The sequence below is a fragment of the Haematobia irritans genome, chromosome 1 (genome assembly GCF_050003625.1).
Source record: "Haematobia irritans isolate KBUSLIRL chromosome 1, ASM5000362v1, whole genome shotgun sequence".
Taxonomy (NCBI): domain Eukaryota; kingdom Metazoa; phylum Arthropoda; class Insecta; order Diptera; family Muscidae; genus Haematobia; species Haematobia irritans.
The window spans coordinates 250,921,539-251,172,382 of record NC_134397.1 but is presented as its reverse complement, the minus strand read 5'-3'; the positions used below and the strand labels follow the sequence as shown (position 1 = coordinate 251,172,382).

The 250,844-nt window shown below is 29.5% G+C and overlaps 4 protein-coding genes and 2 long non-coding RNA genes across 7 annotated transcripts; 3 read left to right on the top strand and 3 right to left on the bottom strand.

Annotated features, from left to right (window-relative positions):
• Positions 1-33,461: 33,461 nt before the first annotated feature.
• On the bottom strand, positions 33,462-197,430 carry qless (decaprenyl diphosphate synthase subunit 1 qless). Its single transcript, XM_075289232.1, has 8 exons — positions 195,844-197,430; positions 88,875-89,066; positions 88,410-88,549; positions 82,232-82,373; positions 76,037-76,126; positions 56,743-56,874; positions 50,466-50,660; positions 33,462-33,873 (listed from the first exon to the last, which is right to left on the bottom strand). Exons 1-8 carry the CDS (start codon positions 196,177-196,179, stop codon positions 33,652-33,654), a joined length of 1,449 nt encoding a protein of 482 aa, XP_075145347.1. The 5' UTR covers positions 196,180-197,430; the 3' UTR covers positions 33,462-33,651.
• A 1,107-nt stretch (positions 197,431-198,537) lies between these two features.
• On the top strand, positions 198,538-199,781 carry LOC142219631 (uncharacterized). Its single transcript, XR_012717680.1, has 3 exons — positions 198,538-199,005; positions 199,070-199,144; positions 199,233-199,781. It is a non-coding gene; the product is annotated as an uncharacterized LOC142219631 (long non-coding RNA).
• Positions 199,782-211,066: 11,285 nt separating this feature from the next.
• On the top strand, positions 211,067-212,760 carry LOC142220214 (uncharacterized). Its single transcript, XR_012717846.1, has 3 exons — positions 211,067-211,984; positions 212,049-212,123; positions 212,212-212,760. It is a non-coding gene; the product is annotated as an uncharacterized LOC142220214 (long non-coding RNA).
• Positions 212,761-214,487: 1,727 nt separating this feature from the next.
• On the top strand, positions 214,488-215,290 carry mRpL32 (mitochondrial ribosomal protein L32). Its single transcript, XM_075289195.1, has 2 exons — positions 214,488-214,666; positions 214,731-215,290. The coding sequence occupies exons 1-2, from the start codon at positions 214,573-214,575 to the stop codon at positions 215,237-215,239; spliced, it is 603 nt and encodes a 200-aa protein (XP_075145310.1). The 5' UTR covers positions 214,488-214,572; the 3' UTR covers positions 215,240-215,290.
• Positions 215,275-216,785, bottom strand: LOC142220183 (methionyl-tRNA formyltransferase, mitochondrial). 2 transcript variants are annotated; one of them, XM_075289183.1, is made up of 5 exons: positions 216,535-216,785; positions 216,288-216,473; positions 216,091-216,229; positions 215,867-216,029; positions 215,275-215,800 (listed from the first exon to the last, which is right to left on the bottom strand). In XM_075289183.1, exons 1-5 carry the CDS (start codon positions 216,720-216,722, stop codon positions 215,412-215,414), a joined length of 1,065 nt encoding a protein of 354 aa, XP_075145298.1. In that variant the 5' UTR covers positions 216,723-216,785; the 3' UTR covers positions 215,275-215,411. The 2 variants fall into 2 exon arrangements, with proteins under 2 accessions (XP_075145298.1, XP_075145290.1); XM_075289175.1 differs by having other exon boundaries at positions 216,288-216,476; positions 216,535-216,774.
• A 17,535-nt stretch (positions 216,786-234,320) lies between these two features.
• LOC142219630 (uncharacterized) lies at positions 234,321-235,141 on the bottom strand. Its single transcript, XM_075288524.1, has 2 exons — positions 235,014-235,141; positions 234,321-234,952 (listed from the first exon to the last, which is right to left on the bottom strand). The coding sequence occupies exon 2, from the start codon at positions 234,950-234,952 to the stop codon at positions 234,425-234,427; it is 528 nt and encodes a 175-aa protein (XP_075144639.1). The 5' UTR covers positions 235,014-235,141; the 3' UTR covers positions 234,321-234,424.
• Positions 235,142-250,844: the final 15,703 nt, after the last annotated feature.

The window sequence follows — 250,844 nt, the reverse complement described above, 5'->3', positions numbered from 1 at the left end:
CAAAATTTTTTTTCTATATAAAATTTTCTCAAAATTTTATTTCGTTGGAAAATATTGCAAAATTTTATTTCTTTTCACAAACTTTTATTCCTGTAGAAAATTTTGTCAAAATTTTATTTGTATAGAATGTCCATATATTATTTCTATAGCAAATTTTGTTAAAATTTTATTTCTATAGAAAAAGCATCGACAATTCTACCAATCTACCAAACAGTAGGTTAGGTAAGGTTAGATAGCAGCCCGATGTATCATGCTCACTTAGACTATTCAGTCCATTGTGATACCACAGTGGTGAACTTCTCTCTTATCAGTGCTGCCCGATTCCATGTTAGGCTCAATGACAATGGACCTCCTTTTTATAGCCGAGACCGAACGGCTTTCCACATTGCAGTGAAACCACTTAGAGAAGCTTTGAAACACTCAGAAATGTCACCAACATTACAGAGGTGGGATAATCCACCTCTGAAAAACTTTTTGGTGTTTGGTCGAAACAGGAATCGAACCCGCGACCTTGTGTATTCAAGGCGGGCATACTAACCATTGCACCACGGTGGCTCCCAAACTCTACCATTTTTTGGTAGAATTCTACCAACTGTGGCAACCCTGTACCCAACTCCTTAGCTAGTAGGACTTCCCTATTGTTGCATGCCATAATGTCCTTGTGTGCATTTGAGGCTGATCTAGTAGTCAGTTCTTGTTTTATTTTCAATTTTTCTATATTCATATATAGATTGTGCCTTACCATGCTGGTATTCATTTGTTCGGTGTTTAGTTTGGACTCAAGCAGAACTGGGTAAAGACCAATATTTGCACATATACAGTTTGCAAAGTAAACAATAACGTCGTTGTCATCGTCATCATCACCATCATCGATGCGATGTGCATACTGACCCTATTACACACTTCAATATTCTGTGCAAACAAACATCGAAAAATTGAAAAGTTCCATTTAAAGTGATTATCAAACACCTTTCAAGTACCCATATAAAATCAAAGGGGAAGACCAGAGCGTGGGATGTTTGCTTTAAATATGAATTGCAATTTTCTTTTACAAACCAATTAAATTTCATTTGGATAAATTAAAGAAGATTCCATGTTTATGCTCTAAATATTTTTTGGCTAGTATTTATCTAACAAGTGGATTAGGACAATGGCATTTTATTTAAGAATATTATTGATATCGATTGATATTATTGAAGGTGTATTATTTCGGAGGTGTATTATATTATTGTTGCTATTATATATTTTTTTTTTGTTTTATTTACTTATTTTTTTTTTTTTGTTATTTTAATATATTTGTAAATATTTTGATAATCAATAAACAAGACAAAATGTTTTATTTATAAAAAAAATATTCTTTCTTATATACATTTACAAACTAAACTATCCGTACAGCAGACCCAACTGATCGTAGCACACAAATATCCCTTATCTACTTTGTCAAATTAAGATGCCAAGTACACACAATGATTTTATTGGGATCCTAAATAGACAAATGCGTTCCCAATCTTCATTTATTGATTGGGACCAATCAATAAATAATTGTTGGTTTATACTGTGTACATAAATAAATAATATAGCAAATATAGGCCTTAAAATTGGCCACTTTGAAGAGGTGTCCGGTTTTTAGAAACAAAAGCTAATTAACTTAAGAAATGCTGAAAAAATCAAAAAAATTAAAGATTTTATATTTAAAGTATACTTGATGGAAAAGACACCAAACACATGTTGTAAGTCGTCTGTGATTTTTCATCTTCAGTACTGCTTTACAAAAAGTTCGACTTTAGGAAGAATCATATGCCAAACTAGATATAAAATTCATTGAAAGTCAGAAAACCGGATAACAGATTGTGAAAAACCGGATTTCGATTCCTTCAATTCCTTGTTTTGCCACATTCAAACGACGTCTTTTTGATTATTAAGTTTTCATCATTTTTTGGGTTGAATGCAGTTTCATTTATGAGAAATTCTATTGATCACAGTCCGATATTATAAAATGCCTTGAACATATATGTCAGTAATTGAAATTTGTATACGTCATACACAGGCAAAATTGTGATGTGTTAGAAATATTGCTGTAATATGGTATAATGGCGTTAAATTCAGGGCTGTGGAGTCGAGCCAATTTTGCTCGACTCCGACTCCAGCATTTTTCATCAGCGCGACTCCGACTCCTGAGTTGACTCCGGGTAATATAACTAAATCTCATTTTAATAACACTAATTTGTAGTTCTATTGTGGGGGTGCCGTAAGTGGATCGATATAAAGTATCGTATTTATTTATGTGTGCCAAAAAGGTCTTAATTTCACATTAGATGCCAATTGAACTCTATATTTCAAATTTAGGGCAATGTTTAATAAATAAAATAATGATATAAATACCCATCATAATATAAGAAGATACCAACAGTATATGTGTTTGTGGACCAAAATTATTGATACTACCTCAAATCCTTTAAATTTGTTGCGGGCTATATAAAGGTTTATATTCCCATATGCATGAATTTGAATCTGAATCGATTTAGACAAAATTGTATATACTTCTACAAAATCTATGTACTTAAATTTTAAATCTAACGTTATGGAACGTAACAAAATTTTAACAAAAACTAAAAATGCAAGGAAAGTCTAAAGTCGGATGGGCCGATTATAATATACTCTGCACAACTTTGTATTTAGATCTACATTTTGATAAAATCTGTACAAAATCTCGGGCAATATTTGGGAAATATTTATAATTGTTTAGACAATTTCACATAAATGCATTTATGATTCATTCATTGAAAAATTTGAAAATTTGAGTCATTTCTACAAGTTTTCAACTTAGCAGTGGGTATCAGTGAGCATACAATTTTGGAAAAATTTTTGTCTAGTAAATAAAATTTTGACTAAATTTTCTAAAGAAATCAAATATATAGAAATAAAATTTTGAATACAATTTTTATAGAAATAAAATTTGGCAAAATTTTTTATAAAAACAAAAGTTTGAAAAGGTTATCGATAGAAATACAATTTAAAAAAAAATTGTGTAGCAAACAAAATTTTACAAAATTTTCTATAGAAATAAAATTTTGCAAAATATTCTATAGAAACAAAATTTTCTATAGAAATAAAATTTTGACTAAATTTTATATAGAAAAAAATATTCCTATAGTAATAAAATTTTGAATACATTTTTTATAGCAGTGAGTATCAATGAGCATCAGTAAGAAAAAAAAATTGAGAAAATTTGCTACAGAAATAAAATTTGACAATTTTTTCTTATAGAAATAAAATTTTGAAAAAATTATCAATAAAAAAACAATTTTAGAAAAATTTTTGTGTAGTAAATAAAATTCTGCAAAATATTCTACAGAAACAAATTTTCTATAGAAATAAAATTTTGACCAAATTTTCTAATAAAAAAATCTATTACTATAAAATTTTGGCAAAATTTTCTATAGAAATAAAACTTTGACTTAAATTTTTATAGAAATAAAATTATCAATAGAAATAAAATTTTGAAAACTTTCTGTATAACAAACTTGACTGTTCGAAATATTTCAAATAAATTGATATGGGCATTAAAATGGATCGATCCAGCCTATCTGCTAGTCTAACATTCTAGGAAACATAAAAAGATAGCCGTAATTGGAAGTTGATTTTCATTTACAATCATGCTGTACATTAATCGAATGAATAACGCAATGGAAACTAATTTGCGTAAAAACTTGCTTAGTTAAAAAACTTACTTAGTGAAGTGTTTTAAAAAAAATTGGTTTAGCCGGAGTCGGAGTCGAGCAAAATTTTTACGACTCCGACTCCGACTCCAGCAAAATCTTCAGACTCCGACTCCAAGACTCCGACTCCTAGACTCCGACTCCGGCTCCACAGCCCTGGTTAAATTAAAAACATTTTGAGTGCCATATTCTGAGTTATTTTTTAAAGCTTTTTTTGTAGGCATATATTATTGGCAAGTATTTTAAACGGCTTTGAATCAAAGAGTTATAGAGTAAAGGTTTTATCTTTACATTAACCCTCCGATGAGTGACAGTTCTGAACTTCACGGCCGTGTGAAAAGGTCCCTGCGGACCTTTTTTTGTATATCATGTTTTTCATATATTGTTTTTTTTTTTTTTTTTGATTTTTTGTTTTTATTGTTTATAACTAAATTCTACATACAAAAATATTTTTTTTCAATTTTTTTTTAATTTTTTTTTTGCTTGTATTTTCATAAGGCTATTATAAAAAAATTTAAAAATCATGGTTGTTGAGCGTGTACTTCTTGTCCCCTGCCCTGTGCGCAACTGTTGCAGCGATGTAAAAGTGTGCTATGTTCTCCGCAAACAGCGTTGCCGCAGCCGAAGCAGTATGCCAGCGTTTTCCGCTGCCGCCCGTACTCAGAACGGCAAAGCCTACATGACGGTCTACTTGACCTAGCCGCAAACGACGGTACATTGCCTTCCATCAGTCTTGGTAATACCTGAAATGAAAAAAATAAAAAACAAATAAATATATATTCTATTCTTGAATTTGAAGATGTTTTTCTTACCCTGACATAGAATGCTTCCATCGCATTGCGTATCCTTGGATATGAGGTTATATGGTTGTTCAGGGCACGTTTTTCGATATTTGGTGTGGTCAATTGTTTCGTTAGCAGTAACAAGAACGACCGCCGTCTGTCACATTTCGTTGTAAATCGTAAAAGCAGCCAATGCAGCGACATCCAGCATATTATAAAACATGGCCAACGGCCATCGTTGTGCTGGTGACATTTCTGAGGATTTCAAAGCTTCTCTAAGTGGTTTCACTGGAATGTGGAACGCCGTTCGGACTCGGCTATAAAAAGGAGGTCCCTTGTCATTGAGCTTAACATGAATCGGGCAGCACTCAGTGATAAGATAGAAGTTCACCACTGTGGTATCACAATGGACTGAATAGTCTAAGTGAGCCTGATACATCGGGCTGCCACATAACCTAACCTAACCTAACCATCGTTGTGTTGCTATTTTGCAGCTGTAAGTGTCTAGCATTTGATCCATGGTATCAACGCCGCATTTGTTGGCGTTGTAATCTAATATGGCATAGGGCTTCCGCATCTCGGTTTGCTCGTCAACGAGGCAGGTGTAGTGCATTGTGGAGAGCACGTTCACCACTTTATTTTTTTTCGGCACGTATGAGCATTACGCTATATATACTCCTCGTTGAACCCAAATAATGTACTATAGATGGTGCGCTTCGGGTTCTTCTTGAACTCCTGTGGAATGAATGTTTTTTTGTAGCGCACTGTACCAACATATGCGGTCTTCCTCCTCAACAAAATACGCGCCAAGTCAAGAGTGGTAAAGAAATTATCCGCGTATATAGTACGTCCAGCATCTAAATATTTGTCCACAAGATCCAGCACTACGTTCTGCCCTTGGTTTATCTTCCGTTGTTGGTTTGGCAGTTTTCCAGAATATATCATTCCCTTCACAGGATAATAACTCTGTGAGTCGCATAACCACCATACTTTCAAACCATACTTAGCTGGCTTTGACGGAATATATTGTGTGAAGCGGGTGCGGCCTCTTTAAGGGAACAACTGCTCATCAACTGTTAGTGCTTTATGAGTAGTGTTGTAGCGGCTGCCAAGTTTTGTTGCAACATTTCCCAAATGTCGTCAATAGCCGCAGTTTTGCTGTTGATGAGTCGCTGTTGTCGAGTATTTCCATTGTCGAATCGAATAAATTGCTTTATAAACATGAAGCGATCGTACGACAACGCAGCTTTGTATATTGGGCAACGCGTCGCGTCCCATAAGTCCATAGCTGGTTCATGGTTTGATCTTGTGAGTCCAGCATACAAAAGAATAGCTACAAAGGCGTCAAACTCTTTCACTGTCACTGGCTTCCACTCCTTTTTCTTCGTGGGATTCGCCAAATTCCATGCAGCTGTAACCTCCCTGCCTTTACGATTTGTTTCACGTAGCATTAAGTGTATTATTTCCTCTGTCATGATTGAACGCATTATTGTATAGGGGTCGTGTATATTTCCTGTTGGTCCTGGTTTCTTTCTTCTGAAGTCGACCACGTTATGATAACGAGTGCGTGATGTTGGTGGTGCTTTTTTACTCCATTGGGTGCCATCTTTACCAATATAGTAACTTTTATTCGTTTCCTGTCCATCATTTTTTTCCTCTTCATCATCGTCGTCATCAGTATCTTCATTTAGCTCGACGTATCCTTCAGTTTCGGCATCTGACTCTTCAGCATGTTGGTATGTGCGATCTTCATCATCCTCAACTTCATAATTATCAATTGCAGCCATATCAATTTCTTCATCTTCATGCTCACTAAAACCTCAATAACTCCTAAAGTAATGATCCGGTCGGCTTGATTTTTATTCCAAGAGATGCGCAACAAAATACTCTTGGAATACAGAAGTAGGAGTAATTTCAGTTTGAGTGAGAAGGTCCTTTCTCACTCATCGGAGGGTTAACATGGGCTTATCATAGGACAGATGTCCACCATTTCAACTGCCGTTGCACTGAATTTGCATCACTTCTTAAGGTGTGATCCGAATTAATTGTTTTGGATATTAATTAAAAAATTTTGCGATATTAAAAATTTAAATATTTTGTATATTTTTTATGATTAATATTTTGTATATTTTTTTATGATTTTTAATACATTCTAACCCTTTTCTGAAACTTTTGGATTAACATATTTTGAAAAATTCGCAATATTTCTTGAATGGATTTAGAATTTTTCCCGACAAAATTTCATAATTGGTAACATTTTATTAATGCTTACTTTGTTTTTAATATTTTTTAAACAAAAAAAAAATAATTGAATTAAAAGAAATTCCTGTGTAGTTAAAATAAAGAACATCTTTGGGAGTACATCTTTTGGAAGTGCTTTTAAAGTTGTGCCTTTGGAAGAACTTCCATTTTTTTTGCTGGGTGGGTATATTTGTAAATGTTTGGATAATCAACAAACAAGATTAAATATTTTTTTTATTTATTAATAGATTTATTCAATTCACATTTACAATATTACTTGTGACGCTAATTGTAATCTATATATGGCATAGCTGAAGCGCTGTTGCCAGTGTTAGTGTATAAATATAATTTAAATTATTCGTACATACCTCGCATTTGAGTAGTGGTTCAATTAAATTCGTTCTGTATAAGGTTTCTGTATTTAATACTAGACTCTAACTATTTGTGTAATGATTCGAAGTTTGGGCCGTTTAGTATCTCTACTACTTCATTTTTGCACAGTATGGTTTTACCAAAATGTGTCATTCTATAGTCATTATATATAGGGCATACACCAATAAAATGAAAAGTGTTTCTGGTTCATCTAGGTTGCAGATTGTACATATCCCATCCGTGTTTTTCTTAAAACATTTCGAGTTAATGTCTAGTAAACCGCCATGGGCTCTTATTATCAAGCTTGTGGCACGAGTGGATAGTTTTTCAATTTTTAAGAATATTCCATCGTGTTCCAATTGGTAGTACATATCATGAAATTGGGAAAGCGATGCGTTCTCCATGAATTCAAGTTTCTCCCTTTGTTTAAGTCGCTCAATTATCTCCACTGAATGGGAGCAGATAGAGGCGCCATCATTTGGTGGACGGTACTGAACAAAAGCACATACATTTGACCATTCTTTAGCCCGGTAGGTCCCTAGGGAAATTATTTTTTCTGCCAATTTTCTTGGGAGTCTATTTGAATCGAGATGCAATATCTTGTTGATATAGTCTAGATGTATCCCTAACGTTGATGTATATAAGGAACACATTCCTGTTTCTAGATGCAGCACATAGTTTGGCGTATTGCTAGGAAGATACAACATCTTTTTGATAAAATATCTTAATAACTTCTCAACATTTTCATCCCGAACAAAGCCCTAAACTTGTGCTGCATAGAGCATGATTGATCTACAACAAGCATTAAACATCTTTAACTTATTCTGTTTGGAAATATGAGGGTTATTTATATACTTCGACCATGTAGAAGCGACAGCTATTTTCGACGCAGATAGCTTTTTCAATAGATGCCTTCTAAATGACATGTTGTAGGTAACCTCAACCCCTAAATATATGTAACTGTTTGCAATTTCGATATTGTGTTCTCCATAATGCCAAGCTAAATCCCTAACGATTCTTGTACCTTTGCGAAACATTAACACTTTTGTTTTGGACAAATTGACTTTCAGGTCCCACTTATTACAGTAAACTTGTAGCGCATGATCCCAAGTACACACATCACACATGTGCTCTTATCAGCCAGTGTAATGATTTTATTGGCATCCTAAATAGACAAATGCGTCCCCAATCTTCATTTATTGATTGGGGCCCATCCTAAGATATTTCTATTGTTGGCTTATGCTGTGTCAATAATTAAATAAATAATATAGCAAATATAGGCCTTAAAATTGTCGACTTTGAAGAGGTGTCAGGTGTTTTTAGAGTTTTTAGAAACAAAAGCTGATACACTTAAGAAATGCTGAAAAAATCAAAAATTAAAAATTAAAAGATTTTATATTTAATATATGTATATTTGATGGAAAAGACACCAAACACGTGTTGTAAGTCATCTGTTGTTTCTCATCTTTAGTACTGCTTTACAAAAAGTTCGACTTTTGGAAGAATCATATGCAAAACTAGGTAGAAAATTTATTGAAATTCAAAAAACCGGTTAACAGATGGTGAAATCCCGGATTTCGCAATTAACGGAATATGTCAATATTTCACTATCGTGTTTCGGCATTTACTTTAACAAATTCATTTAGAATTAAACATTGCTTTACATTGAAATTTCAAAAGAATGTATTTCTATTTAATTTACATGAAAAATTTTTACATCAGAAGCACTTCAAAATCACGTAATAAAAATTAATTTATCTCTCTTTTAAATGAAGAAATTCTTGATATATTCCTCAAATTAAACTTTACATAATCATGGATGTTTCTTATTACAGTTAATTTTTTTTTTTTTTGAGCTCGGAGAGCACAAACCTTTGGTAAGTACAGTACAGTACAGTAAGTATTTAAAGCGGGGTTAGATTAAGCCTATTTAACTGTATTTTTATTTTCAGGGCCTGTAGGAACCGATTTCAGAAACAAGGCAGAGTTTAACAAACATTTCAGCAAAAGCATCAGATTAGCTAAAAATCTGCACTACAAAATCCAATCTTTGAGGAGAAATATTAACAACAATGCGGAAGACGCTTACATTTTTATTTCTATCATATAAGTATTATAGTTCCTTGCAAAAATCATAATTTTATTTTATGTAGATGTGATTTACTGGAGAAATCCTATTTTTATACCCTCCACCATAGGATGGGAGATATATTAACTTTGTCATTCCGTTTGTAACTCATCGAAATATTGCTCTAAGACCCCCATAAAGTATATATTCTGGGTCGTGGTGAAATTCTGAGACGATCTAAGCATGTCCGTCCGCCCGACTGTCCGTCCATCTGTTGAAATCACACTAACTTCCGAACCAAACAAGCTATCGACTTGAAACTTAGCACAAGTAGTTGTTATTGATGTAGGTCGGATGGTATTGCAAATGGGCCATATCGGTGCACTTTTACGTATAGCCCCCATATAAACGAACCCCCCAGATTTGGCTTTCATTCGATCCGGCTGAAATTTGGTACATGATGTTAGTATATGGTCTCCAACAACCATAAAAAAATTGGTCCACATGGGTCCATAATTATATATAGCCCCCTTATAAACCGATCCCCAGATTTGGCTTGCGGAGCCTCTAATAGAAGCATATTTCATCCGATAATCGATAAAAATTATTACATGTGCATCCCAAAAAACAGGGGACATTACTTTGCCAGCGGACTTGTGAGTCTTTCCACGCTTCGGAGACGGTTCACCGGTCGCTGTCCACTCAGCCGACTGTCGATTGGACTCAGGAGTGTAGTGATGGAGCCATGTTTCATCCATTACCACATATCGACGGAAAAACTCGGGTGTATTACGAGTTAACAGCTGCAAACACCGCTCAGAATCATCAACACATTGTTGTTTTTGGTCAAATGTGAGCCCCCATATAAACCGATCCCCAGATTTGATCTGCGGAGCCTCTTGAAGGAGCAAAATTCATCCGATCAGGTTGAAATTTGGTACATTTCGTTAGTATATGGCCGATAACAACCATGCTAAAATTGGCCCGTATCGCTCTATATTATATATAGCCCCCAAATAAACCGATCTCTAATCAAAATTTTCTATTGAAATAAATTTTTGACAAAATTTTGTATAGAAATTATATTTTGACAAAATTTCCTAAAGAAATGAAATGTTGACAAAATTTTCTATAGAAATAAAATTTTTCTATAATATTTTTTATATTTTTTTATTTCTATAAAAAAATTAATTTTTTTATCGAAATATAAAATTTTGACAAAATTTTCTACGGCAATAAAATGTTAGTAGATTATTTTTGGCTCAATTGCCACCGTGATTTTTCTGTGATTGGGGATCGGTTTATATGGGGGCTATATATAATATACATCGATACGAGCTAATTTTGGCATGGTTGTTATCGGCCATATACTAACGAAATGTACCAAATTTCAACCGGATCGTATGAATTTTGCTCCTTCAAGAGGCTCCGGAGGGCAAATCTGGGGATCGGTTTATATGGGGGCTATATGTAATTATGAACCGATATGGACCAATTTTTGCACGGTTGTTAGAGACCATATACTAACACCACGTACTAAGTTTCAACCGGATCGGATGAATTTTGCTCCTCCAAGAGGCTCCGGAGGTCTAATCTGGGGATCGGTTTATATAAGGGCTATATATAAGTATAGACCGATATGGACCAATTCCTGCATGGTTGTTAAAGACCATATACTTATACCATGTATTAAATTTCAGGCGGATCGGATGAAATTTGCTTCTCTTAGAGGCTCCGCAAGCCAAATCTGGGGATCGGTTTATAAGGGGACTATATAAAGGGTGGTTAAAATTTCAGGGGCCGATGTTGATTTTGAATAAAACACAAACCATTTAGGAAATTATTGTAATTTTATTTGATTATAATATATTAGTATTACTCAATTATAAATGGAACAAAATATCGGCCAAAAGGGCGCCGCGACATGGGCGCCTCCATTATGCCTCGATGATGTTGAGGCATAATGGAGGTTCTATGCCGTTAATGTGCCGAATTATCTCATCCTTTAGCTCTTGAATTGTTGCTGGCCTATCGACGCACACCTTTTCTTTCAAATAACCCCAAAGAAAAAAGTCCAAGGGTGTCAAATCACATGATCTTGGCGGCCAATTGACATCGCCATTACGTGAGATAACACGGCCATTGAATTTGTTGCGCAAAAGAGCCATTGTTTCATTAGCTGTGTGGCAAGTGGCACCGTCCTGCTGAAACCACATATCGTCCACATTCATATCTTCCAAATCGGGCTATAGAAAGTTCGTTACCATCTCACGATAGCGAACACCATTCACAGTAACTGCCTGACCGGCCTCATTTTGGAAAAAATACGGCCCGATGATGCCGCTGGCCCATAAACCGCACCAAACAGTCACTCTTGGTGGATGCATTGGTTTTTCGACAATCACTCTTGGATTCTCATTCGCTCAAATGCGGCAATTCTGTTTATGGACGAATCCACTGAGTTGAAAATGTGCCCATCACTGAAGATGATTTTCTTCGAAAATTGATCATCCACTGTTGCCATTTCTTGGAACCATTCTGTCCATTCACGACGTCCATGGTTCAAATTGAGTAAGTTTGAAATAGAGAAATGTCAAATAAAATTCGGAAAAAAAAATTGGTGTTTAGGTGTGGTCACATTCAACATCGGCCCTTACAATTTAACCACCCTTTATAATTATGGACCGATGTGAACCAATTTTTTTATGGTTGTTGGAGACCATATACTAACATCCTGTACCAAATTTCAGCCGGATCGAATGAAAGCCAAATCTGGGGGGTTCGTTTATATGGGGGCTATACGTAAAACTACACCGATATGGCCCATTTTCAATACCATCCGACCTACATCAATAACAACTACTTGTGGCAAGTTTCATGTCGATAACTTGTTTCGTTCGGAAGTTAGCGTGATTTCAACAGACGGACGGACATGCTTTGATCGACTCAGAATTTCACCACGACCCAGAATATATATACTTTCTTAGAGCAATATTTCGATGTATTACAAACGGAATGACAAAGCTAATATACCCCCATCCTATGGTGGAGGGTATAAAACTACACATATGACATCACCAATTTCAATTTGTGTCACACATACTACGACATATTTTTTGTGTCACATATGAAAGAGCTGTGTGAGCAAGACTTTTTCGTTTAAATTAGCTCGAAAAGAGCATATTTTTCAGTGCCGCTCATTCGTTTTGGCACTTTATTCATAGGGCTCCGGGAGCAAGAGCTAAAAAACTAAACAGTTTTTCAAAAAAAAATTGCTGCTCCAGCTCGGAGCCATTTCGAACACTGGTTTTTCTAGACATGTCAATTTACTAGAGACATACAATAGAAAAATGGTCTCAAAATTTCGTATTTTTCGTTTATTGTTAAAGAAGTTCATTTTAGTACTCACCAAGATGGAAAATATTTATAGTCTTGTTAGACTATGTTAAAGCCTCTACCTTAGAATAACGTCGAGAAATAAATGGAAACAAATTGAAGAGTTTGAGTTTGGCGCCATTTTCGAGTGGACTCCCTACCGATGTCCACTCGAAAATGACGCCAAACTAAGGGTTAATTCTGCAAAATTCTAAAATAATATTGGCATCATGTTCCATTTGTCCTTTCAGCGTCAGCGTTATAATTAAATGGGTATGGTAGAGCAATATCGTCAGCATACATAATTAATTGGCCATTGAGATTTAAATTAGAAATATGGTTAATGTATAATGTAAACAGCAATGGACCTAAAACACTGTCCACTTTTATGATATATTTCTATTTAAGAGTAACATTTTCAAAACCGAGTTCATGATGGTTAATATCTCTCTCTCACTCCCTATCAATCTTCTAGACTCCCTCCTTCAATTAAATTTAAAATAACATAATTAAATTGCAATACTCTTCCTCTATTTTTACTTTCGCTTTTCCTCTAATATATCCCGCCTCTTTCTAAAACCCTTCAATTGTTTTAAAGCCAAGACAAAAACTCTTTAGCAATTTTTAATATGCCTGTCCACATCAATTTCCCCCATATTGAGAAATGCGAGAATAAAGCCCCTAACATTAACATTAACTACTACATTGTCTAAAACGACAACATGATGGTTAACATCGCTCACTCTCTTTCGCTCTCTGCCTCTCCCTCTTTTCGATTGAATTTTAATACTCATCATTAAAGTTTAAATATCCCCTCGACACAGTCAAGTCAGAATTAATTTCAACAATTTCCACTTGGTTAAACAATAAAAGCGCCTTGGAAATGTGGCGAGGAGGGGTGGATTTAGCGACTCCTGTAGGAGTTCCCAAAACAAAAGCAAACAATACCGCGTAACCCATAAACTTAGTTATGGCTAAATGAAAATCATGTCGCGTTATTTTTATGCGTTTTCAGTAGACATTCATGAAAACGGTTGTTTGGCTAGAGAAAAGTGGGCCAACATATTTGTTGTTGTTGTTTACTAACATGACAAGTAACAGTTGTGCAAGGACTCTCCTTGTACCTACCCCAAGACATGATGGGATCATATTCTACTAGCTCCCTATTTTCCTAAAAGACTCCTTGCTGTTCCAAATTTTTTGTTAACCCATTTGAAGGGTGCGTGGTTCCCTTCAACCCAACACATTAAATATTGTCGTAGTCGTTGTTGTGACATATTTGCTTAGCTTTCCTTAGTCCTTGCTTACTTTGCTATAGAAACAAACAATCTTGTCGGGGCTTGTCAAAAACAAGTAAATCCTTTGGCCTCGGTTTGTCATGTTGACACAACGTTATTCCACCGTTAATGTTTGCCATTTGATTTAATACAATTTTTGGCTATAGGTTGTAGGTATTTCTGCGTATGTCTAGCTAGCACTGCCACCAAATGGGTGTACATTGGTAGGGAAACTCAAGATACGTTGTGTTTTTCATAACCATTTGAATATTCGAAAAAAATGATATTACAAATTTGTCTTTCTGGCGATGTTATTCAGGACTACATGATTTTCTAATAATCTGTTACAGAATACGGAGCAAAATTTATGGCGAACTTAATCAGTTCGCCCTTAAATGTTTAAAGTTACCACCAATAATTATAGATAAAAAATTCCTAAAGCCAAGGTATTAGTTAACATTTTTTTATATTATATGTTATTTAAAATATTACAGTACCTAGTTAAAAAATAATATTTAAGTTCTACTTAAAGTAGTAGCTTGTGCCAGTTTTATGGAGCCCTCCTGGCTGTTGTTATAACGGGTTGTGGATCTCTGGATACGGTGAGGCGAGACCTAAGGGTCCTCAACTTTCTCGAATCTTGCGGCTTTCCACAGCTGTGGTAGTGAATCTGGGCGAGTGGAGAGGTGAACACTACTCCCGTAGGTTTTTGGCGGTGTGTGCCAGAAGGTAGGGTAAATTTGGATTTGCGGCAACGTATGGAGAGGTGAACACTACTATCGTGAATCTTTGGCGGTGTGAGATGGAAGATACGGGGAAGTAGGATATCGGCTAACGTGTTGGGAGGTGAACACTACTCCCATGGGTCTTTTGCTGTGTGAGACGGTATGTACTGGAAAGTTGAATTTCCGGCAACGTATGGAGAAGTGAACACTACTCCCGTGGATCTTGAGCGGTGTGAGACGGATGGTACGGGAAAGTCGGATTTCGGTTAACGTATGGAGAGGTGAACACTACTCCCGTAGATCTTGGGCGGTGTGAGACGGAAGGTACGGGGAAGTAGGATATCGGCTAACGTATGGAGAGGTGAACACTACCCCCGTGGATCTTGAGCGGCGTGAGACAGATGGTACGGGAAACTGTGACTTTTGCGACATACATTTGCGACGGTATAATACGTATGTCGCAAAAGTCGTAAACCTACTGTAAAAAACCTAATTTTGAATAGAATAAATCCTGAACATTTTTTAATTTAGTTTGACAGCCTTCGCTGTGAGTTTCTACAGAAATTTGTGAAAGTTTTCCACCGTCAAGCCTATTTCTTAGATGGTATCGAAATTCCCGTTGGTGAGTGTGCAAAATACCTTGGGGTTATATTGGACAGGAGACTGAACTTAAAGCTAAGTAAGGACGAGAAAATCCACGGTTACCCTGTACTCGTGCAAAAGCCAATAGGGAAAATGTGGGGACTGAAACCGAAAATTGTGAACATTCCTAAGAATTGAAACTTCTTCGCACATACAATCGTCTTGCATATCATCGAATTTGCTGCCTAGCTGACGCGACTAAAGTATTTTGAGTTTGCGACTTTTGTTACTTTTTCTACATTTACGACGTGTATGTGACGTTACAACTTTGCGACAGTCTCAAACCTAAAAAAGTTTGATACAGACCATCTTTGGTGATCACAAGGCTATAGTGATCGCACACCTCTAGCGATTGAATAGGCAGATTTTTTACTATTTTGTAGATTGGTAGAATTCTTGATGTTTTGGATTATTTTGCAAAATATTCCTCTCCAACTATCAAATGCTACATAAATTTTCTATTGAAATAACATTTTGACAAAATTTTCTATAAAAATAAATTTTTGACAAAATTTTTTATAGAAATTATATTTTGACAAAATTTCCTGAAGAAATAAAATGTTGACTAAAGTTTCTATAGAATATAAATGTTGATAAAATTTTCTATAGAAATATACAATTTTGACAAAATTTTCTACGGCAATAAAATTTTGGTAGATTATTTTTGGCTCGATTGCCATTGCGATTTTTCTGTGATAGGGGATCGATTTATTTGGGGGCTATATATAATATAGATCGATACTATCCACTTTTGGCATGGTTGTTATCGGCCATATACTAGCGAAATGTACCAAATTTCAACTGGATCGCATGAATTTTGCTCCTTCAAGAGGCTCCGGAGGTCAAATCTGGGGATCGGTTTATATGGGGGGCTCTATGTAATTATGAACCGATATGGACAAATTTTTGCATGTTTGTTAGAGACCATATACTAACACCACGTACTAAGTTTCAACCGGATCGGATGAATTGTGCTCCTCCAAGAGGCCCCGGAGGTCTAGTCTGGGGATTATAATTATAGACCGATATGGACCAATTCCTGCACGGTTGTTAGAGACCATATACCAACACCATGTACCAAATTTCAGCTGGATCGGATGAAATATGCTTCTCTTAGAGGCTCCGCAAGCCAAATCTGGGGATCGGTTTATATGGGGGCTATATATAATTATGAACAGATGTGGGCCAATTTTTGCATGGTTGTTAGAGACCATATACCAACAACATGTACCAAATTTCAGCTGGAACGGATGAAATATGCTTCTCTTAGAAGCCAAATCTGGGGATCGGTTTATAAGGGGACTATATATAATTATGGAACACGAGGCTAGAGTTATCGCAAACCTCTAGCGATTGGATAGGTGAGAACGGGGGGAAAACAGGGACGCGTGATTAGAGTGGTCGCACACATCTAGCGGTGGAATAGAAGAGAACGAAGAGAAAGACAGAAACACGTGGCTAGAGTGATCGCACACCTCTACCTGTAGATGAGGAAAAGGAGAGCACGTGGCTAAAGAAATCGCACACCTCTAGCGCTGGAATAGGAGAGAACGAAGGGAGAGACAGAAACACTTTGCTAGAGTGATCGCACACCTCCAACTGTGGAATAGGAAAGGACGAGGAAAAGGGAGAACACGTGGCTAGAGTGATCGCACACCTCTAGCTGAATACTTTACCTTTGGTTAGGTATAGTGGGAGCCCGCTATTTCAGACTAACTTAAACTGTTCAGTCCATTGTGACACCACAGTGCTGAACTTCTCTCTTATCGCTGAGTGCTGCCCGATTCAATGTTAAGCTCAATGACAAGGAACTTCCTTTTTGTAGCCGAGTCCGAACGGGGTTCCACATTGCAGTGAAAGCACTTAGAGAAACTTTGAAGCTCTCAGAAATGTCACCAGCATTACTGAGGTGGGATAATCCACCGCTGGAAAACTTGTTGGTGTATGCAAGGCAGACATGCTAACCTTTGCACCACGGTGGCTCCCTTGAAGTAGTAGGTTGTGTCAGTTTTATGAAGTCCTCCTGGCGGTTGTTATGACGGGTTGTGGATATCTGGATATGGTGAGGCGAGACCTAAGGGTCCTCAACTTTCTCGAATCTTACGGTTTTCCACAGCTGTGGTAGTGAAATCGTTGGCGAGTGGAGAGGTGAACACTACTCCCGTAGGTTTTTGGCGGTGTGTGACAGAAGGTGGGATCTTTGGCGGCATGATATGGAAGGTACGGGAAATTGGATATCGGCTAACGTGAACACTACTCCCGTGGATCTTGAGCGATGTGAGACGGATAGCACGGGAAAGTCGGATTTCGGTTAACGTGTGGTCCATTGGACGTGGTTACGGTGGTCGCACACCTCTAGCTGAGCAATGGAAAAACGACGGGGAAGTGGCGCAATACGTGGCTAGAGTGGTCGCACACCTCTAGCTGAAGAATACGGGAGGAGGTGGAAAAATTGAACACACGGCTAGAGTGATCGCACACCTCTAGCGGTGGAATAGTAGAGAACGAAGGGAAAGACAGAAATACGTGACTAGAGTGATCGCACACCTCTACCTGGGGAATAGGAGAGAACGGAGGGAAAGACAGAAACATGTGGCTAGAGTGATCGTACACCTCTAGCTGTGTTTGAGAAAAAGGATAACACCTGGTTAGGGTGATCACATACCTCTACCTGGGGAATAGATAAGGAAAACGAAGGAACACGTGGCTAGAATGATCGCACAGCTCAAACTGTGGAATAGGAAAGGACGAGGAAAATGTGTGGTGGTACCTTTTCCTCTGCTGTTCGAAGTCTGGGTGGCAATTTTCTACAGAAATAAAATTTTGACAAAATATTGTATGGAAATAAAATTTGGACAAAATATTCTATGGAAATAAAATTTTGAAAAAAGTTTCCTATAGAAATAAAATTTTGACAAAATATTCTATGGAAATAAAATTTTGTAAAAATTTTCTATAGAAATAAAATTTTAACGAAATATTCTATGGAAATAAAATTTTGACAAAATTTTATATAGAAATAACATGTTCTATAGAAATAAAATTTTCACAAATTTTTCTATAGAAATAAAATCTTGACACAATTTTCTATAGTAATAAATTTTTGACAAAATTTTCTATAGAGATAAAATTTTCTATAGAAATAAAATTTTGACAAAATATTCTATGGAAATAAAATTTTGAAAAAAAATTTCTATAGAAATAAAATTTAGACAAAATTTTCTAAAGAAATAAAATTTTGAAAAAATTTTCTATAGAAATAAAATTTTGAGAAAATCTTATATCGAAATAAAATTTTGAGAAAATTTTCTATAGAAATAAAATTTTGCATGGCTGTTAGCGGCCATATACTAGCGCAATGTACCAAATTTAAACCGAATCAAATGAATTTTGCTCCTCCAAGAGGCTCCTTAAGTCAAATCTGGGGATCGGTTTATATGGGGGCTATATATAACTATGGACCGATATGGACCAATTTTTGTATGGTTGTTAGATACCATATACGTACACCACGTACCAAATTTCAACCGGATCGGATGAATTTTGCTCCTACAAAAGGATCCGCAAGCCAAATCTAAGGGTCGGTTTATATGGGGGCTATACATAAAAGTGGTCCTCCGATATGGCCCATTTGCAATACTATTTGACCTACATCAAGTTAGCGTGATTTCAACAAACGGACGGACGGACGGACATGCTTAGATCGACTCAGAAATTCACCACGACCCAGAATATATACACTTTATGGGATCTTAGATCAATATTTCTATGTGTTACAAACGGAATGACAAAGTTAATATACCCCCAATCCTATGGTGGAGGGTATAAAAATCGTTGGCGCAAAATCAGTACCATATTAATCACGCTGTAGTTCATGTTTCAGTACCCCAACATTATCTTCTGCTCTAGATAGTATTGAACTTATTTGTATGGTCATTTAAATTTATAGTCATGTTTAGTTCATAAAAAAATAAACTAAAACATTTTTTTTTGTTTTGCAATAAAATGAAGTTTCATTTTATTATCCCATGAACGACAAGGTTAGGTTAGGTTAGGTGGCAGCCCTGATGTATCAGGTTCACTTAGACTATTCAGTCCATTGTGATACCACATTGGTGAACTTCTCTCTTATCATTGAGTGCTGCTCGATTCCACGTTAAGCCCAATGACAAGGGACCTCCTTTTTGTAGCCGAGTCCGAACAGCGTTCCACATTGCAGTGAAACCACTTAGAGAAGCTTTGAAACCCTCAGAAATGCCACCAGCATTACTGAGGTGGGACAATCCACCGCTGAAAAACTTTTTGGTGTTCGGTCGAAGCAGGAATCGAACCCACGACCTTGTGTATGCAAAGCGGGCATGCTAACCATTGCACCACGGTGGCTCCCATCCCATGAACGACGCCTAAATTTATGCTCGATTATTAAAATTTCACATAAAACGTATTATGAGTTATGAGAACTTTTAATAAAACACATCCAATATCTGCTAAATCCCTTTCCCTTGACTTACTCTTATGAGAAATAAAATTGTCCTCCAAAAAAAAAAAAAAAAAATTGGATGTGTAAACTTGGGTTGCGGCTGTAAATGTACCCATGTCATAATGCATCATAATTACTCTGTGCGTACACAATATTTTGACACATCATTCTCATGGGATGTGGCAAGTGTCACTTTATTTTGACATCATGCCAAACTGCCAAAAGATAATGAATTAAGAAATATGACAACAACAACAACCACCAATAGCTTTATAATGAATATCATAGTGTGTGAAAAGAGTCATTGGCATGGTTCTCATACTAAAAATTAACACTTTAATATATTTCAATTAAAATTATAGATTCTATACTATGCTAGGGATACAAAAGAAGAAAATCGACTTTATCAATTTGCAATAATCGACTGTTTTTCAAAACGTCGAAAAGCCAAAATCGACATTTTGTAATATTTCAGTTCGACTTCAAAATTTTGGCTAAATCGTTTCAAATCGACAACTCGAATTTTGATCTTGGCTAAAATCAACTAATCAACTTTGTCCCATACGAACTTTCAATATTTGATGGTGAATGTATTTTGAAAACAAGGAGGCTCAAAAACAAACCAACGATGTAGAAATAGCAAAACAAAAACTTTAAATTAAAAGTATATTGCATACTTTTAGGATTTACCTTTCTGTACACTCAAAACAAAAGTGAACCCAGCAGGATCGAAAATTTTGGTTAATTTTAGAAAATTTTGATTAAGAAAAATTTAACTAAATTGTATTACAAAATGGCGATATCACGCCGATAATACAAAAATACATAAGTATACAAAATAATACAAAAATACGACAAGAACATTTATTAGTCATAATTTTTTTCTCACTTGATAAAGAAAATTTTTCAGTTTGAAGGAAAAGTCATTACACGTGTATACATACACACACATACACTTAGCCCTTTATTTTAAAAAGAAGAAGAATGTTCATTTATCTATTAAAAAAATGTTATTCAAAAAACAAGTATATACACCAGTAAGTTCGACCGAATCTTAAATATCCACCACCATGAATAAAATATGTTGGTTTCTCGGGAGATCGGTCTATATGGGGGCTATATCAAAACATGGACCGATAAGCATAATTTTCGGCTCAACTATTTGTGGTCCTAAAATACCTTTAGATTTCCAATTTCAGGCGAATTGCATAGAAACTATGGTTCCTAGAAGTTCAAGAATTAAAATCGAGAGATCGGTCTATATGGGGACTATAGCAAACCATAGACCGATGCACACCCTATTCGGCACACATATTTACGGTCCAAAAATACCACTAGATTTCCAATTTCAGGGAAAACGGATAGAAACTATAATTTCTAGAAGTTCAAGAGGGAAAATCGGGAGAACGGTCTATATGGGGTCTACACCAAAACATGGACCGATACACACCATTTTCGATACAACTATTTGTGGTCCTAAAATACCTTTAGATTTCCCAATTTCAGGCAAATCGGATAGAAAATACAGCTTATAGACGCCCAAGAAGTAAAATCGGTAGATCGGTCTATATGGAGGCTATACCAAAACATGGACCGATACACACCATTTTGGGCGCAGTATTTGTGGTCATAAAAAACCTCTAGATTTCAAATTTCAAGCAAATCGAAATAAAATTTTGACAAATTTTATTTAAAAAATTTTGATTAAATTTTGACATAATTGTCTAGAAAAATAAAATTTTGATAAAGATTTCATAACATTTTCTTTAGAAATAAAATTTTGAAAAAACTTTCTATGGAAATACAATTTTGAAAAAAATTTCTCTAGAAATAAAATTTTGACAAAATTTTCCATAGAATTAAAATGTTGACAAAATTTTATAGAAATAAAATTTTCTCTAGAAATAAAATTTTGACAAGATTTTCTATAGAAATAAAATTTTGACAACATTTTCTCTAGAAATAAAATTTTGACAAAATTTTCTATAGAAATAAAATTTTGACAAAATTTTCTATAGAAATAAAATTTTGACAAAATGTTCTATAGAAATAAAATTTTGACAAAATGTTCTATAGAAATAAAATGTTGACAACATTTTCTATAGAAACAAAATTTTGAGAAAATTTTCTATAAACTTAAAATTTTGATTAAATTTTTACATAATTGTCTAGACAAATAAACTTCATAAAATCTTCATAACATTTTCTTTAGAAATAAAATTTTGACAAAATTTTCTCTAGAAATAAATTTTTGACAAAATTTTCTACAGAAATAAAATTTTGACAAAATGTTCTATAGAAATAAAATGTTGACAACATTTTCTATAGAAATAAAATTTTGAGAAAATTTTCTATAAACTTAAAATTTTGAGAAAATTTTTACGTAATTGTCTAGAAAAATAAACTTTTCATAAAATTTTCATAACATTTTCTTTAGAAATAAAATTTTTAAAAAACTTTCTATGGAAATAAAATTTTGACAAAATTTTCTCTAGAAATAAAATTTTGACAAAATTTTCTCTAGAAATAAAATTTTGACAAAATTTTCTATAGAATTAAAATTTTGACAAAATTTTCTCCAGAAAAAAAAATCACAAAATTTTCTATAGAAATAAAATTTTGACAAAATTTTCTATAGAAAAAAATTTTGACAAAATTTTCTCTAGAAATAAAATTTTGACAAAATTTTCTATAGAATTAAAATTTTGACAAAATTTTCTCCAGACAAAAAAATTTTCTATAGAATTAAAATTTTGACAAAATTTTCTATAGAATTAAAATTTTGACAAAATTTTCTCCAGACAAAAAAAAATTTCTATAGAATTAAAATTTTGACAAAATTTTCTCCAGACAAAAAAAAAATTACAAAATTTTCCATAAAAATAAAATTTTGACAAAATTTTCTAAAGAAATAAAATATTGACAAAATTTTCTATGAAAATAAAATGTTGACTAAATTTTCTATAGAAATAACATTTTGAGAAAATTTTCTATAGAAATAAAATTTTGGTAGATTATTTTTGGCGATATGGACCAATTTTTATGTAATTGGGGATCGGCTGTATATAACTATAGACCGATATGGACCAATTTTGGCATGGTTGTTAGCGGCCATATTCTAGCGCAATTTACCAAATTTCAACCGAATGGGATGAATTTTGCTCCTCCAAACGGTTCCGGAGTTCAAATCTGGGGATCGGTTTATATGGGGGCTATATATAATTTTGGATCGATATGGACCAATTTTGGCTAGGTTGTTAGCGGCCATATACTAACACGACATACCAAATTTCAACCGGATCGGATGAATTTTGCTCCTCCAAAAGGTTCCGGAGTTCAAATCTGGGGATGGATTTATATGGAGGCTATATATAATTATGGACCGATATGGACCAATTTTTGCGTGGTTATCGGAGACTATATACTAACACCACGTACCAAATTTCAACAGGATCGGATGAATATTGCTCCTCCAAGAGGCTCCGGAGTTCAAATCTGGTCATCGGTTAAAATTGAGGCTATATATAATTATGGACCGATATGGACCAATTTTTGTATGATTATCAGAGACTATATACTAACACCACGTACCAAATTTCAACCGGATCGGATCGTGGGTTCGATTCCTGCTTCGACCGAACACCAAAAAGTTTTTCAGCGGTGGATTATCCCACCTCAATAATGCTGGTGACATTTCTGAGGGTTTGACAGCTTCTCTAAGTGGTTTCACTGCAATGTGGAACGCCGTTCGGACTCTTCTATAAAAAGGAGGTCCCTTATGATAAGAGAGAATTTCACCAATGTGGTATCACAATGGACTGAATAGTCTAAGTGAGCCTGATACATCAGGGCTGCCACCTAACCTAACCTAACCTAACCTTCGTTCGGAAGTTAGCGTGATTTCAACAGACGGACGGACATGCTTAGATCGACTCAGAATTTCACCACGACCCAGTATATATATACCTTATGTGGTCTTAGAGCAATATATCGATGTGTTAACAACGGAATGACAAAGTTAATATACCCCCCCCATCCTATGTTGGAGGGTATACAAATACCCTATGAAAATATGAAAAAAGCGAGTTATAACAAATTGAATTAAAAGAACTTCCTGAGTAGTTAAATGAAAGAACATCTTTGGAGGATATTTTGTGGAAGTGCTTTTAAAGTTGTGTCCTTAGAAGAACTTCCAATTTTGTTTGCTGGGATATTATAAGTCTTGCAGAGTGAGAGAGAGAGAGAAGACAAAAATTTTGGAAGTTCTTTTAAAGTTGTGCACTTAGAAGTACTTCCAATTTTTTTTTTTTGCTGGGAATTGCAAATTTCCCACACGAAATGGAATAAAAGATTTATGTTTTGTACTTTTTTCGTTTTTATTTAAATATCAAATATTTTCATTAAATATATATAACAATTGTCTTAATACTCTTACAAAAAAGATAAACATTTCAAAAATTGTTTTGTTTTAGTTCTTATATGGATTTCTTAAAATTAATATTCTACCGTGATTCCAAGGAAAAACAACATTTTCTATAAAAATGCATAAATAATAAATTTTGTAATTAATTTAGATAGAGAGAGAGTACATTGTTACGATGGAATTTAAAAACAATTTTACTTTTAATAAATATTGCAAATATTAAACAAAATAATCATGCCTGTTCTGGGTCACACCGCATTGTGCACCACACTATACACTTTCTATACACCACACACAAAGTTAGTTGTTCTGAGTCACACGTGTGAACACTTTTTTCGGACTTTTAATCGAAAAATGTGACAGCTGATTTTTTCTGCAAGCCATATTATTTGCAGACAGAAATTATAAACAAAACATATTTTGCCGGTATAAACATAAAAAATTAAAAGTAAGTGCGTAACTCAAAGCCATAAAATGCCTGCCGGATTTTTGTTAGCAGTGAATAATGTAAGGACAAGAGCAATTTATCAAGAAAAAGGAGACAATTGCGTGATGCTTCAAATCTGTTTTGATGTGTTTTTTCTATCCCTCCTCAATGTTACTCATGAACAAACGATCGCCGTGTCGTTCTCGTTTTTGTTTTTGACGGCGGAGAAGTTTTTATTTTGGTTTTTTTGGTTTTTGGTCAAACAGTTTTTAACATCCATACATTAAAGGAAATTTAAATATAGTGGGCATAATTAACTATTCTGTTAAGGTTTTTCTCATTTGTATTGCTTAAATATTTACAATAATATTGCAAACAAATTTTCTATCGTGGCGGCCTCCTTGTGCAGAAAGATATTGGCGGCGTTAGTTTTTTTTTTAATTTGCTCAGTGATTTGTGCACCAAGAACACTTTGCAGAATTGAAGATGCCATATTTTTCATGCAATAAATTTGGTAAAATTCACTTTTCTTAGCCCATTGATTTTGTAAAAGTTATAATTTAATTACCTTATATTTTCAAAAAGACCTTTGATTTGTTTAGGAAAGCGGATAGTATTCACAAAAATCAAAGATAATTTTGCTTAAAACTTTTTTGTTAACTTTTAAAAATTGTGGCAACATTATACTTTCGAACACACTGAAAATCAGCTGATTAAAACAACCCCAAAATTTATACACCAATCAGAGGAAATTTCGGTTCAAATTTTAGATGGATTTTTAAAATCGTGGTTTCTGCCATATATAAGTGACTTTCTCAATAAAATTTGCAAATATTTATAAAAAACATATTAAAGTTTCAGATTCTGTTATTTATTAGTTATAAAAACTTCTAACTTTGCATACGATGGCTGTACACTAAGCCTACACAAAAGAAATGTTCGTGTACATTTTTCAGGTCTATGACGGTGTATAGTGTTGGCCAGAACACCTTTTAAGTGTGACACCACACGAAAATTGTACATGTGTGTACCAGAACAGACACGAATAATAATTAAATAAAAAAAAAACAAATATTTTTACCCGCTGCTCAATTAAAGTACATAGTTTTCCGGTTTTTTTTGTTTAATTTTATTTAAGCTTAATTATAAATAATGTAAATGTTTCAACAATAGTTTTATTTTTCTATGTCATGCACAATTTAATAATAACAACGATAAAAAAAATAAAATGAACAACACTTGGTTTAATTTGTGTGATTTAACAATAAATTAATGCCATTACATTTAAGCTTTGTGTTTTTTCTTTAGCTTTATTTTATTTATTTGTTTTTTTTTTTTTATATAGAATATCATTAAAACATATTGACTATCATAATTGATTTTTTTTGTCTTTTTAACAAAATCTTTTTGCAAAATATTTACTAATGTACAACTTAGGTTTTTTATTTGTAGAATATACAATGAAATTTGTTCATGCAAATGTATCTAAGGGTGGATCGAAAATGAATTTAAAATATTTGGAGAATTTGTTTTTTTTTAATATAATTTCCATATAGACCAGCTTAAAAAGATAAATCTGTTCTTTTCCCTGTAGCTGGTTAAAACTCTCTGCTTCATCAAGCCATCAGGCCGGGAATATGGTGTGTATGCCGCCATCCCCACCCAATGGAGATGTGGCACCACGGTCGAAGGGTGTGGGCTAATGTGAGCGTTGGGTCCGCCGTTCGAATAAAAAGATCCTAATTTAGGTTTCTGTGAAAGTATTAAAATAATAGAATTTCTAAAATATTCGCATATGTTCTACACTGAAAAAAAGCATAACCTGTTCCACAGATTTTGCCTTTGATTTTCTATTGATTCGAACCAAGCGGATCATTGAATCAAGGCTATTTTTAGGATTTAAGGATATTTTAAATTTGATTTTTGCGTACTTGATTCTGAGAAACAAATTTTAATTTATTAGTTTTTTTTTGCAGCTTTGTTCTTCAAAAATTCGAAGATTCATTTTAATTTTGATAATTTTTTGGAATTATTTAACAATTCGGAAAAAAGAATATAAAAAAATACAAAAATTTTAAAATTATTTCAATTTATATAAATTTTTTAGATGTGCCTATATTGGAAACCATTTAATGTACAATTGGAGAGTGTTGGTGAATTGCGGACAGTACGTATACGTATACAACTATAGTTGTCCTTTTGATATTCTTTCTTGTTTTCTTTCGACTAAATTTTCAAATAAAAATAAAAAAATAACACAAAATAAAAATAAAAACAGATAAAATAAAAAATTTAAATAAATGTAAAGAAAAATACGTCCAAAGAAAAAATGGTGAAAAAAGTTGCGTTGTACACTTTCGTACATAGAAAAAAATTTCACGAAAATTTTTCCAATTATAGACTTGATTAAATTTCTAAACATATTCAATTAAAAATGTAATCGATTCAACAAACTTTTAAATTGAAACAAAAATTAATAGTATTAGTAGTAGTAAAATTAGTAGTAATTATTTTTTTAATTGATACTATTATTTCTGTGATTGAAGACATTTCAATAAAAAAAATAATTTTGGGTGTAAATTTGGGTACAATAGCGATTTTTACGACTGCAATCACGCTTGCACAGTTGGTAGAATTCTACCAAAAAAGTTAGATTTTTTACTGCTTGGTAGATTGATAAAACTCTTTAGGTTTTGGTAGATTTTGCAAAGAGGAGAGATACATTTTTAAAAAAATTTTCTATGAAAATAGTTTTGAAAAAAATTTCTATAGAAATAAAATTTGACGAAATTTTCTATAGAAATAAAATTTTGACAAAATTTTCTATAGAAATAAAATTTTGATAAAATTTTATATAGAAATAAAATTGACAAAATTTTATATAGAAATAAAATTTTGACAAAATTATCTATAGAATAAAATTTTGACAAAATTTTCTATAAAAATAAAATTTTGACAAAATTTTCTATAGAAACAAAATTTTGATAAAATTTTATATAGAAATAAAATTGACAAAATTTTATATTGAAATAAAATTTTTAAAAAATTTTCTATAGAAATAAAATTTTGACAAAATTTTCTATAAAAACAATTTTGACAAAATTTTTAAAATTGCTAGTCTGTAAGGATTGTAATCCATAGACTTAAATAAATAAAAAATGTTGACATAATTTTCTAAAGAAATACAATTTTGATAAAAAATTTCTATGGAAATAAAATGTTTAAAAAATTTTCCATAAATATAAAATGTTGAAAAATTTTTCTTTAGAAATAAAATTTTTACTAAATTTCCTATAGAAATAAAATTTGGATAAAATTTTCTTTAGAAATAAAATTTTGACAAAAATTTCTATAGAAATAAAATTTTGAAAAAATTTTCTATAGAAATAAAATGTTGACAAAATTTTCTATAGAAATAAATTGTTGACAACATTTTCTATAGAAATAAAATTTTAACAAAATTTCCTATAGAAATCAAATTTTGATAATATTTTCTATAGAAATAACATTTTGGCCAAAATTTTCTATAGAAATAAAATTTTGACAAAATTTTCTATAGAAATAAAATGTTGGCAAAATTTTCTATAGAAATAAAATTTTAACAAAATTTTCTTAGAAATAAAATTTTGACAAAATTTTCTATAGTAATAAAATTTTGACAAAATTCTTTTATAGAAATAAAATTTTCACAAAATTCTTCTATATAAATGAAATTTTGACAAAATTTTCTATGGAAATAAAATTTCGACAAAATTTTCTATAGAAAAAAAAATTTTGACAAAATTTTCTATAGAAATAAAATTTGACGAAATTTTTTATAGCAAAAAAAAATTTCACAAAATTCTTTTATAGAAATAAAATGTTGACAAAATTTTCTATAGAAATAAAATGTCGACAAAATTTTCTATAGAAATAAAATTTTAACAAAATTTTCTATCGGAATAAAATTTTGGCAAAAATTTCTATAGAAATAAAATATTGACAAAAATTTCCATAGAAATAAAATTTTGACGAAATTTTCTATAGAAATAAAATTTTGATAACATTTTCTATGAAAATAAAATTTTGACAAAAATTTTCTATGAAAATAAAATTTTGACAAAAATTTCCATAGAAAAGAAATTTTGACGAAATTTTCTATAGAAATAAAATTTTGATAAAATTTTCTATGAAAATAAAATTTTGACAAAATTTTCTATAGAAATAAAATGTTGACAAAATTTTCTATAGAAATAAAATTTTGACAAAATTTTCTATAGAAATAAAATTTTGACAAAATTTTCTATAGAAATAAAATTTTGACAAAACTTTCTATAGAAATAAAATTTTTACGAAATTTTCCATAGAAATAAAATTTTGATTTTTTTCTATAGAAATAAAATGTTGTCGAAATTTTCTATAGAAATAAAATTTTGACGAAATTTTCCATAGAAATAAAATTTTGACGAAATTTTCCATAGAAATAAAATTTTGACAAAAATTTCCATAGAAATAAAATTTTGACGAAATTTTCTATAGATATAAAATTTTGACAAAATTTTCTATAGAAATAAAATTTTGACGAAATTCTTTTATAGAAATAAAAAATTCGCATTCGTATATTATATATTTATTTCAGTAAGCATTCACGTCACACCACAAACACTATATCCATCTTAACTCAGAGCGCACACAGTCAAGCACTTTATTTTCCTTGAGATAAATTTTGATGTTTAAAATTTCTCATAATTTTCATTTTTAATACCCTTTTTTATTGCTCGTATCTTATCGAGTGGAGACATCTCCCTACCAAAACTTTTTAATTTTAGGACGACCACACGATGTTACTCGATGTATAGACCGCTACACAAGACTGATCTCCTGATTTGATTTCTTTGAAGGAATTTTGGTATCGATTTAGTTATTTATTTATTCATTATTAAGTAACAGGTAAAATTGTTAATTTAAAAAAATTTAATGGCTATGAAAACTAAGGTCTTAAGTTCGTATACGATTTTCTTTAAAAAAATCCAAAATGACAAAAATCAAGATTAGCTTCAGAGACTGTGTCATTTGAATCGAATACCTTAATAGAGGGGGAGAGTTATATTGAAATGCTAATATTAAATTGACGGCCTTAAATGTTTATAACAATCCAGTACAAATATGTTGGAAGTTGTTCTAAAGCCACAACTTTAAGAACACTCTTAAAAATATTCTTTATTTTATTAATTAGAGTTATAGCATTTCTGAGTTCTTGAACTTGAATTTGAAGGAGAAATAGGTTCTCAAAATGTTACAATTTTTTTTTTTTTTTTTGATTTTTTATACCCTCCACCATAGGATGGAGGGTATATTAACTTTGTCATTTGATCTCCGTAGCCTCTTGGAGGGGCAAAATTCATCTGATTCGGTTGAAATTTGGTATGTGGTGTTAGCATATGGTCTGCAACAATCATGTAAAAATTGGTCCACATCGGTTTATAATTATATATAGCCCCCATATATACCGTTCCCCAGATTTGATCTCCGGAGGAGCAAAATTCATCCGATCCGGTTGAAATTTGGAACGTAGTCTTAGTATATGGCCACTAATAACCATGCCAAAATTGGTCCATATCGGTCCATAAGTATATATAGAATCCATATAAACCGATCCCCAGATTTGACCTCCGGAGCCTATAGTTATATATAACCGATCCCCCATCACACAAAAATTGGTCCATATCGGTTCAAAACCATGGTGGCCGCTCGAGCAAAAAATAATCTACCATTTCTATAGAAAATTTTGTCAAAATTTTATTTCTAGAGAATATTTTGTCTAAATTTCATTTCTGTAGAAAATTTTGTCAAAAATTTTATTTCTATAGAAAATGTCAAAAATTTATTCCTGTAAAAAAGTTTGTCAAAATTTTATTTCTATAGAAAATTTTGTCAAAATTTTATTTCTATAGAAATTTTTGTCAAAATTTTATTTCTATAGAAAATTTTGTAATTTTTTTTATTTTTTTACAACATTTTGTCAATTTTTTTCGATTTTTTAAATTACAGAAAATTTTGTCAAAATTTTATTTCTATAGAAAATTTTGTCAAAATTTTATTTCAAGAGAAAATTTTCCCAAAATTTTATCTCTATAGAAAATTTTTTCAATATTTTATTACTATAGAAAATTTTGTCAAAATTTTATTTCTATAGAAAATTTTGTCAAAATTTTATTTCTATAGAATATTTTGTCAATTATTTGTTTACAAAATTTTTTTATTTGTAGAAAATTCTCTTAAAATTTTTTAATTACAGAAAATGTTGTCAAAATTGTATTTCTATAGAAAATTTTCTCAACATTTTATTTCTATAGAAAATTTTGTCAAAATTTTATTTCTTTAGAAAATTTTGTCAAAATGTTATCTCTATAGAAAATTGTGTCAAAATTTTATTTCTATAGAAAATTTTGTCAAAATTTTATTTCTTTAGAAAGTTTTGTCAAAATTTTATTTCTATAGAAAATTTTGTCAAAATTTTATTTCGATAGAAAATTTTGTCAAAATTTTATTTCGATAGAAAATTTTGTCAAAATTTTATTTCTATAGATAATTTTGTCAAAATTTTATTTCTATAGAAAATTTTGTCAAAATTTTATTTCTATAGAAATTTTTGTCAAAATTTTATTTCTATAGAAATTTTTGTCAAAATTTTATTTCTATAGAATATTTTGTCAAAATTTTATTTCTATCGAATATTTTGTCAACATGTTTTATTTTTTTTTTACAATTTTTTTTTTATTTATAGAAAATTCTCTTAAAATTTTTTAATTACAGGAAATTTTCTCAACATTTTATTTCTATAGAATATTTTGTCAAAATTTCTTATTTGTTTACAATTTTTTTTTTATTTATAGAAAATTCTCTTTGTCAAAATTTTACTTCTATAGAAAATTTTCTCAACATTTTATTTCTATAGAAATTTTTGTCAAAATTTTATTTCTATAGAAAATTTTGTCAAGATTGTATTTCTATAGAAAATTTTGTCAAGATTGTATTTCTATAGAATATTTTGTCAATTATTTGTTTACAAAATTTTTTTATTTGTAGAAAATTCTCTTAAAATTTTTTAATTACAGAAAATGTTGTCAAAATTGTATTTCTATAGAACATTTTCTCAACATTTTATTTCTATAGAAAAGTTTGTCAAATTTTATTTCTTTAGAAAATTTTGTCAAAATTTTATTTCTATAGAAAATTTTGTCAAAATTTTATTTCTATAGAAAATTTTGTCAAGATTTAATTTCTATAGAAAATTTTGTCAAAATTTTATTTCTATAGAAAATTCTGTCAAAATTTTATTTCTATAAAAAATTTTGTCAAGATTGTATTTCTATAGAAAATTTTGTCAAAATTTTATTTCTATAGAATATTTTGTCAATTATTTGTTTAGAAAATTTTTTTATTTGTAGAAAATTCTCTTAAAATTTTTTAATTACAGAAAATGTTGTCAAAATTGTATTTCTATAGAAAATTTTCTCAAAATTTTATTTCTATAGACAAGTTTGTCAAAATTTTATTTCTTTAGAAAAGTTTGTCAAAATTTTATTACTTTAGAAAATTTTGTCAAAATGTTATTTCTATAGAAAATTTTGTCAAAATTTTATTTCTATAGAAAATTTTGTCAAAATTTTATTTCTTTAGAAAATTTTGTCAAAATTTAATTTCTATAGAAAATTTTGTCAAAATTTTATTTCTATAGAAAATTTTGTCAAAATTTTATTTCTATAGAAAATTTTGTCAAAATTTTATTTCTATAGAAAATTTTGTCAAGATTTTATTTCTATAGAAAATTTTGTCAAGATTTTATTTCTATAGAAAATTTTGTCTCAATTTTATGTCTATAAAAAATTTTGTCAAAATTTTATTTCTATAGAAAATTTTATTTCTATATAAAATTTTTTCAGACTGAATTATAGAGGTATTTAATCGGCCTTTTTTAGTTTAATATATACCACGTATGGACTACCTTTCAATTTAGAAGACGGTGTTTTAAGATACCTTGCCATCGGTAAGTGTTACCGCAACCCCATTTACTCGATTGTGGATGACAGTCTTCAGTAGAAGCTTCTACGCAATTCATGGTGGAGGGTACATAAGCTTCGGCCTGGCCGAACTTACGGCCGTATGTACTTGTTATATGTTATATTAGATTTAGTTCATAAAATTTTTGAAACATAATTCGTACAAGGATAATTACATTGGAGTGTGAAAATTTTCGACAAAATAATATTGAAAACAATTAGAACCACATAATCAGAAGAAATATGATCGATCCCCTATGGGCTACTCGACATTTTCGTTTATTCCTAATATTTTGTTTATTGCGTGATTTGTTTGTTTTTTTTAACCTCAAAAATATATAATATCCACCTGAAAATATTAAAGTTTTAGGTTTTCATTGTTTTATAGTATAAATACTAGTTGTACATACATTTGATATTATCATAGGAGTAGTTTGTTTGTTTGTTACACTACATTGTTTTTGTTTAAAAATTTTCTTTATTCTTTCATATTGTTTAGATTTTCAATTTATAAATTATTTACAATAATGTCAACAAGAAATCTTAAAAAAAAAACTATACATTATTCAAATTGTTTTGATTTTTGTTGTTGTGTTTTTTTTTGTTCTTACATACACACAAATATTTTTTTATTATTGTTTATTTTATACAATATTGTTGCAATATTTAAATAATTTGTTGATTTTTCTCATTATTTTTACAATTTACTTTTATTATTATTATTACATATTTGTTTAGTTAAATTTTCATACAAAATAAAGTACCATAAACAAATAATACATTTGTGTGCATATTTATACAACGATGTGTAGTATGTCAAAAATTGTTATTTTGTATAAATTATTACATGCCCATTATAATTATTTTGTTTTGTTGTTGGTTTTTGTGTGTGTGTGTTTTTTTTTTTTTCATTAAATATTTTCAAATATCCCCATTTAGTTGTAATGTGTGTTTGTTTGTTTTCTTTTTTTAAATATTATAAAATAGTGCCTTTTTTTATGTATATGTAGGTGTCTTGTATGAATGGTTGTGTGGATGTATATGGGTGATTATAAAATAATAGAAAAAGAAATTCTAATTACTTCATACGATTTATAACTAAATCCGCAACAACCTGCAGACCCTTTTGATAGGGTGACTCAGCCAGTCCCTGAACCAATCGTATCGCCTCATTACAATGTTTCTTGGCCAAAAATCGTGTTTGCTCCAAACCATGTGATTTGTGAACTAATTCAAAGGCACGTTCAACATCACCGGGCTCACTAAATCTGCGCATAATCATTGGATTCAATTCGGGATACTAGAAAAGAAAGATAAGAAAATTAGCCATTAGTCGGGGCAAGTAATTCTGTTTTCTTACAAAGACATTTAAAAAAAAAAACATATTTTGAAGATTTCGCCAATATTTGATTTTTATAGGAAATTTCGTCGGAATTTTATTTTTATAGCAAATTTTCATCAATTTTTTATTTTATTCATATAGAAAAAATTGTAAAAATTTAACAAAAATTTCCATGAAAATAAACTTTTCGACAAAATATCCTGTAAAAATAAAAAAAAAAAATATCTTTAAAAACAAGTAAGGAAAGTCTAAAATCGGGCAGAGCCGACTATATTATACCCTGCACCACTTTGTAGATCTAAATTTTCGATACCAAATCACATCCGTCAAATATGTTGGGGGCTATATATAGAGGTTTGTCCCAAATACATACACACAAAAAAATAACTGCAAATAAATATTAACAAATTTATTTGTGTGTAAAATCTGCTGATGCTCAACAAATTTGTCTATTGAATATGAGACATTTGTTGTTGAAATGTGTTTTTAGATACTTGACAGAGGAAATAATAGAAATATTCTGAATTTTCAACAAATTGTTTTTTTGCGGATATAGTTGACTGCTATCGATATGAAAACAAAAACAAAAATACAAGACTGGTTACGCGCATATCGCTGAGAACATGTACGAAAGCTAAAAGAAGTATGCGAAGAATACCGTTAGAACAAAATGAGTATGAGCACATGCACGTGTATGATAGCAACAGGGATGTAAAAGTTGATACAATTGTACGAAATTTGGTACATTCCATTTCTCAAAAGTACAATGGTACTACAATGACCTATTTGGTACAATTTGAAATACTCAATAAGCCTTCAAAATTCTAAAATAATTGTCCATTTTTCTATATCCTGAAATGGATAAAATAATATAAGATACTTAGGATTTTATGAAGAAGCATTTGCATTTGCACTTTAGTCTTGATACTGAGGTCATGTCTAAACTTCGTAACTTCTGCCAGATCATGGACAACTCTTTAGTGAAAAATTGTTTTCACTCAACTAATTTTCAATATTGAATGCCTTTTTCCAAATTTTTGAGCCAAAAGTGCAAGTGTTATGGTATACGAATCCCCAAATTTGTTACGTGTTTGACTGAATATTTTCCTACGAAAATATGATGAAGGAAGCAGTTTAAGTTTGTTTTATTGAAACTTAATTGCATTTACACCCGGGATGTACTCATGGCAAACTATTACAATGGCGATCCATTATTACTTTCTACTGTTCTTGGAGAAAATACTGCTGGAAGAGTGTACTTAAACGATCATTTACATCAAGCTGCGTCAAAATTGACATACATATGTCGGAAACTTCGTAGGCAGAAAAAAATTACAGCATTTAAGCTTATAAACGGAGATCTGCCTAAAGTTGTCGTTAATCTTCCAAATGGTACGAGGACGACTCTGGATACCCGTGAATGTGCTGACTTACTTGATGCAGTAGACCACACCAATGTCACATCCAATCCTTTTACACGCAAAGAAAAAAAACGTTTGGAAAACGTGTACCGAAAACGTTTTTCTTTTGTTAGAGTTTTTTGAATTGCTTCGAAAATTTTAAACTTTTATCACCAAAAAAATTCGTTTGTTACAAAATTTTTATTTTTTCAATAAAAAAAGTTATTTTTGAAATAACAACACAGTCCATTTCGTTTATATCAAACACTGTTCTTTTCTGACTTTAGGTCTTTAATAAGACACATTTTACAGTTCAAAATTTAATATAGTACAATGTAATGTTGAACATTTTTTCGGAATCTTCCGAATATATCTGGAATATATGTAAAAAAAAAAACAAAAGCAAAAAAAAAACTTTGGCCGAAGCAGGGATCGAACCCACGACTCTTGGCATGAGAGTCGGACGTAGCTACCACTGCTCCACGGTGCCAAACTAAGTGTTTGTTTCTGTTAAATAAACTTTGTTTATTCGGTTCGTGGGCGCCGCAAGCTATGCTATATAAATATAACTTATATTGATATTTATCTATTGATGACCATAACAGGTACATAGCTCAGTGGTTAGTGTGTTGGCTTACAATGTGCATGGTCCGCGGTTCGATTCTCCGTCCAGGCGAAAGGTAAAAAAAATTTTAAAAATTTATAAAATCGTATAATTTCTTCTACATTGTTGGTATTACAGGAAAAGGTGTTAAGAACTAAAAATCCTCGTGGATGTGAGAAAGATGTGAGGGACAATGCAATTAGCAAGAAAATAATGTTTTTTTTTTTGAGTTTGTCCTTATGAAATTGTTTTTACATCCTGGAAAAGAATAAACGCTTATCACAAAAAGTATATACTTTTCTCCCAAATACACTTCCTTACATCGAAAAGCAAATGAGAAACGAACTTTGTTTGTCTAAAATTTCGTTTGGGAGGAAAGAATTATTTTTTTGCGTGTACTTAATGAATGAATTATATTTTCTAACAATTATATATACATATTTATGGATCTTAGTAATTTAGGTGATATTATCCATGACAATTCATTTTTACGTTCCCAATTGTCCTCTTTTAATAACAACCTAAATTTTGCTCATTTTAATGCACAGAGCTTCAATATTAAGCCAACGTCAACAAAATTAGCAGAAATTCGAAGTATTGTTGAGGGTAGTCTACTCGATATAGTCGGCGTGAGTGAGACATGGCTTAAGGGCCAAAATTCTAATGTCGTCAAAATATCTGGTTATTCTTCATACAGAAATGATAGGCCATTTCGGAGAGGAGGAGGTGTTGCCTTATTTATTTCCAGTCGACTTACGGCAAAGGTTGTACATTCTGGTCTTAATTATGGTGTGGTGGAATGCCTTTTTGTGGAAGTGGTAGTTGGGAGGGAAAAAATTTTGGTTGGTGTTGTTTACCTTCCAACTGGGGACTTCGAGTCGCTCGAGTCAGAACTTTCTGATTTGCTGGTACGCTATTCTAACATTATAATAATGGGGGACTTCAACAACAATTTATTTGACGTCGCTAAGTCGTACAACCTGAGACGTGCATGCCTAAGAATGGGGGTTTCCTTGGTTCACAATAATGTACCAACGCATTATGACGCATTTCATCAGTCGTCTTCCCTCATTGACTATTTTCTGATTTCTTGTCCAGAACGTAAGCGTGCTGGTGGGCAGTTTATTTCACCTGGTATTTCAAAGCACGCTTTCATTTATTTATCGTTAGATTTTAGTGTTCGCCAAAGCAGCGACATCTATGAGTATTTTGATTACAACAATTATGATGATCAATTGTTGCGAAATACTATCTCGTGTGTTGATTTCTCGAATTTATACTTAACCTCCGATGTCGATTTGCAGCTGCGTGTGGTTATGGCTGGAATTGACACAATACATTCTGCTTTTCCTAAAATAAGAGCAAAGTTTTTCAATAACAGTCGTGATGACTGGATTAAGTCTCCCCTTGTACGCTACCATCAGTCATTGGCTGATATAGCTTATAAAGCTTATCTTCGTGACAGGAATCAAGAGAATTGGTCAAATTATTGTAGGGCCAGAAATCGGGCAAAAGCCGTCAAAAGGAGGTTAAAGAGGAATTGTCATGCCGCTATGTTTTATCGCTGTGGACACCCTAAGGAATTTTGGAACATAATTAGGGATAACGGCATAATTGGTGGTGAAGTATCCCCTATTCGCACAGATAATGTTAGTAGTGTCGATGACCTGAATGATGGATTTGTAAGTAACCAGTTAAATGTCGTGGGGGATTTTGGATCGTTTTTAACATCTTCACTTGGTGAAGCGGGATTTTCATTCAAATGTGTTACTATTGACGATGTCATCTGTGCTTTTTCGTCCGTTAAGTCTAATGCTTCTGGAAACGATGGATTTCCACTCCAATTCTACAAAATAGTAATACCACATATCGCCGACCACTTCCTTCATTTGGTCAATACCATTATCATGACTTCTAAGTTCCCTCGTGAGTGGAAAACGGCAAGAGTGTGTCCGATTAAGAAAAAGTCAAGTCCGAATTGTCATGAGTATAGCCCGATAGCGCTAATGCCTGTTTTATCTAAGGTATTCGAATATATTTTGAAAAAGCAACTTAATGATTATCTAGAATTTAATATGTTACTTTCTGATTGTCAATGTGGCTTCAGAAGTCATAGAAGCACAACAATGTTACTGCTTGGCCTAACTGATGCTATAAGGGGGAGTTTCACGCATGATAAAGTATGCGTTTTACTTTCATTAGACTTAGAAAAGGCCTTCGATCGCGTAGATCATTTCATATTGGTAAAAAAGCTTCACCAATACTTCGGTTTCGGCTTTAGTGCCTGCAAACTTATTGCTTCATACCTTACAGGTAGAAAGCAATATGTGCAGATCAATGGAGAAAGATCAAATATTTTGTCGGTAAGGAGTGGAGTCCCACAAGGCTCAATTCTTGGGCCTATGCTTTTCATACTTTTTCTTAATGATTTATTTGCGAATCTTGATATGTTTTGCTCCACTTTTTCGTACGCCGATGATGTTCAGTTGCTTTTTCGGGGGGATGTTAATAATTTAGATGTCTTACAAGCTAAGATTGATTTTGTAACTAATAGTTTATACAGTTGGATGTGTCTCAATAATCTTTCCGTCAATGGTTCTAAGACAAAAGCATTAATTTTTCATCTCATCCTGATATTGGACTAACTCTTTCTTATAATGGGTGTGATATTGAAGTCGTCCACCATTTAAAATGTTTGGGGGTTACCATTGACGATAGACTTTCATTTGATCTACATATAGACAATGTTATTAGTCAAACGAATTTGACTCTACGCCAATTGTACAACTCTGATTTGATGCTGCCTTTTTCATTCAAAAAGAGACTTGTACATGCTTTGGCAATGCCCAATATTCTATACGGCATTGAGGTTTTTTGTGGCACAAATGCTGGTAACATAAGGAAAGTTAAACTAGCAATTCATAGAATAGTCCGTTATCTACATTCATTGCGTCGATATGACCACATATCTCCTCATGTCCAGGATTTCCTGGGGTGCCCATTTTCGAGTTTTATTGACTTCAGATCACTTGTTCTTTTCCACAAAATTTTCAGTGCTCAGTCACCTCGATTTCTCGTGGACTTATTTTCATTTGGCCGATCGCGGCGAAATCAGATTGTTGTACCTCTTGCCAGAGGTCATATGGACAAGTCATTTCAGGCTAGAATCGCCAGATCTTATAACTGTCTCCCTACTAATTTAAAGGACTTCTCGATTTCTGATTCGACATATCGTAAAAGATTACTCGATCATCTTGGATCACCTGCATGAAGCTTATCCAAACTCGAGTTAGTAGTGCTACTTTGTTGTGCTTGTTTGAGTAAATAATATTTTCTTATTTTGTCTTTTTTCAATCATAATGGGAACTAAAAATGTTTTGTCATATTTCATTTTTTTATATATATTTTTTTTTATCATATTATTAATTATAATTGTCATATTTCATTTTTTGTCATATTATTAATTAATCTATTTTATACCTCATATATGTAATTATACTTTTTATATACTCGCATATATTTTTACATTGTCATAACTTCAATTATACTTTAGTCACGGTTAGTAGTCCATTGTAATTTACATAAATTGGCCGCTATGTGGCTTCAAATTACATAATGAAAATAAAATAAATAAATAAATAAAATATGTTGACTCATACAAAACCTTTACAAATAGTACTTTTGTTATCGTACAAGTTGATAAATAATTTTTATCTTTTCGGTTACTATATTCCAATCCATTATTCTTGAAATTTGGTACAATTTTAACCCAAAAAGTACACTTGTTTATTCTCGTTGGTACAATTTAAAAATTAGATTTTTCATCCTTGGATAGCAAGCAAAGAGCTCACTCATCAGAGAATAGAGAAAAGCATTTATAAATCTATGTGAAAAATTTATATTTTTCAATTTGGTAGTTTCTTAAATGTGTTTGTTGTATGAGATAATTAATAAAACCATATTAATATCGGGATTAGAATTATTACAATCAGCGTTGCCAATTTAGCTTTTTTCCCGCTAGATTTGGCTTTTTTTGAAGACGTTTAGCGGGGAAAAAATGCATTTAGCTTTTAGCTTTTTTTCTGGCTTTTTTTCATGACCCTTATAGTTAATTTTGGCTTTTTTATTTTCGACATGTTCCTATTGAAATATGGATAAAACTTCGTTTTTATCTAAGCCTTGCTGCCAGAATAAGGTTTTCCACATATTTCAATTCCTTATATAAACTGTCAGTAAATTATTAGGAATATTAGCATTTGACTCGTTTATCCTTTTTATGTTATTATAATTTGGTTATAATAGCATTTGTGAATTTCTCTTCTTCAATAGCTGATAAATTCTTTTTGTCCTTATAGTTAAGTGATTCAACTTAAAAATGGGTATTTTTTCATGAAAGAAGGTCAATTCTAAAAAATTCTTAAAATTAATGAAATAGTCTTTAAATTTGTGGAGTTTTTGTATCTTGACCACAAACCAAAATAGCGTTCAAAAATAGAAGAGTTTTTTCAACATTTTATTTTAAAAACGTATACATAGAATAATTTCTACTTAAAGTCGAGTCTGAATTTGGAAATTTAAGTTGTCGTTAGCACGTTTTTAAAGCACTGTGATAGCTCATGAAGAAAAAACTGAAAAAACGAATAAATTCAAATTTGACTCGGAATCAATACCAAAATCATTAGTGTACAAAATCTTTGGAACCGAACATAGAAATAATTAAGGAAATAAAGTTTTGAATGTGGTATTATTTTTTTTAACATCAAAAAAATGCAATGAAAAAATTCGTAGTGATAGGATCAAAACAAATCTGCTATATATTAATGGAATGGATTTACATTTACGAAAATTAGACAACAATAGGTTTGTATGGGAAATTTTCGAATAAAAGTTATTCAATATAAACTTGCAAGACAGTTAGAATGGGTTTTATTCTCTTGGGTAAAATTAGGAGAAGTGTACACGTTCACGAATTTATCATTAATTCAGTTAAAATGAAATATATTGATATTTTCTTAAGCAGTTCTATGTGACATTGTGCAATGTATCGCACATTGGACTTGTTGATGATTAACCAACTGACAATTGCAAGTTTACTGGGAAAATGTTTTTACTAGGAAATATAAACGAAGGACTTCCAGTAAAAATTTGTGATAGTAATCAAAATGTATCGAGTATGCAAACAGAGCTAATATGACTTAAATTTTCTTTCAGTCTCACAGAAATTGAACTAAAACGAATACAATTAAAATAATATGCATTTTAAGTGAAATAAAGCCTTTAATTTTGTTAAATTTCAATCAAAAATGTGACTTTTGATACAAAACATTTTAGCTTTTTTTCTAGCTATTTTTTAAAATTTTTTAGCTTTTTTTGGCTAGTTTTTTGGACAAATCTAGCGGTTTTTTGTGAAACAATTCTGGCAACGCTGATTAAAATTCTAATTAACTAGAATATATGTCACTGTGCAAAAAGTTGTCAAAATGCTTGCTAGACCCTGGACTACTCAAATTTAAAATCGTTATACATTTACAAAACTGAGTATAGGATTTTCGACACAAAAATGTTACATGTTCCCCGTCCAAAAATAGCATTTTGATCATATTCCTTCTCTGTGTGTACTTAACAAAATATCTCCAAAATTGTTCCGGCAATTTTGATGCAATAATTCTGTCAATTTCAATGTATTTTTTTTTTTTTTTGTCAATACACCAATAAATTTGTTTTATAGACTCCAACAAATCACATACAAATTTTTTCGTTCAAATTCAAAAATATTTGTTAAGGATTAAACGTAACGTTCAACAACAAATATTTTGTACTGTTGGATGCTCAACAAATTGCTTACAAATTATGTTATTGAGAACACAAATTATTTGTTGCCTTCTGATGGTAACGATTGCTAACAACTTTGTAATAATGGTTATTAAAACTACAAATTAGTTTGTTGCAGGAAAATTAACAAATTTTGTTATTAGTTTTCCAACAAAAGTTATTGGTTCTCAAACTTATTTTTATCTGTGTACATTTAAATATCACTCGATCTGGACAGAATTTGATAGACTTCTACAAAATCTATAGACTCAAAATTTAAGTCGGCTAATGCACTAGGGTGGAACACAATGTTAGTAAAAAAATATGGGAAACATGTAAATCTAAATCGATTGATATATATGTATTACAAGTTTAGGAAAATTAGAGTAATTTTTACATCTTTTCGACTAAGCAGTGACGATTTTACAAGGAAAATGTATTTTCACCATTTTTGTCGAAATCAGAAAAACATATATATGGGACCTATATCTAAATCTGAACCGATTTCAACCAAATTTGGCACGTATAGCTACAATGCTAATTCTACTCCCTGTGCAAAATTTCAACTAAATCGGAGTAAAAAATTGGCCTCTGTGGTCATATGAGTGTAAATCGGGCGAAAGCTATATTTGGGAGCTATATATAAATCTGAACCGCTTTCAATCAAATTTGGCACGTATAGCTACAATGCTAAATCTACTCCCTGTGCAAAATTTCAACCAAATTGGGGTAAAACTTTGGCTTTTATGACCATATTAGTCCATATCGGGCGAAAGATATATATGGGAGCTATATCTAAATCTGAACCGATTTCAATCAAATTTTGACACTTGACTATACGACTAAGTGTTATGTTTGTACAAAATTTCAAGCAAATCGGTATAAAACTCTGGCTGCTTGGTTCATATTAGTGCATATCGGGCGAAAGATATATATGGGAGCTATATCTAAATCTGAACCGATTTCAATCAACTTTTGCACACCTAACTGCACTACTAATTGTACTCCTAGTGCAAAATTCAAACAAATTGGGCAAAACTGTGGCTTCTAGGACCATATTAGTCCACATCGGGCGAAAGATATATATGGGAGCTATATCTAAATCTGAATCGATTTCATCCAAATTTGGCACGCATAACTACAATGCTACATCTACTCCCTGTGCGAAATTTCAACCAAATTGGGCCAAAACTCTGGCTTTTAGGACCATATTAGACCATATCGGGCGAAAGATATATATGGGAGCTATATCTAAATCTGAACCGATTTCAATCAAATTTTGCACACTTGACTATACGACTAAGTGTTATGTCTGTACAAAATTTCAAGCAAATCGGTATAAAACTCTGGCTGCTTGGTTCATATTAGTGCATATCGGGCGAAAGATATAAATGGGAGCTATATCTAAATCTGAACCGATTTCTTCCAAAATCAATAGGGTTCTATTCTGACCCAAACTAGGAAAATATGTCAAATTTGAAGGCGATTGGACTTAAACTGCGACCTAGACTTTGATCACGAAAATGTGTTCACAGACAGACAGACTGATGGACATGGTTATATCGACTCAGGGACCCACCCTGAGCATTATTGCCAAAGACACCATGTATCTATCTCGTATCCTTCTGGGTGTTACAAACATATGCACTAACTTATAATACCCTGTTCCACAGTGTGGCGCAGGGTATAATAAAGTTTTAACAAAATTTTCTATAAATTTAAAATTATGACAAAATTTTATTCTCTTTAAAAATAAAGTTTTAACAAAATTTTCTATAAAGATAAAATTTTGAAAAAATTGTATTCTCTTTAAAAATAAAGTTTTAACAAAATTTTCTATTGAAATAAAATTTTGAGAAAATTTTCTGCAGAAATAAAATTTTGAGAAAATTTTTTATAGAAATAAAATATTGACAAAATTTTCTATAGAAATAAAATGTTGACAAAATTGTCTATGGAAATAAGATTTGACAAAATTTTCTATAGAAATAAAATTTTGACAAAATTTTCTATATAAATAAAATTTTCACAAAATTTTCTATATAAATATAATTTTGACAAAATTTTCTATAGAAATAAAATTTCGTCAAAATGTTATTCTCTTTTTGAAAATAAAATTTTGACAAAATTTTCTATAGAAATAAAATTTTGACATTTTCTATAGAAATAAAATTTTGACAAGATTTTCTTTAGAAATAAAATTTTGACAAAATTTTCTATAGAAATAAAATTTTGACAAGATTTTCTTTAGAAATAAAATTTTGACAAAATTTTCTATAGAAATAAAATTTTAACAAAATTTTCTATAGAAATAAAATTTTGACAAAACTTTCTATAGAAATAAAATTTTGACAAAATTTTCTATATAAATATAATTTTGACAAAAGCTTTTTTAGAAATAAAATTTTGACAAAATTGTCTATAGAAATAAAGTTTTGATAAAATATTCTCTAAAAATAAAAGTTTGATAAAATATTCTCTAAAAATAAAAGTTTTACGAAAGTTTCCATGAAAATAAAATTTCGACAAAATTTCCCGTAAAAATCAAAGATATCGAAATATTATTCTCTAACAGCAGTCTTTTTGTAATCGAAATGTTTTTCACGTCTTTTACAAATTTTGATATGCACGGTGAAATGTCAAAATGTAAACAAACTATTGACGCAGTTTATATTGGTACTCAGATCGTATGCCGGACATGTGCATCCCCAATGTGGTTGGTTTTCATATCAAATCACATCGAATGTTTGAAATATCGCAATAGCAAGTAAAATCGGTAGATATTTGATCTTTATCTTGATAGTGTTTGATGGCCACAACACCTAACAGTTGTATAATCTATCAGATCTGTAATATTTGCCCAGAATATTTGAATTTCATTTTTTTTTTTTTGCATTACAGTATGAGATTTGAATCCAAAGATGACAATATAGTATTTTTTGCACAATTTTCAATTAGCATTCTTCGTTTATCATATGAATGTTTAGTTGCACCCTTATTTGAAAAATAGCATTTTTTCCAATTCAAACTATTTTTGAAACGTTGCCAATTATTGATTGATAAAATATCGAAAACTTAAATCAATACGATACGAATAAACCGCTCATCTATGTGAGTCTCGTTTATTATTTGTTTATTTTGAATTTTTTCATTCATTTAGCTGGACTGCATGACTTAATCATTAAATAATGCCTGCTCCATGGTTTATGCATGTCGGGCACGTATCACTCCCATAGTGACGGACTCGATGGTATGGATTGTGAATGCATTGGGCATGGGCAGAGCACACATTCATTTGCCCGCATATTCGATGGCTCGATGGATGGATTGAAGGTTGGATTAATGCAATAGTTATTGCCAATTTGGGTTGATGAACATTTAGTTTTTTACCGATAAGGAGGATTATGTTCAAATCAATTTGATCCAAAGTAAATAAAAATTTTTTTGGTTTATGCAAAATGTCTACAAAAATGCTATCAACGTTTAAAACATTGGCTAAATGGGATTGCGTATTGGCAGATACAGGAAGTTTAGCAGGTGAAATCGAAAGGTGTTAAATATGTTTTATTATCACTTATAATTTTGCAAGCTCCACTTGGATATGTTCTATCATAAAAGTTAACAAATACTTTATATTATATATATTTTTTTTGGGAAATAAGTAGCTAAGTGACTGTGGTGAATTATTAAGGTTAAAAGATACTACATACAAAGAAAAAAATTCGTTAGCTCCAAATCGAAATTGTAGAAAGACGAAATTCTTTTTGGTCCTTTAATATAAATGGAAAAAAAATATTTCCAAATAATAAAAAAAATCTTTTTTGTTAAATTTAGTTCGGGAAAAATATAAAATTTTATGTAAATATATTTGCAAACTTCACACTCGATATAGATTTTTGTTTTGTTATACACTGAAAAATGTTGTCGTAAGCTCAAAGGTTTATTGTCCTTTAAGTACGAATGCAGTTTTTTATAGAATATTTCTCCGAAATATTATTCGTATAGATAGTTTCGTTGAAATTTTATTTTCATAGAAAATTTTGTCAAAATTTTATTTTTATAGAAAATTTCTTCAAAATGTTTTTCTATAGAAAATTTTGTCAAAATTTGTTTTCTATAGAAAATTTTGTCAAAATTTTTCCTTCTATGGAAAATTTTGTCAAAATTGTATTTTTATAGAAAATTTTGTCAAGATTTTATTTTTATAGAAAATTTTGTGAAAATTTTTCCTTCTATGGAAAATTTTGTTAAAATTTTATTTTTATAGAAAATTTTGTCAAAATTTTATTTTTATAAAAAATTTTGTCAAAATTTTATTTTTATAGAAAATTTTTGTCAAAATATTAAATTATAGTTTTAAAACTTTGTCGAAATTTTATATTTATAGGAAATTTCGTCAAAGATCAATTTCCTTAAAAATTAATTTTCATAGAAAATGTTGTATAAATTTAATTTTTATACAATTTCATAGAATTTATATTTGCATAGAAAATTTTACATCTACAAAAAAAAAAAAAAATCATAGAAATCTTATTTTCGTAGAAAAATTTCGTCGAAATTTTATCTTTATAGAAAGTTTCGTCGAAATTGTAGCTTTATAGAAATTTTCGTCGAAATTTGATCTATAAAGAAAATTTTATTTTTATGGAATAAAAATTCGTCGAAATTTTATTTTTATTGAAAATTTTCGTCAAAAATTAATTTCCTTAAAATTAAATTTTCATAGAAAATGTTGTATAAATTTTATCTTTATACAATTTCATAGAATTTATATTTCTATAGAAAATTTTACATCTACCAAAAATTCATATAGATCTTACTTTTATAGAAAATTTTGTTTACATTTTATTTTTTATAGAAAATTTTGTCTACATTTTATTTTTTATAAAAAATTTTGTCTAAATTTTATTTTTTATAGAACATTTTGTCAAAATTGTATTTTTATAGATAGAAACGGTTATCAAAATTTTATTTTTATAGAAAATTTTGTCAAAATTTTATTTTTTTTAGAAAATTTTGTAAAATTTTTATTTGTATAGAAAATTTTGTAAAATTTTTATTTGTATAGAAAATTTTGTAAAATTTTTCGAAATTGTATTTTCAAAGAAAATTTTGTCAAAAGTGAATTTCCTTAATATTTTATATCATAGAAAATGTTGTATAAATTTTATTTTTATACAATTACATAGAATTTGAATTTTTATAGAAAATTTTACATCTACCAAAAATTTCGTCTAAATTTAATTTTTTTTTTCGAAATTTTATCTTTATAGAAAATCTTATTTTTATGGAAAATTTTAATTTTATTTTCATATAAAATTTTGGCGCAATTTTATTTTTATATCAAATTGTGGCGCAATTTTATTTTTATAGAAATCTTATTTTTGTAGAAAAATTTTGTCGAAATTTTATTTTTACAGAAAATGTTGGCGCAATTTTATTTTTATTGAAATTTTTTCAAAATTTTCGAAATTTTATTTTTAAAGAAAATTTTGTCAAAAGTGAATTTCCTTAACATTTTATATCATAGAAAATGTATAAATTTTACTTTTATACAATTACATAGAATTTAAATTTTTATAAACAATTTTATATCTACCAACAATTTCGTCAAAATTTTATTTTTATACAAAATTTTGTCGAAATTTTATCTTTATAGAAAATCTTATTTTTATGGAAAATTTCGTCTAAATTTTATTTTCATATAAAATTTCAGCGCAATTTCATTTTTATATCATTATTGTGGCGCAATTTTATTTTTATAGAAAATTTCATCTAAATTTTATTTTTATAGAAATAGTGATGAAATTTTACTTTTATAGAAAAGTTCGTGGATTATTTTATTTTTACACAATTTTCGGCGAAATTTTAGTTTTTATAGAAAATTTATCAATATTTTATATTTATAGAAAATTTTTTAGAAATTTTAGTTTTCTAGAAGATTTTGTCGAAATTTTATTTTTATAGAAAATTTCGATGAAATTTAATTTTTATAAAAATTACGTCGAAAATTTGTTTGTATGGAGAAAAAAACTTGTCGAAATTTTATTTTTATAGAAACTGTTGACGAAATCTTAGTTTTATAGAAAAATTTGTGGATTATTTTATTTTTACAAAATTTTCGGCGAAATTTTATTTTTATAGAAAATTTATCGATATTTTATATTTATACAAAATTTCGTATAAATTTTATTTTCTATTAAACAAATTTCGATGAAATTTAATTTTTATAAAAATTATTTCGAAAATGTGTTTGTATGGCAAATTTTAACAAAATGTTGCCGAAATTTTATTTTGGTAGAAGATTTCATCGAGATTTTATTTTTATAGAATATAATGACGAATTTTTACTTTTACAGAAAAGTTCGTGGATTATTTTATTTTTACACAATTTTCGGCGAAATATTTGTTTTTTTTTTTAAAACTGCGTCGGAAATTTGTTTGTATGGAAAAATTAAAAAAAAATTTTTTTTTGGCAAAATTTTATTTTTATAGAAACTGTTGACGAAATATTAGTTTTATAGGAAAGTTAGTGGATTATTTTACTGTTGCACAATTTTTCTCGAAATTTTATTTTTTTTTATAGAAAATTTATCGATATTTTGTATTTGTAGAAAATTTTGTCGAAATTTTAGTTTTATAGAAAATTTCGATTAAATTTAATTTTTATTAAAAATTTTTTCGAAATATTCTTTTTATAGAAACTGTTGACGAAATCTTAGTTTTATAGAAAAATTAATGGATTATTTTATTTTTACACAATTTTCGGCGAAATTTTATTTTTATAGAATTTATCGATATTTTATACTTATACAAAATTTCGTATAAATTTTATTTTTATTTTCTATAAAACATTTTGTATAAATTTTTTTCTAGAAAATTCAGTCAAAATTTTATTTTTATAGAAATTTTCCAACCATCTTGCAATCTATAGGGCTCTGGAAAAATAAATTTGACAAACATAAATTTTCAGAGCTGTGGAGTCGAGCCTGTTTTGCTCGACATCGGCTCCGAATCCGACACCAGCATTTCTCACCAGCCTTGATTACGTCTCCGTGGTCGATTCCCAATTATGTAACTATATCTCATTTTAATAGTACTCCAAGGTAATTCTATGGTGGATGGTTCCAAATGGACCGACATACGATTTTATATGTCCTAATTTTCAAATTTGGCACGAATTGCACACCGATAAATCTCAGCATTTTAGGGGTCTAAAAGAACACTATATTTCAAATTTCAGGCCAAATTTTGTCGATTTTTTTTTATAGAAAATTTCGTTAAAATTTTATTTTTATAGAAAATTTCGTTGAAATTTTATTTTTATAGAAAATTTTGTCAAAATTTTATTGTCACATGCAATTTTGAATAAATTTTATCTTTATGGAAAATATCATCCAAAATAAATTTTTAGAAATAATTTTTCGATTAAAAAAAATAAAATTTCGATTGAATTAAATTTTTTAAAAATTTTTTCGAAATTTTCTTTTTATAGAAACTATTGACGAAATCTTAGTTTTATGGAGAAATTAATGGATTATTTTATTTTTACACAATTTTCGGCGATTTTTTTACAGAAAATTTATCGATATTTTGTATTTATAGAAAATTTTATCAAAATTTTAGTTTTATAGAAAATTTCGATTAAATTTAATTTTTATAAAAATTTTGTCGAAATATTCTTTTTATAGAAACTGTTGACGAAATCTTAGTTTTATTGAAAAATTTTTGGATTATTTTATTTTTATACAATTTTTCTCGAAATTTTAGTTTTTATTGAAAATTTATCGATATTTTATATTTATACAAAATGTCGTATAAATTTTATTTTCTATAAAACAAATTTCGATGAAATTTAATTTTTATAAAAATTACTTCGAAAATGTGTCTGTATGGTAAATTTTAACAAAATGTTGTCGACATTTTATTTTTGTAGAAAATTTCATCGAGATTTTATTTTTATAGAAAATAGTGACGAATGTTTACTTTTATAGAAAAGTTCGTGGATTATTTTATTTTTACACAATTTTCGGCTAAATTTTAGTTTTTTAGTTTATCAATATTTTATATTTATAGAAAATTTTGTAGAAATTTAATTTTATAGAAAATGTTCTCGAAATTTTATTTTTATAGAAAATTTTGTTGAAATTTTATTTCAACAAAATAAATTTTTATAAATAATTTTGTATTTATATAAATGTCACCAAAATTTTATTTTTATAGATAATTTTGCCAAAAATTTATTTTTATAGAAATAAAAATAAATTTTTGACAATTTTATCTTTATTTGACTAATTTTCTGCTAAAATATTTTGTACAGTGTACTCATCTAATAGCTTTTCACTTGGCCACTCATTTAATGTAAAAAGTGATTGCTAACAAAGACAGGAATGAAACAATGTATCATTAACTGTCATGGGCCGCATACGTAGTACAAATAAGGAAGTTGAAATATATTTCTGAGACGATGTAATAAATTAAAGACAAAAGCATTGTAGCTTAGAAGAAAAACAAAACAATACTACAGCAAAACAATTAGCAAGATTACGAGCTACATATATTGCTCATCTTCAAATACGTGACAATTTTCTCAATTAATTTTTAGTATTTTATTTGGGTTAAAAATAATGCAACTAATTCGTATGCTTTTAGCATTTATGCGTATGAACAAAGATGAGAAGATAAGGAGACATAGATAGTAGACAACATGAAATCATTACTCGTCCAATTCTTACCTTTTCGCAGGCAAATAGAACAGGAGCCGTTGCCAGACCCAATCTTAAGTCAGCTGCTGCAGGTTTACCCAGCGTTTCGGTGGATGACACAAAATCCAACATATCGTCGACCAATTGAAAAGCTAAACCAACATTACGTCCATATTGGAATGCCAATTCCTTAACATCTTCGTCGGCATCAGCAATAACAGCGGTCTGGAAATAAACAAAAGAACACACAGAGAGAACAGAATATTTATAGAATATATATAATAATATAGTTATAATATAGTTGATAGACGATATTGTTCATTAAACCTCTCAGCTTTTTTATAAAGTTGTCAAATAGAAAATAAATATAAAAATACAAATAAAATTTTGCAAAAATTTTCTACAAAAATACTATTTTGACGAAATTTTTTATAGAAAAAAAATTTGACAAAATTTTCTATAGAAAAACAAATTTGACAAATTTTTCTATAGAAATAAAAATATGCAACAATTTTTATATATAAATAAAATTTTGAGAAAATGTTATATAGAAATAACATTTTGACAAAATTTTATATATAAATAAAATTTTGACAAAATTTTCTATGGAAATGAGATTTTGACAAAAATATTCTATAGAAATAAACTTTTGACAAAATTTTCTATAGAAAAAAATTTTGACAAAAATTTTCTATAGAAAAAAATTTTGACAAAAATTTTCTATAGAAAAAAAAAATTGACAAAATTTTCTATAGATATACAATTTTTGACAAAATTTTCTATAGATACAAAATTTTGACAAAATTTTCTATGGAAATAAGATTTTGACAAAAATATTCTATAGAACAAAACTTTTGACAAAATTTTCCATAGAAAAAAATTTTGACAAAAATTTTCTATAGAAAAAAAAATTGACAAAATTTTCTATAGATATACAATTTTGACAAAATTTACTATAAAAATAAAATTTTGACAAAATTTTCTATAAAAATATAATTTTGACAAAATTTTCTACGGAAATAAGGTTTTGACAAAAATATTCTATAGAAATAAACTTTTTTTGACAAAATTTTCCATAGAAAAAAATTTTGACAAAAATTTTCTATAGAAAAAAAATTGACAAAATTTTCTATAGATATACAATTTTGACAAAATTTTCTATGGAAATAAGATTTTGACAAAAATATTCTATAGAAATAAACTTTTGACAAAATTTTCCATAGAAAAAAATTTTGACAAAAATTGTCTATAGAAAAAAAATTGACAAAATTTTCTATAGATATACAATTTTGACAAAATTTTCTATAGAAATAAGATTTTGACAAAAATATTCTATAGAAATAAACTTTTGACCAAATTTTCCATAGAAAAAAATTTTGACAAAAATTTTCTATAGAAAAAAAATTTACAAAATTTTCTATAGATATACAATTTTGACAAAATTTTCTATGGAAATAAGATTTTGACAAAAATATTCTATAGAAATAAACTTTTGACAAAATTTTCCATAGAAAAAAATTTTGACAAAAATTTTCTATAGAAAAAAAATTGACAAAATTTTCTATAGATATACAATTTTGACAAAATTTTCTATAGATACAAAATTTTCTATGGAAATAAGATTTTGACAAAAATATTCTAGAGAAATAAACTTTTGACAAAATTTTCCATAGAAAAAAATTTTGACAAAAATTTTCTATAGAAAAAAAATTGACAAAATTTTCTATAGATATACAATTTTGACAAAATTTACGATATAAAGAAAATTTTGACAAAATTTTCTATTAAAATATAATTTTGACAAAATTTACTATAAAAAAAAATTTTGACAAAATTTTCTATAAAAATAAAATTTTGACAAAATTTTCTATAAAAATAAAATTTTGACAAAATTTTCTATAGAAATAAAATTTTGGCAAAATTTTCTGTCGATATAAAATTTTTCAAAAATTTACCTAGAAATAAAATTTTTCAAAAATTTTCTATACAAATAAAATTTTCAAAAAATTGTCTATCGATATAAAATTTTGACAAAATTGACAGATATTTTCCCAAGCAGATCTGTTCAACAAGATAAATTTAAAGATTTTACCTATGAAGACTATATCAGATTCAGGATTTATAAGAACCATTTTTGTTTGAGGTTTAGAGGAATCATTAATATCTCTTGAAAGTGTGCAATAAAATGATGAAATAATGCCTTGATTTGAAATCTAAAATCTGTAGATTTTTTCCTCCATTATTTAAATGATTACGAGAAGTAATATCTGGAAATTGACACTCAAGCAATTTTTATGATCAGTGCGCCTTCTATACCCTTAAGAAGTGAAATCGGTCTATATGGAGGCCGAATAAAAACTACGGTTTCTAGAAACCCAATGAGTGATATCTGGAGATCGGTCTTATGGGGGCTATACTAAAGCATGGACCGATACTCACCGTTTTCGGCAAACCTCTTTATGGTCCTAAAATAATTCATAATTTCGAATTTCATGCAAATTTGATAGAACCTAAGGTTTCTAGAATCCCAAACAATAAAATCATTTCATGCACACCTATTTATAGTCCTAAACAACCTCCAGATTTCCAATTTCAGGCAAATTGGACAACAACTACGGTTTCAATAAGCCCAAGAAGTAAAATCGAAAGATCGGTCTATATGGGGGATACACCAAAACATCGACAAATACACGTCATTTTCGGCACACGTATTTGTGGTCCTACAATAGCTCTAGATTTTCAATTTTAGGCAAATTGGATAAAAACTACGGTATACAAGCCCAAGAAGTAAAATTTGGAGATCGGTCTATATGACCGATACTCACCATTTTTGACACACATCTTTATGGTTGTAAAATTTCTTGCAAATTGGATAAAAACTACGGATTCCAGAAGCCCAAGAAGTAAAATCTGGAGATCGGTCTATTTGGGTCTATATCAAAACATACTCACCTTTTTGACACACCTCTTTATGGTTCTAAATTCCAATTTCAGGCAAATTGGATAAAAACTACGGATTCTATAAGTCCAAGACCCCAAATCGCGAGGTCGGTTTATATGGGGACTATAAAAAACCTGGACCGATATAGCCCATCTTCCAACTTGACCTGTCTGCAGACAAAAGACGAGTTTGTGCAAAATTTCAGCACGATTGCTTCATTATTGAAAACTGTAGAACATATATACTTTATATAGTCGGAAATCGATATTTCGATGTGTTACAAATGGAATGACAAACTTATTATACCCCCGTCACCATTCTATGGTGGTGAGTATAAAAATAGTGAGCAACTTTTCCATAAAAATAAAATTTTGCAATAATTTTCTACCAATTTTCTATAAAAATAAAATTTTGCAAAATTTTTCTATAGAAATAAAATTTTGCAAATATTTTCTATAGAAATAAAATGTTGGCAAAATTTTCTATAGAGATAAAATTCTGACAAAATTTTCTGTAGAGATAAAATTCTGACAAAATTTTCTCTTTAATTAAAATTTTACAAAAATTTTCTTTAGAAATAAAATTTTGATAAAATTTTCTATCGAAATAAAATTTTACCAAATTTTCTAACGAAATAAAATTTTGCAACAATTTCTTATACAACTAAAATTTTAACAAAATTTTCTATAGAAATAAAATGTTGACCAAATTTTCTATAGAAATAAAATTTTGAGAAAATTTTCTATAAAAATAAAATTTTGACAAAAATTTCTCAAATTGCGACAACATTTTCTATAAAAAAACATTGTGCAAAAATTCTATAACAATAAAATTTTGAAAAAAAAATCAATAGAAATAAAATTTTGATAAAATTTTCTATAACAATAAAATTTTGAAGAAATGTTCTATAGACATAAAATTTTGCAAAAATTTTCTATAGAAAAAAAATTTACAAAATTTTCTATAGAAATAAAATTTTGCAAAAATTTTCCACAGAAATAAAATGTTGACAAAATTGTCTATAGACGTAAAATTTTGCAAAAATTTTCCATAGAAAGAAAATTTTGCAAAAAATTTTCTATAGAAATAAAATTTTGACAAAATTCTCTATAGAAATAACATTTTGAGAATTTTTTTATAGAAATAAAATTTTGACAAATTTTGAAAAAAAACTTCTCAAATTGCGAGAACATTTTCTGTAGCAAAAAACAAAAAAAAAAAAAAAACAATGTGCACAAATGTTCTAAGAAATAAAATTTTGACAACATTTTCTCAGAAATAAAATTTTGCCAAATTGTCTATAGAAATAAAATTTTGAGAAATTTTTCTATAAAAATAAAATTTTGAAGAAATGTTCTATAGAAATAAAATTTTCTATAGACATAAAATTTTGCAAAATTTCTATAGAAATACAACATTGACAAAATTTTCTATAGACATAAAATTTTGCAAAAATTTTCTATAGAAATAAAATTTTGACAAAATTCTCTATAGAAATAAAATTTTGAGAAATTTTTTACAGAAATAAAATTTTGAAGAAATGTTCTATAGAAATTAAATTTTGACAAAATTTTCTAAAGAAAAAAAATTTTTACAAAAATTTCGCAAATTACGACAACATTTTCTATAGAAAAAAAACCATGTGCAAAAATTTTCTAAGAAATAAAATTTTGACAAGATTTTCTATGAAACAAAATTTCGACAAAATTTACCATAGAAATAAAATTTTGAGAAATTTTTCTATAAAAATTAAATTTCGAAAAAATAAAATTTTCTATAGACAAAAAATTTTGCAAAAAAAAATTCTATAGAAATAAAATTTTTGTTTGTTATTGTTGGCTTCTCTTCAATCGTTATTGTTGTTTTTGATTTCAGCTTAAAGCCATGCATTGACTAAACTACAAGTGTAGCTTAAGCAACAGAGGAAAAGTATGCTTGTCAAATTTATTTGGGCAAAGCCCTATAGACTGCAAGATGGTTAGATGTACAGCTGTTTCGGAATTACCACATTCCTCATCAGCATCCTCTACTTGCAGCAAAACTATCAACCAATTATCAGAATATATTCGGGTAATTCACTCAAGTAGAGGATGCTGATGAGGAATGTGGTAATTCCGAAACAACCAGTCTATAGGGCTTTGCCCAAATAAATTTGACAAGCATACTTTTCCTCTGTTGGTTAAGCTACACTTGTAGTTTAGTCAATGCATGGCTTTAAGCTGAGATCAAAAACAACAATAACGAAATAAAATTTTGCAAAAATTTAGTATAGAAATAAAATTTTGACAAAATTTTCCATAGAAATAAAATTTTTACAAAATTTTGTCATAAAAATAAAATTTTTCAAAAATTTTATTTCTAAAAAAATTTTTTAAAAATTTTATTTCTAAAAAAATTTTTTAAAAATTTTCTATAGAAATACAATTTTTCAAAAATTTTCTATAGAAATAAAATTTTGCAAAAAAGTTTCTATAAAAATAAAATTTTGACAAAATTTTCTATAGAAATAAAATTGTTCATAAATTTTCTATAGAAATAAAATTTTTCAAAAATTTTTTAGAAATAAAATTTTGCAAAAAATTGTCTATAAATATAAAATTTTGACAAAATTTTCTATAGAAATAAAATTTTGCAAAAATTTTCTATAGGAATAAAAATTTTCTACTGAAATAAGAATTTGCAAAAATTTTCTTTACAAATAAAATTTTCTATCGATATAAAATTTTAACAAAATTTTCTATGGAAATAAAATTTTGCAAAAATTTTCTATAGAAGTAAAATTTTGCAAAAATTTTCTATAGAAATAAAATTTGACAAAAATTTTTATAGAAATAAAATTTGGACAAAATTTCCTATAGAAATAGAATTTTAACAAAATTTTCTGTAGAAAAAAAATTTTGACAAAATATTCTATAGAAATAAAATTTTTTTATAGAAATAAAATTTTGAGAAAAATTTTTATAGTAATAACATTTTGGAAAAATTTTCTGTAGAAATAAAATTTTGACAAAATTTTCTATAGAAATAAAATTTTGCAATAATTTTCTATAAATATTAAATTTTGCAAAAATTTTCTATAGAAATAAAATTTTAACTAAATTTTCTATACAAATAAAATTTTGACAAAAATTTTCTATAGAAATAAAATTTTGACAAAATTTTCTATTATTGACTTCAAATTCCACACTGTTTTCCCTTTCAACCTTGAACATTAGTTTGACTATTGACCTAACATTAAATGCGAATCTTTCTGGGTTAAAACGCATTTTTTTGTGCAGTCTGTTATTACATTAGAATCAGGTAATGCATGAATGGTTATAACATCCGTTGTAACATTGGCAGATGAGGGTTCATGGTTATACTTACCGCTTTGAGTGTGTTGGCTATCAGTGATGCCGTCTTCCTGTATGTCTTTGTCAAATAGTGGGCGAATCGTTCATTTTCGGTTTCCCTTGAGCCCAATTGCATGAATTCACCTTGTACCAAATCTCTTAAATTCTGAAAAAGAGAAGCAACAGCAAAAACACAAAATATTTTAATTTAATTTAAAATGTCATGAAAATGGAAAAAATAAAAGCAGATATAAACAAAAGGAAGCAAAATTTTAAATGGATGTGATTTTTATTTTATTTTATTTCATTTTTTTTGAATTGCACCTTGGCAAGGCAAGACATATTGACGCCAGTTAATTTTAACAACCAGTGCCACCATATCAATAGCCCTCCCCCCAGATTTTCTAGGCATCTGAAATAAAATTAAATGGGCGACCTGGCCAGGCCAATCGAGCGAATTGCATATGCCATTCATATGAAGCTTTTGCAGTCGTTCACTCTCAACGCTTAATGGAAGTTTAGTAGAGGGCAAAGATAATGGAAGTTTTGATTGCGTTTTAAAAGTTTTTTTTTCAGATTTTTTGATGATGGTTTACAGTTTTTGTTTTTTTTTCTTTGGGTAATTCATTATGGCATGTCATTAATTACTAAATTAACCATTTAGACTTAAGGCTATGATTAAAGTTACATGGCTTTTGGATTTAAAGAAGTTTTTGTTTTCCTGCTTGTTGGATTTTAATTTTAAATTCTATTGCGCGTAATAAGAATTCGTTTAAGTTATTTGGTGCATTTAATGTTTGCATTCAGGGCAACATGAAGTGAATAAAGAAAAGCCTTGAAAAGCTACTGCATGAATCCTAAAGGTTTTTATTTTGTTTTTTTTTTTTTTTTTGGCTAGCATAGGGTGTTGTAGAAATCCATAAAATGCTGTCATTTAAATTAATTGTAATTTCCTACATAAAGTTTTTCGTTAATTAGAATTTAAATATGTTAAATATACGCAAAGAGTAGATAAGCATAATTTGGCAATTTTTCAAGGCTAGAATGGCTTAGTGACAATAATAAAATATTGTGATTGTAATCACCATCTACCATGTGACGACCTCGACAAAAAAAGATTTTTTGAAAATTAAAAGGAAATACTTGTACTAAAAAATACTTGTCCGCCTTTCACACAAATAGTCATGAGTTTATTGCAAACGTTCTTCAGCGATGGTTTATCCCAAAGCTTCCTCAAGAACACCGAAAAAAGTCACTTCTAAAACTAATGCCAAAATTAACTTTACTGCAACTTTATTATTTTGTTTTATTTAATTTTATTTATAATATGTCACTTCTAAAACTTATGCCAAAATTAACTTTATTGCAACTTTATTATTTTGTTTTATTTAATTTTTTTAAATTTTGTAAGAAATTTTCCCCAAACCCAACGAAATTTTCTTTACTGTAAATACGTCACAAAATTTTTATGAACTAAATGCCAGTAAAATATCAATGTCACACAAATAAGTTCAATGCTACGTAATGAAAAAAAAGTAGGAAATTTTGTCAAAAAAAAAATAGAAAAAAAATAGAAAATTTTGTCAAAATTTTATATCTATAGAAAATTTTGTCAAAATTTTATTTCTATAGAAAATTTTGTCAAAATTTTATTTCTTTAGAAAATTTTGTCAAAATGTTATTTCTTTAGAAAATTTTGTCAAAATTTTATTTCTTTAGAAAATTTTGTCAAAATTTTATTTCTATAGAAAATTTTGTCAAAATGTTATTTATATAGAAAATTTTGTCAAAATTTTATTTATATAGAAAATTTTGTCAAAAATTTTATTTCTATAGAAAATTTTGTCAAAAATTTTATTTCTATAGAAAATTTTGTCAACATATTATTTCTTTAGAAAATTTTGTCAAAATTTTATTTCTATAGAAAATTTTGTCAAAATTTTATTGCTGTAGAAAATGTTGTCAAAATGTTATTTCTACAGAACATTTTGTTAAAATTTTATTTATTTAGAAAATTTTGTCAACATATTATTTCTTTAGAAAATTTTGTCAAAATTTTATTTCTATAGAAAATTTTGTCAAAATTTTATTGCTGTAGAAAATGTTGTCAAAATGTTATTTCTACAGAACATTTTGTTAAAATTTTATTTATTTAGAAAATTTTGTCAAAATTTTATTTCTATAGAAAATTTTGTTAAAATTTTATTTCTATAGAAAATTTTGTCAAAATTTTATTTCTATAGAAAATTTTGTCAAAATTTTATTTCTATAGAAAATTTTGTTAAAATTTTATTTCTATAGAAAATTTTGTCAAAATTTTATTTCTATAGAAAATTTTGTCAAAATTTTATTTCTATAGGAAATTTTGTCAAAATTTTATTTCTATAGAAAATTTTGTCAACATTTTATTTCTATAGAAAATTTTGTCAAAATTTTATTTCTATAGAAAATTTTGCTATAATTTTACTTCTATAGAAAATTTTGCTAAAATTTTATTTCTATAGAAAAGTTTGTCAAAATTTTATTACTATAGAAAATTTTGTTAAAATTTTATTTCTATAGAGAATTTTGTCAAAATTTTATTTCTATAGAAAATTTTGTCAAAATTTTATTTCTATAGAAAATTTTGTCAAAATGTTATTTCTATAGAAAATTTTGTCGAAATTTTATTTCTATAGAAAACTTTGTGAAAATTTTATGTTTTTAGAAAATTTTTTTAGCATTTTATTTCTATAGAAAATTTTGTCAAAATTTTATTGCTGTAGAAAATGTTGTCAAAATGTTATTTCTACAGAACATTTTGTTAAAATTTTATTTCTTTAGAAAATTTTGTTAAAATTTTATTTCTATAGAAAATTTTGTTAAAATTTTATTTCTATAGAAAATTTTGTCAAAATTTTATTTCTATAGAAAATTTTGTCAAAATTTTATTTCTATAGAAAATTTTGTCAAAATTTTATTTCTATAGAAAATTTTGTCAAAATTTTATTTCTATAGAAAATTTTGTCAAAATTTTATTTCTATAGAAAATTTTTCTGAAATTTTATTTCTATAGAAAATTTTGCTAAAATTTTATATCTATAGAAAATTTTGTCAAAAATTTATTTCTATAGAAAATTTTGCTAAAATTTTATTTCTATAGAAAATTTTGTCAAAATTTTATTACTATAGAAAATTGTGTTAAAATTTTATTTCTATGGAAAATGTTGTCAAAATTTTATTTCTATAGAAAATTTTGTCAAAATTTTATTTCTATAGAAAATTTTGTTACAATTCTATTTCTATAGAAATTTTTGTCAAAATTTTATTTCTATAGAAAATTTTGTCAACATTTTATTTTTATAGAAAATTTTGTAAAAATTTTATTTTTATAGAAAATTTTATCAAAATTTTATTTCTATAGAAAATTTTGTCAAAATTTTATTTCTATAGAAAATTTTGTTAAAATTTTATTTCTATAGGAAATTTTGTCAAAATTTTATTTCTATAGGAAATTTTGTCAAAATGTTATTTCTATAGACAATTTTGTCAAAATTTTATTTCTATAGAAAATTTTGTTAAAATTGTATTTCTATAGAAAATTTTGTTAAAATTTTATTTCTATAGAAAATTTTGTCAAAATTTTATTTCTATGGAAAATTTTGTTAAAATTTTATTTCTATAGAAAATGTTGTCAAAATTTTATTTCTATAGAAAATTTTGTCAAAATTTTATTTCTATAGAAAAGTTTGTCAAAATTTTATTTCTATAGAAAATTTTGTCAAAATTTTATTTCTATAGAAAATTTTGTCAAAATTTTATTTCTATAGAAAATTTTGTCGAAATTTTATTTCTATAGAAAACTTTGTCAAAATTTTATGTTTTTAGAAAATTTTTTTAACATTTTATTTCTATAGAAACTTTTGTCAAAATTTTATTTCTATAGAAAACTTTGTCAAAATTTTATGTTTTTAGAAAATTTTTTTAGCATTTTATTTCTATAGAAAATTTTGTCAAAATTTTATTGCTGTAGAAAATGTCGTCAAAATGTTATTTCTACAGAACATTTTGTTAAAATTTTATTTCTTTAGAAAATTTTGTCAAAATTTTATTTCTATAGAAAATTTTGTTAAAATTTTATTTCTATAGAAAATTTTGTCAAAATTTTATTTCTATAGAAAATTTTGTCAAAATTTTATTTCTATAGAAAATTTTGTCAAAATTTTATTTCTATAGAAAATTTTGTTAAAATTTTATTTCTATAGAAAATTTTGTCAAAATTTTATTTCTATAGAAAATTTTGTCAAAATTTTATTTCTATAGAAATTTTGTCAAAATTTTATTTCTATAGAAAATTTTGTCAAAATTTTATTTCTATAGAAAATTTTTCTGAAATTTTATTTCTATAGAAAATTTTGCTAAAATTTTATATCTATAGAAAATTTTGTCAAAAATTTTATATCTATAGAAAATTTTGTCAAAAATTTATTTCTATAGAAAAATTTGCTAAAATTTTATTTCTATAGAAAATTTTGTCAAAATTTTATTACTATAGAAAATTGTGTTAAAATTTTATTTCTATGGAAAATGTTGTCAAAATTTTATTTCTATAGAAAATTTTGTCAAAATTTTATTTCCATAGAATATTTTGTTAAAATTTTATTTCTATAGAAAATTTTGTCAAAATTTTATTTCTATAGAAAATTTTGTCAAAATTTTATTTCTATAGAAAATTTTGTTACAATTCTATTTCTATAGAAATTTTTGTCAAAATTTTATTTCTATAGAAAATTTTGTCAACATTTTATTTTTATAGAAAATTTTGTCAAAATTTTATTTTTATAGAAAATTTTATCAAAATTTTATTTCTATAGAAAATTTTGTCAAAATTTTATTTCTATAGAAAATTTTGTTAAAATTTTATTTCTATAGGAAATTTTGTCAAAATTTTATTTCTATAGGAAATTTTGTCAAAATTTTATTTCTATAGGAAATTTTGTCAAAATTTTATTTCTATAGAAAATTTTGTTAAAATTGTATTTCTATAGAAAATTTTGTTAAAATTTTATTTCTATAGAAAATTTTGTCAAAATTTTATTTCTATGGAAAATTTTGTTAAAATTTTATTTCTATAGAAAATGTTGTCAAAATTTTATTTATTTTTTATTTATTTCTATATTTATTATAATTAAAATTACAATAAATAAAAAGAAAATTTAAGCACTAGCAGCTAAAGCTATCGGCTTACATTTCTATAGAAAATTTTGTCAAAATTTTATTTCTATAGAAAAGTTTGTCAAAATTTTATTTCTATAGAAAATTTTGTCAAAATTTTATTTTTATAGAAAATTTTGTCAAAATTTTATTTCTATAGAAAATTTTGTCGAAATTTTATTTCTATAGAAAACTTTGTCAAAATTTTATGTTTTTAGAAAATTTTTTTAACATTTTATTTCTATAGAAACTTTTGTCAAAATTTTATTTCTATAGAAAACTTTGTCAAAATTTTATGTTTTTAGAAAATTTTTTTAGCATTTTATTTCTATAGAAAATTTTGTCAAAATTTTATTGCTGTAGAAAATGTTGTCAAAATGTTATTTCTACAGAACATTTTGTTAAAATTTTATTTCTTTAGAAAATTTTGTCAAAATTTTATTTCTATAGAAAATTTTGTTAAAATTTTATTTCTATAGAAAATTTTGTCAAAATTTTATTTCTATAGAAAATTTTGTCAAAATTTTATTTCTATAGAAAATTTTGTCAAAATTTTATTTCTATAGAAAATTTTGTTAAAATTTTATTTCTATAGAAAATTTTGTCAAAATTTTTTCGGAGGGTTCAAGTGTGGTTTTTGTTGGGTTTAATAAACTGCCTGAATTTATTCTGATAATTGGTTGATAGTTTTGCTGCAAGTAGAGGATGCTGATGAGGAATGTGGTAATTCCGAAACGTGCGTCCATCCAACCATCTTGCAGTCTATAGGGCTTTGCCCAAATAAATTTGACAAACATTCTTTTCCTCTGTTGGTTAAGCTACTCTTGTAGTTTAGTCAATGTATGGTTTTAAGCTGAAATAAAAAAACAACAACAAAATTTTATTTCTATAGAAAATTTTGTCAAAATTTTATTTCTATAGAAATTTTGTCAAAATTTTATTTCTATAGAAAATTTTGTCAAAATTTTATTTCTATAGAAAATTTTTCTGAAATTTTATTTCTATAGAAAATTTTGCTAAAATTTTATATCTATAGAAAATTTTGTCAAAAATTTTATATCTATAGAAAATTTTGTCAAAAATTTATTTCTATAGAAAAATTTGCTAAAATTTTATTTCTATAGAAAATTTTGTCAAAATTTTATTACTATAGAAAATTGTGTTAAAATTTTATTTCTATGGAAAATGTTGTCAAAATTTTATTTCTATAGAAAATTTTGTCAAAATTTTATTTCCATAGAATATTTTGTTAAAATTTTATTTCTATAGAAAATTTTGTCAAAATTTTATTTCTATAGAAAATTTTGTCAAAATTTTATTTCTATAGAAAATTTTGTTACAATTCTATTTCTATAGAAATTTTTGTCAAAATTTTATTTCTATAGAAAATTTTGTCAACATTTTATTTTTATAGAAAATTTTGTCAAAATTTTATTTTTATAGAAAATTTTATCAAAATTTTATTTCTATAGAAAATTTTGTCAAAATTTTATTTCTATAGAAAATTTTGTTAAAATTTTATTTCTATAGGAAATTTTGTCAAAATTTTATTTCTATAGGAAATTTTGTCAAAATGTTATTTCTATAGAAAATTTTGTCAAAATTTTATTTCTATAGAAAATTTTGTTAAAATTGTATTTCTATAGAAAATTTTGTTAAAATTTTATTTCTATAGAAAATTTTGTCAAAATTTTATTTCTATGGAAAATTTTGTTAAAATTTTATTTCTATAGAAAATGTTGTCAAAATTTTATTTCTATAGAAAATTTTGTCAAAATTTTATTTCTATAGAAAAGTTTGTCAAAATTTTATTTCTATAGATAATTTTGTCAAAATTTTATTTCTAGAGAAAATTTTGTTAAAATTTTATTTCTATAGGAAATTTTGTCAAAATGTTATTTCTATAGAAAATTTTGTCAAAATTTTATTTCTATAGAAAATTTTGTTAAAATTGAATTTCTATAGAAAATTTTGTTAAAATTTTATTTCTATAGAAAATTTTGTCAAAATTTTATTTCTATGGAAAATTTTGTTAAAATTTTATTTCTATAGAAAATGTTGTCAAAATTTTATTTCTATAGAAAATTTTGTCAAAATTTTATTTCTATAGAAAAGTTTGTCAAAATTTTATTTCTATAGATAATTTTGTCAAAATTTTATTTATATAGAAAATTTTGTTAAAATTTTTTTTCTATAGAAAATTTTGTCAAAATTTTATTTCTATAGAAAATTTTGTCAAAATATTATTTCTATAGAAAATTTTGTCAAATTTTTATTTCTATAGAAAATTTTGTCAAAATTTTATTTCTATAGCAAATGTTGTCAAAATTTTATTTGTATAGAACTATGTACATTAAAAAATTTCATATATACCAAGCAACTTTGTTGATTTCACAAAAGAAAAAAAATACAAAATTCTCAAGATCGTTTGATAATTCCGGACGTGATAAGTTTTGGCACTTATTTTGTCAAAATTTTATTTCTATAGAAAATTTTGTCAAAAATTTATATCTATAGAAATTTTTTTTAAAAATTTTATTTGTATAGAAAGTTTTGTCAAAATTTTATTTCAATAGAATATTTGGTCAAAACTTTATTTCTATAGAAAATTTTGTCAAAATTTTATTTCTTAAGAAAATTTTGTCCAAATTTTATTTCAATAGAAACTTTTGTCAAAATTTTATTTCTATAGAAAATTTTGTCAAAATTTTATTTCTATAGAAAATTTTGTCAAAATTTTTATCTATAGAAAATTTTGTCAAAATTTTATTTCTATAGAAAATTTTGTCAACATTTTATTTGCCAAAATGTTATTTCTATAGAAAATTTTGCCAAAATGTTATTTCTATAGAAAATTTTGTAAAAATTTTATTTTTATAGAAAATTTTGTCAAAATTTTATTTCTATAGAAACTTTTGTCAAAATTTTTTTTCTATAGGAAATTTTGTCAAAATTTTATTTCTATAGGAAATTTTGTCAAAATTTTATTTTTATAGAAAATTTTGTCAAAACTTTATTTTTATAGAAAATTTTGTCAAAATTTTATTTCTATAGAAAATTTTGTCAAAATTTTATTTCTTTAGAAAATTTTGTCAAAATTTTATATCTATAGAAAATTTTGTCAAAATTTTATTTCCATAGAATATTTTGTCAAAACTTTATTTCTATAGAAAAATTTGTTAAAATTTTATTTCTATAGAAAATTTTGTCAAAATTTTATTTCTATAGAAAATTTTGTTAAAATTTTATTTCTATAGAAAATTTTGTCAACATTTTACTTCTATAAAAAATTTTGTCAAAATTTTATTTCTGTATAAAATTTTGCCAAAATTTTATTTCTATAGAAAATTTTGTCAAAATTTTATTTCTATAGAAAAGTTTGTCAAAATTTTATTTCTATAGAAAATTTTGTCAAAATTGTATTTCTATAGAAAATTTTGTCAAAATATTATTTCTATAGAAAATTTTGTCAAATTTTTATTTCTATAGAAAATTTGGTCAAAATTTTATTTCTATAGAAAATGTTGTCAAAATTTTATTTCTATAGAACTATGTACATTAAAAAATTTCATATATACCAAGCAACTTTGTTGATTTCACAAAAAAAAAAATACAAAATTCTCAAGATCGTTTGATAACTTCCGGACGTGATAAGTTTTGGCACTTACATAATTTTACACATTGGTCATGGTCACTAGCTTTCATCCCACAGATGCAAAGGTGTGTGTCTTCAAATTTAAATATTTGTTTAATTTATGCTTAAGTGATGATTCTAGTGATGGTTTATCCCAAATATCCACCCCTTTACTTAAGTCTACCATATATCGAATCTAATGTTAAGAGTCAGGTGTTTACTTAAAATCTTTATACTTGCCCATGCCATCATCATGCATGGTAGTAATAGATGGTCTATATGGGCGAAAAAAAAACTATTGAACATATAATGATGGATGGTCACACCCAGATCATCAATGTTGGTGGTGTAGTTTTATCGTCGTCGTCAAGTGTTAAAAATTCACTTGCAGGCATACGTCGCACGCACTGTTTTCACACTTCCCAGAGCCTTCAACAAAATAAAATGCAAATTAAACATAGACATCGTATGGCAGGTGGAATGAATGAAATACTTCAACTTTATTTAAATGAAGAAGTATTACATAACTGAGCATCAAGTGTCTATCTTGGTGTGAATTTCTTTGCAAAGATGCCAAATTCCAAAGGCATACCGAAAATCCCAGCAAAAATAAAAATGGGAAAGCAAAAACACACAGTTGTGTGTGCCTTGATATTACCAAACATCGACTTTGGGGAATTAATGAATGACTGATGAAATGAATGAACCATCCCGCCTAACTATCAGTCGAACTACCTACTTATTACCTGACCTGATCCATTATTAGTTAGTCATCTTCAATTTTTGTGTGGCTTACACATTTAGTGCTTACAAATCAGTTTCCGCATATTTAAATGTCGTCTGCAAAAAAATATGCATCACTCCTTGCTGTTTATTTAGTATTCATTTATTTTTCAAGATCATTATACATATATGTTTTTTGTTTTTTTTTTTTTTTTTTTGCTTTACGGATGGTCTATCTTCTCTTGGAATTGATTTGTAAATGTAGCCCTATACGGACCTAATGGTGATGACACATTGTCATTTCTTGCGAAAAACCGTAAAACGTCATTTGGAAATTATCACAAATTAAGCGCATTTGTAAAAAATTACCCTAAGGTATTCAATTGAAACGCACATGTGTATACACACTCAAAGAAAAGATTTTGTTGGAATACCGAATCCTTATTCTTCACGTACTTTATAAGCTCGCTAATTGTGTCATTGCACAGTGGTCGGTGCTATATGGAGTTAGAGGCCAAAAATACTTGCAGTATAATTATCATCGTGAAACTTCGGTCACGTCTTTATAATTATGTCAGGACTATTTAATGATAAAATGGGATTGATTCATGACGTTTTGGTGTAGCCCCCACATATAGACCGATCTCCTGATTTTACTTCTTGGGCTTCTAGAAACTGTATTTTCTATCCGATTTGGCTGACAATTGAAATCTAAAGAAAAGTAGGTGTCCTAAAAATGGTGTGTATCGGTCGATGTTTTGATATAGCCCCCATATAGACCGATCTCCCGATTTTACTTCTTGAGCTTCTAGGAACCATAGTTTATATCCGATTTCCCTGAAATTGGAAATCTAGTGGTATTTTAGGACCGCAAATAGACCGATATCCCGATTGTACTTCTTGGGGTTCTAGAAACCGTATTTTCTATCCGATTTGCCTTAAACTTCATTTATAGAGGTATTTTATGACCACAAATAGGTGTGAAGAAAATGATGGTTATAGGTTCATGTGTTGGTATAGCCCCTAACAGGTTGGCTGATAAGTCCCCGGTCTGACACATAGATGGCGTCGCTAGTATTAAATGCATATTATTTTTATATAGTACCAACCTTCAAATGACTCGTGTCAAAATTTGACGCCTGTAATTCAAGCGTGGTGAAATGAGCACGGAGGACGGTGAACGCAGTGGACACCCGTAAGAGGTGTTTTCCGACGAAAACATCAAAAAAAAAATGATTTTGAATGACCGTAAAATGAAAATGATGGAGATAGCAGAGGCCTTAACGATATCAAAGGAACGTGTTGGTCATATCATTCATCAATATTTGGATATGCGGAAGCTCTGTGCAAAATGGGTGCCGCGCGAGCTCACATTTGACCAAAAACAACAACGTGTTGATGATTCTGAACGGTGTTTGCATCTGAGCGGTGTTTGAAGTTGATCGAGATAGCAGAGGCCTTAAATATATTAAAGGAACGTGTTGGTCATATCATTCATCAACATTTGGATATGCGGAAGCTCTGTGCAAAATGGCTGCCGCGCGAGCTCACATTTGACCAAAAACAACAACGTGTTGATGATTCTGAACGGTGTTTGCAGCTGTTAACTGGTAATACACCCCGAGTTTTTCCGTCGATATGTGACAATTGATGCAACATGGCTCCATCACTACACTCCTGAGTCCAATCGACAGTCGGCTGAGTGGACAGCGACCGGTGAACCGTCTCCGAAGCGTGGAAAGACTCAAAAGTCCGCTGGCAAAGTAATGGCCTCTGTTTGTTGGGATGCGCATGGAATAATTTTTATCGATTATCTTAAGAAGGGAAAAACCATCAACAGTGACTATTATATGGCGTTATTGGAGCGTTTGAAGGTCGAAATCGCGGTAAAACGGCCCCATATGAAGAAGAAAAGAGTGTTGTTCCACCAAGACAACGCACCGTACCACAAGTCATTTAAAACGATGGCAAAAATTGATGAACGGGGCTTCGAATTGCTTCCCCACCCACCGTATTCTCCAGATCTGGCCCCCAGCGACTTTTTCTTGTTCTCAGACCTCAAACGGATGCTCGCATGGAAAAAATTTGACTGCACTGAAGAGGTGATCGCCGAAACTGAGGCCTATTTTGAGGCAAAACCGAAGGAGTACTACCAAAATGGTATCAAAAAATTGGAAGATCGTTATAATCGTTGTATCGCTCTTGAAGGGAACTATGTTGAATAATAAAAACGAATTTTGACAAATTTTTGTTAGACCGTGGACTTATCAGTCAACCTGTTATATATGTATTAGAAGTTTAGGAAAATTAGTCATTTTTACAACTTTTCGACTAATCAGTGGCGATTTTACAAGGAAAATGTTGGTATTTTGACCATTTTTGTCGAAATCAGAAAAACATATATATGGGAGCTATATCTAAATCTGAACCTATTTCAAACAAATTTGGCACGCATAGCTACAATGCTAATTCTACTCCCTGTGCAAAATTTCAACTAAATCGTAGTTAAAAATTGGCCTCTGTGGTCATATGAGTGTAAATCGGCCGAAAGCTATATATGAGAGCTATATCTAAATCTGAACCGATTTCAACCAAATTTGACACACATAGCTACAATGCTAATTCTACTCCCTGTGCAAAATTTCAACTAAATCGGAGCAAAAAATTGGCCTCTGTGGTCATTTGAGTGTAAATCGGGCGAAAGATATATATGGGAGCTATATCTAAATCTGAACCGATTTCAACCAAATTTGACACACATAGCTACAGTGATAATTCTACTGCCTGTGTAAAATTTCAACTAAATCGGAGTAAAAAATTGGTCTCTGTGGGCAAATGAGTGTAAATCGGGCGAAAGCTATATATGGGAGCTATATCTAAATCTGAACCGATTTCAATCAAATTTGACATGCATAGCTATAATGCTAATTGTACTCCCTGTGCAAAATTTCAACTAAATCGGAGCAAAAAATTGGCCTCTGTGGTCATATGAGTGTAAATCGGGAGAAAGCTATATATGGGAGATATATCTAAATCTGATCCGATTTCAACCAAATTTGGCATTCATAGCTACAATGCTAATTCTACTCCCTGTGCAAAATTTCAACTAAATCGGAGTTAAAACTTGGCCTCTGTGGTCATATGAGTGTAAATCGGGCGAAAGCTATATATGGGAGATATATCCAAATCTGAACCGATTTCAACCAAATTTGGCACGCATAGTTACAATGCTAATTCTACTCCCTGTGCAAAATTTCAACCAAATCGGAGTTAAAAATTGGCCTCTTTGGGCAAATGAGTGTAAATCGGGCGAAAGCTAAATATGAGAGCTATATCTAAATCTGAACCGATTTGGCTGGTATTTTCCAAGTTTTTCGAGACCCATAAAATATTCGGATGTACGGAATTTGAGGAAGATCGGTTGATATACACGCCAATTATGACCAGATCCGCGAAAAATATATATGGCAGCTATATCTAAATCTGAACCGATTTTTTCCAAAATCAATAGGGATCGTCTTTGAGCCAAAACAGTACCCTATACCAAATTTTAGGACAATCGGACTAAAACTGCGAGCTGTACTTTGCACACAAAAATACATCAACAGACAGACAAACAGACAGACAGACGGACAGACAGACAGACAGACAGACGGACAGACAGACAGACGGACATCGATAAATCGACTCAGAATTTAATTCTAAGCCGATCCGTATACTAAAAGGTTGGTCTATGATTACTCCTTCTTGGCGTTACATACAAATGCACAAACTTATTATACCCTGTACCACAGTAGTGGTGAAGGGTATAAAAATTTAAGTATGTATTTTCTATCAAAGCAAACGTTAAGTAAAGATTTAGTTTATGTATTTTATTGACGTACAAAAGTGTAAATAAAATAAGAAAAAAATGTTTTCAATAAAAGTTCTTTATAGAACATCAATTTACACATTGCACATATAATTTTTTTTTTTACGGGGGTATATATATTTTATGGGGTCTTAGAGCAATACTTCGATGTGTTACAGACGGAATGACAAAGTTAATATACCCCCCAATGCTATTTGAAAATCAAATGATAGTGGTTATATTTTTTTGAGAGTGTTTGTGCCAATACGCCCCTCTAGAAAACATCTAGTCTCCCGAAATATTTGATTGTCTTCTTCCAGCTTCCAGTTGAAAGCGGAAAGTACCTTTGGTCTTTAGATAATTGTTTAAGTAAATAGGAAAAAATATAAAAATATAGAAGAGTACACTGTCCTCTAACACAAGAGAAGTTGTTGTACGTTGGTGGTATTAACGTGGCAATAGTCATTCTTCTTTAGAATCACAATTCGTATATGTTTGTGAAACTTTTTTGAAATTTTAGTTTTTTTCAATTTTTTTCGCTTGATTAATATTTGTTTAAATTATTTACAATTCATTGCTAGTATTTTAAGACGGATATACGATAGATTTCTATATTTTTTTTTTGTATAGATATGGGGATTTCCAAGAGAAATCGAACGCACTAACTTTATGGTGATATACAAAAAACTTTTCCTATTTCTACTTACATTGTTATTAAAGTAGTTTTCGTGAGTATATGTATATTTTAAGATCAATGATAACGAATTTCAAATTGAATTCCTTCACCAAAATACCACAAACAGGGATGCAAAAATTGAAACATTCATTGCTTAAGAACTCACAGCGACAGAAAATGCTAAGCAACGTGGTATCACAAACAATATTCAGTTCAGTCACTTTAAATTTTAAGATCGGTATGTATGACAAGCATCAATAAAAAATGGTTACGGAGGACATGCCAATACATATAAATGTTGACAAAAATTTTCAATAAAATTTTGACAAAATTTAGAAACAAAATGTTGACATAATTTTCTATAGAAATAAAATGTTGACAAAATTTTCTATATAAATAAAATGTTGACATAATTTTCTATAGAAATAAAATGTTGACAAAATTTTCTATATAAATAAAATTTTGACATAATTTTCTATAGAAATAAAATATTGACAAAATTTTCTATAGAAATAAGATTTTGACATAATTTTCTATAGGAATAAAATTTCGATAAAATTTTCTATAGAAATAAAATTTTGACAAAATTTTCTATAGCACTAAAATTTTGACAAAAAGTTCTTTATAAATAAAATTTTGACAAAATTTCCCATAGTAAAATTTTGACAAACATTTTCAATAGAAACACAATTTTGACAACATTTTTTATAGAAATAAGATTTTGACATAATTTTCTATAGGAATAAAATATTGACATAATTTTCTATAGAAATAAAATTTTGACAAAATTTTCTATGGAAATAAAATTTTGACAAAATTTTCTATAAAAATAAAATTTTGACAAAATTTTCTATACAAATAAAATTTTGACAAAATTTTCTATACAAATAAAATTTTGACAAAATTTTCTATAGAAATAAAATTTTGACAAAATTTTCTATACAAATAAAATTTTGACAAAATTTTCTATAGAAATAAAGTTTTGACAAAATTTTCTATAGAAATAAAGTTTTGACAAAATTTTCTATAGAAATAAAATTTTGACAAAATTTTCTATAGAAATAAAATGTTGCCAAAATTTTCTATGAAAACAAAATTTTGACAAAATTTACTAAAGAAATAAAATTTTGACAAAATTTACTGAAAAAATAAAATTTGACAAAATGTACTAAAGAAATAAAATTCTGACATAATTTTCTATATAAATAAAATTTTGACATAATTTTCTATAGAAATAAAATATTAACAAAATTTTCTATAGAAAAATTTTGACAAAATTTACTAAAGAAATAAAATTTTGACAAAATTTACTAAAGAAATAAAATTTTGAAAAAATAGAAATATAAATAAGATTTTGACATAATTTTCGTTATAAATAAAATTTTGGCAAAATTTTCTATAGAAATAAAATTTTGACAAATTTTCTAGAGAAATAAAAGTTTGGCAAAATTTTCTATAGAAATAAAATTTTGACAAAATTTTATAGAAATAAGATTTTTATTAATATAGAAAATTATGTCAAAATTTTATTTCTACAGAAAATTTTGTCAAAATCTTATTTCTATAAAATTTTATTTCTATCGAAAATTATGTCAAAATCTTATTTCTATAGAAAATTTTGTCAAAATTTTATTTCTATAGAAGATTTTATTTATATAGACAATTATGCCAACATTTTATTTCTATAGAAAATTTTGTCAAAATTTTATTTCTATAGAAAAATTTGTCAACAATTTATTTCTATAGAAAATTTTGTCAAAACTTTATTTCTATAGCAAATTTTGTCAAAATTTTATTTGTATAGAAAATTTTGTCAAAATTTTATTCCTATAGAAAATTATGTCAAAATCTTATTTCTATAGAAAATTTTGTCAATATTTTATTTCTATAGAAAATTATGTCAAAAATTTATTTCTATAGAAAATGTCAAAATTTTATTTCTACAGAAAATTTTCTCAAAATTTTATTTCTATAGAAAATGTCAAAATTATATTTCTATAGAACATTTTCTCAAAATTAAAATGTTGAGAAAATGTCAAAATTATATTTCTATAGAAAATTTTCTCAAAATTTAATTCTTTAGTAAATTTTGTCAAAATTTTATTTCCATAGAAAATGTTGTCAAATTTTTATTTCTAAAGAATATTTAATCAAAATTTTATTTGTATAGAAAATTTGGTCAAAATATAATTCTTTAATAAATTTTGTCAAAATTTTATTTCCATAGAAAATTTTGTCAAATTTTTATTTCTAAAGAATATTTGATCAAAATTTTATTTCTAAAGAAAATTATGTAAAAATCTTATTTCTAATCTTATATTTAATCAAAATTTTATTTCTAAAGAAAATTATGTAAAAATCTTATTTCTATAGAAAATTATGTAAAAATCTTATTTCTATAGAAAGTTATGTCAAAATTTTATTTCTATAGAAAATTTTGTCAAAATTTTATTTATATAGAAAATTATGTCAAAATTTTATTTCTAAAGAATATTTAGTCAAAAATTTTATTTCTATTGAAAATTTTTTCGAAATTTTATTTCCATAGAAAATTTTGACAAAATTTTCTACAGAAATAAAATTTTGACTATATTTTCTATAAAAATAAAATTTTGAAAAAATTTTCTATAGAAATAAAATTTTGACATAATTTTCTATAGGAATAAAATTTCGACAAAATTTTCTATAGAAATAAAATATTGATAAAATTTTCTATAGAAATAAAATTTTGACAAAATTTTCTATAGCAATAAAATTTTGACGAAAAGTTCTTTATAAATAAAATTTTGACAAAATTTTCCATAGAAATAACGTTTTGACAAACAATAGAAACACAATTTTGACAACATTTTCTATAGGAATAAAATATTGACATAATTTTCTATAGAAATAAAATTTTGACAAAATTTTCTATAGAAATAAAATTTTGACAAAATTTTCTATAGAAATAAAATTTTTACAAAATTTTCTATAGATATAAAGTTTTGAAAAAATTTTCTATAGATATAAAGTTTTGATAAAATTTTCTATAGAAATACAATTTTACAAAATTTTCTATATAAATAAAATGTTGCCAAAATTTTCTATGAAAACAAAATTTTGACAAAATTTACTAAAGAAATAAAATTTTGACATAATTTGCTTTAGAAATAAAATTTCGACAAAATTTACTAAAGAAATAAAATTTGACAAAATTTACTAAAGAAATAAAATTTTGACATAATTTTCTATATAAATAAAATTTTGACAATAAGATTTTGACATAATTTTCGTTATAAATAAAATTTTGGCAAAATTTTTTATAGAAATAAAATTTTGACATAATTTTCTAGAGAAATAACATTTTGAAAAAATTTCTATATAAGTAAGATTTTGACATAATTTTCTATAGAAATAAAATTTGGACAAACTTTTCTATAGAAATAAAATTTTGACAAAATTTTCTATAAAAATAAATTTTTGACAAAATTTTCTATAGAAATAAGATTTTTACATAGTTTTCTTTAGAAATAGAATTTTGATTAAATATTCTTTAGAAATAAAAATTTGACAAAATTTTCTATGGAAATAAAATTTTGACAAAATTTACTAAAGAATTAAATTTTGAGAAATTTTTCTATAGAAATATAATTTTGACATTTTCTATAGAAATATAATTTTGACATTTTCTATAGAAATAAAATTTTGACATTTTCTATAGAAATACATTTTTGACATAATTTTCTATATAAATAAGATTTTGACATAATTTTCTATAGGAATAAAATTTCGACAAAATTTTCTATAGAAATAAAATATTGATAAAATTTTTTATAGAAATAAAATTTTGATAAAATTTTCTACAGAAATAAAATGTTGACATAATTTTCTATAGAAATAAAATTTTGATAAAATATTCTACAGAAATAAAATGTTGACATAATTTTCTATATAAATAAAATTTTGACAAAATTTTCTATGGAAATAAAATATTAACAAAATTTTCTATAGAAATAGAATTTTGACAAAATTTTCTATGGAAATAAAATTTTGACAAAATTTTCTATAGAAATAAAATGTTAGCAAAATTTTCTATAGAAATAAGATTTTGACGTAATTTTCTATAGAAATAAATTATGACAAAATTTTCTATAGAAATAAAATTTTGACAAAATTTTCTGTAGAAATAAGATTTTGACAAAATTTTCTATAGAAATAAAATTTTGACAAAATTTTCTATAGAAATAAGATAATTTTCTATAGAAATAAAATGGTGACAAAATTTTCTATAGAAATAAAATGTTGACATAATTTTCTATATAAATAAAATTTTGACAAAATTTTCTAAAGAAATAAAATTTTGACAAAATTTTCTTGAGAAACAAAATTAAAACAAACAAGTTTTTTTACTTGGTATTTTTTGGTAGAATTTTTTCCTAATTTTCGTAGATTATTTTTGGTTGTAGTGGCATCCGTGATCTTGATCCGAGTGAGGTGTAACACTATAAGTTTATACCTAGAGAGAATTCGGTTTCTTTTTTTTTTCAAAACTAAAATATTTAAAATGTTTCCGAGTAGTACTAAAGTTTGTACAATTTGAGTCCAAAAAGTACACTTTTTGCATCTCTTTAGTATAATTGAGAAATTTGATTTTGCATCCCTGACCACAAATATTAACCACTCCAAAATAATGAACACAATATCATGTCACTCTCTTTCGATGAGCCTTTTCAGGAATTACCCAAAAAAAAACAAAACAAACGATATCCTTTGTTTTATGGTTTCATGGCCCATTAAGAACTTTCAATATAGGAAGGGGTTTTTATGTTCTTCTTTCTCAAGGTTATAGATGGATGGAATTCATTAATATGCATATCTTCCATGTGCCAAAATGGAGTAGTCACAGCTCATAGCACCAGTAGCTGCAAAAGCCAATTCCACTCTTACAAAACAAAACTAAAGTGAAACAAGTTTAGTTTTTTTTTTTTTTTTTTTTGTAAATCCTCAGGCACGCATTGACATTCAATAATCGTGATGGCCTTACGTGCGTTAAATTATTACAGCATGTTTTGCTCTTCCTTATTGGAAAAATTTTCGAGGTACTTCAAAATTTCATTGACTTTGAATAAATTTCATTTTATTTCCAAAAGGAGTTAGTTGGAAATTGGAAGCGCAGGCAGAGAAGATTCAACGCGAATTTTGTTAGTTCTTTAGTTAAAATTTCATGCATACCATAGAGGAGTTTGTTTTTGAAAAAATTGTAGAGAACTTACTTGACTTAGAACGATTGTAACTTCATCTTTATTTAGGCGGGAAACTATGATTGAACCCACAGATAAAATGTAATCTCCAGCCATTGCAACCTGCAAGAGAGAAGGTAATAAAATATATAATTTTTAATTAAAATGATATAAATATTAAAATTGTAGATCGAATTAATTCAATTAATTTTTAAATGAAATGTCTTCAATCACTGTAATGATAGTATCAATAACCGAAGTCAATTAATAATTAATTGATCCAATTAAAAAAATAATTGATATTATGTATTAATTTCTCTCTATTAGAGAAGCAAATTTTATCCGATTCGATTGAAATTTGGTACGTGATGTTAGTATATGGTCCCTAACAACCATGCAAAAATAGGTCCATATCGGTCCATAATAATATATAGCCCCCATATAAACCGATCCCCATATTTGAGCTCCGGAGCCTCTTGGAGGAGCAAAATTCATCCGATCCGGTTGAAATTTGGTACGTGGTGTACGTATATAGTCCTTAACAACCATGCAAAAATTAGTCCATATCGGTCCATAATTATATATAACCGTCATATAAACCGATCCCCAGATTTGAACTCTGGAGCCTCTTTGAAGAGCAAATTTCATCCGCTCCGGTTGAAATTTGGTGCGTGGTATTAGTATATGGTCTCACAACCATGCAAAAATTGGTCCATATCGGTCCATAATTATATATAGCCGCCATATAAACCGATCCCCAGATTTGACCTCCGGAACCTCCGGTGGAGGTTGAAATGTGGTATGTGGTGTTAGTATATGGTCTCTAACAACCATGCCAAAATTGGTCCATATTTGCCTATAGTTATATATAGCCGATCGCCAATCACACAAAAATTGGTCCATATCGCCAAAAATAATCTACCGATATGTTATGTTTTAGAAAATTTTGTCAAAATTTTATTTCTAGAGAAAATTTTCTCAAATTTTTATTTCTATAGAAAATTTTCTGAAAATTTTATTTCTACAGAAAATTTTCTGAAAATTTTATTTCTATAGAAAATTTTGTCAAAATTTTATTTGTATAGAAAATTTTGTCAAAATTGTATTTCTATAGACAATTTTCTCAAAATTGTATTTCTATAGAAAATTTTGTCAAAATCTCATACCTGTTGTGTTTTTTTTTTTTTTTTTTTTTTTTTTTTTTTTTACTACAAGTGTAGCTTAACCAACAGAGGAAAAGAATGTTTGTCAAATTTATGGTTGGATGGACGCACGTTTCGGAATTACCACATTCCTCATCAGCATCCTCTACTTGCAACAAAACTATCAACCAATTATCAGAATAAATTCAGTCAGTTCAATAAACCCAAAAGCAAAGGGTGATACGGTCAACATTTGGTCAAGGGAAAACGCGTGTAAATCGGTGAAATCGTTTATTTAAACAAGTATATACAGCAGTAAGTTCGGCCGGGCCGAATCTTAAATACCCACCACCATGAACCAAATATTAGGGTTTCCTTTGAAATTTCAGGAGGGCTTGAGGACACTTCCGGAAGATAAATTTAAAGATTTCACCTATGAGGACTACATCAGGTTCTGGATTTATAAGAACCATTTTTGTTTGAGTTTTAGAGGAATTATTAACATCTCTTGTAAGTGTGCAAGAAAATTATAAAATAACGTCTTGATTTGAAATCTTAAATCTGTAGATTTTCACCGGGAAGTAAAATTTGGAAATTTTACATTGAGTTTTAAGCACTTTTCATGATCAGTTGGCCTTCTACACCCCCAAGAAGTGAAGTCGGTCTATATGGAGGCATTACCAAATGGACCGATAAAAACTTAATCCGATACACGTTTTTCTGAGTCTCAAATACCAGAATATTTAGAATTTCAGGCAAATCAGATAAAAACTACGGTTTCTAGAAACCCAAGCAGTTAAATCTGGAAATCGTTCTTATGGGAGCTATACTAAAATATGGCCCGATACTCACCGTTTTCGGCACACCTCTTTATGGCCCGAAAATACCTCTAGATTTCCAATTTCAGGCAAATTGGATAAAAACTGCGGTTTCTATAAGCCCAAGAAGTAAAATCGAGAAATCGGTCTATATGGGGGCTATACCAAAACATGGACCGATACTCACCATTTTTGGCACACCTCTTTATGGTCATAAAATACTTCTAGATTTCAAATTTCAGGCAAATTGGATAAAAACTGCAGTTTCTATAAGCCCAAGAAATAAAATCGGGAGATCGGTCTATATGGGGGCTATACCAAAATATGGATCGATACTCACAATTTTTGGCACACGTATTTGTGGTCCTACAATACCTCTAGATTTCCAATTTCAGGCAAATTGGATAAAAACTACGATTTCTATAAGCCCAAGACCCCAAATCGGGAGGTCGGTTTATATGGGGACTATATCAAAACCTGGACCGATATAGCCCATCTTCGAACTTGATCTGCCTGCAGACAAAAGACGAGTTTGTGCAAAATTTCAGCACGATTGCTTCATTATTGAAGACTGTAGCGTGATTACAACAGACAGGCAGACAGACAGACGGACATCGTTATATCGTCTTAGAATTTCTCCCTGATCAAGAATATATATACTTTATATAGTCGGAAATCGATATTTCGATGTGTTACAAACGGAATGACAAACTTATTATACCCCGTCACCATTTTATGGTGGTGGGTATAAAAATCAAATTAAATTTCTTTTTCAAGTTCAATTAGTATAAAATTCAGGAAAAATATTCAGTTAGGCTTTCGCTTTTCCAAATCCGAATTGCCGGGCCTCACGCTTGACACCTGCTATCAGATTTTGTACAGCCACCTTGTCCACCTTCTTCGCCGCAGAAAGCCAGTTTGCCTTGAACTGCTGCTCGTCCTTAGCAGTTTTTTTTTTTTTTGGTTCTTTAGGTTCCGCTTGACAATAGCCCAGTATTTCTCAATTGGGCGGAGCTCTGGCGTGTTGGGAGGATCCACCTGCACGTTGTTGACGGCGTACCACTCCATCGCCTTTTTACCGTAATGGCAAGATGCCAAATCCGGCCAAAACAGTACGGAACAACCGTGTTTCTTCAGGAAAGGCAGCAGACGTTTATGTAAACACTCTTTCACGTAAATTTCTTGGTTGACAGTCCCGGAAGCTATGAAAATGCTGCTTTTCAAGCCACAGGTACAGATGGCTTGCCAAACCAGATATTTCTTTGCGAACTTTGACAGTTTTATGTGCTTGAAAATATCTGCTACCTTTCCCCTTCCTTTTGCCGTATAAAACTCCTGTCCCGGAAGCTGCTTGTAGTCGGCTTTGACGTAGGTTTCGTCGTCCATTACCACGCAGTCAAACTTCGTCAGCATCGTCGTGTACAGTCTCCGGGATCGCGCTTTGGCCGTCGTATTTTGTTTATCATCGCGATTTGGAGTCACTACCTTCCTTTAAGTCGATAGTTCGGCTCGTTTTTTTGGCTCGATGCACGGTTGTAGACGATACACCCAGCTTATTTGCGGCATCTCGGAGAGAGAGGTTAGGGTTTCACTTGAAACTACCGGCAACTCTCTTTGTCGTCTCAGCGTCTTCCGGTTTTCGATTTCGATTCCTGGCTGTCGACAAACGTTCCCCAAACACTTTAATTACATTTGTAACGGTTGATTTGGCAACTTTTAGCGATTTTGCCAGCTTTGCGTGCGAGTAGCTCGGATTTTCGCGATGCGCGAGCAAAATTTTGATACGCTTCTCTTCTTGCTTGGACGGCATTTTGACAACTGAAGAGTGAATTCCAAAATCAAAATAGGAACAACATTCTACACACACACACCTTCAAAATGAGGGGTGTTCAGGTTTTTTAAATGCAAAATTGAAAGAAATACGTCAAGTTTATATTGACAAAATTTTGACCGTATCACCCTTTAAACCACACTTGAACCTTCCGAAAAAAGGTTTCACATTATAGCCGGCTTATGCCAAAATAAATTCGTACATATACTCTTTTTATCTCTTCTATAGAAAATTTTGTCAGAATTTTTTTTTTTCTATAGAAAATTTTGTCAAAATTTTATTTCTATAGAAAATTTTGTCAAAATTTTATCTCTATAGAAAATTTTGTCAAAATTTTATTCCTATAGAAAATTTTGTCAAAATTTTATTTCAATAGAAAATTTTGTCAAAATTTTATTTCAATAGAAAATTTTGTCAAAAACTTATCTCTATAGAAAATAGTGTCAACATTTTATTTCTATAGAAAATTTTGTCAAAATTTTATTTCTATAGAAAATTTTGTCAACATTTTATTTCTATAGAAAATGTCAAAATTTTATTTTTATAAAAAATTTTCTCAAAAATTTATTTCTATAGAAAATTTTGTCAAAATTTTATTTCTATAGAAAATTTTGTCAAAATTTTATTTCTATAGAAAATTTTGTTAAAATTTTATTTCTATAGAAAATTTTGTGAACATTTTATTTCTATGGAAAATTTTGTCAGAATTTTATTTCTATAAAAAATTTTGTCAAAATTTTATTTCTATAGAAGCTTTTGTCAGAATTTTAATTCTATAGAAAATTTTCGCAAAATTTTATTTCTAAAGAAAATTTTATCTATAAAAAATGTTGTCAACATTTTATTTCTATAGAAAATTTTGTAAAAATTTTATTTCAATAGAAAATTTTGTCAAAATTTTATTTCTATAGAAAATTTTGTCAAATTTTTATTTCTATAGAAAATTTTGTCAAAAGTTTATTACTATAGAAAATGTTCTCAAAATTGTATTTCTCTAGTAAATTTTGTCAAAATTTTATTTCTATCGAAAATTTTGTCAACATTTTATTTCTATAGAAAATTTTGACTAAAGTTTATTACTATAGAAAATGTTCACAAAATGTTATTTCTATAGAAAATGTTGTCAAAATTTTATTTCTATAGAAAATGTTGTCAACATTTTATTGCTATAGAAAATGTTGTCAAAATTTTATTTATATAGAAAAATTTTTTCCAAACTTTTTTAATACTATAGAAAATTTTCTCAAAATTTTATTGCTATAGAAAATTTTGTACGGGGACATGTAACATGTTTATCTCAAAAATTATATTTTCCCCAAAATTATACATATGATTTCGACAACCATGTACTATATGTTTGCCGGGAAAAGAACATTTTTGCGAAAAAATGTTCCATGTACACCGTTCAAAAATAAGATTTGCTCTTGAAACATGTTTGGGTGGTAATTTTCTTTTTCTGCGTTTGCATACAAAAAGAAGAGTTTTCTTCTTGTAATGAATGAAATTTTGGATAAGCGAACTAAAATACTTATTTTAAATTCTTTAAAAGCAAAACCGATTAGAGACAATCTTTGAAAAGTTTGTCATAAAAATTCGGGTTACTGATATATGTATATAACATATTGCAACCAAACTCAGATTGCTGCCATTTCTAAACCGACGTTTCTCCGACGTTTTCTGATGTCTGAGTAATGCTCATGGTATTTCTGAGTATTTCGGCCGTTTGGACTCGGCTATAAAGAGGAAGCCCTTGTCATTGAGCTAAGCATTGCATCGAGCAGCACTCAGTGATAAGAGAGAAGTTCATTACTGTGGTATCACTATGGTGAACAGTTTATGAACAAACAGAATCATCGGGTTTACTTGCCAAAGAGGTTGAAAAAGTACATCTTCGATTGGTCATCAGAGCTCAAGTGCCGCCAATGTTTCGTATTCGTCGACCTTGGGGTCAAAATAAATGCTGTATAATATCAGGAAATTGTGGTGAAGACAGTATTAAAGCCCTGCTAGACGAAATGACGCGTATGGTAAAAATGAAGTGTATGGTAAAAAGGAGGTTTGAAGTTTCATTTCTACCGCAGTATAATGTCCATCAAAATCTCAAATCGGATCTCAATTGGACTTTTGCATTTTTTGAGGCATTTTGGAAAGTAAGATTGATACTAAAAAATGCCAAAGTGTCGATCGCCTTAAGACGGCACTTCACCGGGAATGGACTAAAATACACCATTCCAGATGAAGTGAAAAATTTTGATATAAGTTTTTTTTTATATATTTGAAAATAAGGGATATGAGGTAAAATCATATTTTTGTTGCATTTTATCGGGAGGAGATTACATTGAAGGTGATAAAATTAATACAGAAGAGTTTATAAAAAAATAACATTTTACAAACAAAATGGTATTGTATCGTATATGATGCAATACCAGTTTCTTACCTTTTTGTGATTCCACAGAGCATTCACGCTGGGTTTACCTCGACGAAAATCTGATTGATCGATAACATCGTCATGCACCAAACTGGCCGAATGCACCATTTCTGCAAACATGGCAATTTTTCGTTGTTTATTCAGCAATTGCCTGAAAACGAAGAAGAGAAAGAAATATCGAAAATTTAGTAAAAAAAAAAAGAAACTGTCATCATAGCTAATTACTCTTGGTTCAATCTCATCATTGGAAATGTACGCATGAGTCAAATGTTACACAAAATAAATCGACAACAAAATACAATATTCAGGTTAATATCTAATGACCGAATGAATGTACGCCAGTAGCATGTTAGGCTGACTACCTAATTAGCCAAATGTTCCAAATCTATTGCCAATTAGTACTCGGCTATTTTGTTCCCCTCTAATAGGTTATAATTATTACATTGTAATTGTAATATTTCGTATATAGTTTCCCAATAATCGAACGTATCTATGCCAATTGATAATGGCCAATATACTTTACAAGGCAATAGCCAAAACAATTGAATGCAAAGTGAATGTGAATGATTAAAATGCAATTAACCAAAAATGTGTATTTAGTAAATTATGTACAACATATTTTTTTAGCAGAGAATATTTAAAAAAAATTGTTTTTAGAGAAAATTTCATAGATATTTTATCTTTAGAGAAATTTCATAAAAATTTTGTCTTTAGAGAAAATTTCATAGAATTTTTTTCTTTAGACAAAAGTTCATAGAAATTTTGTCTTTAGAAAAAAAATTATAGAAATTTTATAGAGATTTTGTCTTTAGAGAAAATTTCATAGAAATTTTATCTTTAGGGAAATTTCACAGAAATTTTGTATTGAAAATTTCATAGAAATTTTATCTTTAGAGAAAATATCATAGAAATTTTGACTTTAGAGAAAATTTTATACAAATTTTGTTTCAAGGAAAAATTTCATAGAAATTTTGTTTTAAGAGAAAATTTCATAGAAATTTTGTTTTAAGAGAAAATTTCAGAGAAATTTTGTTTTGAGAGAAAATTTCATAGAAATTTTGTCTTTAGAAAATATTCATAGAAATTTTGCCTTTAGAGAAAATTTCATAGAAATGTTTTTTCTATGAAAATTGCATAGGGAAAATTTCATAGAAATGTTATATTTAGAGAAAATTTCTTGGAAATTTTGTTTTTAGAGAAATTTTCATATAAATTTTGTCTTTAGAGAAAATTTCATAGAAATTTTGTGTCAAGAGAAAATTGCATAGAAATTTTGTTTTAAGAGAAAATTTCATAGAAATTTTGTTCTAAGAGAAAATTTCATAGAAATTTTGTCTTTAGAAAAAATTTCATAGAAATTTTGTCTTTAGAGAAAATTTTGCAGAAATTTTGCTTTTAGAGAAAATTTCATAGAAATTTCTTTTCTATGAAAATTGCATAGAAATTCTGTATTTAGGGAAAATTTCATAAAAATTTTGTCTTTAGAGAAAATTTCGTATAAATTTTGTCTTTAGAGAAAATTTCATAAAAACTCTGTTTTTAGAGAAAATTTTATGGAAATTTTGTCTTTAGAAAAATTTTCATAGAAATTTTGTCTTTAGAGAAAATTTCACAGAAATTTTGCCTTTAGAGAAAATTTCATAGAAATTTTGTCTTTAGAAAAAATTTCATAGAAATTTTGTCTTAAAAAAAATCATAGAAATTTTGACTTTAGAGAAAATCTTTGTTTTTAGAGAAAATTTTATAGAAATTTTGTCTTTAGAAAAATTTTCATAGAAATTTTGTCTTTAGAGAAAATTTCACAGAAATTTTGCCTTTAGAGAAAATTTCATAGAAATTTTGTCTTTAGAAAAAATTTCATAGAAATTTTGTCTTAAAAAAAATTCATAGAAATTTTGAATTTAGAGAAAATCTTAGAAATTTTGTTTCAAGAGAAAATTTCATAAAAATTTTGTTTCAAGAGAAAATTTCATAGAAATTTTGTTTTAAGAGAAAATTTCATAGAAATTTTGTTTTTAGAAAAAAATTCATCGAAATTTTGTCTTTAGAGAAAATTTCACAGAAATTTTGCCTTTAGAGAAAATTTCATAGATTTTTTTTCTATGAAAATTGCGTAGAAATTCTGTCTTTAGGGAAAATTTAATAGAAATTTTATCTTTTGAGAAAATTTCATAGAAATTTTGTCGTTAGAGCACATTTTTAGAAATTTTGTCGTTACAGAAAATGTTATAGAAAGTTTGCCTTTAGAAAAAATGTCATTTACTTTAGAGAAAATTTCATAGAAATTTTAGAAAATTTCATAGAAATTTTGTCTTTAGAGAAAATTTCATAGAAATTTTGTCTTTTCACAAAATTTAATAGATATTTTGTTTTCAATGCAAATTGCATAGAAATTTTGTCTTTAGAGAAAATTTCATAGAAATTTTGTCTTAAGAGAAAATTTCATAGATATTTTGTCTTTAGAGAAAATTTTATAAAAATTGTGTTCTTAAAGAAACTTTCATAAAAATTTTGTTTTTAGAGAAAATTTCATAGAATTTTTGACTTTTGGGGAAATTGAGTAGACTTTTTTCCTTAGAGAAAATTTTATAGAAATGTTGCCTTTAGAGTAAAATTCATAGATTTTTTTTTAGAGAAAATTTCATAGAAATTTTGTCTTTTGAGGAAATTTAGTAGAAATTTCGTCTTTTGAGAAAACATAGTAGAAATTATGTTTTTTGACAAAAATTTCATAGAAATTTTGTCATTTGAGAAAATTTCATAGAAATGTTGTTTTAGAGAAAATTTCTTAGAAATGTTGTCTTTAGAGAAAATTTCATAGAAATTTGTCATTAGAGAAAATTTCATAGAAATTTTGTCTTTAGAGAAAATTTTATAGAAATTTTGTTTTTAAGAGAAAATTTCAGAAATTTTGTTTTCTATGAAAATTGCATAGAAATTTTGTCTTTGGACAAATAGAAATTTTGACTTTAGAGAAAATTTCATAGAAATTTTGTCTTAGAGAAAATTCCAGAGATTTTGTTTTTAAGAGAAAATTTCATAGAAATTTTGACTTTAGAGAAAATTTCATAGAAATTTTGACTTTAGAGAAAATTTTAGAGAAATTTTGTCATTAGAGAAAATTTATAGAAATTTTGTCTTTAGAGAAAATTTCATAGAATGTTTGTACTACAAAAAAAATCATAAAAATTTTGTCTTTTAAGAAAATTTAATAGATATTTTGTCTTTAGAGAAAATTTCATAAAAATTATGTCTTTAAAGAAACTTACATAAAAATCTTGTTTGTAGAGAAAATTTCATAAAATTTTTGACTTTAAAGAAAATTTCATAGAATGTTTTTCTTTAGAGAAAATTTTAGAGAAATGTTGCCTTTAGAGTAAAATTCATAGATTTTTTTCTTTAGAGAAAATTTCATAGAAATGTTGTCTTTAGAGAAGGCAGAATTTATGTCTTTAAAGAAAATGTCACAGAAATTTTATCCATAGGGAAAACATCACAGAAATTTTGTCTTAAAAAAATTTAGTTTTTAGAAGATATTTCATAGAAATTTTGTCTTTAAAGGAAATTTCATAGAAATTCTGTCTATAAAACAAAAATCATAGAAATTTTGTCTTTAGAAAAAATTCATAAAAATTTTGTCTTTAGAGAAAATTTCATAGAAATTTGGTTTTAGAGAAAATTTCATAGAAATTTTGTCTTTACCGAAAATTTCATACAAATTTTGTTTTTAAAGGAAATTTCATAGAAATTTTATCTACAGAGAAAATTTTATAAAAATTTTGTCTTTAGAGAAAATTTCGTAGAAATTTTGTCTTTACCGAAAATTTCATACAAATTTTGTTTTTAAAGGAAATTTCATAGAAATTTTATCTACAGAGAAAATTTTATAAAAATTTTGTCTTTAGAGAAAATTTCATAAAAATTTTGTCCTTAGAAAAAATTTTATATAAATTTTGTCTTTAGAGAAAATTTCATAAAAATGTTGTCTTTAGAGAAAATTTCATGGAAATTTGGTATTTGGAGAAAATTTCATAGAAATTTTGTTGTTGGAAATTTCATACAAATTTTGTCTTTAAAGAAAATTTCATAGAAATTTGTCATTAGAGAAAATTTCATAGAAATTTTGTCTTTAGAGAAAATTTGATAGAAATTTTGTTTTTAAGAGAAAATTTCAGAAATTTTGTTTTCTATGAAAATTGCATAGAAATTTTGTCTTGGGACAAATAGAAATTTTGACTTTAGAGAAAATTTCATAGAAATTTTGTCTTAGAGAAAATTCCAGAAATTTTGTTTTTAAGAGAAAATTTCATAGAAATTTTGACTTTAGAGAAAATTTTAGAGAAATTTTGTCATTAGAGAAAATTTATAGAAATTTTGTCTTTAGAGAAAATTTCATAGAATGTTTGTACTACAAAAAAAATCATAAAAATTTTGTCTTTTAAGAAAATTTAATAGATATTTTGTCTTTAGAGAAAATTTCATAAAAATTATGTCTTTAAAGAAACTTACATAAAAATCTTGTTTGTAGAGAAAATTTCATAAAATTTTTGACTTTAAAGAAAATTTCATAGAATGTTTTTCTTTAGAGAAAATTTTAGAGAAATGTTGCCTTTAGAGTAAAATTCATAGATTTTTTTCTTTAGAGAAAATTTCATAGAAATGTTGTCTTTAGAGAAGGCAGAATTTATGTCTTTAAAGAAAATGTCACAGAAATTTTATCCATAGGGAAAACATCACAGAAATTTTGTCTTAAAAAAATTTGGTTTTTAGAAGATATTTCATAGAAATTTTGTCTTTAAAGGAAATTTCATAGAAATTTTGCCTTTATTGAAAAGTTCATAGAAATTCTGTCTATAAAACAAAAATCATAGAAATTTTGTCTTTAGAAAAAATTCATAAAAATTTTGTCTTTAGAGAAAATTTCATAGAAATTTGGTTTTAGAGAAAATTTCATAGAAATTTTGTCTTTACCGAAAATTTCATACAAATTTTGTTTTTAAAGGAAATTTCATAGAAATTTTATCTACAGAGAAAATTTTATAAAATTTTTGTCTTTAGAGAAAATTTCATAAAAATGTTGTCCTTAGAAAAAATTTTATATAAATTTTGTCTTTAGAGAAAATTTCATAAAAATGTTGTCTTTAGAGAAAATTTCATGGAAATTTGGTATTTGGAGAAAATTTCATAGAAATTTTGTTGTTGGAAATTTCATACAAATTTTGTCTTTAAAGAAAATTTCATAGATATTTTGTCTTTAGAGAAAATTTCATAGAAATTTTGTCTTTAAAGAAACGTTCATAGAAATTTTGTCTGTAGAGAAAATTTCATAGAAATTTTGTCTGTAGAAAAAATTTCATAGAATTTTTGCCTTTAAAGAAAATTTCATAGAAATGTTGCCTTTAGAGTAAAATTCATAGATTTTTTTCTTTACAGAAATTCATAGAAATTTTGGTTTTAAAGAAAATTTTTATAAATTTTGTCGTTACAGAAAATTTCATAGAAAGTTTGTCGTGAGAGAAAATTTCATAGCAATTTTGTTTGTAGAGAAAATTTTATAAAATTTTTGTCATTAGAGAAAGTTTTATAGAAATTTTGTCATTAGAGAAAGTTTCATAGAAATTTTGTTCTTAAGAAAATTTAATAGAATGTTTGCTCATAGAAATTTTGTCTTTAGAGAAGATAGAATTTTTGTCTTTAAAGAAAACGTCATAGAAATTTTATCCATAGGGAAAACTTCACAAAAATTTCGTTAAAAAAATGTTGTTTTTAGAAGAAATTTCATAGAAATTTTGTCTTTAAAGGAAATTTCATAGAAATTTTGCCTTTATTAAAAATTTCATAGAAATGTTGTCTAAAAAACAAAAATCATAGAAATTTTGTCTTCAGAAAAAAATTCATAAAGATTTTGTCTTTAGAGAAAATTTTTTAAAAATTTTGTCTTTAGAGAAAATTTCATAAACATTTTGTCTTTAGAGAAACTTTTATAGAAATTTTGTCTTTCTTTTGTTCTTTTCTGTTCTTTCTTCAGAGAAAATTTCATAGAAATTTTTTCTTTAGAGAAAATTTCATAGAATTTTTGCCTTTAAAGAAAATTTCATAGAAATTTTGTATTTGGGAAAATTTTATAGAAATTTCATAGGAGTTTTATCGTGAAGAGAATGTTTTAATAAAAAGTTTGGATACATACATTGATTCTTTGTTCAAGTGGTAATTTAAGGCTTTTGACATCAACATTGTCACCATAGGCCTCAAAGCTTTGCCCTGACCATCAATATAATAGCTGGCTATTGTGTTGAGTTCACCTTGTGATGTCCCTTGTCGTAGTGCCTGAAATTGAAAAAAGACAAAATATATACGAATGCGTCTAAAAATATAGAATAAAATTTTTTATAGAAATTTCTATGAACTCTAGAGGATGGAGGTTAGGTTAAGTTAAAATGATAAACCATTAATGTAAAGCATTAACGTAGAATACCTTTTACATATAGACGCTACTAGTTCTCAATGCAATTAATACAAACAAAAATATAAAATCCATATACTTGAAATCCATATAGATAATGTATATTAAGGTCCATCCTTTACTTTTTCCTCTAGCACCCCATTAATTTCAAATTATCAACAATATTCCCTAATTACTCCGATCACTTACCTCTCTTATATCTTCGTAAAAATACTTTAGATCATCGTCCACAATGACATAGGGATCAATTTGGATTTCACGCACAGGGCCGGCTGGTTGTTGGGTGTGGACGGAGTTGTAACGGCAACAATTCACTGTCGATTTGGCATTTGAGCTTTTCGTTGTTTTCGAGTGATGTGTGGCAGATTTGTCGGGGTTCAACTGAAACGAAAACCAATCATAAAAAAAAATCACCATTAACATAAATCACCTAAGGACTGCAACAACAACAACAATAATTTAGCAACTAATAATATATAATCTTTAATTAAGATTTAATAACCAACATTTTCACGCTTACAAAGTAAACGTCTCTATTTTTTGGTTACCAAAAAATAAACACACAAATAATAATATTTTTTTTGCAAAATTCTTTATGTGGTTCCGCAAAACTTAAAAACGCAAAAATATGTGAAGTAATCGTTTTTTAAAACTAATTACCAAATCATGAGCACAGACATTCTGTGTTGTAAATACACTCAGAAAAATATATTAAAAAAAAATAATTATATTTTATGAAAATTTTCTACAAAGGCAAAATGTTTATAAAATTGTCTCTACGGACAAAATTACGATGAAATTTTCTCTAACGACAAAATGTCTTCTATGAAATTTTTTTTATTATAGTTTTTAGAATTGTAATAAATAAATAAAATAAATATGAAATTCCCTGTAAAGACGAAATTTTTATGAAATTTACTTTAAAAATATTTTATGAAATTTATTTTAAGCACAAAATTTCTATAAAATTTTTTCTAAAGACGAAATTTCTATGAAATTTACTCTAAAGACAAAATGTCTTTAAAGACAAAATTCTATAAAATTTTCTCTAGAGACAAAATTTCTATAAAATTTTCTCTAAAGACAAAATTTCTATGAATTTTTCTCTAAAGACAAAATTTCTTCGACATTTTCTCTAAAGACAAAATTTCTATAAAATTTTCTCCAAAAACAAAATTTCTATGAAATTTTCTCTAAAGACAAAATTTTTATGAAATTTTCTCTAAAGACAAAATTTCTATGAAATTTTCTCCAAAGACAAAATTCCTTTGAAAATTTTCAACATTTCTATGTAATTTTCTCTAAAGACAAAATGTCTATAAAATTTTCATTGAAAACAAAATTTCTATGAAATTTTCTATAATACCAAAATTTCTATAAAATACACAGAAAAAAATTTCACGAAAAATTTTCCAATTAAAATTTTAATTGAGTTTGAAAAGATATTCAATTAAAAATTTTATTGAATCATTGGATCAATTATTTTTTTAATTGGCATTCAATTAATTTTTTAATTGATACTATCATTTCTGTGATTGAAGACATTTCAATTAAAAAATTAAATTAATTGGTTCAATTAATTTCGTGATTGAATGAGAAAAAAAATTTTGTGTGTATCCTCTAACGACAAAATTTCTATAAAATTTCCTCTAACGACAAAATTTCAATGAAATTTTCTCTAAAGACAAAATTTCTATGAAATTGTCATTAAATAAAATTTCTTTGAAATTTTCTCTATAGACAAACTCAATATAAAATTATTTACATTTCTGTTAACAAAAATTCTATTAAATTTCCTCTAAAAACTAAATTTCTATGAAATTTCCTCTAACGTCAAAATTTCTATAAAATTTTCTCCAAAAATAAAATTTCTATAAAATTTACTCCAAAAAACAATATTTCTATGAAATTTTCTCTAAAGACAAAATTTCTATGAAATTTTCTCTACAGACTAAATTTTCTTTGAAAACAAAATTTCTATGAAATTTTCTTTAAAGGCAAAATTTCTATGAAATTTTTTACAGACTAAATTTCTATGAATTTTTCTCTAAAGACAAAATTTCTATAAAATTTTCTTCAAAAATAAAATTTCTATAAAATTTACTCCAAAAAACAATATTTCTATGAAATTTTCTCTAAAGACAAAATTTCTATGAAATTTTCTCTACAGACTAAATTTCTATGAATTTTTCTCTAAAGATAAAATTTCTATAAAATTTTCTCCAAAAATAAAATTTCTATTAAATTTTGTCTAAAAACAAAATTTCTTTAAAATTTTCTTTGAAAACAAAATTTCTGTGAAATTTTCTCTAAAGACAAAATTTCTATGAAATTTTCTCTACAGACTAAATTTCGATGAATTTTTCTTTAACGACAAAATTTCTATAAAATGTTCTCCAACAATAAAATGTCTATTAAATTTACTCCAAAAATAAAATTTCTATGAAATTTTCTCTAAAGACAAACTTTCAATGAAATTTTCTCTAAAGACAAAATTTCTATGAAATATTCTCTAAAGACAAAATTTCTATGAAATTTTCTCTACAGAAAAATGGTCTATGAAATTTTCTCTAAAGACAAAATTTCTATGAAATTTTCTCTAAAGACAAAATTTCTAATAAATTATGTCTAAAAACAAAATTTCTTTAAAATTTTCATTGAAAACAAAATTTCTATAAAATTTTCTCTATAGACAAAATTTCTATGAAATTTTCTCTAAAGACAAAATTTCTATGAAATTTTCTCTAAAGACAAAATTTCTATGAAATTTTCTCTACAGACTAAATTTCGATGAATTTTTCTCTAAAGACAAAATTTCTATAAAATTTTCCCAAAAAATAAAATTTCTATAAAATTTACTCCAAAAATAAAATTTCTATGAAATTTTCTCTAAAGATAAAATTTCTATAAAATTTTCTCCAAAAATAAAATTTCTATAAAATTTACTCCAAAAAACAATATTTCTATGAAATTTTCTCTAAAGACAAAATTTCTATGAAATTTTCTCTACAGACTAAATTTTCTTTGAAAACAAAATTTCTATGAAATTTTCTTTAAAGGCAAAATTTCTATGAAATTTTTTACAGACTAAATTTCTATGAATTTTTCTCTAAAGACAAAATTTCTATAAAATTTTCTTCAAAAATAAAATTTCTATAAAATTTACTCCAAAAAACAATATTTCTATGAAATTTTCTCTAAAGACAAAATTTCTATGAAATTTTCTCTACAGACTAAATTTCTATGAATTTTTCTCTAAAGATAAAATTTCTATAAAATTTTCTCCAAAAATAAAATTTCTATTAAATTTTGTCTAAAAACAAAATTTCTTTAAAATTTTCTTTGAAAACAAAATTTCTGTGAAATTGTCTCTAAAGACAACATTTCTATGAAATTTTCTCCAAACTAAAATTTTTATAAAATTTACTCCAAAAACAAAATTTCTATGAAATTTTCTCTAAAGACAAAATTTCTATGAAATTTTCTCTAAAGACAAAATTACTATGAAATTTTCTGTAAAGACAAAATTTCTATGAAATTTTCTGTAAAGACTAAATTTCTATGAAATTTGCATTGAAAACAAAATGTCTATGAAATTTTCTCTAAAGACAAAATTTCTATGAAATTTGCATTAAAAACAAAATTTCTATTAAATTTTGTCTAAAAACAAAATTTCTTTCAAATTTTCATTGAAAACAAAATTTCTATGAAATTTTCTCTACAGACTAAATTTCTATAAAATTTTCTTTAAAACCAAAATTTCTATAAATTTCTCCAAAAACAAAATTTCTATGAAATTTTCTCTAAAGACAAAATTTCTATGAAATTTTCTCTAAGCCAAAATTTCTATAAAATTTTCTCCAAAAACAAAATTTCTATGAAATTTTCTCCAAAAACAAATTTTCTATGAAATTTTCTCTAAAGACAAAATGTCTATAAAATTTTCATTGAAAACAAAATTTCTATGAAATTTTCTCTAAAGACAAAATTTCTATGAAATTTTCTCTAAAGACAAAATTACTATGAAATTTTCTGTAAAGACAAAATTTCTATGAAATTTTCTGTAAAGACTAAATTTCTATGAAATTTGCATTGAAAACAAAATGTCTATGAAATTTTCTCTAAAGACAAAATTTCTATGAAATTTGCATTAAAAACAAAATTTCTATTAAATTTTGTCTAAAAACAAAATTTCTTTCAAATTTTCATTGAAAACAAAATTTCTATGAAATTTTCTCTACAGACTAAATTTCTAGAAAATTTTCTTTAAAACCAAAATTTCTATAAATTTCTCCAAAAACAAAATTTCTATGAAATTTTCTCTAAAGACAAAATTTCTATGAAATTTTCTCTAAGCCAAAATTTCTATAAAATTTTCTCCAAAAACAAAATTTCTATGAAATTTTCTCCAAAAACAAATTTTCTATGAAATTTTCTCTAAAGACAAAATATCTATAAAATTTTCATTGAAAACAAAATTTCTATGAATTTTTCTCTAAAGACAAAATTTCTATAAAATTTTCTCCAAAAACAAAATTTCTATGAAATTTTCTCTAAAGACAAAATTTCTATGAAATTTTCTCTAAAGACAAAATTTCTATGAAATTTTCTCTTAAACAAAATTTCTATGAAATTTTCTCTAAAGGCAAAATTCCTTTGAAATTGTTCAACATTTCTATGCAATTTTCTCTAAAGACAAAATGTCTATAAAATTTTCATTGAAAACAAAATTTCTATGAAATTTTCTATAATACCAAAATTTCTATGAAATTTCCTCTAACAACAAAATTTCTATAAAATTTTCTCTAAAAACAAAATATCTATGAAATTTTCTCCAAAGACAAAATTTCTATGAAATCTTCTCCAAAGACAAAATTCCTTTGAAATTGTTCAACATTTCTATGCAATTTTCTCTAAAGACAAAATGTCTATAAAATTTTCATTGAAAACACAATTTCTATGAAATTTTCTATAATACAAAAATTTCTATAAAATGTCCTCTAACGACAAAATTTCAATGAAATTTTCTCTAAAGATAAAATTTCTATGAAATATTCATTAAAGAAAATTTTTATGAAATTTTCTCTATAGACAAAATCAATATAGAATTATTTACATTTTTGTGAACAAAATTTCTAGAAAATTTGGTTGAAAACAAAATTTCTATGAAATTTCCTGTAAAAACTTAATTTCTATGAAATTTTCTCTAAAGACAAAATTTCTATAAAATTTTCTCTAAAACAAAATTTCTATGAAATTTTCTCTAAAGACAAAATTTTTTATGAAATTTTCTCTAAAGACAAAATGTCTATAAAATTTTCATTGAAAACACAATTTCTATGAAATTTTCTATAATACCAAAATTTCGATAAAATTTCCTCTAACGACAAAATTTCAATGAACTAAAGACAAAATATCTATGAAATTTTCTTTAAAGGCAAAATTTCTATGAAATTTTCTCTAAAGACAAAATTTCTATAAAATTTTCTGTAAAGGCAAAATTTTTATGAAATTTTCTCTAAAGGCAAAATTTCTATAAAAATTTCTAAAAAGAAAAATTTCTATGAAAGTTTCTCTAAAGACAAAATTTCTATGAAATTTTCTCTTAAGGCAAAATTTCATTTTTTTTTTGTTAAGGCACAATTTTTGTTGGTGTATAACCAACAAGCACTGTGAATAACATTAAATGGCGGGGGATTGGAAATAATATTTTCGCGTTCAAATGCCATGTAACAAGTCTTTATTTTCTGCAATTACACCAGACCATAGATATATGTGTGTGTGTTTTCATCAGTACCATTGGAGTCTCGTGCTACATCAAAGAAACATTAGGGGCAGCACTTGCCACAAATGAAGACAATTCAATTATTCATTTACCTTCCTCTATTCTGCCATTCTTTTAGTTTGTCAACATTTTAGTTAACGAATGATGACTGTTTTTTGAAACACGCTTTACAGGTAGTGGGGCTTTGAGTTACGTATCAAGCTAACACCGATAATTGCTTGTGTCAGAATTAGATGGTGTTAACAAAGTGATAACTGGAACATATATTTATATGCAATAAATTGTGAAATTATAGAAGTGTTGATTAAAGTTTTGACCCCTATTATAATTGAGTGCAGGCTAGGCTTCGAAAATTAGGTTTTTGGAGATGACTTGTGACGCTTCATAATCTCTCTCCCTTATACATATGTCATTTCTCTCCTTGAAAGAAATAGGTCTCATCTCTTCGCTTCGCTCACTATTTTCCCACTCTTATATAGAGACTTATATTAACATTCTCCATAATAATATCAAGGCACTCTCCTTGAACAAAAAGGCTATACAATCAAAATTTGCTTTTTCATAATCACATTACACCAATGCCTTTCAATATCATCTAATCTATTATTATTTTTTTTTTTTTTTGGCTTAATTATTTTATTTTAATTGTAAATATAAATATTATATCATGATGTGCAATTTATTTGCATTATGTGGCGCACATAAATACATTATTGTTATTATGATTAGTGTTATGATAGCAACCGTATGTGCATGAGTGGTGCCGTTGCGAATGAGATAAGTCAACAATTTGGAATGCTACTCAAAATGCCAAGGCACCATCAAAAAAATACCAAATATTGAACATAAACGGACAGAGTAAAGCAAAATATGAGCATAGTACGAGGGTTGCATTTTATGTTTCGAGATTTGACTTATATGATAAGTGTGTTGTTTAAAGCAACTTGAAAGATTAAAAAAATCGAATTAATCTTGAATATTTTCGTGGGATTTTTTACAACTTTCGACGTGGATTCACTCAAGAACACTCAAGAGAATTTTGTAAAAATTCTGTTAAAATTTTATTTCTATAGCAAATGGTTTTAAAATTTTATTTCTATAGAAAATTTTGTCAAAAATTTATTCTATAAAAATTTTTGCCAACATTTTATTTCTATAGAAAATTTTAGTGGAAATTTCATTTCTATAGAAATTTTTGTCAAAATTTTATTTCTAGAGGAAATTTGTCAAAATTTTATTTCTATAGAAAATTTTGTAAAAATTTTATTTCTATAGAAAATTTTGTCAACATTTTATTTTTATAGAAAATTTTGTCAAAATTTTATTTCTTATAGAAAATTTTGTCAAAATTTTATTTTTATAGAAAATTTTGTCAAAATTTTATTTTTATAGAAAATGTCAAAATTTTATTTCTATAGAAAATAAAATTTTATTTCTATAGAAAATTTTGTAAAAATTTTGTTTTCATAGAAAATGTTGTGAAAATTTTATTTCATAGAAAATTTTGTCAAAATTTTATTTCTATAGAAAATTTTGTCAAAATTTTATTTCCATGGAAAATTAAAACAAAATGTTATTGGTATAAAAAAATTTTTCAAAATTTTATTTCTATAGAAAAGTTTGTAACAATTTTATTTCTATAGAAATTTTTGTCAAAATTTTATTTCTATAGAAAAATTTGTCCAAATTTTGTTTTTATAGAAAATTTTGTCAAAATTTTATTTCTATAGAAAATTTTGTCAATACTTTATTTCTATAGAAAATTTTGTCAAAATTTTTTTTCTATAGAAAATGTTGTCAAAATTTTATTTCTATAGAAAATTTTGTCCAAATTTTATTTCTATAGAAAATTTTGTCTAAATTTTATTTCTATAGAAAATTTTGTCAAAATTTTATTTCTGTAGAAAATGTAAAAATTTTATTTTTATAGAAAATGTTGTCAAAATTTTATTTTTATAGAAAATGAACTCAAAAACTCAGGAACACTCAAGAGAATTTTGTAAAAATTCTGTTAAAATTTTATTTCTATAGAAAATAGTTTTAAAATTTTATTTCTATAGAAAATTTTGTCAAAAATTTATTCTATAAAAATTTTTGTCAATATTTTATTTCTATAGAAAATTTTAGTGGAAATTTCATTTCTATAGAAAATTTTGTCAACATTTTATTTTTATAGAAAATTTTATCAAAAATTTTTTTTTTATAGAAAATTTTGTCAAAATTTTATTTTTATAGAAAATTTTGTCAAAATTTTATTTTTATAGAAAATGTCAAAATTTTATTTCTATAGAAAATAAAATTTTATTTCTATAGAAAATAAAATTTTATTTCTATAGAAAATAAAATTTTATTTCTATAGAAAATTTTGTAAAAATTTTGTTTTCATAGAAAATGTTGTGAAAATTTTATTTCATAGAAAATGTTGTCAAAATTTTATTTCTATGGAAAATTTTTGTCAAAATTTTATTTCTATGGAAAATTAAAACAAAATTTTATTGGTATAAAAAAATTTTTCAAAATTTTATTTCTGTAGAAAATTTTGTCAAAATATTGTTTCTGTAGAAAATTTTGTCAAAATTTTATTTCTATAGAAAATTTTGTAAAAAATTTGTTTTTATAGCAAATTTTGTCAAAATTTTATTTCTATAGAAAATTTTCAAAATTTTATTTCTGTAGAAAATTTTGCCAAAATATTGTTTCTGTAGAAAATTTTGTCAAAATTTTATTTCTATAGAAAAATTTGTCCAAATTTTGTTTTTATAGAAAATTTTGTCAAAATTTTATTTCTATAGAAAATTTTGTCAAAATTTTATTTCTGTAGAAAATGTTGTCAAAATTTTATTTCTATAGAAAAATTTGTCCAAATTTTGTTTTTATAGAAAATTTTGTCAAAATTTTATTTCTATGGAAAATTAAAACAAAATTTTATTGGTATAAAAAAATTTTTCAAAATTTTATTTCTGTAGAAACTTTTGTCAAAATATTGTTTCTGTAGAAAATTTTGTCAAATTTTTATTTCTATAGAAAATTTTGTAAAAAATTTGTTTTTATAGAAAATTTTGTCTAAATTTTATTTCTATAGAAAATTTTGTCAAAATTTTATTTTTATAGAAAATGTTGTCAAAATTTTATTTCTGTAGAAAATGTTGTAAAAATGTTTTTTTTAAAGACAATGTTGTCAAAATTTTATTTCTATAGAAAATTTTGTCAAAATTTTATTTCTATAGAAAATTTTGTGAAAATTTTATTTCTATAGACAATTTTGTCAAAATTTTTTTCTATCGAAAATTTTGTCAAAATGTTATTTCTACAGAAAATTTTGTCAAAATTGTATTTCTTTAGAAAATTCTGTCAAAATTTTATTTCTACAGAAAATTTTGTAAAAATTTTCTTTTTATAGAAAATTTTTTCAAAAATTTATTTCTATAGAAAATTTTTGTCAAAATTTTATTTCTATGGAAAATTAAAACAAAATTTTATTGGTATAAAAAAATTTTTCAAAATTTTATTTCTGTAGAAAATTTTGTCAAAATATTGTTTCTGTAGAAAATTTTGTCAAAATTTTATTTCTATAGAAAATTTTGTAAAAATTTTGTTTTTATAGAAAATTTTGTCAAAATTTTATTTCTATAGAAAATTTTTCAAAATTTTATTTCTGTAGAAAATTTTGTCAAAATATTGTTTATGTAGAAAATTTTGTCAAAATTTTATTTCTATAGAAAATTTTGTCAAAATTTTATTTCTGTAGAAAATGTTGTAAAAATTTTATTTTTATAGAAAATGTTGTCAAAATTTTATTTCTATAGAAAATTTTGTGAAAATTTTACTTCTATAGAAAATTTTGTCAAAATATTATTTCTATAGAAAATGTTGTCAAAATTTTAATTCTATCGAAAATTTGGTGAAAATTTTACTTCTATAGAAAATTTTGTCAAAATTTTATTTCTATAGAAAATTTTGTTAAAATTTTATTTCTTTAGAAAATGTTGTCAACATTTTATTTCTATGGAAAATTCAAACAAAATTTTATTGGTATAAACAAATTTTTCAAAATTTTATTTCAATAGACAATTTTGTCAAAATTTTATTTCTAAAGAAAATTTTGTCAAAATTTTATTTCCATAGAAAATTTTGTCAAAATTCTATTTCTATAGAAAATTTGGTCAAAATGTTATTTCTACAGAAAATGTTGTCAAAATTTTATTTCGTTAGAAAATTTTGTCAAAATTTTATTTCTATAGAAAATTTTGTCAAAACTTTAATTTCTATAAAAAAATTTGTCAAAATTTTATTTCTATAGAAATTTTTGTCAAAATATTATTTTTATAGAAAATGTTGTCAAAATTTTATTTGTATAGAAAATTTTGTGAAAATTTTACTTCTATAGAAAATTTTGTCAAAATTTTATTTCTATAGAAATTTTTGTCAAAATTTTATTTCTATAGAAAATTTTGTCAACATTTTATTTCTAGAGGAAACATAACCCTCTTAGATGTGGAGGAATATTTTGGAAAATCTACCAAAACATCAAGAATTATACCAACTGTGGCAACCTTGTTTCTAATCCCGAAATATAAAAGACAAACTTCGTACGTGATCATAATGTCCAAAACAGTCATCACTTTACTATAGTGAAAGGTGGAAAATTGATGATCCTCCTTAAGCAATAATACGGCGTAGCTGTGAATGGGATATAAGGCCATGGAAGGCATTTTAAGTATACTAACAATTGGCCAACAACAAGCGAAGGGTTAAAAACCAAAGCAAATCAAAAAGCTCTACTAGATCAAATACCACTTTAAATTGCGTTGCATAATTCAAGCATAAGCTCTCTGAAAATGATATTTTCAATTTCGATATGAAATTATTTTCTATTTATATTTAGTCGGTCATTCATCCATTCAGACCATCCTCAATTTATTTTCGTATTAAATATAAATGTGCGTATAATCAAATAAGCGTAACGTTTAATGTTTGTTATTACAAGTAAATTTTATTTAATCAATTAATAGTGCCAACCACTCTTGCTTCTTTCAATTCAATGAATGAATTATGAGGTTGGTTTATTTATTGTCCTATAGTTGACAGTTTTAAATTTCATCATCATCATTATGATCTTGTGATTATTCATTGCTTTGACAATTATCAACCAAAACTTTATTTAGAGGAGAGGATGCAAATTATTTGTATATCTAAATGTCGCAACACTTGGTGGTCTATGACTTCTATTGACAAATTCTACAACCATCATGGACATGTCAACAAAATTGCAACTCACAAGGTTATCTTGAAAATGTAATGATATTTTTAGGTCCATTCATGTTGGCTTAAAAATTATGAGCAATCATTTTTTTTTTGTCCATGGTTAGATATAATTGGCTATTAAAAAATGGTAGATATTTAAGGGGTACATTTTAATAGAAATGTGTGAAAAAGGATCTAACTGAAAAGGTCAAGGAATCGTAGGAAAATTACGTGTAATTTCGGCCACGGCCACTGGCGTAGCTAGGGGTGTCTTTGAAAAAATTTGCCAACTCCTCCTACGTATACGTGTAAGTTCGGACGTTGCCATTGGCGTAGCTAGGGGTGTGTTTGAAAAAATTTGCTACAGAAATAAACTTTTGACAACATAAAATTTTGACAAAATGTTCTATAGAAATAAAATTTTGACAAAATTTTCTATAGAAATAAAATTTTGACAAAATTTCTATAGAAATAAAATTTGATAAAATTTTCTATAAAAATAAAATGTTGACAACATTTTCTATAGAAATAAAATTTTGACAAAATTTTCTATAGAAATAAAATTTTGAAAAAATTTTCTATAGAAATAAAATTTTGAAAAAATTTTCTATAGAAATAAAATTTTGACAAAATTTTCTATAGAAATAAAATTTTGACAAAATTTTCTATAGAATACAATTTTGACAAAATTTTCTATAGAAATAAAATTTTGACAAAATTTTCTGCAGAAAAAAGCAATCTTGACAAAATTTTCTATAGAAATAAAATTGTGACAAAATTTTCTATAGAAATACAATTCTGACAAAATTTTCCATAGTAATAAAATTTTCTTTAGAGATAAAATGTTGACAAAATTTTCTATAGAAATAAAATTTTTTATAGAAATAAATTTTGATAAAATTTTCTATAGAAATAAAATTTTTACAACATTTTCTACAGAAATAAAATTTTGACAAAATTTTCTACAGAAATAAAATTTTGCAAAAATTTCCTCTAGAAATAACATTTTGCAAAAATTTCCTCTAGAAATAACATTTTGACAAAATTTTCCATAGAAATAAAATTTTTACAAAATTTTCTACAGAAATAACATTTTGACAAAATTTTCTATAAAAATAAAATTTTGACAAAATTTTATATAGAAAAAAAATTTTGACAAAATTGTCTATAGAAATACAATTTTGAAAAAATTTTCTATAGAATACAATTTTGACAAAATTTTCTATAAAAATAAAATTTTGACAAAATTTTTTATAAAAATAAAATTTTGACAAAATTTTCTATAGAAATAAAATTTTGACAAAATTTTCTATAGAAATAAAATTTTAACAAATTATAAACAACAAATTATAAACAACAAATTATGATCAATCATTTATTTTTGTCCATGGTTAGATATAATTGGCTATTAAAAATAGATTTTTAGAAGTAAATTCTAATAGAAATGTTTGAAAAAGCATCTTATTGAAAAGGTGAAGGAATCTACAGAAAAAAATTTTTTGACAAAATTTACTAAAGAATAAAATTTTGACAAAATTTTCTATAGAAATAAAATTTTGACAAAATTTTTTATAGAAATAAAATTTTGACAAAATTTTCTATAGAAATAAAATTTTGACAAATTTTTCTATAGAAATATTAAATGGACAAAATTTTCTATAGAAATAAAATATGGACAAAATTTTCTATAGAAATAAAATTTTGAGAAAATTTTCTATAGAAATAAAATTTTGACAAAATTTTTTACAGAAATAAAATTTTGACAAAATTTTCTATAGACATAAAATTTTGACAAAATTTTCTATAGACATAAAATTTTGACAAAATTTTCTATAGAAATAAATTTTGATAAAATTTTCTATAAAAATAAAATTTTGACAAAATTTTCAATAGAAATAAAATTTTGACAAAATTTTCTATAGAAATAAAATTTTGACAAAATTTTCTGTAGAAATAAAATTTTGACAAAATTTTGTGTAGAAAAAACAATCTTGACAAAATTTTCTATAGAAATACAATTTTACAAAATTTTCTATAGAAATACAATTCTGACAAAATTTTCTATAGAAATAAAATTTTGACAAAATTTTCTATAGAAATAAAAATTTTTACAAATTTTTCTATAGAAACAAAATTTTGACAAAATTTTCTATAGAAATAAACTTTTGACAAAATTTCCTATAGAAATAACATTTTGACAAAATTTTCTATATAAATAAAATTTTGAGAAAATTTTCCATAGAAATAAAATTTTGATAAAATTTTCTATAAAAATAAAATTTTGACAAAATTTTCTATAGACATAAAATTTTCACAAAATTTTCTATAGAAATAAAATTTTGATAAAATTTTCTATAAAAATAAAATTTTGACAACATTTTCTATAGAAATAAAATTTTAACAAAATTTTTTTTTTATTTTATTTTTTTTTTGTTTTTGAAAATTATATAGAAATTATCAACAACAAATTATGATCAATCATTTATTTTTGTCCATGGTTAGATATAATTGGCTATTAAAAATAGTAGATTATTAGGGGTACATTTTAATAGAAATGTGTGACAAAGCATCTTATTGAAAAGGTGAAAGAATCTACAGAAAAAATTTTCTATAGAAATAAAATATGGACAAATTTTTCGATAGAAACAAAATTTTGACAAAATTTTCTATAGAAATATAATTTTGACAAAATTTTCTATAGACATAAAATTTTGACAAAATTTTCTATAGACATAAAATTTTGAAAAATGTTCTATTGAAATAAAATTTTGACAAAAATTTCTATAGAAATAAAAATTTTTACAAATTTTCAATAGAAATAACATTTTGACAGAAAATGTTGTCAACCATACCATACCATACCATAAAATAAAATTTTGACAAAATTTTCGGTAGAATAAAATTTTCACAAAATTTACTATAAAATAAAATTTTGACAAAATTTTTTAAAGAAATAAAATTTTGACAAAATTTTCTATAGACATAATTTTATTTTTTTTTCTATAGAAACATAAAATATAGACATAAAATTTTTTTCTATAGAAACAAAATATTTAAAAATTTTCTATAGAAATAAAATTTTGACAAGATTTTCTAAAGAAATAAAATTTTGGGCAAAATTTTCTATAGAAATAAAATTTTGGCCAAAATTTTTTATAGCAACAAATTTTTGACAAAATTTTCTATAGAAATAAAATGTTGACAAGATTTTCTATAGAAATAAAAGTTTGACAAAATTTTCTATAGAAATAAAATTTTGACAAAATTTTCTGTAGAAAAAACAATCTTAACAAAATTTTCTATAGAAATAAAATTTTGACAAAATTTTCTATAGAAATAAAATTTTGCAAAAGTTTTTTATAGAAATAAAATGTTGACAAAATTTTCTATAGGAATAAAATGTTGACCAAATTTTCTATAGTAATAAAATTTTGACAAAATTTTCTATTGAAATAAAATTTTGACAAAATTTTCTGTTGAAATAAAATTTTGACAAAATTTTCTATAGAAATAAAATTTTGACAAAATTTTTTAAAGAAATAAAATTTTGACTACATTTTCTATAAAAATAAAAAAATTTGACAAAATTTTCTATAGAAATAAATTTTTGACAAAATTTTCTATAGAAATAAATTTTTGACAAAATTTTCTATAGAAATAAAATTTTGCAAAAATTTTTTATAGAAATACAATTTTGACAAATTTTTCTATAAAAATAAAATTTTGAAAAAATTTTCTATAGAAATAAAATTTTTCTATAGAAATAAAATTTTGACAAAATTAATAACCACAAAAATGTGATCAAACACTGAGAAATAGGATTTTTCTATTTAGTATTTTTTGGTAAACTTTTCTTAAAAATTTTTGTCTCGAGTGGTAACCATGATTTCAATACGGAAAAGAGGTAGCGGTAAAGATAATGAAATATATTCTTCAAAAAATATTTGGCGTTAGTGAAGAAATGTCTGCACTATTATTATGCCTGAAGAAGCGGCACTAAATTCTAGACCATTTTATAACATGGATGAGGAGATGGAGTCGAAGTCTTATCCCCAGATCGCTTGCTGATTAGTGACAACACTTGATAGCTGGAAGCTAACGCCAAGGACGAAGAATGACTTTTAAAACAGTGGTAATCAGCCTACCTAGAAATCTTAAAGTACCGATTCAAATGGAAGAGTCCAACAGAAAATCTACAATGAAGTCAAGTGGCAAAAAGTAAAGAATGAAGAAACACATCCCGTGCGATTGTAATTAGAGAATTTCCATCCTTGACCTTAGTAAAAATGCAAACCGAGTTTATAAAAAGACCCACAAGCAAATTGGAAGGAGTAAAATCAGAGGACAGAGAATACAGTTCGTTCCGGATGCTTGATATCCAACTTTTCCATCAAGCCGTTTGATTCTCTGCAATTAACCGACTTTACTCAAATGTGTCAAATTATGAACTTAACGACGTCAAGTGGTAAAAGAAACCAATGAGGGAGCACATCCCGGGCGAAGGTTATTTCCATGCTAAAAGCGCAAACCAAATTTATAAAGATAACCAAAAACAAATTGGAAGGAGTAAAATTAGAAGACTTTTCCATCAAGATGTTTGATGTTATGGTGGTCAAAAATTCTGCGCGATGAGTTTCTTCAAATGTGTCAAATTGTGACACATTTCTCTTGTGCTGGCCGATTTATTAAAATCAACATAAATTGATTAAAGGAAATAAGTTGTTTCGCAGCATTTATTACCATCCGATTTCTATTTTGGAATACTGTATGTTGCCAAAATTAAATTAAAATAAATCAAGACAATTGATACAGGTTTCTTGTACTTACAGGTTTTCGTTTTCACTAGCTACGTGCCAAAATACATGAAATTTTCTCTGTTAACATAAGTTCAGATCTTCTCTTAAACATAATGATGATGATGATAATCTTCAAATTGACCTGCAAAATATGCACTTCTTTCATTCATGCCCAATATGCTACTGAAGGAAAACAACTATTGTACCAGTCTACATCTTCTTCATTACTGACATGTGCGACCTAAAATTGCAGTAAGTGATTGTTTGGTCATCATTAAATGCTGCAGATTTTCAGGTTGTTATGAGCCTGTATATGCCGATGGAGACTAGTACCATTGGTACCATCCATAAATTATTATTGAAGATGAAATTTTTTTGGTGAAATGTGAAGCTATAGCGTTTACCAATGACCTTCCCAAAAAAAAACCCTAAAATTTGTTGATACTGATACTGGTAATAAGGGGGTTTGGGTTTTCGAAATCTACAGAAGAGATAAGAAATTTCACGAGGAGCATATATTTCCAGAGGAGTTAAGAAGATCTACAAATTTGTTTCAAGGAAATTTGTTTCATCATGCTCAAGATCGTCACTCAAAGGAAAACGATATTCCTACTGTACCCACCTACACTTATTATTATTTTTTTTTTTTAATTTTCCATCGTTTTGTTAATTTACTTATTAATATTCGATATGAATTTAAATACAATGTGATCATTTAATTCGGCTGGATTGAGTGAATGAATCCTAGTGTATCTACCGACGTTTAAAACTGTAATTTTGAGGATTAATTCAAATAATAAAATCTTTATTTCCCTACTAAAAATAAACGAAATTGGAATAAATTTGGAATCATATACACATCCGATCATGGATCGTATGCAAATAATTTATCTACCAATTACATATTGTTTCTATTAATAAACGTGATATATACTTAGGATGGTCAAAACCGCCATTCATAAGAGAACGGATGGTCAAAACCGCCATTCATAAGAGAACCGCCATTCCTACTGTACCTACCTACTTTCAAAAAAAATATTAAGACTTATTTTAAAATCATTTTTTAATAATAAATGTTGACTTAACTTTGTAAACATAGGAGATAATGATAAGCATTTATTTTATATTTACAATATATCTCAGGCCATCATTCATAACAGAACTGGATTCCTACTGTACCCAACTACCTACCTTTAAGGCTGTAGGTTAGATGTTTTTAAAATGTGCTTTTTTTTTTGCTTGAACAATAGAATAATTTCTACTTGAAGTCGAGTCTCAATTTGGAAATAGCGTTAACATGAAAAAATCTAAAAAAACGAATCAATTAAAATTTCTTTCTTAGAACCATGTAAGCAAAAAACAAATTTATGTTAAAAGAAAATTGTGTCTAAAATGTATCCTTACTTAATTCTCAGCCTATTTGACTCGGAAAATCATTAGTGTAAAGACGAAACTTTTGGAACCGAGTTATGTTAGAGAATAGACAACACCGTCACTCATAAGACTACAAAATTCCTGTAGATACTACATTGGAAACCTCTTAAAAATTAAAATAATATATATGATAAAATGCTGACTTGCCTTTTATAAAAATAGAAAATTATATTAATTTTTTTTTTGTATAAATTTGTATTCGAGATTTTAATTATATCAAATGTTAGAGTTTAATATTTCTGGGTAGGGGTCTTTTTACTATCATCTTGGGGCGGATTTAAGGAGCAAGTAGAATTAAAGGCGAACATCATAAATATTGACTAAACTGAGTAAAATAGCCGATAAAGATAAACATTTTAATTATATCTATTTACAATCGAGATTAATTTAATTAAACGAAATGGCAAATAATGATCAAGACTATCATTGTCATGAAAACGAGATTCCTACTGCACCTGCCTACCTTTTGGACTGTCCTTTTGATAATAATTTTAATAATAATTTGATTTTAATTAAAAAATACATACTGTACTGTAAAACTATGTATGTTCTATAGCCAGTATATAGATAGTAATGTACGATCTTGTAATAAATGTTGGCTTTTCCTTATTAAATCAAGATCACAAGATCAATTTCATTTGCATCAAATGTGACATTTTAATATATCTGGGTCGTGTTCTATAACCTCCTATCATGGATATGCTTTATGGACTTTATATACCAATCTATGGAAGTCGATAATTATAAAAGAACATCATAAATTTTCAAGATGATCACGATCATCTCTCATACAAATTCCAGATTCCTACTGTACCCGCCTACTACAATTTTATATATACTTTTTGTAATATTTCGTTAATAACCAAAAGTTGACTAAACTTGTTATAATTAAGAGATAAAGAAAATGGATTTACATTCAAGATCAGTGTTGCCAGTATTTGGGATTTTCCCCAAGTCGTGGCTATTTTTTTTTTTTTTTGTGGATAGGGACGACATTTTTTATTTGGGGACATTGGCATTTGGAGGAGAAATTCCACAAGATTGAGGATTATCAATTATAATTTAATTATAAAAGAGCATCTTAAATTTTCCAGATGATCACGATTATCACTCATACAAATACCAGATTCCTACTGTACCCACCTACTATAATTTTATATATAGGTGTTTTGTAATATTTCATTAATAACCAAATGTTGACTGATTGGATTTACACTCAAGATCAGTGTTGTCAGTATTTGGGATTTTCCCCAAATCGGGGATATTTTTTGTGGATAGGGACGAAATTTTTTTATTTGGGGACATGGGTATTTGGAGGAGAATTTCCACAAAATCGGGGATTTTTAATTATAATTTAATTATAAAAGAGCATCTTAAATTTTCAAGATGATCACGATCATCTCTCATACAAATACCAGATTCCTACTGTACCCACCTACTATAATTATATATATATATATATATATATATATATATATATATATATATATATATATATATATATATATATATATATATATATATATATATATATATATATATATATATATATATATATATATATATATATATATATATATATATATATATATATATATATATATATATATATATATATATATATATATATATATATATATAAACTTGTTATAATTAAGAGATAAAGAATATGGATTTACACTCAAAATCAGTGTTGCCAGTATTTGGGATTTTCCCCAAATCAGGGATATTTTTTGTGGATAGGGACGAAAGTTTTTATTTGGGGGACATGGGGATTTGGAGGAGAATTTGAGGATTTTTAATTATAATTTAATTATAAAAGAGCATCATAAATTTTCAAGATGAGCTACTTTACAATTAACTCTGTTTCCTAAGAAAGTTTTTACTATTGTGAAATTATTTAATAAGGACGCGGGTTGATAAGGACTCATATGCGTACATCACTGATTGGAAAATATATCCCATTCATATAGAATAGAGTTCGTATCGTAGAAGGCGTTGTTGCCCTTCTTTTAATCGAAAACCCAATTCTATTTCTGCACTATTTGGAACTAAATTGGCCGAACTGTCATTTTGTTCTTGAGCATTTAGAAGACAAAAATTCGATGACTCTTTTACCATTATTTAATTCTGATATGGATGATATTTTTAGCACCCGTCTGGTTTTTTCTTCATCTTATTGTAACTCGCAAACTTGTATAACAAAAATTGCATATTTTCCAATATTTAAATTATTACGCATTTTCTACAGTAGAGCCTATTTTTTACATTTTAAAAAAACTTGACAAAAATTTATTGATTTTTGTTTTGTGGGGAATTTTAAATTAAATTGGGGTTTTTGGGGATGAAATCGGCCCATTTTGGGGACAATAGCCCGGGCAACATAGCTCAAGATAAATTTAATTACTCGAAATGACAAAGAATGACCAAGACTATCACTGGCAGGAAAACGAGATTCCTACTGTTCCTACCTATCTATTAGACCGTAATTTTGAAATTTTTAAATTATTATTTGTTTATTCAAATAAAATAACCCTACTGTTTCTATCTCCATGTTAAACCCTTATTTTGAATTTGTTTTTAAATATTTTTTCTTTTTAATGAAATCCTGACTTCTCGTAAAAAAAATCTATTGGACCGTTGAGCCGTTTTTAAACATATTTTCCTCGTTATAAAAATAGAAGATTCATTTTAAATTTATACTGCATATATTTATTTTAATGATCAGTTTCATTACATTGAATATGACTATAATATTTCTGAGTACAATGAACTATTCCCGTTTGGATTGGAGATCGTCCTCCATAAGGAAACGAGATTCCTACTGTACCTATCTACTTTAAAAAAAATATTTTCAATATCATATATTTTTATAATAATAATAAATCTATTAAGACATGCCAATATTTGGATATTAAAATAAAATTAATATCTTATTATATTATGGTTTAAATAGTAGGAAGGTACAGTAGGAATTTCGATTCCTTATGAACCACAGCTAATGATGATTAATGACAAAAATATTCATCCTGAGTATGTATGATAGCAATTTATGAGTAAACAGATTCGCATAAATTAATTAAACCACTATTCAGTCCTATTTATAATGGAGGGCTATGCAGGGTCGTTCTAGCCGAAATAAATATTCACATTCGTTTTTTTTTAAGTATCATCTTGAGTGTAAACATTTAATTTTGATCATTTCGATGGAAAAAATGTTTGAAAAATCTCTAAATTGTAGTCTCAGAAATAGGAAGAAACAGTAGGAAGGTACACAAGGAATTGATGGTCTCGAGCTGTAGTAGTGTTCCATATGGTTTATATAGTAGGAAGATACTGTAGGAATCTCGCTTCCCTTTCAATGACAGTTATCGAGTAGTCATATCAACTCCACATCATATATTAAGTAAAGTATAGTTTTTGTGAAATGTTATAAATCCACTACATATATTCAGGATTATCTAAATAACTATTCGTTGGAGAACAAAATTCCCACCGGTATAAAGTGAGCGTCAAAATACAAATGTTTCGATAGAGAACATTTGTTGTGAACGAGCTCTTATTTTTTTTTTTTTCTTTTTGGCTATGACATCTGTGAAAAATATTTAGTATTTATACATTAATATGGGTATAAGTCATTGAACAGACAACTTCATATTTTTCATCATGTTAAAAATGTCGAATTTGGAAAATGATGATTATTGGATGGCATTACTTTTTTGTTTTGATTTGAAGAAAAGTGCTGCAGAATTGCATTAAATGCTAGTCGAGGCATATGGTGATCATGATCTATCAGAAGCAACCTGAAAAAGATGGTTTCCACGGTTCAGAAATAATGATTTGGATGAGAGAAATGAAGAACGTGGAAAACCACCAAAAAAGATTGAAGACGCCGATTTTGAATGGAGATGACACTCTGAGTCAAAAGCAAATGGCAGCAAATGTTAAATGTTGTACAAAAAAATAATGTCTGACCGTTTAAAAGCTATGAAAGGAAAGATCCAAAAATGTGAAAAATGGGTGCCACATGGAAAAACCGCTCATTTCATACCGGTATACCTGGTTTTTCTTAAAATTAAAAACTATGTTTAATTTTAAGAATTTCGTTTAACATAATTTTTGTTATTAGTTAATTTATTTAAAATCTAAATTGAACACATAATACTTGCTCCATAATTATTTTAAATTCCATATAGGACCCTAGGCTCTCATTCTTTGGTAAACAAGATTCCTACTGTTCCTATCTACTCACCACAGTATTTTGTTTTTTAAACAAATTCTTCGCCCATTACCAAATTTATAACAAAAATTATCACTACATTAGAAATAAACGTTCGTTGACATAATTTTACTTAAATTTTCATTGTCAACAAGCAAGCAAGATCAAATAGCAAAAGCCCTCATAAAAAGCAAGTGTCACGAATTTTGGACTTATATTAACGCATAGGCTGCGACCTTTGAAGTCGGTATCATAAAGCATGCATACACTTGATATTCTTCCAAGGGAACTATTAACTTATTTTCTTCTAATTAACTTTGAGTTTTTTTTTTTTTTTTTTTTTGAAGTCGTAAACTCCGAGTTTGAACTTCAGCGGGTGTGTGCTGCTCACTGTCTTTGACCTTGGGCCAAAGTAATTTTAAATGATTGTTTATTTTCGTTTAATGGCCAAGCTTTATTGTAAAGTTATTGTAGTTTTGAGCAAGTACCACCTAATTGTGATAATTGTAAGAGTAAACCAAATTGTTCGCGTGTAAATGCCATAAAATTTTTGGATTTTCACCTACAATAATGATGGGTAATTTTTTTTCTATTTTTGTCGTTTTTAGTGACAACACGCACATGTCTTTAAAATGATAACATTAATAACAACAAAAAAACAAAAATTTTATGAAGTTATTTTTCTTTAATCACACACAAATGCTCACATACATATTAATTATGGCCAAATGGTATGGAGCAAAGGGTAGAAAAAAATCCCCAGAAAAAAAAACCACAGACTCATAAAAAAGACTACATCAAATTGCTTTGCCACTTTGGAATTTGTGAATAGCAAAATTACAATCAGAGTAACACCATCAAGTACCCAATTTGATAAATTAGCAGATAGATATGGACATTGTACTCAATGAGCGTTAAGCTAATCTTAAAATATGCCATTAAATGGGATGTAATTAAAGAAGGACACCAGAAAATGTATTTTTATCCAAAGATATGACATTTTTTGCAAGATTCTCATTTAAACCAATCATTTTATAATTTTGCCAAAGTTTTATTTCTATAGTAAATTTTATCAACATTTTATTTCTATAGAGAATTTTGTCAAAATTTTATTTCTATAGAAAATTTTGTCAAAATTTTATTTCTATAGAAATTTTTTTCGAAAATTTATTCCTATAGAAAATGTTGTCTAAATTTTGTTTCTATAGAAAATTTTGTCAAAATTTTATTTCTATAGAAAAGTTTGTCAGAATTTCATTTCTATAGTAAATTTTGTCAAAATTTTATTTCTTTAGAAAATTTTGTCAAACTTTTATTTCTATAGAAAATTTTGTCAAACTTTTATTTCTATAGAAAATGTTGTCAAAATTTTATTTCTTTAAAAAATTTTGTCCAAATATTATTTCTATAGAAAATGTTCTCAAAATGTTATTTCTAAACAAAATTTTCTCAAAATTTTGTCAAAATTATATTTATATAAAAAATGTAGTCAAAATTTTATTTCTATGGAGAATTTTGTCAAATTTTTTTTTTCTACAGAAAATTTTGTCAAAATTTAATTTCTATAGAAATTTTTGTCAAAATTTTATTTCTATAGAAAATTTTCTCAAAATTGTATATCCATTTATTTTTGTAAAATTTTGTCAAAATTTTATTTCTATAGCAAATATTTTTCAAAATTTTATTCCTATAGAAAATTTTGTCAAAATTTTATTTCTATAGAGAATTTTCTCAAAATTTTATTTCTACAGAAAATTTTCTCAAAATTTTATTTCTACAGAAAATTTTTTCAAAATTTTCGGGAGGTTTAAGTGTAGTTCACTTTGGGTTTAGTGAATAACCCGAATTTATTCTGATAATTGGTTGATAGTCTTGCTGCATATAGAGGATGTTGACGATGACTGTGGCAATATGGCGAAACAGCTGTTAAGCTACACTTGCAGTTTTAGTCAATGTATGGTTTTAAGCTGAAATCAAAAACAACAACAAAAACTTTATTTCTATAAAACATCTGTCAAAACTTTTTTTCTATAGAAAATGTTGCAAAAATTTTATTTCTATAGAGAATTTTATCAAAATTTTATTTCTATAGAAAATTTTGTAAAAATTTTATTTCTATCGAAAAATTTGTCAAAATTTTATTTGTATAGAAAATTCTTTCAAAATATTATTTCCATAGAAACTTTTGTCAACATTTTATTTTTATAGAAAATTGTGTCAAAAATTTTGTTTCTATAGTAAATTTTGTCACAATTTTATTTCTATAGACAATTTTGTCAAACTTTTATTTCTATAGAAAATTTTGTAAACATTTTATTTCTACAGAAAATTTTGTCAAAATTTAATTTCTATATAAAATTTTTGACAAAATTTTATTTCTATAGAAAATTTGGTCAAATAATTATATTTCTACAGAAATTTTTGTCAAAATTTTATTTCTATAGAAAATTGCGCCAAAATTTTATTTCTATAGAAAATTATGCCAACATTTTATTTCTATAGAAAATGTTGTCCAAATGTTATTTCTTTAGAAAATTTTGTCAAAATTTTATTTGTATAGAAAATTTTCTGAAAATTTTATTTCTATAGACAATTTTGTCAAAACTTTATTACTATAGAAAATGTTGTCAAAATTGTATTTCTATAGAAAACTTAGTCAAAATTTTATTTCTTTAGATAATTTTGTCAAAATTTTATTTCTATGGAAAATTTTCTGAAAATTTTATTTCTATAGACAATTTTGTCAAAATTTTATTTCTATAGGAAATTTTGTCAACATTTTATTTCTATAGAAAATTTTGCTTAAATTTTATTTCATTGTTGTTGTCAGCTTAAAACCATGCATTGACTAAACTACAAGTGTAGCTTAGCCAACAGAGGAAACGAATGTTTGTCAAATTTATTTGGGCAAAGCCCTATAGACTGGAAGATGGTTGGATGGACACACGCTTCGGAATTACCACATTCCTCATCAGCATCCTTTACTTGCAGCAAAACTATCAACCAATTATCAGAATAAATTCAGGCAGTTCCCTAAACCCAAAAGTGAACCACACTTGAACCTTCCAAAAAAGGTTTTACATGATAGCCGGCTTATACCGTCAAAGGAATGCAACAGCACTGATTAAAGGAAAAAAACCAACAATAACAAAACAAAACGAATGAAAAACATGGATATACGGCCGTAAGTTCGACCAGGCCCAAACCTATGTAGCCTCCACCATGGATTGCGTAGAAACTTCTTCAAAACACTGCCATCCACAATCGAATTGCTTAAGTTGCGGTAACGCTTGCCAATGGCAAGGTATCTTAAAACCTCCTAACACCGTCTTCTAATTTGTATGTAAGTCCATACGTCGTATATATTAAATCAAAAGAGATCGATTAAATACGTATATAATTCAGTTTGACAAAATTTTCTATAGAAATAAAATTTTAACAAAATTTTCTATAGAAATAAAGTTTTGACAAAATTTTCTATAGGAATAAAATTTTGAAAAAAAATTTTCTATAGAAATAAAATTTTATCTAATTATACAATCATTTTTCGAGCTTTATGGACAGATATAGATTAAGGAACATGGTTAATAGAGCCATTGAAAAGAAAACGCCAGATACAAATCTATACACGCCTGGACTGTACATGTTTCGGTTCGGGCGAATGAACCTTTCCACAGCCTTTAGTATAGATCTGGCTGGGAGAGATAACTCAATTTTGGGCCCTTTATGCTAACTCCTTATGGGGAAAACATTTGGGAAATTTCCTCTTACAAATTGAATCATCTTTTCTCCCACTGTACATCATCTTTTCATATAACTTACAAGTCCCTTAATCTTATTTTTATTTCGTTTTGTTACATAGTAATGCAACAACACGAAATTTATTTTTAGAAAGCTAATTTGTTAGAATTCACCTAAGTGGTGAACAGTCGAACAATGCTTATTGTTTCTACAGTCAACTACAACCACATGTGACAACTTACAGAAACTGGTTTCCAGGATACAACAACAATTCTAACGCGTACATTAGTCGTGTTTTTTCTAGTTTTGCGACGGGCTCATTGTTGCTTATTATATTTCATGTTAGCCTGATACCGAAACAGGCAATTGACGTCCAAATGCATTATATCTAATTATACAATTATTCTTCGAGCTTTATGGATAGATATAGATTAAGGAACATGGTTAATAGAGCCATTGAAAAGAAAACGCCAGATACAAATCTATACACGCCTGGACTGTATAGATTTGTATCTGGCGTTTTCTTTTCAATGGCTCTATTAACCATGTTCCTTAATCTATATCTGTCCATAAAGCTCGAAAAATGATTGTATAATTAGATATAATGCATTTGGACGTCAATTGCCTGTTTCGGTATAAGGCTAACATGAAATGAAATAAAATTTTGACAAAATTTTCTATAGAAATAAAATTTTGGTAGATTATTTTTGGCTCGAGTGGCAACCATGATTATGAACCGATATGGACCAATTTTTGTGAGATTGGAGATCGACTATATATAACTATGGACCGATATGGACCAATTCTGGTACGATTGTTAGAGACCAAATACTAACACCATGTTCCAAATTTCAACCGGAATGGATGAAATTTGCTTCTCTTAGAGACTCCGCAAGCCAAATCTGGGGATTGGTTTATATGGGGCTATATATAATTATGAACCGATGTGGACCAATTTTTGCATGGTTGTTAGAGACCATCTACCAACATAATGTACCAAATTTAAGGCGGATCGGATGAAATTTGTTTCTCTCTGAGGCTCCGCAAGCCAAATCTGGGGATCGGTTTATATGGGGGCTATATATAATAAGGACCGAAGTGGACCAATTTTAGCACGGTTTTTAGAGACAATATACCAACACTATGGACCAAATTTCAGCCGGATCGGATGAAATTGGCTTCTCTTTGAGGCTCCGCAAGCCAAATCTGGGGATAGGTTTATATGGGGGCTATATAATTATGGACCGATATGGACCAATTTTAGCATGGTTTTTTAATACCATCTACCAATATAATGTACCAAATTTGTTTCTCTTTAACCCTTTCGACCCTGAATTTTTATAGATATCGCTAAAAAATTTGTATACTCTTAATCGTGTTTAAGTCATTTAAGAAGCGTCTAGCAAAAATTTCGGGTCGCCACGCCCATTCGTTTGGGCGGTAGAGAATGTTGCCTGTGGGCAACTTTGGGCAATTGTGGCAATAAAATGGTTTGTTTTGTAATTATAGACGTATTATGTTTTATTGGATTTTTTACATTTTTTGTTGTTATTACAGTAGATGTATACTTACTTACGCTCACGCGCATTCACGAAGAAATATTTATGCTCACGCACGCCATGTGGGTAGGAATTCACGTTCACGCAAATACACGAAATGAAAAGTTATACTCGCGCACGCTCCCGCACGAACAAAGTTTATGCCTCACGTTCCTGCATGATTCACCACAATTTTCGTAATTCACAACAAATCTCGTGACTCAGGAAAATTTTCAGAACACGAGAATTTGCGTGATTCACGACAAACCTCATGACTCGCTACAGTTACTGATCAGTAAGTTATATTCATAACTCACGACGGAATCATTAGCAAAATTCAAATATGATTCACAATCAAACAACGGACGCTAAAGTGATAAAATCCGCGAAGGTGTTTAAAATCGGTGAGCTTGAATCATGAACGTGAATTTGTTTGTGAGTGTGATTTTTTTTCTGTCTCTGTCTTAATGTGGATGTGAATTTTATCGTGAACGTCAATTTTATCGTGAGCGTGAATTGGATCGTGAACGTGAATTTTAATCGTGAGCGTGATTTCGGAGAAATTTTACGTAAATCACGAACACAATTTGATTTTTGCCCATGCACGACACATTTTTGTTTAGTCCCGTTCACGCACATTCACTAGATTTAGTTTAAATTTCATTCACGGCTTCGCGTGAATCATGCGTGATTCACGAAAATGTTTTGTTTTCTTTTTGTTCTGAACCCATGCCAGTTTAACTGGCGGTCTAAAAAACCAAAGTTAGTAAAGCGACAATATTCGTGCTAATCCACCAGTATGTTTCCAAGAAGGCAGATATCTTTGGTTTCTTCCCTTTTTACGATTCCTTTCAAATTCCTCCTCTGCACTGCAGATATGTCTTCCACATCTTTGCAACATTCCTCGTCACTGGGACATCCCAATCGAAGTTCAAAATTTGTTTAATATCATTGTTTTTCAAACCTTTTTTCTCTGGTCCCATGTCCAAAAAATATGTAATTTTACTACCACAATTGCCCAAAGTTGCCTGTGGGCAACTTTTCAATTTTAAAAATTTCTCACTTGTTGTTTTTTTTGCAATTCTAAGATTTGACTTCCACAAATATTTTATTTGATATGTACTACAACTGATTTAATAAAAACTTTCAATACTTTTGTTGTAATTTTTGAAAAAAATGTCATTTATAAAAATCGTTTTCCAAATTCGCAAATATTTTTTTCTTGAGGCACGTACATATTAATGAAAAAATGTTTGCTAATTGACAACCAAATTAACTGATTTTTCATTAATCTTGAAGAAAACATTTGTAGCTTTCGATAACGCTACAGTTTTATGAACAAAAACAAAAACACGCTGAGAGTGAGTCTCAAAATACAAAAAGTTGCCCACAGGCAACTTTAGGGTCGAAAGGGTTAAGACTCCGCAAGGCAAATATGGGAATCGGTTTCTATGGGGGCTATATATAATTATGGACCAATGTAGACCAATTTTTGCATGGTTTTTAGAGGCCCTATGTCAACAATATGTACCGAAAAAGTGGGCCGATATGGCCCATTTGCAATACCATCCGAACTACATCAATAACAACTACTTATGCCAAGTTTCAAGTCGATAGCTTGTTTCGTTCGGAAGTTAGCGTGATTTCAACAGACGGACGGACGGACATTCTTAGATCGACTCAGAATTTCACACGACCCAGAATATATATACTTTGTGGGGTCTTAGAGCAATATTTCGATGTGTTACAAACGGAATGACAAAATTAATACACCCCCCATCCTATGGTGAAGGGTATAAAAAAGAGGAAGCACGCTCAAAATAAACCCAGCCAACTGCACTCAAATCGATGATTTGACAGTGGCATAGGAAAAGAGATATGTTTCTACGAATTTATTTTGGCATAAGCCGGCTATCATGTAAAACCTTTTTTCGGAAGGTTCAAGTATGGTTCACTTTTGGGTTTAGTGAACTGCCTGAATTTATTCTGATAATTGGTTGATAGTTTTGCTGTAAGTAGAGGACGCAGACGAGGAATGTGGTAATTCCGAAACGTGCGTCCATCCAACCATTTTGCAGTCTATAGGGCTTTGCCCAAATAAATTTGACAAACATTCTTTTCCTCTGTTGGCTAAGCTACACTTGTAGTTTAGTCAATGCATGGTTTTAAGCTGAAATCAAAAAAAAAAAAAAACAACAATGATTAAAGGAAAAAACCAACAATAACAAAACAAAACGAATGAAAATTTTATTTCTATAGAAAATTTTGTCAAAACTTTATTTCTATAGAAAATTTTGTCAAAATTTTATTTCTATAGAAAATTTTGTCAAAATTTTATTTCTATAGAAAATTGTGTCAAAATTTTTATTTCTATAGAAAATTTTGTCAACTTTAAATTTCTATAGAAAATTTTGTCAAATTTTTATTCCTATAAGAAATTTTGTCAAAATTTTATTTCTATAGCAAATTTTTTCAAAATTTTGTCAATTTTTTTTCCTATGGAAAATGTTTGTCAAAATTTTATTTCTATAGAAAATTGTGTCCAAATTTTATTTCTATAGAAAATTTTGTTAAAATTTTATTTCTATAGAAAATTTTGTAAAAAATTTTTTTTTCTATAGAAAATTTTGTCAAATTTAAATTTCTATAGAAAATTTTGTCAAAATTTTATTTCTATAGAAAATTGAAAATATCTATCAAAACCTCAAGAATTCTACCAATCTACCAAACAATAGAAATCTATCATTTTTGGTCGAATTCTACAAAAGCCATTTTTATTTTATATAAACAAGTAAGTAAAGTAGAAAGTCGGGCGGGGCCGACTATATCATACCCTAAACCACTATTACAGAATTAGTAATCATAAGCATTTGTGGGGTAACATATGGGTCTGGGAGATAAACCGCAGTTGCATCTTTAAGAAAATTAAGGGGTACATGTCTATGGGTGCTTTGTGTCAATCTGACTATAGCTCATAGTCAATGTGCCAGGGAATATGTTCGGTTTACCCTACAAGGACAAAAAAAGTTCCCTACTTTCCCATACATTCCCAAACAATTTTCCCTACTATATTTTTCGTTAAATTTAAAAAATTTTACAAAACAAAAATGGGTCTAAGAACTTTATTATCTTAAAATATGAATATGCAACGTATATAACTTAGAATATAAATTTGTATTACCACCACGGTTGCCACAGTTGATAGAATTCTACCCAAATTAATAATCTTTTTTGTTAAATCTCTATCAAAATACAATTTTGGAAAAAGTTTCTATAAACAAATTTTTGTGAGAAATTTTTCTATAGAAATAAAATTTTGACAATAAATTCTATAGAAATAAAATTTTGAGAAAAAATTCCACAGAAATGAAATTTTGAGAAAATTTTTTATAGAAATAATATTTTGAAAAAAATTTCTATAGAAATACAATTTTGACAAAATGTTCTATAGAAATAAACTATTGACAAAATTTTCTACAGGAATAAAGTTTACCACACATTATTCAAGATCAAGCCTTGCCGGCTTCTAATTTCCTCCTCTAGAGCCACCAAAATGTAAAAATTATTACAAATTGTGTTGAGTGAAAATGTCCTACATTGTGGCCCTACGTCCCTACAAGACGCTAAATATTAGAAAACCCCTACATATAGTGAATTTCCCCTACTTCAAGCAACACTGGCTGTGTTGATATTGCACCTACGGATTTAGTATGCCACTAATATTGAACCCATTATTAAAAAAGAGAAAATCGTTAAATTAGTGTGGGTAATAAATACAAATGTGTAAAAATCGAGCAATATTCTTATGTAAGAGCTAGAAGTACGTATAAGTACGATCGGCTAGTACATCAAAATTTGAAATTTGAGTAACATTGGTTAATAAATAAGAGTACTATGGTCAAATTTGGGAAAATCGAGCGATGCATATATATGGAAGCTATATCTAAATCTGAACCAATTTGCATAATATTTTGCGGGTTTGATTAATACTACAAAAGGTTACCTTGTGCAAGATTTGAGTAAGATCAGTTAAGAAATGAGGCCTGTATGGTCAAACAAAAGGTTATTAGGGGCGAATTTTTCAAAATCGGGAGATACATATATGGGAGCTATATCTACATCTGAACCGATTTCGATGAAATTTTGCACATATAATTAGTACTATAGAGGACTGGATCTAGCCAACTTTTAGTAAGATCGGTTAATAAATAAGGGTTCTATGGCCAAATTTGGGAAAATCGGGCTATACATATATATGGGAGCTATAGCTAAATCTGAACCGATTTCGATGATTTTTTGCACATATAGTTAGTACTATAGAAGACTACATTTAGCCACATTTGGGTAAGATCGGTTGATAAATAAGGGTTTTATGGCCAAATTTAGAAAAATCGGGCGGTACATATATATGGGAGCTATAGCTAAATCTGAACCGATTTCCATGATTTTTTGCACATATAGTTATTGCTATAGAAGATTATATTTAGCCAACTTTGAGTAAGATCGGTTGATAAATAAAGGTTTTGTGGCCAAATTTGGGAAAATCGGGCGATACATATATATGAGAGCTATATCTAAATCTGAACCGATTTGGATGAAATTTTGCAGACTTGAAGGGCGATGGAAAAGATTACCTTTTGCCAAATTTGGTGACGATCCGTTTGAAAAAACGCGCAACGTGACCCCATTTGTCGAAATCGGGCGATACATATATATGAGAGCTATATCTAAATTTGATCCGATTTCTTCCAAATTCAATAGCGTTCGTCCTTGTGCCCAAAAAACTCCCTGTACCAAATTTCATCAAAATCGGTTAATAATTGCGACCGGAATCCTGTGAACAACAAATACATGGACAGACGGACGGACGGACACCAAGCGCTAGATCGACTCAGTAGGTGATTCTGAGTCGATCGGTATATATTTTATGGGTTCTAAAATCAATATTTCTGGTAGGCACATTTTTTGGCCGATCAAACTTATTATACCCTGACCACTATGTGGTTTAGGGTATAATAAACTAATTCACCTTATAGTTGCGTTTGCATTTTTTTTTTCTATATTATTCATTCGTATCATCACCACGTTTGGTAGACCTCGCCTATAATAAGAGTTGACAACACTTCAACAACGCTGAAATATTTCTCTCTTCATTTCAAATCATCTTCTCTTGGCCTCGATATGGGCTATTGTAAGTGACTGAAATACCTCTGGTTCAAATATCTCGGCCACAACAAATACTGTTTACAACAAACTGTTTTACACTTTACACATGTCGTCGTAGACTACCTTTTGAAGTGTAAATTTTGTTGTTCGTTTGTTGGAGAGGGGTGGGGTGGGGGGAGTAGACAAAAATAAAAACCAAATTTATAGTCCATCAATTCATCATCATCGACAACATGAAGAAACGAGGAGGAACGTAGTCTATAACGCTCCACACAGAGACACTCTATGAATGAATAACGGTTTGGCTTAAATGGTCTTTTAGCATGGATAGTTTTATTTTTTTGGCTAAGAGTAAGTATTGGCTCCAGTCGTTTGGCGTCTTTACTATGGTATTTCTGGACTTTTGAGAAGAGTTTATATGGTAGGGATGGACGGACAACTTTCCCTTTTTATTGCTGCTTTAGTCGCTGACATAATAGAGTCTACACTCGTACTACTACCACTACAACGGTGTGTCGAACAAAACAATGACCGATTTTTGTTGTATTTTATTATTGTTGTTGTTGTTTTATTTATAATATTTTATTATTTTTTCTCTTAAATATTTCTTTCTTTTTTTCTTTCTTTTTGGATTCGAGTACGCATACCTATTGTCTTCCTATTTAAATACATTTGCATATTGTATCTACTTAAGTTACTCATATTCATTCAAAAAGTATTATTTTATATTGTTTATTGCCACAAAATGAAGAGGATTGGTGGAAATAAAAACAAAACACACACAAAAATTACCCAAAATATCAGCACTTTGAATATTAAAAGAGATACTCTTGCGTTTATGTTGCCATCGATAAACCTTTTGGTATGTTTGGGGGATTTTACGAGGACTGCATGAAAAGTATTTTCGGGAGTATGAAAGAAAAAAATATTTCAATTACGATATATTTTAATTTGACTCAGAATTTGACTTAATTCTATCGCGAACATAGAAAAAAAATTACGAAAATTTTTAACACTTAAAATCTTAATTGAGTTAAAAAAAAAATATTCAAAAAATATTCAAATTTAATTGATTCAACAAATATTTTAATTGAAACAAAAGTCACAATCACAAAAATTAATAGTATCAATTATTGATTATTGACTATGAATAATTCTTTTTAATTCATGCTATCATTTCTTTGATTGAAATTCAAAATTAATTGGATCAATTATTTTGGGACCACAGGAGCCACTGTGGTGCAATGGTTAGCATGCCCGCCTTGCATACACAGGGTCGTGGGTTCAAACCCAGGTTCGACCAAACACATCGGGCTGCCACATAACCAAACCTAACCTAATAAGGCATAACGTTCTAAGTACTTCTAGAGGTGTTCTTTAAAACTTGGAAATACTTCTAAAGGCACAACTTTAGAAGTACTTCAAAAAATGTCCTCACAAAGGTGTTATTTATTTTAACTACTCAGTAAATTCCTTTAAAAACAACTTTTATAACCCGATTTTTTTCATATTTTTAAAGAGTAGTTTTAAAATTTGTATACCCACCACGATAGAATGGTGACGGGGGTATAATAAGTTTGTCATTCCGTTTGTAACACATCGAAATATCGATTTCCGACTATATAAACTAAAGGGTGATTTGTTAAGAGCTTGATAACTTTTTTTTTTTTTAAAACGCATAAAATTTGCAAAATCTCATCGGTTCTTTATTTGAAACGTTAGATTGGTCCATGACATTTACTTTTTGAAGATAATTTCATTTAAATGTTGACCGCGGCTGCGTCTTAGGTGGTCCATTCGGAAAGTCCAATTTTGGGCAACTTTTTCGAGCATTTCGGCCGGAATAGCCCGAATTTCTTCGGAAATGTTGTCTTCCAAAGCTGGAATAGTTGCTGGCTTATTTCTGTAGACTTTAGACTTGACGTAGCCCCACAAAAAATAGTCTAAAGGCGTCAAATCGCATGATCTTGGTGGCCAACTTACCGGTCCATTTCTTGAGATGAATTGTTCTCCGAAGTTTTCCCTCAAAATGGCCATAGAATCGCGAGCTGTGTGGCATGTAGCGCCATCTTGTTGAAACCACATGTCAACCAAGTTCAGTTCTTCCATTTTTGGCAACAAAAAGTTTGTTAGCATCGAACGATAGCGATCGCCATTCACCGTAACGTTGCGTCCAACAGCATCTTTGAAAAAATACGGTCCAATGATTCCACCAGCGTACAAACCACACCAAACAGTGCATTTTTCGGGATGCATGGGCAGTTCTTGAACGGCTTCTGGTTGCTCTTCACTCCAAATGCGGCAATTTTGCTTATTTACGTAGCCATTCAACCAGAAATGAGCCTCATCGCTGAACAAAATTTGTCGATAAAAAAGCGGATTTTCTGCCAACTTTTCTAGGGCCCATTCACTGAAAATTCGACGTTGTGGCAGATCGTAAGTCTATTCATGATGAAATGTCAAAGCATACTGAGCATCTTTCTCTTTGACACCATGTCTGAAATCCCACGTGATCTGTCAAATACTAATGCATGAAAATCCTAACCTCAAAAGAATCACCCTTTATATATATTCTTGATCAGGGAGAAATTCTAAGATATAAGCATGTCCGTCTGTTTATCTGTTGTAATCATGCTACAGCCTTCAATAATGGCGCTATCATCCTGAAATTTGGCACAGATTCGTCTTTTGCCGGCCGGTCAAGTTTGAAGATGGGCTATATCGGTCCAAGTTTTGATATAGTCCATATAAACCGACCTCCCGATTTGGTGTCTTGGGCATATAATAACAGTAGTTTTTATCCAATTTGCCTGAAATTGGAAATCTAGAGGTATTTTAGGATCATCAAAAAGTATACCGAAAATAGTGCTTATTGGTCCATGTTTTGATATAGCCACCGTGGTGCAATGGTTAGCATGCCCGCCTTGGTCGTGGGTTCGATTCCTGCTTCGACCGAACACCAAAAAGTTTTTCAGCGGTGGATTATCCCACCTTAGTAATGCTGGTGACATTTCTGTGGGTTTCAAAAGCTTCTCTAAGTGGTTTCACTGGAACGCCGTTCGGACTCGGCTATTGAGCTTCACATGGAATCGGGCAGCACTCAGTGATAAGAGAGAAGTTCACCAATGTGGTATCACAATGGACTGAATAGTCTAAGTGAGCCTGATACATCGGGCTGCCACCTAACCTAACCATAGCCCCCATATGAACCGATTTCCCGATTTTTTTTCTTGGGCGTCTAGAAAGTGTATTTTCTATCCGATTTGCCTGAAATTGGAAATCTAGAAGTATTCTAGGACCATAAGGAGCTGTGCCGAAAATGGTGGGTACCGTTCCATGTTTATATATATATGGGTACCGTTCCATGTTTTTATATAGTCACCATATAGACCGATCTCCCGATTTTACTTCTTAGTCTTCTAGAATCCGTAATTTTTAACCAATTTGCCTCAAATCGGAAATCAAGAGGTATTCTAGGACCTTAAAGAGGTGTGCCGAAAATGGTGAGTATCGGTCCATGTTTTGATGTAGCCCCCATATAGACCGATCTCCCGATTTTACTTCTTGGGCTTCTAGAATCCGTAGTTTTAATCCAATTTACCTGAAATTTAAAATCTAGAGGTATTCTAGGACCATAAAGAGGTGTGCCGAAAATGGTGAGTACCGGTCCATGTTTTTATATAGCCACCATATAGATCGATCTCCCGATTTTACTTCTTGGTCTTCTAGAATCCGTAATTTTTAACCAATTTGCCTCAAATCGGAAATCAAGAGGTATTCTAGGACCTTAAAGAGGTGTGCCGAAAATGGTGAGTATCGGTCCATGTTTTGATATAGCCCCCATATAGACCGATCTCACGATTTTACTTCTTGGGCTTCAAGAATCCGTAGTTTTTATCCAATTTGCCTGAAATGGGAAATCTAGAAGTTTTATAGGTCCATAAAGAGATGTGCCGAATATATTGAGTATCAGTACAGTTTTTGATATAGCAAATTCAGTGCAACGTCTGTTGAAATGATGGACATCCGTCCTATGATAAGCTCATGTTAAATTCAAAAAGAACATTTTTTCTACTTTTTTGGCGACGCTTTTTTTTCTGGGTACACATTTTTTTTTGGTTATTCAATCATGAAATTTATTGATACAATTAATTTTTTAATTGAAATATCTTCAATCACAAAAATGATAGTATCAATCACAGTTTCTATTGGGCAAATTTGCATAGGCAAATTTCAATTGATTTTTTTTTTAATTGATTCAATTAAAAATTTAATTGATGTTGAGTACAAAAATTTAAATGTTGAGTACTAAACTTAAATGTTGAGTACTAAACTTTTTTACTTAAAAACGTAACTATGTTATTTCCAATTACTTTCGTAACTGACTTACACAGAAAAAAATTCACGAAAATTTTTTCAATTAGAATTTTAATTGAGTTTTAAAAAATATTTAATTAAAAATTTAATTGATTCAGCAAATTTTTAAATTGAAACGGAAATCAATCACAAAAATTAATAGTATCAATTAATTTTTTAATTGGATCCATTAATTTTTTAATAGACTTTCAATTAATTTTTTAATTGATACTATCATTTCGGTGATTGCGGACATTTCAATTAAAATATTAATTGGATTCAATTAATTTCGTGATTGAATCAGATTTTTTTTGGTGTGTAGTCTTCCGAATTTGAATTAATTGTATCAATTAATTTTTTTATTAAAAATTTAAACATTTTCAAGCATTGACTTAATTAACTTAATGTTTCTTCTATCCTGATTAAAAATTTAATTGTATAAATTAATTTATTAATTGAAAAAAAAATTAATTGGAAATATTTTGGTGACATTTTTTCTGTTTATGAATGAAAATAGAAAGAACGCCGGTTCAAATATCATCGGCGGCAATTTTTTTTTCAAAAGTTAGTTTTTTATTTTGTTATTTTCGGCGTATATTTTTGTAGAAATTAAGGGGGTGAATTTTTTAAATTTGATTTTCATTTTTTTTCTTTTTTTTTGTGGATTTTCTATTCTTTTTTGTGGCATTTCATTGTACAAAATTTAAATTTTGACTTAAATAGCATATTTTCTAAGACTGGTTCAAAAGAAATTCATCGGAAGTGAATGATGGAGGATCACGAGATGCTCTTCTTTTTTTTGTTTTTTGATGGGGTATGTTTAATCAAACTCACCTAAAATTCTACCACATATCCACGATGGCGGGTAATTAAGCTGTGGTCTGACCACCGAAATTACGGTCATATATACTTGTTTTAATTTATACGATATAATTCGTTATTATTCTAATAAGCATTTATGCTCATTTATTCTAGTCAATATGCTAATCAATAGTTTAAATAAATTATAATAAATGTCATGGCCCATACAAATGTTTTAACAGAAGTAAATAACTCTGATTTGTAACTACAAATTATATATATATATATATATATATATATATATATATATATATATATATATATATATATATATATATATATATATATATATATATATATATATATATATATATATATATATATATATATATATATATATATATATATATATATATATATATATATATATATATATATATATATATATATATATATATGTTTTTTTATCCTATAGCTTAGTAATGAGAGATTTTTAGTTAGTTAGTATTTTTTCTATGGAAATTTTGTATTCAATAAACGTAACGTATTTCGTTACCACCAACTCGATACGACTACGTTTTTTGAATTCATTGAGCCCTATTGAGTTATTGAGGAGATAACATGAAAGTAAGCTCTACTCCATATTAATTTTTCCATATTCAATTGAAAAGAAAATTGAAGCAAAAAAAAACAACGCAATGAATATGAACTAAAAATGGATAGTTTAAACATTTATTTAAAATACGTTACACTGCCATGCTACTGTGAGTGTGAGTATATGTGAGTAGGTATGTGTAACATTATAAGCATTGCAATTTTTATGCTATTGCTTTTATTTATTTGGATTATAAAAGTAAAAAAAATAGTGATATTGTATAATAATGGCAATACTATGAAATACTTTTTAATGTTTTTTTTACTTAAAATTGGCCAAATAAAAACCAATGAATTAAAATTTTTGCACGTCTCTTTAATAAATTCATTATCAATCGTTACTTGATTTCTTTTATTTTTAACAATAACAAAAACCGTTGTCATATTAAAAATCCCACAAAAAATTTTACAAAATTATACCATACCATGCGTTTGATTAGCATTAGATTCACTTGATAGCCAATTACATGTCTTGTTGACGGATTAACGAAAACGTTTTCAATGCATTTCAATAACAAACGATTGATTTTCATAATCCGTCATAATTTTAACTTGAAACTTGATTTGGTTAATTATAAGCATTATAAACTTATTTTGGTTATCAGTATTAGAGGAAATGGTTTATGAATTGTTGTTTTTTATTTAGTGCAATGACCTAATTCATGATTGTATGAATAAAAAGTGGCACTGAATTTTATTTCTATAGAAAATTTTATCAAAATTGTATTTCTATGGAAAATTTTGTCAAAATTTTATTTCTATAGAAAATTTTGTCAACATTTTATTTCTATAGAAAATTTTGTTAAAATTTTATTTCTATAGAAATTTTTGTCAACATTTTAGTTTTATAAAAAATTTTGTCAAAATTTTATTTCTATAGAAAATTTTGTCAACATTTTATTTTTATAGAAAATTTTGTCAAAATTTTATTTCTATAGAAACTTTTATCAAAATTTTATTTCTATAGAAAATTTTGTCAACATTTTTTTCTATAGAAAATTTTGTCAAAATTTTATTTCTGTAGAAAATAATAATAAGAAAATAATTAATTCTATAGACCATTTTCTCAACATTTGATTTCTATAGAAAATTTTGTCAAAAATTAATTTCTGTAGAAAATTTTGTCAAAATTTTATTTCTATAGAAAATTTTGTCGGAATTTTATTTCTGTTGTTTTTTTGATTTCAGCTTAAAACCATACATTGACTAAACTACAAGGAAAAGAGAAATGTTTGTACGAATATATTTCGGCATAACCCGGCTATCAATGTAAAGCCTTTTTTCGGAAGGTTCAAGTAATTTTGTCAAAATTTTATTTCTATAGAAAATTTTGTCAAAATTTTATTTCTATAGAAAATTTTGTCGACATTTTATTTCTATAGAAAATGTTGTCAAAATTTTATTTCTATAGAAAATTTTGTCAAAATTTTGTTCTATAGAAAATTTTTTTAAGATTTTATTTCTATAGAAAATTTTGTCCAAATTTTATTTCCATAAGGAATTTTGTCAACATTTTTTTTCAAAGAAAATTTTGTCGAAATTTTATTTCTATAGAAAATTTTGTCAACATTTTTTTTCTATAGAGAATTTTGTTAAAATTTTATTTCTATAGAAAATTTTGTCAAATTTTTATTTCTATAGAAAATTTTGTGAAAATTTTATTTCTATAGAAAATTTTGTCCAAATTTTATTTCCATAGGAAATTTTGTCAAAATTTTATTTCTATAGAAAATTTTGTCAACATTTTTTTTCTATAGAAAATTTTTTTTAAATTTTATTTCTATAGAAAATTTCGGTAAAATTTTATTTCTATAGAAAATTTTGTCAACATTTTATTTTTATAGAAAACTTTTTCAAAATTTTATTTCTATAGAAAATTTTGTCAATATTTTGTTCTATAGAAAATTTTGTCAAAATATTATTTCTATAGAAAATTTTGCTAAAATATTATTTCTATAGAAAATTTTGTTAAAATTTTATTTCTATAGAAAATTTTGTCAAAATTTTATTTCTATAGAAAATTTTCTCAACATTGTATTTCTATAGAAAATTTTGTCAACATTTTATTTCTAGAAAATTTTGTTAAAATTTTATTTCTATAGAAAATTTTGTCAAAATGTTATTCCAATAGAAAATTTTGTCACAATTTTATTTCTATAGAAAATTTTGTCAAAATTTTTTTTCTATAGAGAATTTTGTTAAAATTTTATTTCTATAGAAAATTTTGTTAAAATTTTATTTCTATAGAAAATTTTATCAACATTTTATTTCTATAGAAAATTTTGTCAAAATTTTATTAAAATTTTATTTCTATAGAAAATTTAGTCAATATATTATTTCTATAGAAAATTTTATCAATATTTTATTTCTATAGAAAATTTTGTCAAAATTTTATTTCTATAGAAAATTTTGTCAATTTTTTTTTGTTTTTTGTATAAAAAATTTTGTTAAAATTTTATTTCTATAGAAAATTTTGTTGAGTATTTTGTCAAAATTTTATTTCTATAGAAAATTTTGTCAAAATTTTATTTCTATAGAAAATTTTGTCAAAATTTTATTTCTATAGAAAATTTTGTCAAAATTTTATTTCTATAGAAAATTTTGTCAAAACTTTATTTCTATAGAAAATTTTGTCCAAATTTTATTTCTATAGAAAATTTTGTAAAAATTTTATTTCTATAGTGTCCTAACGACTATACACTGAAAAAACATACTTGCCTGGTTCCAAAGATTTTAGCTCTTCACTAATAATTATGATATTAATCCTGAGCCAAAGAAACATGGAATTGCAATAAGGATGTATTTATATCACATTTTTCATTTAAATTTGAGTTTTGCTAAGTTGATATTAGGAAAGTACTTTTTTCATCATGTGGTAGGAAATTCAGACTCGATTTTAAGAATAAATTTGATCATGTATGAAGAAAAAGGTGTTTTTCATATAAAGCCTTCATGTAAAATATTATTCTTAACAATGATACTGTGCAAAATTTAAAAAAAATGTATTTCCCTATTTCGGGCAAATTGAATAAAATTGGCGCCAAAAAGTAAAATTGGGAGATCGGTCAAAATATGTACCGATACACATCGCATTCGGCACACCTGCAAATCTATCTCAAAGGCCTTTTTGGAATGATTTGAATAGCACATCTTTCACTTTCATCGACACGAGTAAAACTTGTCGAAGATTTTTCGATTAAAAACTCAGACAATTGAAAATGAGAACTTACCCAAAATTTGTAAAGTATTTTGAGAACGCTTTCTTACCTGAAATAGAAAAAAAGAGTCTATTAATATATCGTTTTTATCAAAATGCAGACGTCTTAAATATAATGAAATATATTAAATTGTTTCCTTAATATGTCGTAACATTGTCATACTTAAGAGGTTTTAGCTCTCACCCTAATATCCTTATTTATACAATTTGCTCTTAGATAGTTATATCTGTATCTGCATTTATTATTTATAATTTATTTATAATTTGTAATAAATACAGACGCTTTCTATTCTAGCTTCCCCCAATTTGGATTTCTATTTACATGCTAGTTTAATCAAAAAATTGTATCCCTCGCTCCAATCATACATGATATTGGATGTTATGTGTGCGACGACATGTTGTTATCGTTAACGGTAATTGAAGTGTGAATGGTTTTGTTACCTGTTTAATTACGAACTCATATCAAATGTTGTACTGCTTGTTACGTCTAAGGCACAGTGGGAGAACTTTGTTAACTAAAACAATTTTTTTAACTTTTCTTAAAAAATTATTAGAAACAATTAATATAAACGCCTTACTAAACACCCTTAGTCCGATAAGTATGTCATTGAAAATATATATTTTTATACCCTGCGCCACACTGTGGAACAGGGTATTATAAGTTAGTGCATATGTTTGCAACACCCGGAAGGAGACGAGATAGACACATGGTGTCTTTGGCAAAAATGCTCAGGGTGGGCTCCTGAATCGATATAGCGATGTCCGTCTGTCCGTGAACACATTTTTGTAATCAAAGTCTAGGTCGCAGTTTTAGTCCAATCGACTTCAAATTTGTCACAAGTATGTGTTTTGGCTCAGAATAGAACCCTATTGATTTTGAAGAAATCGGTTCAGATTTAGATATAGCTCCCATATATATATTTCGCCCGATATGCACTTATATGGACCCAGAAGCCAGAGTTTTACCCTAATTTGCTAAAAATTTTGCACAAGACGAACAATTAGTACTATAATCAAGTGTGCCAAATTTTATTGAAATCGGTTCAGATTTAGATATAGCTCCCATGTATATCTTTCGCCCGATATGGACTAATACGGTCCCAGAAGCCAGAGTTTTACCCCAATTTGGTTGAAATCTTGCACTAGGAGTACAATTAGTAGTGTAGTCAAGTGTGCCAAATTTTATTGAAATCGGTTCAAATTTAGATATAGCTCCCATATATATTGTTCGCCCGATTTACACTCATATGACCACAGTGACCAATCTTTTACTCCGATTTCATTGAAATTTTGCACAGGGAGTAGAATTGGCATTGTAGCTATGCGTGCCAAATTTTGTTGAAATCGGTTCAGATGTAGATATAGCTCCCATATATATCGTTCGGCCGATTTACAGTCATATGACCACAGTGGCCAATCTTTTACTCCGATTAAATTTAAATTTTGCTCAGGGAGTAGAATTGGCATTGTAGCTATTCGTGCCAAATTTGGTAGAAATCGGTTCAGATTTAGATACATCTCCCATATATGTTTTTCTGATTTCGACGAAAATGGTCAAAATACCAACATTTTCCTTGAAAAATCGCGACTGCTTAGTCGAAAAGTTGTAAAAATTGCTCTAATTTTTCTAAACTTCTAATACATATATATCGTGCGATAAATCATAAATAAACTTTTGAGATGTTTCCTTAAAATTGCTTCAGATTTAAATTTTCCCATATTTTTTTACTAACATTATGTTCCTAGTGCATTAGCCGACTTAAATTTTGAGTCTACAGATTTTGTAGAAGTCTATCAAATTCTGTCCAGATCGAGTGATATTTAAATGTATGTATATGTATTTGGGACAAACCGATAACTGGTGCTACGATATCTGAAATACTGTACATGAGACTTTTGAATTTTTAATTTTGATTTTTTGTAATTACCAACATCTATTAACGACATTTTGTCTGGTTAATTCCTCTCAAATGGTTTCTTAGATATAGGAGATCAAATATCGGGACTATATATCGCCGATATCTGACGATAATATAGCTCAAAAACTGTACATGAAACTTTAGAATTTTAAATTTTGATTTTTTGTCATAACCAAATCTATTTTGTCTGGTCAATTCCTCTCAAATGGTTTCTTAGATATAGGAGATCTAATATCGGGGCTAAATATATAGCCGATATCTGGCGATAATATAGCACAAAATCTGTACATGAGACTTTTTATTTTTTAATTTTGATTTTTTTTTTGTAGTTACCAATATCTATTATTTGCATTTGGTCTGGTCAATTCCTCTCAAATGGTTTCTTAGATATAGGTGATCCAATATCAAGGCTATATATAGCCGATATCTGGCGACAATATAGCTCAAAAACTTTACATGGGACTTTAAAATTTCTAATTGTGTTTTTTTTTTGCAATAACCAATATCTATTACTGGCATTTGGTCTGGTCAATTCCTCTCAAATGGTTTCTTAGATATAGGAGATCTAATATCGGGGCTATATATATAGCCGATATCTGGCGATAATATAGCTCAAAAACTGTACATGAGACTTTTTATTTTGTAATTTTGATTTTTTATAGTAACCAACATATATCACTTGAATTTGGTCTGGTCAATTCCTCTCAAATGGTTTCTTAGATATAGGTGATCCAATATCAAGGCTATATATAGCCGATATCTGGCGACAATATAGCTCAAAAACTGTACATGGGACTTTAAAATTTCTAATTTTGTTTTTTTTGCAATAACCAATATCTATTACTGTCATTTGGTCTGGTCAATTCCTCTCAAATGGTTTCTTAGATATAGGAGATCCAATATCGGGGCTATATATAGCCGATATCTGGCGATAATATAGCTCAAAAACTGTACATGAGACTTTTTATTTTGTAATTTTGATTTTTTATAGTAACCAACATATATTACTTGAATTTGGTCTGGTCAATTCCTCTCAAATGGTTTCTTAGATATAGGAGATCCAATATCGGGGCTATATATAGCCGATATCTGGCGATAATATAGCTCAAAAACTGTACATGATACTTTAAAATTTCTAATTTTGATTTTTTGCAATAACCAATATCTATTACTGGCAGTTGGTCTGGTCAATTCCTCTCAAATGGTTTCTTAGATATAGGAGATCCAATATCGGGGCTATATATAGCCGATATCTGGCGATAATATAGCTCAAAATCTGTACATGAGACTTTAAAATTTCTAATTTGGTTTTTTGCAATAACTAATATCTATTACTGGCATTTGGTCTGGTCAATTCCTCTCAAATGGTTTCGTAGATATAGGAGATCCAATATCGGGACTATATAGCCGATATCGGTGACGCTATATCTCAAATACCCTACATGAAAATTTTTAATTTTGGTTTTTGGTGCAGGCCAATATCTACCACTGGCATTTGGTCTGGTCAATTCCTCTCAAATGGTTACTTAGGTATAGGCGATTTAATATCGGACCTATATATATCCGATACCTGATGACACTATATCTCAAATACTGTGCACGAGATTTTTGAAGTTATTTATGAATCTTATTTTGGTACCCCTTAGATGTTTTTATTATTGTATTTTAATATCTTATGTCCATTACTTCAGGATATATTGACATTTTTATACGACTTTAGATGTATTAGCGGTTATCTCTTATGGTGTTATCTCTTAACTGACGGTGTTTGGCAGTTTGTCCACCACAAATTTGCCTCTTTTTAAGAAAAACTATTTTTTGAAATGCGTTTCACAAGTTAGATTCGTCCCACAAAGTTAAATTCATTTTGGATTTTGTTTAGCCGAGACACAAACCACGAATTTAACTCGCGAATTTATCTGCACACCCTTGTAAGTATATGGCCTCTAACATCCATACAAAAAATTGTCGAAATATTGCACACAATTTCACACAAAGAAAAAAACTATGCTGGTATCTTATTAATTGAAAACTATAATCTACCTTCGTCGTGGTAGCGAATATGTTACTCTCTCTCTCCCCATTGTGCAGCGATGTTGATGCGAGCGATTGTTTCTACTTCTCTCGCTAATGTTTTATCAATGCGTAAATGGATGATATTTAATTTCCCCGATGAGGTTGTACAACAAGTTGTACATACACTCCACCACGATGGTGTTGAGTGTGAGATAAATAAATAAATTTGCATTCGCTATTTTTTCTTCTTCCCTGTTCGTTCGAATTTAATTGAATACTCTGTGCTGTGTGTATCGATTACATGAATGTTGTGCGAAAAATATGTTCACACACACACTCATACGCACTCTCAGTGATATGTACACATTAATGTGAACATCATTTGAATGATGTTAATGATAATGACTATCCCAGCGGGAAATGGAAGCGACGTGGAATCGATGATGGAAGTGCTGTCCGGGTAGCTATAAGGCCTGGGCGCTGCATTACGTGTTCATTTCAAAATAACATTGGATTGGATTGGAGACCAAGGCCTTGCCTCTCGCTTCTATTCGTATGCCTTCTAGAGGTGATGTCGTCGATGCCATGTTATCAGGCCTTCTTACTAAGTACAAAAATCATCCCTTCCAAAGAAGGCCCTCAAAAAGGCCTGGACAGGAAGGTATAAAAGAAAGCGTGTAAAAATAAATATTTTGAAGGCAAGGTTGTCTATGAACTGAACATTTGCCCTCATACCTTCTACATTAGAATTTAATTTGAATTACTTTTCCTATACAGTTTATCTTATTTTTGTGATTTTAATATTTAATATTTTTATTTTTCTGCTCCGTCGGGATTTGAACCGGGGTCCTCGTTATTGATAGTCCTACACTCATCCACTGGCCTACGACACATTCAAGTGATGTGGGCACCAAAAGGTAAACTTAAGCTACACGTGAGGTCATTCCGCGTTCCCTTCCGTTGGAAGTGAACGTATAATGGGTATCGGATCTTTTATATGTTACAGAGAATGCCTTCTAGAAGGCCAAAGTTAGGAGTAACTAGAAATAAGTAAATTAATAGCTTGGCAGCCAACAAAGAATGAGTATGAAATCCTTTTTATACCTGACGTCACAGAATGGTATTGGGGGTATAATAAATTTGTCATTCCGTGCGTAGCACAACAAAATATCTATTTCCGACTATATACAGTGTATATATACTTGATTAGGGGAAAATGAAAAGACGATATTACTACACCGAAAAAATCCGTAGTTAACCGAACGCTAAATTTAACTTATTTTTATTGCACAATAATTATTGATAACTATTAACTATTTGTTTGTAGTTAAATTTATTTTTTTCGAAATTTTCCACATCCCAATGAAATTTTCGTTTTTTGTACGTATGTCTCAAACATTTCATAAATTCTATATGAACTAAAGCAAGCATAAATTCCATATGAACTAAAGCAAAAGAAAATTTTCGTACGATTCCAAAAAATAGAATGAAATGCCAATGATTTTGTCCTTATTTTTAGTTCGTTTTTATACCCTTCACCACTACTGTGGTACAGGGTATAATAAGTTTGTGCATTTGCATGTTTAGTATACCGGTTGTCTTAGATTTAAATTCTGAGTCGATTTAGCGATGTCCGTCTGTCTGTCTGTATATGTAATTTTGTGTGAAAAGTACATGTCGCAGTTTAAGTCCGATCGTCCTCAAATTTGGCACAGAGTTTTACCTTGGCTCAAAGACAATCGCTATTGATTTCGGTTCAGATTTACATATAGCTGCCATATATATTTATCACCGATATGGCCATAATTGACGTATTTATTAACGTATTCGCAAGGCCGAATATTTGGGGGCTCTCGTCAAATATGCAAAATTATTAGATATAGCTCCCATATATATCTTTCGTCCGATTTGGACTTATATGGCCCCAAAAGCCAGAGTTTTACCCTGATTTGCTTCAAATTTTGCACAAGGAGTGCGTTTAATAGTATTGTTAATTATACCAAATTTAGTTTAAATCGGTTCAGATTTAGATATAGCTCCCGAATATATCTTTCGACCTATTTCGTCTCATATACCCACAGAGACCAAAGAGTTACCCCGATTTACTTGAAACTTTGCACAGGGAGTAGAATTAAGGTTCTGGATATGCGAGCGAATTTTAATTGAAATCGGTTCAGATTTTGATATAGCTCCCATATATCTTTCGCCCGATTTTCCGTCATATGACCACAGAGTTCAAAGTTGTAGTTCGATGTACGTGAAATTTTGCACAGGGAGTAGAATTAAAATAATAACCCCCATTTTCATGAAGCTCCGTTAGTGATCCGTTAAACCGTAGTATGGCCATAGCTGCAATCTTGCCTATATATTCCATATGTCAGTTAGGAACTTAACTGCCAAAAAATTTTCAGTTAAAGTTAACCGGAGAGCAGATATTTGCAATTTATTTTCTGTTAACTGGGAGTTAAAGCCTAACGGAGCTTCATGAAAATGGCCGTAAGTATGCATGTCAAATTTGTTTAAAATCGGTTCAGATTTCTATATAGCTTCCATATATGCTTTTCCGATTTGGGCAAAAATGACCAAAATACACACATTTTCCTTATAAAAACTGCACTGCTAAGTCGAAAACTTGTAAAAGTGACTCAAATTTTCCTTTATTCCTTTATACATATCTATCGACCGATAAATCATAAATACACTTTTGCGAAGTTGCCTCAAAATTGGTTCAGATTAAAATGTTTCCCATATTTTTTTACTAACATAGTGTACCATCCCAGGGCATTAGCCGACTTAAATTTTAAGTCTATAGGTTATAAATTTTGTTCAGATGGAGTCAGACAAAAACCTTCATATATAGCGCCCAACACATTTGACGGATTTGATATAGTGTCGAAAATGTGGATTTACAAAGTGGTGCAGAGTATAATAGAGTCGGCCCCACCCGACTTTAGACTTTCCTTACTTGTTTTTTACTAACACTGTTGTCCGTCCGGGTCATAAACCAATTTAAATTTTGAGTCTAAACATTTCGTGAATGTTTAAAAAAAATGCCCAAATCGGTTCATATTTAAATATTTGTATATGGGAAAATAACATAAACCTTTATATAGCTCCTAACAAATTTGAAGGTGTTAAGATATTGGTATACTTAGTGGTGAAGGGTATAATATAGCCCGCCCCGCCCGACTTTAGACTTTCCTTACTTGTTTAATATGATAATTTTCCTATTGGACTTTACGATTCGCATTAAAAAAGATTTCAATTTCATACCGTGAAACAAGTTGTCAAAATTACTAGAGAGAATGGGAGAGCTGATCTATCAAAGACAATTTGTTTGCTTCTTTAACTCCAAGGAAGAAATATTGCTTTTACTTTCATCTAAAGTCAGATTCAATTTCACGAATTAAAGATTTTATTAAAACTGTCTGTAAAACTGAATTTTCGTTCTTATAACAACAATGTAGGTCCTTCTTTTTCCAATTCCCAAAGAAGGCACAGAATAATGTGTGCGGGCATTTTTTAGAAAGGAAGTGCAAGGCATTATAGAATGCATGATAGGAGAAGGCATATGGGAAGGTGTTAAGGATCCCAAAATCATGGGCTAAGAAGGTATGATTTTTGCGGTACTTCGCAATTTTCCCGCTGGGATATCACATCGTTAACGACTGTCAACACTTTTTGGGAACTGTGAGATTTATTTGTGATGGAGAAAATTGATTAGAACAGATATATGTATATGTGGAGTTGTGTAAATACGTATAGGCCTATTGTAGTTATAATTATAACATTGGGTAATAATGTTTCGTAATAATTAATGGTCTTAGATTTGATTAATAAAATTAAAATTATAAAAATAAAAGAAATCTTCGTTTATCTGAAATTTAGTCTACGCGTGTAGTATTTAGATGTACAAAAATATTTTTTCTTACAATCACGAAATTATTTGACACAATTAATTTTTAATTGTAATGTCTTCAATCACAGAAATGATTGTATCATTTAAAAAAATTAATTGATACTATTATTTTTTGTGATTGATTTTTGTTTCAATTAAAAAAATTTGCTGGATCGATTAAATTTTTAATTGAATATTTTTCAAAACTCTATTAAGACTTTAATTGGAAACACTTTCGTGAATGTTTTTTCTGAACGTAAAAACTTTTTTTACACTAACTACACCGTAACATGAACAAACTTGAAAGCTCTATAACATGAAAAAATTTTATACCCACCACCGTTGGATGGGGGGGTACATTAACTTTGTCATTCCCTTTGTAACACATCGAAATATTGCTCTAAGACCCCATAAAGTATATATGTTCTGGGTCGTGGTGAAATTCTGAGTCGATCTAAGCATGTCCGTCCGTCTGTTGAAATCACGCTAACCTCCGAACGAAACAAGCTATCGACTTGAAACTTGCCATAAGTAGTTGTTCTTGATGTAGGTCGGATGGTATTGCAAATGACTTATATTGGACCATTTTTACGTATAGCCCCCATATAAACCGACCCCCAGATTTGACTTGCGGAGCCTCTTAGAGAAGCAAATTTCATCCGATTCGGTTGAAATTTGACACGTGGTCTTAGTTTATGAACTATAACACACATGCAAAAATTGGTCCATATCGGTCTATAATTATATATAGCCTCCATATAAACTGACCCCCAGATTTGACTTGCGGAGCCTCTTAGAGAAGCAAACTTTATCCGATCCAGTTGAAATTTGGTACGTGGTGTAAGTATATGGTCTCTAACAACCATGCAAAAATTGGTCCATATCGATCCATAAATATATATAGCACCCATATAAATCGATTCCCAGATTTTAACTCCGGAGTCTCTTGGAGGAGCAAAATTCATCCGATCCGGTTGAAATTTGACACGTGGTGTTATTATATGGTCCCTAATAACCATGCAAAGAATTATCCATATCGGTCTATAATTATATATAGCCCCCATATAAAACGACCCCCAGATAGGGCTTGCGGAGCCTCTTAGAGAAGTAAATTTCATCCGATCCGGTTGAAATTTGGTACGTGGTATTAGTATATAGTCTGCAACAATCATGCAAAAATTGGTCCATATCGATCTATAAATATATATAGCCCCCATATAAACCGATCCCCAGATTTTAACTCCGGAACCTCTTGGAGGAGCAAAATTCATCCGATCCGGTTGAAATTTGACACGTTGTGTTATTATATGGTCCATAATAACCATGCAAAGAATTATACATACCGGTCCATAATTATATATAGGCCCTGACCTCCGGAGCCTTTTCGAGCAGCAAAATTCATCCGATCCGGTTAAAATTTGGTAGGTGGTGTTAGTTTGTGACCTCTAACAACCATGCAAAAATTGGTTCATATCGATTCATAATTATATATAGCCCCCATATAAACTGACCCCCAGATAGGGCTTGCGGAGCCTCTTAGAGAAGCAAATTTCATCCGATCCGGTTGAAATTTGGTACGTGGTATTAGTATTTAGTCTTCAACAATCATGCAAAAATTGGTCTATCTCGAACCATAATTATATATTGCCCGATATAAACCGATCCCCAGATTTTAACTCCGGAACCTCTTGGAGGAGCAAAATTCATTCGATCCGGTTGAAATTTGACACGTGGTGTTATTATATGGTCCCTAATAACCATGCACAGAATTATCCATATCGGTCCATAATTATATATTGGTCCCATATAAACCGATCCCCAGATTTGGCTTGAGGAGCCTCTTAGAGAAGCAAATTTCATCCGATCCGGTTGAAATTTAGTACGTGGTATTAATGTATAGTCTGCAACAATCATGCAAAAATTGGTCCATATCCGTCCATAATTATATATTGCCCCATATAAACCGATCCCCAGATTTTAACTCCGGAACCTCTTGGAGGAGCAAAATACATCCGATCCGGTTGAAATTTGACACGTGGTGTTATTATATGATCCCTAATAACCATTCAAAGAATTATACATACCGGTCCATAATTATATATAGGCCCTGACCTCCGGAGCCTTTTCGAGCAGCAAAATTCATCCGATCCGGTTAAAATTTGGTAGGTAGTGTTAGTTTGTGACCTCTAACAACCATGCAAAAATTGGTTCATATCGGTTCATAATTATATATAGCCCCCATATAAACCGATCCCCAGATTTGACCTCCGGAGCCTCTAGGAGGAGCAAAATTCATCCGATCCCGTTAAAATTTGGTACGTGGATTTATTATATGGTCCCTAATAAAAACGCAAAAAATTATCCATATCGGTCTATAATTATATATAGTTCCCATATAAACCGATCCCCAGATTTGACCTCTGGAGCCTCTTGGAGTAGTAAATTTCATCCGATCCCGTTGAAATTTGGTATGTGGCGTTATTATATGGTCTCTAACAACCATGCAAAAATTCTTCCATATCGGTCCAATTATATATAGCCCCCATATAAACTGATCCCCAGATTTGAACCCCGGAGCCTCTTGGAGTAGCACAATTCATCCGATTCGGTTGAAATTTGGTACATTGTGTTAGTACGAAATATAACAATATATAACTATAGACCATATCGGTCTATAGTTATATATAGCCCCCACATAAACCTATCACACAAAACTTGGTCCATATCGGTTCGTAATTGTATTTAGCCCCCTTATAAAGCGACGCCCATATTTCAATTCGGCTCTCGAATTACCGCGCAAAACTTCATATCGGTTTGTACACTTCCCTATGTACCATATACCGGGTCAAGAACTGAATTATATACGTACGTATACGCAAGGTCATCGGCAAGTATTACCACAGCCCAAGTAAGTCTTTAGTAGGTAGTAGTAGTAGTTTCTAATCAAACCATGGTAGAGGGTACATAAGATTCGCGCTGGCCGAACTTACGGTCGTGTATACTTGTTTTGTCATAAAGTGTTAAGCGTTAAAGGCAGATTCTCAATGCCAAATACAATTTCAAATACACCTGTGGATGTTTTTTTTTGTATAATTAAATTTAATTGAAAAAAAAATTAAGGAAATTTGTCCTTAATTTTTGTCTACAATATTAAGGACAAATTTCCTTAAAATAAAAAATTATACTAAAATTTAGTTCGCATAATCTTTCGTATACTTCTTCAATAATTCACCAGCATTTTCAGTCAAAAAACGTACGTACAATTAAGTACCACTTTAAAAATCCAAATTATAACGGATACTTCAAAGTAGAAAATGTTTTCTTAATTCAAAAAAAAAAAAAACAAACATTAAACCAAAGATGCAAAATCTTCAAAATAAGACTTAGACTATATTTGAAGCATTTTTATCTTAAAATTAAAGATTCAATATATCAATAAATTTAAAGACGTTTTTTAAATCAAAAATGTTTTTCTTTATTTTAACGAGTGTTTTTATTTATTTTTAAATTTGGAGGTATCTCAAACATACACAGAAAAAAGGTTAAACCAATAGAAAATGGTGGCCAAATTTTAATTATTAATTGCTATAATAGCAATTTTTTGTAATTTTGTTTAAACAAAGATATTATTTTTAAATTAAAGTTTCTTTATTAATGTTAATTTTAAAGAAATTTGCACACAAAAAAATATCAATTAATTTTATTGTCAATACAATTAAAATTATGTTTAAATTTGAGCTAACAACGTAATTGGTAAATACAATTACGATTTTGGTAATATTTTGTCACATTAGCAACCAATTTTGTTATATCAACAAAAATTCTATTGAAATTAAAAATTTTCTTAACAACAATTTATTGTTAGTTCAAAAATTATAATAATATTTTGTGTGTGTGTGTTTTCATTTCATATTTTTATTGATTTTAAGCAAGCCATAGTACGAGATACTATATATCTGCAATATTAAAGTGGTGTTTTTAATTATTTTTATTTGCCTGTTAGCTTTATATTTATTTTGGCATATTCGAATGGCCAAAATAATTAAACACCCCAACTGAAAGCTGTTTATTGGTGGTACACGGAGGCATGTCTATAGAAATTGGCGTTAAAACAAGTATTTCTGTAAGTTTCATGATATTAATTTTCATTTCTAGCTGATTATGTCTGTGTGTGCGTGATGTTTTTCTGGAGCTTAATTTTTTTTTTTTTTTTTTTGAATTGGCTTAGCCAGCAAATGTTGAAGTTTTTGGCTTAAACTATAGCCAAAACAAATAGCAGAGCTCCAATCTATCGATGGACAATCCTTCCGCATACCAGCCAGCCAAACAAAGCATATATTTGAAATTCAGTTGCAAAATCGATTTTTTTTATTTAAAAACAAACGAAAATAAAATGCAATATGAAAAAAAAAGAGTATAAAATTTTACAAAAAAAAAACAGATGATCTCAATTCCAGGTGCTATTAATTTGGAAATGTTATTTCATTTATAATTAGTCCAATTTGTATAGTAGATTAGACCAGTTTAGCTCATACACCGCCTCTGTAGGCGATTTAAATTTCACATCTTTGCCTATTTTTTATGATCTTGGAAGAAATAAAATTGACACATACGTTTTTTTTTTTTTGGTTTTAATGGCTCATTTTACATGCAAACAAAAATTGGACCATTCGTTTCGATTGCAAGATTCCATTGACAAACCTCGTCGTAATTATCGAATTTAACACTTTTGCAGCCTAATCTTAACTATTAATTCATTTAACGATTAACGAATTTAATTTGTATTTAATTTTCTTTGCCGTTTTGTGTTCGGTTTTCGATAATAAAATGGGTGGTAATCTGTTTTTTTTTTGTTTTTTTTTTCGTTTGGGTGAACTCCCAAAGCTGTATCTTAATGAAATCCATAATAATAACAAGTCTGTGAGAAATAGGTGTTGCTTAGAAATTGGCATCATAGAAATAAAGTTTGCAAGAATGTCACAATAATTTGGGGTTTCCGTACAGTAAAAAAGCATGTCTGGTTCCAAAGACCTTGTCTTTGATTCATTTAACATAATTTGTTAAAATTTTATTTCTATAGAAAATTTGGCCAAATTTTTATTTCAATAAAGAATTTTGTAAAATTTTCATTTCAACAGAACATTTTTGAAAAATTTTATTTCTATGGAAAATTTTTGAAAAATTTTATTTCTACAGAAATTTTTTTTTTAAATTGTATCACACCTTAAATTGTATCACACCTCAAAAAAAAAAAAAGAAATATTATGTCTTCTAAATATTCTTGAATTTGTTGAAAAATATTCACTCTTTTTTGTTAAATCCGCGTGACATCTGCGTGTGTACAGTTTAGTTAAAATCTTCTAAAATTAACCAAAATTTTCCTTCTTGATTAGTTTATAGAACACAATATCCTTATATTGTGTTCTATAAGAAACAAACCAAAAATATTGGAAGAAGTCAAGAAAAATGTTACGAAATGAATGAAATGCACGTACCTTTTCGAAAAAAATTGGTCAATATTCGGTATTTTATTAAATTCCAATTGTAGATTATATAGGCTCTTGTTTTGCATTTTTTTGATTAAATTCTTGTGGTTATAATTAAGAACATAAAATAAATTTTAGTTAAAATGTAATATCTATAGATAATTTTTGCAAAATTTAATTTCCATAGAACATTTTTGAAAAATTTTATTTCTATAGAAAATTTTTGAAAAATTTTATCACTATAGCAAATTATGTCAAAATTGTATTTCTATAGAAAATGTTGTAAAAATTTTATTTTTATAGAACATTTTGTCAAAATTTTATTTCTATAGAAAATTTTGTCAAAATTTTATTTGTATAGAAAATTTTGTCAAAATTTTATTTGTATAGAAAATATCGCCAAAATTTTATTTCTATAGTAAATTTAGTCAAAATTTTATTTCTATAGAAAATTTTGTCAAAATTTTATTTCTACAGAAAATTTTTGAAAAATTTTATCACTATAGCAAATTATGTCAAAATTGTATTTCTATAGAAAATGTTGTAAAAATTTTATTTTTATAGAAAATTTTGTCAAAATTTTATTTCTATAGAAAATTTTGTCAAAATTTTATTTGTATAGAAAATTTTGTCAAAATTTTATTTGTATAGAAAATATCGCCAAAATTTTATTTCTATAGTAAATTTTGTCAAAATTTTATTTCTATAGAAAATTTTGTCAAAATTTTATTTCTATAGAAATTTTTTGAAAAATTTTATCACTATAGCAAATTATGTCAAAATTGTATTTCTATAGAAAATGTTGTAAAAATTTTATTTTTATAGAAAATTTTGTCAAAATTTTATTTCTATAGAAAATTTTGTCAAAATTTTATTTGTATAGAAAATATCGCCAAAATTTTATTTGTATAGTAAATTTTGTCAAAATTTTATTTGTATAGAAAATATCGCCAAAATTTTATTTCTATAGTAAATTTTGTCAAAATTTTATTTCTATAGAAAATTTTGTCAAAATTTTATTTCTATAGAAAATTTTTGAAAAATTTTATCACTATAGCAAATTATGTCAAAATTGTATTTCTATAGAAAATGTTGTAAAAATTTTATTTTTATAGAAAATTTTGTCAAAATTTTAGTTCTATAGAAAATTTTGTCAAAATTTTATTTGTATAGAAAATTTTGTCAAAATTTTATTTGTATAGAAAATATCGCCAAAATTTTATTTGTATAGTAAATTTTGTCAAAATTTTATTTCTATAGAAAATTTTGTCAAAATTTTATTTCTATAGAAAATTTTGTCAAAATTTTATTTCTATAGAAAATTTTGTCAAAATTTTATTTCTATAGAAAATTTTGTCAAAATTTTATTTCTATAGAAAATTTTGTCAAAATTTTATTTCTATAGAAAATTTTGTCAAAATTTTATTTCTATAAAAAATTTTGTCAAAATTTTATTTCTATAGAAAATTTTGTCAAAATTTTATTTCTATAAAAAATTTTGTCAAAATTTTATTTCTATAAAAAATTTTGTCAAAATTTTATTTCTATAGAACATTTTGTCAAAATTTTACTTGTATAGAAAATTTTATTTCTATGGAAAATTTTTGCAAAATTTTATATCTGATAACTTTTTGAAAAATGTTATTTCTGAAGAACGTATTTGAAAAATTTTATTTGAAAACTTTTTTTTTATTTTATTTCTATAGAAAATGTTGTCAACATTTTATTTCTAAGAAAATTTTGTCAACATTTTATTTGTATAGAATTTTTTTGCAAAATTTTATTTCTATAGAAAATTTTTACAAAACGTTATTTCTGAAAATTTTTTGAAAAATGTTATTTCTATAGAAAGTATTTGAAAAATGTTATTTCCATAAAAATTTTTGTCAACATTTTATTTCTATAGAAAATTTTGCCAAAATTTTAGTTCTACACAAAATTTTTGAAAACTTTTATTTTTATAGAAATTTGTTTTAAAATTTTATTTCTAATGATAATTTTGGCAACATTTTATTTCTGTAGAAAATTTTGTCAACATTTTATTTCTATAGAAAATTTTGTTAAGATTTTCTTTCTATAGAAAATTTTGGTAAAATTTTATTTCTATAGAAACTGTTTGGAAAATTGTATTTCTATAGAAATGTTATTTCCATAAAAAATTTTGTCAAAATGTTATTTCTATAGAAAATTTTGTCAAAATTTTAGTTCTACACAAAAATTTTTTAAACCTTTTATTTCTATAGAAAAAATTTTTTTTTTCAATTTTATTTCTATAGATAATTTTTTTTTTGTTTTAAATTTTATTTCTATAGAAAATTTTGTTCAAATTTTATTTTTATAGAAAATTTTGGTAAAATTTCATTTCTATAGAACGTTCTTGCAAAATTTTATTTCTATCGAAAATTTTTGAAAAATTTTATAGCTATAAAAACTTTTTAAAAATTTTTATTTCTATAGAAAATTTGTATTCCTACACAGAAAAAATTTTCACGAAAATTTTTCCAATTAAAATCTTAATTGAGTTTTAAAAAATATTCAATTAAAAATTTAATTGATTCAACAATTTTTTTAATTGAAATAAAAATCAATCACACAAATTGATAGCATCAATTAATTTTTTAATTGGATCAATTAATTTTTAATTGACTGTCAATTAATTTTTTAACTGATACTATCATTTCTGTGATTGAAGACATTTCAATTAAAAAATTAATTGGATCAATTAATTTCGTGCTTGAATCAGAAAAAAATTCTTTGTGTGTATAGAAATTTTTTGAAAATGTTTAGTCCTATAGACATTTTTTGAATATTTTGATTGAGTGAAGTACCTTTATGCCGATGGCCTCTAGTTGCTAGTGCCTGTATAAATAGGTTTATTGTAATTTGTAATTATAATAAATTAAATAATTAATAAATAACAAAACATAATTTGATTTATATAGAAATTTTGTGCAAAATGTCATTTCTACAGAAAATTTGTTTTTTTGTTTCTACTGAAAATTTTGTTAAAATTTTATTTCTATAGAAAATTTTCTCAACATTTTATTTCTATAAAAAAATTAAAATTTTATTTCTATGGAAAATTTTGTCAAAATTTTATTTTTCTTTCTATAAAATTATTTTATTTAATAAAAACTTATTTTATTTCTATAAAAACTTTTTGAAAACTTTTATTTCTATAGAAAATTTGTATTTCTATAGAAATTATTTGAATAATTTGATTTACATAGAAAATTTTTACCAAATTTTTTTTCTATAGAGACTTTTATGAAAAATTTCGTTTCTACTGAAAATTGTGTCGAAATTTTATTTATATAAAAAATTTTCTCAAATTTGTATTTATATATAAAATAAAATTTTTATAAAATTTTGTCAAAACTGTATTTATAGAAAAAATTTTGTTAACATTTTATTTCTATAAAAAAATGTAAAATTTTATGTCTATGGAAAATTTGGTCAACATTTTTTAGACGGTCATTTTATTTTTATAGAAAGTTTTGTCAGAATGTTATTTCTATAGATAATTTTATCAACATTTTATATATTAAAAAAAATTGGCAAAATTATATTTCAATAGAAATTTTATCAACATGTTATTCCTATGAAACATTTTTGCAAAATTCAATTTATATAGACAATTTTTGCAAAATTTTATCAAACTTCAAAATTTTCTTTAGCAAGTGAAAAAGGAAATATTGTCTTATAAATTTTCTTAAATTTGTTGAATAATATCCCAGTAAAAACAAGTAAGGAATGTCTAAAGTCGGGCGTGGCCGACTATATTATACCCTGCACCACTTAGTAGATCAAAATTTTCTATACCATATCACATCCGTCAAATGTGTTGGGGGCTATATATAAAGGTTTGTCCCAAATACATACATTTAAATATCGCTCGATCTGGACAGAATTTGATCGACTTCTACAAAATCTATAGAGTCAAAATTTAAGTCGGCTAATGCACTAGGGTGGAACACAATGTTAGTAAAAAAATATGGGAAATATTTAAATCTGAAGCAGTTTTAAGGAAACTTCGCAAAAGTTTATTTATGATTTATCGCTCGATATATATGTATTAGAAGTTTAGGAAAATAAGAGTCATTTTTACAACTTTTCGACTAAGCGGTGGCGACTTTAGAAGGAAAATGTTGGTATTATGACCATTTTTGTCGAAATCAGAAAAACATATATATGGGAGCTATATCTAAATCTGAACCGATTTCAATCAAATTTGGCACTCATAGCTACAATGCTTACAAAAATGTGTTCACGGACAAACGGACATGGCTATATCGACTCAGGACCCCACCCTGAGCATTTTTGCCAAAGACACCATGTGTCTATCTCGTCTCCTTCTGGGTGTTGCAAACATATGCACTAACTTATAATATCCTGTTCCACAGTGTGGCGCAGGGTATAAAAAGCGTCGCCAAAAAAGTAGTGAAAATATTCTTTTTGGATCCGGAAGTAGTGCAAAATTGGTGCAGAAGCGATGAATTTAACACGGGCTTGTCATACGACGGATGTCCACCATTTCAACAGCCGTTGCACTGAATTTGCATCACTTCTTACCCTGTGAATCAAATTCAGTGAAATAAGAAATTTTGTCATATTTTGACAAATAAATAATTTTATATTTTTTTATGATTTTTAATGCATTCTAACGCTTGTCCAAAACGTTTGAATTAAAATATTTTGAAAAATTCGACAAATTTCTTGAATGGATTTTGAATTTTTTTTCGACAAAATTTCAATAATTTGTACCATTTTATTAAAGCTTACACTGTTTTTAATCTTTTTGAAACAAACAAATTATATTTATCCATTAAAATAAGAAAAAAGCGATTTATAAATAATTGAATTAAAAGAACTTCCTTGTGTAGTTGAAATAAAGAACATCTTTGGGAGTACATCTTTTGGAAGTGCTTTGAAAGTTGTGCCTTTGGAAGAACTTCCAAATTTTTTTGCTAGGTATATTTACTTATTTTTGTGAAATTTGCGTATTTAAATAAAGAAAATACTAATTTTCCCAAAAAGGTCCTTCTAAGTCCACTTTGTTAAAATGAAACCCCACTTTGTTAAAATTAATAAAAATAAAGGCTTATATCTCGCGAACTATTAACTAACTATAGGCTAGCCGAGGTCATAAAAGGGACTTTAAAACATGTTGGAGGTGATCATATTTCTTCCCTGGGTGTATTATTATTAGACAAATTACTTTTGGAGTCATTCCTATGGTGGCATAGTACTTAGCTTCACCGTTTCTAAAAGGATAGTAAATTCATTCACATTCCATATTGTCCAATTTATCCAATGCGTAATACAAATATTACAAAATATTGGTTCGCTTAAAAAAAAATAACATCAATTTTATTACTGACTAAATTTTTATGATGGCACTTAACAGTGAATCTCGTTGTAGTTTTTCTTTTACCAAAATGCCAACTGAATGTACTGCCAATACAATCGTAGGAAACAAAAATGCATAAAAATTGCCTATAATTTACAATGTTTTATGAACGCAAATACCAAATTATGGTAATATGTGATTACCATCAATTTTACGATGTATACAATTTCTTAAAGCTATTGTTTCCATCTTTTTTATTTTTAATAATTCACATTGATTGGCGCTTTTTTTTTTGCTTTTTGAAACCATGACCAACGAAATCAAGTTTATTCTGGCCTCCTGTTAAAATTATAGCCTTATATTGAGATAGCTGTTCCGAACACAAAGATTTAGTTGTTGTACCACTTTTTATTTACTACGAGGGAAAACACAAACTACTGTATCACCACAGTGCAATTTTTAAGATGTCCGCCTCGTCATGGGTCATGAGTCAGGGTGTAAACAAAATCAGAAATATTCGTAGCATTTTTAAACACCTCAGTAATGCCGGTGACACTTTTGAAAATTTCATTATCATAAGATTTCTCAAAACTTCTACGATTTGACCTTGCTTTCATTAAAACTTTTATTAAGAATCACCCTGTGTATTATTCTAAATAAGGCAACTCTGAACACGAAAAAAATCAAAACAAACACATTCATAAACAATCATCATTGCCAATCTTGTTATTTTTGTTTTTCCTTAAACCATATAACAGCATTACTGATTGGACAACATACCGGCTGGAATTCCACATAAATAACTCATTCATATTTATGGACGATAGATAAAAGAAGCAACAAGAGAAACAAACAAACACACACTATAAACAGTAAACATTACATAAATGCTTACTAATAAACTCTACATTCACCTATATAAACTTCACCATGTGGTGAATAGAGTAACTCATTGAAATTACTCAATAGTGCTGGTTTTGAGTATGGCTATTTATGTTAGAGAAATGTCATCTCTTGTTTACCTGTTCTCTCTTTTCGAATGAAAGTAAAAGTTTTATCATCATATCATAAAAATGAAAACAAAAGAAATAACATGAAAAAAGAAAAGAAAATTGAAAACAAAAGTAAGACAAACGTGCACTGACCCACACTGTTGTTTTTTTTTTTTTTAACACACACTTGCACATGTAAAATAACCGTTAGCCACATTCGTTTTATTTTTCATTCAGCGTTGTATTTGTTTTTGTATGGCTACACAATGGGGTATGTTAAACTTAATTTATGAACGTATTTAGATTTCAGTTCTTAATACAAGTATTTTTTAAGAAAAAACAAGTATATACGGCCGTAAGTTCGGCCAGGCCGAATCTTATGTACCCTCCACCATGGATTGCGTAGAAACTTCTACGAAAGACTGTCATCCACAATCGAAGTACTTGGGTTGTGATATCTTAAAACTTCTTAACATCGTTTTCTAAATTTTGAGTTAGTCCATACGTGGTATATATTAGACAAAAAAGTTATGTATAGTTAAGTCTGCAAATAATTACGAATCGATATGAACTTTTTCCACGGTACGTAGAGAGCCAGAATTGAAATATGGGGGTCGCTTATATGGGGGCTATATACACTGAAAAAACAGTGAACCCACCAGGAAAGATAACTTTCGATTAATTTTAGAAAATTTGGAACTTTTTTAGAAAATTTTAACTAAACGGTATTACAAGCGCTGGCATCACTCCGATATGGCAAAAATAAGTAAATATTTTTCGACAAATTCAAGAAAATTTATTAGACATAACTAAATTTTTTCAGTAGTTAAAGAAAATTTTGTAGTTTTAAGAGAAATCTTGGAGTTCAAAATTGCAAGAATGTCTTTAGTGACATACGAAGTTCATGATGGACACATTTTTGGTAAAATTTACAAATTTAAAGAAATAATGAACTATTTTGTAAGAAATACGAAATTAGGAAATCCTTATTCTTTATTTGTGTATAACTTTTTCCCGTTTTTTAGTTCATTTAACTAACATACGCAAAAAATTATTTGACTAAAATAAACTTTTTCCAAACATAATGATTCTATGAACTAATATAAAGTTAATATGGCTTTAGTGAAATAGAGAGTTCACTTTTTTTTGAGTGTACAATTATGAACTTTATATGGACCAATTTTTGTGTGATTGGAAATCGATTTATCTGAGGGATATATATAACTATAAACCGATATGGACCTAGGTAGGCATGGTTGTTAATGACCATATACTAGCCAAATGTACCAAATTTCAACTCACTCGGATGAAATTTGCTCCTCCAAGAGGCTCCAAAACCAAATCTCGAGATCGGTTTATATGGGGCTATATATGATTATGGACTGATATGGACCACTTTTGGCATGGTTGTTAAATATCATATACGATCACCACGTACCAAATTTCAACCAGATCGGATGAATTTTGCTTCTCCACAAGGCACCGGAGGTCAAATCTGGGGATCGGTTTATATGGGGACTATATATAATTACGGACTGATATGAACCAATTCATGCATGGTTGTTGAATACCATATAGTAACATCACGTACCAAATTTCAACCGAAACCGAAGAATTTTGCTCTTCCAAGGGGCTTCGGAGGTCAAATCTGGGGATCGGTTTATATGGGGCCTACATATAAATATGGACCTATTTCGACCAATTTTTGCATCGGTGTTTGAGGACATATATTAACATCACTTATCAAATTTCAACTGAATCAGATGAACTTTGGTCTTCCAAGAGGCTCCGGAGGTCAAATCTGGTGATCGGTTTATATGGGGGCAATATATATATTTATGGACCGATATGGACCAAATTTTGCATGTTTATTAGAGACTATATACGTGTCCCACGTACCAAATTTCAACCGAATCAGATGAATTTTGCTCCTCCAAGAGGCTCCTGAGGCCAAATCTGGAGCTCGGTTTATATGGGGGCTATATATAATTATGGACCCATATGGACCAATTTTTGCAAAATTATTAGATACCATATACTAACATCACATACCAAATTGCAACCGGATCGGATGAATTTTGCTCCCTCAAGAGGCTCCGGAGGTCAAATCTGGGGCTCGGTTTATATGGGGGCTATATATAATTATGGACCCATATGGACCAATTTTTGCATGGTTGTTAAAGACTATATACATGCCCCACGTACCAAATTTCAACCGGATCAGATGAATTGTGCTCCTCCATGAAGCTCCGGTCCAATATGGCCCATTTGCAATACCATCCGACCTACATCAATAACAACTACTTATGCCAAGTTTCAAGTCGACAGCTTGTTTCGTTCGAAAGTTAGCGTGATTTCAACAGACGGCCGGACGGGCATGCTTAGATCGACTCAGAATTTGACCACGACCACTTTTATTTGTATAGAAAATTTTCTCAAAATTTTATTTCTATAGAAATTTTGTCAACATTTTATTTCTATAAATTTTATATAAATTTTATTTCTATAGAACAAAATTTCTATGTCAAACTTTTATTTCTGTAGAAAATTTTGTCAATATTTTATTTCTATAGAAAATGTTGTCAAAATTTTATATTTATAGAAAATTTTGTCAAAATTTTATTTATATAGAAAATATTCTCAAAATTTTATTTATATAGAAAATTTTGTCAAATATTTATTTATATAGAAAATTTTGTCAAATATTTATTTATATCGAAAATGTTTAACACAATTGTGTTTCTATAGAATTTTTTTTCAAAATTTTATTTCTAATAAAAATTTTGTCACTTTTTTTTATATAGAAAATTTTGACCAGACTTTATTTCTATAGAAAATTTTGTCAATTTTTTATATAGAAAATTTTGACCAAACTTTATTTCTATAGAAAGTTTTGTCAAAATTTTATTACTATAGAAAATTTTTAAAAAATTTATTTCTATAGAAAATTTTTAAAAATTTTATTTCTATAGAAAATTTTTAGAAATTTTATTTCTATAGAAAATTTTATAAAAAATTTATTTCCATTGAAAATTTTGTCAAAATTTTATTTCTATAGGAAATGTCAAAATTTTATTTCTATAGAAAATTTTGTCAAAATTTGATTTCTATAGAAAATTTAATGTCAATATAAACTTTTGTTAAAATTTTATTTCTACAGAACATTTTTAAAAATTTTATTTCTATAGAAATTTTATAAAAAATTTATTTCCATTGAAAATTTTGTCAAAATTTTATTTCTATAGAAAATTTTGTCAATTTTTTATATAGAAAATTTTGTCAAAATTTTTATGTAGAAAATTTTGTCCAAATTTTATTTCTATAGAAAGTTTTATTACTATAGAAAATTTTTAAAAATTTTATTTCTATAGAAATTTTATAAAAAATTTATTTCCATTGAAAATTTTGTCAAAATTTTATTTCTATAGAAAATTAAATTTCAATATAAACTTTTGTCAAAATTTTATTTCTATAGAAAATTTTGTCCAAATTTTATTTCTATAGAAAATTTTGTCAAAATTTTATTTCTACAGAAAATTTTGTCAAAATTTTATTTCTATAGAAAATTTTGTCAAAATTTTACTTCTATAGAAAATTTTGTCAAAATTTTACTTCTATCGAAAATTTTGTCAAAATGTTATTTTTATAGAAAAATTTATGAAAATTGTATTTCTATAGAAAATTTTGTCAAAATTTCATTTCTACAGAAAATTTTGTCAAAATTTTATTTCTATAGAAAATTAAATTTCAATATAAACTTTTGTCAAAATTTTATTTCTATAGAAAATTTTTGTCAAAATTTTATTTCTACAGAAAATTTTGTCAAAATTTTATTTCTACAGAAAATTTTGTCAAAATTTTATTTCTACAGAAAATTTTGTCAAAATGTTATTTCTATAGAAAAATTTATGAAAATTTTATTTCTATAGAAAATTTTGTAAAATTTTTATTTCTATAGAAAATTTTGTCAAAATTTTATTTCTACAGAAAATTTTGTCAAAATTTTATTTATTATTTATTTATAGAAAATGTTATCAAAATTTTATTTCTATAGAAAATTTTATCAAAAGTTTATTTCTATAGAAAATTTTGTCAAAATTTTATTTCTATAGAAAATTTGATTGATGGTAAGAGTTTGAGTTAGAGACAGTGAAGAAAAGAAGTAAAGATCACGTTGTGGCATGGCTATATTTATTCACCAGGAGTTTCCCCATTCATATATCAAAAATCGCATAGGTGCATGTATGGTTTCTTCGCTATACTGTTTAACAGTGAAGTGTGACGCGATTTCTTTACAGCTTACGCTGCTTTCGCATGCTTCTTCTTCTCGTACTACAGGTGCAGTAGAGATGTTAAACGTTGTTCAACGTCATGTTGTGGTTAAGGTGACTTCATTTGCTTGTTTGGTGTTATTCACTGGTTTCACTGCTGAACGCGTCGTGGAGGGGAGGAGGAAACAAAACGTAAACAATACTCCCAACCCAACAAACTAAAAACAAATGGCTGAACTCCTTTACTCAAAAGCCAACAACAGCAACAACAATGCACAACAGCAACGAAATGCAACTGAAGCGCGTGCCACAAATTACCGCAATGTTATTGCACTCGGCAGTTAATGCTCTTAGCCTCTGTTTATTTCCCTCTCGCCCTCTTTTATTCAAAATACGTGAGGCACCAACGAGTCAAGTAGGCTGATTCACTTGCTAGAGAGCTAGATGACAGTCATAGAGACGGACAAACTAATAGACAGTTACGATTATTAGATTTGAAAAGTTTTACATTTTCTACGTTTCCTTTAAAGAAGTTGACGTTTTTTATTTTTCTTTTGTAAATCTTTTCGCGCCATTTCTCGTTAAAACTTTGTGTTCGTAGAAAATATTCAATTGAGATTTTTGTATAGTATGTATAGTATAATTCAGGAAATATGTATATATATATTTTTTTTAAATGTGATTAATAAAATCATTTCTTTGCTATTATGATAATACTATGAAGTAATTTCAAATGTTTGTTATACCTTATCTAGCATAATTGTGGTAAGTATATGTCATTATATTATGCGTTTGCATGTAATGACATCTTATTACCACTGCAATTACTTTCAACACATAGATAATAACAAGATAATAAAGAATCCTATCGTATACTAATGACAACAGAATTTCATATTAATATAGAGAATATATCGATATCGAGTTATAAATGAAAAAAGTTTTAATAAAGTGGGTTTAGTACTTTGTGAAACTGTGGCTTTTGGGCCACACCCACGCAGAGAAGGAATATGATCACCTCAACCATGTTACGAGAGCAAAATGTTATTTTTGGACGGTGACCATGGAACATTTTTGTCGCAAAAATGTTGTTTTCTCGGCAAACATATACATGGTTGCCAAAGTCAGACATATGATTTTTGAGAAAATAACATGGTTCCGCAAACATGTTACATGTTCTCCGTCCAAAAATAACATTTTGCTATCGAAACATGTTTGAGGTGATCATATTCCTTCTCTGGGTACGGATGAAAAAGAGTGTGTTTTCATATGTTTCAGTGTAAAAATTAAAAGTTTAGAACTCAAATTTTTAGCGCATTATTTTTAAGTGCAAGCATATAATGTTCAAGAATTAGTATAACATGTTTGGTACTTATATGTTAATATGTTAGTACATATTATGTTTGGGACATTACATTTTCTTAATGTTTCTGGATGCAAGCATATATTCATTTAGAAATTTCGTATAAACATATATATGTTTAGAAACGTCGGATAGAGCGAGAGTGAATAGTACAAAAAGAATGCGAATGGGATATATAAGAAATTGTTCACATGAGACATATTTGGTTGTGGATAAATGTGCTTGCATTCATCTCGATTTTTGTCTGGCAAATGAACGAGGCATCCCAAACTTTATACAATAAATTGTGTATTCTTGTGGCATCAAAACAAATCGAGTCGGACTATGAGTAACAAACTTTAATTTGCTTAAATTTTTGTCCATACAGTATATTTGAGAGTATCGTCCACACTCAGAGAAGGAATATGATCACCCCAACCAATACCAAAAATACAAAAAATTGGCATTCGGACCAGTGATGATAAATGATGTAGATGAAAAAGTACTCAGAATATTTTAAAAATGTACTTTTCGAAGCCAAAAGTTGCTAAAAATACATAATATCAATTTTAAAGACTATTTTAAAAGTATACGTATATTAAATCTAGACCGATTTGGAAATTTTTTTAGATTTTCTAAAAAAAATCTTGTTTTTTTTTATAAAAAATTTTATAAAAATTTTATTTCTGCGAACATTTTGTAAAAATTTTATTTCTATAGAAAATTTTTTCAAAATTTGATTTTTTTAAAGTAAATTTTGTCAAAGTTTTATTTTGTCAAAATTTTATTTCTATAGAAAATTTTGTCAAAATTTTATTTTTATAGAAAATTTTGTCACAATTTTATTCTTTTCTTTAGAAAATTTTTTCAAAATTTGATTTTTATAAAGGAAATTTTGTCAAAATTTTATTTTGTCAAAATTTTATTTCTATAGAAAATGTTGTCAAAATTTTATTTCTTTAGAAAATTTTTTTTAATTTTTATTTCTATAGAAAATTTTTTTAAAATTTTATTTTTATAGGAAATTTTGTCAAAAAATTTTTTTTTAATTTTATTTTTGCAGAGGAAATTTTGTAAAAATTTTATTTCTACAGAAAATTTTGTCAAAATTTTATTTCTATAGAAAATTTTGTCAAAATTTTATTTCTTTAGAAAATTCTTTCAAAATTTGATTTTTATAGAGGAAATTTTGTCAAAATTTTACTTTGTCAAAATTTTATTTCTATAGAAAATTTTGTCAAAATTTTATTTTTATAGAAAATTTTGTCACAATTTTATTATTTTATACGTATATTTAAATCTAGACCGATTTGGATTTTTTTTTTTGATTTTCTAATAAAAAATCTTATTTTGCAAATTTTTTTTAAAAAAAATTTTGTAAAAATTTTATTTCTGCGAACATTTTGTAAAAATTGTATTTTTATAGAAAATTTTGTCAAAATTTTATTTCTTTAGAAAATTTTTTCAAAATTTTATTTCTTTAGAAAATTTTTTCAAAATTTGATTTTTATAGAAACATTTTTTTAAAATTTTATTTTTATAGAGGAAATTTTGTCAACATTTTATTTCTATAAAAAATTTTGTCAAAATTTTATTTCTGCAAATATTTTGTAAATTTTTTTTATATAGAAAGTTTTGTCACAATTCTATTTCTATAGAACATTTTTTCAAAATTTTATTTTTATAACATTTTTTTTTTAAATTTTATTTTTATATGAAATTTTGTCAAAATTTTATTTAAAGAAAAATTTGTCAATTTGTCTCTATAGAAAATTTTGTCAACTATTTATTTCTATAGGAACAATTTTATTCTTATATAAAATTTTGTCAACATTTTATTTCTATGCAAAATTTTGTCATAATTTTATTTCTATAGAATTTTTTTTGAAAATTTTAAGAAATACCTCTTTGCAAAATCTATCAAAATCAAGAATTCTATCAACCTAAAAAACAGTAAAAAATTTACCATATTTTGAATTCAACCAACTGTGGCCACCGGGTCAGGTGCCAGCTCTATGTTAAGCATTATCTCCTTCTGGACGTTTCAAATATATACACTATCTTATAATACTATGTTCCTCAGTGTGGCGGAAAAAAATCACAATTCACGTTTCACATTTGCGGTGCTTTTGGCAGTCGAAATGTATCAAAAAAAGCACAATAGCATCAACTTTATCAACCCTGATTCGGACCATCTCAGGTCCTAGCTCATTTTCCAATATGTATTCCATCCACTGTTGCCACTCGAGCCAAAAATAATCTACCAAAATGTGGAGAAAATCTTATTTTGCATAATGTTCTATAGAAACAAAATTTTGACAAAATTTTCTATAGAAATAAAATTTTTAAAAATTTTTCGATAGAAATAAAATTTTTAAAAATTTTTCGATAGAAATAAAATTTTTAAAAATTTAAAAATAAATAAAATTTTTAAAAAAATTTCTACAGATTAAAATGTTGACAAAATTTTCTATAGAAATAAAATTTTGACAAAATCTTCTATAGAAATAAAATTTTGACAAATTTTTTATAGAAATAAAATTTTGACAAAATTTTCTATAGAAATAAAATTTTTAAAACATTTTTTATAGAAATAAAATTTTTAAAAAATTTTCTACAGATTAAAATGTTGACAAAATTTTCTATAGAAATAAAATTTTGACAAATTTTCTATAGAAATAAAATGTTGACAAAATTTTCTATAGAAATAAAATAATTAAAATAACAACAAAATCTTTTTTAAATCTTTATAGACTCCTCTCAAAAATGTTGAGATCCTGTAATAAAAATTAAAATATCCTCATTTTGGAATATGTTTATTTCTTCAATGTCCGCTATTTATAACTTTTAGAGTTGAGTTGATATCTGAGAAACGTTCACATTTAGGGCATAATAATTGTGATGAAAAAGTACCAAGTGGCTCGCGGTCGTGCCACGGTGCTTTTGGCAGTCGAAATGTATCAAAAAAAGCACAATAGCATCAACTTTATCAACCCTGATTCGGACCATCTCAGGTCCTAGCTCATTTTCCAATATGTATTCCATCCACTGTTGCCACTCGAGCCAAAAATAATCTACCAAAATGTGGAGAAAATCTTATTTTGCATAATGTTCTATAGAAACAAAATTTTGACAAAATTTTCTATAGAAATAAAATTTTTAAAAATTTTTCGATAGAAATAAAATTTTAAAAAATTTTTCGATAGAAATAAAATTTTTAAAAAATTTTCTACAGATTAAAATGTTGACAAAATTTTCTATAGAAATAAAATTTTTAAAAAATTTTTTATAGAAATAAAATTTTTAAAAAATTTTCTACAGATTAAAATGTTGACAAAATTTTCTATAGAAATAAAATTTTGACAAAATCTTCTACGGAAATAAAATTTTGGCAAATTTTTTATAGAAATAAAATGTTGACAAAATTTTCTATAGAAATAAAATAATTAAAATAACGACAAAATCTTTTAAACGGGGTAACCTTTTCTTTTTTTTTTTTTTGCAGTGTATAATTAGGAATTTCCCCACCCCTTAGTTTATCGTGAGAAAATTGGAAAAAATGGGAGGGACTTAACACTATTTGGCTAATTGAATGAAGGTATAATTGGTATAAGACCGCCCAAATAGAGTCTTGTGATTTCCCAATACCGCCGCCATAATTAAAAATCAATTTTTTTCCGTTGGCTTTGCTAAAAGTCCAACAAAACCCAAGACAATACACTTCGCTAAGAAGCTAAAGAAGCAATGAAAGTATTTGCAAAACACTTTCACCTTTTTTCGGCAGCATTGATATTAATGGTGTGCCGTCGTCGCTGGAATGGATAGTAGTGGCGAGCAATGGTTGCGCTGCTTGGTTCACGGTTAACATTTTTGTCAAGAAAATAAAAATGCTCGAAAATTAAATAAAAACCCAACAACCAAATCAAACAAATAATAATAAACCGAACGCATAAAACCAAGAAGACAAAAACCTATTTATGCCATAAATGTTAAGATGCGACCAGCTTTTTTGATGGTCATTTGGCCATTTAACTAAATGATGACAATGATATTGAAAAAAAAAAGAAATTGTTTTTTGTGTTGGTCAGGAATTTAACATACTTTTGAAAAATTATGTAATAAAACAGTTCTATGGTTAAAAGTTACGTTAGCAAATGGTCAAAACAAAACAAAATGAGGTTAACGCATTCATTCATTTTTTACCAATAATGATATACGTTAGAGGTATTACTATGGCAGAAATAAAAACTTACAATGGCGCGAATAGAGATGGAAGGGTGTTATTTGATTGAAATAAAATTTTGCAACATTTTCTATAGAAATAAAATTTTGACAAAATTTTCTATAGATTTAAAATAAAAATAAAATGTTGATAAAAATTTCTATAGAAATAAAATTTTGACAAAATTTTCTATAGAAAGAAAATTTTGACAAAATGTTCTATAGAAATAAAATATTGACAAAATTTTCTATAGAAATAAAATTTTGACTAAATTTTCTATAGAAATAAAATTTTGACAACATTTTTCTTTAGAAAGAAAATTTGGCAACATTTCCCATAGAAATAAAATTTTGACAATATTTTCTATAGAAATAAAATTTTGCAAAAATTTTCTATAGAATTAAAAATTTAAAAAAAAAAATTCTATAAAAATAAAATGTTGACAAAAATTTCTATAGAAATAAAATTTTGACAAAATTTTCTATAGAAATAAAATTTTGACAAAATTTTTTATAGAAACAAAAATTTGACAAAATTTTCTATAGAAATAAAATTTTGCCAACACTTCCTATAGAAATAAAATGTTGACAAAATGTTTATAGAAATAACATTTTGACAATGTTTTCTATAGAAAAAAAAATTTTGCAAAAATTTTCTATAGAAATAAAATTTTGCAAAAATTTTGTATAGAAATCAACTTTTGACGAAATTTTCTATAGAAATAAAATTTTGCAAAAATCTTCTATAGAAATAAAATTTTGACAACATTTTTTACAGAAATAAAATGTTGACAAAATTTTTTATAGAAATAAAATTTTGACAAAATGTTCTATAGAAATAAAATGTTGACAATATTTTCTATAGAAATAAAATTATGACAAAATTTTCTATAGAAATAACATTTTGACAACATTTTTCTTTAGAAATAAAATTTTGACAAAATTTTCTATAGAAATAAAATTTTGCAAAAAATTTTCTATAGAAATAAAATTTTGACAAAATTTTCTATAGAAATAAAATTTTGACAAAATTTTTTATAGAAATAAAATTTTGCAAAAATTTTCTATAGAAATAAAATTTTGACAAATTTTTTATAAAAAAAAGTTTGAAAAATTTTCTATAGAAAAAACATTTAGCAAAAATGTTGTATAGAAATAACATTTTGACAATTTTTTTTTTATAGAAATACAATTTTGACAAAATTTTCTATAGAAGTAAAATTTTGAAAAATTTTCAATAGAAAAAAGATTTTGCAAAAATGTTCTATAGAAATAAAATAAAATTTTGACAAAATATTCTATAGAAATAAAATAAAATTTTGACAAAATTTTCTATAGAAATAAAATAAAATTTTGACACAACTTTCTGTAGAAATAAAATTTTGACACACATTTTCTATAGAAATTAAATTGTGGCAAATTTTTCTATAGAAATAAAATTTTGACAAAATTTTTATAGAAATAAAATTTCGACAAAATCTTCTATAGAAATAAAATTTTGCAAAACTTTTCTATAGAAATAAAATTGTGGCAAAATTTTCTATAGAAATAAAATGACACAATTTTCTATAGAAATAAAATTTTGACAACATTTTCTATAGAAATAAAATTTTGCAAAAATTTTCTATAGAAATAAAATGTTTACAAAATTTTCTATAGAAATAAAAAAATTTTGAAAAAAAATTTATAGAAATAAAATTGTGGCAAAATTTTCTATAGAAATAATTTTTTTTTTTCTATAGAAATAAAATTTTGCCAAATTGTCTATAGAAATTAAATTTCAATTTTATTTCTATAGAAATAAAATTTTTACAAAATTTTCTATCGAAATAAAATTTTGCCAAATTTTTTATAGAAATAAAATTTTGACAAAATTTCCAATAGAAATAAAATTTTGACAAAATTTTCTATAGAAATAAAATTTTGACAAAATTTTCTATAGAAATAAAATTTTGACAAAATTTTCTATAGAAATAAAATTTTGACAAAATTTTCTATAGAAATAAAATTTTGACAACATTTTCTATAGAAATAAAATTTTGACAACATTTTCTATTGAAATAAAATTTTGACAAAGTTTTCTTCTAAGAAATAAAATTTTGAAAATATTTTCTATAGAAATGACAAAATTTTCTATAGAAATAAAATTTCGACAAAATCTTCTATAGAAATAAAATTTTGCAAAAATTTTCTATAGAGATAACATTGTGGAAAAATTTTCTATAGAGATAAAATAGCACAATTTTCTATAGAATTAAAATTTTGACAAAATCTTCTGTAGAAATAAAATATTGACAAAAATTTTCTATAGAAATAAAATTGTGGCAAAAATGTCAATAGAAATAAAATTTTGACAACATTTTCTATAGAAATAAAATTTTGACAACATTTTCTATACAAATAAAATTTTATTCTGATTATTAATTTTGTTCGGCTTGAGGTCATAGAAACAATCGATTATTGATTTGTTTTAATATTTATTTCCAATATTTCGGTTAGTGCCACTAACCATCTTCTGGGATTTTGTATCTACATAAAATACAAAAATTAAATTACATTTAATGTTCACAAAAATCACAATTGTTGTTGAAAATATATTTTATCGAAAAAAAAACTAACTTGAGTTCTTGTGCTGCTGTTTGTTTCGCAATTCACCGTACACTAAACTTCGTTTGTGTCGATGCTTGTTTATAATATGTCGATACATTCTGGCGCATTCTTCCGTGTCTTTTTTGAAATTCATTCTTTTGTCAGGAGAGAGATCTATTATATTGAGCATCTCAAGAGTGTATCTTCGTCTATGATTATTCTCTTGAGCAAGTATCTCGACGTCTGTGAAGTTGGGCTTGTGTCCTGTTGTTGCACAGTGAGCTGCAAGTGCTGTTTTTTGCTCTACTGATTTGTCTACAGCTTTAAGGTCTGATTTATGCGACGAAAGTCTTGTCTTAAGTTTGGTCATTGTAGTGCCAACATATGCCATTGGGCATATGTTGGACTTGTCTCCATTACATTTAATTTTGTACACTATGTTACTCCTGTCCTCATTCTTTATTTTTGACTTTGTGTTGCTGAATAATTCCTTTACTGTTCTCGATGTGCGTGAAGCAATTTGAATCTTGTCCTTGTTATATACGTCCGATTTGAAAAAACGCTCTGAGAATCCTTCAACGTAAGTCATGGGTTTGTATGATTTATCCTTATTATGGTCCGGCTCTTCAATAGTCTTAGGTTTAATGTTTTCGTCAAGTGTTTTATTTTTAACGCGATTTATTAGTCTGCTTATTATTCTATTTGGAAAATCGTTTGTGGTCAATATTTGTCTTATCTTTATTTCATTCTCCTTGTGGAATTCTGCATCACTTATCCTTAAGATTCGATCTATAAAATTGATTGCTGTCATATGGATTATACTTTTATTGTGTTTTGAATTATAATTTATTAGTCGTCCAGTTGCTGTTGGTTTTTGATACCAATTCAGCCTCAAACAATTATCATCTCTCAGTATGTTACAGTCTAAATATGGTAGCTTGTTATCCTTCTCTAACTCCATTGTAAATTGTATTTGACTGTGGAATGAGTTTAATGCGTCAAGAGTACTTTCCACGTCGGTTTTCTTTACTATCGCAAATATGTCGTCCACATATTTTGTTATAATTCGAGGTTTCGGTATCTTGCTTAAGGACACGTCTAGTAGCTCTTCCATGATGATGTCAGCAATTATTGGAGATGCTGGAGATCCCATTGGCATTCCTTTCAATTGTTCATATGTCTTATCTTCATATTTGAAGTACCTACTGTCTTTGATACAAAATAGTGCTAGTTCCTCGAAAATATCACGAGGTATTTTTGTATAATTTTTGATTAAGTCCCATTTCTTCTCAATCATTGCAATGGCTAGGTTTACCGGTATACTGGGAAACAGTGATACAACATCAAACGATATCAGGATTTCATCATCTGTTAGCCTTACATTCTTAATCTTCGTTTTAAAGTCAATCGCGTCTTTTACATTGTATTTTGAATCTTTGGTGACGTTCTTTAAGATACTAGATATATATCTGCACATCTTATACGATGGTGCATTGATCGATGAGCAAATTGGTCTCAATGGTGTTCCTTCCTTGTGTACCTTCGGAAGGCCGTAAATCCTTGGGGCTATAGCAGTTTTACTCGTTAATTTATTCTTTTCCTCGATGCTGATTAAGTTTTCTTTATATAATTTTTCGACTAATTTATTATTCTTGGTTTGAAATTTCGATGTTGGATCAATTTTTAAAATTTTGACAAAATTTTCTATAGAAATAAAATTTTGACAAAATTTTCTATAGAAATAAAATTTTGACAAAATTTTCTATAGAAATAAAATTTTGACAAAATTTGCTATAGAAATAAAATGTTGACAACATTTTGTATAGAAATACAATTTTGCCAACATTTCCTATAGAAATAAAATTTTGAGAAAATTTTCGAAAATTTTTTAAAATAAGATTTTGGTAGAGTGGCAACCTGGATCCACGGTTGCCACTCGAACCAATTTGTTTGACGGTCAAATGTTCATGCAATATTTATTAATGTATGCTGCTCCCACTAATACCAAAGGTTGTCTCAATTTCACGCACAGCATCAATGGTTTCCAGAACGACAACTAATTTTGGACGACCTTCACGAAATTCGTCTTTGAGTGAACTACGAACTCGGTTAAAATCACCATACCGAGGTCGACACTGGTCCTTTACAGAAATTCATCGACAATAATTGAGATAAGTTCATCGATGCACTGTTGTTGAGTTAATCCACGTCGAAAGTTGTAAAAAATAATCGCACAAAAATGTTCACGACTTAAGTCCATTTTTGGGCGAAATGAATTTTTAAGTTGCTGTAAACAATAAAAATAACGCTCGTATGTCAAAATGTTCTGAGTATATATAACCTCAAAAATATCAAGCTTTACGACAGAGCAGTCAGATGACAAATTGCTGCACTAGTTTTATCAGTTCTAATCAGACTTAAGCTGGCTTACCTGTTAGCCAATATGCTTTTATTGAATGAAAGACTTACCTAAAAAGATTGAAGAAAATAAAAGAATTGATTAAATTTTTAATTTTTTAATTTAAATGTGTAAAATTTCGTATCTTATATTGAATTTAACTAATACAATTAGGTCAAAAACCTATTTACCTAATTTTTTATATTTATTCTCATAATTTATTATGATTGTAAATCTTGTAATAAATAAATAATTTAATTTTAGTTCTTCCTTTAACTAATACGGTCTATTGCATTAATTTAATTGAAACAATTTATAGGTACATGTTAAAAAAAAAACTAGAACAAAATACATTTTTTCCAATAAAAATAAGCTAATTTTTTTCTGTGTACTTTGCGATACTTTAGGATTTAGGATTTATTCAAAAATTCTTCGAAAATGAATCTTATCCGTTTGACATTGCCATATTATTGGAAACCCATAGAAATCGTTTGTTTTGTGTACATTGCATGGCAAGTATACCAATTATTTTTACAAACATTTCCAACATTTTTTCAATATAAATATGTTTTGATTTTGATAAAAATATCAATTAAAATTTTTATTGATATAATTTTTTTAACCACTAAAAATCAGTCACAAAAATTAAATGTGACAATTAATTATTTAATTGGATCAGTTATTTTTTAATTGACGTTGGCGATTATACCTATCATTTCCATGATTGAAGCAACTCCAATTAAAAATTAGTTACATAAAATAATTTCATGGTTGGAGACTAATTTATTCTGTATACCAAGCACGGTTAGCAATCGAGCCAAAAATAATCTACCAAAATTTGGAGAACATTTTACCAAAAATCTACCAAACAAAATAAATTATTGTGCAAAATTTTATTTCTATAGAAAATTTTGTCAAAATTTTATTTCTATAGAAAATTGTTCAAAGTTTTATTTCTATAGAAAATTTTCTCAAAATTTTATTTTTATAGAAAATTTCGTCAAAATTTTATTTCTATAGAACATTTGGAAAACATTTGTATAGACAATTTGACCAAAATTTTATTTCTATAAAAAATTTTGTCAAAATTGTATTTCTATAGAAAATTTTGTCAAAATTTTAATTTTGTAGAAAATTTTCTCAAAGTTTTGTTTCTATAGAAATTTTTCTCAAAGTTTTATTTCTATAGAAAATTTTCTCAAAGTTTTATTTCTATAGAAAATTTTCTCAAAATTTTATTTCTAAAGAAAATTTCGTCAAAATTTTATTTCTATAGAAAATTTCATCAAAATGTTATTTCTATAGAAAATTTCGTTAAAATTTTATTTATATAAATAAAAATAATATTTGTATAGACAATTTGGCCAAAATTTTATTTCTATAGAAAACTTTGTCAACATTTTATTTCAATAGAAAACTTTGTCAAAATTTTATTTCTATGGAAAATTTTGCAAAAATTTTATTTCTATAGAAAATTTCGTCAAAATGTTATTTCTATAGAAAATTTTATAAAAAATTTTTTTCTATATAAAATTTTGTCAAAATTTTATTTTTAAAGAAGATTTCGTAAAAATTTCATTTCTATTGAAAATTTAGTCAAAATTGTATTTCTATAGAAAATTTTCTCAAAATTTTATTTCTATAGAAAATTTTCTCAAAATGTTATTTCTATAGAAAATATTCTTAAAATGTTATTTCTTTAGAAAATTTTCCCAAAATTTTATTTCTATAGAAAATTTTCTCAAAATGTTATTTCTATAGAAATTTTTCTCAAAATGTTATTTCTATAGAAATTTTTCTCAAAATGTTATATCTATAGAAAATTATATCAAAGTTTTATTTCTATAGAAAATTTCCTCAAAGTTTTTTTCTCAAAATGTTACTTCTATAGAAAATTTCCTCAAAATTTCATTTCTATAGAAAATTTTCTCAAAGTTTTATTTCTATAGAACATTTTCTCAAAGTTTTATTTCTATAGAAAATGTTTTCAAAATTTTATTTCTATAAAAAATTTTCTCAAAATGTTATTTCTATAGAAAATTTTCTCAAAGTTTTATTTCTATAAAAAATATTCTCAAAATTTTATTTCTATAGAAAATTTTCTCAAAATTTTATTTCTAAAGAAAATTTCGTCAAAATTTTATTTCTATAGAAAATTTCGTCAAAATTTTATTTTTATAGAAAATTTTGTCAAAATTTTATTTGTATAGAAAATGTTTTCAAAGTTTTATTTCTTTAGAAAATTTTCTCAAAATTTTATTTCTATAGAAAATTTTGTCAAAATTTTATGTCAATGGAAAATTTTGTCAAAATTTTATTTCTATAGACAATTTTGTCAAAAATTTTTTTTATAGAAAATTTTCTCAAAATTTTATTTGTATAGAAAATGTTTTCAAAGTTTTATTTCTTTAGAAAATTTTCTAAAAATTTTATTTCAATAGAAAATTTTGTCAAAATTGTATTGCTATAGAAAATTTGGCCAAAATTTTATTTCTATAGAAAATTTTCTCAAAATTTTATTTCTTTAGAAAATTTTCTCAAAATTTTATTTCTATAGAAAATTTTCTCAAAATGTTATTTCTATAGAAAATATTCTTAAAATGTTATTTCTATAGAAAATTTTCTCAAAATTTTATTTCTTTAGAAAATTTTCTCAAAATTTTATTTCTATAGAAAATTTTCTCAAAATGTTATTTCTATAGAAATTTTTCTCAAAATGTTATATCTACAGAAAATTATATCAAAGTTTTATTTCTATAGAAAATTTCCTCAAAGTTTTTTTTTTTCAAAATGTTATTTCTATAGAAAATTTCCTCAAATTTCATTTCTATAGAAAATTTTCTCAAAATTTTATTTCTTTAGAAAATTTTCTCAAAATTTTATTTCAATAGAAAACTTTGTCAAAATTTTATTTCAATAGAAAACTTTGTTAATAAAAAATTTTGTCAAAATTTTCTCAAAATTTTATTTCTATAGAAAATTTTGTCAAAATGTTATTTCTATAGAAAATTTTCTCAAAATTTTATTTCAATAGAAAATTTTGTCAAAATTTTATTTGTATAGAAAATTTTCTCAAAATTTTATTTCTTTAGAAAATTTTCTCAAAATTTTATTTCTTTAGAAAATTTTCTTAAAATTTTATATCTTTAGGCAATTTTCTCAAAATTTAATTTCTATAGAAAATTTTCTCAAAATTTTATTTCTTTAGACAATTTTATTTCTATAGACAATTTTGTTAAAAATTTATTTCAATAGAAAATTTTGTCAAAATTGTATTTCTATAGAAAATTTTCTCAAAATGTTATTTTTATAGAAAATGTTCTCAAAATTTTATTTCAATAGGAAATTTTGTCAAAATTTTATTTCAATACAAAACTTTGTCAACATTTTATTTCTATGGAAAATTTGGCAAAAATTTTACTTCTATAGAAAATGTTCTCAAAATTTTATTTCTTTAGAAAATTTTCTCAAAATGTTATTTCTATAGAAAATTTTGTTAAAATTTTATTTCTATAGAAAATTTTGTCAAAATATTATTTCAATAAAAAATTTTGTCAAAATTTTATTTCTAAAGAAAATTTTGTCAAAATTTTATTGCTATAGAAAATTTCCTCAAAATTTTATTTCTATAGAAAATTTCCTCAAAATTTTATTTCTTTAGAAAATTTGACTAAAATTTTATTTCAATAGAACATTTTCTCAAAATTTCATTTCTTTAGAAAATTTTCTCAAAATTTTCAATAGAACATTTTCATTTATTTCTTTAGAAAATTTTCTCAAAATTTTATTTCTTTAGAAAATTTTCTCTAAATTTTATTTCTTTAGAAAATTTTCTCAAAATTTTTTCTCTATTTATGAAGTACATCTTAATTGGAGAGGAATATTTTGTAAAATCGACCAAAACACCAAGAATTCTACCAATCTACCAAACAGTAAAAAATCTACCATTTTTGGTAGAATTCTACCAATTGTGGCAACCGTAATACCAAGATTACGACTTACTTTCACATTTGCCTTTCGAGTCAAAAATTATCTACCAATTTTTTAAGAAAATTCTACCAAATAAGATTATTATGAATTTTATTTCATTAACAAATAAAATTGAAGAGTTACTACTATTAGAAATCTCTTCTGAACTTTTTATTCCTTGCATATTGTGGAATCTGCATTATAATTCCATCGTGATTTCTTATTCTGATATTTTCGTTAACGAAGAATATTTTGCAAAATCTACCAAAATACAAAAAATTCTACCAAATTACCAAACATTAATAAAATCTACCATTTTCGGTATAGTTCTATCAACTGTGACAACCGAGCTTCTTTTACATCAGACGAAATCCCACGATTGAGACAAACATCAAAGTACAATAAAATCGTCAACGCTTATCTCAGCTATTGATGAAGGTGTTATCAATATATGGAGAAGCATGGATTTTTTTTTAAACGACTTTGTTCTCTCATGAACAAAGACACCTGTTGTTCAATTAGCAAACATTAGGGTTCTCCGCCATAAGAAAAACCTTGGGCTTCGTTAATGTCACTCTCACCCCTCATCAAGATGTTGATCCCCAATATTTAACTGGATTTGAGTGAGTTTTTCTTTTTTAGTTCAATGCTTTTGGTGGACTTGCTGACCCAATTTTGTCTGCGCATGCGTTCATACCATGCATACCTTTAACAAACACAAGAAGCAAGGCAGCCAACAAGTCAGCAGTTAAGCGGTTGACTGCTTGATTGAGGCTGAGGTATTTCTTCTGTAGGTACTTTGCCGACAGTGTGTGAGAGTGCACCAAAGATAGGCCCAGAGAAAAAACTGGTTTAATTTCTTGTTACATTTATTCCGAAAAAAGTAACGCCTTAATTTATTTGGGGGGTTTTAGCTTCTTCAGCTCTTCTCCCTTATCCCAAATCACCCATTGATTACTATAGAGCATTTTTTTTGTTTATGGTTTTGAAGATGTTTTACTCCCCGTGCATAGTAATGGATGCTCTCTAAAACACACACGATTCGATTCATTGTGTTATTGACGACACATACAGATGAGAAAATTGAAACAGTTTTCGGTTACAACTTTTTTTTTTAAATTAAAAAAAAAAACGAATATATTTAAATATGCAATGTTTTGTTACATGACACTGCCTTGGTGGCTGATTGGTTGTTTTTTTTTTACTGGCTGAGTCCAATAAATATAGCATTTTATGCTGTCTCAAGATATTACGATGCTTTGGTGACAAGGAAAATAGTCCACGAAACCTGTGTGGCCTGTTCCATATTCCCGGTTTGTTGCGCAAGTCAGGCCACCACAGATATTATGCCTACCAGCAGCTTCTTGTGTTTGTTGTCGACATGCAAAGAGTAGTGAAATATCTTCCTATTTATGGGAATTTTTATGATTTGTGAACTTATTAATGTTTGCCAATAGTTTCGTTTAGTTTGCGAATACCACCAACCAGGGTGATACACTCAAGCAAATTTGTTATTTTGTGAAGCTAAGAAAAATACAAATTTGTGGGACGAATTTAACCTTCATTAATATTGAAGAATTTTTGAGATTTTTTAAAATCAAGTTGTCCTCAGTTCTATGGATTTTTTTTTTGTAAAGACAGAATTCCAGTATATTTAAATTTTTGTGCAAATCGGATAAAAACTACGATTTGTAGAAGCCCAAGGAGTGAAATCTGGAGATCAGTCTATGTGGAGGCTATACTAAAACATGGGTAGACATACACCATATTCGGCTGACTTATTTGTGGTCAGTCGGATTCCAGAAGCCCTAGAAATAATATCAAAAACAAGGACCAATACTCACCACCTCTTAATGTTCCTCAAATACCGCTATAGGGGCTATACCAAAACATGGACCGATAAGGACCATTTTCGACAGACCTCTTTATGGTCCTAAAATACCTCTAGATTTCTAATTTCTGGCAAATTGGATAAAAACAACGGATTCTAGAAGCCCCATGAATAAAGTCGGGAGATAGGTCTATATGGGGGCTATACCAAAACATTAAGCGATAGGCACCATTTGCGACACACCCATTTGTGATCTTAAAATACCTCTAGATTCTCGATTTCAAGAAAATCGGCTAGAAAATATAGCCTCTAGACGACCAAGAAGTAAAATCGGGAGATCGGTCCATATGGGGGTTATACCAAAAAATGGACCGATACACCTCAATTTGGGCACACCTATATGCGGTCCCAAAATACCTCTAGATTTCCAATGTCAGGCAAATCGGATAATAAATACAGTTTCTAGAAGCCCAAGAAGCAAAATCGAGAGATCGGTCTATATGGGGGCTATACCAAAACATGGACCGATACGGATCATTTTCGACATACCTCTTTATGTTTCCAAAATACCTCTAGATTTCCAATTTTAGGCAAATCGGATAGTAAATACAATTTCTAGAAGCCCAAGAAGCAAAATCGAGAGACCAAAACATGGACCGATGGGCACCATTTTCGGCACACCTTTTTATGATACTCAAGTACCTCTAGATTTCAATTTCAGGCAAATTGGATAAAAACTATGGTTTTTATAAACCCAAGACCCCAAATCGGAAAGTCGGTTTATATGGAGACTATATCAAAACTTGGACCGATATAGCCCATCTTCGAACTTGACCTGCCTGCAAACAAAAAACGAATCTGTGCCAAATTTCAGGACGATAGCGCCATTATTGAAGGCTGTAGCGTGATTACAACAGACAGACAGACGGACATGCTTATATCGTCTTAGAATTTCTACCTGATCAAGATTATATATACTTTATATAGTCGGTAATCGATATTTCGATGTGTTACACACGGAATGACAAACTTATTATACTCCCATCACCATTGTATGGTGGTGGGTATAAAAAAGCCGATTAAATACGAATATAATTCAGTTTGACAAATTTTTCTATAGAAATAAAATTTTGACAAAATTTTCTATAGAAATAAAATTTTGACAAATTTTTCTATAGAAATAAAATTTTGACAAATATAAATAGAAATAAAATTTTGACAAAATTTTCTATAGAAATAAAATTTTAACAAAATTTTCTATAGAAATAAAATTTTGACAAAATTTTCTATAGAAATAAAATGTTAACAAAATTTTCTATAGAAACAAAATTTTGACAAAATTTTCTATAGAAATAAAATTTTGACAAAATTTTCTATAGAAATAAAATTTTGACAAAATTTTCTATAGAAATAAAATTTTGACAAAATTTTCTATAGAAATAAAATTTTGGTAGATTATTTTTGGCGATATGGACCAATTGTTGCATGGCTATTAGCGGCCATATACTAGTGCTATGTACTAAATTTCAGCCGGATCGGATGAATTTTGCTCCTCCAAGAGGCTGCGGAGATCAAATGTGGGGATCGGTTTATATGGGGGCTATATATAATTATGAACCGATATGCACCAATTTTTGCGTGGTTGTTAGAGACCATATACTAACACCACGTACCAAATTTCAGCCGGATCGGATGAAATTTGCTTCACTTAGAGGATCCGCAAGCCAAATCTGGGGATCGGTTTATATGGGGGCTATATATAATTATGAACCGATATGGACCAATGTTTGCATGGTTGTTAGAAACCATATACTAACACCACGTACCAAATTTCAGCCAGATCAGATGAAATGTGCTTCTCTTAGAGGCTCCGCAAGCCAATTCTGGGGGTCCTTTTATATGGGGGGCTATACGTAAAAGTGAACCGTTATGGCCCATTAATAATACCATCCGACCTACATCAATAACAACTACTTGTGCCAAGTTTCAAGTCGATAGCTTATTTCATTCGGAAGTTAGCGTGATTTCAACAGACGGACGGACATGCTTAGATCGACCCAGAATATATATACTTCATGGAGTCTTAGAGCAATATTTCGATGTGTTACAAACGGAATGACAAAGTTTATATACCCCCCATTCTATGGTGGAGGGTATAAAAAATGTAAAGCAATGATTATGAACTTTTAATTAAAAAATCTTTATTTTAAAGAATCTTGTTCATAATGTTGCATGTGTCCTGAAACTTCAGTTCCATAGTCTTTCATATTATGTCTATAGTTTTTCCGGGCACTTAAAAAAATGTTTACTACACGCTCACAAAAAATCGCTTCTGTAACATATACTCCCAAACATATTTTGCTTCAAGCATATACATTTTTGGCTATTGCCCAAACATTTATATGTTTGATCTCTTCCAATATATAATATGTTTGAAAGCATATTGGTCTAAACAATATATGTTTGGGTAGTCAATTTCCAAACATTTTGTATTTTTGCATCCAAATTCAATAATGTTGTTTTCCAAAAAACAATATGTTATTATGTGAACATATAATATGTTTGGAAGCATTTTGCACCCAAAAATATTATATGCTTAAAAAAAATTCTCCCAAACAATATTGTGCTCAAAATTTTATTTATTTATTTATATATTTACAATCATAATGAATTATGGTAATATAGGTGCTAACAACATAGGTTTTCGACCTGAATGCTCAAAATTTTGTTTCTGCCCAATTGTATATTCCCCCACATCTTTCTCACTTCCACGAGATTTTTTAGTTCTTAGCACCTTTTTCTGTAATACAAACATTGTAGAAGAAATTATTCAATTGTATGATTTTTTTTATTTTAATTTTACCTTTTGCCGGACGGGGATTCGAGCAGCGGACCACACAGTTTGTAAGGATCAAATAAGTAGCTGATCAATTTCCCAAGGAAAAATAAAATGTTAATTTTGTAATAACAAGCAACAACCACCAACTTAATTCAATATCGCTCCCTGTTAAATAGCGCTCCAAGCTACTAAACACATATATGTTTATAGGCTATTTCTAAATTAATATATGTTTGCATCCAAGCATATTATATTTAAAAACATTTTATGTCCCAAACATAATATGTTCTAACATATTAACATATATGTCCCAAACATGTTATGCTTGTTTATGAACATTATATGCTTGCACTCAATAATATTGTTTTTAAAAATTTGTGTTCCAAACATATAATATTTATAGCCAAACATATGAAAAACAGTCTTTTTCAACCGTGTAGTTCTAAAAGATTTTGGCCTTCCCTTATGGATTTTTGGTATTCAGTCCACGGTTGCCACTCGCGTCAAAAATAATCTACCAAAATTAGAAGCAAATTTTACCACAAAAATCAACCAATTAAAAAAAAATCTGATTTTTAAAATTTGTGGTTATTATGAAAAAAATATTTTTTCTTCGAAAGAAACTTTTTGTTATTTTATTTCAGTATCTGCAATGTTATATATTATGATCTCTCCTATTTGCGACACTTTTTGGGTATATTGACTTTGATAGTATGGCCTTACACGAAAATTTAAATTTTTAAAGTTATTGAAAGTATAGAAAAATTTGTCAAAATTTTATTTCTATAGAAAATTTTTTTCAAAATTTTATTTCTATAGAATCATTTTATCAACATTTTATTTCTATAGAAAGTTTTATAAAAATTTTATTTCTATAGAAAATTTGATAAAAATTTTATTTCTATAGAAAATTTTGTCAAAATTTTATTTGTATACAAAATTTTGCCCAAGATTTTATTTCTATAGAAAATTTTGTCAGAATTTTGTTTCTATAGAACATTTTTGTAAAAATTTTATTTCTATAGAAAATTTTGTCAAAATTTTATTTCTATAGAAATTTTTGTCAAAACTTTTTTTCTATAGAATTTATCAATATTTTATTTCTATAGAAATTGTTGCCAAAGTTTTATTTCTATAGAAATTGTTTGTCAAAATTTTATTTCTATAGAAAATTTTGTAAAAAAAAATTGTTTCTACAGAAAATTTTGCCAAAATTTTATTTGTATAGAAAATTTGGCACAACCTTATTTCTATAAAAAAATCATCAACATTTTATTTCTATAGAAAATTTTGTCACAATTTTATTTCTATAGAAATTGTTTGTCAAAATTTTATTTCCATAGAAATTTATTTCTACAGAAAATTTTGTCAAAATTTTATTTCTATAGATATTTTTATCAACATTTTACTTCTATAGAAAAGTTTGTCAAAATTTTATTTCTATACAAATTTTTGTCAAAATTTTATTTCTATACAAATTTTAGTCAAAAAATTTTTTCAATAGAAAATTTTGGCAAAATTTTATTTCTATAGAAAATTTTTGTCAAAATTTTATTTCTATAGAATTTGTCAATATTTTATTTCTATAGAAATTTTTGCCAAAATTGTATTTCTTTAGAAATTGTTTGTCAAAATGTTATTTCTATAGAAAATTTTGTAAAAAAAATATTTCTACAGAAAATTGGTCAAAATTTTATTTCTATAGAAATTTTTATCAAAATTTTATTTCTACAGAAAATTTTGTCAACATTTTATTTCTATAGAAAACCTTTTCAAAATTTTATTTCTATAGAAAATTTTGTCAAAATTTTATTTCTATTCAAAATTTTTATCAAAATTTTATTTCTATAGAAGATTTGGTCAAAATTTTATTTCTATAGAAAATTTTGTCTAAATCTTATTTCTATAGAAAATTTTGTCAAAATTTTATTTATATAGAAAATTTTGTCAACATTTCTACTTCTATACAAAATTGTTGTCAAAAATTTATTTCTATAAACAATTTTGTCAAAATGTTATTTCTATAGAAATTTTGTCAAAATTATATTTCTATAGAAATTTTCGTCAAAATTATATTTCTATAGAAAATTTTGTCAAAATTTTATATCTATAGAAAATTTTATCAAAATTTTATTTCTATAGAATTTGTCAAAATTTTATTTCTATAGAAATTTTTGTCAAAAATGTATTTCTACAGAATTTGTCACAATGTTATTTCTATAGAAAATGTTTGTCAAAATTGTATTTCTATAGAAAATTTTATTTCTATAGAAAATGTTTGTCAAAATTTTATTTCTATAGAAAATTTTTTTAAAAATTTTATTTCTATAGAAAATTTTTTTCAATATTTTATTTCTATAGAAAATTTTGTCAAAATTTTTATTTCTATAGAAAATTTTGTCAAAATTTTATTTCTATAGAAAATTTTATCAAAATTTTAGTTCTATAGAATTTTTTGTCAAAATTATATTTCTATAGAAAATTTTGTCAAAATTTAATTTTTTATTTTTTTTATCAAAATTTTATTTCTATAGAATTTGTCAAAATTTTATTTCTATAGAATTTGTCAAAATTTTATTTCTATAGAAATTTTTGTCCAAAATGTATTTCTACAGAATTTGTCAAAATTTTATTTCTATAGAAATTTTTTGTCAAAATTGTATTTCTATAGAAAATTTTGTCAACATTTTATTTTTATAGAAAAAGTTTGTAAAATTTTATTTACACAGAATTTTTTTTTTCAAAATTTTATTTCTATAGAAAATTTTGTCAAAATTTTTATTTCTACAAAAAATTTTGTCAAAATTTTTATTTGTATAGAAAATTTTGTCACAATCTTATTTCTATAAAAAAAATGTCAAAATGTTATTTCTATAGAAAATTTTGTCAAAATTTTATTTCTATAGAAAATTTCAAATTTAATTACAAAAATCATGAATAAATTGTTTGGTTTTGTTTGTTCGTGATTTTTGTAATTAAATTTGAAAATTTCTGTTTTTTTGGTTTAACTTCAGCCTTGAAAACGGTTTTGACGAAGTCAACCGAAATATTGGAAATAAAACTTAAATAAAAACATCAATCCTATGTTTTTTAATCGACCTACAGCCGAAACTGTGATAAGTATTGCTTAAATTTAAATTTTATTTCTATAGAAAAACTTGTCAAAATTTTATTTTTATAGGAAATTTTGTCAAAATTTTATTTCTATAGAAAATTTTGTCAAAATTTTAGTTCTATAGAAAATTTTGTCAAAAATTTATTTAAATAGAAAATTTGTATTTCCATAGACATTTTTTTATTTCCATAGACATTTTTTTCAAAATTTTATTTCTATAGAAAATTTTATCAAAATTTTATTTCTATAGAAAATTTTATCAAAATTTTATTTTTATAGAAAATTTTGTAAAAATTTTATTTCTATAGAAATTTTTTGTCAACATTTTATTTCTATAGAAAATTTTGCCAAATTTTTATTTCTATACAAAATTTTCCTATTTAAGGGACTTGAAATCTTTTCCGTTACGACAATATTTGTTCCACCAAAGATTTTTGGTTCCTCCTAAAAGGCAACTTCCTGCTCTACATCCCCATATATTAGTTAAATCCTTAGACTACCTTAGCATTGCATATTTCCTTCCCCCCTCTTAACTTTATTCAAGGTCTAAAATCCATCAATGGTAAAAAATTTCTATTTTACAAAGCATGGTATGACACACATACACACGCACAATAAGTGATTCAAGTCAAAGCATTTGGGATGAAATTAACGTGCTATTAAGGTTAACATGACATGACAGTTAAACGTTTCACTTTTGATTTCAGTAATACGCGCGAAATGGGCATGGACACACAAAGAAATGCGTATCATCTAAAAATACCAAAAGATGGTCACAACTATTCATTCATTCCGACCAACCAACCAACCATCCAACGTCTATCAAAGAAGAAGAAACCTCATCACAATGTCAATATAAAAAGGGTTGGCCAATATCTTGTGGCATTTGGCATTGTGAAGAATATATTGCGTAAAAGCGTTTTGCTGTGGTTTTTTAATCCAATTCACAACAAAGTGTTAATGCGTACAAAATTCCTATTATAGATAGACAACAAGTGACGGACCGAGCGAGCGACCGACCAACCGCCTGCCAGATAGATGCTTACATCAACACAGGCACAATGGGCATTTTTTTATAGAGCTATGTGATCCAGCCAACAAGGAGGGGTTATTTAGCCAGTCAATACGGCTAAAGATCAGGCGTCATGATATGTTAAATGGCTAACTGGCTGGCCGACATGATGACTGACATTGTTCATCCCGCTGAGATGTGATGATGGCTGTAACACAGATGCGGACAGCATCGCTGATAACTTGAACAAAAAATGAGACGAATTCATATGGCGTTTAACTTTTTATGTTTTTTGTATGGAAATCTAACCTCTCACTGATGCATGTTGTGCATGCGCTCTATTCAAAGCTATCAAACGATCGTTTCAATTCATTGAAGTCCATCAAGTCATCCCATTCAATAAATTTCAAAAGCCCCAAAAAAGGTCAAAATGAAGCTTTAACAACATATCCAGCAGTCTCAGATTTTTCTTTTTAGAAAGAAAAAAAGTGAAATTTTAATGGGGAGGAAACAACAAAAACTAAAATCAAACAATATCCAGATCAATATGCATTTAATGTTATACTCTTTTAAAGTGATAGCGATGTAAGAGGCTAGATAAATATAATTTTTATTTAACCAACTTTTAAAAGTAATACTTATATGTATTTGTATTTATTTTTAATTTTATTTCAAAATTAACGTAATGATTTAAATTGTAAAAGAATGAAATCTCAGCATTTAAATGATGGGTCAATAAGTTTTTGGGGTAATTTCTATAGAAAAATTTTTAAAAATTTTATTTCTATAGAAAATTTTATCAACATTTTATTTCTATAAAAAATTTTATCAAAATTTTATTTCTATAGAATTTTTTGTCAAAATTTTATTTCTATAGAAAATTTTATTTCAATGGAAAATTTTGTCAAATTTTTAATTCTATAGAAAATTTTGTCAAATTTTTATTTTTTTAGAAAATTTTCTCGAAATTTTATTTCGTTAGAAAAATTTGTCCTACTTTTATTTCTATAGAAAACTTTTGTAAAAATTTTATTTCTATAGAAAATTTTGTAAAAATTTTATTTCTATAGAAAATTTTGTCAAAATTTTATTTCTTTAGATTGTCAAAATTTTGTCAAAATTTTATTTCTATTGAAAAATTTCTCAAAATTTTAATTCTATAGAAAATTTTGTCAAAATTTTATTTCTATAGAAAAGTTTGTCAAAATTTTATTTCTATAGAAAATTTTGTCAATATTTCGTTTATGTAGAAATTTTGTCAAAATTTTATTTCTATAGAAAATTTTGTCAATGTCTTGTTTTTATAGAAAAAGTTATTTCTATCAAAAATTTTGTCAAAATTTTATTTCTATAGAAAATTTTGTCAAAATTTTATTTCTATAGAAAAATTTCTCAAAATTTTAATTCTATAGAAAATTTTGTCAAAATTTTATTTCTATAGAAAAGTTTGTCAAAATTTTATTTCTATAGAAAATTTTGTCAATATTTTGTTTATGTAGAAATTTTGTCAAAATTTTATTTCTATAGAAAATTTTGTCAATGTCTTGTTTTTATAGAAAATGTCAAAATTTTATTTCTATAGAAAATTTTCTCAATATTTTGTTTATGTAGAAATTTTGGCAATATTTTATTTCTATAGAAAATTTTGTCAAATTTTTATTTTTATAGAAAATTTTGTCAAATTTTTATTTTTATAGAAAATTTTGTCAAATTTTTATTTCTATAGAAAAATTTGTCAAAATTTTATTTCTGTAGAAAATTTTGTCAAAATTTTATTTCTATAGAAAATTTTCTCAAAATTTTATTTCTATAAAGATTTTGTCAACATTTTATTTCTATAGACAATTTTGTCAAAATTTTATTTGTATAGACAATTTTGTCAAAATATTATTTCTATAGAAAATTTTGTCAAAATTTTATTTCTATAGAAAATTTTGTCAAGACTTTATTTCTATAGAAAATTTTCTCAAAATTTTATTTCTATAGAAATTTTATTTCGTTAGAAATGTTTGTCCTAATTTTATTTCTATAGAAAATTTTGTCAAAATTTTATTACTATAGAAAATTTTGTAAAAATTTTATTTCTATAGAAAAAATTGGCAATATTGTGTTTCTATAGAAATTTTTGTCAAAACTTTATTTCTATAGAAAATTTTGTCAAAATTTTAATTCTATAGAACATTTTGTCAAAACTTTATTTCTATAGAAAATTTTGTCAAAATTTTATTTCTATAGAAAATTTTCTCAAAATTTTATTTCTATAGAAAATTTTGTCAAATTTTTATTTTTATAGAAAAATTTGTCCTAATTTTATTTCTATAGAAAATTTAGTCAAAATTTTATTACTATAGAAAATGTTGACAAAATTGTATTTCTATAGAAAATATTGTCAATATTTTGTTTCTATAGAAAATTTTCTCAAAATTTATTTCTATAGAAAGTTTTATCAAAATTTTATTTCTATAGAATTTTTTGTCAAATTTTTATTTTTATAGAAAATGTTCTCAAAATTTTATTTCTATAGAAAATTTTCTCAAAATTTTATTTCTATAGAAAATTTTCTCAAAATTTTATTTCTATAGAAAATTTTCTCAAAATTTTATTTCTATAGAAAATTTTCTCAAAATTTTATTTCTATAGAAAATTTTGTCAAATTTTTATTTTTATAGAAAAATAATTTTATTTCTATGGAAAATTTTGCCAAAATTTTATTTCTATAGAAAATGTTGTCAAAATTTTATTTCTATAGTTGGTACAAAGACTTATTTAGGCATAAGCCGACTATCATAAACGTTTTTTTCGGAAGGTTCAAGTGTAGTTCACTTTGGGTTTAGTGAATTACCCAAATTTATTCTGATAATTGGTTGATAGTTTTGCTGCAAGTAGAGGATGCTGATGAGGAATGTGGTAATTCCGAAACATGCGTCCATCCAACCATCTTGCACTCTATAGGGCTTTTCCCAAAAAAAATTGACAAACATTATTTCCTCTGTTGGTTAGCTATATATATATTTATTTCTTTAGAAAATTTTGTCAAATATTTATTTCTATAGAACATTTTGCCAAAACTTTATTTCTGTAGAAAAATTTATCAACATTTTATTGCTATAGAAAATTTTGACAATATTTTATTTCTATAGAAAATTTTGTCAAATTTTTATTTTTATAGAAAAAATTTTCCTAATTTTATTTCTATAGAAAATTTTGTCAAAATTTTATTACTATAGAAAATTTTATTAAAATTTTATTTCTATAGAAAATTTTGTCAATATTTTGATTCTATAGAAAATTTTGTCAAAATTTTATTTCTATAGAAAGTTTTATCAAAATTTTATTTCTATAGAAATTTTTGTCAAATTTTTATTTTTATAGAAAATTTTTCTCAAAATTTTATTTCTATAGAAAAAATTTTCCTAATTTTTCCTCGAAATTTTATTCCATACAAAATTTTGTCAATATTTTTTATGTAGAAATGAAAATGAAAAAAATTTGTCAAAAATTATTTCCTCTGGTGCTTAAGCTACTCTTGTAGTCTAGCCAACGAAATGGCTTTAAGCTGAGATCAAAACAACAAATATGCTTGAAGAACGAACCAACAATAAAAAAAAAAAAACAAAACGAAAATTTTATTTCTATAGAAAATTTTGTCAAAATTTTATTTCTATGGAAAATTTTGTCAAAATTTTATTTCCATGGAAAATTATGTCAAAATTTTATTTCTATGGAAAATTTTGCCAATATTTTATTTATATAGAACATTTTGTCAAAATTTTATTTCTATGGAAAATTTTGCCAATATTTTATTTATATAGAACATTTTGTCAAAATTTTATTTCTATAGAAATTTTTGTCAAAACTTTATTTCTTTAGAAAATTTTGTCAAATATTTATTTCTATAGAACATTTTGCCAAAACTTTATTTCTGTAGAAAAATTTATCAACATTTTATTGCTATAGAAAATTTTGACAATATTTTATTTGTATAGAAAATTTTGTCAAATTTTTATTTTTATAGAAAAAATTTTATTTCTATAGAAAATTTTGTCAAAATTTTATTACTATAGAAAATTTTATTAAAATTTTATTTCTATAGAAAATTTTGTCAATATTTTGATTCTATAGAAAATTTTGTCAAAATTTTATTTCTATAGAAAGTTTTATCAAAATTTTATTTTTATAGAAATTTTTGTCAAATTTTTATTTTTATAGAAAATTTTTCTCAAAATTTTATTTCTATAGAAAAAATTTTCCTAATTTTTCCTCGAAATTTTATTCCATACAAAATTTTGTCAATATTTTTTATGTAGAAATGAAAATGAAAAAAATTTGTCAAAAATTATTTCCTCTGGTGCTTAAGCTACTCTTGTAGTTTAGCCAACGAAATGGCTTTAAGCTGAGATCAAAACAACAAATATGCTTGAAGAACGAACCAACAATAAAAAACAAAACGAAAATTTTATTAAAAATTTTGTCAAAATTTTATTTCTATGGAAAATTTTGTCAAAATTTTATTTCTATGTAAAATTTTGTCAAAATTTTATTTCTATAGAAAATTTTACCAAAATTTTATTTCTATAGAAAATTTTGTCAAAATTTTATTTCTATAGAAAATGTTGTCAAACGTTTATTTCTAAAGAAAATTTTGTCAAAATTCTATCGCTATAGAAAATTTTGTCAAAATTTTATTTCTATAAAAAATTTTGTCAAAATGTCATCTCTATAGAAAATTTTGTCAAAATTTTATTTCTATAGGAGATTTTGTCAAAATTTCATTTCTAATGAAGAGTACCTCTTAGTTTGAGGGGAATATTTTTTTTATTATTTCTGTTTAGGATATGAAACTTCGTAAAAAGACTATGAGAATTATTAATTTTATTTTCTAGTTTGTCTCTCTTCCTCATTCACTATACTGAACAAAAATAAATATTAGGTATTTTTCAAAAGTGTAAATTATTTGATTACTCATTAACAAGACCTTTTTTATGAACATTTTTGTAAAATAACACTCCAAAAACAAATCGGTAAATGAAGACATTTGTCAATCAAATCAAAAACATTATCGAATAAAAACAAAAAACGAACCAAAACGCTATACAAAAAACAATCCCTTAATATAATTGCTGTCATAACTTTCTCAACAAAAAAAAAAACAAAAAACAAGTAACTATGAAACCTCAGCAGACATGACATAGAAAAAAATTAAAAGACTCAAGTAGCCAAACACTTTGTAGTTGACACCACTTAACATCGAAAATATTTTGTATGGTCAATTGTTATGCTTCGTGCTGTTTTTTGATTTTTGCCATTTATTTATTCATAATATCATCGTCTTCGATGGTCATAATCATCATCATTATCATGGGTAATATTGTTACTAGGCTATATAGCCTCAAAAGAGAGCTCTCTTCCGTCTCTCAACATGGAATTTTTAAAACACACACGCGCATATTTTCACGGGGAATCTAAAGTTGAATTATAATAGACGAAATTAAACGAATCCATCTATCACCATCTAGACAATAAATAAACGCAAATAGAAAGCTCACGTCCGTGCGCAGAAGCAAATGAGGCAGCAGCAGCTATAGTAAAGACAACGAAGCTAAAACGGCAAATGAAGAAATCCGCACTGGTAAGCCCATGTGATATAGGTATGGTGGACTCTACGATCGTAGTAGTCACGTCTTATCTGTCCGATTCCCTTCCCGCCCATATTCAATCTAAGGTGGGCCGATGTCTATTGCTTGGCAGCTAGCTAACTTTTGCCCATTTGCACCAATATAAATAATCAGAAATTAAAAACAAAAAATATTTTTTGCTTAAAAAATATATTCATTAATAAGTTTTCAACTGAAATCTGGAGAAGCAGATTTATGGTTGGGGGTCGAAAGACGGGGAGATCCACTATCAAATCACTTTCTCAGTGGCAACTATGTGGGGTCAGCTGCCGCCGTTTTATGTTTCTTTTTTTTACTTTACAAAAAGATATCCAAAGCCATTTTAAAGAGATTGAGAAAAATAACGCAGTCTGTAATACCACAACAATGACCATTCAAATCAGACTTTAAATAAATAAAAATAACAAAACAATGACGCCAACATTGATGTCGTTGTTAAATTTCTATTTCATTCATATTTAATTGTTTCGGCCATTCGGTGGTTTACCTTCCATATTGATTTCCTTCCATCCACTCCACTCCAGTCCTGTCCATCCAGCTAACCACCAATGTTATTTTTCACATAACGATTTTGATATACCCATGGATAGTGATATATACTACCACTTATCATCATTGGCATTTCATACAGTCCGCACTCAAAAAAATTGATTCCGAGCCAAAATTGTGACTTCTTTAAAATAAAAACGTTTGAGCTTTAAATCTAGGCTCTATAAAATTAAGACCCAAATCACTTTTATCGAATTTTCATTCGCTTTTTTGCGATACAGTAACAAAGCTACTCACATACAAATAAATGAGAACTTAAAAATACAAAATTTAATATATAGTTCAATATAAAAAATGGTTTTTAATTCCGAAAACTTTAAACGAGAGATGCAAAATTTTCAAAATCCTAATAGAAAATTTTGTCAACATTTTATTTTTATAGAAAATTTTTTCAAAATTTTATTTTTATAGAAAATTTTATCAAAATTTTACTTCTATAGAAAATTTTGTCAAAATTATTTTTCTATAGAAAATTTTGTCAAAATTATATTTCTATAGAAAATTTTGTCAAAATTTTATTTCTATAGAAAATTTTGTCCAAATTTTATTTCTTTAGAAAATTTTGTCAAAATTTTATTTCTTTAGAACATTTTGTCAAAATTTTATTTCTTTAGAAAATTGTGTCAAAATTTTATTTCCTTAGAAAATTTTGCCAAAATTTTATTTCTATAGACTTTTTTGTCAAACTTTTATTTCTATAGAAACCTTGTCAAAAGTTTATTTCTATAGAAAATTTTGTTTATTTCTATAGAAAATCTTGTCAACATTTTATTTCTATCAAAATTCTATTTCTATACAAAATTTTATCAAAATTTTATCTCTATAGAAAAATTTTTGCAAAATTTTATGTCTATAAAAAATTTTTGCAGAATTTTATTTCGATAGAAATTTTTTGCAAAATTTTATTTTTATAGAATTTTTTGTCAAATTTTTATTTCTATAGAAAATTTTGTCAAAATTTTATTTCTATAGAAAATTTTGTCAAAATGTTATTTCTATAGAAACTTTTGTCAAAATTTTATAATAATCTACCAAAACTTGAAGAAATTTTACCAAAAATCTATCAAATTGAAAAAATTCTTATTTTGAAGTTTTTGGTCACATTTTTATGGTTAGTATTAAAATATATTTTTTGGTGAAAGAAATGTTTTATTCTTCGATTTTAGAAGTTTATTTAAGTATATGCAATATTATATATTATGATGGCTTTGATATTATGATCTAAAACTAGAATTAAAATTTGTAAAGATATTGATTTATAGAAAATTCTGTCAAAATTTCATTTCTATAGAAAATTTTGTCATAATTTTATTTCAATAGAAAAATTTTAAAAATTTTATTTCCATAGAAAATGTTTTCAGAATATTATTTCTATAGAAAATTTAATCAAAATTTTATTTCCATAGAAAATATTTTCAGAATTTTATTTCTATAGAAAATTTTATCAAAATTTAATTCTATTGAAAATTTTGTCAAAATTTTATTTCTATAGAAAAATTTGTCAAAACTTTATTTCTATAGAAAATTTTGTCCAAATTTTATTTCTATAAAAATTTTTCAAAATTTTATTTCTATAGAAAATTTTTCTCAAAAATTTATTTCTATAGAACATTTTATCAAAATTTTATCTCTATAGAACATTTTGTCCAAATTTTATTTCTATAGAAATTTTTTGTCAAAATTTTATTTCCATAGAAAATTTTTGCAAAATTTTATTTCATTTTTGTTGTTTTGATCTCAGCTTAAAAATCATTGCGTTGACTAAACTATAAGAGTAGCTTAAACAACAGAGGAAAAGAATGTTTGTCAAATTTATTTGGGCAAAGCCCTATAGACTGCAAGATGGTTGTATGGACGCACGTTTCGGAATGACCACATTCCTCATCAGCATCCTCTGCTTGCAGCAAAACTATCAACCAATTATCAGAACAAATTCTGGTAGTTCACCAAACCCAAAGAGAACCACATTTGAACATGGAATCGGGCAGCACTCAGTGATAAGAGAGAAGTTCACCAATGTGGTATCACAATGGACTGAATAGTCTAAGTGAGCCTGATACATCGGGCTGCCACCTAACCTAACCTAACCTTCCGAAAAAAGGTCTATGATAGTAGGCTTTTGCCAAAATAAATCTGTACAAACATTTCTCTTTTCCTTTGCCAATTTCAAATCATCGATTTGAGTGCAGTTGGCTGGGTTTATTTCGAGCGTGCTTACTTCATTCGTTTTGTTTTGTTGTTGTCTGTTTGTACTTCAATCATATTTGTTGTTTTGATCTCAGCTTAAAAACCATTGCGTTGACTAAACTACAAGAGTAGCTTAATTTCTATAGAAAATTTTTGCAAAATTTTATTTCTATACAAAATTTTGTCAAATTTTATTTCGATAGAAAATTTTGTCAAAATTTAATTTCTATAAACATTTTATCAAAATTTAATTCTATGAAAATTTTGTAAAATTTTATTTCTATATAAAATTGTTGTCTGGAAAATTTTGTCTAAATTTTATTTCTATAGAAAATTTTTACAAAATTTTATCTCTATAGAAAACTTGGTCAAAATTTTATTTCTATAGAAAATTTTGTCAAATTTTATTTTGATAGAAAATTTTGTAAAAATTTTATTTCTATAGAAAATGTTGACAAAATTTTATTTCTATAGAAAGTTTTGTCAAAATTTTATTTCAATAAAAATTTTATCAAAATTGAATTCTATTGAAAATTTTGTCAAAATTTTATTTCTGTAGAAAATGTTGTCAAAATTTTATGTCTATAGAATATTTTGTCAAAATTTTATTTCTATTCAAAATTTTATCAAAATTATATTTCCCTTTCGTTTTGTTTTGTTATTGTTGGTTTTGTTCTTTAAGCATTGTTGTTTTTTTATTGCAGCTTAAAACCATACATTGACTAAACTACAAGTGTAGCTTAACCAACAGAGGAAAAGATAGAAAATTTTGTCATAATTTAATTTCTATAGAAAATTTTGCCAAATATTTATTTCTATTACAAATTTTGGCAAAATTTTATTTCTATACAAAATTTTTGGAAATTTTATTTCTATAGAAAATTTTTTTCAAAATTTTATTTCTATAGAAAATTTTGTCAAAATTTTATTTCTAGAAAATTTTAAAATCTTTTCAAAATATTATTTCTATAGAAAATTTTGTCAAAATTTTATTTCTATAGAAAATTTTGTCAAAATTTTATTTCTATAGAAAATTTTATCAAAATTTTATTTCTATAAAAAATTTTGTCAATTCTTTATTTCTATAGAACATTTTGTCAAAACTTTATTTCTATAGAAAATTTTGTAAATTTTTTTTTTCTATAAAAAATTTTGTCAAAACTTTATTTCTATAGAAAATTTTGTCAAAATTTTATTTCTACCGAAAATTTTGTCAAAATTCTATTTCTATAGAAAATTATGTAAATTTTTTTTTCTATAGAAAATTTTGTCAAAATTTTTTTCTGTAGAAAATTTTGTCAAAATTTTATTTCTATAGAAAATATTGACCAAATTTTATTGCTATCGAAAATTTTGTCAAAATTTTATTTCTGTAGAAAATTTTTCCAAATTTTATTTCTATAGAAAATTTTGTCAACATTTTATTTCTATAGAAAATTTTGTCAAAATTTTATTTCTATAGAAAATGTTGTCAAAATTTTATTTCTATAGAAAATTTTGTCAAAATTTTATTTCTATAGAAAATTTTGTCAAAATTTTATTTCTATAGAAAATTTTGTCAAAACTTTATTTCTATAGAAAATATTGACCAAATTTTATTGCTATCGAAAATTTTGTCAAACTATTATTTCTGTAGAAAATTTTTCCAAATTTTATTTCTATAGAAAATTTTGTCAACATTTTATTTCTATAGAAAATTTTGACAAAATTTTATTCCTATAGAAAATGTTGTCAAAATTTTATTCTATAGAAAATTTTGTCAAAATTTTATTTCTATAGAAAATTTTGTCAAAATGTTATTACTATAGAAAATTTTGTTACAAAAAAAAAATGTTGTCAAATTTTATTTCTATCGAAAATTTTGTCAAAATTTTATTTCTATAGAAAATTTTATTTCTATAGACAATGTTGTCAAAACTTTATTTCTATAGAAAATTTTTGCAAAATTTTATTTCTATAGAAAATTTTTGCAAAATTTTATTTCATTTTTGTTGTTTTGATCTCAGCTTAAGAACCATTGCGTTGACTAAACTACAAGAGTAGCTTAAAAAACAGAGGAAAAAATTGTTTGTCAAATTTATTCAAATATGTTCGTCTTCAGGGAAATTTCTTTAAACAAATAACAGAAAAACATTTTACACATTAATTAACAAATATATATATCAAACTCGGAAAATACTGATTATTACATTTAGAAGTAAAAGAACCAAAGAACTAAATGTAATAATCAGTATTTTCCGAGTTTGATATATATTTTTGTTAATTAATGTGTAAAATGTTTTTCTGTTATTTGTTTAAAGAAATTTCCCTGAAGACGAACATCGGAGATGTTTCGAAATATTGGAGGATATTTTTGAATAAAAAAAAACAACTCAACAAAACAACAACATCTGTTTTTATGACATGATCTTAAGCCGAATTAAACAAATATAATTAACAATTTAAAGGTCAACTATCAAACAACAATAAAATCTAATTCTATGGAAAATTTTGTCAATATTTTATTTCTATAGAAAATTTTTGTTTAGAAAATTTTGTCAAAATTTTATTTCTATAGAAAATTTTGACAAAATTTTATTTCTATGCAAAATTTTTGCAAAGATTTATTTGTAAAGATAATTTTGTCAAAATTTAATTTCGTTAGAAAATTTTGTAAAAATTTTATTTCTATAGAAATTTTTTGTCAAAATTTAATTTCTTTTGTTTTGTTATTGTTGGTTTTGTTCTTTAAGCTTTGTTGTTGTTTTTTATTGCAGCTTAAAACCATACATTGACTAAACTACAAGTGTAGCTTAACCAACAGAGGAAAAGAATGTTTGTCAAATTTATTTGGGCAAAGCCCTATAGACTGCAAGATGGTTGGATGGACGCACGTTTCGGAATTACCACATTCCTCATCAGCATCCTCTACTTGCAGCAAAACTATCAACCAATTATCAGAATAAATTCAGGCAGTTTATTAAACCCAACAAAAACCACACTTGAACCCTCCGAAAAAAGGTTTTACATTGATAGCCGGCTTATGCCGAAATAAATTCGAAACAATCATATCTCTTTTCCTATGCCACTGTCAAATCATCATTTTTGCTGCAAGTAGAGGATGCTGATGAGGAATGTGGTAATTCCGAAACGTGCGTCCATCCAACTATCTTGCAGTCTATAGGGCTTTGCCCAAATAAATTTGACAAACATTCTTTTCCTCTGTTGGTTAAGCTACACTTGTAGTTTAGTCAATGTATGGTTTTATGCTGCAATAAAAAACAACAACAAAATTTAATTTGTATAGAAAAATTTTGTCAAAATTTTATTTCTTTAGAATATTTTTGTCAAAATTTTATTTCCATAGAAAATTTTTGCAAAATTTTATTTCCATAGAAACTTTTGTCAACATTTTATTTCTATAGAAACTTTTTGCAAAATTTTATTTCCATAGAAATGTTTGTCAAAATTTTATTTCTATAGAAAATAGTTGCAAAATTTTATTTCTATAGAAAATTGTTGCAAAATTTTATTTCTATAGAAAATATTTTCACAATTTTATTTCTATTGAAATAAAATGTTTTGTCTGCCAAAACATCAAGAATTCGAACAATCTAGCGAATTGTAAAATATCTACAATTTTTGGTATAACAAGAATTTGCATTTATGCTTATGATTCTATAGAACCTAACATTGTCTTCATATTAACTAATAATTAGATTGTGGAGAGTTCGAGTGGATGAGAGCAAAGATCATTCATTGAAGTTCACACCTATGTAAACAAATCGTCAGCTGATCTATGGCTTCGGTTTGAGCGCTTTCTCTACACAAAAACAAAATTACATAAGGCATAGCAATAACGGCTAAGTAAAATGTAGAAAAAAAACCTGCAGAAGTAAAAGAGAAATAAAAAGAAAAAAACTACCATAATGTGTACAAAAGTCTCATGGATATAAATTATTCTTGAATATTTCGCATAGATTACATTTAGTGGCAACAAAAGTGAACAGGTACATTACATTTTTGGTTTTTATCGCAAAGAAATGAATGAAACAAATCTCGCCAATTATCACCTAACCATATACGTATGTGTGTGTGTGTGTAGTATAAAATTCACTTTCATTTGCAAATTGGCAACGAGTGGCAATGAGCAGCAAGCACAACAAGGTTTAGCCAATTTACTAATACCACGACAGTAGCATAACATAGAAAAACGGTTGGAGTTTTACATAGTAGCCGTTACTGGTCATGGAGAGGCGGATATCAAAACTTAGGCTAGCTGCCTGCCTGCTTAGCCATGTTTCTATTTCTTTCCTTGCCAAAATATTAACAGCTATTTTTCCCAGCCAAATCCAATCGTATTAAAGATTTGTTTTCTTGGCCCCAATTTGACACTTTTGATTTCTCGTCTTGAAAGTAGCTGTAGTAAATTAAGCAGCCAGCTGATTGAACTGCGATCTAACTGTGAGGAACCCAAGCATTCACTTTAACCGTCGATTATTAAACAAATGCAGAGTAAATACTGCTATACTCATGGTACTTACAGCTATGAAATTTTGAAAACAAAAATGTTCATGCTATAGACTGCATAGCGTGCAAATGCTGATCAGGCAATATCTAATGTAAATATTCATGTTTACTTTGCCATATTGCGAAATAGTGGTGGCAGTTTTCAATGTTCAAAGAATTGCAGCAGGTAATCTCGGACTGGTTGACACCAAGAGCAAAAAGACATTAATCAGAATAAAATTAATAATCCATAAATCTGAATATTTTCGGAAGGTAGGAGTATAAGCATAATTTTGTTATTCGTTAGCATCTATGCACAGCTGGTGGTTTTCTAATAAGCAAATTAATATGATCCCACAAAACCAATTGATTTGGAAACATTTCCTGGGTAGATCGTCTACATACATTGAGAACACTGTGAACTCACCAGGAAAAAAAATGTAGTTAATTTTAGAAAAATTTCATTAATTGTAGGAAATTTTAGAAAATTTTAACTAAACTGTATTACAAACGCAGATGTCACGCCGATTCCACAAAAATATGTGAAAAATTTTCGAGAACATTTTTTTTTGACAAAATTATTATTTTTCACTTATTAAAGAAAATTTGAGGGAAAAAATTTAAGTTCAAAATTGCAAAAATGTCTTTAGTGCCATACGAAGTTTAAGATGGGTGCAAAATTTTTCGTCTTTTTTAGTTAATTTAACTAGTGTACGTAAAAAACAAGTAAGGAAAGTCTAAGGTCGAACGGGGCCGACTATATTATACCCTTCACCACTATGTAGACCAAATTTTTTGATACCATCTCAATTCCTTCAAATTAGGTGGGAGCTATATAAAGGTTTAAATTCTCACATTCAAATATTTAAATCAGAACAGATTTGGAGAAACATTTTTAAACTTTTACAAAATCTCTAAACTTAATAATTTAAATCGACTAACACCCTGAAACGAAACACAATTAAGTAAAAATAAAAATGGGAAACATAAAGCTAAAGCCATTTTATAGCACACTAGTTCATTCATGATTTATTCGACCATATAGGACAATTTGAGGAATTTTTATTTTTGCTCCTTAGCAGGATATCGGCTAGATTTCAGCAAGATATGTGATCAATTGTCGGGTTTGTGACAATATCTGGCCACATCGAGCAACATTTACACAGCCGGAACCTTATCTAAATCTTCTGTGGAAAGTATGGGGCCATCTTGGCTGATGTTGTGCCAAGTTTGCCTAAATCGGAAGAATATATGGCGCTTTATCTAAATCTGAACCGATTTGGATAAAATTCAAAACAGATAGAATGTTAAAACTTTCTTCTGGGAAAAATGAAACGAATTGCAGAAAATACCGTTGAAATGGCTGTAAAATATGAACTTTTTCTACCATATTTTCCCAAATCAGCCGTATATATATGGGAGCTATGTCCAAATCTATACCAATTTGAACAAAATTTGGTACACAAAGCTAAAAATCTTAATTCTACTCTGAGGGAAAAATTCCAAGTAAAACGAAATGAAAATTTGGTATCCGGTTGTTATATGAATCTAAATCGGACAAAAGATATATATGGGAGCTATATCTAAATCTGAACCGATTTCACGAAATTTAATATACTTGACCATCCATGGTAGTCTTTGTTTAAAATTTGAACGAAATAAAGGCAAAATTCTGGCCTCTAGGGCCAATTAAATCCATATCGGGCGAAAGACATATATTGGTGCTATATCTAAATCTGAATCGATTTTAACCAAATTTGGTAGGGATAGCTATAACATTATTTTGTACTCCCTGTGCATAGCATCACATAAATCGGAGTAAAGCTTTGGCCTCTATGGTCATATGAGTCTAAATCGGGCGAAAGATATATATGGGACCTATATCTACATCTGAATCGGTTTCAATTTAAATATATGTATATGGGAATATAATCCTTATATGTCGCACCCAGATGTTATCGAAAATGTAGATATACAAAGTGGAGAAGAGTATAGTATTGACGACGCCACCCAATTTTAGAATTTTCTAACTTCAATAGAAAATAATTATTGAGATCGGTTTTTTGTATGTATTGGTTTTTTTATTCTTCAATATTTCGGAATTACATTGAATTGCTTCATCAGGAGTAGATCTACAATAAAAATGATTTGATAATGTTAATGAATATAATGAAATTCTTTTTGTATTTCCTTTTCTCCTGATACTTGTTGATATACATTTGTTAAAATATTGAATTATTTAAGGAACAAAATTTGTAAACTAAAATCAATAGTAACCACTATAATTACTTGTAATTTAAAAAAACAATTTTTTGATAAATAATTTACATGTCATGATTAAAATTATCAAATCATTTTTATTGTAGATCTACTCCTGATGAAGCATTTCAATGTAATTGTGAAATATTGAAGAATAAAGAAACCAATACATACAAAAAAATGATCTCAAGCTTGAATAATTAATTTCTATTGAACAAAAAAAAAGATCGAATAAAATCAAAATTTCTAATTTCCTAACTTGTTTTCGAATTGATTATCAACTTTTTGATCGATCAACTTTTTAATTGGCAAAAATTTTATAGAAATAAAATTTTTACAAAAATTTTATAGAAATAAAATCTTTACAAAAATTTTATAGAAATAAAATTTTCACAAAATTTTTATAGAAATAAAATTTTTACCAAATTTTTATAGAAATAAAATGTTCACAAACCACGTCACGTCCTTCAACCAAAGACAATTCTGAGCAAGTTCTCCCTTTTGGTAGAAGTAGTAACTTTCCCTTGTTGGTGCAAGCTAAAATCGTTAAAACATGCGACACATATACAATTAAAGGGATATTCATACAGCCAAGAAATGTTCGCTAATAGGAGTATGATATCTCCTATGTATAATATACTAGCATAACCCGGCCCGCTTCGCTGCGCCTCCCGAAACTTATTTCCGTCAGCTTAGTCAACCATATCCTTCGATCTGAAAACAAAATCGAAAAGATTTCAACACTTTTAGAGAGTATTGTCAGGGGAAGTCTGGCACAAACACTGAAGTACTGATTAATCCACTCCATGCTTTCCACACATGTATCCCGTACATTTCAAAAAAATCGGACTACTTGGTTTTTCCTTTATATACGGAAATAGGGCCGTTATGCAGATGTAAAACGGAACGGCTTAACAAACCTCGGGTAGAGGGTGTTCCCTTTCAACATATTTTTTGTTTTTTAATTTTTCTGTATTAAAATCGTTGGGCAATCCTCTACATTTCCTGCGAGTTTCAAGCGTGGTTTGTCGTCCAATAAATCGGCAAAAGTAAAAGTACTTAAAAATTGACCATATTAACATTTGGTAAAATGTTGGACACGTAGAAGATGCCTTTCCCAAACATATACCGGAAAATGAAGTACCCTCTACGTTGGCTGCCAACTTCATGTAAATTTAAGTTTTTTTTTTACTTAAAAAAGTCTGGCAGAAGCCTGTAAAATTATGTACCGAGTTCCCATTTATCGACAATTCTCTACTTTCTATTTTCAAAAAATCGTGCAAAAGGGAACCCCCCTCCTTCGTTCCTCCCCGAACAGATAGCGTAAATTCTATATTAATTTCACAAACTACCCAACTTCACTATTCCCCTTCCCAAACCAGACATCGAAAAATCATGAAGTTTAGATTTTGCTCTATTTTTTGTAAATGGACGACACTTTCTCTGCAAATTCCCAGAAAATCTGTAAACTTTCCTTCAAGTTTCATTGGGTGGGGTAAGGAGAAGTTTCTCGTCCAAATACCTAAAAAATAAGTAAACATATTGATTTCATAACCTTCCCCTATGGTCTTTGTAAATTGCAAGTAAACTTGAGAATTTTAGTTTTTTCCCAATATCGAAAAATGATGTAGCGTGTATTGTGTAGACGTCCCTGAAAATTGTTAAGCAAATTATAAGTCCAATTTTTAAACAGCAGGGCAAGGGGGGCCCCTCTTCCCTTCCGAATATCACAAAATCATATATCCATTATAATAATATAACATATAACATCCTTTGTAAATCCAAGTACATTGGAAAAGCTTTATTGTTTCACGGTATTACTTGAGTAGAAATGAGTTCTCCCTGTGTCCTTTTATTTTTCCCCGACCAACTATTAAAAAATCATATACCTCATATAAATTATAGTTTTTTCACTGTACTTTAAAAAAAGTCCGTCAAGGGGGAGGTCCCTCTTCCCGCCCAAATATTAAAAAATCAGGTACCCCATAATAAATTCATAACCTCGCGACGTGTTCTCTGTATGTCAGAGAATTTTTTTTTTTTTTTACTGTACTTTACACAAAAATCGTATAAAGGGGAGGTCCACCCTCGCGACCAAATATCGAAAAATAAAGTTGCGGGTCAATGTCTAGGCATCACCCCTAATCTTCCTTGGAAATTTCACCCAAATCAGAGAACTTTGGCCCAATCTTGAAAAAGTCGGGGATGGGGTTTTTGTAGTGCGCTGTATGTAAAAAAAGATTTTCCCGCTTTTCCGTTGAAACTTTTCTTCAATTTTTTTTTGCCATTTCAAAATCATAGAAATAGGTTCTTGCGTTCTGGTGTTAAAGCGTCAGGAAGGAAAATCCGACTTATTTTTATATATTAGATAATACTTCTTTATTTTATATATTAGATAATACTTCTTTCTAAGAGTTTTTTTTAAGATTTTTTAATTTGGCAGATTTTTGGTAAAATTTTCTTCACATTTTGGTAGGTTATTTTTGGCAATAGTGGAAACTGTGATTACATTCCCTAAATCGCAATATTTACGATTGAATTCGGTCACGCAAGAACTTTCGGTAACTTCTAAAGAAAATAATCAAAATAGCTTTGTTTTATAGTTTTTGCAAATATACCAATTTGAACCTATGAAACTTCAGAGTCAACTACCCCACAGGTCGATGCATGGACTGATTTCGCATAACGCATAAAAAAGACGCCTTTCGAATTTTTGAAAAATTTAATCGAAAATTGAATCGACATTTTTTGTATTTGGCCTCATTGGCTTTATATTACGAAATAAATGGAAATTGGAAATTGAATTGAAATTCAACGTTGGCCAATATCAATTTTTCCAAAGTTTTCGACAGCCCGATCATTGGCAAAATCGTGTCAAAACAATTTAGTTCTCATTTAAATTCTGTTTCCTTGCGATTTGTCGCTCAAAATTCATATTTTAGTGGAAATTCCTGGTAGGATATAGGGCCATTGACTATTATATACTAAAAAGAGGATCCAATAGGAATTTGAAGTGTCCTAACTCTCTTATCCTTTAGTGGTTGATATAAAAACGGGCCTTATGGAGTCCACATGGTTAAAAAAAAATTGCAAATAAATTCGATCGAAATATTGTCATATACCTTGGGAGACACGTATAAAAATTACAATTACAATAGAAAAATGGATTGCCCAAAAAATATATAAGTGGAAATTCCTAGTGTGATGGATATGGAGCCATTAGTTATTATATCCCAAAAACTTGATCCAAATTGGATTTTGAAATATCTTACGTTCCCTCTCCTTTAGTGGGGCCTCTGATTCAATAGTCAAAAAAAAACATGAAGCTAAACTATAAATTGTATCAAAATATTCCCCCATGTTCCGATATTCGTAATCGCAAATCGCAAGAATTTATTTTTCTTGTAAAGAAAAGAGAGATAATCTCGAACTCCAATACAATGTTACTAAGATTTTCAGCTTAAAAGTTTCAGGATTAAAAAATTGTGGCCAAACGAAATTTTTGCGATTTACGATTTCGAATTTCGGAACATGTGTGATTGCCACTCAGTTTTAAAACTGAAGCAAAGCTCAAGCTTTGCTAAAGATGCTAGCGGGAGCCTTTTAATATTGAAGACATTATTTAAAAAAAGAAACAGAATATCAAGTTATTATTTTTTTTTTTTAAGCAAACCAAATGAATTATTTTCAAATTTTATTTTTAATATTTCTGGACTTTCAAAACAAAAACAAATAATTTATCAAAACTGATAACCACCTACTTATTTTTCTTTTCCATAGAAGACATATGAAAACACTTACCATTACATTAAAAACATTAGTCCCGCCATTTATTCCATGATAGTAACGTTTAGCTTGTTGAAATGGCAAAGCCAATGTTGACGATGGTGCGTTAGACAAGGAAGCGGAAGTCTTTGCTGCATTGCAGCTCAACAACCTTGAAGCAGTTGTGGCAACAATACCAGTTTTCATATTCGTTTTGCCCGATCCTCTGCTGTCAGAGGAGGTGTGGGCGGTATTATGTTGTTGCAATTGCGGTTGCAACACAAGTTGACACAGATATTTGTGATTATTATAACGACGCGAACCGACTGCCACAAACAGTCCTTGGCGACCGGAAGTGCTTAAACAGGCCATGCTATTTATCTTCTTGTTTAAGTTCTTGTTGATGAATGGTGTAAGGATATTCAACCGAAATTGGGGTATACAATTTTAAAAGAGGAAGGTGTGGTAATTTGGTGCTTGATCAGTTGGACGATCGATGCTTGTTCGTTTTCAAATTTCCAAAAGAAAATTAAAACGTTCGATGGATTGGTGTTGGGCCTTGAAAGACACTTTGTTTTCTCTAATTGGACACACTATTTAGTAATTGGACTTCCTTTGGTATTACAAAGTATACGGCTGTTAATTTCTTTTTTTCTTTCTCTTCTTTAGGATTTTCCGTTGAAAGCATAGATATTTTTGGTTTTGTCACGTTTTATATTCAAGCTACGCACAACATTTACAATTCCACGCACACACAATGAATTTTTGGATAATTTATTTCTAACCGACCACTAGAATTGTTGCAATTTGGGTACGTTTTATTGACTTTTTACTTAGGAGAAAAAGTTTAGCGACCACTTAATTCAATTTTTTGATTTAATTTCTTTTTTCGGTTACACAACAACGACGATGACCGGAGGACGGCTTAAGGAAAATTTGGTTGCGTTTGGCTCCAACAGCTTCAGCAAAGTGTTTTTTGTTTTAAGCTGCAAGTGCTTCTGAGCTTAGTTTAAACAATTCGATCGTTGCTGCTGCTCGATTGTTGGTTTTAACTTGAAACTTGTTTGGTAACAGAGGCGCCTGCGCCTTGGCCACGAAAGCTTCAAAATAAACGTAGAGCCAATCAAGGGAGAGAGAGAGATCAAGTGTCCACACAATTCTCTCTCCCACCGCCAACAGCTATGGTGCTATGGTGAATTTAGTATTTGCTGTAAATTTGAACTTGGCTTATGATGCAAAGTTATTTTTGGGCATTGGACAAGTTGAACTTCCTTAACTGCTGTACTCTGCCGCCATGTAAGACATTACCCATTAATAGCCTAGTGGAGGCTAATCAATGCTGATCTTCAAATTGTGATGTTGTTGCTGTGTATTTTTGCTGTATGAACAGATAAGGGGCAGCACGGGGTACGGTAACCTTATTGTTGGCAGTGTTATTCAATAAGTGTCAACTGCGTTTTGCCTACAAATAATTGATTCTTTAGAATATCACTATATTACTTTTTCTTATTGTATCTTATAACAAGTTTATGTTAACAAATAATTAGCCTCGTTTTTTATTTATTTCCAATTGTTTAGCTGGAAGTGTGAGTTTAGGAACTTTTTTCAATGAACTGATTTTGACGTAACAGAAAACATATGATTATCTTCTATTGACATTTCACATGTGTTGAAGAAAACAATAACAAGTTGAATATTAGTGTTGCCACATTATTTATATTATGAAATTGACTTTAACGAGAAATGCTATTCAATTTCTAAAAAATTAGAAAACACGAGCACAAAATGTTAAAATTTGGGTGCTGAAGAACAAAAATTTGCAAATTTTTATGGAAATTTAGTTTCTTCTTTGCATTAATACTAGAAATTAAAAGTTTCCCTTTGTAAACATATATTATTAGAGAAAACTCACATGCAAATTTGTACGCGATAACTCCAACTTAGAATAGCACATTAATAGCCAGATTCTCAATGCCTTGTCTTGTCGATAAAACCGCTAATCGCATACAAAAATTCTATTCTCCTGTTAAGTACTACTTGGAAGATGAGAAATTGGTCAAAAGAATCATTATAGGACCACTGCACATTCATTTTAAACAGCCAACTTCTAATTTTTGAAACGAACGATTTCGTTCGATTGAAACTCCAAAAACATAGGAATTTTCATTATAAATTCAGCTCTTTTGAAAATGTAGACCATAGACCTTATAATACATAGATTCTTCAAAAAAATGTGTCAGTTCCAAAAATTAATTTTCTGACATTTCGTTTTGATTTTTTCTTAAAGAGTCAGTCCCAAATATTAATTTTCGTGCATTTGCTTTGGTGTTGTTCGTAAAGAGCAATTCTGCTCAAAATTAAATTTCGTATTTTCGCGGTTATGGTCACAATTTTTTGTTCAAATGTGAACTTTTAATATATTAATTTATTTATAAATCCTCTGTTGCATCATAAACGTTCTAATTTTATGTAAAATTAGCAAACTACAATAAGGAAAACAAAAGAGATTGTAAGCGTGTTCTTATTTTTTTCGTTTATTCTTAATCTTCGGAACTGTCAAACATAGTTTGACACCCATGGCTCATCTATGTATTATAAGGTCTACGGGTCTATGATCTAGAGTAGGAAGCCTCCGTGTGACGGCCACCATATAACATATGAAATACATTTCGTACAATTTTACCATTCGTATGATTTATTGTACAACTTGTAAATATATGAAATATTTCATTGCCTACTGGGGAATTTCTGGCATGTCTCATACTCTGTGCGCAACACGTCGATATTAAGGCTGATTCGCCATTTCTCTTTATTAACTGTTGCCATCATCATGATTTGAGAGGAAGGTTTCGGTAGAATTACCCTATACCTTACCAGACATCACGTCTAAAAATACCATTGTGTACACATGAGTGCCATCTATTGGTTAGAATGGGCAACGCACATATCATACATGGTTGTATAGAAAGGGGAGTAGCGAATGCAGAGTTGTGATGAAAAAAGAGAGTTGTGGAGACTGACCTTACACAAAGTCGTGAGACAGGCTTAGCACAACTTATTGCAACTCACGCTTGTCATTAGTGAAGTTGAAGTCAAAGCCAGTGTGTGCAAATAAGGTACTCCCAGATAGGAGTTGAATTGACGTTATTGTTGTTAGTGTGAACTAACCTGCAAATTTGAAATATAATACTTGTTTCGGTAAAGTTTTAGAAAGTATAAAATACTCCGAACGAGATTATAGTGTTCTTTGTTTCGAATATAGATATTGTTGGCGACAGTACTACATCAATTTATTGGATTTGTGAAACTATTGCTCATTTTGTAAAATACACCTCGGGTAAGAAAAATGAACAAAGTGCACCAGCACAAATGTTACATTTTTTTTCATATCTAATTTGTTGTATGTGGTATATTGGGGATTGTAGGATTTCTGTCAAGACGTTAGGGATTTGGAAACCCTATGAAGGTACTGGTCTCATCAATTGGAAATTCATCTGTGATTTGGCTAATGACAATTTGGGACATATCATCCCTAGAGACACGAGAAATCCCGAGGTTTATAACCTCTACTACACGGAAACAATGTTAAGTGAGTAGAAATATTCCAACATGCATAAACAATATACATATGAGCAAATACAGTAGAAATCGACCACTCAAAAATTAAAACAATTATAAAAATATTAAAGAACAACAACAAACAAGAAAGTAAAAGTTTCACAAAAAGTAAAATACAACGTAAATTTTACACAAGCCTTCTTACGTAACCCCAAAATCACGTGGCTGCACTTTTTTTCAATTTCTCCATTTTGTAAAAACGTAAAAGAAAAAAAAACAAAGAAAACGGAAAATCAGTAAAACTTCAGAATTTTTAAATAACGCAAATGATTCAATTACATTAAAAAAAAATAAAAGAAAGAATAACTAATAAAAATGCAAACTATAAAAAGTAATTTAAAAAAAAAAAAAGAAAAGTTTTTGAAATCTCATTTGATAAAATGAATACTAAAATCAAAAAGGCAAATTTTTGAAATCAATTTGAAAGCTTATATTATTAATTTATGTACAAAAAGCTAAAAAAGGCAAATCATTAAAAAAATATTTGAAATATTATTATTCAGATAAAAATCATTTTTATGAAAGAAAACAAACACAATTATGTAAAAAGCATGCAATTATAAAACTAATTTGAAAAATTATTACTTATAAAAGTTTAAACAAGAAAACAAGAAAAAGCTCATATGAAAAATTGTAATCTATAAAAAAAAGAAAAATAAATTTTGTATTCAAATAATAATAATAACATCCAAATTCATTTTTTTTATTCTTTGGTACAAAATTAAATTAATGATATAAAAAGTATAATAAATGTTCCCTAAAAGTGAGTGAAATTTGGATTTTATTGTTATCATTCCATTATTAGTATTTATATTGTTATTTATTTCCATTTGTAAATAATATCTAGTTGTAAGGTTATTTTCAATTTTATTTATACAAAATTTTTAAAACAAAGCCCAGTATAATGAAAATGAAACAATACATTAAAATGTGAATCGATTCTTGAAATTAAAAATGTGCTGAGTTTTTAATTAAAGGATTGAGGATGTAGCTGGTTTGTAAGAGAAGTGTCGCCGCAATTTCTTGGGAGATTCTTTATATGAATAATGGGCTGAAAGGATCTCAAGGATGATCTATATAAGGGTCATGTTAAGGGGGGGTAGCCTGACGAACCACATCCAACAGGTTCGATAAATCATTAATAAAAATTCATTTTTATTTCCGGAATTGTATAAAAACATTTAAAGAATGTCCGTCTGTCCGTCTTTCTGTAATAAAAAATTCATATTTGAATTTCTACTTGTTCACCGTTAAGAAAAATTAAAAGAGAAATTATTATCAACACCTGGCACTTATTTTTAAATGGATGGATAATAACGGATCGAAACCCACATTTCCGGCGAGCTACAGCCGCAGCTTAAATTCTTAGTGCCACCGTTATCACCACAAATCTTGTCCATCACATTTTGGCGCCCAGCAACGTGGGACAGTAGTATGGTTCTAACCTGCTACGCTGTGCAAGTCTATATCGTTTGAATTCTAAATAAAAAGGTATTAGTCTGTATAGTGCATTCGAACCATTTACTGTCTACCTTAAGGAAGTGGAGTCTTAAATTTTTGCCATTTGGCATGGTTTTCGTAAACCCACTTTCTCCCATGTTTGACTATACTAGATATGTTTGTAAGTCCCGGGAAACAAGTGTCTTTTGTTATACCAGTGTAGCGACATACATTGATAGATATTCATACATGGCTAACTATTTAACTTTTGACTATGTATAACTAATATAGTAAGTCATAATTAAATAATTAATTTTGTTTTGATTATTTGCTACTATATTTTTATACATAGATTGATGGTTAATGTAGTTAACAATATATGTTTATATGTTTTGTAATTTGTGAAGCCAAATTCTTTAAATTGTTTTTATAGAGAAACTATAAAACAGATAACAATTCGTTATTATAAAAAAAAAAAAAAAATAAAGAGTTACAAAAAGTAATATGATTATAGTTTCTAAAAATTGTAGGAATATGGAACGATTTATTTTAATGACATATGAAATGAATTTGAGAATAATATAAACAATTTCGTATATACTAAAATATTGGAAATTGATCAAAACTTATTTAATTAAAAATTATAAAAAAGTAAAAAGTAGAAACAGGTTCCAAATTCGTTGAATATTTTTCGCCACTTCTCAATCAGTCAGCTACAAAAACACCTCAATCCGAATAATCCTTGTATTACCTGAAAAGAGAAAATTTTTTTTTAGAAAATTTTGAAGTGTGATTTTTTTAATTAATTAAAAAGTAAAAATGAAAAGAAATAATTGTTAAAAAAAAGAAAAAAACCAAAAACGTCTGCGAATTCTAAAAGTTGAAAATAGTTGGTTAAGCAAAAAAATTAAAACAAAATCTTATTGGGCCACTTTTACCGGTATTTTCGATTAACGTGAAACAACGTTTTCTTTTAATTTTCAATTTGAAATTTACGTTAAACTTCGTTACTTTCGTTATCAATATAAAGTGAGAATTTTGAGTTATACAGAATGAAGCTCAGATCAAAATCGGCCAGTGATACCATGTCGAACATGACGAGAACTACTACAACAAATACAACAACTACTGCTACTGTGACTGCAACGACAGCCACTTCAACCACTACTGTCACTACGTTTACTACAACTGCCACTACTTTGGCAAATGCTAACACTGGATTAGATATTGATCAAAACTTAACATTGGGTCCTAATAGTTTTTCGTCTACAGGGAGTGATAGTACGTTTCCATCTCCCACGTTCAGTAGCCTTACGGCGATTGGAATTAGAAATAATTTTCAATCACAAAATCGTGAAATGACAAATTCCCAATCAGCACCACAAAATTCAAACGGACTGTCAATTCAGGATTATGTTGCAGCCTCAGTAGGTGCTGCACAGGCAGGTTCGATGAGGGAAATGCAGGAAAGTCTTATGAGATTAATACCAGAAATAGTAAGGGAGACCATAAGGTCTGAACGAGCATTGTCAGAATCGGACAGGAATCAGGCAGATCCAATATCGACGAACAATGTTCCACCACAACAAGTACGAGGACGAAATCAGCAGATTTCGAATGCACCAATAACGCATACTCCTCAACAACAACATAATTTGCCACCGACTAATTTTCCTCAGGGGTCACATAATGCTAGTTACCACGGGGTTAATAGGACACCACAACAGGGACTAGGGCAAGGTCAACAAATTCGTAATCCGTCGAACACTAATACATTTCAACAACGGCAACATAATTTGCCACCACCTCCCGTTACTACCAATTTCCGAACTGATAATAACCAGAACTACCAATTTCCATCTGATAGATTTAGTTATCCACCACCACCTATTTCTAATCACTGTCAGTCGAACCATAACCAGAACTATCAACTTCCAACAAATGGACCTATTTGTCCACCACAGCCTCAACAAAATGTCATTTCATCTTCTGCCTTTGGTTTTGTCCCAAGGACACAAAATACTCTCGATATTGATAAATGGGGCATACAATTTGACGGCAGTAGTAAATCTGTTAGCGTAGAAGATTTTTTGTTTCGTGTGGAAACTATCAGGGCTGATACTGATTGCCCATGGCCAGTCCTTATGAAAGGTTTTCACCGGTTGCTATCTGGAAACGCTTTCGAGTGGTTCTGGAATTTTCGAAGACAAAATCCGAATTGCGACTGGGATAACCTAAGATATTATTTCAGACGAAAATTCCAGAGATTCGAGAGCGATTTCGAAATACAACGCAGGATCATGGAGAGGAGGCAACATTTTAATGAAAGTGCGGATAATTTTCTTCAGGATATTTTGACACTGAATAATCAGATGAGAGTATCCATCCCAGAGAATGAATTGGTTAAGATTGTCAAAGACAATCTGAAGGATGGACTGGCTCAGCTGATATTTCCAATGAATATTGTCAACATGGACCATCTGTTAGAAGAGTGCAGGCGTGCGGAAAGAAATCTTTCCAAACGAAGCTCTTTTAGGCCACAACAACAACAACAACAATTTCGTAGAGTGAATGAATTAGAATATTCTAATGATTTTCACTATGAACAACCACATGATTTCGGTCAAGACCATCATATTGAAGCAATAAGGCTTGGTAACCAGCCTGTGAAACAGCTTATATGCTGGAATTGTAGGCATTCAGGCCACACATTTGTTGAATGCGAATCCGAAAACCGCAACCTGTTTTGCTACAAATGTGGGTTCGAGAATGTTATTACACCGAACTGCCCAAGATGTATGGGAAAAGAACAGAAGAGCATGATGAGGACGGGGCCATCATGTTCGGATGCCAACCCGCCCCAATAAGTATTTCGGACTGTAACATTTCGTTACACGTTCCACACTCAGATAGTACCAATTACCCAAATGAGTCATCAAATGAATTTATTATACCAGCACAAAACAATCTGAAAATTTTCACAAGAGATGAGTACAATTCTCAGGGCACAGATAATATCACCCCGGAGAATCGGAAAACAAAACTGAAAGTTTTGACTCCATATGAAGATAGACTTTTGAATTACAATCGAGTTAGGGAAGAAATCTTCAAAGATTTCAAAGGGCCTTCGGAAAAGATAATGAAAGCGAGGACGCGATACAACAATAGAAAAAGTGAAAGGAGATTGCTATCCATTTCAAGTTTATGTTCGGATAATGATATAAGACCATATTTAGACGTCTTTATAAACAATGTACCTATGAGGGGTTTAATGGACAGTGGTGCCAATGTTTCTTGTCTAGGGAAGGATTGTTTGGAAGTCGTCGATGAATTGGGTGTAGAAATTTTTGATTTTAAATCCATAATTCGAACAGCAGATGGAAGAGGAAAATCTATTATTGGCAAAGTGAGAGCCAATATAAAATGTAATGATATATCCCATAACATGACATTTTATTTGGTTCCTTCGCTGTCGCAGAAACTTATTTTAGGCTGTGATTTTTGGAACACGTTTGGGATCACAATTTCGTTTAAAGATCCGAAAATCAATGAATTACATGTAACGGAAGGAAGCGGACCTAAGATACATGAGCTAAGCTATGAACAACAGATCCAACTTGAAAGTGCGAAACTAGAATTCAAATGTTTTAGTAAATTTGGTTTGGGAAAAACGCATTTGGAAAGTCACATAATCGATACTGGCGACTCTGAACCTAGGAAAATGAGATATTTTCCCATATCACCGGCTGTTCAGAAGTTGACATACGCCGAAATCGACCGTATGTTGGCTTTGGACGTTATTGAACCAGCTACAAACGCAGCCTGGAACAATAGAGTAACTCTAGTCATCAAACCAAATAAGAATAGGCTATGTTTAGATGCTAGAGAACTTAATAAAGTGACAAAGAAAGATGCCTACCCGTTACCAAATATTGATGGTCTTTTGAGCCGGTTGGGAGAAACTTTTTTCATTTCCGCCATCGACTTAAAGGACGCTTTTTGGCAAATTCCTTTAGAGGAATCGAGTCGGCCAAAAACAGCTTTCACAGTCCAAGGGAGACCACATTACCAGTTCAAAGTAATGCCCTTTGGACTGTGTAATGCTGCTCAGCGTATGTGCCGACTCATGGATAAAGTTATCCCATCCGAGCTCAAAGACAGAGTATTTGTGTACTTAGACGACTTGCTGGTAGTGTCATCGAATTTTCAAGACCATGTGGAGATGTTAAAGATTGTTGGTAGACGATTGTCTGACGCCGGCCTTACGATAAACTTAGAGAAATCTAAGTTCTGTTATAAAGAACTTAGATATCTAGGATACATCGTAGGCGACGGAAAATTGAAGACTGATCCCAGCAAGGTTGAAGCAATCACCAACATAAGGCCACCAAAAACTCCTAAAGATGTCCGCAAATTTTTAGGGAGCGTTGGTTGGTATAGGCGGTTTATACCGGATTATTCAACCTTGACTGCACCGATCACTGACACGTTGAGAAAGTCAACTAAATTTAATTTCACCCCAGAGGCTCACAAATCATTTGAATTATTGAAGGAAAGATTAGTTTCAAGTCCTGTTTTACGAAGTCCTGACTTTGCCAAACCCTTTTTTGTTCAGTGCGACGCATCAAATGTGGGAGTTGGAGCTGTCTTGTTCCAGAAAGATTCGGAAGGTGAGGAACATCCTATCGAATATTTCTCAAAAAAGCTTAACCCTGCTCAGAAAAATTATTCGACAACAGAAAAAGAATGTTTAGCAGTGGTTCTAGCTATTGAGAAATTTCGACAGTATATTGAATTGATGGAATTCACAGTCATCACAGACCACTCCAGTCTGCGATGGCTGATGAAACAACAGGATCTCCATGGAAGACTTGCCCGTTGGAGTTTAAAACTTCAGGGTTATCAATTCAATATAATACACAGAAAAGGCTCGAAAAATGTTGTCCCTGACATGCTTTCTCGTCTGGATATGGAAGAGCTCAGCTTTGAGGATAATGTTTTTGTTGACTTGAGCTCTCCAGAATTCAGTTGCCCTAAATATGAGGAGTTGAAAGAGACATTAAGACAGAACCAGGAACAATTACCGGATTTGAAAGTTGAAGATGATATCGTTATGAAGAGGACTGATTTTAATCGCAACGATATTGTAGATGAGAACGCTTGTTGGAGAATATGGTTACCAGATGGTCTACATGATAGTGTTATCAAACGTTCTCATGAGTTAAATACATGTCATGGTGGAATAGGAAAGACAATCTACAATGTAAGAGAGTTTTTCTATTGGCCAACATTGGCAACTGACGTCAGAGATTTTGTGAGAAATTGTCAGAACTGTAAGGAGAACAAGAATCCAAAACAAATTCTCAGGCCAACCATGGGTCAAGAGGTAAGGACTGAACGTCCATTCCAAAAAATATATGTGGATTTTCTTGGACCATATCCCAGGACACGTAGTGGTAATACACATATATTCATTGTCCTAGACCATAGAACAAAGTTTGTTTTACTTAAGGCTATGCCTAAGGCAACTTCTAAAGCCATCATAAAATTTCTAACCGCTGAGGTATTCCATAAGTTTGGAGTTCCAGAAACTCTGCATTCCGACAACGGAAAGCAATTTACTTGCGAATCATTCAAGGAACTCTTAAACTTATATGGAATTCATCATATGCGCACCGCTATTCATGCACCTCAATCTAATGCCAGCGAAAGGGTGAACCAAAGTATCCTGAGTAGCATAAGAGCATCATTGGAGAAGGAACAAAATAAGTGGGATGAAGATTTGTCGCAAATAGAGTGTGCATTGCGGTCAACTGTTCATTCTTCGACCGGCGAGACACCCTATTGTGCACTTTTTGGTTACAATATGGTAACACATGCTCAAGCTTACAAAATTTTGAAAAAGTTAGGAGCTTTGTCTGACGGCGAGATCTTGGTGATACCAAAGTCATCAAAAATGCAAATTATCCAGAAGAAAATATCTAAAAAACTTCACGACGCATATGTAAGGAATGAGAAATACTACAATAAACGCGCGAGAGAGATTAAATTTAGAGAAGGTCAGGAAGTTTACCGAAAGAACTTTGTGCAAAGTAATTTTTCTAAAGGTATCAATGCCAAATTGTGTAAACAATGGCTCAAGTGCAGGATAAGGAGACGCATTGGGAAAAACATGTATGAGGTGGAAAACTTAAATGGAAAACTGATAGGTACAGTTCATGCTCAACACCTAAAAGTCTGAAATACTCTTGTGAATGTGAAAATATTTTATCATATCAGGATATAATCGACAATGGGAAATAATAGGAGAAAATAAACATACGCAACGATGTACCGATAGAGGCATGAGACGAAAATCAGTGAACACTTTTTTTTTTTTTTTTGTTGGCAGCCAGACGCTAGCGCAGAAGGAATGCAACCTAATGTTCCAACATTTAATGAAGTTTTCCAAAATTCGCTAGAACCACACCAAATTCACTAAAACTACCAGTGATTACTTACAGTACTTACAACAATAGTATTCCAATGGCTGGGGATTGTCTGTCGTAAATAAATGGTAGATCCTAGTCCTGGTAGCTTGCAAACGTTGCCATCTATTCCAGTAGTTATCTGAAAGGAAGAAGAAGCAAATTAATGATAGTAAAAATAGTAATCGATAGATACCAGGATACGATTCAAAATTTTTGTTGGATTTGCCTCGGAGTGAGATATTGGGCCGTAAGAGATCCACCAACCAGCCACCAGTCCATGAACCTACATTAAAGGATTATAAAAAGTTTAGTTTTGAAGCATGAAACAATTTAAGGAAAGTTAAAAAAATAAAATTCGATTTGTTTTATTCGATTTTTTTTTAGACAAAAGTCAATCTCAGTAGTTGGGTGAATCAAGTGAGTTTAATATTTTATATTGAAAATAGTTATCGATAGCATGCACAGAGAAAAATTTCACGAAAAGTTTTCCAATTAAGATCTTGAGTTTAGAAAAAACAGTATTCAATTAAAATTTTAATTGATTCAACAGAATTTTTAATAGAAACAAAAATCAATCACAAAATTAATAGTGTCAATTAATTTGTTTTAACTGGATCAATTAATTTCATGGTTGAATCAAAAAAAAAAAAAAAATTTTTTTTTGTGTGTAGTTTCGTAAGTGGATAATGCAAGTTTCCTTTAAATGATGGATGTGGTTAACTGTTCTGGGATTGAGGAGCTTCTATTTCAAAAGTAGTTAAAATAGGAATTTTGTCAACATTACATTTCTATAGGAAATTATGTCAACGTTTCATCTTTATAGAAAATTTTGTAAGAGTTTCATTTCTCTACGAAATTTCGTTTAATTTCTATAGGAAATAAAATTTCAGTTCTATAGGATATTTTATTTCAAGGAAATTTCAAAATGTTATTGTATTATTTTCCAAATTTTTTTTTGATAGGAATAGACAATTTTGGCAAAGTTTTTTTTTGTTTATTGAGAATTTTGTTATAATGTTATTGCTATAAATTCTATATATTTTTTTATTGTTTTTTTTTTCAAAATCTTATTTCTAGACAAACTATTTTGCAACATTTTAATTCTATACAATTTTTGTTTTGAAAATATAATTTCTGTAGAAAATTATGTCAAAAGTTTACTCCTACACAAAATTTCCCCAAGATATAATTTCTATAGGAAATTGTTGAAATTTATTTCTGGAGAAAATTTTGTCGAAATAGTTCTTTATGAAAAATTTTCTCAAAGAATTAGTTCTAAAAAATATTAATTGAAGAAATTAGTTTCGCGAGGAATAACTTGAAATGGATTATTTCGAAACTGGAATTGCGACCACAGAGAATTGGAACTGACCAGTTCAACACTGATTTAGATCTTAGATTATGTTAATTATTACGATTATTAACGGTGTATCCAATGCGGAAATATTTGCACTTATCGGAGAAATATTCGGTTAAGAAGAGTATTCGGACATCATTAACTCCTTTAGTCTTACGGACTATGAATCACACCCATTAAGTGAAACGAATTATTTTCGGTTTCATCGATTAATTTTTTTTTATTTTTCACTTTGACCATGGGGAATGTGCCAATACACATAGTTTTTTTATATAAAAAAAAAGAAAATTCGGTGTATATCAATAGATGTAGGACGATGCTCTCATTTCAGTGATGTACATTTAAAGTGACTGATGCTGGAAGTTCTTTTAGGAGGTGATGGGGCATATCCAATCAAGTGGAAATGGACAAGTGAGAATGGTAATAATTAGATTCACCATTTAAAGCTTCAGAAGGAGACATTTCTCTCCGTGCACAAGGATAGCTGACAGGAATCTACTCAGAAACGGTTGTAGGAAAATATTTACCAGTGAGGTGAAAATATCCCCATATTGTTGAACTGCTGAACTCATATGAGTCAAACAAGAAATGAATCACAATGATTGAGGCAATTGATTGTCAATGGCATCAAATACTCTTCATGCGGTCTTTGTTTTTTGTGTAATCTCTTGGTTCAGATAGAGTTAATAATTGTCGAAAAAAAATATTTGATCAGGAATTAGTTGACCCCAAAATTTTTTTTATGAAAATATTTTTTTTGGGTGAATTCAAAGCTGTAGATCAGTGTTTTTTTTTTTTGTCCCGCTGAATATAGTAATAGGGGAATCAATCAAACACCGGGAAAAATCACGTTTTTTTTCAATTAAAGTCTTAATTGAGTTTTGAAATCAGTTGAAAATTTAATTAATTTAACAATTTTTTTTTAACTGAAACAAAAATCAGTCACAAAAAAAATTAACTAAAAAAGTAAATTATTTTTTTTTGGAGCAATTATTTTTTTTTTAATTGACTGTCAATTGTTACTATCATTTCTGTAATTGAAGAAATTTCAATTGAAAAGACTAGTTGGAGCAATTAATTTCATGATTGAATCAGAAAATTTTTTGTGTGAACTCAGTGTGGGATTCGACGGGATGATAAAAGGAACAATGCGAATGTTGAAGTACTTTTGTCAGTGTACTCTAGGGAAACTAACTGCATTAGTTGTTCAGGTTCCAAGGATTACCCCATGTTGCCCAAGTTGGGGCAAAGTACACTCAGGAGTAACAGGCACCGTACACGGATTATCTTTATCATCAATTAGGATTTTCGAATGAAGGAATGAGAACATTCTGTATACAATGATTACGGTTGCGTAGCAAAAATTCCGTGGACTGTTAAAGTGAGTTCTAAATTAACTAATTAAAAAAAGTAACCGTGAAAACAAGCTGGGTTTCAGCTTAAAAAGTGAACATAGTACTCAGCTTTAAGGTGGAGTGACTCATGAACAATTGAAGCCGACAATTTTTTTTTTGGTTAAATTTTAATTTTTGAATTTTCAACAGGAGTCGGAGACTTGGCAAGGCACTGAGTCATGAATTCAATGATGTTGCTTCGGACTGATGTCATTTTTCCAAGGGGGTTCTATCTGGTGTTTTAAGCGCGGAAGGAATTGTTACTGGTCAATTCAATTTTTAAATGACTATTTTGAAGTCTCGTCGAAATGGAGCATATGGAGGATTACAATTTTTGTTGGTATTCCAATGGACCATGACCATAAGGACAATCATATTGTTGCCTCTTTGGCCTGATCGGTTGAAAAATGCAATCCACCAGCATTGGGGACAGAAATAGGATTTCAATCACACATCATTTTTTTTTCTTTTGGATATACTAACCATTTACAATGTATAGTTTTCAAGTCAGGATTGGTAATATCAATAGAGAGACAGCAACATTCGAAATTCTGTAATTGTGAACTGGAATCTTGCTGGCTGGTGATTTAGAGGGGCTGTTGGTCTCTTGGCAATCCAACCAGTTACCGGTATGTTGTCATAACGTAAGATTATGTGCATATGGTGCAGGGAAGTCGGGCAACTATGACTCCAGCAGTCACAAATTCGCGTCAGGTTTCGGCGTGACTATGCGCAACATAGAGCTTTCCTTGATGATTGAAGAAACATATTGGCGTTTGGGGGAACAACGGAGACAATAGCAAAAATTTGTTTTCACCGGTGTCGTATGCAATGATTTGTTGGAGAAAGATAGCCTTCGTCCATAATAATTATCGTGGTCATAGTTGATGTTTATTTTTTTTAGAGTAGACTTAAGATCGAATCGCTGGCTGGTTATTTATAGTGGCAAATGACGCTGTGTAAAATGATGCAATCGTTTTCTTTTCGTCTCTGCTTTGGGTAATGTCGATTAGTGTCCACGATATATCACCTTACGATACGTCTTGGAAACGAGCAGACGAGACCTAAATGAAGGCGTTATGGGACAGCGTATGCTGACATTAGGGCTGTTCGCGCATTTTTTTTAGCAGAATACAGGGAGTTGAATGTCGACTTTATTCATTTGAATGTTTATGGTAGTTAAAAGAGGAAATTTCTGTTCAAGTGGGAAGATTTATTTGTAGTTTTGCTGAGTAATGGACAAAGCAATAATACTATATTCGAATAACTTGGTGTCCGACTTCGTACTTCCCAAATTTTGTTTCTTCATTGCTTCCGAACACAAAAATTTGGCTTTGTGACGGCCACCATATAACATATGAAATACATTTCGTACAATTTTACCATTCGTATGATTTATTGTACAACTTGTAAATATATGAAATATTTCATTGCCTACTGGGGAATTTCTGGCATGTCTCATACTCTGTGCGCAACACGTCGATATTAAGGCTGATTCGCCATTTCTCTTTATTAACTGTTGCCATCATCATGATTTGAGAGGAAGGTTTCGGTAGAATTACCCTATACCTTACCAGACATCACGTCTAAAAATACCATTGTGTACACATGAGTGCCATCTATTGGTTAGAATGGGCAACGCACATATCATACATGGTTGTATAGAAAGGGGAGTAGCGAATGCAGAGTTGTGATGAAAAAAGAGAGTTGTGGAGACTGACCTTACACAAAGTCGTGAGACAGGCTTAGCACAACTTATTGCAACTCACGCTTGTCATTAGTGAAGTTGAAGTCAAAGCCAGTGTGTGCAAATAAGGTACTCCCAGATAGGAGTTGAATTGACGTTATTGTTGTTAGTGTGAACTAACCTGCAAATTTGAAATATAATACTTGTTTCGGTAAAGTTTTAGAAAGTATAAAATACTCCGAACGAGATTATAGTGTTCTTTGTTTCGAATATAGATATTGTTGGCGACAGTACTACATCAATTTATTGGATTTGTGAAACTATTGCTCATTTTGTAAAATACACCTCGGGTAAGAAAAATGAACAAAGTGCACCAGCACAAATGTTACATTTTTTTTCATATCTAATTTGTTGTATGTGGTATATTGGGGATTGTAGGATTTCTGTCAAGACGTTAGGGATTTGGAAACCCTATGAAGGTACTGGTCTCATCAATTGGAAATTCATCTGTGATTTGGCTAATGACAATTTGGGACATATCATCCCTAGAGACACGAGAAATCCCGAGGTTTATAACCTCTACTACACGGAAACAATGTTAAGTGAGTAGAAATATTCCAACATGCATAAACAATATACATATGAGCAAATACAGTAGAAATCGACCACTCAAAAATTAAAACAATTATAAAAATATTAAAGAACAACAACAAACAAGAAAGTAAAAGTTTCACAAAAAGTAAAATACAACGTAAATTTTACACAAGCCTTCTTACGTAACCCCAAAATCACGTGGCTGCACTTTTTTTCAATTTCTCCATTTTGTAAAAACGTAAAAGAAAAAAAAACAAAGAAAACGGAAAATCAGTAAAACTTCAGAATTTTTAAATAACGCAAATGATTCAATTACATTAAAAAAAAATAAAAGAAAGAATAACTAATAAAAATGCAAACTATAAAAAGTAATTTAAAAAAAAAAAAAGAAAAGTTTTTGAAATCTCATTTGATAAAATGAATACTAAAATCAAAAAGGCAAATTTTTGAAATCAATTTGAAAGCTTATATTATTAATTTATGTACAAAAAGCTAAAAAAGGCAAATCATTAAAAAAATATTTGAAATATTATTATTCAGATAAAAATCATTTTTATGAAAGAAAACAAACACAATTATGTAAAAAGCATGCAATTATAAAACTAATTTGAAAAATTATTACTTATAAAAGTTTAAACAAGAAAACAAGAAAAAGCTCATATGAAAAATTGTAATCTATAAAAAAAAGAAAAATAAATTTTGTATTCAAATAATAATAATAACATCCAAATTCATTTTTTTTATTCTTTGGTACAAAATTAAATTAATGATATAAAAAGTATAATAAATGTTCCCTAAAAGTGAGTGAAATTTGGATTTTATTGTTATCATTCCATTATTAGTATTTATATTGTTATTTATTTCCATTTGTAAATAATATCTAGTTGTAAGGTTATTTTCAATTTTATTTATACAAAATTTTTAAAACAAAGCCCAGTATAATGAAAATGAAACAATACATTAAAATGTGAATCGATTCTTGAAATTAAAAATGTGCTGAGTTTTTAATTAAAGGATTGAGGATGTAGCTGGTTTGTAAGAGAAGTGTCGCCGCAATTTCTTGGGAGATTCTTTATATGAATAATGGGCTGAAAGGATCTCAAGGATGATCTATATAAGGGTCATGTTAAGGGGGGGTAGCCTGACGAACCACATCCAACAGGTTCGGTAAATCATTAATAAAACAATTTTTATATCCTAGATTTTATAAAAACGTTTAAAGAATGTCCGTCCGTCCGTTTTTCTGTTATGAAAATTTAAATTTCTACTTGTCCATTGTTGTGAAATTAGGAAGATGAGAAATTATTATCAACACCAGGCACTTCATATTTAAATGGATGGATAATAACGGATAGAAACCCACATTTCCGGCGAGCTACAGCCGCAGCTTAAATTCATAGTGCCACCGTTAATACCACAAACCTTGTCCATCACATCCGTGGTGCAATGCCTGTTTTGGACATCCCAACCGAACGAGAGCATTCATTTCTGAGCATACAATATTGGCTGTAATGGCGGAACTACACACAAAAAAATTGATTCAATCACAAAATTAATTGCTTATTAATCACAGGTTTAATTGAGCATCAAAAAATACTTGATTAAAAAATTAATTGATTTCATTAGGAAATTTCAATTAAGTTTTTAAGTGATTCAATTAATTCAATTATTCATCAACCAAGAAATGTATTGACGTCTCAAGTCAATGCATAATGAGTTTGCTTGTTTACAGGGTTAGTAATTATATTTTCATTACATTACTCATTTTCGCTTTGGATAGCGAGAATTTGCATTTAAATAGCTCTCGATGTTCAGAATTTTGTATCCTTTACAATACATCGACTTGAGAATACTTTGCCTTTCTGGGTCCATGGTGTTCTTTATTCTTTTAAAGCATTTAATATTGCATTATTTGTAAATAAACACGTACATTTAAGGAATATTTTAAATCGTTAAGAATACGTACTTGAAAGCGTGTTGAATTCAAACTGTTCTTGCTTACTTTAACAATTACCATTACTTTGATACATATATAAGGCAGCCTCAGTATGAGTAACACTTTCATAAAACTTATTACGAAATATGGCAACGCTTAGTTTACCATATGAGCTAATGTCAAAGTTTTTGTCATTCTTTCCCAAGTTGTTTTCGTAATACATTTCTAGTTCGGATAACAATATTTGCTTTACGAAATATAAATTAAAAATGTCAAGAAATTTTGTTTTCTACTTCTCAAATTTCTTGCAGCGTCTGGAATCTTTGTTACCTGCAATATTTCCCCAAGGTTCCCTGCCCCCTGGTAAGTAAAAATTAAATCCAACATTACACGATGCCACAATTCATGACTAAAATTTCACTTCCAGCATTTGCTTTGGCCGGTTTACCATCTGTTCAAGAAAAAATAAGTAATAATAGTACTTCAAGATCTCTAAAAGACTTGATAGGGGATGGCATTCTATGGGCCGTACCGAAACATCGACGTTCTGTAGAAAAGCGTCTAAAACGTAAATTCGGATATCCCGAATACAATTGGAAATTATTACGTGTAAAGACACATTTGCGTTCATGCAACCATTGTGGCCATGATTATGAAGCTGGCCACTTGTGTCCCCATTGCTATAATAAAGTACGTGAAGAGACAAAAGAAATGCAAGACAAGATTCAGGAAAAATTGGGGTTGAATCCAGTCGAACAGGATGTCGTAGTACTATACGAGGGAGAACGCAGTGAGCAGCCTTCAGAGATGTTAAATGGCAAACGTATTGTTGAAATGCCGAAACCACGGCCAATATGGTTCACTAAAAACTTATTGCAAAAAACTACTCAACAGCCTTCAAATTCCAAAGAAGTTAAGCCTAATGACTTGGCTTAAGTATAATTATCTATTGTTATAATAAATTTGAAATGTTGTATATTAACAGCAGCATTCTTGTTTTAATTGAAAAATTACACCAAATGTTAACAAGAAATTATGTACAAATTGAAAATTAGATGTGTTACCTTGTACCCAATCTTGTTTTGCCTTAAAATGATACGACTATCAACTAACAAGAAACAGCACTTTTATTATACTGAAACTCCATTTCGAATTTCTGTAATTTTTTTAAAAAACCATTATTAAAATCCAAGGCGCTCATAGCCTTCTTTCCTTCCATTCGCAATCGATACACCTCTATAAAAGTGTTTTTCGCACATTCAACTATTAAACATTTACGCTCTTTATGATAAATCAAAGAACCTGGTGAAGACATGCTATTGGAAATTTGTACAGTATTTGGTGGGGGTAAATCAAGTTCTAGTAATTCAATTGTTTTCATTTGAAATTTAGAAGTGAGCGATTTAAAGCCAAATAAAGCTCGATGCCTATTGTGAACCTCTGTCGCAGATAATTGATTCCAATCAATTTCATATACGGCTGATGTTATTTTAGGAGCTGTAAGATAAGGAAATTTAATTTGTGAAAAGGGAAAATTATAGCAATTTTCCTTATAATACAGACCATAGGAGGCATTTTCCTCGTTTTGTTTTCGGGGATTCTCAAAACTCTGAGGATACCCTGAGATAACATTCCACAGTAGATCAGCGCCTTCTTCGGAGAGTTTTCTATGTAATTCAGGCATTAGGATTCCAGGCTCAATTTTTATAGACTTTTGAGCAAATATCTAAAAATTATATATAAAATCTGAATAAAATTAATGTGCATTTACATATAGTCATACCCACATCTCCAATATCAAAACGTTTTGGTTCTATTCGCATAATGCTAACGCCGGTTTCTTTGTCGTTATTCATAATAGCATAAATAATTGGTGCAGCTCCCCTCCAACGCGGCAAAAGGCTAGCATGGACATTGATCATACCTCTACATTATGATAGCATTATTATTAATAATAATAACACTTATAGGCAAACAGACTTACAAAGGAAATGAATTGATGATATTTGTGGGAATCAAATGACCAAAAGACACAACTACTCCAAGATCGTAGGTTCTGCATTGCTCCACCGAAACCGGCCATTTATAAAGAGGAAGCTTTTGTTGTTCCGCATATAAGCGTACACAATTAGCTGGGCTCTTAAAAGAGGACACCACTCCAAGATTGCCACTGCTAAAAAACGATAAAATATTTTCTACTTTGAATTTCCCAAAATTCTCTTAGGACTCACCTGTTCTTGTGTAACACCTTTAGGCTGGGTAACGAAAACGAGTCGGTTCCGAAAAATAAAACCTTGAGGGCATTTTTGGAATTATTTGTGGTGTAACCTCTTATATTCGGTATTTTTCTTTTATATTTAAAACAATTTATTAAGTTCATTTTTATAAAGGTTGCTCTGACAAACAGATGATCTATCATAACGTAATGTTGTTGTTATGTTGTGAATTTGCTTTGACAGAATTTTATTGGGACCATGTCATTTCGTTACAGGTAGTGTCATATCAACACTAGCAATTCTAATGGCCAGTTTCTCATACTTCGATTAGTACTTGACCGGAGGGTAAACTATCGGTTAGTTAAACCAAAGACGATACACTTTAGGAAGATAGGAAATTGGTTTGCGTCATACCAAGTGTTGCATTTACCATGTTAATTCCATACATGTTTGTAACTTTTTTATTTGTTTTTCGTTTTTAAATGAAAAACTTAATTGTCTTAATGACACAATGTTGAATTTTAGGCAACAACAAAAAAATTACATTTTCCTCTTTGTGGAAATTTATTTCGTGCACTTAATTTATTTTTATTTGCATGTCAATACTTGTCGTATACGCGTTTGGTTCGATAACTAACACCATAAATGGTTTGATATCCTCAGTAGCCAATTTCCTATCTTCCTAAAGTTTATTGTCTTTGAGTTAAACTTACGGTTTGTGATCAGTTGATTGGGAATAGTAAACAAAAATAAGATATGAGAACTATGGTACCATGTTATGTAATGCGGCTTTTATTTTGAAAACTCTTTGGATTTTATACCAACAAACACTATCGACAATGATGGTTTGAATAAAAATCATTAGGAATCAAGTCAACGTTGCCAACTCGTCATTCAAATAAAAATACACTATTAAGGGCATCTCTATATCATTTTCATCTCTATTTACTATTAAACGCTAGCAACGTATGACACTATTCGAACGTCGTCATTATTTGGTTTACCGGCTTCCGCTTTCAATGCTTTAGTGTTGGGAATTTTGATTACTTTTGACTACTCGTTACTACTCTATACCTTTGAATTGAGTACTCGTTACTTTAATAATAAAAACTATTCAAAAAACGAAATTTGTACAATTCCGAGACGGCTCAGACTGGAATGGACTGTATTTGTTAATTTGTTTGCTCCCAGAACAGTATAAAGAAAAAAATAAACAGAGAAAAAGCAGGTTTTCAGTTTAAATTGTCCAATAGGAATTTATTCCGAACAGCAGCTTCTTACCAGTAGAGGGGTTTCTACACAAGTGAAGTTAATTTTTACAACAATGGCAGACATAATGATTTAGTACAATGTAAAATCATTTAGAGAAGGACAAATAATTATTAGCAAATAAATTGAGTGAAAGCTTTTTCTATGTAAGGGTAGGTACTATGTTCGGTTTTCGAGTTGAAAACCACTTTATTTTCGCTTACTTTTCCTTAAATAACCAAAATTATAAATGAAAACAAACTTATTCCTGTAAAGTCTTGCCGAAATCAAGAGGAACAAGAAACTACGCATCAATTGAGTTAATTTGTCTGCTTTATATTGAACTGTTTTAATAAAGTAGCCACGAAAATTTCAACGCGAAAAGCGAACATAGTACTTACATTAATAGGGAAAGCATTAGAGTGACCATATTTTGACAAAACAATTTAATTTGTATCTAAAACTTTCTTATAAATATAAGGTAATTCAGTTAATCGTAATTCATTTCAATTCGATTCAATTCAATTCATGTTAAATTTTTAAAAATAAAAAGGTTTGTTGAACGGAGTTCAACATGCCGCCCTCCTTGCAGCCGTGCAACCTAGTATCTACAGGCTCCAGATATTATCCAACCGAAGACTGTACTCTGGGCGATTGGCATGGAGGACGATGTTTGGATTAAACCTGCGAGAAGTTTCCAATGACAACTTCAATATTAGATGGCTGGTAGAAATGGGCATCAGCTAGCGTGGTGAGATGATCATATATAAACTGCAACTTTTTTTCCGACGTAGCTTCTGGCAAGGCCATGTTGAGTTGAGGTTTGACTTGTCCAATGATTTGAATTTTGACTGTTTCATCATGATATGATTGGAGGTTCAATGTGCAGAATTCTGAGCCACCTTTCCGAGTAGTGCGGATGTGTAGACGTTGTAGCAGTGACCTTAGTATGATAGTCTGTATTCCGGCCGAATTAAAGATCATGATAGTCTGTATTCCGGCCGAATTAAAGATCATGCGCAACTTGTGGGGTCCATTCGGCGTTAAAACACGAGCTAGTGCGGTAGGTAAGAAAACATGAGTTCTAGACCGAGAGTTTAGTCGTTCTCCTATCAATGGTTTTTCATTGGGTTTGGTGAATTAGGCCTGGCACAAGGTTTAGAAGATGTTGGTCTCTGTCGGACAGTGGTGGTAGGATTTCGTAATGAGTTGGAGTTCTTAGGCTGCTTCGGTTTGTTATGGTCGTCTGCATGGAACATGGTATGGTGATTCCGATTGCATACCAGGCAGGTTTTGCGCGATCGGCACCATTCACGAATATGGGTGGAACAAAGACATTTGAAACAAAATCCTTTCTCCTTAACTTCTTCTCGCCGCTGATGGACATCCATTTTGTGAAATTTGACACAATATTTCAGGGTGTGCGTTTGGTGACAAACACGGCTCTTGGGAATGCTATTTGTTGAGCTGTAAACGTAAAATTAGATTAAGTTGTGAACGAATGTGGTAAGAATTAGTCTGACGCAGTGGGAAGAATACAAAGCTTTACTAAGGGTCTGGTAATTGCACCGTTTTGGGTGCGAATTTCAGAACACGAACATTTGAGTCGGTACCTTTAAATACCCGAAGTACCCTGCCCAAACACCACTCGTTGGGAGGGAGATTATCCTCCTTAACTATTACAAAATCATTGATCTTAAGGTTCTGTTGAGCAGATTTCCATTTAAATCTCTTTTGAAGTTCACAAATGTACTCGGTTTTCCAACGCCTAGCGACATGTACCTGCAAGGTCTTCAATCGTTGCCACCGATTTATTAGCTTCAAATTATCACTGTATTCCTCAGGGACGGCAATTAACGCAGCTCCCCCTTAGCAAATGACCCGGTGTCAATGGGACCAAATCATTTGGATCTTCACTTATGGGCGAAAGCGGCCGAGAATTCAGAATACTTTCGATTCTAACAAGTACAGTAGCAAATTCCTCATAAGTAAATTTAACACTCGCGGCGATTTTCTTCAAATGAGCCTTCATGCTTTTCACCCCGGCCTCCCACAACCTCCCCATGTGGGGCGCATGGGGTGGAATAAAATGCCATGAAAACCCGTGCAGATTGTATTTATCAGCAGTACACCTCTGTGCATTTTTCTGGTATTACTCAGATAGTGACATACTCGGTCACTACACATAGATTTCCTGTACAATGAGGTATGGGCACGGGCGGTTGTTCGATGACACTGGATGTCCAGAAAGTCTATAGTACTTTTCACCTCTGAACCATAGATATGTTTGGGCATATTGGGGGTGTCTTCTTGGAGGGCCTTTAACATACTATCCAACTGTTGTATAGGGATATATAATAGGATATCGTCGATATATTTGTACCAATGCACTATCCCATTGCCGATGAAGATATTATAGTAGTGCATCTGGAAACGGTGATCAAGGTAGATAGTTGCTAATAATCCAGAGTCACAGGCTCCTTGAAGAAGACCTTGAACCTGATGATAGATTTGACCGTCGTATGTGAATAGAATATACCCATTGAGGCAGAATCGTACGCAAGCTAATAACAATGTTGGGTCTATTGGACAACATTGGGTAACGCAGGCTAGACTTAATAAATGTTCCAGGGATGATTGGATGTCAATTCGGTTCATATTAGGATACATGTTCTCCACATCTATTTTGACGAATTTATAATTGGGACATATAAGTATCTCCCGTATGTTTAGGGTCACTGTGTCAATATTGCACACATTTTGTGGGCATAAATAGGTTTTCATTACTCTGCCTAATATGTATGTTATGATTTTGGCGACGGGGTAAGTGTACCAGCCGCGGGAACTTACGATGGCCCGGCAAGGTTGATCTGGCTTATGCGTCTTTATGGTACCATACATATAAGGGAGTTTTAATGGCTGAGTGTCTAATAATCGTAGTAATTGTTGGTATTTATACGGATAAGGAGGTTTTACGGTTTTTCCATTCTCTTTAGGCACACATACAGATTTACGCCAATTATCGCCCAATTGGTTGAGGATTATCTTATACCGTTTATACCATAGTTCTTTAATTGTGAGGCCCTAACTGAGTGAATAGGCGCATAATAACCAAGTGTGATCTGCTTTGACACCCAGGTGTTCATTTTGGATCGATATACATCCTTAGGAATGAGCACTAAGCATTTTGCTTTATCGCTTTGGATTAGTAGAACATCCTTATGATTGCGTAGAAATGCAAGTGTCTTACGTGCCATGAGTTGTAATTTCTTTTCTAATGGGTTAAAAGGTACAACTATGGCCTCGGATAGGAATGTGTATATGGTATTTAGATATTCACCTAACAGGGAACTTGGATCCACAGTGGGATGACATTCCTGAGAATACCGGTCAAGTATGAGAAGTTGGTCAATATAGTCGCCAAGACCTGGACGGGCTGGGGGCACGAATTTAGGGCCATAACTCAGTAATGTAGAGATATCGATATCGACTTTATATTCTCAAACACTCCGGGGACCGGTGATAGATACGATAGCCTATCTGCAAATGCCCAAGGCTCTCCCATCGGCAACCCATCACCGACCTCTCCAAGTCACCATCAAGCACTTGATGCATGCGCCCTTGGTCCGCATCCGTCTCAAACTATAAACACACATACAGAGCGTATGTGCTTGGTATGTCATTGGGTTTGGTGGAGCAATATCGTGAATTAGGTTAGGTTAGGTAAAAGTGGCAGCCCGATTAAATTTCAGGCTCACTTAGACTATTCAGTCCATTGTGATACCACATTTAACTAAAAGTACCTATTACATATGGGCACTTCTAGTCTTAACCACTGAACCTTCTCTATTATTTACTTTTGTGGAACCAACCAGATTGCTCCAAAAACATTAACAAACTGCTTAAGTTAACGTTTTCCAGGTCAGCCAGTAATCTAAATCTAATATCGTGAATTAGGCCTGGCACAAGGTTTAGAAGATGTTGGTCTCTGTCGGACAGTGGTGGTAGAATTTCGTAAGGAGTTGGAGTTCTTAGGCTGCTTCGGTTTGTTATGGTCGTCTGCATGGAGCATGGTGTGGTGATTCCGATTGCATACCAGGCAGGTTTTGCGCGATCGGCACCATTCACGAATATGGGTGGAACAAAGACATTTGAAACAAAATCCTTTCTCCTTAACTTCTTCTCGCCGCTGATGGACATCCATTTTGTGAAATTTGACACAATATTTCAGGGTGTGCGTTTGGTGACAAACACGGCTCTTGGGAATGCTATTTGTTGAGCTGTAAACGTAAAATTAGATTAAGTTGTGAACGAATGTGGTAAGAATTAGTCTGACGCAGTGGGAAGAATACAAAGCTTTACTAAGGGTCTGGTAATTGCACCGTTTTGGGTGCGAATTTCAGAACACGAACATTTGAGTCGGTACCTTTAAATACCCGAAGTACCCTGCCCAAACACCACTCGTTGGGAGGGAGATTATCCTCCTTAACTATTACAAAATCATTGATCTTAAGGTTCTGTTGAGCAGATTTCCATTTAAATCTCTTTTGAAGTTCACAAATGTACTCGGTTTTCCAACGCCTAGCGACATGTACCTGCAAGGTCTTCAATCGTTGCCACCGATTTAGTAGCTTCAAATTATCACTGTATTCCTCAGGGACGGCAATTAACGCAGCTCCCCCTTAGCAAATGACCCGGTGTCAATGGGACCAAATCATTTGGATCTTCACTTATGGGCGAAAGCGGCCGAGAATTCAGAATACTTTCGATTCTAACAAGTACAGTAGCAAATTCCTCATAAGTAAATTTAACACTCGCGGCGATTTTCTTCAAATGAGCCTTCATGCTTTTCACCCCGGCCTCCCACAACCTCCCCATGTGGGGCGCATGGGGTGGAATAAAATGCCATGAAAACCCGTGCAGATTGTATTTATCAGCAGTACACCTCTGTGCATTTTTCTGGTATTACTCAGATAGTGACATACTCGGTCACTACACATAGATTTCCTGTACAATGAGGTATGGGCACGGGCGGTTGTTCGATGACACTGGATGTCCAGAAAGTCTATAGTACTTTTCACCTCTGAACCATAGATATGTTTGGGCATATTGGGGGTGTCTTCTTGGAGGGCCTTTAACATACTATCCAACTGTTGTATAGGGATATATAATAGGATATCGTCGATATATTTGTACCAATGCACTATCCCATTGCCGATGAAGATATTATAGTAGTGCATCTGGAAACGGTGATCAAGGTAGATAGTTGCTAATAATCCAGAGTCACAGGCTCCTTGAAGAAGACCTTGAACCTGATGATAGATTTGACCGTCGTATGTGAATAGAATATACCCATTGAGGCAGAATCGTACGCAAGCTAATAACAATGTTGGGTCTATTGGACAACATTGGGTAACGCAGGCTAGACTTAATAAATGTTCCAGGGATGATTGGATGTCAATTCGGTTCATATTAGGATACATGTTCTCCACATCTATTTTGACGAATTTATAATTGGGACATATAAGTATCTCCCGTATGTTTAGGGTCACTGTGTCAATATTGCACACATTTTGTGGGCATAAATAGGTTTTCATTACTCTGCCTAATATGTATGTTATGATTTTGGCGACGGGGTAAGTGTACCAGCCGCGGGAACTTACGATGGCCCGGCAAGGTTGATCTGGCTTATGCGTCTTTATGGTACCATACATATAAGGGAGTTTTAATGGCTGAGTGTCTAATAATCGTAGTAATTGTTGGTATTTATACGGATAAGGAGGTTTTACGGTTTTTCCATTCTCTTTAGGCACACATACAGATTTACGCCAATTATCGCCCAATTGGTTGAGGATTATCTTATACCGTTTATACCATAGTTCTTTAATTGTGAGGCCCTAACTGAGTGAATAGGCGCATAATAACCAAGTGTGATCTGCTTTGACACCCAGGTGTTCATTTTGGATCGATATACATCCTTAGGAATGAGCACTAAGCATTTTGCTTTATCGTTTTGGATTAGTAGAACATCCTTATGATTGCGTAGAAATGCAAGTGTCTTACGTGCCATGAGTTGTAATTTCTTTTCTAATGGGTTAAAAGGTACAACTATGGCCTCGGATAGGAATGTGTATATGGTATTTAGATATTCACCTAACAGGGAACTTGGATCCACAGTGGGATGACATTCCTGAGAATACCGGTCAAGTATGAGAAGTTGGTCAATATAGTCGCCAAGACCTGGACGGGCTGGGGGCACGAATTTAGGGTCATAACTCAGTAATGTAGAGATATCGATATCGACTTTATATTCTCAAACACTCCGGGGACCGGTGATAGATACGATAGCCTATCTGCAAATGCCCAAGGCTCTCCCATCGGCAACCCATCACCGACCTCTCCAAGTCACCATCAAGCACCTGATGCATGCGCCCTTAGGTTAGGTAACCTAACCTAACCTTGGTATATCATTGGGTTTGGTGGAGCAATATCGTGAATTAGGTTAGGTTAGGTAAAAGTGGCAGCCCGATTAAATTTCAGGCTCACTTAGACTATTCAGTCCATTGTGATACCACATTTAACTAAAAGTACCTATTACATATGGGCACTTCTAGTCTTAACCACTGAACCTTCTCTATTATTTACTTTTGTGGAACCAACCAGATTGCTCCAAAAACATTAACAAACTGCTTAAGTTAACGTTTTCCAGGTCAGCCAGTAATCTAAATCTAATATCGTGAATTAGGCCTGGCACAAGGTTTAGAAGATGTTGGTCTCTGTCGGACAGTGGTGGTAGAATTTCGTAAGGAGTTGGAGTTCTTAGGCTGCTTCGGTTTGTTATGGTCGTCTGCATGGAGCATGGTGTGGTGATTCCGATTGCATACCAGGCAGGTTTTGCGCGATCGGCACCATTCACGAATATGGGTGGAACAAAGACATTTGAAACAAAATCCTTTCTCCTTAACTTCTTCTCGCCGCTGATGGACATCCATTTTGTGAAATTTGACACAATATTTCAGGGTGTGCGTTTGGTGACAAACACGGCTCTTGGGAATGCTATTTGTTGAGCTGTAAACGTAAAATTAGATTAAGTTGTGAACGAATGTGGTAAGAATTAGTCTGACGCAGTGGGAAGAATACAAAGCTTTACTAAGGGTCTGGTAATTGCACCGTTTTGGGTGCGAATTTCAGAACACGAACATTTGAGTCGGTACCTTTAAATACCCGAAGTACCCTGCCCAAACACCACTCGTTGGGAGGGAGATTATCCTCCTTAACTATTACAAAATCATTGATCTTAAGGTTCTGTTGAGCAGATTTCCATTTAAATCTCTTTTGAAGTTCACAAATGTACTCGGTTTTCCAACGCCTAGCGACATGTACCTGCAAGGTCTTCAATCGTTGCCACCGATTTAGTAGCTTCAAATTATCACTGTATTCCTCAGGGACGGCAATTAACGCAGCTCCCCCTTAGCAAATGACCCGGTGTCAATGGGACCAAATCATTTGGATCTTCACTTATGGGCGAAAGCGGCCGAGAATTCAGAATACTTTCGATTCTAACAAGTACAGTAGCAAATTCCTCATAAGTAAATTTAACACTCGCGGCGATTTTCTTCAAATGAGCCTTCATGCTTTTCACCCCGGCCTCCCACAACCTCCCCATGTGGGGCGCATGGGGTGGAATAAAATGCCATGAAAACCCGTGCAGATTGTATTTATCAGCAGTACACCTCTGTGCATTTTTCTGGTATTACTCAGATAGTGACATACTCGGTCACTACACATAGATTTCCTGTACAATGAGGTATGGGCACGGGCGGTTGTTCGATGACACTGGATGTCCAGAAAGTCTATAGTACTTTTCACCTCTGAACCATAGATATGTTTGGGCATATTGGGGGTGTCTTCTTGGAGGGCCTTTAACATACTATCCAACTGTTGTATAGGGATATATAATAGGATATCGTCGATATATTTGTACCAATGCACTATCCCATTGCCGATGAAGATATTATAGTAGTGCATCTGGAAACGGTGATCAAGGTAGATAGTTGCTAATAATCCAGAGTCACAGGCTCCTTGAAGAAGACCTTGAACCTGATGATAGATTTGACCGTCGTATGTGAATAGAATATACCCATTGAGGCAGAATCGTACGCAAGCTAATAACAATGTTGGGTCTATTGGACAACATTGGGTAACGCAGGCTAGACTTAATAAATGTTCCAGGGATGATTGGATGTCAATTCGGTTCATATTAGGATACATGTTCTCCACATCTATTTTGACGAATTTATAATTGGGACATATAAGTATCTCCCGTATGTTTAGGGTCACTGTGTCAATATTGCACACATTTTGTGGGCATAAATAGGTTTTCATTACTCTGCCTAATATGTATGTTATGATTTTGGCGACGGGGTAAGTGTACCAGCCGCGGGAACTTACGATGGCCCGGCAAGGTTGATCTGGCTTATGCGTCTTTATGGTACCATACATATAAGGGAGTTTTAATGGCTGAGTGTCTAATAATCGTAGTAATTGTTGGTATTTATACGGATAAGGAGGTTTTACGGTTTTTCCATTCTCTTTAGGCACACATGCAGATTTACGCCAATTATCGCCCAATTGGTTGAGGATTATCTTATACCGTTTATACCATAGTTCTTTAATTGTGAGGCCCTAACTGAGTGAATAGGCGCATAATAACCAAGTGTGATCTGCTTTGACACCCAGGTGTTCATTTTGGATCGATATACATCCTTAGGAATGAGCACTAAGCATTTTGCTTTATCGCTTTGGATTAGTAGAACATCCTTATGATTGCGTAGAAATGCAAGTGTCTTACGTGCCATGAGTTGTAATTTCTTTTCTAATGGGTTAAAATGTACAACTATGGCCTCGGATAGGAATGTGTATATGGTATTTAGATATTCACCTAACAGGGAACTTGGATCCACAGTGGGATGACATTCCTGAGAATACCGGTCAAGTATGAGAAGTTGGTCAATATAGTCGCCAAGACCTGGACGGGCTGGGGGCACGAATTTAGGGCCATAACTCAGTAATGTAGAGATATCGATATCGACTTTATATTCTCAAACACTCCGGGGACCGGTGATAGATACGATAGCCTATCTGCAAATGCCCAAGGCTCTCCCATCGGCAACCCATCACCGACCTCTCCAAGTCACCATCAAGCACCTGATGCATGCGCCCTTGGTCCGCATCCGTCTCAAACTATAAACACACATACAGAGCGTATGTGCTTGGTATGTCATTGGGTTTGGTGGAGCAATATCGTGAATTAGGTTAGGTTAGGTAAAAGTGGCAGCCCGATTAAATTTCAGGCTCACTTAGACTATTCAGTCCATTGTGATACCACATTTAACTAAAAGTACCTATTACATATGGGCACTTCTAGTCTTAACCACTGAACCTTCTCTATTATTTACTTTTGTGGAACCAACCAGATTGCTCCAAAAACATTAACAAACTGCTTAAGTTAACGTTTTCCAGGTCAGCCAGTAATCTAAATCTAATATCGTGAATTATGCCTGGCACAAGGTTTAGAAGATGTTGATCTCTGTCGGACAGTGGTGGTAGAATTTCGTAAGGAGTTGGAGTTCTTAGGCTGCTTCGGTTTGTTATGGTCGTCTGCATGGAGCATGGTGTGGTGATTCCGATTGCATACCAGGCAGGTTTTGCGCGATCCGCACCATTCACGAATATGGGTGGAACAAAGACATTTGAAACAAAATCCTTTCTCCTTAACTTCTTCTCGCCGCTGATGGACATCCATTTTGTGAAATTTGACACAATATTTCAGGGTGTGCGTTTGGTGACAAACACGGCTCTTGGGAATGCTATTTGTTGAGCTGTAAACGTAAAATTAGATTAAGTTGTGAACGAATGTGGTAAGAATTAGTCTGACGCAGTGGGAAGAATACAAAGCTTTACTAAGGGTCTGGTAATTGCACCGTTTTGGGTGCGAATTTCAGAACACGAACATTTGAGTCGGTACCTTTAAATACCCGAAGTACCCTGCCCAAACACCACTCGTTGGGAGGGAGATTATCCTCCTTAACTATTACAAAATCATTGATCTTAAGGTTCTGTTGAGCAGATTTCCATTTAAATCTCTTTTGAAGTTCACAAATGTACTCGGTTTTCCAACGCCTAGCGACATGTACCTGCAAGGTCTTCAATCGTTGCCACCGATTTATTAGCTTCAAATTATCACTGTATTCCTCAGGGACGGCAATTAACGCAGCTCCCCCTTAGCAAATGACCCGGTGTCAATGGGACCAAATCATTTGGATCTTCACTTATGGGCGAAAGCGGCCGAGAATTCAGAATACTTTCGATTCTAACAAGTACAGTAGCAAATTCCTCATAAGTAAATTTAACACTCGCGGCGATTTTCTTCAAATGAGCCTTCATGCTTTTCACCCCGGCCTCCCACAACCTCCCCATGTGGGGCGCATGGGGTGGAATAAAATGCCATGAAAACCCGTGCAGATTGTATTTATCAGCAGTACACCTCTGTGCATTTTTCTGGTATTACTCAGATAGTGACATACTCGGTCACTACACATAGATTTCCTGTACAATGAGGTATGGGCACGGGCGGTTGTTCGATGACACTGGATGTCCAGAAAGTCTATAGTACTTTTCACCTCTGAACCATAGATATGTTTGGGCATATTGGGGGTGTCTTCTTGGAGGGCCTTTAACATACTATCCAACTGTTGTATAGGGATATATAATAGGATATCGTCGATATATTTGTACCAATGCACTATCCCATTGCCGATGAAGATATTATAGTAGTGCATCTGGAAACGGTGATCAAGGTAGATAGTTGCTAATAATCCAGAGTCACAGGCTCCTTGAAGAAGACCTTGAACCTGATGATAGATTTGACCGTCGTATGTGAATAGAATATACCCATTGAGGCAGAATCGTACGCAAGCTAATAACAATGTTGGGTCTATTGGACAACATTGGGTAACGCAGGCTAGACTTAATAAATGTTCCAGGGATGATTGGATGTCAATTCGGTTCATATTAGGATACATGTTCTCCACATCTATTTTGACGAATTTATAATTGGGACATATAAGTATCTCCCGTATGTTTAGGGTCACTGTGTCAATATTGCACACATTTTGTGGGCATAAATAGGTTTTCATTACTCTGCCTAATATGTATGTTATGATTTTGGCGACGGGGTAAGTGTACCAGCCGCGGGAACTTACGATGGCCCGGCAAGGTTGATCTGGCTTATGCGTCTTTATGGTACCATACATATAAGGGAGTTTTAATGGCTGAGTGTCTAATAATCGTAGTAATTGTTGGTATTTATACGGATAAGGAGGTTTTACGGTTTTTCCATTCTCTTTAGGCACACATGCAGATTTACGCCAATTATCGCCCAATTGGTTGAGGATTATCTTATACCGTTTATACCATAGTTCTTTAATTGTGAGGCCCTAACTGAGTGAATAGGCGCATAATAACCAAGTGTGATCTGCTTTGACACCCAGGTGTTCATTTTGGATCGATATACATCCTTAGGAATGAGCACTAAGCATTTTGCTTTATCGCTTTGGATTAGTAGAACATCCTTATGATTGCGTAGAAATGCAAGTGTCTTACGTGCCATGAGTTGTAATTTCTTTTCTAATGGGTTAAAATGTACAACTATGGCCTCGGATAGGAATGTGTATATGGTATTTAGATATTCACCTAACAGGGAACTTGGATCCACAGTGGGATGACATTCCTGAGAATACCGGTCAAGTATGAGAAGTTGGTCAATATAGTCGCCAAGACCTGGACGGGCTGGGGGCACGAATTTAGGGCCATAACTCAGTAATGTAGAGATATCGATATCGACTTTATATTCTCAAACACTCCGGGGACCGGTGATAGATACGATAGCCTATCTGCAAATGCCCAAGGCTCTCCCATCGGCAACCCATCACCGACCTCTCCAAGTCACCATCAAGCACCTGATGCATGCGCCCTTGGTCCGCATCCGTCTCAAACTATAAACACACATACAGAGCGTATGTGCTTGGTATGTCATTGGGTTTGGTGGAGCAATATCGTGAATTAGGTTAGGTTAGGTAAAAGTGGCAGCCCGATTAAATTTCAGGCTCACTTAGACTATTCAGTCCATTGTGATACCACATTTAACTAAAAGTACCTATTACATATGGGCACTTCTAGTCTTAACCACTGAACCTTCTCTATTATTTACTTTTGTGGAACCAACCAGATTGCTCCAAAAACATTAACAAACTGCTTAAGTTAACGTTTTCCAGGTCAGCCAGTAATCTAAATCTAATATCGTGAATTATGCCTGGCACAAGGTTTAGAAGATGTTGATCTCTGTCGGACAGTGGTGGTAGAATTTCGTAAGGAGTTGGAGTTCTAAGGCTGCTTCGGTTTGTTATGGTCGTCTGCATGGAGCATGGTGTGGTGATTCCGATTGCATACCAGGCAGGTTTTGCGCGATCGGCACCATTCACGAATATGGGTGGAACAAAGACATTTGAAACAAAATCCTTTCTCCTTAACTTCTTCTCGCCGCTGATGGACATCCATTTTGTGAAATTTGACACAATATTTCAGGGTGTGCGTTTGGTGACAAACACGGCTCTTGGGAATGCTATTTGTTGAGCTGTAAACGTAAAATTAGATTAAGTTGTGAACGAATGTGGTAAGAATTAGTCTGACGCAGTGGGAAGAATACAAAGCTTTACTAAGGGTCTGGTAATTGCACCGTTTTGGGTGCGAATTTCAGAACACGAACATTTGAGTCGGTACCTTTAAATACCCGAAGTACCCTGCCCAAACACCACTCGTTGGGAGGGAGATTATCCTCCTTAACTATTACAAAATCATTGATCTTAAGGTTCTGTTGAGCAGATTTCCATTTAAATCTCTTTTGAAGTTCACAAATGTACTCGGTTTTCCAACGCCTAGCGACATGTACCTGCAAGGTCTTCAATCGTTGCCACCGATTTAGTAGCTTCAAATTATCACTGTATTCCTCAGGGACGGCAATTAACGCAGCTCCCCCTTAGCAAATGACCCGGTGTCAATGGGACCAAATCATTTGGATCTTCACTTATGGGCGAAAGCGGCCGAGAATTCAGAATACTTTCGATTCTAACAAGTACAGTAGCAAATTCCTCATAAGTAAATTTAACACTCGCGGCGATTTTCTTCAAATGAGCCTTCATGCTTTTCACCCCGGCCTCCCACAACCTCCCCATGTGGGGCGCATGGGGTGGAATAAAATGCCATGAAAACCCGTGCAGATTGTATTTATCAGCAGTACACCTCTGTGCATTTTTCTGATATTACTCAGATAGTGACATACTCGGTCACTACACATAGATTTCCTGTACAACAGTGTTGCCAACTCCCGAAGGGCAAAAAGCACCAAAACTATATTAGAAATTTTAACATGGCAGTGGCCCGCCTGGATACATGATAAATCAATGTTTGACTAAAAAAAAAAAAAAAAAAAAAAAAAAAAAAAAAAAAATGTCTTGTGCAAATTTTGGACGGTGATTTATATACATTTGCAAACATTCCAATTGTTATCCCACCAAAACCATTTTTCTTTTTTTTAAATTCAGTCTATTAAGAAAGCTTGAAAGTTTTATAACCATTTTGTACTTTTTGTTAATAACATTGGCAAAACATAAGTACAAATTTTTTACTTCACAGTTTATGGTTTGTACACCTTTTATTATTAAGTATTACATGTATTAATATTCGGTATTTAAAATACATTTTCATCTAAGAATGTTATATCAATTTCTTTTCATCCTTTGAGAATTTTTTTACAAAAAAAAAAAAAATTACAAAGATATCCCTTCTAAAATTCAGTCTGTTTATTAAGAATGCTTTACAGTTTCATAAACATTTTGTACTTTTGTTAATAACACCTAAAAATCTTTACGTACATTCACAAAACCATAAAAAACATAAAAAAACATAAGTAACATAAAAATTGCTTAGTTCAAGGTTTATGGTATTTAAACCATTTAGTATTACGTATTAATACATATATTTCAATATTTAAAATACATTTTCATCGAAGAATGTTGCATCATTTTCTTCTTCATCCTCTGGGAACAATAACGACTTAATGTAATACTGAGATTTTTTATATGTTTCGTTTGAATTTATTTTTAAACAAATTTTGTCAGGAATTTCATAATCACAACAACAAGAATTTTGATATTTTAATCCATATTTGATATGAATTAAAGAATTAATTGTATTGAGACGTATTCTATTTCTTCTTTTATTTTTAAAAAAATTCATAACACTAAATGTTCTCTCCACTTCTGCATTAGAATATGGATAACTTAAAAGATCTATTACAAAACCAGATAACTTTTGAAATGGGTATTGATTTGAAGCATTTTGGAAATTATGAACTTCTATCCAAAATGAATCGGTTCGTTGTACGTTATTCCAAGTACACAGCTTTATATTTTTAATGCATATTTCAATTTCACTTAGTTCATTTTTATCAGTAATGAATTCCTCGACAAATTTTAAAATATTTTTCTCGGAAGACGAGATAAATTTGTCGACATTAAATATGGAAATATTCTCGAGTATCTTAATATTTGAAGGGAGTCTATTCCTTATTTCAATTATAAGTGATTTTGTAAAGTTAATACAAACGTTTTTTATTACATTTTTATCAAGTGCAGAAATGTTACACTCATCGCAAGACTTTTCAAAAGAATATCCTAAATAACAATATTGATTAATAACAGAATCAATATCACCTTCATAATAATCAAAATCAATATTTGGCAATATAATTGAATTAGTTAAGCTTTTTAGCAGTCTAATTAGATCTTTAAAAAGTTTTGTATGGTCTGCATTTTGAGATTCAAAAGCCAGATTTACTTTTTGAACTTCTAATAAAACTGATGATAAATAATTTAAGTATACAAAATTTTTTTGGTCGTTATACATATTTTTCAAACTTGTTGCTTCAAATGAACTTTCATTTATGACATTAAAATGTGTTTTTAACTCCAGCCACATATTTAAAATTGATCTTATTGCTTTTTCAATTGATAACCATCTGGTTGGTGCCGCTATGGGAATCTTAGTTGGACTTTCAGAATCACTGTTAATAACTTTGTATATTTTAGTATACAATTTTTGTCTAACAGTGGAATACGCAAACCAATTATGGGTCTCTTTAACCAAAAAATTTAAATGCGATGGCAGTGATTTTTCAGTTGCTGCACAGACTGCCAGTTGCAGTGAATGGCAAACGCATCTAATAAGGGCTAGATTTTTAATATTGTATTTATCCCTTATTTTTTTATGTAAGCCATTATTGATACCGGTCATCGATGCAGCATTGTCAGTTCCGATAGCAACTAAATTTTTAAAATCCAAATGGTAGAGATTTTTTAATCTTTCTAAACCATCTAAAAGGTCTTCAGATTTTCCCCCGTTTAAATCAATCAGTCCTAAAAACGTTGTAACGAAATCTTGCTTCTGCTTGCTATAAAATCGGACGACAACACCCAATAGTTTTTCTACTGATATATCTGTACCTAATAAATAAATCGAGAGAAATATTTTTACACCTACATAGAAAAAATATCACCAAAATATTTCCAATTAAAAAGTTTATGAAAAAATATTCAATTGATAAATTAATTGGTATAATTAATTTTTTTATCAAAATAGAAACATTAAGTCAATGATTAAAAATTTAAAATTTTTAATTAAAAAATTAATTGACAATATTAACTTTTTAATCAAACTCGAAAAGTTAGTTGAAAAAGTGAAGGATTGTTTTTAATCAAAAATTTATTTCAAACTTTCAATTTTTTATTCCAACAGAAAATATTAAGTCAGTTACAAAATTTAAAATAGTTAGGTTTTTAATTAAAAAATTAATTGGGTTTGTAATCAACATCAATTAAATTTTTAATTGAATCAAGTTATAATATTATTATACTTTTACAGATTTATTTTCGAGTTTAGTGGCTAAACTCGAACTTAATATAGGTATTAAGTTTGGATGAAATAATTTTCTTATAAATGGAAATGTTTTGTAAGAAGGAAAGAATTACTGTTGTATTTTTCTTTGGATTTCGTCAATATATAATAAACTAATAAATGCATATTTTCGAATAAAATATTTCATAATATTTTTTATATAATACAAACAGTAATTATCCCATTTAATATTTTAATTAAAAAACTAACTTCTTTTCGTTATTAATCTTATTTTTTTTTAAATTTAATTAAAAAGTAAATTTTTTAATTGATTATAACTTCAATCAACTTTCTAATTGGAAATATGTTAGTGATATTTTTTTGTGTAATATCAGAAATAGGCAGTTATTCACATTGTGTGTGTTTAGTTTACTATTGCACAAACCGGTTATGCTTTCAATATTTTTTAAATACTTACTTATGTTAAATATTAAATAATGTTAATAATATATGCTACTATGTTAAAAAATTAAGATTACACATTTGTTGTAGATTTAGGTTTCTTTTGTTTAAACGATTAATTTATGGAATATGTCACTAATTTATAAAATATTTAATTATTCAGTTAATAATTTTTACTATTACGTTAAAAAAACTGGGTTAGAACGCGTATTACAAAATGATGAGCAACTTTCATACCTTCGTCTAGAATAAGGCTAAATTTAGATTCATTGAGATCTGCCAAAAGAGTTCCTATGAAATGAGGTGCCAGCACATTATTGATTATATTTGAACACTTCGTTCGATGCATAGAAAAGTTCGCAGCTTTGCTATCGTTGAACTCTTTATTGCAAATTGCGCTCAAATGGTCAATGGAGTTGAACGATATATGAATTGCGGTATAAAGAGCTAACTTCGCTTGGCTTCTCTGCATTTCATTTGGTGTTGTTGCAAAGCTGATTGTTGGCTGCTTCAACCCATGATTTGTAATTGATTTTTCAGTTCTTTGGTGTTTATCGGTTTTTCCATGCCGAACCAAATCTGAATACCTTGCATTAATTTCGCATTTACAATAAAAACACAATGCTTTTTTATCATCATTTGTTGGCTTTACCCATTTCTTTAAGAAGGGATCTGCTTCCCATGCTTTTCTATATTTTTGGGAATAGTCCATCTAAATAATATTCACCTAGTTTAATATATTTCTTTTATTTTTAATAATAATGTATATTTACCTTAAGAAAAACCCGCAAATAAGATTAAAGACGGGTGTACATTTGCAACTGACAACGGCACATGTCAAACTAAACCACAAAACAAAAAAATGCACCATCTTCCGTTCATCAAAACACCAACTTGATTTACACACATCCAACCACAGAAAAAATATGTTTCTCGCATCAACAAAAATTGTTTCAAGTTTAATCTCTTTAAATGTTATCTCAACTTTATCTTTACTATCTCTCTCACTCTCTGCACATCTTGAAAAGGTGTTGTCAACCGAACTAAACACTGCTCATCTTGAAAAAGCACCAAAAGCACTAAATGGAAATGCCAAAAAGCACCAATTTAGTGCTTTTTTTGAAAAGGCACTAAAAAGGCAATTTGGTGCTTTTTGGACATCAAAAAGCACTAAATTTGGTGCTAAAAGCACCAAATTGGCAACACTGCTGTACAATGAGGTATGGGCACGGGCGGTTGTTCGATGACACTGGATGTCCAGAAAGTCTATAGTACTTTTCACCTCTGAACCATAGATATGTTTGGGCATATTGGGGGTGTCTTCTTGGAGGGCCTTTAACATACTATCCAACTGTTGTATAGGGATATATAATAGGATATCGTCGATATATTTGTACCAATGCACTATCCCATTGCCGATGAAGATATTATAGTAGTGCATCTGGAAACGGTGATCAAGGTAGATAGTTGCTAATAATCCAGAGTCACAGGCTCCTTGAAGAAGACCTTGAACCTGATGATAGATTTGACCGTCGTATGTGAATAGAATATACCCATTGAGGCAGAATCGTACGCAAGCTAATAACAATGTTGGGTCTATTGGACAACATTGGGTAACGCAGGCTAGACTTAATAAATGTTCCAGGGATGATTGGATGTCAATTCGGTTCATATTAGGATACATGTTCTCCACATCTATTTTGACGAATTTATAATTGGGACATATAAGTATCTCCCGTATGTTTAGGGTCACTGTGTCAATATTGCACACATTTTGTGGGCATAAATAGGTTTTCATTACTCTGCCTAATATGTATGTTATGATTTTGGCGACGGGGTAAGTGTACCAGCCGCGGGAACTTACGATGGCCCGGCAAGGTTGATCTGGCTTATGCGTCTTTATGGTACCATACATATAAGGGAGTTTTAATGGCTGAGTGTCTAATAATCGTAGTAATTGTTGGTATTTATACGGATAAGGAGGTTTTACGGTTTTTCCATTCTCTTTAGGCACACATACAGATTTACGCCAATTATCGCCCAATTGGTTGAGGATTATCTTATACCGTTTATACCATAGTTCTTTAATTGTGAGGCCCTAACTGAGTGAATAGGCGCATAATAACCAAGTGTGATCTGCTTTGACACCCAGGTGTTCATTTTGGATCGATATACATCCTTAGGAATGAGCACTAAGCATTTTGCTTTATCGTTTTGGATTAGTAGAACATCCTTATGATTGCGTAGAAATGCAAGTGTCTTACGTGCCATGAGTTGTAATTTCTTTTCTAATGGGTTAAAAGGTACAACTATGGCCTCGGATAGGAATGTGTATATGGTATTTAGATATTCACCTAACAGGGAACTTGGATCCACAGTGGGATGACATTCCTGAGAATACCGGTCAAGTATGAGAAGTTGGTCAATATAGTCGCCAAGACCTGGACGGGCTGGGGGCACGAATTTAGGGTCATAACTCAGTAATGTAGAGATATCGATATCGACTTTATATTCTCAAACACTCCGGGGACCGGTGATAGATACGATAGCCTATCTGCAAATGCCCAAGGCTCTCCCATCGGCAACCCATCACCGACCTCTCCAAGTCACCATCAAGCACCTGATGCATGCGCCCTTAGGTTAGGTAACCTAACCTAACCTTGGTATGTCATTGGGTTTGGTGGAGCAATATCGTGAATTAGGTTAGGTTAGGTAAAAGTGGCAGCCCGATTAAATTTCAGGCTCACTTAGACTATTCAGTCCATTGTGATACCACATTTAACTAAAAGTACCTATTACATATGGGCACTTCTAGTCTTAACCACTGAACCTTCTCTATTATTTACTTTTGTGGAACCAACCAGATTGCTCCAAAAACATTAACAAACTGCTTAAGTTAACGTTTTCCAGGTCAGCCAGTAATCTAAATCTAATATCGTGAATTAGGCCTGGCACAAGGTTTAGAAGATGTTGGTCTCTGTCGGACAGTGGTGGTAGAATTTCGTAAGGAGTTGGAGTTCTTAGGCTGCTTCGGTTTGTTATGGTCGTCTGCATGGAGCATGGTGTGGTGATTCCGATTGCATACCAGGCAGGTTTTGCGCGATCGGCACCATTCACGAATATGGGTGGAACAAAGACATTTGAAACAAAATCCTTTCTCCTTAACTTCTTCTCGCCGCTGATGGACATCCATTTTGTGAAATTTGACACAATATTTCAGGGTGTGCGTTTGGTGACAAACACGGCTCTTGGGAATGCTATTTGTTGAGCTGTAAACGTAAAATTAGATTAAGTTGTGAACGAATGTGGTAAGAATTAGTCTGACGCAGTGGGAAGAATACAAAGCTTTACTAAGGGTCTGGTAATTGCACCGTTTTGGGTGCGAATTTCAGAACACGAACATTTGAGTCGGTACCTTTAAATACCCGAAGTACCCTGCCCAAACACCACTCGTTGGGAGGGAGATTATCCTCCTTAACTATTACAAAATCATTGATCTTAAGGTTCTGTTGAGCAGATTTCCATTTAAATCTCTTTTGAAGTTCACAAATGTACTCGGTTTTCCAACGCCTAGCGACATGTACCTGCAAGGTCTTCAATCGTTGCCACCGATTTAGTAGCTTCAAATTATCACTGTATTCCTCAGGGACGGCAATTAACGCAGCTCCCCCTTAGCAAATGACCCGGTGTCAATGGGACCAAATCATTTGGATCTTCACTTATGGGCGAAAGCGGCCGAGAATTCAGAATACTTTCGATTCTAACAAGTACAGTAGCAAATTCCTCATAAGTAAATTTAACACTCGCGGCGATTTTCTTCAAATGAGCCTTCATGCTTTTCACCCCGGCCTCCCACAACCTCCCCATGTGGGGCGCATGGGGTGGAATAAAATGCCATGAAAACCCGTGCAGATTGTATTCAGTGTTGCCAATTTGGTGCTTTTAGCACCAAATTTAGTGCTTTTTGATGTCTAAAAAGCACCAAATTGCCTTTTTGGTGCCTTTTCAAAAAAAGCACCAACTTGGTGCTTTCTGGCATTTTCATTTAGTGCTTTTGGTGCTTTTTTTTATTTTGAACAGTATTAAGTTTAATTGATACAAAAATTTTGATTAGACTTTCAAGAGCCGAAGAAACTGAAATTTATTGCCAAATATAGAATTGATTGTTATGAAGTTGGTATTGATTATTTTTAATTAATATTGTTACTTAGGGTATTCTGTAGGAAAGTCGAGCGATGAGTGTCGAATTTTTGAATTTGGTAAAGATGTCATTAAAAACGTTTGTATTAAATTCACAAAAGCACGCACAACTGAAATAAGCAATAGACTCTTTCCATATATTAATATTTTGAAAGTTGAAAAACATCACTGATCAAAATGAATTGGACGAAAGCATTTAAACGGATCAAGGTGTATACTTGAATAGCGGTTCCTAATCGTGAGTACTAAGTTTGAGTTTTGCCGCTAAAGTGAAAACTATATCAGTAAAAATGGGCATAAAATTATCCATATTTGCTGCAAATTTTATTATAACTTGATGGGGAATAGCCAAAAGCAAATTTTCACAAAGTATGTATTCCTTAAAATGATTTATTAAAGAAAAGTAGTTGTGAAAAAATGACTATTTTAGCGGCTAAACTCGATCGTAATACCCACCTTAACTTCTTAAAATTCAATTCACAAAAGTTCTATAATACATCTTCGGAAGTTTTGTTTTTTTTTTTTTATAGTAGAGCATTTAATTTTCGATTTTGTGGTGGAAGGTGGTATGTTAGAATTTATAATATATTTTTGGTGCTTTTTCGCCTTGGGGAGTTGGCAACACTGATTGTATTTATCAGCAGTACACCTCTGTGCATTTTTCTGGTATTACTCAGATAGTGACATACTCGGTCACTACACATAGATTTCCTGTACAATGAGGTATGGGCACGGGCGGTTGTTCGATGACACTGGATGTCCAGAAAGTCTATAGTACTTTTCACCTCTGAACCATAGATATGTTTGGGCATATTGGGGGTGTCTTCTTGGAGGGCCTTTAACATACTATCCAACTGTTGTATAGGGATATATAATAGGATATCGTCGATATATTTGTACCAATGCACTATCCCATTGCCGATGAAGATATTATAGTAGTGCATCTGGAAACGGTGATCAAGGTAGATAGTTGCTAATAATCCAGAGTCACAGGCTCCTTGAAGAAGACCTTGAACCTGATGATAGATTTGACCGTCGTATGTGAATAGAATATACCCATTGAGGCAGAATCGTACGCAAGCTAATAACAATGTTGGGTCTATTGGACAACATTGGGTAACGCAGGCTAGACTTAATAAATGTTCCAGGGATGATTGGATGTCAATTCGGTTCATATTAGGATACATGTTCTCCACATCTATTTTGACGAATTTATAATTGGGACATATAAGTATCTCCCGTATGTTTAGGGTCACTGTGTCAATATTGCACACATTTTGTGGGCATAAATAGGTTTTCATTACTCTGCCTAATATGTATGTTATGATTTTGGCGACGGGGTAAGTGTACCAGCCGCGGGAACTTACGATGGCCCGGCAAGGTTGATCTGGCTTATGCGTCTTTATGGTACCATACATATAAGGGAGTTTTAATGGCTGAGTGTCTAATAATCGTAGTAATTGTTGGTATTTATACGGATAAGGAGGTTTTACGGTTTTTCCATTCTCTTTAGGCACACATGCAGATTTACGCCAATTATCGCCCAATTGGTTGAGGATTATCTTATACCGTTTATACCATAGTTCTTTAATTGTGAGGCCCTAACTGAGTGAATAGGCGCATAATAACCAAGTGTGATCTGCTTTGACACCCAGGTGTTCATTTTGGATCGATATACATCCTTAGGAATGAGCACTAAGCATTTTGCTTTATCGCTTTGGATTAGTAGAACATCCTTATGATTGCGTAGAAATGCAAGTGTCTTACGTGCCATGAGTTGTAATTTCTTTTCTAATGGGTTAAAATGTACAACTATGGCCTCGGATAGGAATGTGTATATGGTATTTAGATATTCACCTAACAGGGAACTTGGATCCACAGTGGGATGACATTCCTGAGAATACCGGTCAAGTATGAGAAGTTGGTCAATATAGTCGCCAAGACCTGGACGGGCTGCGGGCACGAATTTAGGGCCATAACTCAGTAATGTAGAGATATCGATATCGACTTTATATTCTCAAACACTCCGGGGACCGGTGATAGATACGATAGCCTATCTGCAAATGCCCAAGGCTCTCCCATCGGCAACCCATCACCGACCTCTCCAAGTCACCATCAAGCACCTGATGCATGCGCCCTTGGTCCGCATCCGTCTCAAACTATAAACACACATACAGAGCGTATGTGCTTGGTATGTCATTGGGTTTGGTGGAGCAATATCGTGAATTAGGTTAGGTTAGGTAAAAGTGGCAGCCCGATTAAATTTCAGGCTCACTTAGACTATTCAGTCCATTGTGATACCACATTTAACTAAAAGTACCTATTACATATGGGCACTTCTAGTCTTAACCACTGAACCTTCTCTATTATTTACTTTTGTGGAACCAACCAGATTGCTCCAAAAACATTAACAAACTGCTTAAGTTAACGTTTTCCAGGTCAGCCAGTAATCTAAATCTAATATCGTGAATTATGCCTGGCACAAGGTTTAGAAGATGTTGATCTCTGTCGGACAGTGGTGGTAGAATTTCGTAAGGAGTTGGAGTTCTTAGGCTGCTTCGGTTTGTTATGGTCGTCTGCATGGAGCATGGTGTGGTGATTCCGATTGCATACCAGGCAGGTTTTGCGCGATCGGCACCATTCACGAATATGGGTGGAACAAAGACATTTGAAACAAAATCCTTTCTCCTTAACTTCTTCTCGCCGCTGATGGACATCCATTTTGTGAAATTTGACACAATATTTCAGGGTGTGCGTTTGGTGACAAACACGGCTCTTGGGAATGCTATTTGTTGAGCTGTAAACGTAAAATTAGATTAAGTTGTGAACGAATGTGGTAAGAATTAGTCTGACGCAGTGGGAAGAATACAAAGCTTTACTAAGGGTCTGGTAATTGCACCGTTTTGGGTGCGAATTTCAGAACACGAACATTTGAGTCGGTACCTTTAAATACCCGAAGTACCCTGCCCAAACACCACTCGTTGGGAGGGAGATTATCCTCCTTAACTATTACAAAATCATTGATCTTAAGGTTCTGTTGAGCAGATTTCCATTTAAATCTCTTTTGAAGTTCACAAATGTACTCGGTTTTCCAACGCCTAGCGACATGTACCTGCAAGGTCTTCAATCGTTGCCACCGATTTAGTAGCTTCAAATTATCACTGTATTCCTCAGGGACGGCAATTAACGCAGCTCCCCCTTAGCAAATGACCCGGTGTCAATGGGACCAAATCATTTGGATCTTCACTTATGGGCGAAAGCGGCCGAGAATTCAGAATACTTTCGATTCTAACAAGTACAGTAGCAAATTCCTCATAAGTAAATTTAACACTCGCGGCGATTTTCTTCAAATGAGCCTTCATGCTTTTCACCCCGGCCTCCCACAACCTCCCCATGTGGGGCGCATGGGGTGGAATAAAATGCCATGAAAACCCGTGCAGATTGTATTTATCAGCAGTACACCTCTGTGCATTTTTCTGGTATTACTCAGATAGTGACATACTCGGTCACTACACATAGATTTCCTGTACAATGAGGTATGGGCACGGGCGGTTGTTCGATGACACTGGATGTCCAGAAAGTCTATAGTACTTTTCACCTCTGAACCATAGATATGTTTGGGCATATTGGGGGTGTCTTCTTGGAGGGCCTTTAACATACTATCCAACTGTTGTATAGGGATATATAATAGGATATCGTCGATATATTTGTACCAATGCACTATCCCATTGCCGATGAAGATATTATAGTAGTGCATCTGGAAACGGTGATCAAGGTAGATAGTTGCTAATAATCCAGAGTCACAGGCTCCTTGAAGAAGACCTTGAACCTGATGATAGATTTGACCGTCGTATGTGAATAGAATATACCCATTGAGGCAGAATCGTACGCAAGCTAATAACAATGTTGGGTCTATTGGACAACATTGGGTAACGCAGGCTAGACTTAATAAATGTTCCAGGGATGATTGGATGTCAATTCGGTTCATATTAGGATACATGTTCTCCACATCTATTTTGACGAATTTATAATTGGGACATATAAGTATCTCCCGTATGTTTAGGGTCACTGTGTCAATATTGCACACATTTTGTGGGCATAAATAGGTTTTCATTACTCTGCCTAATATGTATGTTATGATTTTGGCGACGGGGTAAGTGTACCAGCCGCGGGAACTTACGATGGCCCGGCAAGGTTGATCTGGCTTATGCGTCTTTATGGTACCATACATATAAGGGAGTTTTAATGGCTGAGTGTCTAATAATCGTAGTAATTGTTGGTATTTATACGGATAAGGAGGTTTTACGGTTTTTCCATTCTCTTTAGGCACACATGCAGATTTACGCCAATTATCGCCCAATTGGTTGAGGATTATCTTATACCGTTTATACCATAGTTCTTTAATTGTAACGCAGGCTAGACTTAATAAATGTTCCAGGGATGATTGGATGTCAATTCGGTTCATATTAGGATACATGTTCTCCACATCTATTTTGACGAATTTATAATTGGGACATATAAGTATCTCCCGTATGTTTAGGGTCACTGTGTCAATATTGCACACATTTTGTGGGCATAAATAGGTTTTCATTACTCTGCCTAATATGTATGTTATGATTTTGGCGACGGGGTAAGTGTACCAGCCGCGGGAACTTACGATGGCCCGGCAAGGTTGATCTGGCTTATGCGTCTTTATGGTACCATACATATAAGGGAGTTTTAATGGCTGAGTGTCTAATAATCGTAGTAATTGTTAGTATTTATACGGATAAGGAGGTTTTACGGTTTTTCCATTCTCTTTAGGCACACATACAGATTTACGCCAATTATCGCCCAATTGGTTGAGGATTATCTTATACCGTTTATACCATAGTTCTTTAATTGTGAGGCCCTAACTGAGTGAATAGGCGCATAATAACCAAGTGTGATCTGCTTTGACACCCAGGTGTTCATTTTGGATCGATATACATCCTTAGGAATGAGCACTAAGCATTTTGCTTTATCGCTTTGGATTAGTAGAACATCCTTATGATTGCGTAGAAATGCAAGTGTCTTACGTGCCATGAGTTGTAATTTCTTTTCTAATGGGTTAAAAGGTACAACTATGGCCTCGGATAGGAATGTGTATATGGTATTTAGATATTCACCTAACAGGGAACTTGGATCCACAGTGGGATGACATTCCTGAGAATACCGGTCAAGTATGAGAAGTTGGTCAATATAGTCGCCAAGACCTGGACGGGCTGGGGGCACGAATTTAGGGCCATAACTCAGTAATGTAGAGATATCGATATCGACTTTATATTCTCAAACACTCCGGGGACCGGTGATAGATACGATAGCCTATCTGCAAATGCCCAAGGCTCTCCCATCGGCAACCCATCACCGACCTCTCCAAGTCACCATCAAGCACTTGATGCATGCGCCCTTGGTCCGCATCCGTCTCAAACTATAAACACACATACAGAGCGTATGTGCTTGGTATGTCATTGGGTTTGGTGGAGCAATATCGTGAATTAGGTTAGGTTAGGTAAAAGTGGCAGCCCGATTAAATTTCAGGCTCACTTAGACTATTCAGTCCATTGTGATACCACATTTAACTAAAAGTACCTATTACATATGGGCACTTCTAGTCTTAACCACTGAACCTTCTCTATTATTTACTTTTGTGGAACCAACCAGATTGCTCCAAAAACATTAACAAACTGCTTAAGTTAACGTTTTCCAGGTCAGCCAGTAATCTAAATCTAATATCGTGAATTAGGCCTGGCACAAGGTTTAGAAGATGTTGGTCTCTGTCGGACAGTGGTGGTAGAATTTCGTAAGGAGTTGGAGTTCTTAGGCTGCTTCGGTTTGTTATGGTCGTCTGCATGGAGCATGGTGTGGTGATTCCGATTGCATACCAGGCAGGTTTTGCGCGATCGGCACCATTCACGAATATGGGTGGAACAAAGACATTTGAAACAAAATCCTTTCTCCTTAACTTCTTCTCGCCGCTGATGGACATCCATTTTGTGAAATTTGACACAATATTTCAGGGTGTGCGTTTGGTGACAAACACGGCTCTTGGGAATGCTATTTGTTGAGCTGTAAACGTAAAATTAGATTAAGTTGTGAACGAATGTGGTAAGAATTAGTCTGACGCAGTGGGAAGAATACAAAGCTTTACTAAGGGTCTGGTAATTGCACCGTTTTGGGTGCGAATTTCAGAACACGAACATTTGAGTCGGTACCTTTAAATACCCGAAGTACCCTGCCCAAACACCACTCGTTGGGAGGGAGATTATCCTCCTTAACTATTACAAAATCATTGATCTTAAGGTTCTGTTGAGCAGATTTCCATTTAAATCTCTTTTGAAGTTCACAAATGTACTCGGTTTTCCAACGCCTAGCGACATGTACCTGCAAGGTCTTCAATCGTTGCCACCGATTTAGTAGCTTCAAATTATCACTGTATTCCTCAGGGACGGCAATTAACGCAGCTCCCCCTTAGCAAATGACCCGGTGTCAATGGGACCAAATCATTTGGATCTTCACTTATGGGCGAAAGCGGCCGAGAATTCAGAATACTTTCGATTCTAACAAGTAAAGTAGCAAATTCCTCATAAGTAAATTTAACACTCGCGGCGATTTTCTTCAAATGAGCCTTCATGCTTTTCACCCCGGCCTCCCACAACCTCCCCATGTGGGGCGCATGGGGTGGAATAAAATGCCATGAAAACCCGTGCAGATTGTATTTATCAGCAGTACACCTCTGTGCATTTTTCTGGTATTACTCAGATAGTGACATACTCGGTCACTACACATAGATTTCCTGTACAATGAGGTATGGGCACGGGCGGTTGTTCGATGACACTGGATGTCCAGAAAGTCTATAGTACTTTTCACCTCTGAACCATAGATATGTTTGGGCATATTGGGGGTGTCTTCTTGGAGGGCCTTTAACATACTATCCAACTGTTGTATAGGGATATATAATAGGATATCGTCGATATATTTGTACCAATGCACTATCCCATTGCCGATGAAGATATTATAGTAGTGCATCTGGAAACGGTGATCAAGGTAGATAGTTGCTAATAATCCAGAGTCACAGGCTCCTTGAAGAAGACCTTGAACCTGATGATAGATTTGACCGTCGTATGTGAATAGAATATACCCATTGAGGCAGAATCGTACGCAAGCTAATAACAATGTTGGGTCTATTGGACAACATTGGGTAACGCAGGCTAGACTTAATAAATGTTCCAGGGATGATTGGATGTCAATTCGGTTCATATTAGGATACATGTTCTCCACATCTATTTTGACGAATTCATAATTGGGACATATAAGTATCTCCCGTATGTTTAGGGTCACTGTGTCAATATTGCACACATTTTGTGGGCATAAATAGGTTTTCATTACTCTGCCTAATATGTATGTTATGATTTTGGCGACGGGGTAAGTGTACCAGCCGCGGGAACTTACGATGGCCCGGCAAGGTTGATCTGGCTTATGCGTCTTTATGGTACCATACATATAAGGGAGTTTTAATGGCTGAGTGTCTAATAATCGTCGTAATTGTTGGTATTTATACGGATAAGGAGGTTTTACGGTTTTTCCATTCTCTTTAGGCACACATACAGATTTACGCCAATTATCGCCCAATTGGTTGAGGATTATCTTATACCGTTTATACCATAGTTCTTTAATTGTGAGGCCCTAACTGAGTGAATAGGCGCATAATAACCAAGTGTGATCTGCTTTGACACCCAGGTGTTCATTTTGGATCGATATACATCCTTAGGAATGAGCACTAAGCATTTTGCTTTATCGCTTTGGATTAGTAGAACATCCTTATGATTGCGTAGAAATGCAAGTGTCTTACGTACCATGAGTTGTAATTTCTTTTCTAATGGGTTAAAAGGTACAACTATGGCCTCGGATAGGAATGTGTATATGGTATTTAGATATTCACCTAACAGGGAACTTGGATCCACAGTGGGATGACATTCCTGAGAATACCGGTCAAGTATGAGAAGTTGGTCAATATAGTCGCCAAGACCTGGACGGGCTGGGGGCACGAATTTAGGGCCATAACTCAGTAATGTAGAGATATCGATATCGACTTTATATTCTCAAACACTCCGGGGACCGGTGATAGATACGATAGCCTATCTGCAAATGCCCAAGGCTCTCCCATCGGCAACCCATCACCGACCTCTCCAAGTCACCATCAAGCACCTGATGCATGCGCCCTTGGTCCGCATCCGTCTCAAACTATAAACACACATACAGAGCGTATGTGCTTGGTATGTCATTGGGTTTGGTGGAGCAATATCGTGAATTAGGTTAGGTTAGGTAAAAGTGACAGCCCGATTAAATTTCAGGCTCACTTAGACTATTCAGTCCATTGTGATACCACATTTAACTAAAAGTACCTATTACATATGGGCACTTCTAGTCTTAACCACTGAACCTTCTCTATTATTTACTTTTGTGGAACCAACCAGATTGCTCCAAAAACATTAACAAACTGCTTAAGTTAACGTTTTCCAGGTCAGCCAGTAATCTAAATCTAATATCGTGAATTAGGCCTGGCACAAGGTTTAGAAGATGTTGGTCTCTGTCGGACAGTGGTGGTAGAATTTCGTAAGGAGTTGGAGTTCTTAGGCTGCTTCGGTTTGTTATGGTCGTCTGCATGGAGCATGGTGTGGTGATTCCAGGCAGGTTTTGCGCGATCGGCACCATTCACGAATATGGGTGGAACAAAGACATTTGAAACAAAATCCTTTCTTCTTAACTTCTTCTCGCCGCTGATGCACATCCATTTTGTGAAATTTGACACAATATTTCAGGGTGTGCGTTTGGTGACAAACACGGCTCTTGGGAATGCTATTTGTTGAGCTGTAAACGTAAAATTAGATTAAGTTGTGAACGAATGTGGTAAGAATTAGTCTGACGCAGTGGGAAGAATACAAAGCTTTACTAAGGGTCTGGTAATTGCACCGTTTTGGGTGCGAATTTCAGAACACGAACATTTGAGTCGGTACCTTTAAATACCCGAAGTACCCTGCCCAAACACCACTCGTTGGGAGGGAGATTATCCTCCTTAACTATTACAAAATCATTGATCTTAAGGTTCTGTTGAGCAGATTTCCATTTAAATCTCTTTTGAAGTTCACAAATGTACTCGGTTTTCCAACGCCTAGCGACATGTACCTGCAAGGTCTTCAATCGTTGCCACCGATTTAGTAGCTTCAAATTACCACTGTATTCCTCAGGGACGGCAATTAACGCAGCTCCCCCTTAGCAAATGACCCGGTGTCAATGGGACCAAATCATTTGGATCTTCACTTATGGGCGAAAGCGGCCGAGAATTCAGAATACTTTCGATTCTAACAAGTACAGTAGCAAATTCCTCATAAGTAAATTTAACACTCGCGGCGATTTTCTTCAAATGAGCCTTCATGCTTTTCACCCCGGCCTCCCACAACCTCCCCATGTGGGGCGCATGGGGTGGAATAAAATGCCATGAAAACCCGTGCAGATTGTATTTATCAGCAGTACACCTCTGTGCATTTTTCTGGTATTACTCAGATAGTGACATACTCGGTCACTACACATAGATTTCCTGTACAATGAGGTATGGGCACGGGCGGTTGTTCGATGACACTGGATGTCCAGAAAGTCTATAGTACTTTTCACCTCTGAACCATAGATATGTTTGGGCATATTGGGGGTGTCTTCTTGGAGGGCCTTTAACATACTATCCAACTGTTGTATAGGGATATATAATAGGATATCGTCGATATATTTGTACCAATGCACTATCCCATTGCCGATGAAGATATTATAGTAGTGCATCTGGAAACGGTGATCAAGGTAGATAGTTGCTAATAATCCAGAGTCACAGGCTCCTTGAAGAAGACCTTGAACCTGATGATAGATTTGACCGTCGTATGTGAATAGAATATACCCATTGAGGCAGAATCGTACGCAAGCTAATAACAATGTTGGGTCTATTGGACAACATTGGGTAACGCAGGCTAGACTTAATAAATGTTCCAGGGATGATTGGATGTCAATTCGGTTCATATTAGGATACATGTTCTCCACATCTATTTTGACGAATTTATAATTGGGACATATAAGTATCTCCCGTATGTTTAGGGTCACTGTGTCAATATTGCACACATTTTGTGGGCATAAATAGGTTTTCATTACTCTGCCTAATATGTATGTTATGATTTTGGCGACGGGGTAAGTGTACCAGCCGCGGGAACTTACGATGGCCCGGCAAGGTTGATCTGGCTTATGCGTCTTTATGGTACCATACATATAAGGGAGTTTTAATGGCTGAGTGTCTAATAATCGTAGTAATTGTTGGTATTTATACGGATAAGGAGGTTTTACGGTTTTTCCATTCTCTTTAGGCACACATACAGATTTACGCCAATTATCGCCCAATTGGTTGAGGATTATCTTATACCGTTTATACCATAGTTCTTTAATTGTGAGGCCCTAACTGAGTGAATAGGCGCATAAAAACCAAGTGAGATCTGCTTTGACACCCAGGTGTTCATTTTGGATCGATATACATCCTTAGGAATGAGCACTAAGCATTTTGCTTTATCGCTTTGGATTAGTAGAACATCCTTATGATTGCGTAGAAATGCAAGTGTCTTACGTGCCATGAGTTGTAATTTCTTTTCTAATGGGTTAAAATGTACAACTATGGCCTCGGATAGGAATGTGTATATGGTATTTAGATATTCACCTAACAGGGAACTTGGATCCACAGTGGGATGACATTCCTGAGAATACCGGTCAAGTATGAGAAGTTGGTCAATATAGTCGCCAAGACCTGGACGGGCTGGGGGCACGAATTTAGGGCCATAACTCAGTAATGTAGAGATATCGATATCGACTTTATATTCTCAAACACTCCGGGGACCGGTGATAGATACGATAGCCTATCTGCAAATGCCCAAGGCTCTCCCATCGGCAACCCATCACCGACCTCTCCAAGTCACCATCAAGCACCTGATGCATGCGCCCTTGGTCCGCATCCGTCTCAAACTATAAACACACATACAGAGCGTATGTGCTTGGTATGTCATTGGGTTTGGTGGAGCAATATCGTGAATTAGGTTAGGTTAGGTAAAAGTGACAGCCCGATTAAATTTCAGGCTCACTTAGACTATTCAGTCCATTGTGATACCACATTTAACTAAAAGTACCTATTACATATGGGCACTTCTAGTCTTAACCACTGAACCTTCTCTATTATTTACTTTTGTGGAACCAACCAGATTGCTCCAAAAACATTAACAAACTGCTTAAGTTAACGTTTTCCAGGTCAGCCAGTAATCTAAATCTAATATCGTGAATTAGGCCTGGCACAAGGTTTAGAAGATGTTGGTCTCTGTCGGACAGTGGTGGTAGAATTTCGTAAGGAGTTGGAGTTCTTAGGCTGCTTCGGTTTGTTATGGTCGTCTGCATGGAGCATGGTGTGGTGATTCCAGGCAGGTTTTGCGCGATCGGCACCATTCACGAATATGGGTGGAACAAAGACATTTGAAACAAAATCCTTTCTTCTTAACTTCTTCTCGCCGCTGATGGACATCCATTTTGTGAAATTTGACACAATATTTCAGGGTGTGCGTTTGGTGACAAACACGGCTCTTGGGAATGCTATTTGTTGAGCTGTAAACGTAAAATTAGATTAAGTTGTGAACGAATGTGGTAAGAATTAGTCTGACGCAGTGGGAAGAATACAAAGCTTTACTAAGGGTCTGGTAATTGCACCGTTTTGGGTGCGAATTTCAGAACACGAACATTTGAGTCGGTACCTTTAAATACCCGAAGTACCCTGCCCAAACACCACTCGTTGGGAGGGAGATTATCCTCCTTAACTATTACAAAATCATTGATCTTAAGGTTCTGTTGAGCAGATTTCCATTTAAATCTCTTTTGAAGTTCACAAATGTACTCGGTTTTCCAACGCCTAGCGACATGTACCTGCAAGGTCTTCAATCGTTGCCACCGATTTAGTAGCTTCAAATTACCACTGTATTCCTCAGGGACGGCAATTAACGCAGCTCCCCCTTAGCAAATGACCCGGTGTCAATGGGACCAAATCATTTGGATCTTCACTTATGGGCGAAAGCGGCCGAGAATTCAGAATACTTTCGATTCTAACAAGTACAGTAGCAAATTCCTCATAAGTAAATTTAACACTCGCGGCGATTTTCTTCAAATGAGCCTTCATGCTTTTCACCCCGGCCTCCCACAACCTCCCCATGTGGGGCGCATGGGGTGGAATAAAATGCCATGAAAACCCGTGCAGATTGTATTTATCAGCAGTACACCTCTGTGCATTTTTCTGGTATTACTCAGATAGTGACATACTCGGTCAC

Bases quoted from the DNA above. Each gene is read 5' to 3' on its own strand.
- qless (XM_075289232.1), bottom strand. From the start codon at position 196,179: ATGGCCTGTTTAAGCACTTCCGGTCGCCAAGGACTGTTTGTGGCAGTC. The intron at 88,550-88,874 runs GTAAGTGATCGG...TTTCAATTTCAG, and splicing joins TTTACGAAGATATAAGAGAG to GCACTACGACAAGGGACATC. The intron at 82,374-88,409 runs GTATGTATCCAA...CTTCGTTTTCAG, and splicing joins CACTTGAACAAAGAATCAAT to GCAATTGCTGAATAAACAAC.
- mRpL32 (XM_075289195.1), top strand. From the start codon at position 214,573: ATGTCAAGAAATTTTGTTTTCTACTTCTCAAATTTCTTGCAGCGTCTG. The intron at 214,667-214,730 runs GTAAGTAAAAAT...TTTCACTTCCAG, and splicing joins CCAAGGTTCCCTGCCCCCTG to CATTTGCTTTGGCCGGTTTA.
- LOC142220183 (XM_075289175.1), bottom strand. From the start codon at position 216,722: ATGATAGATCATCTGTTTGTCAGAGCAACCTTTATAAAAATGAACTTA. The intron at 216,477-216,534 runs GTGAGTCCTAAG...ATCGTTTTTTAG, and splicing joins AAGGTGTTACACAAGAACAG to CAGTGGCAATCTTGGAGTGG. The intron at 215,801-215,866 runs GTCTGTATTATA...CTTATCTTACAG, and splicing joins CGAGGAAAATGCCTCCTATG to CTCCTAAAATAACATCAGCC.
- LOC142219630 (XM_075288524.1), bottom strand. From the start codon at position 234,952: ATGGACTATTCCCAAAAATATAGAAAAGCATGGGAAGCAGATCCCTTC.